Consider the following 288,358-nt stretch of genomic DNA (forward strand, 5'->3'; position numbering starts at 1 on the left):
CTCACTGCCTTTATTCCTGATGAAGGGCTTTTGCCCGAAACGTTGATTTCGCTGCTCGTTGGATGCTGCCTGAACTGCTGTGCTCTTCCAGCACCACTAATCCAGTATTTGATTTTCAGCATCTGCAGTCATTGTTTTTACCCTCTAAAATGCCTTGTTGAAGGTGGGAGTTGATGACAAGTTTGATTCTCTCTATTGTGTTGTATTGATGGTAGTACTTGACTGAGGCAATATGTGGCGGGGCGGAGAGGACTGGGCCCGCAGGATTTGAGTGTTGTGTCCACAGCGAGGCCGGAGGGTCAGCCAGCAGTTTTCATAGGAAGGGGCCATCTCGGGGGAAGGGGTTATCCTCGTGAAGTTAGCCTGAGCTGACATAGGATGGCAGTACACGCAAAACTCCTTCTGCCCGAGACGGGTAACATGAATGGTCAAGGGGTGCAAAGTACTAAGGCAACTGTAGTTACCAGGTGTCCCAAGTTCTTGGGACGCTATGCTGCCTTATCGATAAGGGAAATGTGTGGAACTGAGGCAGGGTCGTGGCAAAATACTGCTGTCTGCTTAGTAGTGAGCTTGGGGCTAACAAAACATAATCCTATCAGCGCAAGCTGGGAGGGCAATTTGAGGTGGGGGGGGGGGGGGGGTCAACAAGCGCAGAGCAGGGTGAGGCCTATTCATGAGGGAAAGACGCAGTGGCTCTCCGGAGACACCCACCGTGCAGACAGTTTTGGAACTGAGGGGCAGTTCCGGAGAGGGACGCGCAGACGAGTGGGTGGTTCTGGACTCCACCAAAACCAAAATGAGACGACCTTCTCCCACCCACCTGTCATTGGATTTTCAGGCAGGGAATTCAAGAGGCTTGCAGAGGTGGCCTGCAAAACCTCCCTCCTGCAGCAGCCTCGGGTCTCGGGGTGTGGGAAAATGGCTCGTCCACAGTGTAAATGGCCTGCTGAGGCTGTCACTGTGGAGGGACATGAGTTCTCCGTGAAAGCAAGGGTGATGCATGTGTGGAAGCATTCGGCTGCTGCTGAGGGGCTGTTAACCAACAATCCCGTGTCTAGTGACCCAGCCTTGTGCATGCCGTAATTGTGTCCCCATTGCTGTTCTGACATCGCTGCGCACGGCCACGACTTCTTCCCTGATTCTCAGGCTGCGTGAGCCGAGGGTATGCCTCCCTTTCCTTCTTCGTCTCAAACAGCCCCTGTCTGTCTAAATTGTTTAGAGTCGTCAGTGTATCTCCCCACTCGGCTGTCTGCCAGGTTAACTTGTGTGATTTATAAACTTGAGCATGTCGGGACAACGTACAATTGACAGCACTGCTAACTTTCCATTTTCTGATAAAGGGATGCCGCCGCGGAGTCCCAGACGTCCTTGAAGCAGGCAATGAAATCAGGGATGGGCTCGTTTGCTTTCTGCAGGCAACGGGTAACTTGTCCGAAATTAGCCTCTTCCCTTACAGCTGCCTTGATGGTATCCTGAACATTATTCTGGATTAGTGGTGCTGGAAGAGCACAGCAGTTCAGGCAGCATCCAAGTAGCTTCGAAATCGACGTTTCGGGCAAAAGCCCTTCATCAGGAATAAAGGCAGTGAGCCTGAAGCGTGGAGAGATAAGCTAGAGGAGGGTGGGGGTGGGGGTGGGGAGAAAGTAGCATAGAGTTACTGAGCTGGAGTAACTGTCCCCATGACTTGTCCGGACTTGTCCTACCTGCCTATCTTCTTTTCCATCTATCCGCTCCACCCTCTCCTCCTTGACCTATCACCTTCATCCCCTCCCCCACTCACCCATTGTACTCTATGCTACTTTCTCCCCACCCTCCTCTAGCTTATCTCTCCATGCTTCAGGCTCACTGCCTTTATTCCTGATGAAGGGCTTTTGCCCGAAACGTCGATTTCGCTGCTCGTTGGATGCTGCCTGAACTGCTGTGCTCTTCCAGCACCACTAATCCAGAGTCTGGTTTCCAGCATCTGCAGTCATTGTTTTTACCTCCTGAACATTATTTTCTAGTCAGGTGGTGCGCGCACGTACATCGGCAGGAAATTCAATAGAGGGTCGGACAGTGGACCAGTGACTCTCCTCAGGTAACTGGAGTAAAGTCTGGACGTGTTGTGGCAAGCAATTGTAGAGAGTGCAAATTTGCATCAGCCAATTGTGAAATGCTATTAGGTGCTTCAGCGGCTCAGGAGCATCCTGGGACATGTCCTGGACCTCCGAGTGAGTCCACTGCGAGTCTAGAGCTGGAGAGCCTATCATGATGCTTGGGTGTTGGTTATCAAATGGTTATCCTCGGGGTCGGGTGCCGCCCGGTCAGGGTGTCCTGTGTCTGATGCCCGCCCTCCTGCTACCTCCCGAGCTCCTTGACATCCGTTAGCTGGGGGGTAAAGAGGTTGCGAGGCAACAAATGCAGTGACCTCATTTACTAACAGATCCAGCTCTAGGGTCGGGAGGGGTACCTTAGGGTCTTGAGGTGTATATGGTGGCGGGACAGTGGGCGTTAGATCAGAAGATGCCGGGATGTCTGAAAGTTGATGGCGATCTTTAATTTTAGGGCGCTGGTGTCCTTTCCGGACCTCCTTAAATTTATCCAGGCACACCGTCCCCACCCGCAATGTGCGTTCTCCACTAGTCAATTTTCTCTAGTTTAAAGGAGTCCTCATATGGCCAATTCCCATGGACCAACCATAGCAATCGGTAGTAAATGGGGTTTATATATCTATTGTCCCCCGTTTTCTTCCATACAGTGTCAGCCAGTGACCCAAGTGTAACCTTGTTCTTGCAGCACACGTATTTACCATTGCGTTTCTGCATTTTCCACAAGAGTGTCAGTGGCGGCGGACCACCCGTCTCGATAGGAAAAGTCAGACTCGTCCCCGGGAGCAGTGTCGAGTTCTGCAGCTACATTTACCTGTGAGTAGTTGAACTGGAAACAAAGAACAGGCCACACCATGACGATCACAGACAGGAGTCCTCAAGCAGGTAGGACACACTGACGGTACAGAACACTGGACAAACGAACAAGATAAGCACAGGTGGCCTAGTCAATTTCCCAAGGTTTCCCTACTGTGAATTTAAGAGATTTAAAGTGGTGATCTTTCCAGTCTTCCATCTTGCCCAGCACCTGTCCTCTTTCAGGACCAGCCCGCCGACTCAGGTCAGCTTCACGCAATCTACCGAATTTTTAAAATTTACATCCAGTCTGGATCCCCCTTTATAAGCAAGAGGACCTTCCGACTAACGCCAAACTGTCGGACAATTTCCAATTTTAAAAAAAAGCTCGGACGCAGACTTTGTGAAATTGATCCGCTTGTTTATTTCCCAATATCATGGGAAGAGGTCAACAGCCGCTCAGGGACAAAATGGCCGCTCTGCATTAATAGTCATAACCTCTCCACTCAGTTCCAGGCATATGCAGTTTATAAAGGGTTGCAACTGGTTGATTGTTGATGACAGAACAATACAGGTCTAACTAATTTTTAACAATATTAAAAAGGGATAACAATACAACTGGTCTGACAATCTTGATCAGTTGAACAATCAGTTGCAACCTGTGCACCGTGACTCTTCGTCTGTGATAATCAGTATTAAGTAGTTTGGAGAAATCTTGTCTGTCGGGGTATTGTTATAGCTAGGATTCCCCATAGAGAGGAAAATCCTTGGGGCTCCGGTTAAATGGGTACGGAGGTGCAGTGTCATTGTCAGTGAGAGAATCTCATTAGTGGGTTGTTTAGTTAATGTGTTCCTTCCGATTAGAAAATGGCTTGCTCGTCGCCAATACCTGTTTATCACTGGTATTGTGGGCATGTCCCCTCTTAGCTAGCGAAAATGACTTCTGAAATCAAAATGGTTTCCCCTTCTCCCATACCTATCCTGGATAAAAGGTTGAAGAGCATGTATTATCATTGAATCATAGCAGAGGAGGTGGTTCATATCTGTACTGGCTGAAAGTGAGCTCTGCAGTATAATGCCAGTTTCCAGCTATTTGTCTTGTAACACTGAGAGTTAAAGCAGCTCCACTGTAGATTGGAGTAATATTTAAATGTGACATGTGCTTCTGCCTCGACCTCCATTTCTGGCAGTGAGTTCCAGAAGTTTCTCTCAATCCTTCCAATTACTTCAAATCTCTGCATCCTGGTGACTGGCCCCTCTGTCAATGAAATAGATGATTTTTTTCCTCGCCTTTATAATTTTATCACCACCTCTATTCCAGACCTATCATCCAAAGGCTATCCAAATTTTCTGGATTGTTAAACCTTTTCACTGCTGGTAAATTCCTGACAATTTCCACTGTGCCCTCTCTAGTGCAATCAGATCCTTCCTGTCATGCAGTAACTGAACTGTACTCAGGTGTCTCACTGTGGTCTAACCAGTGTTTTCTTCTTTAGGGATCAAGAACAACTGCTGTCTCACCTCCCATTTGATTAAGTGTAGTGAACACTGACAGTTCTATCCTGTTTGTATTTGAAAGAGACTTACAAATGATTTGAAAAAAAAGGAACCCTCTTCTACTCAGTCCCCCAAATGTTTTAGATAACAGACTGGCAAATATCAAGCTGGATGATTGGGCCTCAATATGTTTCCTTGTTGGCTTTAAATTTTGAATCTTTGGTTTGAGACACTAGACAACCAAACTCAAAAAACAGTTGCCATTTGCTGACTTTATGAACAACTCTGTAATAAAGACAACACAGAGATACCCAATCTGAGTACAGACAATACAATGGATTCAGAACTTTTATGATTCAATGATAATACATGTTCCTCAACCTTTTATCTAGGATAGGTATGGGAGAAGGGGAAACCATTTTGATTTCAGAAGCCATTTTCGCTAGCTAAGAGGGGACATGCCCACAATACCAGTGATAAACAGGTATTGGCGTTGAGCAAGCCATTTTCTAATGGGAAGAAATACATTAACTAAACAACCCGAATAATGCAGAAAAATAGTTAACTCCTCCAAAAAAAAGCTAAGACAAATGAAATAATCTATCATTAGAAATTTGGAAAGATTCAAAAGTGGAGCAAATGTTAATGGGATGTCAATTTGTGTCTTATCTTGAGGATATTAAGGTCCCAATCAAGTGTCTGAAACAAACTCAATTCCTTTGACACGTAGCCTCATATTAAACATCAGCTCACTTATTGGATTATTAACATCACAACAAACAAGCTGAAGTTGTCAGCATGAGCAAGGTTCAGTCTTGTGTGGGACTGACAGCAACCAATGCAGCAGAATCTAACATCAATCGTCACTTGTGAACTAGCTTGTGTCTCAAAATGTGTGATGAGTAATTGAATGCCTTTCGACATTGAGAACAAGTGAATGGTCTTTCCCCAGTGTGAACCCATTAACGTGTCAGAAGCTTGGAGGACTGAATGAAGTACTTTCCACACACAGCAGGTAAATGGCCTGTCCTGAGTGTGAACTTGCTGGTGTGTCACTAGGGTAGATGATAGAATGAATTCCTTCCGGCACATGGGAGCATTTGAATGACCTCTCACTTATGGTATTATAATGTTTCTCACATTCAGAACATTTGAAAGGTCTTTCATCGCAGTGAACAAGTTGGTGTTGAAGAGGTTGAATGATCGAGAGAAGCTTTTCTCCACACAATGATCAGGTGATCCGCCTTTTTCCTGTGTGAACTAGCTGGTGTCTTAGGAGTTCATTCCTGATTTTATATTCTTCTCACACCTAGAAGATCCGAAAGGTCTTTTTAACAGAGTGAACATGTAAGATGTGCAGTAAGATGTGATGACTGTGTGAATCCTTCCACAGATCGTGTGGATGAACAGCCTCTCTCCAGTGTGAATGTGTTCATGTTCAATGAAAACATATACTGTTTCAACAGTCTCCCACAGTAACAACAACTAAGTGTCTATCAGTCTAGGGCTCAATCAGATCCACAGTGTTTTAAAAACTGTCTTCATTGTCCAACTGATGAAACAACCTCTCAGTAATGTGAACTCGCTGGTGTTTCAGCAGACTGCGTGACTGAATGATTCCCTTCCCACATACACAACAGGTGAATAGCCTCCAAACAATGTAAACTTGCTGGTGTGTCACCCAGTGTGAATCCTTTCCCAGACATGGAGCAGATGAATGGCCTTTCATCTGCCCAAGCCAATGAATTTCCAGCAGGGATGGTTAACTGAATCCCTTCCCACACTCCCACATTTCCAACGCTTCTCCATAGTGAGGGTATCCTTGTATCCCTTCAGATTGGACATCAATTGAAACCTTAAACAAACACAGAACATGGGTAAACTTTTGTCCCCTCTGCTGTTAATAGGACTATTTATTTTCTATTGATTCTGTCCACATGGCTTTAAGTTGTTCCCACAGTCAGTTCACTGGAACACACTCAGGTGTGACTGTGTCTTGATGTCTTTCCTGTCATAATGATATTTGATTTTTTTCTTCCTTTGAGACAGATCAGATAATCATTTCTCCTTCCACCATCAAAGGCTGATGATATCTGTTCTTGATGAACTGAGTATCTCTATCAGATCTTGATGTGATATTTGATTTAAGTTTCCCATCTGCAAATTAACTCCCTGAAAAATGAAGTTCAGAAGGTTATCATTGACAGTACAGGACAGATATTCAGAATTTTTATTTTGTTGGAAGAAATATTGCTGCTTTCCCCAAATGCATGGCAAATTCCAACTAAAAGGAATGAGAATTGATAAGAAAAGCAAAGGGAATATTTCTAGCTGAAGCAGAAAATTATTCCTCATGTTTATATGATGTGGGGATGCTGGAGTTGGACTGTAGTACACATGGTCAAAAATCAAATGACATCAGGTTATTGTCCAACAGGTTTATTTGAAATTGCAGAAGGAGTGGAGCTCTGAAATCCTGCAAATTCAAATAAACCTGTTGGACTATAATCTGGTGTTATTTGATTTTTGACCATGTTGAGATGAAACTTTGTCATTTTAATTACTCGTTGGAATGGAAGAGACTATTCATAAAGGTGCACACTGCTTGCTCCCTTTCCAAAGCCATCTAGGCACAAGATCATAACACATAGGAGCAGAAATTAGGCCATTTGGCCCATCGAGTTTGTTCCACCATTCAATCATGGCTGATAGGTTTTTCAACCCCATTTTCTTGCTTTCTCCCTGTAACCTTTGATCCCCTTGGCAGTCAAGAACTCTGTTTTAAATATACTCAATGACCTTGCTGGCAATGAATTCCACAGATTCACCACTCTCAGGCCAAAGAAGTTTCTCTTTATCTCCATTCCAAAGGGTCTTCCCTTTACTCTAAGTCTGTGCCCTCGGAGCCTCGTCTCTCCTGCCAATGGAAATAACTTCCCAACATTCACTCTATCCAGGGCATTCAGTATTCTGTAAGTTTACATAGATAAGGGTACAGAAGAATGTCAGGTTATGACTGAATTGTGGAAAAGGACATTTAGTGGAACTTCTAGTAGCCACAATGAGAGCGCACATCAATAAAGTCTGTGACACAAACTCCCTGTTTCAGGACATAAACACAAACATATAAACCTGGAGGATAATAAGAATCAAACAGTGGCTGGATAGAGAAAGTTATAAAAGCATTATGACAAATGTTCACTAGAATTGATACACTAACTCTTTTTCTCTCTATGAATCCAGCCAGATTTACTGATTTTTCTCCAGCATTTTATAGTTTTGTTTCAGAGGTCTCCAGAAACCAGAGTTCTTTGCTTTAATTTACTTTTATTGTCAGTCGGAGTATGGAACCTCGGAAGTGTCAGATATCTGTTCTGCCTCATCAATAAGATGGACAGATTCGTGGAAAAGTTGTCTCCATTCTGAACCATGGACCGCAAGCTCCTTCATGTCATCCCAATTATTGCACCTTGCAAAGATGGAAGTTGTGAATGCCTCCTGCTGCTCCATACCCCTAATAGAAATGGCAAATATTTTGTGGGGCCTACCGCTGAGATGAAGCCTAGAGCCTTTTTGGTGTTTGGTGCAAAGGGGATAGGGAGGTTCTTATTTGAGGCTTTTGGTTTACACAAGATGACCACAAAGCCTTCCCATTCTTCCCTCTGCCCCTCTTCATTCTCACTGATTGTGGATCCAAGAAAATATCCCATCCCCATTCTTTTGCCGCATGCTCCATACAATGATCAACACTGAACTTGCATACTACAGTGGAGTCGCAGGTAGATAGGATAGTGAAGAAAGTGTTTGGTATGCTTTCCTTCATTGGTCAGAGTATTGAGTTGGAGTTGGGAGGTCATGTTGCGGCTGTACAGGACATTGGTTAGGCCACTGTTGGAATATTGCGTGCAATTCTGGTCTCCTTCCTATCGGAAAGATGTTGTGAAACTTGAAAGGGTTCAGAAAAGATTTACAAGGATGTTGCTAGGGTTGGAGGATTTGAGCGACAGGGAGAGGCTGAACAGGCTGGGGCTGTTTTCCCTGGAGCATCGGAGGCTGAGCGGTGACCTTTATAGAAGTTTACAAAATTATGAGGGGCATAGATAGGATAAATAGACAAAGTCTTTTCCCTGGGGTCAGGGAGTCTAGAACTAGAGGGCATAGGTTTAGGGTGAGATGGGAAAGATATAAAAGAGACCTAATGGGCAATGTTTTCACACAGAGGGTGGTACGTGTATGGAATGAGCTGCCAGAGGATGTGGTGGAGGCTGGTACAATTGCAACATTTAAGAGGCATTTGGATGGGTATATGAATAGGAAGGATTTGGAGGGATATGGGCCGGGTGCTGGTAGGTGGGACTAGATTGGGTTGGGATATCTGGTCGGCATGGACGGGTTGGACCAAAGGGTCTGTTTCCATGCTGTACATCTCTATGACTCTACTGTTCTATTCTGTGGATAGGGGATGCACATAACCATGACGAATGCTGGGTATTCAGTCTGCCATGCGTCTGTTTGGTGCTAGTTTTGAGTAAAGATTTGCGAGACATGCAAATTTAAAAAAGTAAATAAATTATACTGCTAACCAACTGCATGGGCAATCCAGAAGAAGCAGAACTAATGTAGAATCAAACATTTCCAACAGAACAGAATCCAAAATCTGGAATCCTTGATGAAATTACAGCTTCCCAGGGTTTGGTATGAATGAGGGAATTGCTGCAAACACACAACTCTTCAAAGAAAAACTCTCCATTGGGAATACACACATTGTGCATTCAATGATTTTAACTTTCCAAGTTGGTGGATTTGGAGCTGGGAAATGTAATGCTGTCACTAATATAAAATACCAGAATAGTCATTGTTGTTTCTTCAGTTGACAGGATGTGTAAGAATGCCCTTCTATAATCAGCAGGTGGAAATTTTCTCCCTGATGGCGCTACACATATTGATTTCAAATTGATAGAAGATAAAATATTCTTGGTGATGGAAATGCTGAAGAAACTCAACAGGTCTGGAAGTATTCATGGAGACAGAAGCAAAGTAATCATTCTGTATCTGATATAACTCTATGTATGATCTCCTGAGTTTCACCAGCATTTTCTCTTTATATTGGACTTCAGTTGGGGTTGCAAAGGTTTCATCCCACAGCCAAGATCAATAACAATGATAAACAAGTATGTACAATCTTTAATGCTAAAAACATAGGCATAGACATAGACATAGAAAAGTACAGCACAGAACAGGCTCTTAGACCCACGATGTTGTGCCGAGACTTAATCCTAATGTAAAATGTAGTAACTTAACCTATACACCCCTCAACTCTCACTGCTATCCATGTGCATGTCCAGCAGTCGCTTAAATGTCCCCATGACTTTGCTTCCACCACCTCAGCTGGCAACGCATCCATGAATTCACAACTCTCTGCATAAAGAACCTATCTCTGATGTCTCCTTTATACCTTCCTCCTAATATCTTCAAACTATGACTTCTTGTACCAGTCAATCCTGCCCTGGGGAAAAGTCTCTGGCTATTGACTCTATCTATTCCTCTCATTATTTTGTACACCTCGATCAGGTCTCCTCTCTTTCTCCTTCTCTCCAGAGAGAAAAGTCCGAGCCTATTCAACCTTTCTTCATAAGACAAGCCCTCCAGTCCAGGCAGCATCCTGGTAAATCTTCTTTGCACCCTCTCCAAAGCCTCTGTATCTTTCCTATAATAGGGCAACCAGAACTGGACACAATATTCCAAGTGTGGTCTCACCACAGACTTATGGAGCTGCAGCAAAACCTCGTGGCTCTTAAACTCGATCCCCCTGTTAATGAAAGCCAAAACACCATATGCTTTCTTAACAACCCTATCCACTTGGGTGGCAACTTTGAGGGATCTATGTACTTGCACACCCAGATCCCTCTGTTCCTCCACACTGCCAAGAATCCTGTATTTAATCCTATATGCAGCATTCGAGTTCGACCTTCCAAAATGCATCACTTCACATTTATCCAGGTTGAACACCATCTGCCATTTCTCAGCCCAGTTCTACATCCTGTCTATGTTGCACTGCAGCCTGCAGTAGCCCTCTACACTATCGACGATACCTCCAACATTTGTGTCATCTGCAAGTTTACTAACCCATGCCTCAACCTCCTCATCCAAGTCAAGTATAAAAATTACGAAGAGCAGAGGCCCAAGAACAGAGCCCTATGGGACCCCACTCTACTGTCTTCCAGGCAGAATACTTTCCATCTACAACCACTCTCTGCCTTCTGTCAGCCAGCCAATTCTGAATCCAGATAGCCAAATCTCCCTGTATCCCACATGTCTTGACTTTATGAATGAGCCTACCATGGGGAACCCTATCAAATGCCTTGCTGACGTCTATATACACCACATCCACTGCTCGGCCGTCATCGACCTATCTTGACACCTCCTCAAAAAACTCAATAAGATTTGTGAGGCATGACCTGCCCCTCACAAAGCCATGCTGACTGCCTTTAATCACACTATGCTTTTTCAAATTGTCATAAATCCTATCCCTCAGAATTCTTTCCACAACTTTGCTGACCACAGACGTGAGACTGACTGGTCCCTATTACCCTTCTTGAAAAGTGGAACAACATTCACCTCCTTCCAATCCTCCGGTACGACTTCCGTGGAGAGTGAGGAGGCAAAGATTCTCGCAAGCAACTTCGCAACTTCTTTTCTTGCTTCCCAGAGCAGCCTGGGATAAATCTGGTCCGGCCCTGGTGACTTATCAATCTTCTTTCCAAAATTTCTAGCACATCAGCTTAATCAAAGTTGATCTAGTCAAGACTGCATCCCAGCTCCTCAAAGTTTTAATTCACAACAAGTTCCCTTTCCTCGGTGAAAACCGAAGCAAAAAACTCATTTAGGGCTTCCCCTATCTGCTCAGACTCCATGCACAAGTTCCCTCCACTATCCCTGATCAGCCTTACCTTCTCCCTGATCACTCTCTTACTCTTCACGTATGAGTTAAATGCCTTTGGGTTCTCCCTAATCCTCCTTGCAAGGCCTTTTTCGTGCTCCCTCATGGCTCTCCTCAGTCCATCTCTGAGCTTCTTTCTAGCAAGCCTGTAATCCTCTAAAGGAGAAAGTGAGGACTGCAGATGCTGGAGATCAGAGCTCAAAAATGTGTTACTGGAAAAGCGCAGCAGGTCAGGCAGCATCCAAGGAGCTCCTTGGATGCTGCCTGACCTGCTGCACTTTTCCAGCAACACATTTTTCAGCTGTAATCCTGTAAAGCTGTGCTAGATCCTTGCTACCTCAACCTTATGTAAGCTGATGAGAAGCTCTTCTGTTCTTGTCATCCAAGGTTCCTTAATCTTACCTCTTCTTATCTGTCTCAGAGGAACAAATTCCTGCATCACTCACAACAACTGCTCATTAAATAGTCTCCACATGTCTGCTGTGCCCTTTCTGTGGAACAATTGCTCCCAGTTTGTACAAGTCCTGTCAGATAGCGTCATAATTTCCTTTTCCCCAATTAAATATCTTCTCTCGGTAACTGCACCTTTCACTCTCCAAAGCTATGCTAAATGTGAGGCAGTTGTGATCTCTTTCACCGAAGTGTTCTCCCACCGTGAGATCTAACACCTGTCCTGGCTCGTTGCTGAGCACCAAATCCAAAATGTCCTCTCCCCTCATCGGTCTGTCTATATACTGAGTAAGGAAACCCTCCTGAACACACCTGACAAAAATGGCTCCTTCCAAACCATCTGCACTTAGGTTTCAGTTGACATTGGGAAAGTTGAAATCACCCATAACAACAACCCTGCTACTTTGCAGTTTTCCTATGAGATCTTCAATCTCTCTCCTGCTATTAGGTGGTCTGGAGAAAACCCCAAATGTGGCAGCTGTTACCTTGCTGTTCCTAACTCCTCCCCATACTGACTCAGTAGACAAACCTTCCTCAACAACCTTCATTTCTGTAGCTGTGATGCACTCTCTGATTAGCAATGCTACACCCTCTCCTCTTTTTCCACCCTCCCTGTTCTTTTTAAATGTTCTAAACCCTGGGATATCAAGCAACCATTCCTGCCCCTGTGAAACCCACGTCTCCGTTATGGCCACAGCATCATAGCCCCAAGCTCTAAGCTGATCCATGCTCTAAGTTCGTCACTCCTATTCCAGACACTCCTTGCATTAAAGCAGACACCTTTATCCGATCCCTTTGCTTCACCATGTGAGAAACCTTCCTGACAGATTCACTACATCCTGTCACTGACCTGTCTGCAACTAACCCCCTCTCAGACATGTGGCTCCAATTCCCACCCCCTGCCTAACCAGTTTAAGCCTTCCTGAATCACACAAGCAAATTTCCCACCCAGGACATTTGTACCCCTCCAGTTCAGGTGCAACCTGTCCTTTATATATAGGTCCCACCTTCCCCAGAAGGTATCCCAACGGTCTAGGTATCTGAAGCCCTCCCTTCTGCACCAGCCTCGCAGCCACATGTTAAGCTGCATTCGCTGACTGTTCCTCATCTCACTATCCCGTGGCACCGGTAGCAAACCTGAGGTCACTACTCTACTTGTCCTGCTCTTCAGCTTCCAACCTAACTCTCTGTAGTCACTTTTCAGATCCTCAATCCTTTTCCTGGCTAGATTATTGGTGCCAATATGGACCACGATTTCTGGCTCCTCACCCTCCCCCTTCAGACTCTTGTAAACCCGATCGGCGACATCCCAGACCCTGGCACCAGGGAGGCAACAGAACTTCTGGGAGTCCCGTTCCTGACCACAAATCTCCTGTCAATCCATCTAACTATTGAGTCCCCTACCATTAGCACTTTTCTATTCCCCCCCCCCCCTTCCCTTCTGAGCCACAGTGCCAGAAATGTGACAACTATGGCTTTCCCCTGGTAGGCTGCCTCTGCAGCAATATCCAAAATGGTATACTTATTGCTGAGGGGAACGAACACAGGGGAGCCCTGCTCTGACTGTCAGTTCCCTTTCGTTCTGACAGTAACCCAGCTGTCCTTATCCTGTGTCTGGGAAGTGACCACCTCCCTGTACATCCTCTCAATTTCCCCCTCAGCCTCCCGGATGATCCGTAGTTCATCCAACTTCAGCTCCAGTTCCCTAACTCCGTTTTCGAGAAGCTGGAGTTGGTGCACTTCCTGCAGATGTAACATGCAACTGCCCTGACATCCATATCACACTACTCTGAAAGTCCACACAGAAATAAACAAAGGAAGAGAAGGAAAAAAAAAGAAACCTCACCCACTTAAAAACTCCCAGAAGTCCTTCGCTCCTCCCTTGCACCTCTCGGTGAGCATTTCCTCAATGCTTCACATGCGTGATAGGATAGGGAGTTGCTTGTAAAGCAAGCTAGATCATAAGCTTCCTAAACAGTGGTTTTGAGAATAAGAGCAGGGAGACTTAACTGAGCATTTAGAAACATCTGCTTAGGCCAAAACTCGATTGTGTTCACTTCCGGCCACAATAACCAAGAAGAATGTGAAGATTCTTGTGAAGGGACAGAGAAGATTTATCAGTATGGATTCCATAAAGAACATCAAAGAGAGTTTTCATTGATGTGTATAACATTTATCATATGTTGAAATAAAATAGAAAAAAGTGTTTACATTCACTCATTGAATAAGAGCTAAGGGCATTGCCACTGAACCACAAAAGCTAACTTTTCACTACCTTTTTTTCTTAGCAATCTGTTCACATATGTTATTACACACCTCTGGAGCAGGGTGGAGATTGAACTCAGAGTTCCTTCCAACACTTAACTAAAATTAAAGAATAGAAATTTAGAGTAGGTGATTCTTAGTACTGTGGAATATTCTTTGCTCTTTTATTCTCCCAAGCTGCATTTTCTTGCTTCATACCTCTACCCAAAATGGTGACCATTAATTTCTCCCTTTTTAAAATGAGCTTGTATTTTCACGTGTGTGTGTTTTATTTCAACCTTTGGGTCTCTTGCCCAATTTTTGACTTGTGTTGAAATTGTAAAACACACAACCTGAGCTACAGTATTGTTTTTAATCCTGGGACCCACTTTAAGGTATTGGATTGAACGCAGATTTTTAATTGCATCACTCATGTCATCTGCCAGTGGTTGAAGCAGCATTTATTGCTCATCCCTAGTTGCTCTGCTGATGGTGATGTTGAAGTACCTTCTCCATACTGACCTGTTATGAAGGAGTAGAAGTGTACTATACCTTTAAGAGAGTGAAGGACTTGGCGAGCACACTGAGTACAATGTAACATTTGGTTCAGAACAGATAGCACTGGCTGAGTTGCTTTGAGACAAAAACAAACTGAAATTTGGTCAATCAGTTAAATTATACACTGAAAAATACCAAATTTCAATTAAGTTTGAATTGAGTATATTGACAAGCTTAAAAGCCAATGACACAATCTGATGCTTTGGGAGTATAAGACCACAGAAAATTGAACAGTTGAGAGGAGAACTACCAAACTACCAGCATGTAAAAACTGCTTGAAAAAATAGATCGCTTCAAGGTACCTTTATCGATCAGTGAACTTTTAAAGCAGAATCCCCAACAAGAAGAAACGACCAGGATACAGAGAAGAACCAAAAGCTGCCTGGTTTTGAGATAAGTTTTGTTTTGTAAATCTTAATCGGGGGTTTTATCGGACTAGTATTGTAGAAGGGGAAGATAAAAGCTAGGTTAGAGGAAGGAATTATAAATAGTTGTTAATTATTCTTTGATATACTTTAAGAATTAAAGTTGTTAATTTTTACTTTAAACAGTTCTTTGCCTCTTGAATTTTTTCGATTACTGTACGGGATAAATTGTTTCTTCGTTGCTGCTTTAAATTAAGCAGGCGTGTTCACCCCATGTCGTAATGGACCCAATATCCTAAAAAAGTCTAGTGTCATTTATCAGCATTTGACTCATATTCCTGGGAACTCTCGGCAGACAGCACACCACCCACTGCTATCTCACCACGGAGATTTGCACACCATTGACGGATGTAGAGCGGCTGCTCTTCTGGCTGGTGCTGGAGTACAAGTCAGCCCCAAGCAGCTCACCTTTCACTGGTGTGACCAGGTGAGCATAGCTCACCCTTCCTGACCACGGCCTCTGAGTAGAGGGCCGGGCCACAGCATTGCTGCTGGTGTGGACTCGGCCATTCACCGGAGTCCGGTCCAGTTTTGGACCCCATACCTGAGGAACGATGTGTTGGCCTTGGAGGTGGCACAGAGGAGGTTTACAAGATCTTTCAAGGGATCTTTGTTTTCATCTAGGTTGAGAATGGAGTACAAGAGACAAGATGTCATGTTGCAGCTTTATAACACTTTGGTTAGACCACAATTAAGAGTATTGCATTCAATTCTGGTCACCACATTACGGGAAGGATGTGGAGGTTTTGGAGAGGGTGCAGAAGAGGTTTAGCAGGATGTTGCCAGGTTTCGAGGTATGAGCTATAAAGCGAGGCTAGAAAACCCCGGGTTATTTTCTCTGGAGCGTTGGAGGCTGAGGGGAGACTTGATGGAAGTCTATAAAATTATGACAAGCATATAATCTTTTTTCCAGAGTTGATAAGAATAATGCAAGGACGATACTGTTGGCTGCTGTGGGCAGGGACAAAAAAAAACTGCAGATACCGGAATCCAAAATTGACAGGCAGGGGTCTGGAATAACACAGCAAGCCTGGCAGCATGAGGACGTGGAGAAGTTGACGTTTCGGTTGTAACCCTTCTCGAGGGCGAGGGCTGGATGCTTTGGGCAGTGTTGGGACCGGGCAGGGAGAGCAGCCGCCGGCCTGCACCTTCACCGCTGCAAGCGGCGACCACTGGAGACTTCGAACCTTTGGGGGGCGGCGGACTGTCCCCGGTTTTTGGCCTGAAGAAGAAGTCGGTCAGTCCGACCTGCGCCAAGATCCCAGTTTGGAATATGCTGTCAAAGGAGCTCGGATTTTTTTTTAGGTGATTAATGATTAATGCACTTTATTACAACTTAAGTGTTAAAACAATGCTTCTACTTCTGTTCATTAATCAGCTCGGTGATACAAGTCCAACATTATTACAGGGAAATGATGAGCCATTATGATCAATGAATTCAACATAATGAACTGCAGACAGCAGTGTTTGCATTTTTCAATTTCCAAGCCATCCTTGAATATAAGCATGTATAGAGTAATACCATCTTCACGATAGTTTAACAATCCGGTCATGTCATCACTGTTCACGCTTTCACCTAGAAAAAGCTGATAGTCTACAAAATCGTTTAGAATCTGAAATAACTTTCTGGGCGTTTTCTGTAGAAGTCTTCATTTCATCTGGATTTCCCTCCTGTTCTCTGTTTCTCAGTTGTTTAGTTCGGATCTATTGTAGTGCATTGATCCCTTAAGTGACTATGATTTCTAAATTATACAGTTTAAAGACCAGCTGAGTTCAAAACAGAGTCATGCTGATAGGTTTGAGGGTTGCTCACTTCGGAAAACATGTGGTTTTAAATAAACCTGATGACTGTCAGCTGGGGTCATGTGACTTATGACAGAAAGGCAGAGGGGCGGGTCTGTCCTGCAACTAACTATTGGGAGTGAATTTGGGGGATTGGGGTCACTATAACACGTGACCACCCCCTGGAGTGGACAGACTGGGTAAGTACAGACGATGCAGGGTCGAACAGTTGAGTGATTGATTGATTTATTATTGACTGACAGGTTTTATAAATATCCTGTTTCAGTTAGATCTCAAAATGTGAATATTCGGTTCTTCAAAAACGCATCTCATTGGGGATCACCGGATTCGAATATCATTGACTTTTTCTTTGCAGAAGATTCTGGTTTGTTTCTCCGTTTCTCTGCAAAAAACGAATTTATTTACACGTAGCTATCGAGAATGCAAAATCGTGACGGGATTAGAAAACAAGACTGTGAATTTACAAATTGAGGAATGACTGAACTAGGAATCTTTGTAGAGCATTATTCGAATGATCCCATGCATGTAGTATATATGGAGGCACCTTTTTGTGTTGAAGTGATAGTGTCCCTACCCCTAGAGGCCTAAGTTCAAGTCCCACCTGCTCCAGATATGTGTGTTAATAGCTCTGAACAAGTCAAATAAAAATACTTTTTTGTTATAACCTGAAGACTGGATAGGAAGCGTCAGTATTGCCCCACTTACAGCAATAGAGGGAAGAATGAGATTTTTGGAAATGATATGGAGGTGCTGGTCTTGGACTGGGGTGGACCAATTTTAAAAAATCACACTACACCAGGTTATAGTCCAACAGGTTTATTTGGATGTACTAGCTTTTGGAGTGTTGTTCCTTCGTCAGGTATATATTCTGAAATAGCTGAATCAAGCCAGAGGTCATCTTGTATTATCACTGGGCTAGTAATCCAGTGAGTCAGGTAATGTGGCTCTGACATCCATTATTATGATGTGCTGGACTTCAGTAAGGCACTCAACAAGGTTCCTCATGGGATTCTGGTTAGTAAGGTTAGATCTCTTGGAATACATGGAGAAATAGATGTTTGGATACAGAACTGGCTTGAAGGTAGAAGAGAGAGGGTGAGGGTGGAGGGTTGCTTTTCAGACCGGAGGTCTGTGACCAGTGGTGTGCCACAAGGATCGGTGCTGGGTCCACGACTTTTTGTCATTTATGTAAATGATTTGGATGCGAACGTAGGAGGTATAATCAATAAGTTTGCAGATGACACCAAAATTGGAGGTGTGGTGGACAGCGGATTAGGTTACATCAGAGTACAATGGGATCTGGACTAGATGGGCCAATAGGATGAGGATTGGCAGATGGAGTTTAACTTAGATAAATGGGAGGTGCTGCATTTAGCAAAAGCAAATCAGAGCAGGAATTATACACTTCATGGATAGATCCTGGGGAGTGTTGCTTAACAAGGAGACCTTGGAGTGCAGATTCATAGTTGTGAAACGTGAAAGAGTTTAGAAAAGATTTACAAGGATGTTGCCAGGGTTGGGGGATTTGAGCTATAGGGAGAGGCTGAAGAAGTTAGGGTGGTTTTCCCTCTAGCGTCGGAGGCAGAGGGGTGATCTTATTAGATTCCCAACAGATTAGATTCCCCACAGCTTGGAAACAGGCCATTTGGCCCGACCAGTCCACACTAATCCTCTGAAGAGTAACCCACCCAAACCTATTCTCCTACATTTACTCCTAACTAATGGACCTAACACTATGGACAATTTAGCATAGCCAATTCACCTGACATGGGGAGAATGTGCAAACTCTACACAGACAGTGGCCCGAGGTGGGACTTGAACCTGGGTCCTGCTGTGCAGTTTATAAAATCATGAGGGGCATGGATAGGATAAATAGACAAAGTATTTTCCCTAGGGTGTGGGAGTCCATATCTAGAGGGCATAGGTTTAGGGTGAGAGGGGAAGATATGAAAGTGACCTAAGGGGCAATGTTCTCACGCAGAGGGTGGTGTGTGTATGGGATGATGAAATGGTGGAGGCTGGTACAATCAGAGCATTTAAAAGGCTCTGAATGGGTATTTGAATAGGAAGGGTTCAGAGGGATATGGGCCAAGTGCTGGTAAATGGGACTAGATTAGGTTAGGATATTTGGTCAGCATGGATAAGTTGGACCAGTGGGTCTGTTTCCATGCTGTACATCTCTATGGCTCTGTGGACAGACAACTCAAGCCTCCCAGATTGCATTGATCTGCTACAATTCACAATTCACCTACCGTCACAGTAGGTCCACTGCAGACGTCATCTCACTGGCCCCACGCTCATCCCTGGAACATGTAGTTCTCCTTGTTACCCACATCAGAGTCCTACTTATTGACTTTAGCTCTACCTTCAACAACCTAATACCAACAAAACCCATTTCCAAACTCCGAGACCTAGGAGTCTACTCCCCCATCTGCAACAGGATCCTCGATTTCTTGACCCACAGACTGCAATCAGTAAGGATAAGTGACAACACCTCCATACTAATCCTCAACACCAGTGCTCTGCAGGGCTGCATACTGACCCCTTTACTTTACTCCTTATACACACAGCTGTGTGGCCAAATTTAGCTCTAATTCCACTTACAAATTTGTTGGTGACACCACCTTGGTGGGATGGATCTCAAACAATGAGACAGTACAGGAAGGAGTTAGATAGCTGTAAGAACAACAATCTTTCCTTCTATCAACAAATCGAAACAGCTAGTCATTAATTCAGGAAGTGGAATGGAGGACGCATTCCTGTCTGTATCAATGGTGCTGATGTGAAAGTGCAGGTAGAAAAGTTTAAAAACATGTACCAATACATTTAAGAACAGCTTCTTCCCCACTGATATCAGACTATCATTGGGGAACTCATATGTTTGAGTTGATCTTTCTCTGCATCTTTTCTATAGCTGTAACACTTCTGCATTCTGTTGTCACGTATATGTACTTATGTAAGATATGATTTGACTGTTTCACACACAATACTTTTCACTATATCTCAATACATGTGACAATAATAAATCAAATCAAGGACTTGCCATAAGTGCAGGAGGGTATTCCAGGAGCAACATTGAGCATACCTAAAAATGAGGTGTCAGTCTATTTAAGTGACAAAGCCAGGTATTAACATGCCAAACAGCATTAGCAGCAACACATTGATTCAGCTAAGCTGTCCCACAACCAACAAAAGAGATCTGAGCTCTTCAGACCAGTCACATCTAGTCGTGAATGGTGGTGGACAATTTAAACAACTCGGTTCAGGCTCCACAAATATCCCCATCCTGAATGTTGAAGCTACCCAGCAAAACAGTGCAAGAGATAAGGCTGAAGCACTGATGGAGCATGGATTTGTATGACTTCAAGGTTATACAGCAGTTAAATGTAGGAGGCGAGCCAAGAGCGTGTTATGATTATTAAGTCTAGCAGTAACAAAGGAATGGATGAGAGTTTCAGCAGCAGATAAGCTGAGACTAAAGTTGTGTTGGGTGAAGTTACTGAGGTGCAAATAGTCTTCATAGTGATGGAGTTATGTGGTTGGATGCTTGTCTTTGAACTGTTTGCTAGTATGATTCTGCCTTGACATTTACCAGAGAGAGGTGGGGGGGGGTTGGGGCAGTGGCAGTTTCCCAGACCAGGGCCCTGTCTATGTTGAATGGCAGTGCCCCAGTTGGCCATTGTGATGATCCAGCGGCTTCCGTGGTTACTTTTTCTAACTGACAGTAAAACACTTTTCAAGATTCATTCAGCTCAATTTCACAACTTGCCTTTGTGTTTTTGTAGGTTCTGACTCATTCCCTTTTTTCTGTTTGATATCAATTGCGCAGGAATTTAGAATGGGTGAATAGTAGGTGATGAGTAAATGATCCTCCATGGATGAGGGTGAATATGGGTAGGCAGAATGGTGGGGTGAGCGATGGAGCATGATTTCTAGTTTATTGCTCCACTTAATTTTTGGTCACAGCGCTGAAACCCAAAGCAGGCTGTCAGCCCCAGGCCACCTCGGGAACTGGTGATCTCTTCCAGTGTTCTTGGGCCATTTGTCCAATTTCCAGTTGATCTCACTGCCTTTGGACTGACACTGGAGAGTATGAATGGACAAAATTGAAGGGCAGATTCAGAGTGCCACGAATTCTCCCTGTATTGTTGGTTTGGCACTAAGAATCTGGGCCTTGGACGTTACGTTTTTACTGATGTAATGATGCCGGTTGTTGGGTTGGAGTTTAATTTTCTGGATATGCAGATGTCTAAAATCTCCAGTCGTGAAATGTTGTTGAGCCTGCTTTTAATTCTCCCATCACTCAGTATGCATTGACTTAATCAGGACTGCAACAACATAGTTCATTCAACACATTCTTAGATGCTTCAGAAGGTGCACTCATAAATATGCAAGAAATACAAATCTATAAGAAGGAAACATTATTCAATTTGCAAGACCATCAGTTCCAAAATGTCTGTGTTTTTAATGTCGTGTCCAAAAGTGCAAAACTGGGGTTCAGTCTGGAATTGTTTTGTGGGTGTGGTTAAGTAGACAGTTTCTTCCGATTACAATTCCCTTCAATGTCATCTGGGAAATATTGCTGAAATATACATTCTATTTCACTTGTTTGGTGAAAGGATGTTGATTGTTTGTATGAAGCTGTTGTACAGATTTCCTGCTACTGTTTACAGACAAGAGGCTTCATCATCATTGCTTGGAGTTCGAGGTTTAGATTTCAACTGTCAATGTTGTTTGACATATTGCTGTCCACTTAACCACTAACTATTTCAAAATTGTTGAAGGGAATTGAGGTCAACTCTTGGAGTCATGTGAAAGAAGTCTGCTTTTTGGTTGGGGTCATGGTGGGAATGGAGTCATTAAGATTTTCTTACAGTAGCAAGCAAACTTGCTATTTTCCATGGTGACAATCTATCTGTGGCAGTTCATAAAAAATGCTTTTGGAGGGCGGTCAGTCGATGTGCATCCAGGGCGAATTTCTGCCTTCAGACCTTGGAGTGATACCTTTACGTTGAGCCTCCTAGGTGGTGCGCCCTGGTGATTGTGTTTTCTTTGCCAGGTGCTTAACCTCAACTATGACACGCAGCTCCTGTTTATTGGGTGTGTCAGTTTGGAGGTCACCCTCAGGATGCTTGCCTGTCTTTTACGAGAGCCTGATCATTGACTGGAACATGGTTAGTAGCAGCTGTCGTCAGAGCTGTTGCTCAGAAATCTGCACGTCTGTACTCATGGGTTCGAGTAGTTGTTGGAGGAGAGAGCTGTGGCAGCGTGGGTGACCAGGGTTAGGGATGTGCTGGGTGGCAGGGGTCTGGGTTGGATGTTGCCACAGGGTATAGTGAGCAAGGAGTGGTAGATGTTTGGTTCTTGGCCACTGCCATTTGACACCTTAAAATGGCAATGCTTGGATCTGACACAGTGCACCAGTTGGAGGGTGCTCAGATGTGCGGTGGAATCCCATCTCTGCATACCCCTGCCTGCTCGGAATTTCACACTGGCCCCAAGGTTTAGTTTTAGTTTTGTCCTCTTCAGGAATGTAAAATGACAGGCCTTCTATTGATTGTTGCTGTACACAGTCCACCTCTTCTCCCTTATTCACTACCCGGACTCACTTTGGCATGCCCATTTGCCACCGGGTGGTGGCGAGGGCTATCTGGGAGTCCTCCTCCTATTTCTCTGACCTGGGGTGGAGGGTGTTGCACACAGCAGTCCCCTGCAACTTGCAGCCCAACTGCTTGTTCTGTGGAGTCCGTGGACCTTTTTTAATATTGGGTGTGGCTGTTTGCACTCCCTTTTTAGTTTTCTGAAAATCCTTCTCTTCTGTTTTTGGTCGCGCTTCAGCCCCATGTTCCTGATCTTTGGGCATCTGGTACAGAGTAGGGGAGGGCAGGTCAGAGGACCTCCTCCTGGGCTTGACCAACTGGCCATAAGCAGGTCCAGGCAGTGGACCATGGAGGGGGTCGTTATGGCTTATTGCCTGCCCCTCTTTGGTGGTTATGTCCATGTCTAGGTATCCTTGGAGCAGGAGCACGCGGTGTCTACCAACATCCTTGAGATTTTCAGGGAGAGGGGAAAACTGCAGGGTGCAGAGTGTTTAATTTGCTCCCTAACTCAATTTTGATTTCGTCCCTGCCCTCCGCTTTCACTCTTTGATCACGCAGCATTGTCCTTTGATGAGAAGGGCACTGCTTGTCACTGCCCACTTGGGTGTTTCCTTCCTTTCTGGTGGTGGAAAATGAATTAAGATTTATACACTTATTCTTTTTAAATGTGTCTCATGCCTGCACACACATGACATGGGTACTGGGGTAAAGAAATAAGCACTACCACTTTCACTGCTGCACTGGGTTCAAGGACTCCTCTTACCTCATTGTCCACCTGAGAGATCACACTGGTGGAAGCAGCCATTCAAACTGCTCAGTGTGTGGGGATTTTTAAAAAACTCTGACAGATTTTTGTTTTATTCACTTGTAAGACCTGGGCAGCGCTGGCTGGCCAGCATTGATAGCCCATCCCTATTTGCCCTTGAGGAGAGGGTGGTGAGCTACCTTCTTTGAATGGCTGCAGTCCACTTGCAGTCGGTTGACCCACAATGCCGGATGGGAGGGAATTCCAGGATTTTGACCCAACGACTGTGAAGGAACAACAGTATATTTCCAAGTCAGGGTGGTGAGTGGCTTGGAGGGGAATTTGCAGGTGCTGGTGTTCCCAAGTACTGTTGCTCTTGTCTTCTAGATGGAAGTGGCCATGGGTTTGGAAGGTGCTGTCTAAGAATCTTTGGTGAATTTCTGTAGTGTGTCTTGTAGATTGTACACACTGCTGCTATTGAGTGCCAGTGGTGGAGGGATTGAATGTTTGTGGATGTGGCGCCAATCAAGCAGGTTGCTTTGGCCTGGGTGGTGTCGAGCTGCTTGGGTGTTGGAGCTGCACCCATCCAGACAAGTGGGGAGTATTCCATCACACTCCTGACTTGTGCCTTGTAGATGGTGGATAGACTTTGGGGTGTCAGGAGGTGAGTTACTCACCACAGTGTCCCTTGTTTCTGACTTGCTCTTGTAGCCACTGTGTTTATATGGTGAGCACAGTTGAGTTTCTGGTCAATGGTAACCCCAAAGATGTTGATAGTGGAGGATTCAGTGATGATAATACCGATGAATGTCAAGGAGCAGTGGTTAGTGTCTCTTATTGGTGATGGTCATTGTGTAGCTCAAATGTTACTTGCCACTTGTTGGCCCAAGACTGGATGTTGTCCAGATCTTGTTGCATTTGAGCATGGACTGCTTCGGTATCTGAGGAGCTGCGAATAGTGCTGAACACCGGGCATTCTTACTTCTGATCTTATGACAGAGGGAAGGTTGTTGATGATGCAGCTGAAGATTGTTGGGGCTAGGACACCACCCTGAGGGACTCCTGCAGAGATGACCTGGAACTGAGATGACTGACAGTCAAATCATCTTCCTTTGAGCTGGGTCTGACTCTAACCAGCAGAGTGTTTGCCCCCTGATACTTATTGATTTCAATTTTGCCAGGGCTCCTTGATACCATACTCTGTCAAATGCGGACTTGATGTCAAGGGCGGTCACACCCGCCTCACCTCTGGAATTCAGATCTTTTGTCCATGTTTAAACTAAGGCTGTAATGAGATCAGGAGCTGAGTGACCCTGGTGAACCCAAACTGTGCATTGCTGAGCAGGTGCTGCTTGATAGTACTGTTGATGACCTCTTCCATCACTTAACTGATGATCAAGAGTAGACTAATTGGGTGGTAATTGGCTGGGTTGGATTTGTCTTGCTTTTTATATACAGGACGTAGCTGGGCAATTTTCCACATTGTCAGGTGGATGCCAGTGTTGTAATTGTACTGGAAGAGCTTGACTAAGGGAGCAGCAAGTTCTGGAGCACACGTCTTCAGTACTACTGCCGGAATGCTATCGGGGGCCCATGCTTTTGCATATACAGTGCGTTCAACCATGTCTTAATATTGTGTGGAGTGAATCAAATTGGCTGGAGACTGGTATTTGTGATGCTGGGGACAACTGGAGGAGCCCGAGATAGATCATCCACTCTGCACTTCTGACTGAAGATTGTTGGGAATGCATCAGCCTTATCTTTTGCAATGATGTGCTGGGCTCCTCCATCATTGAAGATGGGGATATTTGTGGAGCTGCTTCCTCCAGTGTGTTGTTTCATTATCCACCACCATTCATGACTGGATGTGGAAGGACTACAGAACTTAAATCTGATCCATTGGTTGTGGGATTGCTTACCTCTGTCTATCACTTGCTGTTTATGCCATTTAGCAAGTAAGTAGTCCTGTTTGGTAGCTTTATCAGGTTGACCCCTCATTTTTAGGTATGCCTGATGCTGCTCCTACACTCTCCATCGAACCAGGGTTAATCACCAGACTTGATGGTAATGTTTGAGTTGGGGATATGCCAGGCCATGAGATTTTGCTGGACTATTGTTCTGCTGTTGATGGCCCACAGCACCTCATGGATGCCCATTTTTGAGCTGCTAGATCGGTTCGAAGTCTGTCCCATTTAGCATAGTGATAATGCCACAGAACACAATGGACCACAACACAGTGTTGTGGTCGTTTCTGCCTATACTGTCATGGACTGATGCTTCTGTAGCTGGCAGATTAGTAAGATGAGTCAAGTTTGTTTGTTCCTCTTGTTGATTCCTTCACCACCTGCCGCAGACCCAGACTAGCAGTTATATCCTTTAGGACTCGACCATTGATCAGTAATGCTGCTGCCGAGCCACTCTGACATTGAAATCCTCCACCCAGTGTACATTTTGCACCCTTGCCACCCTCAGAGCTTCCTTCAAGTGTTGTTCAACATCAAGGAGTACTGATTCATCAGCTGATGGAGAATGGTACTTGCTAGCCAATAAGAGGTTTCCTTGACCATGTTTAACCTGAAGCCATGAGACTTCATGGGGCCCGAAGTCCATGTCAAGGACTTCCAGGTCAACTCCATCCCGACTGTATAAGCACTGTACTACCACCTCTGCTGTGTCTGTCCTGCCAGTGGTGTGTCTGGAGTACTATCTGTAAGGTATAATTCTGCAAGAATGACTGTCGGGCTGTTGCTTGATTAGGCTGTGAGGCAGCTCTCCCAATTTCAGCACTATCCCCCAGACGTTGGTAACGTGGACTTTGCATGGTCGACAGGGCTGTTTGTGTTCATGCTGTTGTCTTTTCCAGTTCCAAGATTGATACCAGGTGGTCTATCCAGTTTCATTTCTTGTGACTTTCTAGCAATTGATAGAATGGAGTGGCTTACTAGACCATTTCAGAGGGCAGTTGAGAGTCAACTACGTTGCTGTGACTCTGGAGTTACATATAGGCCAGACCAGGTAAAGGACATTAATGAACTAGATAGGTTTTTCTGACAATTGACAATGGTTTTATGGTAATCAGTTGACTCTTAATTCCAGAATTTTTTTAAATTGAACTCAAATTCCACCATCTGCCATGGTCGAAATTCGAATCCAGGTATTCTGGGTTTCTGGATTAATAGTTGAGCAATAATACCACTAAGCCATCACCTCCCTAATGTTTAATTTCAGTTTCCTGACTGCAAATCTGCCTCTTCCAATATCCTGTAAAATAGAACAGAAGGTAGTCAGACAGACCCCACAAAAACATAATGGCAGGTTGTACAGCTGAGCTGAAAGAATTGAGCAATTTGTGGAGCTGAAGCTTAGATAATGACAGCAGCTGGATTGTAATAAAACCCAGCTAGTTCATGAATGAAGATACCACATGATCTGGACCTGCACAAGACACAGGCATCAATGGAAAAACAGAGTGGGGGTGATGTAAGAGATGCAAGGGAGAGACAGTGTTTATGTTAACCAGATCTTTGGTAATATTTCCCAAACACCAACCTCAGCCAACTGGAAGGGCCACGTGAACACCTTCCCTCCCAGTCATTTCCTGTCCTGACTTGTCTGGTATCCAGTACTGGGTGAGCAGAAATTTCCTCCAATTAAATATCTGGAAGCCCGAAATCATTATCTCCAATCTCCATTACAATGTCCACTCCCTTACCACCAACTCCATCTGTCTCACTGATAATTATCCAAGGTTCTGAAAAGTCTTGGTCAACCATGAGGAAATATTTCACCCATCATCACCAAGATCTCCTATTTCCACCTCAGTAACATCACCCAACTCTGCTGCAGTCTCAGCTCATCTGCTGCTGAAATGCTCATCCGTTGATTTGTTACCTCTGGACTTCACTATTGTAACACATTTCTGGTCAGCCTCCTAATTCAACCTCCTTATAAACTTGAGGTCATCCAAAGCACTGCTGTCTTTCTGCAATCTTACATCAAGCCTTGTCCACCCATAGGAGAAAGTGAGGATTTCAGATGCTGAAGATCAGAGTCGGAAAGTATGGCACTGGAAAAGCACAGAAGGTCAGGCAGCATCCGAGGAGCAGGAGAATTGATGTTTTGGATGTAAGCCCTTCATCAGGAATTGTTCACCTGTTGGCATTCTATAATTCAAATGGTATGGTAATAAATCTGGTGAAATTAAACACAAAAGTAAAAACTGAGATTTCCTAAATTGGAAAAAGAAATTTGCAGAAATGATGGAGAAAGTGTAGAGTAATCAAACCATAAACAGATGGAAGATTCTAGTCTTATTATTTACCAACTTTGAGAGAGAGAATCAGCAACTTTCACGCCTTATTGAGAAATAGAAATTGAACAGATCGTCTCTCCTCTACTGTATCTTACACTGATCCATTAATCAGAGTAAACAAGCCCTGTTTGTCCACAGTCACTTACATGGGGTCAGGTGCTGGATGGAATCTCGCTGCCCTGAACTTGATCCCTGGTGTCTCCAGTCCCGACTGCCCCCTTACAACAATATCCGCTCACGTTTATACCCTGCAGTGACCAGCTCTATCTCTTGATTATTCTTTGTGTTCTGTGCTGGGTGTTGGCAGGAAGTAAAGACAGCTGGAATTTCTCCTATCTGTGATTCACAAACCCACATTCCATGGTTCACAGCAGTAATCTTTCTTAAGTCATTTTCTCATTTGCCCTACATTCTCCTGTCTGCTCTTAATTATGTTGTTTTTGATAATTTCACAATAATAGATATAAAATTCACACGTTAGAATCTAATCAGTTTTCTCACTGGTTGAAGTTTGTATTGTGTTTAGTAACAGGAAAAGCATATTCTTTTTCCCAATCTGAGTCAAATTTATAATGAAGTAATTCTGTGCAATGGAATTGTTTTACTGTTGCCATGGTGACTTGGGTGCAGGGAAGTGCTGTTTGAGTTTCTAACTCAAACTAAACTTTCCTGTACCATAATACGTGTTGAGTCAGATATCTTATCTCAGTATCTCCCAGCCATGTAACAAAAGATTCAGATACACCCATCTTTTGTAAACAAAAACAGACATTGCTGGAGAAAATCCAGTGGAATGAACTGAAAATCTTAACTCCGTTTTCTCTCTGCAGATGTTGCTGGACAGGCTGAGTTTCACTAGCAAGTGCTTGCTGCAGTGTTCCAGTGAAACTCAGGGCAAGCTGGAAGAACAACACCTCATATTCCACTTTGGGACCCTGTAGCTCTTGAGACTCTATGTCAAGTTCAATAATTTGAGGGCCTGAACTCTCCCATGTCTATCCTCCTTTAACCCACTCACCAGGCATTGTTATCAGATAGTTTGCCATTACACACTACCCAATCTTAGTCACTAACAGTCTCAATTATCAGCTATCCATCCTCTCAGCAAGATCGTTACCAAGTTGCTTGTCTATCCAGCTGTTTTTAGCTCTGTTTGGGCTCTATCATTTACTCTTCACCACTGCCCCCCAACCACCACACCTCCTCCTCCCCGCCCCCCCCCGTGATCTGCATATAAACCAAAGCTTTCCTAGTTACTATCAGTTCTGAGCAAGGGTGACCGAACTTGACACGTTATCTCTGATTTTTCTTCACAGATGCTGCCAGACCTGCTGAGGTTTTCCAGCAACTTCTGTTTTTGATCCTTCTGTTTTTTTGTATCAGATTTCTAGCATTTATGTCTCCTTCATACTTCCTTGTTCTACTGTCGGTTTGAAGGAGAAGTGTCATACAACTGATGTGATGTGTTGAACAAACCTAGATTGCTGTTAAGTCTTTAATCGCTTAGAATGGGTTACAGGTTTCGATTCATTAATATGTAATCCCAGAACTTCTTTCAAGTCACATTCCTGAGATAATTTAAGGCTTCAATTTAAAAAAAAGTGTGACATCTCGGCTCAGACAATGCATTAAAGGTATGAGGTTAGAGTTTAGAACATAGAACAATACAGCACAGAACAGGCCCTTCGGCCCACGATGTTGTGCCGAACTTCTAACCCAGATTAAGCACCCATCCGTGTACCTATCCAAATGCCGCTTAAAGGTCGCCAATGATTCTGACTCTACCACTCCCACGGGCAGCGCATTCCATGCCCCCACCACTCTCTGGGGAAAGAACCCACCCCTGACATCTCCCCTATACCTTCCACCCTTCACCTTAAATTTATGTCCCCTTGTAACACTCTGTTGTACCCGGGGAAAAAGTTTCTGACTGTCTACTCTATCTATTCCTCTGATCATCTTATAAACCTCTATCAAGTCACCCCTCATCCTTCGCCTTTCCAACGAGAAAAGGCCGAGAACTCTCAACCTCTCCTCGTATGACCTATTCTCCATTCCAGGCAACATCCTGGTAAATCTTCTCTGCACCCTCTCCAAAGCTTCGACATCTTTCCTAAAGTGAGGCGACCAGAACTGCACACAGTACTCCAACTGTGGCCTAACCAAAGTCCTGTACAGCTGCAACATCACTTCACGACTCTTGAATTCAATCCCTCTGCTAATGAACGATAATACTCCATAGGCCTCCTTACAAACTCTATCCACCTGAGTGGCAACCTTCAAAGATCTATGTACATAGACCCCAAGATCCCTCTGTTCCTCCACCTGACTAAGAACCCTACCATTAACCCTGTATTCCGCATTCTTATTTGTTCTTCCAAAATGGACAACCTCACACTTGGCAGGGTTGAACTCCATCTGCCACTCCTCAGCCCAGCTCTGCATCATATCTAAGTCCCTCTGCAGCCGACAACAGCCCTCCTCACTGTCCACAACTCCACCTATCTTCGTATCATCTGCAAATTTACTGACCCACCCTTCGACTCCCTCATCTAAGTCATTCATAAAAATTACAAACAGCAGAGGACCCAGAACTGATCCCTGCGGAACTCCACTTGTCACTGGGCTCCAGGCTGAATATTTACCATCTACCACCACTCTCTGCCTTCGACCGGTTAGCCAGTTTTCTATCCAATTGGCCAAATTTCCCTCTATCCCATGCCTCCTGACTTTCCGCATAAGCCTACCATGGGGAACCTTATCAAATGCCTTACTAAAATCCATGTACACTACATCCACTGCTCTACCCTCATCCACATGCTTAGTCACCTCCTCGAAGAATTCAATAAGACTTGTAAGGCAAGACCTACCCTTCACAAATCCGTGCTGGCTGTCCCTAATCAAGCAGTGTCTTTCCAGATACTCGTAAATCCTATCCCTCAGTACCCTTTCCATTACTTTGCCTACCACCGAAGTAAGACTAACTGGCCTGTAATTCCCGGGGTTATCCCTATTCCCTTTTTTGAACAGGGGCACAACATTCGCTACTCTCCAGTCCCCTGGTATCACCCCCGTTGCCAGTGAAGACGAGAAGATCATTGCCAACGGTACTGCAATTTCCTCTCTTGCTTCCCACATAATCCTAGGATATATCCCGTCAGGCCCGGGGGACTTGTCTATCCTCAAGTTGTTCAAAATGTCCAACACATCTTCCTTCCTAACAGGTATCTCTTCTAGCTTAACAGTCCGTTTCACACTCTCCTCTTCAACAATACGGTCCCTCTCATTCGTAAATACTGAAGAGAAGTACTTGTTCAAGACCTCTCCTATCTCTTCTGACTCAATACACAGTCTCCCACTACTGTCCTTGATCGGACCTACCCTCGTTCTCGTCATTCTCAGGTTTCTCACATACACATAAAATGCCTTGGGGTTATCCTTGATCCTATCCGCCAGGGATTTTTCATGCCCTCTCTGAGCTCTCCTAATCCCTTTCTTCAGGTCCCTTCTGGCTATCCTGTATCCCTCCACTGCTCTGTCTGAACCCTGTTTCCTCAACCTTATGTAAGCCTCCTTCTTCCTCTTTACTAGACATTCAACCTCCCTCGTTAACCAAGGCTCCCTCACACGACATTTCTTTCCTGCCTGATAGGTACATACATATCATGGACACATCGTATCTGCTCTTTGAAAAAGTTCCACATTTCCACCACATCCTTCCCTGACAGCCTATGCTCCCAACGTATGCTCCTCAAATCCTGTCTTACAGCATCGTAATTTCCCTTCCCCCAATTGTAAAATCTACCTTGTTGTGCGCACCTATCTCTCTCCATAACCAAGGTGAAAGTCACAGAATTGTGGTCACCATCACCAAAATGTTCACCCACTAACAAGCCCACCACTTGTCCCGGTTCATTACCGAGTACCAAATCCAATATGGCCTCCCCTCTGGTTGGACAATCTACATACTGCATTAGAAAAGATTCCTGGACACACTGCACAAACACCGCCCCATCCAATCTACTTGATCTAAAGAGCTTCTAATCGATATTTGGGAAGTTGAAGTCGCCCATGACTACGACCCTGTGGCTTCTGCACCTTTCCAAGATCTGTTTCCCAATCTGTTTCTCCACATCTCTGCTGCTATTGGGGGGCCTATAGTAAACACCCAACAAGGTGACTGCACCTTTCCTATTTCTGACTTCAGCCCATACTACCTCCAGAGGCAGATCCCCCTCAAACTTCCTTTCTGCAGCCGTTATACCATTTCTAATTAGCAATGCCACCCCCCCCTCCTTTTTTACCACCCTCCCTAATCTTACTGAAACATCTGTAACCAGGAACCTCCAACAGCCATTCCTGTCCCTCATCTATCCATGTTTCCGTGATGGCCACAACATCGTAGTCCCAGGTACCGATCCACGCCTTAAGTTCACCCACCTTATTTCTGATACTCCTTGCGTTGAAGTATACGCACTTGAGCCCATCTCTGTGTCCGCAAGTAGTCCCTGTCAGTGCTACCTTCTCCACAGCCTCCCTACAGTCTTGGGCATCCTGACACACAGCTAGCTTACTTGCTGGACTACAAGTCCGGATCCCATCCCCCTGCCAAATTAGTTTAAACCCCCCCGAAGAGTGCTAGCAAACCTACCCCCCAGGATATTGGTGCCCTTCTGGTTCAGGTGCAACCCGTCCTGTTTGTACAGGTCCCACCTTCCCCAGAATGCAGTCCAATTGTCCAAATATCTGAAGCCCTCCCTCCTACACCATCCTTGCAGCCACGTGTTCAACTGCACTCTCTCCCTATTCTTTGCCTCACTGTCACGTGGCACCGGCAACAACCCAGAGATGACGACTCTGTCTGTCCTAGCTTTTAGCTTCCAGCCTAACTCCTTGAGCTCTTGAATGACCTCCCCACTCCTCTTCCTACCTATGTCGTTGGTGCCAATGTGTACCACGACTTCTGGCTGCACACCCTCCCCCTTCAGGATTCTGAAGACACGGTCAGAGACGTCTCGGACCCTAGCACCCGGGAGGCAACAAACCATCCGAGAGTCTCGCCCATGTCCACAGAACCGCCTGTCCGTCCCTCTAACTAGAGAGTCCACACCCACTCAAATACTAATCACTTACCTTCCCGCCCAGCTATGCGCTCCAACCTCACTTCCGCTGCCCACTACAGGTAAGTAATTTTGAAACAAACTGTCTTACCTTAGCTGTAGTCTCCTGGGTTCGCTTTTACTCGGCCGCTGCTCCCACTCAAATGACCGTTGGTGATTAAAGGGTGAGTATTTATACTCGCTGTTCTCCTTCCCGGCTGCCCCTCTGTTTGCCGTCACTTCCTCTGCTGCTCCCGCTCTTTTTGTGAAGAGAGAGAAAAACCTTGAGTCAGACTGATTCTATTTCCAAAGTAGGAATTTATAAAATGTCACATGGACTGACTGCCTGTAGATTGTGTGCTATTTGAACAAAATAGAATGTACCTGCAAATGTAAGTTCACCCCATAGACGTGTGTGTGTGTGTGTGTGTGTGTGTGTGTGTGTATATACGCGCACATGCATGAGGGGAGAGTGTATGCGAGATTGAGTGAGTGTGACGGAGTATATGTCTGTGAGAGGGTGTGGGTGTGTGTCCCAGAGAGCATGTATGAGAGAAGCTCGGCATGAGCGTGTTTGTATTTGTATGTATAGCGTAGTGGGGTCACCTGTAGGGTGACATGAACCGAGATCCCAGTTGAGGCCATCTGAACCTGGCTGCTCGGCAACTCTTGCTTTGTTGCATATCCCAAAGTTCGCCTTGGAGGACAGTCACCTAAATCGCTGAAGTGTTCCCCGACTGGGAGGGAATATCCTTGTTGGCAATTGACGCACAGTGTCCATTCATCTGTTGTCAGAGCATCTGCTTAGTAATGCCAATTTACTATGCCTCAGGCGCCCTTGCCTGCTGCATATGATATGATATAAACACTGTTGTCTATCTCATACGCTACAGGCAAGGATGCCCCGAGGCATGGTACATTGGCATTACCAAGTAGACACTATGACACTGAATTAGTGGTGCTGGAAGAGCACAGCAGTTCAGGCAGCATCCAACGAGCAGCAAAATCGACGTTTCGGACAAATGCCAGGGCTTTTGCCCGAAACGTCAATTTCGCTGCTCGTTGGATGCTGCCTGAACTGCTGTGCTCTTCCAGCACCACTAATCCAGTATTTGGTTTCCAGCATCTGCAGTCATTGTTTTTACCACTATGACACTGGACGCCATGCAACAACTACCAAACAGGGATGTTGGAATTGATTAAATTAGATTACCTACAGTGTAGAAACAGGCCCTTCAGCCCAACCACTATGGGAAATTTAGCTGGGCCAATTCACCTAACCTGCACATCTTTGGACTGTGGGAGGAAACCGGAGCATGGAGAGGAAATCCACACAGACACGTGGAGAAAGTGCAAACTCCACCCAGACAGTCGCCTGAGGCTGGAATTGAACCTGGGACTCTGCTGTGAGGCAGCAGTGCTAACCACTGAGCCACCGTGCCACCCCGTTTCCTCCCAGTCGGGGAACACTTCAGTAGTCAAGGACCTTCGGCCGCATCTTTGGGTTACTGTCTTCCAAGTTGGACTTGGGCTATGCAAGAATGCAGAGTTGCTGAGCAGAGGCTGATAGCCAAGTTCAGTACCAACGAGGATGGCCTCAGCTGGAATCTTGTAGTGTGATATGGACCCAAATGACCCCACTACACACACATGCACTCACACTCTCTCTACCTAGCATACAAATGTATAAGTTTATGGGGTGAATTTGCATTTGTATTTGCAGATGCATTCAATTTGTTCAAAAAACACACAATCTGTCAGCAGTCAGTCCATGTGACATTTAATAAATTCCTACTTTGGAGACAGAACCAGTCTGACTCAAGGTTGGAATACAGACAGACTCTAACCTCACACCTTGTAATGCTTGTCTAAACTGAGATGCCACATTCTTTTTAAATGAAACCTTAAGTTATCTCAGGGATGTGACTTGAAATAATTTCGAGAATTTACATATTAATCAATCGAAACTTGCAACATCCTAAATAATTAAAGACTTGGCAGGAATCTAGGTTTGTTCAATACAACATATCAGTTGTATGACACTTACGTTTTGTAGTAAAAGATCCAGTGTCCTCTGATCAGGCACTCGCTTCCTGCTGAAGGAATAGTGCTCCGAAAGCTTGCACTTCCAAATAGACCTGTTGGACTATAACCTGATGTTGTGTGATTTTTAACTTGGTCCACCTCAGTCCAACACTGGCAGCTCTACATGTTTGCCAATACATTTCAGTTTAAAAGAAGCCATACCAGACTTGAAACTTTTATCTGTTGTTATCTCCACAGTTACTCCTGATCCAACATTCCTAAGTTTGTTTCAGATTTCTCGTATTTCAACAATTTTGCCTTTTTTCTGAGTGACCAGTGTTTGATTCTGACAGGAGTTACTCACCTTTAATGATAAGATTAAACCCGTCAGCTTTTCCTGTGGACACTGATCCTGAAAGACAAGAATTGTCTATATCTTGTATTGTGACCTTGCCCAATGACCTCAGCTCCTTCTTCCAGATTGTTAATGTATAACATTAATTGTTTGGTCCCAACACTGACCCCTAATCTGATCTCTGGGGAGGCAATAGTCTAGTGGTATTATTGCTGGACTGTTAATCTAGAGACCCAGATAATGTTCTGGGGACCTGGGTTCAAATCACACCATGGTAGCCGGTGAAATTTGAATTCAATAAAAATCTGGAATTAAGTCTTCTAATATTCACAAAACCATTGTGGATTGTCAGAAAAAACGTCTGATTCACCTCTATCCTTTAGGGAAGGAAACTGTCATCTTTACCTGGTCTGGCCTACATATGACTCCAGACCCACAGCAATGTGGTTGACTCTTAACTGCTCTCTGGGCTGTTAGGGACGGGTAATAAATGCTGGCCAAAACATCGGTGCCCTCCTCTGTCAAAAGAAATCCTGGTTTGACCTACCCATCTACATCATCTTCATCCTGCTTTGTGCTACTGAAAAGATTGCCTTGTTCCCTTGTCTTACTGCAGTTGAATTAAAGTTGGAATTGAGTTAGAAACTCAAAACAACAGCTTTCCAATAGCTGCGGTCTTATACCATTTGCTTTTTTTCCAATGTCTATGGCACTTGTATGTGTACTTCAGTGTTACCCTGACTAGCTGGGTCCTTCTTTGTTCTTTTAAATGTGGTACAACCCAATTTCAAACACATCCCAATCTATTCATGCTGAGAATCCCAGTGCCGACAAATTGGAACATCCTTACAAACATATCCCACCCTGTATTCACGTCGAGAATCCTTGTGCCAAGGACTGGGGACATCCTGTCTCCAAACACGTCCCACTGAATCTAGGTTGACACAACAGAGCAGTACTGGATTAGTGGAGCTGGAAGAGCACAGCAGTTCAGGCAGCATCCAACGAGCAACGAAATCGACGTTTCGGGCAAAAGCCCTTCATCAGGAATAAAGGCAGTGAGCCTGAAGCATGGAGAGATAAGCTCGAGGAGGGTGGGGGTGGGGAGAGAGTAGCATAGAGTACAATGGGTGAGTGGGGGAGGAGATGAAGATGATAGGTCAAGGAGGAGAGGGTGGAGTGGATAGGTGGAAAAGGAGATAGGCAGGTTCGACAAGTCCGGACCAGTCAAGGAGAGTGTGCTGAGCTGGAAGTTTGAAACTAGGATGAGGTGGGGGAAGGGGAAATGAGGAAGCTGTTGAAGTCCACATTGATGCCCTGGGGTTGAAGTGTTCCGAGGCGGAAGATGAGGCGTTCTTCCTCCAGGCGTCTGGTGGTGAGGGAGCGGCGGTGAAGGAGGCCCAGGACCTCCATGTCCTCGGCAGAGTGGGAGGGGGAGTTGAAATGTTGGGCCACGGGGCGGTTTGGTTGATTGGTGCGGGTGTCTCGGAGATGTTCCCTAAAGCGCTCTGCTAAAAGGCATCCAGTCTCCCCAATGTAGAGGAGACCACATCGGGAGCAACGGATACAATAAATGATATTAGTGGATGTGCAGGTAAAACTTTGATGGATGTGGAAGGCTCCTTTAGGGCCTTGGATAGAGGTGAGGGAGGTGTGGGCACAGGTTTTACAGTTCCTGCGGTGGCATGGGAAAGTGCCAGAATGGGAGGGTGGGTCATAGGGGGGGTGTGGACCTGACCAGGTAGTCGCGGAGGGAACGGTCTTTGCGGAAGGCGGAAAGGGGTGGGGAGGGAAATATATCCCTGGTGGTGGGGTCTTTTTGGAGGTGGCGGAAATGTCGGTGGATGATTTGGTTGATGCGAAGGTTTGTAGGGTGGAAGGTGAGCACCAGGGGCGTTCTGTCCTTGTTACGGTTGGAGGGGTGGGGTTTGAGGGCGGAGGTGCGGGATGTGGACGAGATGCGTTGGAGGACATCTTTAACCACGTGGGAAGGGAAATTGCGGTCTCTTAAGAAGGAGGCCATCTGGTGTGTTCTATTGTGGAACTGGTCCTCCTGGGAGCAGATACGGCGGAGGCGGAGAAATTGGGAATACGGGATGGCATTTTTGCAAGAGATAGGGTGGGAAGAGTTGTAATCCAGGTAGCTGTGGGAGTCGGTGGGTTTGTAAAAAATGTCAGTGTCAAGTCGGTCGTCACTAATGGAGATGGAGAGGTCCAGGAAGGGGAGCGAGGTGTCAGAGATGGTCCAGGTAAATTTAAGGTCAGGGTGGAATGTGTTGGTGAAGTTGATGAATTGCTCAACCTCCTCGCGGGAGCACGAGGTGGCGCCAATGCAGTCATCAATGTAGCGGAGGAAGAGGTGGGGAGTGGTGCCGGTGTAATTACGGAAGATCAACTGTTCTACATAGCCAACAAAGAGACAGGCATAGCTGGGGCCCATACGTGTGCCCATGGCTACGCCTGTGGTTTGGAGGAAGTGGGAGGATTCAAAGGTGAAATTGTTAAGGGTGAGGACCAGTTCGGCCAAACGAATGAGAGTGTCAGTGGAAGGGTACTGTTGGGGACGTCTGGAGAGGAAAAAACAGAGGGCTTGGAGGCCCTGGTCATGGCGGATGGAGGTGTAGAGGGATTGGATATCCATGGTGAAGATGAGGCGTTGGGGGCCGCCCTAAAGGAGCCTTCCACATCCATCAAAGTTTTACCTGCACATCCACTAATATCATTTATTGTATCCGTTGCTCCCGATGTGGTCTCCTCTACATTGGGGAGACTGGATGCCTTTTAGCAGAGCGCTTTAGGGAACATCTCCGAGACACCCGCACCAATCAACCAAACCGCCCCGTGGCCCAACATTTCAACTCCCCCTCCCACTCTGCCGAGGACATGGAGGTCCTGGGCCTCCTTCACCGCCGCTCCCTCACCACCAGACGCCTGGAGGAAGAACGCCTCATCTTCCGCCTTGGAACACTTCAACCCCAGGGCATCAATGTGGACTTCGACAGCTCCCTCATTTCCCCTTCCCCCACCTCATCCTAGTTTCAAACTTCCAGCTCAGCACACTCTCCTTGACTGGCCCGGACTTGTCGAACCTGCCTATCTCCTTTTCCACCTATCCACTCCACCCTCTCCTCCTTGACCTATCACCTTCATCTCCTCTCCCACTCACCCATTGTACTCTATGCTACTCTCTCCCCACCCCCACCCTCCTCTAGCTTATCTCTCCATGCTTCAGGCTCACTGCCTTTATTCCTGATGAAGGGCTTTTGCCCGAAACGTCGATTTCGTTACTCGTTGGATGCTGCCTGAACTGCTGTGCTCTTCCAGCACCACTAATCCAGTGTTTGCTTTCCAGCATCTGCAGTCATTGTTTTTACCACAACAGAGCAGTACACTGGCTATGCGATGCTTTGTCATTGACTAGTATTTCACTAAATACACTTGTTGAATGGATAGTGAAGAGACAGAATTGAAATGAAACAGGCAAACTTGATCAGGTGACACATGAGAGACTTGTGCACAAACATTAGTGCCTATGGAGTTGAAGGGACACCAGTAACATGGATTTGAAATAGTCTGAGTAAAAGGAAACAGGATACTCATTAATGATTGCTTTTGGGCTAGAGGAAGGTTTTCACTGGAATTAATCGAGGATTACTGTTAGAATGAATCATCTGCCTGATATGTATTACTGATCTAGGCCTTGATTTCCAAGGCCCACTTTCAACTTTTGTGGTGAATGACACAGATGGATTGCTGTACAGTACACTGGCATGGAATTAGAAGGTGAAATAGTCTCTCTTGTAGTTATAATTAATTTGATTCATTTATGAACCATTCTTCATAAAACAGAGAAATCTACTCTTATATTCCCCCTAAAACCAAGGCAGTCTATCCTTCCTCACCTACCCATACTGAATACATACTCCAGGAGTACTCAATCCATGATATTGAACATCTCAGTGCTTTTACACTCAGACTCATACCTGAACTATTTTCCTAAAGAGAGATCTTCCACAGTCAAAGGCCAATGACATTCAGATATACTGGTCTCCTAACAGTAGTAAGGTTGTGAGGGAAAAATAATCAGGAAATACAAAAGGCATGCAAGAAACACACTTACAATAATCATGTGGGACTTGATATGCAGATAGACTGGGGAAATCATGTTGGTAGTAAATATCAAGAGAAGAAATTTGTAAATGTCTACAAGATTTTTTTTGGAGTAGCTTGTTGTAGAGCCCAAGAGGGAACAGGCAGTTCTGGATTTGATGTGTAATGAAGCAGATGTGTTTTGGAAGCTTGAGGTAAAGCAGTCTCTTGGGGTCAGTGATCTCAATATGATATAATTCATCCTGCAGTTTGAGAAGGTAAATGTAATAGAATTACAATTGAAAGAAGATAAAAGGAGGAGCTGGCCAGAGTTAACTGGAAGGAGAGTCTAGCAGGGAAGACAGAGTGAAGCAGCAATGGCCGGGATTTCTGGGTGTAATTCAGGAAAGACAAAAGAAATCCCTCCCAAGGAAGAAAAACCATACTGACAGAAGAACAAGACAACAGAAGTCAAGGACAGCATAAAAATATACAATGTGGTGACAATTGGTGGGAAACCAGAGGATTGGGAGGCCTTTAAAAACCAGCAGAGGACAAATAAAAAAGTAATGGGGGATGGGAGAGAGAGAGATGATGAAGTATGAGAGCAAGCTGAGAGGCAGTGAAGTCTGCAGATGCTGGAGATCAGAGCTGAGTGTGTGTTGCTGGAAGAGCACAACAGGTCAGGCAGCATCCGAGGTGCAGGACAATCGATGTTTTGGGCTGGAGCCCTTAATCATGGAGCAACCAGGCTAGTGACATGAAAAACAATATTGCAAGAGATTTTTAAAAAGTAAGAGAGAGGCAAGAATGGACATTGGACCACTGGAAAATGAAGCTGAAGAAGTAGCCATGAGAAGAAAAAAGAAATAGCAGAGAAACAGAATTGGGACTTCACGGTGAAAGACACAAGGAGCATACCAGAACATGAATCGAGTTTGTAGCAGAGATGTGTGTATTGGGTATCTGCAGCTCCTCCCACACCCAGTCCTGAAGAAGGGTTACCCCCAAAACGTCGACTTCTCCACCATCTGACACTGCCCGGCTTGCTGTGTTCTTCCAGCCTCCCGCATGTCTAGTTTGGATTCCAGCCTCTGCAGTTTTATTTTTGTGTCTCAGCCCCAATAGAAGGGCAGGGGGCGGTGCTGGAGGACCGCGCTGGTCCTCCAAGCAATCGGAGTGAATGAGGGGCAGGGCTGGAGTAAACCACGTGATGGTCCCGTCGTTAACGGCGCAGTTATCGCCGTGAGAAAGGCTGGGGGGAGCGTGCGGTCGGTGCTGGACACGGTAAACAACAGAATTAGGAGTAATTGGGAGGGGAATCGGGTTGGTATAAGCTGAGGGTTTTTTAACAAAAAGAATTGCACGTCGGAAAGCACAGATTTGAAACTCCTAGCCCCGTGTTCGTAGTAAACGGGAAACTGTCTCCGATGGCGACAGGCCCGCCACCATCGTTATTGGGGGCAATCATTCGCGGCACGCATGCGCAGTGTTGAACGTCGGTAGGTCGCACAGGAGGATTTACACAGCAAATTCAAATGTTCGTTCCTTCTGGTTGACCTCTGCTCTCAATCGCCTCTGTCAATATCTGACTTCCTCCGTCTCTAATAATAGGTGTATTTTAGTTCTGTTTATCATTTTACTGTGACAGACCTTTTATAACTGAGTTTTCACTCCTGCCCATCCCTGACCATGTGCTGCTGCTGTCTCACCAGATTCATTTTCCCACAATATCTTTTGCAGCCAGAAATTCTTTATCACAGTATGATAATCCATTTCTCTTCTATTTCTTACCATCAAATTCTGTAAGGTTTGCGTTTCCTGTAATTCATTTTGCACTCCCTGAAATAGTAATGCTGTTTCTCCCTCCGCAGGTACTAGCGATTGTTAGCAAGCTCTGTTGTCTGTGGAGAAAGCGAAGTTTGAGCTTCTCGCACATCTTCATTTTGTATGGTGAATGTGCTCCCACAATGCGATTAGGTATGAATTTACAATCACTTGGCAGTGATGGCGAAGAGTTAATATGTGTCTAAATCAATAACAATTTGTATTTTGTTGTGTTTATAATTTCACAAAAATATTGAAGAACTTTTGACGTGAAGCAATTGAAAGAATCATATAATCCCTGCAGTGTGGAAGCAGGCAATTTGGCCCGACAGGTCCACACTGACCCACAGAAGAGTAACCCACCCATACCTTAATACTCTTACCCTGATTAATGCCCCTAATCTACACATCCCTGAACACTATGGACAATTTAGCATGGCCAATTACACTAAATTTCCCCTGATTAATGCCCCTGTTGGTAGGTGTCAGTATCTGCAAGTAGTGTGTTTGTTTTTTCAATGTATTGCATTCTGTTCGGGGTGATGGTCACGTTCCCTTGTCTGCTGGTAGGATAACAACGTTTCTGTCTTTTCGGAGTCTTTCCAGGGCTTTCCTTTCCAGTGTGTTGAGGGTGTTCCCTTCTTTCTTTCTGCTTAATGTTGGTGCTACCATCTGTCTGTCTGACCTGCTGGATTTCTTCCATAAGTCCGTTGTCAAAGAATTCCATACAGTGCGGAAACAGGCCCTTCAGCCCAACAAGTCCACACTGACCCACCGAAGAGTAACCCACCCAAACCCATTCCTCTACCCTATTATCCTATATTTTATCCCTGACTAATGCACCTAACCTATGTGTCCCTGAACACTACGGGCAGGCAATTTTAGCATGGCCAATTCACCTAACTTGCACATCTTTGGTGTGTGGGAGGAAACCGGAGCACCCAGAGGAAGCCCATGCAGACACAGGGAGAATGTGTAAACTTCACACAGTTGCTCAAGGCTGGCATAGATCCCAGGTCCCTGGTGCTCTGAGGTAGCAGTGCTAACCACTGAGCTACCGTGCCATAACTGATGAAGAATCAGCGCTCCAGAGTTAGAACTTCCAAATGACTATAACCTGGTGTTGAAAAGTCTGCTGCTGGAAAAGCACAGCCAGCTAGGCAGCACACGAGCAGGACAACCAACACCCCGAGCACGAGCCCCTCCTGATGAAAAGCCCATGCTCGAAATGTTCCTCCCCTACCCCCCAGACACCACCCGACCGGCAGTGCCTCTCCTTCGACTGATCTCCAGCCTCTGCAGTCCTCACTTCCTCCTATAACCTAGTGTTCTGATTTTTAAAATATATAAATACCACTGAAATAAAACAATGGACTATTGTTCACATAAGCTTAATGATAACTGAAGCAATCCACTTGCTACCTAAATCCTGAGCAACCAGGTAGTTGGGATTTCATTCATAACCATGTGAATGGTTTAATGGGCACCTGAAAATATGCCATTCCCCAGATTCTTTGGGTTTTCGTGAAATCTCTCCACATCATTTACAAGATCAAGAGATGCAATAAGGTGGTTCCCATATGCTGAAACTTGCCATTTCCTCATTCAGTTGTAAACTGCTGGTGAACTAGATGCTAGTACTCTGATTGAGATGATACTCGATGGCATCTAGCGGGCTGGCATTTGGGAATGGGATGGTTTTCCATCATGTCAAGAGTAGTGATTGCAGGAATTATGTTTTAAAATTTTAATTTGATCTTTTTCCTTAGAATGCTGATATAATACTTAACGGGAGTTTTGTTGAAGCGGGTGTTCACAAGGTGTTTGGGTAACCCAGTATCATACAGCACAGAAACAGACACTTCGGTTCAACCAGATATCCTAAATTGATATCGTCCCATTTGCCAGCATTTGGCCCATGTCCCTCTAAAACTCTTTCTGTTCATATACCACATGCCTTTTAAACATTGTAAATATGTTCACCTTTACCGCCACCTCTGGTAGCTCATTTTATACAAGCACTACCCTCTGCATTTAAAAAGTTGTACCTCAAATCCTTTTGAAATCTTTCCCCACTCATCTTGAACATTTGCCCTCTAGTACAGGACTCCCCTAACCTGGGGAAAAGGCCTTAGCTATTAACCCTATCCATATTTCTCATGATTTTTCAACCCCTATAAGGTCAACCCCCCCCCCCCCCAACACCCAAGCCTATTCACCCTCTCCTTATAGCTCAAACCCTCCAATCCCAGTAACATCCTTGCAAATCTTTTCTAAAACCTCTCAAGTTTAACAACATCCCTCCTACAACAGGGAAACCAGAACTGAATGCAGCATTTCAAAAGTGGCCCCACCAATGCCCTACACAGTTGCAACATGATGTCCCAACTCCCATATTTAATGCACTGACCAATGAAGGTAGTGCTGGTCTCCTTTAACAATAGGATAGGTGTTATCATGTGTATGCCTAATGCCACATGTGGCTGTCTCCCCCATGACATTAAAGAACAAACTTCTAGTTTAATATCACCTTTTTGCATTTTAGGACATTCCCATCTGAAATGCAGTGACTGTTGTAACGTAGAAAATACAAAAGCCACTTTTTGCAAAGCAGTAACAAGATAATCTTGTTTTTCTTTACTAGTGTTCACCAAAGGATAAACGTTGTTAGAGTGTATTACATATTGATTAACCGTTACTGGGGAATGAGGTACTGAATGGAATCTAATTGAGCAGTTTGGGGTGTTTATAAGTAAAATTACAGATACTCCCGAGGTCACAGCCTGAGAGTAAAAGGAAGACATTTTAAAATGGAGGAAATGAGGAACTTCTTCAGCCAGAGAATAGTGAATCTGTGGAATTTATTACCACTGAAGTTTGTGGAGGCCAGGTCGTTGAATATTAAGGGGATCAAGAATTCTGGAGAGAAAGTGGGAGAATGGGGTTGAGAAACTTACCAACGCCACACACTCGATTGAGAAACTTATCAACCATGTTTGAATGGCAGAGCAGGCTCTTTGGGCTGAATGGCCTAATCTCTGCTCCTATGTCTTATGGTCCAAATCAAAAATGAACCTAATCACACAGGATTCGATTACTGTGCGTGGAGGCTTACTCTCGTTATGAAATAGAAACATAGTGACTGACATTCAGGAAAGGACAGAAGGATATGTGGAGTTCCAAAAGGCACCAGATCAAGACAGTCTTAGTTTTAAACAGTGATTCAGCAGAAATAACTTGAAAAATAAAATGGAAAGTGGGCAAATCATTGAATGTTAATCTGCTCGTTCAGGTAACATTTTGGAAGATAGATGCTGTATTTCCAGATTTAACCAGGTGGGGCCACTGTGGGACAGTGAGGAAAAGCCATCAGATTATTTAAACTCTGCACTGAAAAGTTAAAACTGACCTGTGAATAATTTCCTTTTGCTCAAAGCAATACCAAACTTATATAACCTTTTGTGATGAAGTCACAAAGTGCACTCCTTACTTGCCTACTTTGAACACAGTTCCACTCTGTTTTCTCCTTTCACTGAAGGTTTTAGTTTGAATAATTTGCACCCAGAGTAGACCAATGTAGAATTTGAAAAACGCTTGACTTTGGCATGAGACTGAGCCCCACACCTTCACACTGTGCGACAGATTCTGATTCTGAACAAAGCCTTGTGTTTATTCAAATCTTTCAAATGTTTCAAACTTGCAAAAATAAGGCCGATATTGCTGAAATGCGACATTGCCTCAGGCATGTACTATAGACAAGTTCTGGAGTTTGCATTTTAGTTACCTTCAAAGAGATGTATCCAATTCCTACCTCAGGAACAATAAATGGCCTCTGACACAGAGGACTTGCATCCAAGTTGTTAATGTAGAGTGCAAACAGCCGGACTCCGAGGTCGTCCTTGGCCTTTGTATCAAAGCCAGTCCCCTGAAGCAAATCACCACCCCCTGCCCGGAAGAGTCCAGTGTCCAGCACCGGCGCCCCAATGCTGCCCCACCACAACCCTCCAAGCACTGGAACGGCAGGTTCAACCCGGGGCGAATTCACCGCCTGCCCCCACCAGCAACTCCGCCAGAGCACCCTCTGCAGTTGGGTCAAGGGTGATTCTGACACCAAACAGAAACCGAGGGAGTCCGCTACCAAGTGAAGGCTGCAAGCCATCCATTCAAGCTTGCCATGAATGTTTGGGCTACTCTTGGCATCACACCTGCTACAATGGGTGTGAACGCATACACACTCTGGCGAAGCAAAACCCCAGAACTGTCAGTAGCCATCAGTTGCACCTTCTCTGCATCCCCCTATCCAGCACGGTTTCAATCAGCAGCAACAGGGAACCTCACTCCAGGTGCCCCACCACCCCCAAAAACCTGGATATTGCCACTCCCAAGTGTAATGGAAATAGTGACAATCAGTGATTTTAAAAGAAATCTCTGTGGAACCTGAAGGCAATGATGCTGATAGAGACTGGAATTCAGACTGACTGGATCAACTGACCAAAAAAAACTGACATATGTTCAATGGGGAAAAAATTACCTCCTTTTCTGATGTCGTGACTTGAACTTGTGAGTCTTCATTGAAATATTATAAAATGACATGCAAATCACAGGGTGAACACAATGAGTCAAACAGGAAACAGCAGTGACTGTCAATTGACTTGGGAGATCTGATGAAGCTTTAGAAGGATTAAGTTAAGCCCCATTCATTTTTATTTGCATCACCTAATTAAAATACCACTTTCTTGTTTTGAAACCAAAGTTGGGATTTAAAATGTGATCCAAAAGCTCCCAGCTAAAAACATGGTATAAAAATTGATATCTTGGTGTGCTTTAAAAGCAACTAAACTGGCATGTGAGGTGGAAGAGAATGGATGATGAAAAAATAGGAGGAACCATTTATGTCCTGAGCATGTAATGATTTCATATTGTTGTGCATTTCATAGAGAAAACTGAATTAGATTTCACTGTACTGGTATGTTGTGGCAGTCAAATGATTCACCATTGATACAGTAACAGGGCATGCTGTGGGAGCAAAACACACTGGGTAACTCCGAATGCTAAGACACACAGGAACCTCTGATTACAGGGATGAGAGACTGGGGAAATGATTGATATGGAGAAACCACAGAGGAGAATAGCTGAATATAGGGGAGATGTTAATTCTTATAAACTGGGATACTTTTCTGAGAACACTCAATAATTCTTAAATGGAATAAAAAAAAACTAGAGTGTAAAACTCAAGTACAGGTTCTCCCAGTCCAGCGGTTTCAGACCATACCGACACCTGCCTAAAATCCGAGATGAAACCAGTTCAGTCTGTAGTTTATCTTTTTCAACATTGCTTGTGATCGGCGGGCAAGCACTGGCTTCCCTTTGATTGGCAGCTGATTGGATGTTGCATTGGTCAATCTATGAATACAACACATCATTGTGCTGTCATGTCTGCAGTGTTATCAGAACAATAATTAATCTGCAGTTATTTTTCCAGGTCAATTCCCATAAATATTAGTTTTTGTTCTCTCTCCCATTCTAAAACAAGCTGTTGCTCTGTGTTGAAAGTTGGTTTTCAACAGCCCAGAATTCCAAACCAACTGAGAAGAATAAGGAAAAGCAGTGATGGTCTCAACACTAGCTTATAGTCAATAGAAAGATGAAAGTAAGTTTAAAATAGGTAAAGTGATTTGCAAGTTTAAGGTAGGATAATATGACACTAAAGTCAGTGGAGGAGTGGACATTGTGGAAGAATGTTGCAGGTTGCAGGGGTATCTGATAAACTGCAGAATTGGGATGAGAAGTGGCAAATGAAGTTCAATGCAGGTAAATGTGAGGTAATTACTTTGCTAAGAATAACAGGATGGCAGAGTACTGGGTCAGTGGAAAGATTCTTGGTAGTGTGGATGTGCAGAGGGATCTTGGAATCCACACAGATTCCTGAAAGTTGACAACCAGGTTAATAGTGCTGTTAAGAAAGCATACGGTGTGTTAGGTTTAATTGATAGAGGATTAAGTTCTGGAGCCGTAATGTCATGCCGCAACTATACAAAACGCCAGTGTGGCCAGACTTGGAATATTGTGTACAGTTCTGGTCGCCCCCATTACAGGAAGGATGTGGAAGCATTGGAAAAGGTGCAGAAGAGAATTACCAGGATGTTGCCTGGTCTGGAGGGAAGATCTTATGAGGAAAGGCTGAGAGATTTGGGTCAGTTCTCATTGGAGAGAAGAAAGCTAAGAGGGAATTTGATAGAGACACACAAGATGATCAGAGAATTAGATAGGGTAGACAGTGAAAGTCTCTTTCCTTGGATGATGACGTCAGCTTGTACGAGGGGCCGTAGCTACAAATTGAGGGGTGATAGACAGATGTCAGAGGTAGGTTCTTTACTCTGAGAGTGATATGGACGTGGAATACCCTTCCTGCCAGTGTAGTTAACTCAGCCACATTAGGTCAGGCAGCATCTAAAGAGCAGGGGAATCGGCGTTTTGGGCATAAGCCTGAAGAAGGGCCTGTCCCGCACCAGTGGCCCCTAATAGATCTGGGCATGCTGCAATGAGAATCCATATTACTGAGATAAATGATAACATTTTCTTCTGTTCACTGTCGGGCTCACCCAATAAGGTTTTACTCCATGTGAATTAGTGAACATGCACCAAATACAAAGGTCTCTGAAACTATAGGAGATTTTTAGAACAGAAAGAGGAGGTCTCCATGTTATAGTATGTAATGGGCTTTTGAAAGGAATTCTCGCAAAGCTAAATAGCCTGAGAACACTTGAAAATCTCACAGACAGTGATGAGAAAGCAAGCAAACAAATATGCCATGGTCTGAACCTTTCAACTAGGAGACTTCATGTTAATATTTGTACCGTTAACAGATGAACTCTTAAGGGCACACTTCAGTGGCTTCTATAGAGGATCTAAGAAGCTCAGGCAGGTGAATTAACTGTTGGGATGTCAGACTGGGGAGTAAAGCAAAGGCTGTGTCATGCCAGCACTATTGACAAGGAGACATGCAGGTAACCATCTGCCCCATTGACACCAAGCTAGCAAACAAAGGTAGCAGCAGAGATAAATTAGAAGTGGATGTAGGTGAGGTCCATACTGAATACCTCACTATCTGGCAAGCAGACCTAACAAGGTTGCTCACTGCATTTAAAGACTTATGCAGATATAAGCCAAGCTGAACCAACCATGATGTCGATGAGAGAGAGGCTCTACCATAAACAACATCCCTATCAGCTACACCCGGAAAAGTTGGCTCAATTTGGCAGAAGATTAACTACATGCTGGAGCTCCCACTGATGGAGCCTAGAGCATTAGCTGGAGCTCCCCAGTTGTGTACATGGTCAAGCAGGATGTCAGTCATCTTCATTGATTAAACGTTAATGCAATGATCAGGGCGCCTTTTTTATCCGAAATCGCAGTAAGATAAATGGATTGACAGGTAGGTAAAAAGGCCTATCTCACCAAGATTGATTTATTCGGGGATTCTGGCAAGTTACCGTCAAACCTGTACAAAAGACAGCTCCACCTTTGTAACACTGAATAGTTTATAGCCGTGTCAAGTCATAGCATTGCCAGCTTCCTTTCAAAGACTCTGGACCAGGTGGTGGCAAGGTTGTCTAATTGCTTAGTGTATCTGGATGTGTTTACATATTCCTAATAGAGCCGTAGACTCATGGAGATGTATGGCACAGAAATAGAGCCTTCGCTGCAATTCGTTCATGCTGACCTGATATCCTAAATTAATCAAATCCCATTTGTCAGCATCTGGCCCACATTGCTCCAAACTCCTCTCACTCATATGCCCATCCAGATGCCTCCCTTAATGCTGCAATGAGGGATGAAGCCGCCTCCAGCTTCCTGTTCCACACACATGCCACCCTCTAAGTCGCTCCCCAGGATTCCCCCAAATCCTACTGCTCTCACCCCAAATCTATGCCCTCTAGTTCTGAACCCTCCCATCCCTGGGAAAAACATTGTCCATTTACCCCAACCATGCACCCACAATCCCACAAACCTCTACTAGGTCATCAATCAGATTCCGATGCTCCAGAGAAAACTGCCCCGCCTCTCCCCACATCCCAAAACCACCAACCTTGGCAACATGCCTGCAAATCCCCTCAAACCCTGCCCCAAGCTCCACAGCATCCCACAACAGCAGGTAGACAAGAACTGCGCAGATTATCAGGTTGGAGTACATAGAGGGAGTACAATGGAGGTTTGCAAGAATGATAATGGACTTTAGGGGTTACATTCTAAGGAGAGATCATGCAAATGAGGCCTGTTTCCTCTGGCACTGAGAAGGTTAAGGGGTAATCTGATCGAGGTCTTCAAGATATTAACAGGATGAGACCGGGTAGGTCAAAATAAGCGATTCCCAGTAGTTTGAGATTTTAGCACGAGAGGGAGCAGACTCTGAGAATTAAGGCTAATTAAGCTCAGGAGAAATGTTAGGAAGCAATTGGACACATAAGGGATGGGAGAAGTTTGGAACTCTCTTCTACAAACAGCAATGGTTGCTTAACCAGTTGTTCAATTTAAATCTGAGGGAGATGGAGTTTTGTTAAGTGAAGGTATTGAGAGATATGAGCCAAAGGGAGAAATGTAAGGTTCGGCTACAGATCACCCATGATTTCATTAAATGATGGTACAGGCTCGAGGGGCTGAACGGCCTACTCCTGTTTCTATATTCCAAAATAAATATCCTACTACTCTGTCCCCATCAAACACTCTCAGGACAGGTGCAATAAGGAGTTTACATGCATGTTAAATGTATTTTTACTGTATCCCCATCATTCACTCCCAGGGCAGGGACAGCACAGGGTTAGGTACAGAGTAAATCTCTCTCTACACTGTCCCTATCTGCCATTCCCTGGACAGGTAAAGCATTGGGTTTGATACAGAGTAAAATTCCCTTGATGATATCACAGTCAAAAATTTTAAAGGCAGGTACAATCTGATGAGATATGCTGATTTAAACTCTCACTGTGCTCTCCCTATCTTACACACACCCAGACACACAGACATACACATACCAAATGGAATTTTTCCACAAATTCAACACCAAGTTCTTTGTTTGATTCTTTTGTGTTTTGTTCTGATTCACTATTAGAATGCTGGTTCTGAACATTCCTGTGAACACTCATCCTACTCCCATGTGCCATGCCCTGCTCCCAAACGTGGCTTGATTCCAATCTGGAGTGTGATACAGGAACCTCTCCATGTCGCAGGGAGGTGAGTCTTGAGTCCGACCCAGTGTGTGACTGTTCTGTGCTCATCTGACATCCCAGGGAAATTTTTTCATGGAGCTTAATGTTAAATTGCCAATCTTATTTTGTTATTCCATGTCCCTCAGTAACTGTGTGTGTGTGTGTGTGTGTGTGTGTGGTGTTTCCCACCAGGGCCCTGAACTATTGTGTCAAGTACTCCTTTATTGCAACACTTAAAAGTTAGTAACCATTATATTCCACATCCTTGCACACAAATCATCGAAAGCTAATATGATGGTATCACCAAATATTAGAATGGTTTGCCATTTATTACCAGGGCATGGGACTAGGTCAGGGAAGAAATCTGCAGACTTCGTATGCAGGGGCAGTGAATGCATTTACCCACATGATGTAGTCAGGTGCTGAGAAGTGACGGTGAATGCTCCAAACTTCTTTCCAGCACATGGCTAATGAGAAAGCTCTCCCACTCCTACCGTTTGCCACTGCCATGCTAGGAATACCTTCCATGTTTGATGATCAACCTGTTTGCACGTTCTATGAATGCACTTTCCTTGGTCATCAAGTCCTGAGGTGGAATTTAAGTCCTGAGGTGGAATTTAAATCCAGAGCTTTCAGATGCTGAGGCAGCCATGCTACCCGATGCACCACAAGACCTCAATATAACCAACATTGTACAAGTGAAAATAAATTAAAATTAATGCAGAAACTTCAGTTAGTTACTTTGCAAACCAACAGATGTGTTCTCCTTCAACACTTTGTGCAGTTTTGATAAACTTGATCAGATCTAATCTTGGCTTTCTCTGATCTGGTAAAAAAAAACAGGTTAATGCCAGAACTTGTATGCAACTCAGGGTTGATTCTAGTGCAGCTGGGAACTTTTTGTCTGTGCCACTGTGGTTAAAGTTTATCCCTCGTACTAGGATGGCTTTTTCAATGTCTGTGAGTGGTCGGTCGACAGGTTCTTTATCCAAGTCTCTGAATTGTACATGTTATTGCTGTGCATGAGCTTGGCCAACTTTTCTTGTCAAACATCTGACAGCACCATCTCTATCAGCAAGGACAGCGTCCTAAAACTAATCAACCTGTGCCTCAAAACTCACTTTACTTCAACGATAAGATCTACAAACAAATGAACAGGAAGCCTATGGGTTAACCAATGTAAGGACTCTTAGTAGAAACAGTTATGCAGAGGTTAGAATGAACAACCCTTCCCATGATCTAGCCCAAGCTTTGGGTCTGCTATGTGGATGATACTTTTGTCATCATGAAACACAACAAATTAGGAGAAACCCACAAACACATTGTTAATGTCCTTACTGGTATAAAGCTCACCGAAGAGGAAGAGAATAACAGACATCACATTAGAATGAAAAAGCCAATGAAGAACTGCAGACCAGCGTCTAACAGGAAAGCCTGACCAGATACTCAACTACAGGAGTGATCATCCCAACAGCCACAAATGGAGCTACATCAGAACATTATTTAAACGAGCCACAACGCACTGCAGCACCCAGGCGCTACATGAAGTTGAGGAAAAACACTTATACAACGTATTCAGGAAGAATGGGTACCCGATAAGCGCAGTCCTCCGACTCCTACACTACAGACCTAAACAAGAAGACACAACGCTCCCAGTGACTCCAGCCATTCTGCCATACATTAAAGACATCTCAGATGACGACGAGACTACTATGGCCCCTAGGCATCATGGTAGCCCACAAACCTACCACCACCCTGAAAGAGGTCCTTTCAGTCAAGGCAGGCAGGGACAAGTTAGGACTAATAAACTAAACTCCATTTATTTCAATGCAAGGGGCCGAACAGGGAAGGCAGATGAACTCAGGGCATGGTTAGGAACATGGGACTGTGATATCATAGCAATTCCAGAAACATGGCTCCGGGATGGGCAGGACTGGCAGCTTAATGTTCCAGGATACAAATGCTACAGGAAGGACAGAAAGGGAGGTAAGAGAGGAGGGGAGTAGCGTTTTTGATAAGGGATAACACTACAGCTGTACTGAGGGAGGATATTTCTGGAAATAAATCCAGGGAAGTTATTTGGGTGGAACTGAGAAATAAGAAAGGGATGGTCACCTTATTGGGATTGTGTTGTAGACCCCCTAATAGTCAGCAGGAAATTGAGAAACAAACTTGTAAGGAGATCTCCGCTATCTGTAAGAATAATAAGGTGGTTATGGTCGGGGATTTTAACTTTCCAAACGTAGACTGGGACTGCCATAGTGTTAAGGGTTTAGATGGAGAGGAATTTGTTAAATGTGTGCAAGAAAATTTTCTGATTCAGTATGTGGATGTACCAACTAAAGAAGGTGTAGAACTTGACCTACTCTTGGGAAATAAAGCAGGGCAGGTGACTGAGGTGTCAGTGGGTGAGCAATTTGGGGCCAGCGACCATAATTCTATTAGATTTAAAATGGTGATGGAAAAGGATAAACCAGATCTAAAAGTTGAAGTTCTAAATTGGAGAAAGGCCAATTTTGATGCTATTCGGCAACAACCTTCAAGAGGTGATGTTGGCAGGTAAAGGGACGGCTAGAAAATGGCAAGCATCAGAAATGAGATAACAAAAGTGCAGAGAGAGTATATTCCTGCTTGGGTGAAAGGAAAGGCTGGTAGGTATAGGGAATGCTGGATGACGAAATAAATTGAGGGGTTGGTTAAGAAATAGAAGGACGCATATATAACGTATAGACAGGATAGATAGTGAATTCTTACAAGATTATAAAGGCAGTAGGAGTATATTTAAGAGGGAAATCCGGGGGGCAAAACGAGGACATGAGATAGCTTTGGCAAATAGAGGTAAGGAGAATCCAAAGGGTTTTGACAAATACATTAAAGACAAAAGGGTAACTAGGGAGAGAATAGGGCCCCTCAAAAATAAAGGCGGCCTTGTGTGGAGCTGCAGAAAATGGGGGGAGATACGAAATGAGTATTTTGCATCCATATTTACTGTGGGAAAGGACATGAAAGATATAGAATGGAGGGACATAGATGGCGACACCTTGCAAAATGTCCGCATTACAGGAGAGGAAGGACTCGATGTCTTGAAACGCATAAAGGTGGATAAATCCCCAGTACCTGATCAGGTGTACCCTAGAACTCTGTGGGAAGTAATTGCTGAGCCTCTTGCTGAGATATTTATATCATTGATAGTCATAGGTGACGTGCCGGACCACTGGAGGTTGGTTAACGTGGTGCCACTGTTTAAGAAGGGTGGTAAGGACAAGCCAGGGGACTATAGACCAATGCACCTGACCTCAGTGGTGGGCAAGTTGTTGGAGGGAATCCTGAGGGACGGGATGTATGTGGAAAGGCAAGGACTGATTAGGGATAGTCAACATGGCTTTGTGTGTGGGAAGTCATGTCTTGCAAACTTGATCGAGTTTTTTGAAGAAGTAACAAAGAGGATTGATGAAGCAGAGTGGTAGATGTGATCTATATGGACTTCAGTAAAGCGTTCGACAAAATTCCCCATGGGAGACTGATTAGCAAGGTTAGATCTCATGGAATACAGGGAGAACCAGCTATTTGGAAACAGAACTGGCTCAAAGGTAGAAGACAGAGGGTGGTGGCGGAGGGTTGTTATTCAGACTGGAGGCCTGTGATCAGTGAAGTGCCGCAACGATTGGTGCTGGGTCCTGTATTTTTTGTCATATATATAAATGATTTGGATGTGAGCATAAGAGGTACAGTTAGTAAGTTTGCAGATGACACCAAAATTGGAGATGTAGTGAACAGCAAAGAAGGTTACCTCAGATTAGTACTGGATCTTGACCAGAAGGACTTTTTTCAGCGGCAGCGGCAACACAAAGGTCAGGAGCTTGTACTAGGGGCCTGCCGGGAGCGGTGAGTCACTGATTTGCGCATTTAAATTTGAAGTCAGAGAGCAGAGGTTTCTTGGAAAGGAGGGAGTTCTTATTTTTATTTCCGTCCAGCTGTATAAGTCAACCCGAAACCCTACCTGTGTAGGGCCTCCCACCCAATCACCTCCCCTAACCTTAAAGACCAAGCACATATCAGGTAAGCGTCGCTTCTTTTTTACTTTGTGATAAGGGGACTAGCAGGGATGGCAGGGCAGGGAGAGCAGTGTTCCTCCTGCATGATGTTTGAGGTGAGGGACTCCATTCATGTCCCAACCAAGTACATCTGCAGGAAGTGCACTCAATTCTCACTCCTCCAAGACTGTGTTAGGGAACTGGAGCGGGAGCTGGATGAACTTCGGATCATTCAGGAGGCAGAGGTTGTGATAGATAGGAGTTACAGGGAAGTAGTTACTCCTACGCACAGAGAGCTGGGTGACTTTTCGAAGGGGGATAAAACAGTCAGTGGAGGGATCCCCTGTGGTCATTCCCCTGAAAAACATGTATACCGTTTTGGATACTGTTGAGGGGGACGACTTACCAGGGGTATGCAGTGGGGCCCAAGTCTCTGGCACAGAGCCTGTCCATGTTGCACAGAATGGAAAGAGGGAAGGGAGGAGAGTGTTAGTCATTGGGGACGCAATAGTTAGACGGTCAGATAGAAGGTTTGTTGGGGGCGAACAAGACTCATGGTTGGTGTATTGCCTCCCAGGTGCCAGGGTCCATGATGTCTCGGATCGTATCTTTGGGGCCCTGAAGGGAGAGGGTGACCAATGTAGGTACCAACGACATAGGTAGAAAGAAGTAGAAAGAGGGACAGGGATGTAAGGCAGGATTTCAGGGAGCTAGGGTGTAAGCTGAGAGTTAGAACAGAGTTGTTATTTCTGGATTGTTACCCATGCCACGTGATAGCGAGGCAAGGAATAGGGAGACATATCAGCTGAACACGTGGCTGCAAGGATGGTGCAGGAGGGAGGGTTTCAGGTTCTTGGATAATTGGGGTTCATTCTGGAGAAAGTGGGACTTGTACAAACAGGACGGTCTTCACTTGAACCAGAGGGATACTAATATCCTGGGTGGGAAATTTGCTGGTACTATTCAGGTGGATTTAAACTAGCTCAGCAGGGGGATGGGAACCAGAGGTGTAGTTGCAGTGCACAGGAGGATGAGAGTAGGTAGGACAGAGACAGGATTTCAGGGTCACAGCAATGCGCTGGCAAACAGCAAACTGGTTTGAAGTGTGTCTACTTCAAAGCCAGAAGTATCTGAAATAAGGTAGGTGAGCCTGCAGCATGGTCAACTACCTGAGACTTCGATGTTGTGGCTATTTCGGAGACATGGATAGAGCAGGGTGAGGAATGAGTGTTGCAGGTTCCAGGGTTTAGATCTTTCATTAAGAGCAGGCAAGGTGGTAAAAGAGGGGGAGGTGTGGCCTTGTTAGTCAAGGATAGTATAACAGTGGCTGAGAGAACTTTTGATGAGGACTCGTCTACTGAGGTAGTGTGGGCTGAGGTTAGAAACAGGAGAGGAGAGATCACACTGCTTGGAGTTTTTTATAGGCCTCCGCAGATTTCCAGGGGGGTGGAAGAGAGGATTAGCAAAATTATTCTGGGTAGAAGTGAATGAAACAGGATGGTCATTATGGGGGACTTTAATTTCCCCAACATTGACTGGAAATGCTATAATTCCAGTACTTCGGATGGAGCAGTTTTAGTCCAATATGTACAAGAGGGTTTCCTGATACAGTATGTCGAAGGGCCGACAAGAGGGTAGGCCACACTGGATCTGGTGCTTGGTAATGAACCAGGCCAAGTATTTGATTTAGTTGTAGGTGAGCACTTTGGAGAGCGTAGCCATAATTCAGTTACGTTTAGTTTAGCGATGGCAAGGGATGTGTACGTGTGACAAGTCAAGAATTATCGCAATTATAATGCGATTAGGCAAGAATTAGGATGCATAGAAATTAGAATAGCAAAATGCAGGGGATGCAGACAATGGAAATGTGGAGCTGGTTTAAGGAACAGATATTGTGTGTCCTTGATAGGTATGTCCCTGTCAGGCAGGGAGGAAGTGATACGGTAAGGGAACCGTGGTTTACAACAGAAATTGCATCTCTTGTTACAAAGAAGAAAGAGGCTTATTTCTTGATGTGGCAAGGTGGTTCAGATGAGGCGATGGAGAGTTACAGATCAGCTCGGAAGGATTTAAAGAGCGCGTTAGGAAGAGCATAGAGAGGACACGAGCAGTCTTTAGCAAATAGAATAAAGGAGCACCCTAAAGCTTTCCATAGGTATGTGAGGAATAAAAGGATGGCGAGGATAGGAAAAGGGCAAATCAAAGACAGAAGTGGAAAGTTGAGTGTGGACCCTGTGGAGATCGCAGAGGTGCTAAACGAACATTTCTCATCAGTTTTCACTCAGGAAAAGGCGAATGTTCTTGAGGAGAAGAATGAAGTACGAGATATTAGACTAGAAAGGATCAAGGTTAATTACGAACGGGTGTTATCAATTCTAGAAGGAGTGAAAGTAGACAAGTCCCCTGGGCCTGATGGGATTTATCTGAGGATTCTCTGGGATGCTAGGGAGGAGATAGCAGAGCCTTTGGCTTTGATATTTGAGTTGTCGTTGTCTACAGGTTTGGTACCAGAGGACTGGAGGATTGTAAATGTTGTGCCCTTGTTCAAGTAGGGCAGTAGAGATGACCCAGGTAATTATAGACCAGTGAGCCTTACTTCTGTTGTAGGAAAGGTTTTGGAAAGGATTGTAAGAGGTAAGATGTATAATCATTGAGCAAGCAACAATTTGATTTCAGATAGTCAACATGATTTCCTCAAGGGTAGGTTGTGTCTCACAAACCTCATTGCATTTTTTGAGCAGGTGACCAAGCATGTAGATGAGGGTAGGGCAGTTATCGTGGTATAAATGGACTTCAATAAAACTTTTGATAAAGTTCCACATGGTAGGCTGTTGGAGAAAATGCAGAGACATGGAATTGAGGGTGATTTAGCAGTTTGGATTAGAAACTGGCTTACTGAAAGAAAGCAGGTGGTTGATGGAAAATATTCAGCCTGGAGTCCGGTTACTAGTGGTATGCCACAAGGATCTGCAGGCACAGGTGGATGGATTAGTAAATTTGCAGATGACACTAAAGTCGATGGAATAATGGACAGTGTGGAAGAATGTTACAGGTTGCGGGGGACTTGGATAAACTGCAGAATCAGGCTGAGAGGTGGCAAATGAAGTTCAATGCAGCTAAATGTGAGGTGATGCACTTTGGGAAGAATAACAGGAAGGCAGAGTACTGGGTAGATGAAAAGATTCTTGGTAGTGTGGATGTGCAGAGGGATCTTGAAGTCCATGTCCATAGATCCCTGAAAGTTGCCACCCAGGTGGATAGTGCTGTGAAGAAAGCAAACGGTATGTTAGGTTTCATTCGTAGAGGGATTGAGTTTCGGAGCCGTAATATTCATGCTGCAACTATATAAAATGCTGGTGTGGCCACACTTGGAATATTGTGTACAGTTCTGGTCCCCATATTTTGGGAAGGATGTGGAAGCATTAGAAACGGTGCAGAGGAGATTTACCAAGATGTTGCCTGGTCTGGAGGGAAGGTCTTACGAGGAAAGGCTGAGAGACTTGAACCTCTTCTCATTGGCAAGAAGAAGGCGAAGAGGGGATATTATAGAGACATACAAAATGATCGGCAGTTGAGATAAGGTAGACAGTGAAAGTCTAGGTTGATGATGTCAGCATGTACAAGGGGGCATAACTACAAATTGAGGGGTGGTAGATTTAAGACAGATGTCAGAGGCAGGTTCTTTACACATAGTGGTAAGGGCTTGGAAAGCCCGAATTGCTAATGTAGTCAACTCAGCCACATGAGGGAGATTTAAACAATCCTTAGATAAGCATATGGATGATTTTGGGATAGTGTAGGGGGACAAGCTGAGAATAGTTCTCAGGTCGGTGCAACATCGAGGGCAGAAGGGCCTGTTCTGCGCTGTATTGTTCTAAGATGGAATTTAATTCAGATAAATGTGAGGTGCTGCATTTTGGGAAAGCAAATCTTAGCAGGACTTATACACTTAATGGTAAGGTCCTGGGGAGTGTTGCTGAACAAAGAGACCTTGGAATCGCAGGTAGCTAGGATAGTGAAGGCGGCATTTGGTATGCTTTCCTTTATTGGTCAGAGTATTGAGTGCAGGAGTTGGGAGGACATGTTGCGGCTATTTAGGACATTGGTTAGGCCACTGTTGGAATATTGCGTGCAATTCTGGTCTCCTTTCTATCGGAAAGGTGTTGTGAAACTTGAAAGGGTTCAGGAAAGATTTACAAGGATGTTGCCAGGGTTGGAGGATTTGAGTTATAAGGAGAGGTTGAACAGGCTGGGGCTGTTTTTCCTGGAGCGTCGGAGGCTGAGGGGTGACCTTATAGAGATTTACAAAATTGATAGGCATGGATAAAGTCTTTTCCCTGGTGGCGGGGAGTCCAGAACTAGGAAGCATAGGTTTAGAGTGAGAGGAGAAAGATATAACCGAGACCTAAGGGGCAACATTTTCACGCAGAGGGTGGTGCGAGTATGGAATGAGCTGCCAGAGGAAGTGGTGGAGGCTGGTACAATTATAATATTTAAAAGGCGTCTGGATAGGTGTATGAATAGGAAGCATTTGGAGGGATATGGGCTGGGTGCTGGCATACGGGACTAGATTGGGTTGGGATATCTGATCAGCATGGATGGGTTGGACGGAAGGGTCTGTTTCCATCTCAATGACTCTATGACTCTAAATTGCCTGAGGGCAAAGAGTCAGAGGGAAATGGGTCTGGGTGGGTTACTCCTTGGAGGGTTGATGTGGACTTGTTGGGCCGAAGGGCTTGTTTCCACACTGTAGGAAATCTAATAATAAAATTTTAAAAATCCAGTTAGTAGATTGCCAACCTGTTTAGCCTTTGCTTAAAAGATAATCGCACCAAACCAGTGACCATGCCAGTGAGTCTTTTCTGAAATACCTCCAATGAAGTGGTATATTTCCTTAAATAAGTGGACGAAACCTGCTCACATTTCTCCAGATGTGGTCTCACCAGCGGTTTGCACCATTGCAGTGAGACTCCCCTACTCTGATACTCCCAAACTCTTGAAACAATGGTTAACATTCCTTTTGCCCTTTCTGATTATCTGTTGCAACTGTCTGCTAGCTTTGTGTTTCTTGCACAATTACCCCCCAGTCCGTTTGTGTTGCACCTTCTACAGTTTTCATCATTTAAATAATACTGTTCTATTGTTGTCTCTTCCAAACTAAACAACTTCACAGTTTCCCAAGTTATGTTCCATTTGCCAACTTGTTGCCCACTAATCTAATCGATAGCTCTTGGTAAACTGTAACCCTCTCCCAACTTGACTGTTATGCCTTTTCTATGATATATTCCCTCATTCTTTGAAACTCTTTATTGGGAGCATTGTGCACGCACCCTGCTGCCCAGTCGTGATCTTTGCAGAGAGCAATTTTTGGCGTGACTGGGAGGAGCTTGCTGCCATTGTTCTGAATGGAGACAACGCGTCCATCAAGCTGCATTAGCGTTTCACACACAATGTCTTATTGATGAGACAGGGGAGCAGCAGAGAAGGAAACAATAGGAAGCAAATCCTGCTCTCTGCATCTCTAACTCTTGGACCGTTATGTCCCATGTGTCAAAGATCTACTTCTTGCTTCAGTCACATGAGGACCCAAGGTGCAAACTCCTAGAAACCCAGATAAATTTCCCCCTGAATCAACTGTTGACCTCCACAAGGGGTAATGTGCAGTAGGTCTAGATTAGAGTGGTGCTGGCAAAGCACACCAGGTCTGGCAGCATCCGAGGAGCAGGAACATCGATGTATCAGGCAAAAGCCCTTCATCAGGGATAGAGCAGTAGGGTCAGGTGAAGGGGATGTTATAAATTTCTACCCTGGACTGACAGTGATGCATTTTATGAACTTATGTGACAGGATATTACAAGTGGACTTGCAGGTGGGGATCTCATTAATTGTAACTCCAAACTCTGAGAGAATTATTCAATTCATAAGGACCTGGATATGTACATTGTGTGGTGAGTATTGCGTTCTAGTTTATTCCAACCAGCTGCATAAAATTTCTTGCTAAGTCACTCCATTCTATTTATAGATATTCCCCAAAATCTTCAATGTGTCCTGTAATCGTTTTGTGATCAGCTGATAAGTGTAAGTATTATCATCCTAATATATATCTTTTCTAAGCACCTCTATCACAGCTCCAGTTAATTTCCATTGCTACAAGGAAACCAATCTCAGTTTCTCCAAACACCTGATTTCCCCAATGTCTGTTTGAAATCTGTAAAGTACACAACAGAACTGTGTTGGACATTCTCCACTTGTCTGCATCAATGCAGCCCTCAACAATAATATTAAAGAAAGTGAACATCCTCCAGGATAGAGCCCTGTACCTGAGTGGTGTTGCATCCACCATCTTCAATATTCCCTTTCTACGCTACCAAGGCAAGCATTGTCCAACCATAGGGCTACTCTCTCATCAGAGACAGAGGACGGGTGGTGGTTTAACCTGAAGGTTACCACAGCCCAGGCGAGGGGAAGGAATTAGAAGGAGAGTCCATCTATTGTAGATGGATATTCTTGATGTATCAGAAACATGCATGTCATATGAATGAATAATGTCAACAAAACCCGAACCATGAAACTAAAATCCCTCATTCTTAGAACCATCCAGGTAAATCTCCTCAACACCCTGTTAGGGACCCCTGTCATCCTTCACAATGTGTGGGTGATCTCTGGTTTGCACAGACCCAGATGTTCTGTGTTCCTGTGGATGATGTCATCATGCAGCAACAATTGCACTGAACCTAACTGTCTGTAAGGGTGCTGGATGCAGAAATCCTGATAACATTTAAGATGTATTTAGATGCACACTTTCAATGCCAGGGCAAACAAGTCTATGTGCCAAGTGCTGGAGAATAGGATTAGAATAGTTAGGTAGTAGTATTCTTTAATGGTACAGACCTTTAATGGACGACAGAGTCATTTTCTGTACTGTACACCTCCGAGTCACTTAATATAGGAATATGACAAGCCACATTTGAAACCAGGTCAGAGGAGTTGATATTGGAATGAAAAAATCATGGTTGACCAATGTGTAAAAAGAAAATCCCCATGTCTATTTTAACTATTTCTCCTCTCAGCTTAAAAAATATGCATCCAAGTCTTAAAATCCCTCATCCAAGGTAAAGAATACCTGCCATTCGCCTTAGTCATACCCCTCATGATTTTATAAAGCTCTATAAGGTGACCTCTCAACTTCCTATTTGCCAGTGGAAAATGTCCCAACCATTCAGCCTCTCCTTTATAACTCCTCCTCCATTCCCAGTTAACATCCTGGTAAATCTCTTCTGAACCTGCTCCAGCCTAATAATATGCTTCCTATAACTGGGCGACTGGATGGACACAGTACTCCAGAAAAGATCTCACTAATGTCCTGTACAACCTTAACATAACGTCTCATCCCAACTCCTATACTCAAAGGTCTGAGCAATGAAGGCAAATGTGCTAAACATTTTAACTACCATATCTATATGTGATACAAATTTCTAAGAACTGAACTTCGAGGTTTGTCTGTTCTACAGCACTACCCAAGGCCCAACTTTTAATTGCATCAATCCTGCCCTTGTTTGTTTTACTGTTATGAAGGAGAGGTTGATCTCTCTCTGATAATTAAAACAGAAACACCCAGAGAGAAGCACCTCACCCCGTAATCTGAGAAAAAAGTGTGACGAGGGATATAACTGACCTATTACCCCCATGATCTGTTATAAAGGAGTGGTTAAAAAAAATGAAATCCTTTCAATCTACAATTAACCATTTATTAATCTAACTCCAATAGTGACCAAATTAACAGAATTCCTAACAAACTGAACAATTACTCCATAATTACTACCTGTTCCCTAACTGAACTAAATTCTGTTTTATGCTGTTTTAATAATACAAGTCCCACTCATAAATCCAGCTAATAAGAAAACAATAAATTAAAATTTATCTCTCAAAATTCACAGAGAATGTGTCTTCTGGAATGCTGCTTGTCCTCTCTGCTGTTGGGGATGTTTTCTCTGTAATTCTTCTGTTCTGAACATTGAATTCTGGTGTCAGGGATATTTGCTAAACATGCTGTGTACCTTTATGAATGGTTAGTTTTTTTTTGAGAGCATGAAGATTTCTTGCCTCTTCAGATGGCAGTTGGCTCTCCCCTCTCTGTCCAATTACCGCCATTTTTATATCTATGTGGACATATTGATTTCTTTACAACTGGATTGTTAACACTGTCAGATTTAAATTTACATAGTGCTTAGTCTCCAAGCCCCTTTTTAAATTAATTGGCTGAATTTTAAACTGTTGTCTGGGTAAAAATGCTGCTTGAGCCTGCTAACTGAACGACTTTTTAGTACCATGTTTCCATTCAAGCGCCTGCAGCTGCTTACCAACATTCATCTTTAAATCTCTAAGCACCAAAAAGAACATTGTCTTTTAAATGGATGATGCAAGGCTTTCCCCCATTTTACAATTTTACATTTTTACACGCCAACTTGGTGACATTTACCAAAATATAACATGTCTCATTTATCCAACTTGAACTCCATCTGCCCTCTTTAGCCCATTGACCCAACCGATGAAGATCGCTTTGTAATCTTAGTGGACATTTTCACTGTCCACTATACTATCTGTTTTGGTGGCACCCAGAAACTTACTAATCATGCCTTCTATATTCTCATCCAAGTCATTTATATAAATGACATACAAAAGTGGACCCAGCACCGATCCCTGTGGAACACAGCTGTCACATGCCTTCAGTCTGAAAAACAACCCTCCACCATCACTCTCTGTTAAGCTAACTTTGTATCCAATTGGCCATGAATCCCATATGATCAAACTTTACAAATTAATCAACCATGTGGCACCTCGAACAAGGCTTTACTAAAGTCCAAGTAAACAATGTCTACAACTTTGCCTCATCAATCATCTTAGTTACTACCTCAAAAAAGTCAATCAAGTTTGCCTCTCCAAATGCATATAACTCCAGTCTTGCAGTATCACCTCCGACATCGAAGTCAAACTCACAGTTCTATAGTTCCCAGGGTCCACCTATGTCCCTTCTTAAGCAAAAGTGCAACGTTAACCTCGCTCCAGTCATCAAGCACCTCATCCATAATGATAGATTATACAAATTTGTCTGCAAGGGACCCCACAATTCCACCCTCACTTCCTTTACGTACTAGGATACACTAGATCAAGTCCTGGAGATTCATCCACTCTATTTTTTGTAAGATTCTCAGCACTTCCTGTTCTGTAACGTGACCTATTTTCAAAATATCAGTATTTATTTCCCTGAGTTTTAGAATTATAATTAGAATTCCTACAGCGTGGAAACAGGCCCTTCAGCCCTACAAGTCCACACCGATCCACTGAACAGTATCCCACCAAACCCATTTCTCTACATTTACCCCGATTAATCCACCTAACCTACACATCCCTGAACACTATGAGCAATTTAGCATGGCCAATTCATCTAACCTGCACATTTGGATTGTGGGAGGAAACTGGAGCAAACCCATACAGACACTGGGAGAATGTGCTACTTCCACACAGACAGTCGCCTGAGGCTAGAATCTAACTCAGGTCCCTAGTGCTGTGAGGCAGCAGTGCTAGCCACTGAGCCACTGTGCCGCCCATTTATTTCTCCACAGTAACAGCTATGCAAAATATTTACTTAATATCTCTTCAGGTTCAATATAACGCTGTCCTCTTTGATCTTTAAGGGGCCTTTCTGTTGCTCTCGCTTGCTCTCTTGCGCTCTCTCGCTCTAGCTGTTCTCTTGCTCTTAATGTACTTGTAGAATCTGTTTGGATTATTCTTAACCTTATTTGCCAAGGCTATTTCATATCCTGTCTTTGCCTTCCTGATTTCCCTATTAAGAATGCCTCTACACGCTTTGTACTGTTCAAGAGATTTATTTGAACCCAGTTGTTTATATGTAATATATGATTTTATTCTTGACGAGAACCTCAGTATCTTTGTTCTTACCAGCCATACCTTTCACTCTAACAAGAACATAGAGCCTCCCACCTGTCAGGTGCCCCTTTACCTGAAAACATCTCTTTATCTGCTCCAATCAACGTTTGAAAGTTAAACATCACACAACACCAGATTATAGCCGAATAGGTTTATTTCACGGCACTAGCTTTTGAAGCCCTGTGTCTTCAACTTGTGAAGCAGAATCCTAAGACACAGAATTTATAGCAAAAGAGTATAGCTAAAGATGAAGAAATAGCGCTTTAAAAGCCAGTGCCTCCAAATAAACCTGTTGGACTATAACAGGTTATGCGATTTTTAACTTTGTCCACCCCAGTCCTACACAGGCTCCTCCAAATCACAACTTTTGAAAGTTCTTGTCTGATACCGTTAAAATTTGCCTCATCCAGTTAAGAACTTCAATTTTTATGGAAGGCTTATCCTTTTCCATAACTAATCTAAAACAAATAAACTTTGACCACTATACCCCAAGTGTTCTCCTGTTATCACTTCAGTCACTTGCCCTGTCTTATTACCCAAGAGAAGGTCAAGTTTTGCTCCTTCTCTAATCGGAGCATTTGCATCTTGAGAAAGCAAAGCTTCTTGAACTTATTTAACAAATTCTTCACCATCCAATTGTTGAAAACTGTAAGCAGTCCCAGTCAGTGTTTGGAAGATTAAAATCGCCTACTATTGCAACCTTATTATTCTGATAGATATCTGAGGTCTCTCTACATTTTCCTCGGAGAAAGTGAGGACTGCAGATGCTGGAGATCAGAGTCAAAAAGTGTGGTGTTGGAAAAGTACAATGGGCCAGGCTGCTCCTTGGATGCTGCCTGACTGTCTGTGCCTTTCCAGCGCCACACTTTTTGACTCTGGCATTTGTTCCTCAGTTTCTATCTGACTGTTGCAGGTTCAATAGTACAATCCCATCAAGTGATCATTCCTTTCTTATTTGAAATACTCCGTAAGCACAACTTTGTTTAAAAATAACTCTCCCCTTTGGTTTAAATTTTTTTAAATTCATTCAGAGAATGTGGGTGTTACTGGCCAATCCAACATTCATTGCCCATCCCTAATTACCCTGAGGGCAGTTGAGAGTCAACCACACTGCTGTGGATCTAGATTACATGTAGGCCAGACCAGGTAAGAACAGCGGTTTACTTCCCTAAAGGACATTAACGAATCAGATGGGTTTTTCCTGACAAACTACAATGATTCTGTGGTCATCATTTAATTCCATATTGTATTGAATTCGAATTCCACCATCACTGTAGTAGGATCCAAACCCAGGTCCCCAGAACCATTACCCGGGTCTCCAGATTACTAGTCCAGTGAGGATACCATTAGGCAGTCACCTCCCCTTTTAGTGCTTTTTTTTAAAAAAAAAACCTCTCCTTCTGTGTAACTGTGTAAAAACCTGTATAATTTAAGGAAATAGTAACTGTGTAGTCCATGTGTAGACCTCTCAAAAAGGTCCATTAATGGAACTGTGTTTGAAAAAAAATGTTATTTTTTGAGGTTTTTTCTGCATTTTTTGATTTTAAAAAATGAATTAAAATAACAATATTATCTCCTGAAATATAATTTCTGTGGCTCAAGATGCAGAGATAGGGAGGGTTGTGAGGCTGGAGGAGATTACAGAGCAAGGGAAGATTGTGACGTTTGAGAGGGATTGTAGAGTTGGGGAGGGTTGTGAGGCTGGAGGAGATTAACGCCCAAGCAGTACTGTGGTGTACTTACAGCAATGGATTGCAAAATTCCACTTTCTCCAAGTCAAATGAAGGTGGCCAATAAATACTGGTCAGGGCAACAAAGACCAAAACCAGCGAAAAAAACCGAGCAGCGAGCTCTCCCAGGTGATTGGCTGTGAAGTTACAAGCATCTCTGGAAATGGAATTGGAACAAAAGAAAAATAAACAGTGATAATACACAGTTGATCTTGGAGAGACCTCATTATCTGAATGCTCACAGCCACGGATCTGCTCAGTGGCTTTAAGTCTTTTAAAACATAATTCTTAGTCTGGACTTTTGTAAATTTAAAATAGTGAGTAGCCTGAGAGTTTTTTAATACATATCTATCTCGATTTAATTTTTAAAAATACAACACAAAGAACTAAGTTATTTTAGAGTATTTTTATTTAGAGCAGTAGGAGTGTGCCTTTTTCTGTGTCTCTGGATTGTTAAGGAGTAGAATCTGCCTTTTATAGAGTGATGTGCTCTTCCTGTCAGATGTGGGTGATTAGATCCAGTGATCCTGATGATTTATGTCTGCAAGAAGTGTGCTGCAAATTCTACTAGATTGCAAGGATCGGTTGAAGAGACAGTTAGATGCACTGAGGAATTTACAGGAGCCGGGGGTGTGATAAATGGCAGTTTCAGAATGGTAGGATACTGCAGATACTGTCAGGTAGATGGGTTACCTCCAGGAAAGGTAGGAGAGGTTGGCAGGTAGTGCAGGATTCTCCTGTGGCAATACCTACATCAAACAAGTATGCTGATTTGGAAGGTGTTAGGGGGTCACAGACTCTCCGAGAATGTAGCACTGATAGCCAGGTTACTGGTACCATGACTGGCTGTACTGTAATGAGGGGTGTATTAGGTTCCAACCGCTCAATTGTGGTAGCGAACTGTGTTTTCAGGGGCACAGATTGATGATCCTGCGGCTCGCTTCTAATAGATAATAGAGAAACATGGCTCAGGGATGGACAAGACTGGCAGCTTAAGTTCCAGGGTGCTATAGGAAGGATAGAAAGGGAGGAAAAGGAGAGGCATTTTGTTGGTTAGGGATAACATTACAGCTGTACTAAGGGAGGATATTCTTTGGAGTACATCTACTGAATTTATTTGAATGGAACAGAGAAATAAGCAAGGCATGATCACCTTATTGGGATTGCACTGTCGACCCCCCCACCCAAAAAAAAACTCAGTGGGAAATTGAGAAGCAAATTAATGGGGAATATTAGTTATCTGCAAGAATGGTAGGCTTGTTCTGGTAGGGGATTTTAACTTTCCAAACGTATACTGGGACTGTCATAGTGTTAAGCGTTTGGGTGGAAAGGAATGGAAACACAGTGGCTTAGTGGTTGGAGTGGCACAGTGGCTCAGTGGTTAGCACTGCTGCTTCGGAGTGCCAAGGACCCGGGTTCAATTCTAGCCTCTGGCGACTGTGTTGAGTTTGCACATTCTCGCCGTGTCTGTGGGGGTTTCTGGGTGCTCTGGTTTCCTCCCACAATCCAAAGATATGTAGCTTAGGTGATTAGACTGGGGTAAATGTGAAGTAATTGGGTCGGGAAATGGGATTGAGTGGAATACTCTTTGGAGGGTCATTGTGGACTTATTGGGCTGAAGGGCCTGTTTCCACACTGTAAGGATTCTATGAATTTGTTAAAAGTGGACAAAAAAAATCTTGTTCAGTATGTAGGTTGTATTTACTAAAGCAAAACTTGACCTTCTCTTGGGAAATAGGGCAGGGCATGTAACTAAGATCTATATGGGGGAGCATGTTCGAGCCAGAGATCATGATTCTGTTAGTTTTTAAATAGTGATGGAAAAGGATGATCTGAAAATTAAAGTTCTAAATTGGTGGAAGGCCAATTTTGACAGTGTAAAGCAAGAACTTCCAAATTTTGATTTGAGGCGGCTTTTCGCTGGTAAAGAGATGGTTGGAAAATGATAACATAAGAACATAAGAAATAGAAAGCCATCTGGCCTCTCGAGCCTGCTCTGCTATTCAATAAGATCATGGCTGATATTTTCATGGACTCAGCTCCACTTTCCCACACTCACCATAACCCTTGATTCCTTCACTGTTCAAAAACTATTTTTGCCTTAAAAACATTCAAGAGGGTAGTGTGAACTGCTTCACTGGGTAGGGGATTCCATAGATTCACACAATTTTGGGTGAAGAAGTTCCTCCTCAACTTAGTCCTAAATCTGCTCCCCCTTATTTTGAGGCTATGTCTCCTCGTTCTAGCTTTACCTGCTTCCCTTATATCTTATATATTTCCTTCATAATTCTGTATTTGATCATAAGATCCCCAGGTTATTCTTATAAATTACTATGAGTGCAGGTTGCAATCTACTCAATGCCTTCTCAAAAGCTGCTCCCCTCAACTTTGTAATCAATCTAGTGAACCTCTGCATCCACTTCATGCAAATCCATCCTTTCTCAAGTAAGGAGACAAAAACTGTACACAGTACTCCAGGTGTGGCCTCACTAGTACCCTATACAACTACAATGTAACCTCCTGTTTTAGATTCCATTCCTTTTGGAATGAAGGAAAATATCCCATTTGTGTTTTAGTTACTTGCTGCACCTGCAAACAAATCTTTTGTGATAAATGCACAAGGGCACCCAGGTCTCTCTGCACAGCAGCAAGTTGTAATTTTTCACCATTTAAATAATAGTCCTATTTATAACAAAATGGATAACCTCACATTTACTTAACATTTTACTCCATCTGCCAAATACTTGCCCACTCAACCTATTCATATTCCTCCACAAACTTGCTGTGTGCTCTGCGCACTTTGCCCTACCACTCATCTTAGTTTCATCTACAAACTCAACACAACTACACTTGGTCCCCAACTTCAAATCATCTCTGTAAATTGTACACAATTGCAGTCCTGATACTGATCCCTGAGGCACGCCATTAGCCACTGACTGCCAACCAGAAAAACACCCATTTATCCCACTGTTTCTTGTTTTTTTTAACCAATCCAATATTCATGCTAATATGTTACTGGTAACATCATGCACCCTTACCTTATGCAGCAGCCTTTTGTGCAGTATCTTGTTGAGTGCCTTCTGGAAATCTAAATACACTACAATCAACGGTTCCCTATTGCCCACCGCACTTGTAATGTCCTTAAAGAATTACAATGAAATACTTAAAATACCTTTCATGAATGCATGCTGCTGCAGCCCAATGGGACAATTTATATCCAGATATGTTGCTGTTGCTTTCTTAATAATAGATTCAATCGTTTTCCCCACGACAGAAGTTAAGCCAATGGGCCTATAGGTGTCTGCCTTTTGTGTACCTTTTATTTCAAACAGTGGCATCACATTTCTGTTGTCCAATCTGCTGGAACCACCCCAGAGTGCAGAGAAGTTTAGTAAATTACCGTGAGCACATTTGCTGTTTCCCCTGTCATGTCTTTTAGTCTCCTGGGACACATTCCATCAGGGCCAGGAGTCTTTTAGCCCTGTTAAGTTGCCCAATGTTATCTCTTTGGTGACAGTGATTGATTCTACCTGCCATTGGGGGTGGCACGGTGGCTCAGTGGTTAGCAAAGCTGCTTCATAGTGCGAGGAACCCGGGTTTGATTCCAGCCTTGGGCAACTTTCTGTGTGGAGTTTGCACATTCTCCCCGTGTCTGCGTGGGTTTCCTCCGGGTGCTCCGGTTTCCTCCCACAGTCCACAGATGCGTAGCTTAGGTGAATTGGCCGTGTTAAACTCACCATAGTATTATCAGGGGTAAATGGAAGGGATGGGTCTGGGTGAATTACTCTTTGGAGTGTTGGTGTGGACTTGTTGGGCTGAATGGCCTGTTTCCGTACTGTAGGGAATCTAATCTAAATCACATTGTATCCATAAGCTTCAAAAATGAGGCAATGAGAGTACGGAGACAGTATGTTCTTGTTAATGTGAAGGACAAGACTGTTAGGTGTAGGGACTGCTGGATGACGGGTAGTTGAGGCTCTGGTCAAGGTAAAGAAGGAAGCATGTGTCAAGAGTAGACAACTGCGACCAAAGAGGACCATAAGGGTAGTAGGAGTGCACTCGTGTAATCAGGAGGGCAAAATCGGCATATCAGATAGCTTTAGCAAATAGGGCTAAGGAATATCCATACAGATTCTACGAATACATGGAGGACAAAAAGAGTAACTAGATAATAGGGCCTCCTAAAGATCAAGAAGACCCTCTATGTGTGGATTCATTGTGGTGCAGATTTGTTTCCAAGATATTTAATTTGCAGAGGGAGAGAAAAATTATTAACAATTTTTAGTAACCATTTTAGTAATTGGCAAATAGTGCAGGGTGAAAATGTGGGTGTCACTTTACACAGTAAGTTCTGAGCAGCCTGAATAATTTGAACTGCAGCTGGATGCAGATTCAGCAGTTATTATCAATAGATATTAGGAATTTAACTTCTAAGGAAAAATTTGGAGGGCTGTGGGCAAATGGCAGTTGCAAGCGATCTGCAGCCCCTCTGGAGGAAGAGTGTACAGCTCCAACAAACTGAATAGCCATTGTGCTCTGTGAGACTGCACACCACGCTACCCATTGTGAATGATGAAGCCCATCCCAGGGCAGAGAGACGGTTGCTCCCACCACTCCCTTTTTATGGAGGCACTGTTGGACTGGGTGGACAACGTCAGAAGTCACACACCTCCAACTTATAGTCCAACGGGTTTATTTGAAAGTACATGTGCTTTTGGAACACAGCTTCTTCAGGTGCAGAGAGAGAGAAGCACACAAAACACAGAATTGATAGGCAGAGAGGTCAAGGTCAGAAAGGTCAAAAGATTATATAACTGGTGTGAGTGGAGTATTAGTTAATGCTTCTCTGCCAATGATCAAGAGTGTTACATGGTGTGTAAAGTGTTTATAAAGTCACTGTCAGTGCTATGCTGTCATGACAGTCAGGCAGAGTTGTAGGAATACACAAAAGGTGACATCTCAGGTCAGACAATGAATTGTAGGTGGGAGGCTTTGTTCAGAATCTGTCTGAGTTTTAACTTGGAATCAGGCAGGTTTTATTCTGAAAACTGGAATATATAAGATGCCATATTGACTGTGTGTTTTTTTCCGAATAAAATAGAATGTATATGCAAATAAAGAAACATCTTTAACCACCAGTCCCGAAGAAAGTTTATACCTGAAATGTTGACTTTGCCACCACCGGATGCTGTCCTTAAAGCGGTAACGGACCCGTGTTACAGCCACCAACTTTATTAGGGACAAGGTGCAGCAGTGCGCATGTTTTTCCTATTGAGGCAGAGTGATAAATCCTCCTCTTTATAAAGAGGAGGATTTACACACAGCAAACTGAAACCAAGATAATATTTGTCTTTTCTAGATTTCTATCCTGAGCTGATAGCGATTTTTCTTTAGTAAGTTTGTTTAACAGAACATTAATTGAGAAAACTTTGCAGACTGGGACCTCAGTCTAATAGAGTCAGCAGAAACATCAGGATCTAATTATCATTGACATTTAACTGTGGAAAGAAAAAGGTTTGTCTGTACTATCTGTGGGAAGATACCTCCTGATGTACTTGTAAATTGAAAAGCAGCAAGATGTTCAAATTCGTAGTTGGATCACCCTTTGAGTTTGTGCTCACATCTAGGCTCTGCAGCTGAGGAAGATTATGTTTCCTAAGAGGTACGCATAGATTTATCCAAATAACACTGAGTCTTTTTGAAAGAACTGTCATATTTAGTCCCAATTACATGCAATGATTTTTAACTTAGAAATTTTTCATTTTAAAATATCTACGAAATTCGTTTTAAAGTTCCTTTCACGTGGAACACTTCTGACATGAACATGAAACTGTTGAGTCTGGAGGGTTAGAAAGGGCTGAATTGAAAGAGGAGATGCTGTTCCCTGAGTTCCCACTGAGCACTGGAGAAGTACAGGAGGCTGAGGTCAGTGTGGATGGGAGCAAACAATGAAAATGACAAGGTTGCACTGTGAGTGCTGTTTGGCTCACTGAGAATGCTTTGGAATTGGGTAAAAACAGTGAGGTGAGACAGAGAAGCTGAAGCTGAAAGACTGAGTACTCAGTCTCAGCTCAGGCGGTTCAGAAAATGACAGTCCCAATGGAAACAACCAATTGTGATACCTGCGGAGTATTTTCTTACAGTTTTTAAAGTACAATAAATCAGCTTCTGTAAAGGGGTTTTCGATTATAATAGAAATGTTTGAAACAAAAGGATATCCCAGCTCAATTAAATTCTCTTAAATGGCGTAACTAGATTAATCTAGACAGAGGTTATGACAGAAGACCGCAGAGCTCTAGTATATTCTTGCACAATGTGGGAAACAAGTGAAACTTCCAATGTTCCTGCCGGCCACATACGTCAACAAGTGTGTCCATCTGCAGCTAATGGCTAACTACCTTTCAAGCTGGAGCTGTGGTTGGAAGAAGATACACTAAAATGCAGGACATCAAATGTCGCATTATCAGCCCTATTCCCAAAGCCATGCACTAGCAAAAGCAGGAATAAGAGCAAAGATCAGATGAATGTACAGCTGGAGAAATGATGAGAAAGGATTTAGATTCTTCAGGCATTGAGGCAGTTTCCTATTAGGTAGGACCCATGCAAGTCTGACCCAGGACCCTGGGCAGACCCAGGACAAATCTCTTTGTGGGGACTCTTACCAGTTTCATTGGTGAGGTTTTAAACTAGTATGGCAGGGGGATAGAAACCAGCTTAGATGGCAAAAGTGAGGACTGTAGATGCTGGAGATTAGAGTCGAGAGTGTGGTGCTGGAAAAACACAGGTCAGGCAGGACCTGAGGAGCAGGAGAGTTGATGTTTTGGGCAAAAACCCTTTATCAGGAATAATGGCTTAGATGGGTCAGTTTTAGATTAATAAACAGAAGGTACGACATTAGTGATGTAGTCAGTGACTCAGAAAGACAAAAACAAATGATTAAATGAGGATTGAGTCCCTCTTCATACATAGAACATAGAAAAATACAGCGCAGTACAGGCCCTTTGGCCCTTGATGATGCGCCAATCCAAGCCCACCTAACCTACACTAGCCCACTATCTTCCATATGCCTATCCAATGCCCATTTAAATGCCCATAAAGAGGGAGAGTCCACTGGCAGGGCATTCCACGAACTCACGACTCGCTGAGTAAAGAATCTACCCTAACTTCTGTCCTATACCTACCACCCCTTAATTTAAAGCTATGCCCCCTTGTCATAGCTGACTCCATATGTGGAAAAAGGTTCTCACGGTCAACCCTATCTAACCCCCTAATCATCTTGTACACCTCTATCAAGTCACCCCTAAACCTTCTTTTCTCCAATGAAAACAGTCCCAAGTGCCTCAGCCTTTCCTCGTACGATCTTCCTACCATACCAGGTAAACCTCTTCTGCACCCGTTCCAGTGCCTCCACATCCTTCCTATAGTATGGTGACCAAAACTGCACACAGTATTCCAGATGCGGCCGCACCAGAGTCTTATACAACTGCCACATGACCTCAGGACTCCGGAACTCAATTCCTCTACCAATAAAAGCCAGTACGCCATATGCCTTCTTAACCGCACTATTTACCTGGGTGGCAACTTTCAGAGATCTGTGTACATGGACACCAAGATCCCTCTGCTCATCCACGCTACCAAGTGTCCGACCATTAGCCCAGTACCCCATTTTTTTGTTACTCATACCAAAGTGAATCACCTCACACTTACCCACATTGAACTCCATTTGCCACCTTTCTGCCCAGCTCTGCAGCTTATCTATATCCCTCTGTAACCTGACACATCCTTCCTCACTGTGAACAACTCCACCAACTTTCGTATCATCCACAAACTTGCTCACCCAATCTACTAGCCCCTCTTCCAGGTCATTTATAAAAATGACAAACAGCAATGGTCCCAAAACAGATCCTTGCGGAACACTGTTAGTAACTGCACTCCAAGATGAACCTTTACCATCAACTACTACCCTCTGTCTTCTTCCAGCCAGCTAATTCCTAATCCAAACCTCCAACTCACCCTCAATGCCATACCTCCGTATTTTTTGCAGTAGCCTACCATGGGGAACCTTCTCAAACGCCTTGCTAAAATCCATATACACCACATCTACCGCTTTACCCTTGTCCACCTCCTTCGTCACCTTCTCAAAGAATTCAGTAAGGTTTGTGAGGCACGATCTGCCCTTCACAAAACCATGCTGACTATCCTTGATCACATTATTCCTATCCAGATGTTCATAAATCCTATCCCTTACAATTCTCTCTAAGACTTTGCCCACAACAGAAGTGAGGCTCACCAGCCTATAGTTACTAGGGTTATCCCTACTCACCTTCTTGAACAAAACATCAGTCCTGACATCCCAGGAATTAGTCGAGTGAACCTTCTTCACTCTTTGTCAATAGCCAGGGCATCTTTCTTTGGGACAGGAGAACAAACGTACACAGAGTGTGGTGTCACCAAAGCCCTTGCAGAATGATATCTGTATTCCTGTACTCAAATCCTTTTGCGATGAAGGCCAATATATCATTTGTAATCTTCACTACTTGCCATTCCTGCCCTGCTTCCTAAAAGAGAGTCACAGAGAACACAGAACAAAATTAAGTCAGAATCTCATATTAAATTGTTGAAAACATTGGCCACATTGTATCTGTGCTCGTTATCAAGAGCCTGTTTAGTCTACTATTTACTGACAATAAGTGTGTTATAGTGCTTTGTATGATCATCTAAACACTTCAAGGTTACAATGGTTCCTGCATTTACCACCATTTCCAATGCTGCCAGACCTCCAGCATTTTCAGTTTTTGCTTCAGATTTCTACCATTTTGCTTCTGTATTTGTTGTTCATCCTGCAGAAGGATTGAAGGGTTTGGGGGCAGAAGCGAGAACAAGATTGAGTTGTCAAATGATAAAATGCGATTCCCACCCTCAGCTCTCCCAACTGTATCTCTTTCTGTATTTTTGTGCAAGCTCTGACTCATTCATAAATGTCCTTCAGGGAAGGGAAAGAGTTCAGCTTTAATGATGATCCCAAATGTCAGCTCAATATTAATTCCTCTCAGTTTCATTTTCTGTGTGTTCTTTTGGTTTCTTGCTCACTGCATTTGCTTTCTGTTTGAAAGGTTGATTTGCAGTTGTCGTATTGAAAAAGAATCGCATCCAGATCTGACAGTCGCTGTGTTTACCATAACTTTATTATCTCAGGATTTTGGACGTCAAAGGAAAAAGCACTGCTCACACTGGGGAGAATCACAGGTTGTGTGTGTGGAAGAGTCAGTGACGGTTCATTTCAAATGTCCAAACGTCAGTGCAGTCACACTGGGGAGAGACTGTGGAAATGTGGGAATTGTGGGAAGGGATTTCTTTACCCATCCCAGCTGGAAATGCACCAACGCAGTCACACTGGGGAGAAGCCATTCACCTGCTCTCGTTGTGGGAAGGGATTCACTCGATTATCCAATCTGCTGGAACACCAACGTAGTCACACTGGAGAGAAACCATTCACCTGCTCCAATTGTGGGAAAGGATTCACTCAATCATCCGGCCTGCTTAAACACCAGCGAATTCACACTGGGGAGAGACCATTCACCTGTTCTGTTTGTGGGAAAGGATTCGCTCAGTCATTCAGTTTGCATGTACACCAGCGGGTTCATACTGGGGAGAGACCATTCACCTGTTCTGAATGTGGGAAAAGATTCACTCAGTCATCCAGCCTGTTGATCCACCAGCGAGTTCACACTGGAGAGAGACCATTCACCTGCTCTGATTGTGGGAAAGGATTCAGTTACTCATCCAATCTGCTTAAGCACCAGCGCGTTCACACTGGAGAGAGACCATTGACCTGTCTTGTGTGTGAGAAAGGCTTTGCTGATTCAAACTCCCTGCAGATCCACCAGCGCGTTCACTCTGGGGAGAGACCATTCACCTGCTCTGAGTGTGGAAAAGGATTCACTTGCTCATCTAACCTGCTGAGACATCAGAGTGTTCACACTGGGGCGAGGCCATTTGCCTGTTCTGAGTGTGGGAAAGGATTTACTCAATCATCCAAACTGTTAACACACCAGCAAATTCACAAAGAACAACAGCAGAAAGGTTTTGCTCCACGTCTCACCAAGGAATGAATTCTGGTCTTTATGCTGTTAGTACTGATGTTATTAATCCCCGCTCAATTAAAAGTACTGATATTGTCGATAAAATGTTAATAACAGTTGTATATCTGTAGGGTAGGTTTTGTAAATAATCACATTATCACTGCATAAACACATTCACACTAGATAAAGGTTGTCTGCCTGCCTAGTGCGTGAAAAGGGATTTTCTGGTTCACAGTGACTATTGCATTTGGTTTTTGATATTACTCTTCTCTATATTCAAGTCTTGTTTCTGGGCTTCTTTCTGATAATCATTAGATAGTCTTAGAGTCTGTGCAGTGTGGAAACAAGTCATTCTGCTCCTCAAGTCCACACTGACTGTCCATAGAGCATCCCAACCAGATCCACATCCCTATCCTATCATCTTGCATTTCCCATTTCCGTCTAACCTACGAATATTTGGACTGTGGGAGGAAACTCAAGCAGACGTGCAAATGTGCAAACCTCACACAGTTACCCAAGGTAGGATTGAACCTGGGTTCCTGGTGCTGAGAGATGCTAACCACTGTGCCACTGTGAAATTTGTGCACACCGTGTGTCTGTCTACTATTTGGGAGAAAATGATATAAATCAGCTTATTGTTAAAACTATTGTGCATCAAGTCTATCTTATCTCTAAAGGACACTCATTTATTTTGATGAGCTCTCCATCTCCCCTACTACCTCCATCCTCCCTCCTACAAGTGCGAAGAACTAGTGGGGTTTATCTGTCACTCAGAATGAGACAATCAGTATGCTTCATGTAAGCTGTTGGCAGAAGGCTCTTTCAAATTGAGGGGCAGCCTGTAATGCTGGAAATACCATGCACAATTGGAATTCCCCTAACCAATGTCCTGTACAGCCGCAACATGACCTCCTGTATCAATAAAGGAAAGCATACCAAGCGCCTTCTTCACTATCCTATCAACCTGCGACTCCACTTTCAAGGAGCTATGAATCTGCACTCCAAGGTCACTTTGTTCAGCAACACTCCCTAGGACCTTAACATTAAGTGTACAGGGGAAGAAGTTTATTTATTTATTCAAGGCGAATGGGGTTTCACCTGAACTGGATTGGGACCAGTATTCTTACTGAAAGGCTCATGAGTGCTGTCAGGAAGCATGTAAATTAACTTGGCAAGGGGCTGAGATCCAGACAAAACTTTCAAAAGTGCCAGATGAACAATAAAAATGTGACAAAACCAGTAAATCAGGAAGGCACAAACATTCCTGGCCAGTTAAGGTACAGGGTAATTTGTGAAGAGTGAACAGCATTTATTTTAGTGCTACGTGCCTGATGAACAAGTTCAAATATGGGGTTATGAAGACACTGCTGTCACTTAAATGTGGTTGGCAGCTCAATATTTCAAGATGCATGGTCTTCATATAAGACAGCAAATGTGGTAAAAGAGATGTCGCGGTTTGTTTTCATGGAATCTGTCAGAGCAATAAAGAAGAATGATATCTTAGAAAACTCCGTAAATAAACCTAATGGTAAAACGGGAAGAGCAGGTAAGGAGGCAAATTTCAGGAAGCGTTAAGAGTAATAGGATTGTGATAACAGGGGTTTTAAACTTCCACTTTGTGTGTGGGAAATCATGTCTCACAAACTTGATTGAGTTTTTTGAAGAAATAACAAAGAGGATTGATGAGGGCAGAGCAGTAGGTGTGATCTATGTGGACTTCAGTAAGGCGTTCGACAAGATTTCCCATGGGAGACTGATTAGCAAGATTGGACCTCATGGACTACAGGGAGAATTAGCCATTTGGATACAGAACTGGCTCAAAGGTAGAAGTTGTTTTTCAGACTAGAGGCCTATGACCAGTGGATTGCCACAAGGATCGGGGCTGGGTCCACTACTTTTTGTCATTTACATAAATGATTTGGAGGTGAGCATAAGAGGTACAGTTAGTAAGTTTGCAGATGACACCAAAACTGGAGGTGTAGTAGACAGCAAAGAGGGTTACCTCAGATTACAACAGGATCTTGACCAGATGGGTCAATGGACTGAGAAGTGGCAGATAGAGTTTAATTCAGATAGTGTGAGGTGCTGCATTTTGGGAAAGCAAATCTTAGCAGGACTTATACACTTAATGTTAAGGTCCTAGGGAGTGTTGCTGAACAAAGTGACCTTGGAGTGCAGATTCATAGCTCCTTGAAAGTGGAGTCGCAGGTTGATAGGATAGTGAAGAAGGCGCTTGGTATGCTTTCCTTTATTGATACAGGAGGTCATGTTGCGGCTGTACAGGACATTGGTTAGGCCACTGTTGGAATATTGCGTGCAACTCTGGTCTCCTTCCTATCGGAAAGATGTTGTGAAACCTGAAAGGGTTCAGAAAAGATTTACAAGGATGTTGCAAGGGCTGGAGGATTTGAGCTATAGGGAGAGGCTGAACAGGCTGGGGCTGTTTTCCTCTGTAAGGGTGACCTTATAGAGGTTTACAAAATCATGGTATTCTAACAGATGAAAGGCTTAACAGACAATGAATTTTTCAATGTATAATTTCAGTTACATCACACTGTAAATTTTTGCTATACCACCTGATGAAGGAGCGTTGCTCCGAAAGCTAGTGTGCTTCCAATTAAACCTGTTGGACTATAACCTGGTGTTGTGTGATTTTTAACTTTGTACACCCCAGTCCAACACTGGCATCTCCAAATTACAAAATTATGAGGGGCATGGATAGGGTAAATAGGCAAAGTCTTTTCCCTGGGGTTGGAGAGTCCAGAACTAGAGGGCATAGGTTTAGGGTGAGAGGGGAAAGATATAAAAGAGACTTAAGGGGGAACTTTTTCACACAAAATACGTGTATGGAATGAGCTGCCAGAGGAAGTGGTGGAGGCTGGTACAATTGTAACATTTAAGAGGCATTTGGATGGGTATATGAATAGGAAGGGTTTGGAGGGATATGGGCCGGGTGCTGGCAGGTGAGACTAGATTGGGTTGGGATATCTGGTCGGCATGCTGTACATTTCTATGACTGTATGACTCTATAGTCGTCAGCATGTGAAAGGTTTCAAGAAATTTGTAAAATACATCCAGGACAGTGTTTTTTTAAGCAAGTATGTAGAAATCCTCACAAGGGAGGAGGTGGTCATGGACTTAACTTGAGGTAACAGTGAGGACTGCAGATGCTGGAGATCAGAGCTGAAAATGTGTTGCTGGAAAAGCACAGCAGTTCAGGCAGCATCCAAGGAGCAGGAGAATCGACATTTCGGGCATGAGCCCTTCTTTAGGAAGAAGGGCTCATGCCCGAAACGTCGATTAACTTGAGGTAGCAAAGCTAGACAAGTGGTTGAAATGTCAATGAGGGAGCATATTATAGTCAGTTATTTTAACTCTTTTAGATTCATGTTTGCGAGGAAAAGGACAAGATGGGCCTGAAATCAAAGTTCTGACCGAGTGGATTTTAATAAGATCACGTATGATTTAGCCAGAGTATCGCTGGGCATAGATACTTTCAGGTAAATGTGCAAGAGAGAACTTAAAAAGGGGAGATGTGGAGAGGTAAAAGGTAGACTGGTTAAAAGATCAAGAGGGAAAGAGTAAGGCTCGTTAAGAGTCCACAGTCATAATTTCTCTATGAAGCTGGAGGTTGCAGGTGGGGTTCAAAATGAATACTTTGTGTCAGTGAGACAATATCTGTATAGAAATCAGGGAAGAGGTTTGTGATAGAATTGAATGAATTCGTAAAGAGAGGCAGTTCTAAGTCTGGCAGGAGAAAGTGTCATATGAGCAGCACAAAGGAGGGAGTTCAGCAGAGGGGGATAACAATGCTGCAGGGGGTTAGGGAAAACAGCACAAAGTATCAAGATTGAAGGTGGGGATGGGAAATTTCATTCACAGAAAACATGGATCAAAATGTTTATTTGACAAAGAGGTACTGGAATTGAATTTTTAACTTGTTTGTCTTTGTATAAATGCTGCTAAACATTCTGACTTTCTCTGGTGACTTTATTTTATCCTTTGCTCACCGTGTTGATGCTCCCACTCTTTCTGCTGCTGCTGTCCCTCTTTCCCAACTTGCTCTTTGTCGCCCTGAGAGACAATGAGTAACTAAACCATTCCTCATAAACACAGTAATTCTGTTGCTGACTGAATGTCTGCAGAGCTGACAGTGAAAGCATTAGATGCTTCTTCTGTTTGGTCTGTCAGTAAATTTCAGCCCTTATTTCACAGAATTGATTTTTGAAATAGGAGGGAAAATAAACTCACATGACCAAAATGAGTCTATTGATCTAATATTAAACACTAGTTTCTCCTCATACTGAGATCAATTTTGCTTCACATACCATTTTTAAACCCGAACACTCAGGTTGAAATTCTAAGTGAACAGTAAGTGAATTGGACAGATACTGAGCTAAAATGAGGGAAGGGTGTACCTTTGAATTGTACCTGTGGTAGTTGGAACTCAATCAATGTCACTGTCCTGTCTTTTTCACTCACATTGTAGTGCACTTTTTTTTGTCTTTACTTGTTCTTGCACTCAGGATGGAAGAGCAGACAGTGGTAGGCAAAGTAATGGAAAGGGTACTGAGGAATAGGATTTGAGTGTCTGGAAAGACATTGCTTGATTAGGGACAGCCAGCACGGATTTGTGAGGGGTAGGTCTTGCCTTACAAGTCTTATTGAATTCTTTGAGAAGGTGACCAAGCATGTGGATGAGGGTAGAGCAGTGGATGTAGTGTACATGGATTTTAGTAAGGCATTTGATAAGGTTCCCCATGGTAGGCTTATGCAGAAAGTCAGGAGGCATGGGATAGTGGGAAACTTGGCCAGTTGGATAGAGAACTGGCTAACCGGTCGAAGTCAGAGAGTGGTGGTAGATGGTAAATATTCAGCCTGGAGCCCAGTTACAAGTGGAGTTCCGCAGGGATCAGTTTGGGTCCTCTGCTGTTTGTAATTTTTATTAATGACTTGGAAGAGGGAGTCGAAGGGTTAGTCAGTAAATTTGCAGACGATACAAAGATTGGTTGAGTTATGGATAGTGAGGAGGGCTGTTGTCGGCTGCAAAGGGACTTAGATATGATACAGAGCTGGGCTGAGGAGTGGCAGATAGAGTTCAACACTGTCAAGTGTGAGGTTGTCCATTTTGGAAGGACAAATAAGAATGCGGAATACAGGAATGCGAACGGTAGGGTTCTTAGTAAAGTGGAGGAGCCGAGGGATCTTGGGGTCTATGTTCATAGCTCTTTGAAAGTTGCCACTCAGGTGGATTGAGCTTGTAAAAACGCCTGTGGTGTATTAACGTTCATTAGCAGAGGGATTGAATTCAAGAGTCGTGAAGTGATGTTGCAGCTGTACAGGACCTTGGTAAGGCCACATTTGGAGTACTGTGTGCAGTTCTGGTCACCTCACTTTAGGAAAGATGTCGAAGCTTTGGAGAGGGTGCAGAGGAGATTTACCAGGATGTTTCCTAAGCTAGGACAAATGTTCAGCACAACATCGTGGGCCGAAGGGCCTGTTTTGTGCTGTATTGTTGTATGTTCTATGTTCTCTGTATTCAACTACACTGACAGAAAGCAGGTGCAGTTTAATATGGATGTATGTAGGGTAACATGTTTTGGTGGGTTGAATGTCGACCATAAGACATAGGAGTGGAAGTAAAGCCATTCAGCCCATCGACTCCACTCTGCCATTTAATCACGGCTGCTGGGCATTTCAACTCCATTTATCCGCACTCTCCCCGTACTTCTTAATTCCTTGTGTGATCAAGAATTTTTCCAACTCTGTCTTGAAGACATTTAACATCCTGGCCTCCACTGCGCTCCATGGCAATAAACTCTACAGGCCCACCATTCTCTGACTGAAGAAATGTCTCGTCGTTTCTGTTCTAAATTGACCCCCTCAATTCTAAGGCTGTGCCCACGTGTCCTTGTATCCCGCCTAATGGAAACAACTTCCCAGAGTCCACACTTTGTAAGCCATGTATTATCTTGTAAGTTTCTTTTAGATATCCCCCAACTTTCTAAACTGTAATCCCAGGATTCTCAGCTGTTCATCGTATTTTAGGCCTACCATTCCAGGAATCTCAGCTGGATACACTCCTTCCTGAGCTGTGGGGCCCAAAATTGGGCACAGTATTCTAAATGGGGCCTAATATGAGCAATGTAAAATAAAAGGGTGTGGGACCAAAGCAACCTGGATATAAATGTGGATCAGTCAATGTGACAAGGTTGGTCCAGAGTAAATTTCGTAAAGCATACAATATCCTTGCCTCTCTTAATAGGCACTTACACTGTAAGGTCAAGGGCAAAGTAGTTCATACTCAGAAAATTATGTACAGTCTTGAACATTACATTTGTGGTGGATTTGAAGGCATTGGAAAGTGCAGAAGTGATTGTTGATGGTTATCTTGCAAAGAATAAAAATTCATTTGTGAGAAGTGTTTTGAAAAGTTGGGGATGTTATCTATGGAGACTAAACCAATCATGAGAGAATGGAAAAATAAAATGAGGACATTTTTGCATTCTTGAACAATCGAGCATATGAGGGCAGATATATAAAGTTAGTCAAGCAAGCATAGGTGATATGAAAAATATAAACATTTTCAGGTTGCAATTGGTTAGGATCTGAAATACTTTGTGGTGGTGAAGCCAAATTGGAAATTAAAAATGCACAGAGTTATGGGGAGAAGACAGGAGAAGATATTATTGCAACATTCTCTGGTCCAGCTAGTAGGAGTATAAGTTTGTTTTTGGATGTCATTATTTGCCAGCTCCCACCCAATTTGTCCCCTATTATAGAAAAAAAGGATTACACAAAACAGTCATTTGCTGTTGAAATGGCCAGCATCCTACTCAGCAAGCCTGCACAGTGTGGGACGAACACTATGCAAAACAGAGTGGCAATCTCTGGCTCAGATGCAAGCAAAGGATCTGCTGTCAGCAAATTCCAACCTACCAACCATTCAATTTCTGACAGAATCATTCAATTCATCAGGACTTGGAGATATCAGACTTTTGATTGTAAGCAGTCAGATCCAATTCGAAATCGCTCGCTGCATAAAACCTTTCTTTCATCCACTTTGTAGTTCTTCCCAAAATTTGAAATCTCTGTTCTGTAAACTTTTTACAATAATTTAAAATTTGCATTTTATGTCCCTACCTTCTCTGAACCAATCGGTCATTTGCATAAAAGTCCACAAACCCATTTGTTGATATCAACCAATGCAACCAGAATGCCGCATTCCCTCAAACTATTGTGCTAAATCTCCTGTATCCATCTCAGGGTCTCTCCCAACAATCACAATGTGTGGTGATATGGTTTGCACAAACAGATTCTCTGTTCCTCATCATGTGCTATCCAACTGCAGTTCCTCCGACTCCCCTTTTCTTTGTAGCCCAGTGTTTCTCTTCAGCTAGTTATCAAGTTCTTCTTGAAGGTGTAGTGAAGCGAGGGCTGTCAGGAAGGGTAACTTTTCCCACTTAAAAAGGGAGTTACCTCGGGAGGCAGGCCTCCATTTTGACAGAGTGGCAAGGAGAGAAGGTGGAGTGAATAATTTATGTGGTTGTATTCGCCGAGCTGAGAATTTGTGTTGCAGACGTTTACAAACCACTATAAATGCCAGAGGAAACATCACAGAAGCGCTTCACAGGAGGCTTCCAAGCGCTGAGGATTTCACTTAGACAGGGACGAAACGTCTGCAAAACAAATTCCCAGCTCGGCGAACACAACCACAACAGCGAGCACCTGAGGTACAAATCTTCTCACAAACTTTGAATAATTTATATTTGGGCAGTGGCTAAACCCGAGTCTCCCTCCCACCACCCCCCGCCTCCCCGCCTCCACAACCAGAGGAAAAAGACTCGATAAGGCTTTTATTTTTGTCTTTATCTTTCTTTTTCATATATTTAAGTGCAATGTTTGGTTTTAGTTAGTTCATATAAAGCTAAGCTTACAATGGCAGGGGACCTCTGACCCGTGGCATGTGCCTCTTGCTTGATAGAACATAGAACAATACTGCACAGAACAGGCCCTTCGGCCCACGATGTTGTGTCGAACATTTGTCCTAGCTTAAGCACCTATCCATGTACCTATCCAATTGCCGCTTAAAAGTCATCAATGATTCTGACTCTGCCACTCCCACAGGCAGCGCATTCCATGCCCCCACCACTCTCTGGGTAAAGAACCTACGCCTGACATCCCCCCTATACCTTCCACCCTACACCTTAAATTTATGTCCCCTTGTAACATTCTGTTGTACCCAGGGAAAAAGTCTCTGATTGTCTATCCCCCGATGATCTTATAAACCTCTACCAAGTCACCCCTCATCCTTCGCCATTCCAATGAGAAAAGGCCCAGCACTCTCAACTTATCCTCGTACGACCTATTCTCCCTTCCAGGCAACATCCTGGTAAATCTTCTCTGCACCCTCTCCAAAGCTTCCACATCTTTCCTAAAATTAGGAGACCAGAACTGCACACAGTACTCGAAATGTGGCCTTACCAAGGTCCTGTATAGCTGCAACATCACCTCACGACTCTTGAATTCAATCCCTCTGCTAATGAACGCTAATACACCATAGGCCTTCTTACAAGCTCTATCCACCTGAGTAGCAACTTTCAAAGAGCTATGAACATAGACCCCAAGATCCCTCTGCTCCTCCACCTTACGAAGAACCCTACCATTAACCCTGTATTCCGCATTCTTATTTGTCCTTCCAAAATGGACAGCCTCACACTTGACAGGGTTGAACTCCATCTGCCACTCCTCAGCCCAGCTCTGCATCATATTGTCCCTTTGCAGCCGACAACAGCCCTCCTCACTATCCACAACTCCTCCAATCTTCGTATCGTCTGCAAGTTTACTGACCCACCCTTCGACTCCCTCTTCCAAGTCATTAATAAAAATTACAAACAGCAGAGGACCCAGAACTGATCCCTGTGGAACTCCATGTGTAACTGGGCTCCAGGCTGAATATTTACCATCTACCACCACTCTCTGACTTCGACCGGTTAGCCAGTTCTCTATCCAACTGGCCAAACTTTCCACTATCCCATGCCTCCTGACTTTCCGCATAAGCCTACCATGGGGAACCTTATCAAATGCCTTACTAAAATCCATGTACACTACATCTACTGCTCTACCCTCATCCACATGTGCTTGGTCACCTTCTCAAAGAATTCAATAAGACTTGTAAGGCAAGACCGACCCCTCACAAATCTGTGCTGGCTGTCCCTAATCAAGCAGTGTCTTTCCAGACACTCATAAATCCTATCCCTCAGTACCGTTTCCATTACTTTGCCTACCACCGAAGTAAGACTAACTGGCCTGTAATTCCCGGGGTTATCCCTATTCCCGTTTTTGAACAGAGGCACAACATTCGCCACTCTCCAGTCCCCTGGTACCACCCCCACTGACAGTGAAGACGAAAAGATCATTGCCAACGGTTCTGCAATTTCTTCTCTTGCTTCCCACATAATCCTAGGATATATCCCTTATATCCCTTGTCTATCCTCAAGTTTTTCAAAATGCCCAACACATCTTCCTTCCTAACAAGTATCTCCTCTAGCTTACCAGTCCGTTTCATACTCTCCTCTTCAACAATACAGTCCCTCTCATTTGTAAATACTGAAGAAAAATACTCATTCACGACCTCTGCTATCTTTTCCGACTCAATACACAGTCTCCCACTGCTGTCCTTGATCGGACCTACCCTTGTTCTCGTCATTCTCATTGTTTCTCACATACGCATAAAAGGCCTTGGGGTTATCCTTGATCCTACCTGCCAAAGATTTTTCATGCCCTCTCTTCGATCTCCTAATCCCTTTCTTCAGCTCCCTCCTGGCTATCCTGTATCCCTCCAACGCTCTGTCTGAACCTTGTTTCCTCAACCTTATGTAAGCCTCCTTCTTCCTCCTTACAAGACATTCAACCTCCCTCGTCAACCAAGGTTCCCTCACACGACCATCTCTTTCCTGCCTGACAGGTACATACATATCAAGGACACGTCGTATCTGTTCCTTGAAAAAGTGCCACATTTCAACGACATCATTCCCTGACAGCCTATGCTCCCAACTTATCCTCCTCAGATCCTGTCTTGCAGCATCATATTTACCCTTCCCCCAGTTGTAAAACCTGCCCTGTTGCACGCACCTATCTCTCTCCATAACCAAGGTGAAAGTCACAGAATTGTGGTCACCATCCCCAAAATGCTCACTCACTAACAAGCCCATCACTTGTCCCGGTTTGTTACCAAGTACCAAATCCAATATGGCCTCCCCTCTGGTCGGACAATCTACATACTGAGTTAGAAAAGCTTCCTGGACACACTGCACAAACACCGCCCCGTCCAATCTACTTGATCTAAAGAGCTTCCAGGAGAAAGTGAGGACTGCAGATGCTGGAGATCAGAGCTGAAAATGTGTTGCTGGAAAAGCGCAGCAGGTCAGGCAGCATCCAAGGAACAGGTGAATCGACGTTTCGGGCATGAGCCCTTCTTCAGGAATGAGCCCTTTCCTCATACCTGAAGAAGGGCTTATGCCCGAAACGTCGATTCTCCTGCTCCTTGGATGCTGCCTGACCTGCTGCGCTTTTCCAGCAACACATTTTCAGCTCTAAAGAGCTTCCAATCAATATTTGTGAAGTTGAAATCGCCCATGACTACTACCCTGTGGCTTCTGCACCTTTCCAAAATCTGTTTCCCAATCTGTTTCTCCACATCTCTGCTGCTATTGGGGGGCCTATAGTAAACACCCAACAAGGTGACTGCTCCTTTCCTATTTCTGACTTCAGCCCATACTACCTCCAAAGGCAGATCCCCCTCGCACTGCCTTTCTGCAGCCATTATACCATTTCTAATTAGCAATGCCACCCCCCCCTCCTTTTTTACCACCCCTCCCCCCCAATCTTACTGAAACATCTGTAACGAGGAACCTCCAACAACCATTCCTATCCCTCTTCTATCCACGCTTCCGTGATGGCCACAATATCGTAGTCCCAAGTACTGATCCACACCTTCAGTTCACCCACCTTATTTCTGATACTCCTTGCGTTGAAGTATACACACTTGAACCCATCTCTGTGTCCGCAAGTATTCCCTGTCAGTGCTACCTTCTCCACAGCCTCCCTACATTCTTGGACATCCTGAAAAACAGCTAACCTACTTGCTGGACTACAAGTCTGGATCCCATCCCCCTGCCAAATTAGTTAACCCCCCCCCCGAAGAGTGCTAGCAAACCTACCTCCCAGGATATTGGTGGCCTTCTGGTTCAGGTGCAACCCGTCCTGTTTGTATAGGTCCCACCTTCCCCAGAATGCAGTCCAATTGTCCAAATACCTGAAGTCCTCCCTCTTACACCATCCTTGCAGCCACGTGTTCAACTGCACTCTCTCTCTATTCTTTGCCTCACTGTCACATGGCACTGGCACTGGCAACAACCCAGAGATGACGACTCTGTCCGTCCTAGCTTTTAGCTTCCAGCCTAACTCTCTGAGCTCCTGAATGACCTCCCCACTCCTCTTCCTACCTATGTCGTTGGTGCCAATGTGCACCACGACTTCTGGCTGCACACCTTCCCCGTTAAGGATGTCTCGGACCCTGGCACCCGGACGCAACAAACCATCTGAGAGTCTCGCCCATGTCCACAGAACTGCCTGTCTGTCCCTCTAACTATACAGTCTCCTATAACTACTGCTTTTCTCCTCTCCCCCTTTCCCTTAGGAACGTATCTGACATTCCTGACTCTTACACTTGCAAGAAGTGTGTCCAGCTGCAGCTATTATTTGACCGAGTGATAGCTCTGGAGCTGCGGACGGACTCACTGTGGAGCACCCGTGATGCTGAGGAGGTCGTGGATAGCACGTTTAGTGAACTGGTCACACCGCAGCTGAGGGAGACAGTGAATGGGTGACCAAAAGACAGAAAAAGAGTAGGAAGTTAGTGCAGATGTCCCCTGCGGTCATCTCCCTCCAAAACAGGTCTGGATACTGTTGGGGGAGATGGCTTACCAGGGGAGGTTAGCGGTTGTCAGGACCATGGCATCGTGGCGGGCACTGCTGTTCAGAAGGGCAGGGAAAAGACCTGCAGGGCCATAGGGCCATAGGGTTTCTGTTGTGAGCGGAGTAGATGGGCAGTTCTGCGGCCAAAAACGGGACTCCCGGATGGTATGTTGCCTCCAAGGTGCTTGGGTCAGGGATGTCACCAATCGACTGCAGAGCTTTTTAAAAGGGAACAGCAAGTTGTTTTGGTGCATATAGGCACCAACAATTTAAGTAGAAAACGAGATGAGGTCCTGAAAGAAGAATTCAGGGAGCTAGGAGATAAGTTAAAGAGAGGACCTCAAAGGTAGTGATCTCAGGATTACTGCCTGTGCCATGTGCTAGCCAGCGTAGAAATGAAAAAATAGGCATGTGGCTTGAGAGATGGTGTAGGAGGGAGGGGTTCAGATTTGTTGGACATTGGGACCGGTTCTGGGGAAGGGGCGACTATTACAAGATGTACGGTCTAGATCTGAACCTGACCGGAACCAATGTCCTTGGGGGAGTCTTGGTTGGATTAGATTCCCTACAGTGTGGAAACAGGCCCTTCGGCCCAACCAGTCCACCCAGACCCTCCGAAGAGCAGCCCACCTAGACCCATTCCCCTCTGACTAATGCACGTAACACGTTGGGCAATTTAGCAGGGCCAATTTACCTGTCCTGCACATCTTTGGACTGTGGGAGGAAACCGGAGCACCCGGAGGAAACCCACGCAGACACGGGGAGAATGTGCAAACTCCACACAGATAGTCACCGAGACTGGAATCAAACCTGGCACCCTGGTGCTGTGAGGCAGCAGTGCTAATCACTGAGCCACCGTGCCGTCCCAACTACTGTTGGGGAGGTTTTCAACTAATGTGGCAGGGGGCTGGGAACCAGAAGAGAAAACAAATAGGCAGAGAGGTAAGAATTATGAAGATAGCATTAATAAAGGGAAGAATAGGCAGAGATCAGATGAGCGCAAAAAAACTGGTGGCCCGAAATGCATCTACTTTAATGCAAGGAGTAAGTCAGATTGGATTGGTGCCTGGGGTATGACGTTATTGCAATCACAGAGACTTGGTTGAAGGCAGGGCATGATGATTGGCAATTAAATGTTCGAGGATATAGACTCTTCAGACAGGACAAGGAGGGAGTAAAAGGGGGTGGTGGAGTTGCATTGCTGGTCAAGGACGATATCATGGCTGTGCTAAAGGAGCACACTGTGGATGTCTTGGGTAGTGAGGCATAATGGATGGAGCAAAGAAATAAGAAAGGTGCAGTTACACTGTTGGGGCTGTATTACAATGAGCGTGAGGTAAAAGAACAAATAAGTAAACAGATTATGGAAAGATGCAGAGGCAATAGGGTAGTGGTGATGGGAGGTTTTAATTTTCCCAACATTTACTGGGATACACCTAACGTCAGAGGTCTGGATGGGGTAGAATTTGTAAGAAGCATCCAGGAGAGTTTTCTAGAGCTGTATGTCAATAGTCCGACGAGGGAAGGGGCCATATTGGACCTGCTACTGGGGAACGAGCCAGGCCAGGTGGTAGAAGTTGCGGTGGGGGATTTCTTTTGGAACAGTGTTCACAATTCTGTAAGTTTTAGAATACTCGTAGATAAAGAAGAAAGTGGTCCTCAGGGAAGAGTACTAATCTAGGCCAAGGCCAATTATATCAAAATTAGGCAGGAACTTGGAAATGTGGATTGGACTCAGCTCTGTGAAGGGAAGTCCACATTTGAGATGTGGGAGGCTTTCAAAGATAGGGTAAAGATATTGCAGGATAGGCATGTCCCATTGAAGGCAAAGAATAGGAAGGGCAAGATTCATGAACTGTGGATGACAGGAGAAATTGTACGACTAGCCAAGAGGAAAAGGGAAGTGTACATAAGGTTTAGGCAGCTAAGAACAGAGCGGGCCATGGAGGAATATTGGAAGAGTAGGACAAGTCTTAAATGAGGAAAACAGAAGGCTAAAAGGGGTCATGAAATAGCTTTAGCGAGCAGAATTGAGGAGAACCTCAAGGCATTTTATTCTTATATAAGAAGCAAGTAGGTAACTAGAGAAAGGAATGGTCCACTTAAAGATAATGAAGGAAGGCTGTGTGTTGAACCTGAGAGAATGGGTGAGATTCTGAATGATTACTTTCCATCAGTGTTCACTGAGGAGAAGAACATGATGAATGTTGAGATTAGAGATAGAAGTTTGATTCGTCTGGATCACATAAGTTGACAGAAATAGGGAAGATGCGTTGGGTAGATTAGACATTATTAAGGTGGACAAATCCGCAGGACTGGACGGGATCTATTCCAGGTTGCTGAGCGAGGTGAGAGAGGAAATAGCTGGGGCCCTGACAGATATCTTTGTGGCATCCTTAAATACAGGTGAGGTGCTGGAGGACTGGAAGGTTGCCCATGTTGTCCCCCTGTACAAGAAGGGTTATAGGGATATTCTGGGTAACTACATACCAGTGAGCCTGATGTCAGTGGTGGGAAAGTTGCTGGAGAAGATACTGAGGGATAGGATCTATTTATATTTAGAAAAGAATGGGCTTATCATTAATAAGCACATGGTTTTGTGCAGGGGAGATCGTGCCATACCAACTTAATAGAGTTCTTTGAGGAATTGACCAAGTTGATAGATGAAGGAAGGGCTGTTGGTGTCATATACATGGACTTTAGTAAGGCATTTGATAAGGTTCCCCATGATAGACTAATAGAGAAAGTGAAGATAAATGGTGTGCAGGGTGTTCTAGCTCGGTGGATGAGGAACTCGTTGAGCAACAGGAGACAGAGAGTAGTAGTTGAAGGGAGTTTCTCGAACTGGAGAAAGATGACCAGTGATGTTCCAATGTGGTCAGTTTTGGGGCCACTGTTGTTTGTAATATACAGAAATGATCTGGAAGAGGGCACTGTTGGTATAATCAGCAAGTTTGCAGATGACACAAAGATTAGTGGAGTATCAGAAAGCATAAGGGACTGTCAGAGAATACAGGAGGATATAGATAGATTGGAGAGTTGGGCGGAAAAGTGGCAGATGGTTTTCAATCCAGAAAAATGTGAGGTGATGCAATTTGGCAAGACTAATTCTAAAGCAAATTATACAATGAACGGAAGAGCCTTGGGAAAAGTTGATGTGCAGAGAGATCTGGGAGTGCAAGTCCATTGTACCCTGAAGTTTGCTACACAGGTGGATAGAGTGGTCAAGAAGGCATACAGTATGCTTGCCTTCATTGGACGAGGTATTGAGTATAAGAGCTGGCAAGTCATGTTAAAATTGTACAAGACATTGGTTCGGTTGCATTTAGAATATTGTGTACAGTTCTGGTTGCCACATTACCAAAAGGATGTGGACGCTTTGGAGAGGGTGCAGGGAAGGATTACAAGGATGTTGCCTAGTATGGAAGGTGCTAGCTATGAAGAAAGATTGAGTAGGTTATTTTCATTAGAAAAATGGAAATTGAGGGGGGAGCTGATTGAGGTTTACAAAATCATGAAGGGTACAGACAGGGTGGATAGAAACAAGCTTTTTTCCAGGGTGAAGGATTCAATAACGAGAGGTCATGCTTTCAAGGTGAGAGGTGGAAAGTTTAAGGGGGATACACGTGGTAAGTACTTCACACAGAGGGTGGTGGGCGTCTGGAATGCATTGCCAGCAGAGTTGGTAGAGGCAGGCATAGTAGATTCATTTAAGATGCATTTGGACAGATGCATGAGTAGGTGGGGAGCAGAGGGATACAGATGGTTAGGAATTGACCGACACGTTTAGACAGTACATTTGGATTGGCTCAGGCTTGGAGGGCTGAAGGGCCTGTTCCTGGGCTGTAAATTTTCTTTGTTCTTTGTTCTCTTTGAGAACCTTTGTTGTGTTAGTTTGACCTGGAGTGGAGTTAGTGGACAAGCTGCTTGGTATATTCCTGAGGACATTGGAACCCAAATGGGCCCAGCAATTTCTCATTGTCATAGGGATGTGGGTCCGACTCCTATTGACGAAGGAATGGTAATCCGTGTCAAAGTCATGGAAAAAGATGAAGTCTCTCCCCAGTTTGAACTCCCTGCTGAGGGTCTTGGAGATGTTGCTTTACAATCATTGTATCTGGATTGTGGGGAGTGTGCTGTAAAAACTCTAAGGATCTGATGTCTCGTGAACATATTCACACTGAGGATACCAGATACTCTCACTGTATAATTGGGTTCAGGCAATCATCTGACTTCACTGTATACCAGCAAGTTCATACTAAGGAGAGACCTGGTTTGTGTGTGGGAAAGAATTCACTCAGTCATCCTACCTGCTCAGACACAGCAAGTGTTGGATTCAGCTGTTTTGTTGCTGCTAATCATATCCAGGATGGAAAGATTTTCACTCAAAGTCAGTGGGAGTGTGATCCTGATCTCAGATTTTCCTGTTCAATAACGGTGTCACCACAATGTCAGTCAATATGTTTGAATAGGATTCGCAGGCATTGTCTCAGCCTGCTCCTGCCCCACCGAACTCATCTCTGCATACCTCGACACGGTCCTGTCCCCCTTAGTCCAAGAACTCCCCACCTACGTTCGGGACACCACCCACGCCCTCCACTTCCTCCATGATTTTCGCTTCCTCAGTCCCCAACGCCTTATCTTCACCATGGACATCCAGTTCCTGTACACCTCCACCCCCATCACAAAGGACTCAAAGCCCTCCACTTCTTTCTTTCCCGCCGTACCAACAAGTACCCTTCCACTGACACCCTCCTTCGACTGACTGAACTGGTCCTCACCCTGAACAACTTCTCTTTCCAATCCTCCCACTTCCTCCAAACCAAAGGAGTAGCCATGGGCACCCGCATGGGCCCCAGCTATGCCTGCCTCTTCGTAGGATATGTGGAACAGTCCATCTCCGCAGCTACACTGGCACCACCCCTCACCTTTTCCTCCGCTACATCGATGACTGTATTGGCGCTGCCTCGTGCTCCCACGAGGAGGTTGAACAGTTCATCCACTTTACCAACACATAGAACACAGAACATAGAAAAATACAGTGCAGTACAGGCCCTTTGGCCCTCGATGTTGTGCCGATCCAAGCCCACTATCCTCCATATGCCTATCCAATGCCCGTTTAAATGCCCATAAAGAGGGAGAGTCCACCACTGCTACTGGCAAGGCATTCCATGAACTCACGACTCGCTGAGTAAAGAATCTACCCCTAACATCTGTCCTATACCTACCACCCCTTAATTTAAAGCTATGCCCCCTCGTAATAGCTGATTCCTATTACCTTCCACCCCGACCTCAAATTCACTTGGACCGTCTCAGACTCCTCCCTCCCCTTCCTAGACCTTTCCATTTCTATCTCAGGCGACCGAATCAACATGGACATTTACTATAAACCGACCGACTGCCACAGCTACCTAGACTACACCTCCTCCCACCCTGCCCCCTGTAAAAACTCCATCCCATATTCCCAATTCCTTCGTCTCCACTGCATCTGCTCCCAGGAGGACCAGTTCCAATACCGTACAACCCAGATGGCCTCCTTCTTCAAAGACCACAATTTCCCCCCAGATGTGATTGATGATGCCCTCCACCGCATCTCCTCCACCTCCCGCTCCTCCGCCCTTGAGCCGCGCCCCTCCAATCGCCACCAGGACAGAACCCCTGGTCCTCACCTACCACCCCACCAACCTCCATATACATCGTATCATCCGTCGTCATTTCCGCCACCTCCAAACGGACCCCACCACCAGGGATATTTCCCTCCCCTCCCCTATCAGCATTCCGAAAAGACCACTCCCTCCGTGACTCCCTTGTCAGGTCCACACCCCCCACCAACCCAACCTCCACTCCCGGCACCTTCCCCTGCAACCGCAAGAAATACAAAACTTGCGCCCACACCTCCCCCCTTACTTCCCTCCAAGGCCTCAAGGGATCTTTCCATGTCTGCCACAAATTCACCTGCACCTCCACACACATCATTTATTGCATCCGCTGCACCCGATGTGACATCCTCTATATTGGGGAGACAGGCCGCCTACTTGCGGAACGTTTCAGAGAACACCTCTGGGACACCCGGACCAACCAACCCAACCACCCCATGGCTCAACACTTCAACTCCCCCTCCCACTCCACCAAGGACATGCAGGTCCTTGGACTCCTCCATCGCCAGACCATAGCAACATGACTGTTGGAGGAAGAATGCCTCATCTTCCGCCCAGGAACCCTCCAACCGCAAGGGATGAACTCAGATTTCTCCAGTTTCCTCATTTCCCCTCCCCCCACCTTGTCTCAGTCAAATTCCTCGAACTCAGCACCACCTTCCTAACCTGCAATCTTCTTCCTGACCTCTCCGCCCCCACCCCCACTTTGGCCTATCACCCTCACCTTGACCTCCTTCTACCTATCGCATTTCCAACGCCCCTCCCCCAAGTCCCTCCTCCCTATCTTTTATCTTAGCCTGCTGGACACACTTTCCTCATTCCTCAAGAAAGGCTCATGCCCAAAACGTCGATTCTTTTGCTCCTTGGATGCTGCCTGACCTGCTGCGCTTTTCTAGCAACACATTTTCAGCAATATGTTTGAATAGACCATAATGTATGAAATACATCAATTTTAAATTGAAAACTATTCAGGATCAATATTGAAATGAAGATAGGCAATGAACAGATCACAGCCTAGTCCTGCAGCTCTAAATTGACAAGAGAAATTCAGATTTGTGCCTGAAGGTAAGGCTGTGCAAGCTCTAAATGTTAGGATTCTCAAGCTGTTTATACCTGTCAGATACTTCGACAGAAACCTCACCAATTGATCACCTCCAACTCTGCTCCCTATTGTGATGAATGCTTAGCACCCATTGTTGCTGATTTAGCGAATCACCCACTGACCAGGAGTCATAGAAATGGAATCTTTGATCCAAACATTCCATGCTGACCATATTCCCAAACTAAACTAGTTGCCACTTACCTGTCCTTCGCCCATATCTCTCCTACTATTTCTTATTTATGTACTTATCCAAATGTCTTTTAAGCATTGCAACCATTCTTACATCTACCACTTCTGCTGGAAGTTCATTCCACACATGAACCATTCTCTGTGTAAAAATATTGCCTCACTTTTTAAATCTTTTAAAAATATGTGCCGCCTAATTTTGAAATCTCCCACCCTAGATTTTACCTTATCTATACCCTCATGATTTTCTAAACTTCTATGTATAAAGTAACCCCTCAAGCTTCTACGTTCCAGTAAAAATGTCTCATCCTATCCAGCCTCCAAATCAAAACTTCCATTCCCTGCAACAACCTGGTGTGAGTTTCTTCTGAACCTTTTCCATCTTAATAATATCCTACCTGTAACAGGGCAATCAGAACTAGAGACCTCACGAACATCCTATACAACCTCAACATAACGTCCCGACTCCTATACTCAAAAGTCTGAGCAATGAAGGCAAGCATGCTAATCTTAGTCACCCCCATTTGCACCATGGTGTCCTCCACGTGAGATAGGCCGTATTTACATAATTTCATCTCAAAAATCCCAAACTGGGGAACCTTTGTGACACATGCTCAATCCAAGTTTAGGTAAGTCATTGGAAACTGTTTACTGTTCCGAAGGGAAGACCTTACTACTGAAACTGCTCATTGTACTCAGGGGGACACCTCACCACTGAAACTGTTCATTGTACTGCACCAGAGACCTTACCACTGAAACTGATCGCCATACTCCAGGGAGACCTCACCATTCAAACTGTTCACGGCACTCAGGGAGATCTCTCCACTGACACTGCTCGCTGTATTGCAACAGAGCGTTCACCACAGAAACTGGTCACTATCCTCCAGGGGGAGACCTCACCACTGAAACTGATCACTGTATTGCGCTAGAGACCTCACCACTGAAACTGCCCGCTGTGCTCTGAGGAGACCTCACCACTGAAACTGCTCACTGTATTCCAGGGGGAGACCTCACCACTGAAACTCTTCACAGTATGCAGTGGAAGACCTCACCACTGAAAGTGCTCACAGTATTGCATCAGAGACTGCACCACTGAAAATGCTCAATGTTCTCCGGGGAGATCTCAGCACTAAAACTGCTCACTGTACTCCAGGAGGAGACCTCACCACTGAAACTGATCGCTGTGCTGCGCTAGAGACCTTAGCACTGAAACTGCTCAGTGTACTCTGGAGAGAGCTCACCACGAAAACTGCTCACTGTATTGCAGTGGAGAACCCACCACGGAAACTGTTCACTGTACTCTGGGGAGATCTCACCACTAAAACTGTTCACTGTACTCCAGGAGGAGACCTCACCACTGAAACTGCTCACTGTATTGCAGTGGAAAACTCACCACGGAAACTGTTCACTGTACTGTGCCAGGCACATCAACACTGAAACTGCTCACTGTATTCCAGAGAGACCAAACCACTGACAATGCTCACCATACCCGGGGACTCCTCAGGGCTGAAACTGCTCACTGCTCTGTGTAGACCTCATTACTGAAACTGTTCATTGTGTTGCAGTAGACATCTCATCACTGAAACTGTTCGCTGTACTCTGGGGGAGTCCTCACCACTGACGCTGCTCACAGTATTGCCACAGAAATCCCAGCACTGAAACTGCTCACTGTACACCGGGGGAAACCTCACCACTTAAACTGCTCACTGTATTCCGTGGAGACCAAGCCACTGAAACTGCTCACTGCACTCGAGGAGACCTCACCATTGAAACTGCTCACTGTATTCTGGGGAGGAAAATAGACTGCTCACTGCTCTGTGCCAGGCACGTCCCCACTGAAACTGCTCACGGTATTCCGGGGAGTCCAAATCAGTGCAACTTCTCACTGTACACCACGGGGAGTCCTAACCACTGAAACTGCTCACTGTACTCCGAGACCTCACCAATGAAACTGCTCACAGTACTGCGCCAGAAACCTCACCACTGAAACTGCTCACAGTACTGCGCCAGAAACCTCACCACTGAAACTGCTCACAGTACTGCGCCAGAGACCTCGCAACTGAAACTGTTCACTCAGCTTCGGGGAGATCTCACCTCTGAAACTGCTCACTGTGCTCCGCAGGAGATCTCACCACTGAAATTGCTGACTGTACTGCGCCAGAGACCTCACTGCAGTAACTGCTCACTGTACTCCCAGGAGACCTCACCACTGAAGCTCCTCACTGTACTCCGAGGACACCTAACCAGTAAAAATGTTCACAGTACTGCGCCAGAAACCTCACCACTGAAACTGCTCACTACTGCGCCAGAAATCTCACCACTGAAACTGCTCACTGTACTCCGAGGAGAGTTCACCACTAAAGCTGCTTACTGTACTCCCACAAGACTTAACCAGTAAAATGCTCACAGTACTGCGCCAGAGACCTCACCACTGAAACTGCTCAATGTGCCCCGGGGAGACCTCACCACTGAAACTGCTCACTGTGCTCCTTGGAGATCTCACCTCTGAAACTGCTTACTGTACTGCAGGGGGAGGTCTCACCACTGAAACTGCTCACTGTGGTCTAGGGAGACCAAACCTGTGAAACTGCTCACTGTACACCAGCAGGAGACCTTACCACTGAAGCTGTTCAGAGTACTGAGTGGAAGACCTGGGTTAGAGTGGTGTTGGAAAAGCACAGCAGGTCAGGCAGCATCCGAGGAGCAGGAAAATTGACGTTTCGGGCAACACCGTTTTGGTCGGTGTTGGGTCCATTGCTGTTCGTCATTTTTATAAATGACCTGGATGAGGGCTTAGAAGGGTTGGTTAGTAAATTTGCGGACAACACTAAGGTCGGTGGAGTTGTGAATAGTGACGAAGGATGTAGTAGGTTGCAGAGAGACATAGATAGGATGCAGAGCTGGGCTGAGAGGTGGCAATTGGAGTTTAATGTGGACAAGTGTGAGGTGATACACTTTGGCCAGAGTAATCAGAATGCAAAGTACTGGGCTAATGGTAGGATTCTTGGGAGTGCAGATGAGCAGAGAGATCTCGGTGTCCATGTACACAGATCCCTGAAAGTTGCCACCCAGATTGACAGGGTCGTTAAGAAGGCATACAGTGTTTTAGCCTTTATTAATAGTGGGATCGAGTTCTGGAACCATGAGGTTATGCTGCAACTGTACAAAGCTCTGGTACGGCCACACTTGGAGTACTGTATACAGTTCTGGTAACCGCATTATAAGAAGGATGCAGATAAGAAGCTTTAGAAAGGGTGCAGATTTACTAGAATGTTGCCTGGTATGGAAGGAATGTCTTACGAGGAAAGGCTGAGGGCCTTGAGGCTGTTCTCGTTAGAGAGAAGAAGGTTGAGAGGTGACTTAATAGAGACATACAAGATAATCAGAGGGTTAGATAGGGTGGACAGGGAGAGCCTTTTTCCAAGTATGGGGACGGCAAACACGAGGGGACACAACTTTAAAGTGAGGGGAGATAGGTATAAGACAGATGTCAGAGGTAGTTTCTTTACTCAGAGAGTAGTAAGGGTATGGAATGCTTTGCCTGCATCGGTAGTAGATTCGCCAAGCTTAAGTGCACTTAAGTTGTCATTGGACAGGCAAATGGACGTACATGGAATAGTGTAGGTGGGGTGGGCTTCAGATTAGTATGACAGGGCGGCGCAGCATCGAGGGCCGAAGGGCCTGTACAGCACTGTAATGTTCTATGTTCTATGAAAAAGCCCTTCATCAGGAATAGAGGCAGGATCCCTGCAGAGTGGAGAGATAAATGAGAGGGGGGTAGGGGTGGGAAGAAAGTAGCAAAGAGTACAATGGGTGAATGGGATTGGGGATGGAGGAGATAGGTCAGAGAGGAGGGTGGAGTGGATAAGTGGGAAGGAAGATAGGCAGGTAGGACAGCTCATGAGGGCGGTGCTGAGCTGGAAGGTTGGAGCTGGGGTGAGGTGGGGGAAGGGGAAATGAGGAAACTGGTGAAATCCACATTGATGCCGTGGGGTTGAAGTGTTCCGAGGCGGAAGATGAGGCGTTCTTCCTCCAGTCGTTGGGTGGTGAGGGAGTGGCGGTGGAGGAGGCATGTCCTTGGCTGTGTGGGAGAGAGTTGAAATGTTGGACCACGGGATGGTGGGGTTGATTGGTGCAGGTGTCCTGGAGATGTTCCCTAAAGCACTCTACTAGGAGGCATCCAGTCTCCCCAATGTAGAGGAGACCTCATTGGGAGCAATGGATACAATAAATGACATTGGTGGATGTGCAGGTAAACCTTTGACGGATGTGGAAGGCTCCTTTGGGACTTTGGATGGAGGTGAGGGAGGAGGTGTGGGCGCAGGTTTTGCAATTCCTGCGGTGGCAGGGGAGGGTGGGCTGTTGGGGAGCGTGGACCTGATGTGGTAGTCATGGAGGAAACGGTCTTTGCGGAAAGCGGAAATGGATGGGGAGGGAAGTATATCCCTGGTGGTGGCAGAAATGTCTTCGGATGATGTGGTTTATGTGAAGGTTGGTAGGGTGGAAGGTGAGGACCGGGGGTTCTATCCTTGTTACGGTTGGAGGGGTGAGGTTTGATGGCAGAGAGGCGGGATGTGGACGAGATGCGTTGGAAGACCTCAACACTGAAATTGCTCACTGTACTCCGGTAGGACCTCACCACTAAAACTGCCCACAGTACATTGCCAGAGACTTCGCAACTGAAACTGCTCACTGTGCTCCGGGGAGATCTCACCTCTGAAACTGCTCACTGTACTGCAGGGGGAGATCACACCACTGAAATTGCTGACTGTACTGCGCCAGAGACCTCATTGCAGTAACTGCTCACTGTTCTCCCAGGAGACCTCACCACTGAAACTGCTGACTGTATTGTGCAAGAAACCTCACCACTGAAACTGCTCACTGTATTGTGCCAGCGACCTCACCAGTAAAACTGCTAACTATACTCTCAGGAGACCTCACCACTGAAGCTCCTCACTGTACTCCGAGGAGACCTAACCAGTAAAAATGCTCATTACACTGCACCAGAGACCTCACAACTGAAACTGCTTAATGTGCTCCAGGGAGACCTCACCACTGAAACGGCTCACTGTGGTCTGGGGAGACCAAACCAGTGAAACTGCTCACTGTACACCAGCAGGAGACCTTACCACTGAAGCTGTTCAGAGTACTGAGTGGAAGACTTCACCACTGAAACTGCTCACTGTACTTCGCCAGAGTCCTCACTGCAGTAACTGCTCACTGTACTCCCAGAAAGCCTCACTGTGCTCCATAGAGATATCACAACTGAAACTGCTGACTGTACTGTACCAGAAACCTCACCGCTGAAACTGTTCACTGTACTCCGAGGAGACCTAACCAGTAAAAATGCTCACAGTACTGCACCAGAGACCACACCACTGAAACTGCTCACAAGACTCCGAGGAGATCTCACCTCTGAAACTGCTCACTGTACTCCAAGGGGTGACCTCACCAATGAAACTGTTCACTGTACAGCGCCAGAAACCTTACCACCGAAACTGCTCACAGTTCTCTGGGGAGACTCCATCACTCAAACTGTTCACTGCACTCAGGGAGACCTCACCATTGAAATGGGTTTCACACAGCGTTCTTTGGACTTGCACCCCAAGATCTCTGTGTCTATCAGTGCTCCTTAAGTGCCTGCCATTCACTGTATACTTTGACCTTCAAAATGCATTACCTCACACTTGTCTAAACTCCAAATGTCATTTCTCCAGCCAACATTCTAATTGATCTATATTCAGGTTGTATCCTTTAACAACCTTCCTCATTTTTCACAATTCCACCCAATTTCTTGTAATCTGCAACTTACTAATCAGACCATCTACACTTACATCCATATTATTTGTCCATATATTTAAAAAATAGAGATACCCGCACTGGGTCACAGAACTGGAGTCAGAAAAATACCCATCCACAACTACTTTGTGTCCAGTATGAGCAAACCAATTTTGAATCGAACTTACCAACTCACCATAGATCTAATGTGAATTAATCTTCTGGACCAGCCTACTATGAAGGACCTTGTAAAAACAATGACTGCAGATGCTGGAAACCAGATTATGAAGGACCTTGTCAAATGCTGTAGTAAAGTCCATGCAAACAGCACCCACTAGCCTCTTGCCATCAATCATCTTTGTCACTTCCTCAAAAAACGCAATTAACTTGTGAGATGTGAACCATCACACCCCTCCCCTGCACACAGCCATGCTGCCTGTCCCTATTATGTTTTTTAGATTACTTACAGTGTGGAAACAGGCCCTTCGGCCCAACAAGTCCACACCGACCCGCAACCCACCCAGACCCATTCCCCGACACCTAACACTATGGGCAATTTGGCACAGCCAATTCACCTAACCTGCACATTTTTCGACTGTGGGAGGAAGCCAGAGCACCCGGAGAAAACCCACACAGACACAGGGAGAATGTGCAAACTCCACACAGTCAGTCGCCTGAGGCGGGAATTGAACCCAGGTCTCTGGCGCTGTGAGGTAGCAGTGCTAACCGCTGTGCCACCGTGCCGCCCATGACGTCAGTCTATTCTACAGAAGTCCCTGATCAATTATGTGCCACTCGAAGGACTTCACATGGATCACACATAGGTTCTGTAAGTGCTCTGGCAGAAAAGCAAACTAAATGCTCCCGATCAGATTGTAGTCCCTGCCTTTTTCCATTTCCAGGTTGCATTTATGGTTCATATGAGAATTTAAGGCAACAAAGGTCAGGTATAGCAGAGGGAGACATGGGTCTCTGGTAGTCCAGGGACCCCTCTGAATCTCCATATTCCATTCTTCCTTGCACTCTGTGTCTAGTTCATGAGCTTCTGCACTTTCCCACACAGCTCTTTCATTTCCAAACTTTACCTCACAACATTATCCATCGTACTCAGCCCCAGCCCTACAGCTTCGCCATGCTTACCATCATAGTATCCCCACATCTAAACTGGGCTGGCAGTGAACGATGATAACGCACACTCCCATAGGTGTATCACCTCCTCTGATACACTAATATGTTGACTTTTCCATTACTTCCACATTTCTTGCCCACTTCTCATGCCGAGGAGTGGGAGTTGGTTATCCTTTTCTTCCTCTCTCGTGAATCTGATTCCTGTGAGTGTGGCGTTGATGATCTGGTGTGTGTTTTCTTTTTCTGTGTTTTTAATGATTACAAAGGTGTCATCCACATATCTGACCCAGAGTTTGGGTTGAAATTAGGACAAACAGGAAGACAGCTAACGATACGTATCCATGAACACCAACTAGCCACGAAATGACACGACCAGCTATCCTTAGTAGCCACACACGCAGATGACAAGCAACATGAGTTCGATTGGGACACCACTACCATTATAGCACAAGCTAAACAGTGAACAGCCAGGGAATTCCTAGAGGCATGGCACTCATCCACAGATTCTATCAACAAACACATCGACCTGGACCCAATATACCGGCCACTGCAGCGGACAGCTGGAACTGACAACCGGAAGCGGCAGAGACAAATCACTATAAATGCCAGAGGAAACAACACAGAAGCGCTTCACAGGAGGCTCCCAAGCACTGAGGATGTTACCTAGACAGGATGAAACATCTGCAACACAAATTCTCAGCTCGGCGAACAGAACCACAACAACGAGCACCCGAGCTACAAATCTTCTCACAAACTTTGATCTCCTTGATAATTTTGTCAAATTGATTTCCCAGGACCAGATAGGGTCAGCATGGATTTATGAAAGGGAATTCAGGCTTGAGAAATGTACTGCAGCATTTTGAAGATGTGTGCCTTCCTCTATGACTGTAGTGATGTGGATTCCCTGATCTTGATTGCCCCAAGTGGCTGACTGACAGTGACTGATATTGAATTATGTCCTCCATGAACTGTGCCAGGACCTCCTGACTGCCTCTGTCTCCCTTGTCCTGACTGGGGGCTAGTTCCCTGAACTGAGACATGGCTATTTGGTTGAAGTGTGTTTGTTGCTTTAGATGGTGTTCCAAGTGTCTGACAGTCCAGCCCATTGAATAACCACTGCTGACAACAATGATAAGCTGACTGGCTTATGTCTGCAAAATAACAACCTGGCAAGGCAGAAGCATTATGAAACATTAAGTACTCACTGAGGCATCAAGTACAATAAGGACCAGAAAAGGCAGCAATGTTATACCAGTCCCTGAACAGAGCACAATCCAAGTACTGGAAAGTCCGCAGTGTCTATAGAACAATAAAGAGTCCGCAATTATTATTGCAAGTGATATTCCATAATTAAACATTAGTTTGTTCCACGTTTTCACGTGCTGTTATCCAATTACTACTGTTGTTTCTTTGTTTTCTCATCAAATTACCAATTCACTGATGTGGGACACAATTGCGTGTGGTATGAGGAATGACTAAATCAGAGGTATATTATTCAGCCAGCTAATTCTCACATTAGTAAATCCAATAGACATTTCTCATTGTTTTTCCAGTTTGCGCGCTTTCTGGACAGGCAGTTCTGCATTTTGATGTAACACTTTTATTTAACGCTGGCTCATTTTGCTAGCTCTGCAAATGTCTATTGGATTTACTAATGTGAGAATTGGCTTTCTGAATAATATACCTCTGATTTAGTCATTCCTCATACCACACGCAATTATGTCCCACATCAGTGAATTGGTAATTTGTTGAATCTCACAGTCCTTCACTTTATTTTCTCAAGTCAGTCACATATGCACTGATTGATTCCATTTGCTCTTGCACACTGGTGAAAAAACATGTGCCTTAAATCTTTTCCTGGATCACAGTGTTCTCAAAATCTCTCATTGATCCAAGTCATCCACATCACCATCAAAACTAAAATCAAAATGATTGAATACTTTCATAGCCTCATCTTCGCGAACTCTTCTGAGATGCCATTTGCAATTAGATAAAGCGAGTGGGCAACCTTTTAAAATTCGGACACCACGTGGGGATAATTGGGGACGGTGTTGGTAGGAAGGTGCAGCATGCACCAGGAGTGAGGTGATAACATTGAAATTAAGCTCTGAATGTGCAGTAAAAGAGAGCTGAACAGTGACCTTAAAACGAGTAGATTTTGGATGTAGGTTTGCTTGCTGAGCTGAAGTTTCATTTCCAGATGTTTCATCACACTACTAGGTAACATCTTCAGTGGGCCTCCAGGCAAAACACTGATGCTGATTCCTGCTTTCTATTTATATGGATGGGTGACGTATAAATAGAAAGCAGGAATCAGCAGCAGTACTTCACCTGGAGGTCCACAGAAGATGTTACCTAGTAGGGCGATGAAATGTCTGGAAATGAACCTTCTAGCTCAGTGAGCAAACTTAAATCCCAAACCTCAACCTGAGCTACAAATCTTCTCAAAATTCCCTATGAGTAGATTTTCACCACCTGTCTTTCTTGGCGAAATTTGTAAGCAGATACTCATGACAGTGCACAATGACAGCAGATCCGAGCAGAAAATGTTGATGTCATCTAAGTGTCGGGAGGCTCCAACCTGCAGGCCCCTGCTGCTGAGGATTGTCACCCCTCTCAAATTCACATCATTCCTGATGGATTCGGCAAAAGGTTCGACACATCACCCAAACAAGGCAGGAGAGTCAGTGAGCAACCCTGTCTGACTCTGAATCTGATCGGGAAGCTTTCTGATTCCCACCCATTGATTGAGACTAAATGAATAATGTTGGTATAGAACATCAGATCCAATTGCAGGTTTCCTCCCCAAAGCCCATCTTGGAGACTACATCCAACCTGGAGGTGTGCAATATCCTGTCAAAGGCATTCTCCTGGTCCAGGCTGATTGGGCAGTTGTCCATGTACCTGTCTTTCATTTCAGCAATTATAACCCTGTGAAGCATGAAGCTCTTGGAGATTTTGTTGCCCACTGCAGCATAGGTTTGGTTGAGGCGAATCACCGATCCCAGAACAGACCTGACCCGAATGGCGATGACCTTAGACAAGATTTTGTAACCCATATTCAACAGTGAAATTGGTCATCAATTTCTAATTCTCTCCCTCTCCCCCTTCTGCTTGCAGATGAGGGTGATGATGCCTTTCCTCATAAATCCGCACGTGGTACCTGGCAGAAGTATATATCTCCAGCAAGTCCTGGCCAATCAAGTCTCACAGAGCCGAATACAACTCTGCCAGTAAACCATCATTCTGGGAGCTTTATTCTTTTCAAAGGACTCGAGTGCCTTGGTCAGCTAATCTAGATAGCGGCTGGTCCAGCCTCTCATGCATGCTGCCGTCTAAGACCTCTGTGACAGGGGACATGAATGACCGGGAGACTGTGCTGTCAATCGGCTTCGTGTCATACGATATGGCATAAAAATGATTTGCTGATCTTGAGGATATCAGACTTGAGACGACGTCACTGAGCCATCTTCCTCCTTCAGGCTGCTGAGCACAGCGCAGCCTTGTGTACCTTCCGGAAGAAGAAACATGAAAACGTCTCCTGCTGCTCCATGGAGCAGACTAGATTGGAAGATTATCTTGGAGACCTCCGAGGCAAAGAGCGAGGCTTGCTGGTTCTTCACCTCCGGGAGATCGTCTGTGACATCGATCCACATTGTCTGCAGCCGGAGTAGGTTCTGCGTGACTTTCCGTACTTTGGACATAGTTTCTTACCTCTCCCTCACTCTCTGAACACCTTTGTGGATGAAGAACCCCTTGATGTTCCCTTTGTCTGTTTCCCACCAGTCCACTGAGACTCAAATCAAGGATTTATGGTTCTACAATCATAATAATCCTCAATTTTTCTAACATCATGAGTTTCACGTTAAGCTTCCAAACTCCCTTGCAAGATAGCAGTGACAGTCAGCCAGCAGGAGGCAGTAGGCAGAGAAGAATACTGACTTGACTTTGGTGGATCTGACAGTGAATGCTCGGGACACAAACAGGAAATCTAGCCTTGACCCATCAAGTTGCAACCAAAATGTATCTATGCTGAGCTCCGTCTGCAGGGGTGCTGAAGATGTCGTGCAGCCAGGTGTCTTTAATCATTTCCATTAGGAATTTGGACATGGCATCCAGTTTATCGTCACCTACACCCCCACCCCGCAACCACCAACCCCCTCAAATTGGAGTTGCCCAGAGCTATGACATGGAGGAACACCTTTAGTTGGCGACAGTGGAGGGCTGATTTTCACTGGGTCTTTCACGATGTCAGCTATATTTGGGCTGGGGGATGCTCCTCACCTTCTCTGCATTGGTTTTGATCCTCTTTGTTTACTGGTGACCTCCCTCTGTAAGTCCTATTCGTCAGAGGAACTGCTCCTGTGACCATTATGCAGGTACCACTTCCCATTGTGTTGCTGTGAGTCTGTGGGGGCTTGGCTAGGTTTTCTGTTTTGGGTTTTTCTCACCGTTTCCCACTCACCTAATTTGTTTATCACCTCCTAATCACTGACTCTGGATTCTCGGATGGAGTTTATGTCTGTTGTGCCGCTGTGCAAGATTCCTTTCTCTCTTCTCTGGCCTCTCCTCCTTCTCTGTGACCTTCACCTCGTTTCTACTGCTAGAGGGTCAGAGCAAAAAACAACTTTCTATTAATTGGAGTGAGCAGGAGGAGATAGAATTACGGGTATGGTGGAAGGGGGCACCCAGCGGGAGAGGGTGGGAAAAAAGAAGAGCGAGGCAAAATGCCTCAGATGGAAAGAAGTGTGAGATAAAGAGAGAACAAGAGAGTCTTGGCAAGAACAAGTAGTGTGAAGAATTTAGGGCACGGAAGCAGAAGAGAAAGATTAGTTTGGGATTGAAAATCCTCGAAAAGAGAACAAAGGTGGCACAGTGGTTAGCACTTCTGCCTCACAGCAGTATTAACCTGGGTTTGACTCCCACTTTGGGCAATGGGTGGATTTCCTCCCACAATCCAAAGACATACAGGTCAGGTGAAATGGCCTTGCTCAATTGCCCATAGTATTAGGTGCATTATTCAGGGGTAAATGTCTGGGTGTGTTACTCTTTGGAGGGTCGGTGTGGGCTTGTTAGGCCAAATGGCCTGTTTCCACATTGTAGGAAATCTAATAAAACAAAAGTTGACAAATCCAGAATGGAGTCTGGGACAATGTTCGGAAAGAACTGGGATGAAACCCAATGTGCTCCTGACGAGTCTGACGAGGATTCCTGATGAAGGGCTTTCGCCCGAAACGTTGATTTTCCTGCTCCTTGGATGTTGCCTGACCTGCTGTGCTTTTCCAGCACTGTTCTAATCTCGACTCTGGTACATCGAGCACCAGCCCAGAAATGGGGACAGAAAGCTTGCACTCGAGCCCTGGGCAAATCCGCTCCCAACTGGACAAAAGTGACCATCGTCACCCTGAAATAAAAGGACAACAACTAGAAGATTATGCAGAATGCAAGCTCACAGTATACAAACAAAATGGAGGGATCAAAAAACCCCAACGGGACAATGAGAACTCTCCAACAATTTAAAGATATATTCAGTCCGCATTTGAAAACTGATTGAACTAGGGTTGCCAGTTGGGAATGACTTTAAGGAAATACTTAATTGGACTAAACAAGTAGAAAATATCCAAAGGAATGTTAAAAAAAGCAAGTAGTATTTGTTACAGAGAACACATGCGAACAGCGAGTCAGTGGGTCACAAAAAAGAGGAGTGTGCTTCTTGTTGTTATGACGCAGAAGTTGAACCCCTCTGCTAATTAAACCTAAACCACCCAGAGAAACTCACCCTCGCCTCGTAATCTGTTAAAATATCAGGTTGTGAAAGAAAGCCCCTGACTTCCACTATTTAAGGACAAAAATAACAATTGATTTTCCTAACACTAACAGTAAACACTAAACAAAAACTATGAACAAACTCTTGCCCGCACTTTTCTTAACTAATGACTACCCAAATCCATATTTATTAAAATGCTGCTCCAATAAAACAATTTCTAAACATTGAATAAACTTAATCTCTCAAAGTCCTTATGGTCTCGTATGCTGTCTTCCTTCCTATCTTCCAAAACTGCTGCTTCCTTCTGATTCTACTTTCTTCTCCCTGGGCCAACTTAATCACCATAGGATCCTTACAGTGTAGAAACAAGTCCACATTGACCCTCTGAAGAGTAACCCACCTAGCCTGTTTCCCCTACCATGTTATTCTAAGTTTAGCTGTGACTAATACACCTAACCTCCACATGCCTGGTCACTAGGGGCAATTTAGCATTGCCAACTCACCTAACCTGCACATCTTTGGATTGTGGGAGGAAACTGGAGCACCCGGGGGAAACCCGCCCAGACATGGGGAGAATGTGCAAACTCCATACAGACAGTCACCTGAGGCTGGAAGCGAGCCCGGGTCCCTGGTGCTGTGAGGCAGCAGTGTTAACCACTAAGCCACCATGCTGCCCCTTCTATGATTTTTAAAAAATTCCTTGGTATGTTTAATAGAGGATGGTCTCTGAGAAATCTTTCAGAGCTGTTCAGGGCTATTGACTGTCTTTCAGTGACAGTTGCTCTTTGCCTGATTTTCAAAAACGCTCATTTTTGTACCCCTGATTACACCTGAAATCCTTATACTCGAATTGGTTTCAGGCTGTCAACATGATCAGATTTGAAATTTGATTGGCTTTGAAGCGCTAAGTGTTTGATTAAAATCAGTTGGTCAGATTTGAATTGTTGTCACGACAGCAACCAACACTCAGGTAATCACTTAACAGCCAATTATATTTGAAACAGCCTGTCTCCCAGCTGCTCTGTATTTGGCAGTGTTTGCTAAAAAAAATACTGAAGGCCGTGTACTAGGAAAGGCCCTGCTGAACCAATTTGGAGCTATAATTAATGTATGAGAAGGCAAAAATTGACTGATGGTTTAAACTTGGAAGGTTGAGGGTTGGAAGCTTCCTTAAGAGGATCTGTATCACCACAATTGAATGGGAATGAGATTCTGAGAATCCTTACCACATGTTGGCAATGATGTGCTCTGAATTATGGGTAACCACCAAAACTGAGTATGGGAAATCAGACATAAAGCCAATTAAAATACCTGGAAATTTACAGCCACCTAAAATACAATATCCCTTAGTGAGTATTGAGAAGATTTGTAGCTCAGGTTGAGGTTTTGGATGTAGCTGAGCTGAAAGGTTCAGTTCCAGACATTTCGTTACCTTAGTAGGTTACATCTTCAGTGGACTACATGCCATGCTTCTAGGAATTCTCGTGCGTGTCTTTGTTTGGCTTGTCCTAGGATGGATGCGTTGTCCCAGTCGAAGTGGTGTCCTTCCTCATACATATGTGAGGATACTAGTGAGAGAGGGTCATGTCTTTTTGTGGCTAGTTGGTGTTCATGTATCCTGGTGCCTAGTTTTCTGCCTGTTTGTCCAATGTAGTGTTTGTTACAGTCCTTGCACGGTATTTTGTAAATGACATTAGTTTTACTCATTGTCTTTCAAGTTTAGGGACTTTCAAGTTCATTAGCTGCTGTTTTAGTGTGTTGGTGAGTTTGTGGGCTACCATGATGCCAAGGGATCTGAATAGTCTGGCAGTCATTTCTGAGATGTCTTTGATGTAGGGGAGACCGCCTAGGGTTTCTGGATGTGTTTTGTCTGCTTGTTTGGGTTTGTTGCTGAGAAATCAGTGGACTGTGTTCATTGGGTACCCATTCTTTTTGAACACACGGTATAGGTGATTTTTCTCTGCTCTGCGTAGTTCCTCTGTGTTGCAGTGTGTGTTGGCTTCTTGAAATAATGTTCTGATGGATCTTTGTGGGTGTTGAGATGATTGCTTCTGTAGTTCAATATTTAGTCTGTATGTGTTGTTTTTCTGTAAATGCTGGTTTGAAGTTCCCCATTGGCTGTTCGATCTACTGTGACACCTAGGAATGGCAGTTAGTTGGTGTTTTCCTCCTCTGTAGTGAACTTTATGCCAATTTTATGCCAATATGGGTATTATTGATGGTCTTGAAGGTTTCCTGTAACTTGTTTCATTTAGTGATGACAATGGTGTCATCCATGTAGTGGACCCAGAGTTTGGGCAAAGCTGTTTGCTCAAGTCTCTGCATTACTGCCTCTGCTAAGAACACTGATATCGGAGATCCCATGGGTGTTCCATTTGTTTCTCTGCAAGTTTTGTTGTTGAGGTTGAAGTGGGTGGTAAGGCATAGGTCCACTAGCTCGATGATATTCTACTTGTTAATGAAGTTAGTGGTGTTTGGTGTATGTGTCTTTGGGTCTTCTAATGGTGTAGTCAGTGTTTCCTTGGCCAGGTTAATGTTGATTGAAGTAAACAGGGCTGTTACATCAAAGGAGACCATTATTTCATCCTCTTCTATCTTCGTGTCTTTGGTGGTCTTCAGAAACTCTTGGGTGGAGTGGATGGAGTGGCTTGAGCCTTCTACTAAGTGTTTTAGTCTTTTGTGTAGCTCCTTGGCCAATCTGTAAGTTGGTGTTCCAAGTAGTGAGACTATTGGTCTGAGGGGGGCTCCTGGTTTGTGAATTTTGGGTAATCCGTAAAAGCGTGGTATGTTGGATCCATCTGGATTCATTTTTTGGAAGTCGGTCTTATTTATTTGTCCAGATTTCTGAAGTGTTTTAATTAGGGCTGTGATTCGGTTCTCTAGTTTAGATTAGATTACATTAGATTAGATTACATTACAGTGTGGAAACAGGCCCTTCGGCCCAACAAGTCCACACCGACCCGCCGAAGCGCAACCCACCCATACATTTATCCCTTACCTAACACTACGGGCAATTTAGCATGGCCAATTCACCTGACCTGCACATCTTTGGACTGTGGGAGGAAACCGGAGCACCCGGAGGAAACCCACGCAGACATGGGGAGGACGTGCAAACTCCACACAGTCAGTCGCCCGAGGCAGGAATTGAACCCGGGTCTCCGGTGCTGTGAGGCAGCAGTGCTAACCACTGTGCCACCGTGCTGCCTACCGTGTTGTGGGGTCGGATCTATTGCCACTTGTTGGTAAGATATCTGTAAGTAGTGCGTTTGCTTTTCCAATGTAGTCTCTTCGATTTAGAATGACTGTCAAGTGTCCTTTGTCTGCAGGTAGGGTAACAATGTTTTTATCTTTTTTTAGTCTTTCCAGTTCTCTCCTTTCTTGTGTATTGAGTATGTTTCCTTTTTTCTGCTTAATGTTGGTGTGACTACTCGTCTGATGGACTTTTGGGTTTCTTCTGTGAGTTGGTTGTCTTTTAGTATTGTTTCTAATGCTGCTAAGAAATCTTTCATGTCCACATCCTGGCAGTTGTAATTTAATCCTCTTACTAAGAAGGCTTTTTCAGTGTCTGTTAAGGGTCGGTCAGATAAGTTTTTTATCCATGCTTCTGTGTTGTCATTGTTGTTATTACTTTGTGTAAGTTTGTCTAGTTTTTTCTGCAGGTCTAGTTTTTCATCATCTGTGTTTGTTGTCTAAAATCTATGGCTTGTTGTACTGTCTCTGTCCATTCATGGTCTGCTGCATGACTGAGTAGAGATTTTTGCTGCAAAATTTCCCAGTTGTATTTATGGAATCTGTTGTGGGCATCATTAATCTCACAGGAGAGATGTGACTGCACTGGAAATGGGCAGAGGAGATTCACCAGGAAGTTGCCTGGGTATGGAAGATTTTAGTTATGAAGAGTGGTTTGATATGGTGAGTTGTTTTCGTTGAAGCAGGGACAGCAGACCTGATGTGTGTAAAATTATCAAGGACATAGTCAGAGCACATAAGAAGCAATTGTTGTACTTGTTTGAAGAGTCAACAATAATGATGCACTTTTAAAATGAAAGGCAGATGTTTCGAGGATATTTTGGAAAATACCTTTTATTCAGAGGGTGCTATGATTTGAAGCACCCTTCCTGGTGAGCTGGATGTCCGGGGTGGGAGGGAGTGGTTCAGGTTAGGGTTAGGGCAGCAGTGTTGGGTGGGATAGTAGACGCAACAACATTTTAAAAAATCTTTAAAATCACTTGAATGAACACTTGAAGTGACATAATATTCCGGAATATGCCTAGTGCATGAAAGTGAGACTAAAGTAGATGGTCAGGAATGTTTGGTGCAACAGACTGGATGGGCCAAAAGGCCTCTTCTGTACTATATGACTCTAGGATTTTATGATGTGGTTGAGCCATCACCTGTTAAAATGAAGGAAAAGAGAATTGCAACAGAGCACATATTAGAACACTACATTGCTTGGTAATGCAATCTGTGAAGAATCTCCTAGCAAAGGACAATATACTATTGAGTGGAACCTTGATCTAACATGACAAAACGAGATCCATGCAAAGAAGGTTTGTGTAATTTCTGTCAGATTTTACTACTTTGCTCATTTAAATAACTTAACAATCAAATACAGTGGGTATTTTACTCCATTCTTTAACTCCTGTCTGAACTTCTTTTGATTCCCAACATAAATAAATGGGTTGATACAAGAACTTAATAGCTGAAGCATAAATGAGCTTTCCTCAAGAATAAAGTTGGATCCAACATAATTCGAACCTGAGAAATAGCTAACACTGGCAATTCGAACATAAAGAAAAGTTACAAGATCGAGCAAATAGAACACTAAAAAGGTTCCCGAGACATAAAAGAGCAAAATAATTGACTTCTTCCGCTTCTCCATCTCCGTGTCGCTCTGATTCCTCCCACTGCAGCAGTTTCGAAGTCTCCTGCGAGCTCTACTGGCCACTACAATATGTTTGATCGTTACAGCATTGAGCAATGAAATCAGACTGAATGGAAGACAAGGATTTAAAATATGATGTATCCAATCATATGCAATCCAAGCTGGTGACGTATAAAATATTGATTTTATGCCACAGAAGTATGGTAATTTGTTAATTGTATACAAAGGTTCATAAACAAAGTACAGGAAAAGATTCTTTGAACAGCCAAACATGCACATGATTCCTATTACGCGTGCCGCTGTCTTCTCTCTGCAATAATTGGTTTTCAACTTCTGGCAACAAATAGCCACAAATCGATCAAAAGTAAAAGCCACCGTTAACCAAGCAGAACTGTCTACAGCTGCGTAGTTCAGGACAGTACGCAGAGTGCAAATTGGTGTGATGGACAGAAAACTGAATGGAAAATACACTCCAGTGATCTTATTCAATATCACAGCAGTGATAATGACCAGGAGATCTGTCACTGCCATGGCCACCATATAATGTGTGATGCATCTGGCTAGACCACATGTTCTTCTAGACAAGATCACTATCACTGCCAAGTTAGCTGAAACAAAAAGTGAAAGATTTGAAACAATTAAGGACTCCTGTTGAAGTCCCATATGTGGCATGTTGTGTTTATGTATGCATCAAAAGTGAAGGTATATCTGTACATATAAGCGTGTTTGTGTGTATGTATTGTTGGAATGTGGATGTGTGCATGTTGTGTATATTTGTTTCTGCATATGTGGGAGAGAGGCTATATCCCAGAAAAAAAATCATTTTATAAAACATGTTCAATCATGGCATTTATTGAAATTAATCGTTGAAGCTTGTGAGCTTGAATATTTTTATTTTTCTTAAACTGAAAGAGAAGCCAAATAGGGTTTGCAGAGAGCTGGTACAATGGATCCAGGACTGGTTTGGTCACAGAAAACAGACTGTAGTTTTGGAATGACATTCTTCTGACTGGAGATCTGCAACCAATGGTGTTCTGCTGGGATCAGTGTTGGATCCCTAAATTAAGAAAAGGAACTGCAGATGGTGAAAGTCAGAAACAAAATCAGCAGTTTTTGGGAAAGCTCTGCAGTCTGGCAGCATCTGTGAAGAAACATCAGAGGAGGAAAGGTCTGAAGGATGTTTCTGACTTACAGTATCTGCACTGGCAACAAAAAAAACAGAAGTTACTGGAAAAGCTCAGCGGCTCTGACAGCATCTGTGAAGGGAAATCAGAGAAAGAAAGTTCTGAGGGATGTAAACTCTGATTTCTCTGCACAGATGCTGTCAGAGTCGCTGAGCTTTTCCAGTAACTTCTCTTTTTTGTTGCTAGAATCCCTTTGTTTGTAACATACATACATAAATGATTTGGAGGAGAATGTAGGTGATTGATTAAGTTTCTGGATTAAGTTACATCTGCTGTTTCTCTACCCAAGTCTCCAGCCTATCCATATCCTGCTGTGCACATTGGCAATCTTCCTCACATCCGTAGTTTCCCTAATCATCCTGTTGTCCGCAAACCTATTAATCAGATCACCTACAGTCTCCTCCAAATCATTTATGCACATATGTTTCAAACAAAGGGATTCTAGCAACAAAAAACAGAAGTTACTGGAAATCTCAGTGGCTCTGACAACATCTGTGAAGAGAAATCAGAGGAGGAAAGGTCTGAGGGATGTAAGCTCTGATTTCTCTTCACAGATGCTGTCAGAGACCCAGACACGCCGACATTAAGGGCATTTAAATGGCATTGAACGTATATGTGGGTAATGGGCATCAGATTAATTTCACGGGTCGATGCAACATCAAGGGCCGAATGTTACTGCACTGTAACATTCTATGTTCTATGTTCTGTCAACAGACTGATACACTAACGAAGAAAACATCCAACCAACTTGGAGTACTATTTGCAAAAAATATGATTTAATAAAGGGAGACATGTTCCTGCTAAAGAGAAGAAAGTACTCTTAAAAATAAAAGGTTTTCAACTCAGTCAATCATTTTTCTCTTCTGAGGTTTTAAATAAATTAAAATATTTTACCTGGAACACCAATAGCTGCGATGACGGGATAGTAAATGGCAAACACTAGACCGGTTGGTGATGCATGCATCTCTGCCAGCGACTGGATCAACCACCAAAGATTCTCATTTTATCCATGATGTCAGGCTCAGGGGAGATAATTTCTTGTGTGTGTTTTTGACAGAAATTAATCCAATGGGAAAAGATGGAGCAGTAAAGGCACTGCTGGGCCCATGGTTACATTTTCAAATACTGGCTTCATTTTCAGCGGATCTGACATGGTCCAAATGAGAATTACTAAAACCTGCAGCATAATGAAAAGAAAACCAAAATGTTAAACCGGTAGTTTGAGTGGTGATATTGTGCCTTGTGCACGAGAGCGTGCAGAAATGTGCATACATCACAATGGCCTGATTAAATGTATGCCAGGCTGCAATGGGATTGACAGTCAATGAGTGGTCGTGCAAGGACTGTGAGCAGTTTTGATCACTTTTTACTGAAACATGTGCTATTTTGGGGTCACTTCAGAGAATATTCAGTGGAATGATTCCCAGAATGGAGGAATTGTCCTATTAGCAAAGGATAAACAGATTGGGATTCAACTCACAGGAGTTTTGAAGAATGACAGTGATCTCACTGACCCAAGTGAGATTCATAAGGAGCTTGACATGGTAAATGCTAAGAGATGGTCCCCCTAGCTTATCTCTCCACGCTTCAGGCTCACTGCCTTTACTCCTGATGAAGGGCTTTTGCCCGACACATCAATTTCGAAGCTACTTGGATGCTGCCTGAACTGCTCTTCCAGCACCACTAATCCAGAATCCCCTCATGGTACCAAAGGAAATAGTCTCAGAATAAAGGATTTGAATTTAAGATTGATACATTTTTTTCTCTCAGAAGGGTGTGAGTTTTTAGTTTGCTGCAGAGAGCAATGCAGATCTCTCTGTACTGCCCCTTTACCTAAATTGATTCCATTCAGGTAGTCATCTGCCTTCCTGTTTTTGCCACCAAAGTGGATAACCATACATTTATCCACATTAAACTGCATCTGCCATGCATCTGACCACTCACCTAACTTGTCCAGGTCACCCTGTAATCTCCTAACATCCTCATCACAATTCACCCTGCCACCCAGCTCATTATCATCAGCAAATTTGCTAATGTTATTGCTAATACCATCGTCTATGTCATTAACATAAATTGTAAAAAGCTGCAGTCCCAGTACTGATCCCTGCGGTACCCCACTGGTCACTGTCTGCCATTCTGAAATGGAGCCGTTTGTCACTACTCTTTGTTTCCTATCAGCCAACCAATTTTCATTCCAAGTTAGAACTTTGCCCCCAATACCATGCGCCCTAATTTTGCTCAGTAACCTCCTATGTGGGACTTTATCAAAAGATTTCTCGAAGTCCAGCTACACTACATCTACTGGATCTCCCTCATCCATCTTCAGAGTTGCATCCTCAAAAAATTCCAGAAGATTAGTCAAGCATGATTTCCCCTTCATAATTCCATGCTGACTCTGACCTATCCTGTTACTACTATCCAGACGTGTCATAATTTCATCCTTTATAACAGACCCCACCACTGAGGTCAGACTAACTGGTCTATAATTTCCTGTTTTCTCTCTCACACCTTTCTTAAAAAGTGGCACAACAATTAGCCACCCTCCAATCCGCAGGAACTGATCCCGAATTTATCGAACTCTGGAAAATAATCACCAACACATCCACGATTTCTCGAGCCACCTCCTTCAGTACCCTGGGATGTAGACCATCAGGCCCTGGCGACTTATCAACCTTCAGACCTAACAGTCTCTCCAACACTAATTCCTGGCAAATATAAATTCCCTTCAGTTCAGGTCCTTCAGCCACTGTTACCTCAAGGAGATTGCTTGTGTCTTCCCCAGTGAACACAGATCTGAAGTACCAATTCAATTCTTCTGCCATTTCTTTGTTCCCCGTAATATATTCCCCTGTTTCTGTCTTCAAGGGCCCAATTTTAGTCTTAACCATTTTTTTGCCTTTCACATACCTAAAAAAGCTTTTACTATCCTCCTTTGGCCAGTTTACCTTCATACCTCATTTTTTCTCTGCATATTTCCTTCTTAGTAATCCTCTTTAAAAGCTTCCCAGTGCTCCGTTTTCCCACTTATCTTTGCTATGTTAGACTTTTTGTCTTTTAACTTTATATGTTTCTTAACTTTCCTCGTCAGCCACGGCCACCCATGCCTCCTCCTAGGATCTTTCTTCCTTTTTGGAATGAGCTGATCCTGCAACTTCTGCATTATGCACAGAAATATCTGCCATTGTTCCTCCACTGTCATCCCTGCTAAGGTATTGTACCATTGAACCAGCTCCTCCCTCATTTGGCCAGCTCCTCCCTCATAGCTCCAGAGATGTTGGCCAGGGAACAGGATGGTGTGTTATAGTTGCAGCAACTGGAAGCTTAGGGCCTTTCTTGCAGGCAGAGCATATATGTTCTGCAAAGCGGTCACCTAGGGTACGCTTCATTTCGCCAATTTGGAGGAGATTACATTGTGAGCAGTGAAAGCAGTAGAATAGGTTGTGAGAAGTGCAGATAAAGTGCCGTTGCACCTGGAAAGTATGTTTGGGCCCTTGGATACTGGGAAGGGTGGAGGTAAATAGGCAAGTGCTACACCTTCAGCAGTTGCAGGGAAGGTGCCATGGGACATGGGCTATGTTGGGAACAAAGGAAGAGTAGACAAGGGTCTCAGGACAGAACGGTCCCTCTGGAAGGTGGATAGGAGGGGAGCGTAATATGAATCTGGTGGTTGCGTCTCGCTGGAGGTGGCATAAATAGTGGCTGATCACCTTCTGGTTGTAGATGTTGGTTGGATGGTAAAGTCAAGGGAAACCCCATTGCTTTTGCGAGAGAGAAAATAGGAGTTGAGGGTGGACATGCGGGAGATGGGTCGGTTATGGCCCGGGGACCTGTCAACAATAGTACTGTGAAATCCTTGTTTGAGGAAGAAGGTGGATATTGCAGAGGCTCCCTTGTTGAAGTTGCCCTCTTTGGAATATACATGACGGAGACAGAGGGACTGAGAGAATGGAATAGCGTCTTTACAGGAAGCAGAGTGTGAGAATTTGTAATCCAGGTTGCTGTGACAGTCTTTGGATTTGTAATTATCCAAAAACCTACCATGCCACACTGTCTATTGTTAATCACTAATAGTCTCCATTAACAGCTACCCACCACCTAGCCAGACTGCATTCATGTCCTTTGTCTGTCGAACTATTCTTCTCTCTCTTTGGCTCTATCCTCACCTATGTTTTACACCTTACCCCTGTCCCATGCTTTCTTCTGCATATAAACCGACATTTCCCTAGTTACCATCAGTTCTGAGGATGGCTCACTGGACCCAAAGTATTAACTCTGATTTTTCTTCACAGATGCTAACAGACTTGCTGTTTTTGTTTTTGTATGTAACATACTATGCCAGAGTCTCATTTGCAAATGCAGAAACACCTAACTGTTCCTGTTAAATATGAAGCCCCTGCCAAAATCGGCCTGCTGCAAATTTTTCTCCTTTCTGCATTGCAGGCCCACCCATGATGCCATGAATTTTTCTCTTGTTGCTTTTTTTCCTGCAATAATTTAGCTTCTAGAGCTTCTTGCTTCCTTCTACTGTGTCTGGCTGCTACCCATGTTCTTCCTGCCTGTGATGTGATCAAATGTTGCTTATCCATTTAGCAACAACTTGCTCAGCAACGTGGATGCTCCACAGTCAATTGACCCTCAGTTCCATTCCAAACTACAGGTCGCCAGTGGCTGCAGTTGGACAAAATTCATGCAAATGTATGAGAGAAGGACAACTGAAGCTTCTATAATCTGCTATGTAGCTCAAGAGGAGCACATCAAAATGAAGCCAATTATAATCAATGATTGACAGTTAATTATTGGAAGTAATGGACATTTTTTCTGTGGCAATCTTCTTGGTGTGAACAGTCCACTTGCCACTAAATGCTCACTCTCTCTGAATACAGTACAAATGTTGCTTATCCATTGTTTTGCTATTTCTTGTGAAATGACCAGGTAGTGTCATATGACTAAATTCTACAATAGCTGAAAATGTGTTGCTTGAAAAGCGCAGCAGGTCAGGCAGCATCCAAGGAACAGGAGAATCGACGTTTCGGGCATTAGCCCTTCTTCAGAAATTCTACAATACTCAAGTTGACTATTCAACTGCTACAATTTTCCCTGCTTCTTGATTAGCATTCTAACCTGAAATTTCCATAGAAAGTACAAAATGAAGTATAAGATAATTAGAACAATTCCCATCTTACCTTTTCCATTTTAAGGCATATAATCAATAACAAATGCAATTCATTGAGGTGATACAGACAGGCAGAGAGGTTATGGGACTTAATTGAATCATGGGGAGTTTTCACTCAATAGTTAATCTATAATAGAAGATAGAACTGTACAGCCAATGAACTAAGCCTTTGGCCCATGATGGTGTGCCGAACATGATGCCAAATTCAATGAATGCCTTCTTCCTGCCCTTGGTCCATTTCCTTCCATTTCCTAACTATCCCGGCAGTGCATTCCAGACTCCTACCACTCTCTTTGTAAAAAAACTTGCCCCTCACACCTCCAAGTATGACATAACCAAAATCTAATAAAGCTGCAACATGACATCCTGACAAGTGTACTCAGTGCCCTGACAAATAAAGGGAAGCACGCCATACGCCTTCTTTAGCACCCAATCTACTTGTGTGGGTACCTTCAGAGAGTTATTGACTTTAACCACAAAAAAACCTCTGTCCTTCAATGAAGTCAGGGCCGGCCAATAACTGCATACTTTTCATTAGCTTGTGATATCCCAAAGTGCAACACCTCACACTTACTTGTATTTAACTCCATCTGCTTTTTCTCTGTCCATACCTGTGTATCCTTTGAATCTGCTACACTACCTACAATTCCACTGATCTTTGTATCATCTGCAAACTTACCATCTCACATTTTTGTCCATTTCATATTACAAGCAGCGGAAGTCCTATTTCTATCCTCACATAACACCACGAGTTATGGACATCCAGCCTAAATAACAAACTTCCAGCACTACCCTCAGACAATTTTTAATCCATGCCGCCAAATCACTGCCACCAAATTCATCTTAATCTTACCATGTGCTTACCATGAGGCACCTTGTCAAAAGATTTACGAAAATCCATGGAGACAACTTCCACTGCTCTACCCTCATCAACCACCTTTGTCACTTTGTCCAAAAAAATGAATGAAGTTAGTAAGACATGATCTTCCCTGCACAAAGCCATGCTGACTGACCCTAGTTATGCCATTGTTTTTGGAAATGCATATAAATGCATATAAATATTAAGAATAGCCTCCAATGGCTTCTCAACCACCAATCTGAGACTCACTGGTCTATCGTTTCCTGGATTGTCCCTACCTTCATTCTTGAACAGAGGAACAACATTAGTTCCTTGCCAGTCCTCCAGGCCTGTTCAGTGGCTATTGAAGGTAGAAAGATCTTGTTCAAGGCCCAAGCAGTCTCCTCCCCTGCCTCTCTCAACAATCTGAGTTAGATACCACCGGACACTGGGGATATAGCCAACTTAAGCTCTTCAAGAGACCTAACACCACTTCTTTCGTGATCTCAGAATGTTCTTGCATATGAACATACTCCATAGAAATCTCAGTTTTCATCATATCCATCTCCTGGGTGCATGCTGGCACAAACTACTCATTAAAGATTTCACCCACATCCTCGGTCTTCTAGTACAAGTTCCATTGTTTAAACTTGAAAAGTCCTACTTTCTATGTAGTTATCCTTCTATTTTCAATGTGTGCATAAAATGCCTTGGGATTCTTTTTAATCCTACTTGCCAAGGTCATTTCATGGCCCTTTCTTGCCCTCCTAATTCACTGCTTTCCTTCTTTCCTGCTTTTTTTATGGGCGTTGTCTAATTTTAACTTCTTTTTTATCCCTTTTGACTAAAGTCACAATCTCCATGTCCTTCCTCCTTAATGGAGCTGGCCATACTTGAACTCTCATCAGCAGGTCTTTAAGCAGTCCCCGAATGTCAAATGTGTAATTGCTTGGTGACAACTCCTCCCAATTAATACTCCCTAGCTTCTGTATAATGCTGACATAATTTGACCTCCCACACTTATCCTTGTTAATAACTATCTTAAGACTGAAGGAGTTGTGATCACTGTTTCCAAAATGCTCTCCTTCTGAAAGGTTGGCCAGGTGGCCAGGAATGAATCAATTTTTACATGAAAATATTATGCACTATCCCTTGAGCCTTTGATGGTTTTAAATACCTATCAATCTCAGTGTTCAACATTTTCACAGCCCCCAGGGATCGTCGAAACTAAAGGTTGGTCCCCATATATCAGTGCAGTGTTTGGCATGTATTCCTGATGTGTAACTGGCTCTATTCCTAAAATAGCTTCTCTCACAGTACTTACTATGCTTTGTGAGGTTTGTTTGTTGGGAGATACAGTGATCTTTTTGTGGTTGAAGGTATCTTGAATTGAAGCACAGGAACAGTATGAATGTTTTCATGTTTTATTCTTTGTGGCATCAGCTAAAACTAAGCTGGAAAGGAATTGAAATTCTGGGAGGCAATGGCTTTGTACAAAACACCACTCTTTCGGATGAGTGCATTTAATGCTTCAGAATTCAAACCCATCTCTTCCCATATATTTTTCTCCCTCCCCCCCAAACCTTCCTTTAAATTTCTCCTTGCACTTCACTGATGTACTGCACAATTTAGCACTTACTTTCACATTGACTCTGCTCAGTCTAGGTTGCTGCGGTTACTGTTGCCCCAGTCTCACCATCGGGACCTTCAAACTGGTCGATTGATTTAGATTAAAAAAACAAAAGAATTGCAGATGTTGTAAATCAGAAACAAAAACAGAAGTTGCTGTCCAATATATGCAGATGGTTTCTTGACACAATCTGTAGATAGGCCAACAAGGGGCAATGTTGGATTTGGTACTGGCTAATGAACCAGGTGTTGGATTTGGAGGAAGTTGAGCAGTTTGGTGATAGTGACCACAATTCAGTTATGTTTCCTTTAGCAATGGGAAGGGATATACCACAGGGCAAAAGTTATAGCGGGGGAAAAGGCAATTATGATGCGATTAAGCAAATTTAGGCTGTCTAGAAGGGGGAAGGAAATTGCAGGGAATGGACACAATTGACAATGTGCAGCTTGTTCAGAGAACAACGACAGGGGGTCCTTGGTAAGTATATGCCTGTCAGGCAGGAAGGAAATGATCTGAGAGAACTGTGGCCTACTAAGGAAGTTGAGTCTCTTGTCAAGAGGAAGAAGGAGGTTATGTAAAGGTGAGACGTGGAGGCTTAGATGGGTGCTTGAGAGTTACACATTCGCCAAGAAGGACCTAAAGAGAGGGCTAAGAAGAGCCAGGAGGAAACATGAGAAGTCGTTGGCAGATAGGATCAAGGGAAATGCTCAAACTTTCTGTAGTTATGTTAGGAATAAAAGAATGACTAGGGTAAGATTAGGGCCAGTCAAGGACAGTAGTGCCCTTGGAGTTGTGCATAGAGTTCGAAGAGGTATGAGAGGTGCTAATTGAATATTTTTTGTCAGTATTTCTATGGGAAGAAGACAATGTTGTCAAGGAGAATACTGAGATACAAGCTATTATGCTTGATGGAATTAAGATTCACAAAGAGGAGGTGTTAGCAATTCTGGAGAAGGTGAAAATAGATAAGTCCCTGGGCCAAATGGGATTTATCCTAGGATTGTATGGGAATGTAGGGAGGCAATTGCAGAAACTTCGGCTTTGATCTTTATTTCATCTCTGTTTACAGGAATAGTGCCAGAAGACTGGAGAATAGCAAATGTCTCACAAATCTAATTGAGTTCATTCAGAAGATGACCAAAGAGGTGGATGAGGGTAAAGCAGTTGATGTGGTATATATGGATTCAATAAAGCGCGTGATAAGGTTCCCCACAGTAAGCTGTTGCAAAAGATATGGAAGCATGGGATTGAGGGGGACTTAGTGGTTTGAATCAGAAATTGGCCACCTGAAAGAAGCTGTAAAGTGGTGGTTGATGGGAAATGTTCATCCTGGAGTTCAGTTACTAGTGGTATACTGCAAGTATCTGTTTTGGGGCCACTGCTGTTTGTCAGTTTTATAAATGACTTGGATGAGGACGTAGAAAGATGGTTTAGTAAATTTGCAGATGGCACTCAAGTTGGTGGATTTGCGGACAGTGCAGAAGGATGTTGCAGGTTACAGAGGGACATAGATAAGCTTCAGAGCTGGGCTGAGAGGTGGCAAATGGAGCTGGGTGACCTGGGTTCGATTCCAGCCTTGGGCGACTTGTCTGTGTGGAGTTTGAACATTCTCTCCGTGTCTGCCTGGGTTTCTTCCAGGTGCTCCTGTTTCTTCCCATAATCTTAAGATGTGTAGTTCAGGTGAATTGGCTATGAACATTCCCCTAGTGTTCAGGGATGTGCAGGTTACTTGAATTAGTCAGGGGTAAATGTACTGGAATGGGTCTGGGTGGGTTACTCTTCTGAGGGCGGGGGTGATCTTGTTAGGCCAAAGTGCCTGTTTCCACACTGTAGGGATTCTAAATTTGAGGTAATTCACCTTGGAAGGAGTAGCAGGAGTACAGAGTACTGGGCTAATGGTAAGGTTCTTGGCAGTGTGGATGACAGAGAGATTTCAGTGTTCATGTGCATAGATCCCTGAATGTTGCACTGAGGTTGATAGGTTTGTTAAGAAGACGTACAGTGTGTTAGCTTTTATTGGTAGAGGGATTGACTTTTGGAGCCATGAGATGACATTGCAGCTATACAAAACGCTGTTGCAGCCGCACTTGGAGAATTGAGTACAATTCTGGTTGCTGCGTTATAGGAAGGATGTGGAAGCATTGGAAAGGGTGCAGAGGAGATTCACCAGGATTTGCCCGGTATGGAGGGAAGGTCTTATGAGGAAAGGCTGAAGGACTTGAAGCTCTTTTAGTTAGAGAGAAGAAGGTTAAGAGGTGACTCATGTTTCAACATGAGATAAACTCTCCTGCTTAATTTAAAACCAGCAGCACACAAAAGATTTATTCCATACAGTGATCTGTGAAATTTCGAAAGGCCAAGAACTAGTTAAAGTAAAAATTAACAGCTTCTACCTTCCCTTCTATAACACTAGTCCGATAAAACTCCCAAGTAAGATTTACAAAATAACACTTCTTATCTCAAAACCAGGCAGCTTTCAGTTTTCTCTGAATTCCTCTCATCTTCTTCTTGGGAAGTCTGCTTCACAGGTTACTGATCCTGATCACAAGTACCTTTTAAGAGAGCTATTTCCTGGGCAGTGTGTAGATGCCGTTTGCTTGGCAATTCTCCTCCCAACTGTTCAATTTCCCCCGGTCTCATACCCCAATGCATGAGATTATGTCATTGCCTTTTAAGATTGTCAATATACTCAATTTAAACTTGATTGGCATTTGGTATTTTTCAGGGTATAATTTAAACTGATTGGCCTAATTTGAATCTGTTTTGTTATTTCCAGCACATGTTACAATGTATCTTATTGAGAACACTTGTTGCTGTCACTGCTTCCTTTTACTCTCTTAAAGGTACAGTACACCCACATCTTCAGAATACGTCCCCTCTTAAGAAGAAAAAAAGAACCATCATAATGAAAAGATGGCTTCATTTTTTCTCTACTTTTTAAACACCTTACCCTCACATGCAGATAGCTTTAATATAAATTCACCTTAACTTCTTCCCAAATGCCTGTATATATAACATTAAACAAAGACAAATCTAATCTAAGCGCTCTCAGTTTAATCCATGATAATGCATCTGTCATTCCATTTTTCCGATTCGCAACATGTACGATTTTTAAATTAAAAGTGTGTAACGTAAGACTCCAATGAAAAAGTCTCATATGCTTATCTTTAAAGGGTTCTAAGAATGTAAGTGGACTGTGGTCAATGTACACAACCGAATCCGGCACATTGTTTGTGACATAGACCTTAAAATGTTGTAAGGCCAGTACCAAACTCAATAGTTATTTTTCGATTGTGGAGTATTTCCTTTGGTGGATGTTGATCTTCTTTCAAAAGTAACCAACTGGCAGTTTGATCCCACCCTCATCTTCCTTTAAAAGGTTTTGAAATATTTGCTCTAGCTAAAGCTAGCTTGGTGGTTAATATGACTTTCAAATGGTCGAATGCCTCCTGACATTGTTCTGTTCACCCAAACGTCAGCAAATCGGTTAATGGTGCCACCACACTGCTGAAGTTTGGAACAAAATTCCAATAGAATCCACTGAGTCCTAAGAATCGAAGCACCTCTTTCTTCAAGGTCGATCATGGAAATTTCTCGATAGCTTTTGTCTTTGCATTCCGTGGGGTCAACCTTCCATGACAAATGTTATGGTCCAAGAATGTTACCTCTGCTTTCACAAATTTCATTTTATTTAAGTTTATCACCAGTTTTGCTTCTCTGGTCATTCAAAGAGCTCTGCCAACTGTACCATGTGATCAGGACTTACTAAAGATCACTACGTCGCCCAAATAAACTGCACAGTTTGTAAACCCAGCCCCAATTCTGTTCATGAGTCTTTGAAATCTGGCAGGTGCGTTCATCACGTTAAGCTAATTTAGCTCATTTGGGGTTACAAACATGGAAATCTCTTTCGCCAACTCTGATAAAAGTACCTGCCAGTAACCACACATTAAGTCCAACTTAGTGATATAACTAACTTATCCGAATTTCTCAATACTGTCCTCCAATCAAGGAATTACATATGAGTCTGATTTTGTAACGGCATTGACCTTCCAATAATCCACGTAGAATTGTGGGATCTAAGATGATCAGCAAACTCCACTCGCTCTTCTTGGTTCAATGATGTCCTCATTAAGCATGGTCTCCACCTCCATCTGGACCTGTCTGGTTTTGAAAGGATTAAGCCGATAGGCATGCTGTTTTATCAGAACGATATTTCCTACGGCTACTTCATGTACAATAGCATCAGTTCTCCCCTTCTGATTCTTACATCTGTCATTGTTCTGCAGCAACAAATTTTTCAACTGCGTTTCATGCTCCTGAGACAGATAGCTTGCTTATTTATCCCACTCCTCAAGCACTTCTTTTTTTAAAAATCTGTTTTGAGGCAAATCAAAATTCATATCATCTGGATTTAAATCTTCACTCTGTGAGACAGTAACTAACACCTGTTTCTCCAGTTCTTTCTCTCTAGTATAATACGGTTTCAACATGTTCACATGACATACTAAATACTTTTTTTCTAACTGGCATCTTTACAAGATAGTTCACCTGACTCAACTTTTTCTCAATTTGATAGTGACCTCTAAACCTGACTTTAAATGGATCTCCTATCACTGGTAACAGTACTAACACGTTGTCTCCTCGGGAAAACATTTGAGTCTCAGAGCTTTTATCTGCCACTTATTTCATTCTATACTGTGTCCTCTTTAGGTTCTGCTTAGCTAACTCACCTACTCAATGTAATCTTTCCCTCACCTCCGATTCATAGTCAAAATGTGAGATCTCCAACTTTGGTCCTGTCAATTTTCTTTTAATAAATTTGAAGGGCCTCTCACTTCATGACAGAATACTAACTCAAAGCGAGTGAACTGAGTAGATTTATTTAGGGCAACTCTAATGGCAAACAATAGAAATGGGATACCTTTATCTCAATCATTCGGGTAGTCCTGACTGTATGCTCTCCACATGGTCTTCAAGATCTGATGCCATCTTTCTAAAGCTCCCTGATATTCAGGATGATATGCATGGATTTAAAGTGCTGCATACTTAAGCTATTCATAACCTCCTTAAATAGCCTGGCAGTAAAATTTGACCCTTGATCCAACTGAATCTCTCTGGGTAGCCCATACCATGTGAAGAAAGCTACTAACTCCTCAACTGCCTTTTTTGCCTTGATACTCTGTAATGGAATTGCCTCCAGAAACCTGGTAGACACATCCATTATGGTTAACAAGTACTGGTTCCCACTTCTGGTTCTCAGGAGGTTACCTACACAATCAATGGTAACCCACAAGAAAGATTCTTCAGATGTGGGAATTGGCAACAAAGTGCTGGTTTTATTACTGTCTATTGCTTACCTACCATTTTGCTTTATGATACGTACAACAAAAGTTAATTACATCCTTTTGAATTCCAGACCAATAAAAATGTTTTTGTACCTTAGCCTGAGTCTTTCGTTCCCTTAGGTGACCTCCTACAGGCAGTTTATGTGCTGCCCATAACACCTTCTGCCTATATGCTACCTGGTGCACCATATACACAATCTGGTGCACTTCAGTCCATTTCCCCTCTGCACTAACCTGCTATGGTCTTCATTTCCACTTCAGGATTCTGTCTTTCAGATAATTATCCTCCTGAGTATTCTGTGCCTTCTTTTCAGAATGCGCATCCACATATATCTTTTATTGTCTTGCCTTGCTGTTGCAAGACTCTTAGACATTCAGGACTAAACACATCTGCCTGACCCTGTTCCTGTTCAGGTTTTTCCTGCACCATTATGTCAAACAGGGTATCTGCTAACTGAATCTCAACTCCTTCAAATTTCTCTTTACTTTTTGCTTCATGTTGTGGTGTATAGAAGTGGGATCTGGTTACCACACAGTTTGGGAAAATACCAGGATAATTCTGTCTTAAGTCCTCAGTTTCTTGGTCTTCCTTGGGATCTCCATAAAAGGGATGTCACTCTCACCTTGGATCCTGACAAATCATTCCCAAGGACAAACTAAATTCCTGGAACTGACACACTGTCAATCATTCCCACTGTAACTTCCCTGGACTTGAGTTGGCACTCCAACCTGACCTTACATAGGGGAATGTGAAATTTCTGTCCATGTATCCCACAAATTACCACACTCTCGTTTAACAGATCAGGAAGAGTGCATATTTTTGAGACAGTTATAGTAGCAACATTTATGCATATACATATGCAAATAATAGCGATACAGCTGTACTTATGGGCGACTGTAATCTGCATATAAATTGGGCAAATCAAATTGGTAGCAATATGACAGAGGAGGAGTTCATGGAGTGCATACAGAATTGTTTTATGAATCAATACATTGAGGAAGTAACTGGGTATTAGGTATTGAGAAAGGAATAATTGACAATCATGTTTAGCATGGCTCTTAAAGAAGGGTGACCGCAATAGGTTAGAATTCTGCATTAAGACACAGAGTGATTTTTTTTGGAGACGAAGACCAGAAAAGGAAGTAAATTGTAATGGCATGAGATATGAACCAGTTGCGATAAATGTGGATCAGTATTTAAATGGATGTTGGGAGATAACATTAAATAACGAACATTTAAAGAGTGCATAAACAACCTACAAAAGTAATTCATCCCAGTCTGGCTTTAAAAAAAGGAAGCATAGTCAAACCAGACAAAAAGAGGGAAATGACAGTTAGTGTTAAATCCACAAAAAAGCATACAAATTGGCATTATAAAGAAACAGACCTGAGGATTTGGAACAGTTTAGATTTCAGCAAAGGGATTGCTGAAGAGGGGGGAAATAGAGTACAGGAATAAGTTTGCAATGATAATACAATCAATTTTTTAAAAATGTTCGCTCACAGAATGTCGGTGTCACAGGCTAGGCCAGAAATTATTGCACATTCCTAATTGTCCAGAGGGCTTATAAGAGCCAACTGCATTGCTGTGAGCTGGAGTCACCTGTAGGCCAGACTGAAGAAACATGATGGTTTCCTTCCCTAAAGGATATTAGTGAACAGTTGGGTTTTCCTTGACGATCGATAACGGTTTAATGATCATCATTGGACTCTTGAATCTAGATTGATAGCAAAAATATCCATAAGTCTGTGAGGTTAGTAAAGATGAATATATGGTCAGAAACAGATGGCAGACCAAATAAATATGTACTTTAGGTTTGTCTTCACAACGAATCACACAAATAGCATCACAAACGTTAGGGAATCATGGAGTCTAATGGAAAGGATGGATTGAAAGAAATCATTCAGGAAACGAACTTGACAAAAAAAGGGATTAAAGTCAGATAAATCCCCAGAGACTGGTAATATTCATCTGAGGAGCTTAGAAATTGGCCTTAGAGATAACAATGGTGGTTAGCTTCCAAAATTCTGTAGACTCTGGAAATGTTCCTCTGGATTGGACAGTAACTAACATAACCTTAGTATTTACCAAGGAATGAGCATGATATTATTGGTTGGAGGAGTCCATAATAAAAGACGTAATATCATACTATTTGGAAGATAGTTAGGAGAAAGTGAGGACTGCAGATGCTGGAGATCAGAGCTGAAAAATGTGTTACTGGAAAAGCGCAGCAGGTCAGACAGCATCCAAGGAGCAGAACGTCGATTCTCCTGCTCCTTGGATGCTGCCTGACCTGCTGCGCTTTTCCAGCAACACATTTTTCAGCTATTTGGAAGATAGTGACAAGATCAAACAGAGTCAGCATGGATATACAAAGGGGAAGTCATGCTTAAAAAATGTGCTGGAATGTTTTGAGGATGTAACGAGTGGAGTTGATAAGACTGAGCCAGTAGATGTGGTTTACTTGGACATTCAGAAAACTATAGATGAGGTCGCATGTAATAGCTCAGCATGCACTATGGGAGACTGGAGATCGTGATCAAGAACTGACATGGATCGAGAACTGGTCGGCAACCAGCAAATAGTCTCAGAAGAATGGTGTTAAAGGTCTAAGCCCTCTGATAATTAAACCGAAACACCACCCTAATTTGCTATGGTGAGAGTAGAGGTTCCCTTGCAGTAATGAAACCTGAAGCACCCAGAGAAACACCATGTTAAAAGAATGGTTGAATGAAAGGATCCTTGATGTTTACTTTCGGAGTAACAAGTAACAATTTATTTATTTAACCCTAACAGTGAACAAATTAACTGAACAATTGCTCCCATTCCATAACTAAGCTAAACTCTATTGGAATGCTGTTTCAATAACACAGGTCCCACTTATATAAGCACAAGCAATAAGAAAACAATAAATTAAAACTCAGTCTCTCAAAGTTCCAAAATGCTCCTCTTGTTCTATGCTGATCCTCTTTCTGAAATGCATCTCTCTATCAAATTCTTGTGACAGGACTGTTCTGTCCATGATTTCTGCTGTCTTGAATGTTAGCAAACGTGATGTGCTACATTTTATGGCTTTTTTTAGAGTGTGGAGATTTCCTGTGAGAGCCCAGTATTTACTTCTCCAATGGTGGGCTTGCTGTCTCTTCAGATAGCAGTTGGCTCTCTCTAACTTGCAAACGCCCTCTTCTTTATACCAGTGATGACATATTAATTTGTGGTCAATTGGTAGTCAAAACCAACAGATTTAAAATCAATTGGGTGTTGTTATCTTGGGCCTGGTTTACCTTAATTGACTAATATTCAAGCTGGTTGTCTTAACATCAAAATAAGCTTAGGATGCCAATCACAAAGTCAATTGATACAACTTTAGAACTGAGTGTCTTCTGCAGCTCCTTGCAGACACTTTTTAAAAAATCTCCAAGCTTTGAAAAGCATATAATCTTGTAAAGAAACCATGGTCTCTTCCCTTGTATCACATTTGCAAACAAATTCTAGCTTCCTGACTTCGACTTCAGGAATATTATACATAACTTCGTGACAAAGGAGTCTTTTTCTAAGTGGCAGGCAGTGAATAATGGGCTTCTGCAGGAATCAGGGATAGCTTGGTGCCCAGCTTTCATGAGAAAACTGATTTAATTCAAGAAACGCATGTCACATCTCCAAGTTTTGCACATAATTGGGGGAATGTGAGCAGGTGAGAGGGTGCAAAGCAGATTGACCTGGATGTTGCCCAAATTCGAGACTGTCAGTTATGAAGAGACATCGGACAGACTGGGGGTGTTTCTTCAGAGCAGAGAAGATTGAGATGGGGCATAATGTATATAATAATGAGGAAAATGGATAAGGGTAGAAAGAAAGAAACCTATCCGCTTGATGGATGGATTAATGACCAGGGGCTTAGATTGGTGACTGAATGTTTTGAAGAGGTATGAGGATAAACTTTGTTCACCCAGAGGGTGTTGAGAATCTGGAACTCACTACTTGCAAGGTTGGGAGAGGAAGAAACTCTCAGAAAATTTCAGAAGTATTTAGATGTGCACTTTTGATTCAAAGGCATAGAAGGTTATGTGGCAGATGCTGGAAAATCAGATTAGAATGGCTAGCTGACTGGACCAGTGTGATGGATTGCAGGGCTTTTTTTCTGTGCTGTAGACCTCTAAGACCTTTGTTTGGGAATGAATTCCCTTCAAGTCACTCACCATCCTGACTTGGAAATATATCACTGTTCTTTCAATGCTTCGATCAAAATCCTGAATCCCACCCCAACACAATTGTGGGTCTACCTACAGCTCATGGATTGCAGGGGTTCAAAAGGTCAGCTCAACACCACATTCTCAAAGGCAGCACAGGACAGGAAATATGTGTTGGCCCAGCCAGTGATGCCCATATCCCATGAGTGAATTAAACATATTCAAGGCCAAGTAGAAATATGGAGTTGAAGACTAAAATGGATCTTTTTAAGACTCAAGAGGCCAAATGTGACTACTACCGTTCCTATTTCATATGTTCACTACACCTTCTACAAAAACACACCTCACTAGGAATGTTGTATTCCCTGGAATTTAGAAGATTAAGGACTGTTTCTTCAGTGGGAGCTTGGACCAGAGGCCTGCCGGGATCGATGAGTCACTGATTTGAGCTTTTATATTTGAAATCAGAGAGCAGAGGTTTCTGGGAAAGGAGGGACTTCTTCCTTTTGTTTCCGTTCAGCTATATTAATCAGTGTTTTCTAATCCCGAGACCCTACCCTGGTTGGGTAGGGCCACCTACCCAACCAGTTCCTCTAACCTTAAAGATTAGGGACACATTAAGTAAGTGTCTCTTCTTTTTTACTTTGTGATAAGGGGACGAGCAGGGATGGCAGTGCAGGGAGAGCAATGTTCCTCCTGCATGTTCTTTGAGGTGAGGGACGCCATTGGTGACCCATCCATGTACATCTGCAGGAAGTGCACCCAACTCTCGATCCTCCAAGACCTTGTTAGGGAACTGGAGTGAGAGCTGGATGAATGTAGCATCGTTCAGGAGGCTAAGATTGTGATAGATAAGAGTTACAGAGAAGTAGTTACTCCAAGGCATGAAGAAAGCTGGGTGACTGTTCAAGCAGGGAGAAAACAGTCAATGGAGGGATCCCCTGTGGTCGTTCCTCTGAAAAAATATGTATACTGTTTTGGACACTGTTGAGGGGGACGACTTACCAGGGGTATGCAGTGGGGCCCAGGTCTCTGGCACAGAGCATGTCCATGTTGCACAGAATGGAAGGAGGAAAAGGAGGACAGTGTTAGTCATTGGGGACTCAGTAGTTAGAGGATCAGATAGAAGGTTTGTTGGGAACGAGTGAGACTCACAGTTGGTGTGTTGCCTCCCCGGTGCCAGGGTCCGTGACGTCTAGTATCGTACCTTTGGGGTCCTGAAGGGAGAGGGTGACCAACCTCAAGTCGTGGTCCATGTAGGTACCAATGACATAGGTAGAAAGAGGGACAGGGATGTAAGGCAGATTTCAGGGAGCTAGGGTGGAAGCTGAGAGCTAGAAAAAACAGAATTGTTTTCTCTGGATTGTTACCCGTGCCACATGATAGCGAGGCAAGGAATAAGGAGAGATATCAGCTGAACACATGGCTGCAAGGATGGTGCAGGAGGGAGGGTTTCAGGTACTTGGATAATTGGAGAAGGTGAGACTTGTACAAACAGGGCGGTCTTCACTTGAACCAGAGGGGTATTAATATCCTAGGTGGGAAATTTTCTGGTGTTATTCAGGTGAGTTTAAACTAGCTCTGCAGTGGGATGGGAACCGGAGGTATCGTTGCAGTGCAGAGGGGATTGAGAGTAGGGAGGCCAGGGATAGCATTTCAGGTTCACAGGAATGTGCTGGCAGACAGTAAGCTGGTTTGAATTATGTCTGATCCAACACCAGAAGTATCCGAAATAAGGTAAGTGAGTTTGCAGCATGGATATGTACCTGGGACTTCGATGTTGTGGCCATTTCAGAGACATGGATAGAGCAGGGTGAGGAATGGATGTTGCAGGTCCCAGGGTTTAGATCTTTCATTAAAAACAGGCAAGGCGGTAAAAGAGGGGGAGGTGTGGCCTTGTTAGTCAAGGATAATATAACAGTGGCTGAAAGAACTTTTGACGAGGACTCATCTACTGAGGTAGTGTGGGTTGAAGTTAGAAACAGGAGAGGAGAAGAGAGGTCACACTGCTTGGAGTTTTTAATAGGCCTCCGGGGAGGTGGAAGAGAGGATTGGCAAAATTATTCTGGGTAGGAGTGAAAGGAACAGGGTGGTCATTATGGGGGACTTTAACTTCCCCAACATTGACTAGAAATGCTGTAGCTCTAGTATGTTGGATGGATCAGTTTTGTCAGGGTTTCCTGACACAGTATGTCGAAGGGCTGACAAGAGGGGAGGCTACACTGGATCTGGTGCTTGGTAATGAACCAGGCCAAGTGTTTGATTTAGTTAGGTGAGCACTTTGGAGAGAGTGACTGTAATTCAGCTACATTTAGTTTAGTGATGGAAAGGGATAGGTATATGCTGCAGGTCAAGAGTTATCGATGGGGCAAGGGCAATTATAATGTGATTAGGCAAGAATTAGGATGCAAAATGTGGGGGATGCAGACAATGGAAATGTGGAGCTGGTTTAAGGAATAGATATTGTGTGTCCTTGATAGGTATGTCCCTGTCAGGCAGGGAGAAAGTGGTAAGGTAAGGGAACCGTGGTTTACTACAGAAATTGCATCTCTTGTTAAGCAGAAGAAGGAGGCTTACGTGTTGATGAGGCAAGATATTTCATATTTGGTGATGGAGAGTTACAGATCAGCTTGGAAGGATTTAAAGAGCGAGTTAAGAAGAGCAAAGAGAGTACACAAGCAGTCTTTAGTAAATAAAATAAAGGAGAACTCGAAAGCTTTCTATTGGTATGTGAGGAATAAGAGGATGACTAGGGTCGGAATAGGGCCAGTCAAAGTCAGAAGTTGAAGGTAGACCTTGTGGAGATCAGGGAGGTGCTAAATGAACATTTCTCATTGGTGTTCACTCAGGAAAAGGAGAATATTGTAGAGGAGAAGAATGAGGTATGAGATATTAGACTAGAAAGGATTGAGGTTAGTAATGAACAGGTGTTATCAATTCTAGAAGGAGTGAAAGTAGACAAGTCCCCTGGGTCGGATGGGATATATCCGAGGATTCTCTGGGAAGCTAAGGAGGAGACAGCAGAGCCTTTGGCTTTGAAATTTGAGTCGTCATTGTCTACAGGTTTGGAACCAGAGGACTGGAGAATTGCAAATATTGTGCCCTTGTTCAAGAAGGGCAGTAGAGATGACCCAGGTAATTATAGACCAGTGAGCCTTACTTCTGTTGTAGGAAAGGTTTTGGAAAGAATTATAAGGAATGAGGTCTATAATCTTCTAGCAAGCAACAATTTGATTTCAGATAGTCAACGTGGTTTCGTCAAGGGCAGGTTGTGTCTCACAAACCTCATTGAGTTTTTTGAGAAGGTGACCAAGCATGTGGATGAGGATAGGGCAGTTGTCGTGGTATACATGGACTTCAGTAAAGCTTTTGATAAGGGTCCACATGGTAGGCTGTTGGCAAAAATGCAGAGGCATGGAATTGAGGATGATTTAGCAGTTTGGATTAGAAACTGGCTTTCTAAAAGAAAGCAGCGAGTGGTGGTTCATGGAAAATATTCAGCCTGGAGTCCAGTTACTAGTGGTATGCCACAAGGATCTGTTTTTGGACCACTGCTGTTTGTCATTTTTATAAATGACTTAGATGCAGGCATAGGTGGATGGATTAGTAAATTTGCAGATGACACTAAAGTCGATGGATTAGTGGACAGTGTGGAAGAATGTTACAGATTGCAGAGGGACTTAGATAAGCTGCAGGATACGGCTGAGAGTTCATTGAAGCTAAATGTGAGGTGATGAACTTTGGGAAGAATAACAGGAAGGCTGAGTACTGGGTCAATGGAAAGATTCTTGGTAGTGTGGATGTGCAGAGGGATCTTGGGGTCCATGTACATAGATCCCTGTAATTTGCCACCCAGGTTGATTGTGCTGTTAAGAAGGCATACCGTATGTTAGGTTTCATTTACAGAGGGATTGAATACCGGAGCTGCAATATTATGCTGCAACTATGCAAAGCTTTAGTACGGCCACACTTGGAATATTGTGTACAGTTCTGGTCCCCATATTTTGGGAACAATGTGGAAGTATTGGAAATGGTGCAGAGGAGATTTACAAGGATGTTGCCTGGTCTGAGGGGAAGGTTTTATGAGGAAAGGCTGAGAGACTTGAGTCTGTTCTCATTGCAAGGAAGAAGAGGGGATTTGATAGAGACATACAAGATGATCAGAGGATTAGATAGGTTAGACTGTGAAAGTCTTTTTCCTAGGATGATGACGAGGGGGCATAACTACAGATTGAGGGAAGATAGATTTAAGACAAATGTCAGAGGCAGGGTCTTTACGCAGAGAGTGGTAAGGGCATGGAATGCCCTAACTGCCAATGTAGTTAACTCAGCCACATTAGGGAGATTTAAACAATCCTTGGATGAGAACATAGATGATGATGGAACAGTGTAGAGGGATGAGCTGAGAATAGTTCATGGGTCGGCGCAACATCGAGGGCCAAAGGGCCTGTTCTGCAGTGTATTGTTCTATGTTCTATGTTCTGATGTGATTCAAATTTTCCAGATGTTAATTGAAGCTTGTCGAGGAGATAGAGAGGAACTATGTCCATCAGGAAGGTGAAGTGGTAGCTCAAATATCCTGTGCATGTGCAGTAATCAGGCAAGATTCGAGTTTCTTTGTTCACTGGTTTATTCGATCATTTGACTGAGGAGCAGGAGTAGGTTACTTGGCCCTTCAAGCATGCTCTTCCACTTAATAAGATTGTGGATTAGAATCAGATTTCAAACTCAACTCTGTGCCTGCATACCCATGATAATCATCCATCGCCTTGGTAATCAAGAATCTATCTGCATCTGCCTTAAAAATAATTAAGGATTCTGCATCCACTGACCTTTGAGGAAGGAAAATCTAAGGCTCTCAACTCTCTGAGATAAAAAAAAGTTTAGATATATCTGCTTTAATTTAAAAGTCACAAAACACCAGTTATATTCCAACAGGTTTATTTGGAAGTCCAAGTTTTCGGAGCACTGCTCCTTCATCAGGAAGCTGCCTGGCAAAGGAGCAGCGCTCCAAAAACGTGTACTTCCAAATAAACCTATTGGACTATCTTGATGTCATTCATATTTACCCAATTACAGGTTATGATTATTTTATCACAATCCAACAACTTTCATTCAATTTTGTCCTATTTTAAATTTATTTTCCAGACAATTGGAATGCTGTGATTTACAGAGAAGAAGTTCAAATCAAGCATCACATCAAGAACTGTCAACAAAGCTCGATTCTGAGGGGCTGAGTTTCATCAGCTTTTGAACATGGATGGAAAAAGCATTGTTCACAATGAAGAGAAACCACACGTGTTCTGTGTTTGGATGAGACTTCAGTCAATCATCAGGCCTGCTGAGACACAAATGCAGTCACAATAGGGAGAAACCATGAAAATGTCTGGACTGTGGGAAGAGATTCCATTACTCATCTGAGCTTACCAATAATTGTGCTGGGATACTGGAGAGAGACCATTCATGTGCCCTCAATGTGGGGAGGGATTCACTCATCCACCCACTTCAAACATCAGCATGGTGAGAGTTGATTCATCTTTACTGAATGTATGCAGGGATTTGCTCAGTCATCCCAACACACCAGTGAGTTCAGTGGGGAGAGGTTGTTTAACTACTCTGAGAGTGGGAGGGATTTCATTTGCTCATCCAACCTGCTGACACACCAGCAAGTTCACCAGTAAATGCAATGATTGAATTTTGCTGTTCATCATATCCAGCCTCAATCATGTTCAAGGGGCTCTGTTGCTGCTGATGTTAATAAACTCAAGAATGGCTGTGTATATTCTGCATGTCAGATCGAATACCTTTCGTTGACATAAACAGTGTGTTGAGTCTCTTAAATGTCTCTAATATGAAATTGTTCTTTTTCAAGAATGTGGAGAGATAAGTGAGTGGAAAAGCACTGAGACATACACAATGAGAGTGATTGTCTGTGAACTGTCTATGAAAAGTGTTTTGTCTAAGTCATAGCCTGAGTGATAGTGCTCCAGTTGACGAACTCAGACAAATGTCAACGAGGATTCAACTGATTGTCCAACCTAGGGAAAGACAAGACCATGGACATCATGGAGAAACAGTGGAATTGTGAGAACAATGGGAAGGGATTCAATGACCAATCCCAGCTGGAGATTCACCAATGCAGTCACACCAGGGAGAAGCTGTTCATCTGTCCCATGTGGGGGAAAGAATTTACATTGTCATCAATGTTTCATAACCACCATAGGACTCACACCGGGTAGAAACTGTTAACTTGCTCTGTGTGTGGGGTTTAATTTCTGTCCCAGCTGCTGAGGCACCATGTGAGCCACATTGATGAAAGGCTGGTTAACTGATCTGATTGTGACAAGAGAAAAAAAAATCTACAGATGCTGGAATCCAAAGTAGACAAGCCGGAGGCTGGAAGAACACAGCAAGCCAGGCAGTATCAGGAGGTGAAGAAGTCGAAGTTTCGGGTGTAACCCTTCTTCAGGACTAGGAGTGGGTGTGGGGGAGCTGCAGATAAAGGGGGTGACGAGGGTAGGGTGGTGAAGTGGGGATAGTGAAGATAGGTACGACCTGGCTGGTTAATGGGATGGATGTATCCGATTGGTGGCAGGGAGAAGTGGAAGGGAGGTGGAGGCTTGGGAAGGGAGTTGGGGAATGAGGAGGGAGGTTATTTGAAATTGAAGAACTCAATATTGAGTCCTCTGGGTTGTAGAGTGTCCATTTGGAAGATAAGGTGTTGCTCCTCCAATAGGGGCTGAAGTTTGTTTTGGCAGTGGAGGAGGCCAAGGATGGTCATGTCAGAAAGGGAATGGTTGGGATAATTGAAATGAGCAGTGGCTGGGTGGTCCAGTTGGCACTGGCAGACCTGGCTGCAATGGTCAGTCAACCATTCCCAAAGTTTACGATTGGTCTCCCCAATGTAGAGAAGACCACATCACCTGGTGCAGAGAGGCAGGTGAACCTCTGTCTCACCTGGAAGGACTGTTTTGGGTCCTAGATGAAGGTGAGAGGGGTTGTTTACCACCAGGTTTTGCATTTTTTCTGGTTGCAGGGGGATTCATTGGCGAGACTGTCAGACGGAACAGTCCTCGCGGAAAGCAGAGCTGGTTGGGGAGGGGAAACTATTCTTAGTAGTGGGGTCTATTTGGAGTTGGTGGACATATTTGAAGATGATGCATTGGAAATGGAGACTGGTCGGCTAGTAGGTGAGGACAGGGGGACTCCATCTTTATTGCTATGGGGGCGTGGTTTAGAATTGTGGTGCAGGGAATGGAGGTGATGCAGTGGAGGACTGTCTGGATGAAGAAGTGAGGAAGTTGACTCATAGTTTCTTTGCTAGACATAAGAGTTAAAATGCATTGTGTGGCAGACATAACAAATTGGCACCCCTGACAGGGTGTCACACTGAGACTGAAGCCTATGGAACCTAATATTTCGTCAGGTCTTACCTGAGCTGGTTGCTAAGAGAACATCTGTCCCATGCAAAGGCCAGGAATTCAAGAAAATCAAAGGCAATAGAAAGGTCTTAAGTGACCTGTTATTTAAAAGATAAAGCCAACAGGTGTTCATTCCTGAACAAGCAAACAACTGTTTCCTTTATGTGTGTCGTGTGTGTGTATTCTTAGTTGGATAGTAAGTTAAAATATATTAGTGAGGCAATATATTAGTAAGAAATATGTGTAAAAATTTGTTGTAATGATGAAACCTCACCAGGATCCCGAGGACAGAAATATTGGGATGATTTTAGGAAAACTCACGGCAAGCGGGCTTCCAAACTTGAGAAGGTCACAGTGATACTATGCTGCCTAGGATAATTATTAGACACATAGCAGGATTTTAAAAAAACATTCATAAGGAACAGGAGGTTGCAAAAAGCGGAAATCACGCAGTTAATGGTAAAAGAAATCCAGCTCAGAACAAGAGAAGTCCAGCAAACCTGCTCTACATAAGGCAATTCCAAACCCAGTGTGAAAGAGTATCACAAGGCACTCAGTGGACAGTGTCAGCTAAAGAGGTTGCTGAGAAGGAAGCGAGTCAGTTGAGAATAAATCTGCAGATTTACAATCAGCAGTCAAAGTAATGCACCATGCAAACAGGGACCAGATAGCTGCAGATCATTCTACTTGCCTGCAAGAGATCGAGAAATTGAAAGGCCAACTCTCAATCCCCAATGGACTAATATATAAGTATGGATAAGTTAGAAAGGAAGGAGATGGAGAAGATATAGACTGGGATGAGCTCAGAGATGTGCAGCAGTACGCAATGTGCATGGAGGATTTGAGTCTGCCGCCACCTTTCCCCAAGGAATTTACTCCTTCAGTGGTCCTGAGGATATCCCCTGCCACAATGAACTAGATGACCAGTGAGAGATTGGTCTGGGACTCTGAAGCCCCCACAATTGCATACAACACCACATTTATGGCAGAACAGTTAGCATAAATTGTGAAAATGTTTCCTGATTTTGAGACATTGGTTGATCCACTTAAATGCTTTGAAAGGATCAGAAATAAATTATTTTTCATGGATTAGGTGACAGAGAAGAAGTAAAACTCATCGTAATGTGTCTAAGTCAGTCTGCAATCCCAGCCACACTACATGTAGGAGATAGAACCATCACCAATCTGAAAAGGTCATTCCTAACAGCATTTGTGTACAAAGATGGGAGACCCCGGAAATGGGTTAAACAAGAGCAGACAAAGGATAGGGGAACACGTAGCTTCCTTTGCCAGTCTTTTATGGGCTCACTTTACAGGAGTCTACGGAGATTTAAACAGGAGTCAGTTACCCAAGACTAACTCAGCTAAGTGGGCTCAGACTTTAGTTTCCCATGCCACTGAAGACAGCAGGAAGACGTGTGAATTTTGATCCTGCTAAGCCAACCCACAATGAGGCATGGATTCTGTGGAGAATGTCGCAGATATGGGAGTAAGAATCCCATGAACTTAACAAGAACAAAACAAATAAAAGAGGAAAAATGTTTTATTTCCAAACCTCCAACCAGGATCTGTTGCGGAGGAATGAAGGAATGCAGGGGCGGAGGGATCTCTTATCAAAGCAACTCAACTCCAACTTACACAGCTATGGGGAGAGATTGAGGGCACAGCAGGGGAGCACATGGCAGCCAGCTTAGTGCTAGCACTGTGGGCGAACAAGGCACTATGCATGAGAATGTAGAGCCCATGCACAACCTCACTTATAGCTGCAGGTGTGGTTTGGTCGGAGCATTTCATATTGCATGATGGGAAAAAGTGGTCAACTCTTGAATTATAGATCAGCAAGTTAAACAGGACTGTAAAAAAAGGTCAGAAACAGCTTTCAGGTCCAGGCTGAATGTAAACACATCCTACAAGTTTGGTGAAACTTTAATAATCTTCTTAATTGCTCCTTGTATATTTAAACTGCACATTTTTGCATAAACAAAACATCCGTACAACAGAAACAGATTTTGGAATCACACAAATGATTAATGTTTTGAAAAACGAATAACACAAAGGTTCAGTGCTGCAGATGGTGTATATTTCATAATAATCTGTAATTTCTCACCATATTTTAAAGTATATAATGTTACTGTTTTCTTTGTAAAGGCACACAAACAAAACTTTGAGAGTCCTTTGATGTCTCTCTCTCTTATGTTATTCAGCCAGAAAACCTGCATGTAGTATTTCTTTTAATAAAGACTCAACATCTTTCAGTTCAAGGTTGTTTTTGAATCTTTCTCTAAGTGTTGAGTTTGCTTCCCCAGGTACCTGCTGTGGTGGCACAGTGGCTCAGTGATTAGCACTACTGCCTCACAGCACCAGGGTCTCCAGTTTAATTCCAGCCTTGGGTAATTGCCTGTGTGCAGTTTGCACGTTCTCCTTATGTCTGTGCGGGTTCCCTCTGGGTGCTCTGGTTTCCTCCCACAATCCAAAGATGTGCAGGTCAGGTGAGTTGGTCCACGCTGAATTTTCCATAGTGTTAGGTGCATTAGTCAGAGGAGGGTGGGTTATTGTTCGGAGGGTCGGTGTGGACTTGTTGGGCTGAAGGGCCTGTTTCCACACTGTCAGGAATCTAATCTAATCAAAACCTGATTCAACATAAGGACTACTGACTGCAGCGGGACCAAGGGGTGATGCAGAGAATTATCAACTACCGCTAGAGGGCCCAATTCATCAGATTGTGGTCCATACCATGGACACTAGCCAACACAGATAAGACCATAAAACATAGGAGCAGAAGTTTGGCCATTCACCCCATCAATTTGCTTCATCATTCAATCACGGCTGATATTTTTTTCATCCTCTTTCTCCCACTTTCTCCCTGTAACCCTTGATCTGCATGACAAACTTGAGCATACCTATCTTAAATATATTCAATGACATGACCTTCACAACCTTCGATGGCCGTGAATTCCATAGATTCACCACTGAAGAAGGTTCTCCTTTTCTCTGTTCTAAAGGGTCTTCTGTTTACTCTGTGCCCTCGAGTCCTATCCTCTCTTACCAATGGAAACATTTTCTCAACATCCACACTGTCCATACCATTCAATATTCTCTATGCTTCAGTTAGTTACCCCCTTATTGTCCTAAACGCCAACGAGTATAGACCCTGACCCCTCAAATATTCCTCATTTGTTAAGCTGTTCATTCCTTGGACCATTCTCGTGAACCTCCTCTGAACATGCTTCAGGGTCAATACATCCTTCCTGAGATATGGGGTCCAAAACTGTGCACTATTCTACAAATGTAGCCTGACCAGAGCCTTCTAGAGCCTCTGATATACATCCTAGTTTTTATGTCCTCTCAAAATAATTCCATTTGCCTTCCTAACTACTGACTCAACCTTTGCCTTGAGAAAATATTGGACTAGAACTCCCAAGTCTCTTTGCACTTCAGAATTCTGAATTTTCGCCCCATTATGAACATAGTCCATGCCTACTAAAGTACATCACATGACAGTTTCCCATGTTGTACTCCATCTGCCACTTCTTTCTCCACTCTCTTGACTTGTCTAAATTCTTCTTCAGCGTCGCACCCTCCTCATTGCTATCTTCCCTCCACCTATCTTTGTATCATTTCAAACTTAGCCAGGATGCCCTCAGTTCCTTCATCGTTAATGCATAAAGTTGTGGTCCCAACACTGAGCCTTGCAGAGCACCACTTGTAACCAGCTGCCATTCTCATAGAGATGTACAGCATAGAAACAGAATCTTTGCTTCAACCTGTCCATGCTGACCAGACATCCCAACCCAATCTAGTCCCACCTGCCAGCACCCAGCTCATATCCCTCCAAATCCTTCCTATTCATATACCCATCCAAACGCCTCTTAAATGTTGCAATTGTACCAGCCCCCACCACTTCCTCTGGCAGCTCATTCCATACCTGTATACTCCTACTTCCTTTATACTCTTCTAAGGATTCACTCGATCTATCCTGTCTATACCTGTTGGCCCCTTGCTTTGAAGTAAATGCAGTTTAGTTTATTAGTCCCTGCTTGCCCTGACTGTTTGAGTCGCTTCTGTTCTCAACAGTACCAGTCTCAGACTGATCTCTTTCCTCACTACTTCCATTCTGAGAAGAACCTCATTCTCTTCTTGCGTGCCAGACAGCCATGTTTCTATCCAGGCCAGCACCTTGCCTGTAATAAGCTTACCCAATAGCCTCCTGTATGGCACCTTGTCAAAGACCTTCTTGAAGTCTGGGTTGAGATCATTCATTGGCTTTCCTTGATCTAGCAGATTTTCCAGGTTTGACCTCCCCTTGATTAAACCATGCTGACTTTGTTACCTTACGCTTCTAAATATTCAGAAATCTCATACTTCACTATAAATTCTAGGATCTTATCCACAATCAAGCTTAGGCTTATTTGTAATTTTCCATCTTGTACCTTCCTTTTTGAGCAGAGGTGTTACGTTAGCGATTTTGCAGTCCTTTGGGACCCTCTCTGATTCTGGTTACTGTCGAAAGATCCCCATTCATGCCTCCCTTAGAGCTCTGGGGAGTAGTCCATTTGGCCTGGGATATTAATCCAACTTCAGGCCATTCAGCTTTTCTAGCACCTTCACCTTGGTATGGCCAAAATACTCAGCTCTGCCCCCTCACTCCTGTGAAATTTTCGGAAATGTGTCTTCCAAAGTGAAGACTTATGCAAAGTAATTATTCTGTTCATCAGCCATTTCCGTGTTCCCCACTACTAGCTTACTGGTGTCATTTTCCATTGGCTCAACGTCCACTTCTCCCCCGCTTTTGCTGTTTTTTGCCCTTTATATATCTAAAGAAACTCTTGCAGTCTTCCTTTATATTACTGGCTAGTTTATCCTCATTTTTAATCTTCTACCTCTTTATTTACTTTTTTGTTGCCTTCAGCTGCTCTTTGTAAGCTTCCCAATCCTCTGGTTTCCAACTGCCTTCACCATATTATAGCTTTCTGCTTTGCTTTTATGCTATTCCTGACTTTCCTGGTAAGCCATGGTTGACTCACCTATCTTGTACCATGCTTCCATTTCCTCAGGATAATTCTTTGATGTGTCTCCTGAATTATTCCCAGAAACTCTTACCATTTCTGTTCCACTGTCTTTCTTGCTGTGCTCCTCTCCCAGTCAATTAGAGTCATAGAGTCAATTCTACCCAGCTCCTCCCTCATGCCTCTGTAGTTGCCTTTATTCAGCTGTAATACCATTGCATCTGATTCTATCTTCTCCCTGTCAAACTGCAGAGTAAATTCAGTCATGTTAGGATCACTGCCTCCTAAGTGTTCCTTCACCTTGTCCCCTCATGCTATCTATCACCATCCAAGGAAAAGAGCTCTCACTCTCACCCGATCCAATCCTCTGATAATCTTGTATGTCTCTACTAAGTCACCTCTTAACTTTCTTCTCTGTAATGAGAACAGCCACATATCCCCCTCTACCTTCCCTCTCTACCAGGCAACATCCTGGTATATTCCCTCTGCATCCTTTCCAGTGATTCCACATCCTTCCTATAATGTGGCAACCAGAACTATACACAATACTCCAAGTATTTTGTCTCGATTTTTCTTGGAATATACTTCCAACCTAAGTTCCCCAGTCCACCAGCATATTGAAATACCCCATGATCAATGTAACTTTGTTTTTCCTATGCATCTTTGCCATTGCTTGATGAACGTTGCATTCGAGCTCTGACTACTGTTTAGAAGCCTATACAAATCCCCAAAAATGTTATTTTTACCTTTGCAGTTCCTAAATTCTACTGACACAGATTCTGCACCATCTGACGCTACTTTGTTTCTTATAATTGATTTCGTTTCATTTTTTACTGATAAGGAATCCCACCAAGTTTGCCCACCTGCCTATCTTTTCGATAGGATGCATATTCTTGAATATTCAGCTTCCAATTCTGATCCCCTTGCAGCCACATATCTGTAATGTCCACCACATCAGACCTGCCAATCTCGATCTGCCCCATGAGCTCAATTGCCTTATACCTTATACTGTGTGCATTCAGATATAACACCTTCTTTAATAAAAGTCTCACTTCACATTGTCGTTCCTTTATCCAGTGTGTTTGATATTTGAACACTAACCCTTTCCAAACACTGTTCTATTTGTGTCTGTGCTGGAGATTTTAATAAACTCTGATTTCTGCACTCTTACCTCCTCTTTTAATTTGTGTTTTCTAATTTCCTCTATAACTGATCCCTCCCTCAGCCCCCATTTGGTTTAAAACACTGCCTAGAAGTTATGCGATTCGCTAGGACTCTGTTCCAAACATGATTCAGATGAAGACCATTGCATTGGAACAGACCCCTCCCTCTAATGTCACATGAATTCATTTCTCCCACCTGCTTAATCTTATTGACCTGGCGGTTATTAGCTTGTGGCCCAGGTAGTAATCCAGAAATTAATACCTTTTTAGTTCTTTTTTTAAAATTTAGTTCTTAGCTGTTCATACTCCTTTAGCAGAACTTCTGCCCTAGTTTTATTCATGACGTTGTTATCTATGTGGACCACAACCACTGGATATTTACCCTCACACTCCAAGTTCCTCTGAAGCCCAGCTGAGATATCCCGAAACCAATCACCAGGCAGGCAGCTCAACCTTTGCAATTCTTGATTCAGGTCGCAGAGAAAAGTATTTATGCCTCATAACATACGATCCCCAATTACAGCAACATTTCTCTTCTCATCCCCCATTTCAATGGCTGCCTGCATGAGATGATGTGGTCAGTTGGGTCATCCTCCCTGCTGTCCCCATTCCCCGCACTCCTAACCTACGAGGTATCTGCATTACTGCATAACTCAGTGAGTCTCTCTGTCACAGCAACCCCAGGTCATCTCCTCTGCCCTAAAGCTTTTACTCTATGCTACTTTCTCCCCACCCCCACCCCCACCCCCCTCTCATTTATTCTCCACTCTGCAGGTACCCTGCCTGATGAAGTGTTTTTGTCCGAAACGTTGATTTTCCTGCTCCTCGGATGCTGCCTGACCTGCTGTGCTTTTCCAGCATCACTATAATCTAGAATAACTGCGTCAGGCCTCTGCAACACAAAGTAGAATAGAGCAGATGGAGAATATGAACATAAAATCTAACATGAGTGTTCCATGCTGGAACATTGTAGTCTACAATAGAATGAGGGACTGGAAACTAAGTAGACTGGAAACAAATATTTTATGGTGGGACAGTTGACGAATTATGGAGGACTTTCAAAGCAATGTTTCAAAGTGCTCAGCAAAAGTATATTCCAGTGAAAAGGAAGGACTGTAAAAAAAAGGGTAATCTGCCATGAGTGTCTAAGGAAATAAGGGAGGCTATCAAACTGAAAGTGAAAGCGTACAAAAAAACAGCATGAAGCCAGAAGCCTGGGAAAACTTTAAAGGTTAACAGAAAGCCACAAAAAGAGCTGTAAAGAAAACTAAGATGGAACATGAGAAAAAAAACCAGCACAGAATATGAAGACAGATAGCAAATGTTTCCATAAATATGTAAAATGAAAAAAAAGTGCCTAAAGCAAGCATTGGTCCTTTAGAGGATGAGAAGGGGAATTTAGTTATGGTATATGATGAAATAGCTGAGACATTAGCAGGTATTTTATATCGGTCTTCACAGCGGAGGACACGAATAACATGCCAGTCATTGACAAAGAGATGAAGGTAGGTAAGGACCTGGAAACAATTATTATTACGAAAGAGGTAGTGTGGGCAAGTTAATGGAGCTAAGGATAGATCTCCTAACACTGATGGATTGCATCCCAGAGATGGAGGGAGAAATAGCAGGTGCAAATTCTTCCAAAATTTGCTGGACTCTCAGGCAGTCCCAGCAGACTGGAAAATAGCAAATGAGACACCACTGTTTTAAAAAGGAGGCAGACAAAAGCTGGGAAATTATAGACCGATTAGCTTGACCTCTGTAGTTGATGCTTGATTCCATTACCAAGGAAGAAGTAGCAAGGCATCTCAATAGAAATTATTTCGTTGGACAGGCACAGCATGGTTTCATGAAGGGCAGGTTGTGCTTGACAAATCTTTTCAAATTCTGTGAAGACATTACGAGCAGGTTGGACAATAGGGACCCAGTGTATGTGGTGTACCTAGATTTCCAAAAGACCTTCCACAAGGTGCTGCACAAGAGACTACTGCATGAGATAAGGATGCATGGTTTTACGGGTAAAGTATTAGCATGGATAGGATTGGTTGACTAACAAGAAGCAAAGAATGGGGATAAATGAGTGCTATTCTGGCTGTCAGTCAGTGATGAGTGGTGTGCCTCAGGGATCGGTATTGGGACCAGAATTATTTACAATTTATATAGATGTTTTGGAGTTGGTGACGATGTGTCAGGAGTCAAGGTTTGCAGATGACATGAAGATCAGTGGCAGAGCAAAGTGTACAGAAGACTGCGAAACTTTGCAGAGGAACATAGATGCATTGAATGAGTCAACAAAGATCTGGCAGATCAAATACAATGTAAATAAATGCAAAGTCATCCATTTTGGTAGAAGTAATAGTAAAAAAGGTTATTACTTGAAAGGTATGTTGCTATGCAGAGGGACTTGAGTGTCATTGTGCATGAATCACAGAAGGTACTGTGAGTACAATAATTAATTCAGAAGGCAAATGGAATTCTGAAAAATGAAATGGAATTTATAAAGTTTAAAAGCAGGGACATTATGTTGCAGCTGTACAAGGCACTGGTAAAGGCCCATCTGGAGTACTGTGCATAGTTTTAGTCTCCTTATTTGAGAAAGGATTTACTAACACTGGAGGAGTTGCAGAGGATGATTCCGCAGTTGAGGGCAGTCTGACTAGATTGGGATTATATTCATTGGGATTCAGAAATATGAGGGGGGGGATCTTAAAGAAATATATAAGTTACGAAGGGAATAGATAAATTAGAAATAGAGAAGGTGTTTCTACTGACAGGTGAAGCAAGCACAAGAGGGCATGGCCTCAAGATTAGAGGGAACAGACTTAGGACTGAATTGAGAAGGAACTTCCTCACCTAGAGGATTGTAAATCTAAGGAATTTCTTGCCCAGTCAAGTAGTTGACGCTACTTCAGTAAACATTTTTAGAGCTAAGGTAGGTATGTTTAGAACAATAAAGGGATTAAGGGATGCGGTGCATCTGCAAAAAGATCAACCATGATCTTATTGAATGATGACGCAAGCTCGAATGGCCTATTCCTGCTCCTAGTTCTTATGTTCTAAACCACTCGTCAATGACGAGGTAGGAGGCTGTCCTGTAGAATTCGTTTAGAACACTGGAGGTTCCCACACAAACCTGAACACCTCGAAATTTAATGATCTAGTCTGGAGCATCACAGTGAATACTGTTGAAGTAAGTACACTGGCCATTACAGGAGGGGCACGTTACTGAACCTATAAACTTTAAACTAGATGAGATTACATGCCGGCAACCTGCTATCGTATTCCACCTTCACCTGGGGGAGAACACATCATCGGGGATCGAATACATGTCTTGGTACAACCTTATCTTTGATCGAGTAAATGCCTGCAAATGGTTACTAGGCAAAAGTGAGGACTGCAGATGCTGGAAACCAGAGTTTAGATCAGAGTGGTGCTGGAAAAGCACAGCAGGTCAGGCAACATCCGAGGAGCAGGAAAATTGACATTTCAGGCAAAAGCCCTAAATCAGGAATAGAGAATTCCTGAGGTGTTACTTGAGGGGCCAACCAAAAACCACAAAGACAATACAGTTTCCCCAGACAAGCAGAGGGTGTGGTGACCAAGGTGATTGACATTCTGTTACAGCAAGGAGTGCTGCGGTTTGTAGCCTCCACTAATGCTGCTCCAGTTTGGCCAATCAGGAAACCAGGTGGTTCATGGTGTTTAACCATTGATCATTGGGAACTTAGAACATAGAATGTTACAGTGTAGTACAGGCCCTTCGGCCCTCGATGTTGCACCGACTGTAAAGCCTATCTGAAGCCTACCAAACCTACAGTATTCCATTTTTGTTCATATGTTTATTCAATGACTATTTAAATGCCCTTAAATTTGACGCTTCTACTCCTATTGCAGGCAGCGCATTCCACACCCCTACTACTCTCTGAGTAAAGAAACTGCCTCTGACATCTGTCCTATATCAATCACCCCTCAATTTACAGCTATCTTGTACTAGCCATCACCATCTGAGGAAAAAGGCTTTCACTGTCCACCCTATCTAATCCTCTCATTATCTTATATGTCTCAATTAAGTCGCCCTCTCAACCTTCTTCTCTCGACCGAAAACAACTTCAAGTCCCTCAGCCTTTCCTCAGAAGACCTTCCCTCCATACCAGGCAACATTCTAGCAAATCTCCTCTGAACACTTTCCAAAGCTTTGACATCTTTCCTATAATGTCAGACTGTACACAATATTCCAAGTGCAGCCATACCAGAGTTTTGTACAGCTGCAGCATGACCTCATGGTTCAGAAACTCAATCCCCCAACTAATAAAAGCTGACACACCATATGCCTTCTTAACAACTCTATCAATATGGGTGGCAAATTTCAGGGATCTATGTACATGGAAATCGAAATCTCTCTGCTCATCTAATTACCAAGAATCTTACCATTGGCCCAGTATTCTGTATTCCTGTTGCTCCTTCCAAACTGAATAAAATTACCTCTCTCACTGCAACAGCAGTAGCCCCCATTCTGGATTAGTGGTGCTGGAAGAGCACAGCAGTTCAGGCAGCATCCAACGAGCAGCGAAATCGACGTTTCGCTGCTCGTTGGATGCTGCCTGAACTGCTGTGCTCTTCCAGCACCACTAATCCAGAATTTGGTTTCCAGCATCTGCAGTTATTGTTTTTACCTATCAGTAGCCCCCAGCCCAGCGACAATAATGAAGCAAGCCCCGCAAGTAAAGTATTTCACAGTACATGAAACCAGTCGTGGGTTTTGGTCCATACTCTTTAATTGGTCCGATCAGTACAAATTTGCATTTCCCTTCCAGGAACAACAGGACACGTGGACTTGTCTACACGAAGGGTATAATACTTCATCCACGATTTTTCACAGATAGTTTGCCAAGTAAATAGAAAGGTTTTCCCAAACTGACTCCCACACAATAAGTAGATGATCCACTCCTACAAACTGAAACAAAGGAGAAGGAGCACGTCCAGCTCCTGGAACATTCTACAAGCACTTGAATGTAATATAAATTTTAAATAGGCGCAAATTCTGCAGTCTAGGGTTACATACTTGGGAACAATAATCACCCACGCGAAAAGGGAAATAGACCATAAGTGAGTAAATTCCAAAGCATGACTTCTACTCCCCTGAGACATTAGTGCATTGCAGTATTTTATCGATCTAGTGGGTTACGGCAGGAACTACTTTGGTTCACTACCAAAGCTGCCCCACTTTCAGAGCTGCTGAGAAAGAACGCTGCCTGGAATTGGACATCTGAACATACAAAGGCAGTAACTGATTTAAAATATGCCCTCGCAACAGCACCCCTTACTTAGCATATACCCCAGAAGTTGCAGCCACAACCCAGACGACAGTTATTGTTGTACAACAAGCGCAGCATGGTAAGCCAGGCCCAGGGGCCTATGTCTCCAGGGTCCTAGAGACTGTAGATCAAGGATTTCCATGTATGAATGACATCTCCTCGCAGTCTCTTGGTCAGTCCAGTACTTTGATGACATCATTGGTTTAAACGCACTGACCATACTGACTGACTAGACCCCAATCCAGCTCCTGCTGAATGGCTGAATCAAAGATGGCCCAGTGAGTTAGATTTGAGCCACACAATAGACTCTGCTGCTTCATGATTGGGACATAATGGCAAAATGTACCAAAGTGCCCACCTTCCTTGCTGATAACCTAAATTATGGAGGAGAACCACATGACTGCGAAAATCATAGTCACTAAACAGCCTATGGAAGGAAATAAGGCATAATTAAAGTTAGGAGCCATCACAAAACATCCCTGGAAGGTAACCACAGAGCAACGAGCCAAAACAGGGGGTCATATGAGAGAATTCTGGCAGCCACCCATAGGTAAGCAGGACAATGCAATCATTGTCAGTCAGGCAAACACTGAGGAGGTTAGGCAGGCAGGTTAGGTTAGGCAGGTTAGGATGGTTCCTTGAAACAAGTTATGGGAGGTGTCTATCCAGATGCCTGTGCTAAATGGAAACATTCCCTATAAGGATGGGACGAGTTAACCCTCAAAGCAGGTGCCTATGTAGTCCTGACTCAAGACAGGAACCAGATTATACTGCAATATTATGACAGGCATGGAAACTAGTGAATAGGGGCCAATACAGATAGCTTGAAAGGACTATATTGGTGGTCCGGAGTTACACAAAGATACAGTGTCTGGTGTGCATCCAAAATAATCCAAAGTTAAAAATCACACAACACCAGGTTATAGTCTAACAGGTTTAATTGGAAGCACACTAGCTTTCGGAGCGACGCTCCTTCATCAGGTGATTGACAATTGTGGAAAGGATGAACCAAACCTCAAAAGTGATCAATAGGAAAATGGTCCTTCAACCGATAATGAACCCTGGGACACAGTATTTGTTCTCATGATTGCATGAAACACCATTTCCCAATCCACAGGGAATACTCCCCATACTCTAATGACAGGCCGATTCATGAAAGGAGTCAGATATCTGCTCAGCCTTAATCTCACAGCATTTGTCCTTACTGCCATTATGAAACTAAATTGACCAAAAGTACAACAATCAGCATGAGCTTTTCCATCTATATAAAATTTATATAATTTTCAAGGTGAATGTGTCACTTAGGAAGAAGAAAAGTCTGGAAAGTATGTGGGACACGTGGAGAATACAGCTGGGGAATTAGTTACAGGCAACAGGCAGATTGTTTAAAAAAAATATTTTGAATCGTTCCTCACCGGGCAAGATACTGTAAATGTTTCAAAGATAGGTAGAAAAATGGTCTCTCTCAAAAGGAACAAGGTCTTTGACAAACAGATAAAACTGGTTGACAAGTCAGCAGCTCCTGATACACAGTTCTAAAATAAATGGTTCCAACATGACTGGCGGCATTGTTTGAAATATTCCATAACTTACTGGATTTCAGTGAAACTGGAGAACATCCAATATGGCACCTATCTTCAGAAGGGAATGAAACAAAAAGCAGGAACCTATTAGCCTGACCATTATTGCTGGGAATCTGTGATTGGCCTTGAATTACTGTCCGTGAGTGTGGTCATGCAGTGATTCTTACACTTTGTAACTATGTTATCCAACAGATCAATCTGGGTTCGATCGGACCCTATAAGGTGTTGTCATGTCAATAACAGGGTGGTCCATAGGCATCCATTTATGGAAGTGTTGAGCGCACACAGCCCCTCCAGATAAGGAGGTGAAGCTCCCCTGTGTCTGGTACAAAATCTGATTTTAATGCTTTCTCTGAGGAGGACAGTATGGTCAGCTCTATTCAAATCCAAAGTTGGCTGTGTATTGAGTGGCCTGCAGCCACTAGTAGCTGGTAAATACAGCCTGTCTGGATTCTGCAACATGTTTATTAGCATAATCACTTTGGACAAGGCTTGCCTCAATCTCCCGGCATGCCTCAGTTATTGCCCATTCTTGTTAAATCTATCATAGATCCATCAATTTGAGCAGCCTGTCTTCCACAGGAGTAAAGTGCTTTCCTCACTCCTTCTTCTCAGATTGTTTCCCCAGGCCCTGGGGAAGAAACTTTCTCCTGTAGAAACATACGTCCTGGTGCTGGGAGGGAAACAGAGCCCCGAATCTCTGCCACTTGATGACTCAGACCCAGAGCAGGCTTTGATGGAGCGCATTTTGAGGAGGTTCCTGCCACGGACATAGACTTGCCAACCAGAGGGGAGGGGCCGCTGACCAAAAACAACTGCCCAGCGGAGGGCTCACGTTCATGTTTAGGGAGGACACCAGCGAGGTTTTTGATTCCTTAGTGCCCACCGCCCGACCGAGCTCTCTTTCTATGCCCGCCGAGGAAATCCAGAATTTATCGAGAATATGCTTGGGCACTGTGGTAGGGTCTGGCTGGCTCTCAGCAACTGGCCCTGTCACACACCCGGGCTGGCCACGTCACACACCCGGGCTGGCCACGTCACACACCCAGGCTGGCCCCGTCACACACCCGGGCTGGCCCTGTCACACACCCGGGCTGGCCCCGTCACACATCCGGGCTGGCCCCGTCACACACCCGGGCTGGCCCCGTCACACACCCGGGCTGGCCCCGTCACACACCCGGGCTGGCCGTGTCATACATGCTGGCTGGCCCCGTCACACACCTGTGCTGGCCCCGCCACACACCCGGGCTGGCCCCGTCACACACCCGGGCTGGCCCCGTCACACACCCGGGCTGGCCCCGTCACACACCCGGGCTGGACCCGCCACACACCCGGGCTGGCCCCGTCACACACCCAGGCTGGCCCCGTCACACACCCGGGCTGGCCCCGTCACACACCCGGGCTGGCCCCGTCACACACCCGGGCTGGCCCCGTCACACACCCGGGCTGGCCCCGTCACACACCCGGGCTGGCCCCGCCACACACCCAGGCTGGCCCCGCCACACACCCGGGCTGGCCGTGTCATACATGCTGGCTGGCCCCGTCACACACCTGTGCTGGCCCCGCCACACACCCAGGCTGGCCCTGTCACACACCCGGGCTGGCCCCGCCACACACTCGGGCTGGCCCCGTCACACACCTGTGCTGGCCCCGCCACACACCCGGGCTGGCCACGTCACACACCCAGGCTGGCCCCGTCACACACCCGGGCTGGCCACGTCACACACCCGGGCTGGCCCTGTCACACACCCGGGCTGGCCCTGTCACACACCCGGGCTGGCCCCGTCACACACCCGGGCTGGCCCCGTCACACACCCGGGCTGGCCCCGTCACACACCCAGGCTGGCCCCGTCACACACCCGGGCTGGACCCGTCACACACCCGGGCTGGCCCCGTCACACACCCAGGCTGGCCCCGTCACACACCCGGGCTGGCCCCGTCACACACCCGGGCTGGCCCCGTCACACACCCGGGCTGGCCCCGTCACACACCCGGGCTGGCCCCGCCACACACCCAGGCTGGCCCCGCCACACACCCGGGCTGGCCGTGTCATACATGCTGGCTGGCCCCGTCACACACCTGTGCTGGCCCCGCCACACACCCAGGCTGGCCCTGTCACACACCCGGGCTGGCCCCGCCACACACTCGGGCTGGCCCCGTCACACACCTGTGCTGGCCCCGCCACACACCCGGGCTGGCCACGTCACACACCCAGGCTGGCCCCGTCACACACCCGGGCTGGCCACGTCACACACCCGGGCTGGCCCTGTCACACACCCGGGCTGGCCCTGTCACACACCCGGGCTGGCCCCGTCACACACCCGGGCTGGCCCCGTCACACACCCGGGCTGGCCCCGTCACACACCCAGGCTGGCCCCGTCACACACCCGGGCTGGCCCCGTCACACACCCGGGCTGGCCCCGTCACACACCCGGGCTGGCCCCGTCACACACCCGGGCTGGCCACGTCACACACCCGGGCTGGCCCCGTCACACACCCAGGCTGGCCCTGTCACACACCCGGGCTGGCCCCGTCACACACCCGGGCTGGCCCCGTCACACATCCGGGCTGGCCCCGTCACACACCCGGGCTGGCCCCGTCACACACCCGGGCTGGCCCCGTCACACACCCGGGCTGGCCGTGTCATACATGCTGGCTGGCCCCATCACACACCTGTGCTGGCCCCGCCACACACCCGGGCTGGCCACGTCACACACCCGGGCTGGCCCCGTCACACACCCGGGCTGGCCCCGTCACACACCCGGGCTGGCCCCGTCACACACCCAGGCTGGCCCCGTCACACACCCGGGCTGGCCCCGCCACACACCCAGGCTGGCCCCGCCACACACCCGGGCTGGCCGTGTCATACATGCTGGCTGGCCCCGTCACACACCTGTGCTGGCCCCGCCACACACCCAGGCTGGCCCTGTCACACACCCGGGCTGGCCCCGTCACACACCCAGGCTGGCCCCGTCACACACCCGGGCTGGCCCCGCCACACACCTGGGCTGGCCACGTCACACACCCAGGCTGGCCCCGTCACACACCCGGGCTGGCCCCGTCACACACCCGGGCTGGCCCTGTCACACACCCGGGCTGGCCCCGTCACACACCTGGGCTGGCCCCGCCACACACCTGGGCTGGCCCTGTCACACACCCGGGCTGGCCCTGTCACACACCAGCTAGCCCAGTCACACATAGACATTGCCCCTGCACAGTTCTGTTTTTCACAAGTTCTTTAGAAACTGTCGTTTTTACTGGTGGTGGAATATTAATACAGTTATTTACACACCCGGTGTTTTCACTGTGACTTGCACACAGAGATAACAAAATATCTCCTCAGTTGAGAACTGACTCCAAGCAGACTCGTGATTGCCTTTGTACTGTACACTAGTAAAGACAGAGTTATTGCTGCTGGGACCAGACCCTTGATGTTATTTCAGTGGGAGAGACAGGTTGAAAGAGAGATCAGAGAGAGGGGTGAATAAAAGAGTGACAGTGGAGCCCAGGAGAGAGAGGGAAGTCAGACAGAGAGGGAGGAGGGGGAGAGCGATAAAGAGATAAAGAGAGAGGTGACAGAGAATGGGGGCAGAGAACGCAGGGGGCGAGAGAGGAGGATTCAGAGCGGGGGAGAGAGCGAGAAGGGAAAGAAGAGAGAGGAGAGAGAAAAGTGGTAGGTGAGAGAGACTCAAAGATGAGTGAGTGACAGAGGGAAAGGGGAGAAAAAGAAGGGTAAGTCAGAGAGACAGTGGGAGAGAGAGAGAGAAAGAGATGGGGAAGGTGGAGAGAGATGGGGAGATAGGGAACAGAAATGATGGGATAGAGAAAGGAGGGAGAGAGAGAGCAAGAGAGGAGCAACAGTGGAGAGAGAAAAGTGAGGGTGAGAGTGTGAAAGGGGAGTGCAAGAGATAGAGGGGGTAGGTGAGCGGGAGAGAGACAGAGAGCACGGAAGGGAAGAGAGAACAGGGGCAGAAAGTGGAAGGTGAGAGAGAGAACGGCGAATGGATGGAAAAAGTGTGGCAAGGGAGATGAAGAGGTGGCAAGAAGCAAATATAGAGAGGGGGAGGGAGTGGAGGGAGAGAGGGGAGGTAGAGAGTGTAGGAGAGTGAGAAAGGGAAAGAGAGAGACGTGAAAGAGAGAGGAAAAAGAGTGGAAAGTCAGAGAGGGAGAGACAGAGGTCAGAGAGAGAGTGAGAGGATGGGATGTTACAGAGAGAAGGGGAGACAGAGGAAACAGAGAGAGAGAAATGGGAGAGAATGATGCAACAAGAGAAGACAGGTTGGTGTCGTGAGAGAGAAACGAGTGTGGGAGAGAAAGGAGGGGAGAAACAGGTGAGGAAGCAGAGGGGCGAAGAGAGAAGGGCAGAGAGGGGTCAAAAGAGAGATGGGAAGTGGAGACAGAGATAGAGAGGGCGACACACACATTGGTGAGAGAGAAAGACAGGTAAGAGAGAAAGAGAGTGGAGAGAAAGAGGAAGGGAGACAAAGGTAGAGCAGAGTGGGGAGAGTGTGGGGAGATAGAGGCCAGAGGAAGAGAGAGATGGGAAGAGAGAGGGGCATCAGAGAGAGGAGCGGAGAGCGTGGAGAGAGAAAGGGAGGTGGAGATTAAGAGAAGGGGGGAGAGAGAGAGAGAGACGCAGAGTGGTGGAAGAGAGGGAGAGAGAAAGAGGGTTAGAGATAGATAAGCGAGATGAGGACAGTAGGGGGGGGGGGGGGGGAGAAAAAGAGGGATAGATTAGATTACTTACTGTGTGGAAACAGGCCTTTCAGCCCAACAAGTCCACACCGACCTGCTGAAGCACACACCCTACATTTTATCCCATTCCCTAACACTATGGGCAATTTAGCATGGCCAATTCACCTAACCTGCACATTTTTGAACTGTGGGAGGAAACCGGAGCACCTGGAGGAAACCCACGCAGACACGGGGAGAATGTGGGTGGCACAGTGGTTAGCACTGCTGCCTCACAGCGCCAGAGACCCGGGTTCAATTCCCTCCTCAGACGACTGACTGTGTGGAGTTTGCACATTCTCCCTGTGTCTGCGTGGGTTTCCTCCAGGTGCTCCGGTTTCCTCCCACAGTCCAAAGATGTGCTCGTCAGGTGAATTGGCCATGCTAAATTGCCCGTAGTGTTAGGTAAAGGGGTAAATGTACGGGAATGGGTGGGTTACGCTTCGGCGGGTCGGTGTGGACTTGTTGGGCCGAAGGGTCTGTTTCCACACTGTAAGTTATCTAATCTAATGTGCAAACTCCACACAGTCAGTCGCCTGAGGCGGGAATTGAACCCAGGTCTCTGGCACTATGAAGCAACAGTGCTAACCACTGTGCCACATAGATGTGGAGAAAGGAAATGGGGAGGGGATGAGAGGGGGCAGAGAAGAGGAGACAGTGAGAAGGATGAGGGGAGAGAGGGTGAGGGGATGGGCAAGGGGAGTGAGCGAGCCGTGGAGAGACAGAGACAGGGAGAGGGAAGGGAGGAGAGAGGTGTGTCAGAGCGAAAAGGATATGAGAGACATGGGGCAGGGGAGAGTGAGAGAGAGGGATAGAGAAGGTGAGAGAGAGGGCCAATAAAAGGGCGAAGTAGGAGACAGAGAGAGGAGATAGAGTAAAGTGGCAGTGAGTGAGAGACAGAGAGGGAGAGAGAATCAGAGAAAGGGGAGGAGGAGAGTGAGGGCGGGGAGAGACAGAGAGAGCAGAGGAAGAGAGAGACGGGGACAGAAAGGGCGAGGGAATGAGGAGTGAAGGAGAGAAGCTGAGATGAAGACAGGGATAGAAGGAGTGAGAGAGGCAGACAGGCAGTGAGAGGGAGACAGATTGTTTGGGGAGTGGCAAGAGGAAGGGGGACATGAGATGGATGGAGAGAGTGTGTGGGGGAAAAGATAGATGGAGAGAGAGAGAGAGACGGAAGAGGGGTTTAGATTAGATTAGATTACAGTGTGGAAACAGATCCTTCAGCCCAACAAGTCCACGCCGACGCGGAACCCACCCATACCCCTACATTTATCCCTCACCTAACACTACGGGCAATTTAGCATGGCCAATTCACCTGACCTGCACATCTTTGTGACTGTGGAAGGAAACCTATGCAGACACGGGGAGAACGTGCAAACTCCACACAGTCAGTCGCCTGAGGCGGGAATTGAACCTGGGTCTCCGGCGCTGTGAGGCAGCAGTGCTAGCCACTGTGCCACCATGCCACCCAGGTGAGAGAGCAAAAGGAGAATGAGAGAGAGGGTGAGAGAGAAAGACCAGAGAGAAAAGGTTAGAGAGAGGGGGGAAGCGGGTATAGGTGAAGGTGAGAAATGCAGAGACAGAGCAGACGGAGGAGGAGAGACAGTGGTGGGGTGAGAGAGAATGGGTGACAGGGAGAGCAAGCAAGAGAGGAAATAGGGAGTGAGAGAGAGAAGGGCATGATGAGAAAGGGAGAGAGATGGATGGAGTTAGAAAGTGAGTGATGGAGAGAGAGAAAGTGACAGTGACAGGGAACGAGAAAGGGATAGGAGCAGAGGGACTGAGAGAGAGAGAGAGAAGTACTGGAGGAATGATCTGGAGAAGGTTGAGGTGGTCTGAATAGCAAGTTTGCAGATGATACTAACATTGGTGGAATAGCAGATAGTGTAAGGGTCTGTCAGAGAATGCAGCAGAATATAGATAGCTTGGAGATTAGGGCAGAGAAATGGCAGATGGAGTTCAATCCGGGCAAATGCGAAGTTATGCATTTTGGAAGATCAAATTCAAGAGCAAACCATACAGTAAAAGCAAAAGCCCTGGGGAAAATGGATGTAAGAGAGATCTGGGTGCTCAGGTCCATTGTTCCCTGAAGGTGGCAATGCAGGTGAGAAAAGTGGCCAAGAAGGCATACGGCATGCTTTCCTTCATTGGACGGGGTATTAAGTACAAGAGCTTGCAGGTCATGTTGCAGCTGCATAAGACTTTGGTTCGGCCACATTTGGAATACTGCATACAGTTCTGGTAGCCACATTACCAAAAGGATGTGGATGATTTGGAGAGGGAGCAGAGGAGGTTCACCAGGATGGTGCCTGTTATGGAGGGTGCTCACCATGAAGACAGGTTCAGTAGATTATGATTATTTTCATTAGAAAGACGGAGGTTGATGGGGGACCTGATTGAGGTCCACAAAATCATAAGAGGTATCGAAAGGTAAGAAGCATTTTGCCAGAATTGGGGACTCAGTTACTAGGGGTCACGAGTTCAGAATGAGAGGGGAGAAGTTTAAGGGAGATATGGGTGGAAAGTTCTTTTTGCAAAGGGTGATATGTGTCTGAAACCCGCTGCCAGCAGAGGTGGTAGATGCAGGCATGATAGCATCATTTAAGATACAGGAATGGGCAGAGAGCAGAGGGATACAGATCCTTGGAAAATAGGCAGCAAGTCTAGTTAGAGGATCTGGATTGGCGCAGACTTGGAAGGCCAAAGGGCCTGTTCCTGTGCTGTATTTTTCTTTATTTATTTTTGACTGGATAGAGAGTGGGCAGAGAGACAGCGATGGAAGTGAAAGAGTGAAAGAGGCAGATGGAGAAAAATAGACATGGAGGAGAGAGAGAGGCGGTAGAGAGAAAGTGGTGAGGGAGATAGAGAGAGAGGTGCAGGAGAGAGGGCAAGAGGGAGAGTGACAGAGAGAATGAATAATAAGGGGAGCAGAGGGAGGGAGGGAGAGAGAGAGAGAGAGAGAGACGGGAGAAAGAGCAAGAGGGATGGAAACAGAGAGGATAGGGATGGAGAGAAAGAAAGAGGTCACAGAAAGAATCAAAGAAAGAGAGGGACAAAGTGAAAGAGAGTAGAATGGAGAGAGAAGGGGGGAAAGAATGAATGACTGGAAAAGCAAGAGACATTGGGGCAGATGGAAGAAGAAAGCAGTGGGGGACAGGGCATGTGGGGACTGATGGAGTCGGACATGAATTCTCCTGAGGCCAGGCCAGAGTGGGTGAGCCAGATGTGAAAGCAAGGGCAGAACAACTTTAACCCAACTCCTGAGCTTGGGCCAACTCCGCTCACACACCCTGAGGACCAGAAGTTTGGGCCAAGTCCATTTCTCTCAAGCTCAGCTTCTTCAGCACAAAGGAAAAAACAAATGTACAGCTCACTCTGCTGCTTGGTATGATTTAATGAACTTTTTTTATTATTTACAAATTGCAGTTACAGCAGAATGGTACCTGTTTTTGCTGTCCCGTAAGATAAGAGAAATATTGAAATGTGTCCCTGTCACCTCCTGTGGGATGAGGTTGGACAAACCAGCACCACCAGTCTGTTACCAAAGTGACAGGCTGCACCATTGCTGAAACATTGAATTGAAATGAGAAAATCCTGGATGGATTGATTAATGAGTGAATTTGATTGAATGATGAATTTGGGTGAAGGGATATTTCAGCACATTCTTCAGCTGCTGTCTGAACTTAGTCTGGGTCACGGCATAAATCACGGTGTTTGTGCAGCAACTGAGGAGCTGCAGCATGAAGCCCAATTCTCGCCCAAAGGCATCTAGATAAATGGATGAATACCCCATCCACCACATCCGCATCCATATAGAAAACAGCATTAAAGTAGACCATAACAGGATGAAATTGGCCGAGATCACAAACAGTAAGATAATGGATTTTTTCCGATTTTGCATTTCTGTGTCACACTGACCATCCCTATTGGTGTGATCCAAGAGTCTCCTGCGGGCTCTGCTGGTCACTAAAATGTGTCTGATGGTGAAAGCATTGAACAGCAGAATCATAAAAAATGGGAGCGCTGGGTTTAAAATGTGGTGGAGGAACTCAATTATGGTCCACACCCGAGAATAATAAACACCTTGTTCTCCATAACAAAACCAGGGGACGTTCCTCAGCCAATACTGATCTGAGAGCATAAAATACCAGAAAATGTTCTTTAAACAGCTCAGCACAGTCACTATTCCCAAAAACACAGCTGCCATTTTCTCACTGCAATATTTACTTTTTAGCTTCTGGCAACAAATGGCCACAAATCGATCAAAGGTGAAAATGACGGTGAACCAGACAGAACAGTCAGTGGCTGCATAAAGCAGGACAGCGTGGATATTACACACAGGGATGGACTTCAGGAAATAAAACTGTTCCTTATAAACAATGGGAATGTGTCTCAATATCAGGTCGAGGATAATGACCAGTAGATCCGCCACTGCCATGGCCCCCAGGTAACGTCTGACACATGGAGACAATCCACAATCTTTATAAAGTAGGACATAAATTGTCACTACGTTAACTGTGAGGAAGAAAAACAAACAAATTATACAAAACCCTGAAGGCAAAGTTACCAATTTGACTGAGAACTAAGTGGTACAGATAGACGATCATTTATCTGAAATTCTAAAATCCTAAAAGCTCTGAAATCTGAAGTTTTTTTTGTGGATTGTGGAGCATCAGTCAGGTTTGCATAACAGGGTTTGTTTGGTGGGCGAAGTCCACACCTGCTCCACCCACGTGGTGCCCACGCCCAGCACTGGCAGGCGTCAATTGTGTATTTTTTTCACTGTGTTTCATTGTGTTTAATTTCACTGTGAAAGTGCCAAAAAGAGCTGCAGATACACCGATGCCTAACAATAAGTCGTGAGTTCATGGAATGCCCTGCCAGTTGCAGTGGTGGACTCTCCCTCTTTATGGGCATTTACACGGGCATTGGATAGGCATATGGAGGATAGTGGGCTAGTGTAGGTTAGGTGGGCTTGGATCAGCGCAACATCGAGGGCCAAAGGGCCTGTACTGCACTGTATTGTTCTATTATATGAATAATGAAAAGAAAAGGAAGGATCTGACGTTATCAATAACGTAGAGAGTAGAGTTATTGCAGAAGCTTGATCATGGCATCCGTGCGGCATCTTATTGAAGAATATGGCATTGGAAATACCACTACAGTGGTTTAAGAAATTTAAAGAGATAGAAAGACAAGTTACTGAAGTATTATGGTCACAGCGATGATGAAAAACTAATAAAAAATAGGAAAACACTGCATTTGGGAAAAAATGAAGATCTTAACTGATGGAGAGGATTCGACAACAAAGAAGTGAACATGTGCCGCTGGCTGGTTTGTTGTTCATGACACAAGCTAGAAAATATCCTAAAGAACTGAATGTTGATGGTGAGTGTTGGCTGCAGAATTTAAGAAGTGTAATGGGGTAAAATATCTGAAAATCTGTGGTGAAATGTTTTCTGCTGACCATAAAGCAGCCGAAAATTATATTGATGATTTTCCCAAGATAATATCTGACAAAAGCCTTAATCCTGAACAAATTTACAATACTGATGAAACAGCTACATCTCTACTGGTGCTACATCCCTAGAAGAACATTAACAATGGCTGATGAGACAGTACCAACAGGTTTTAAGGATGCTAAGGATGGGTTCAGTATTCTTGGGTGTACTAATCCTGCAGGCATACACAAGATGAAATTGGCAGTAATTGGAAAACACAAACATCCAAGATGTCTGAAACGTGTACACATGCAAACAAGAAAGCATGAGTAACCCAAGATTTTGTTTTGACTGGTTCAGTAATCAATTTGTACCAGCAGCATGACCTCATTGCAAGCAAACTGGATTGTGAGAAAACTGTAAAATTTTATTTCCTGGACAACTGTTCTGCACATCCCTCTGCCCAACTACATGTGAAAAGTAATGTTTTCAGCATTTACTTGTCCCTTAATGTGACATCTGTATTACAGCCTTGTGACCAAGGAATTTCACGCTCCATGAAGTATAAAGACTATTTTTTAAACCGTGTGCTTGCTTCAGTCAACAGAGGGGTAGGAATCCAAGACTTCCTGAAAGAGTTTACTGTAAAGGATGCCAATTATGCAATTGCTAATACTTAGAAGGATGTTGATAAATCAACATTAACACATGCTTGGCAAGTCACACACAAAGTTTATCGGACAAAAGTGTAATTAAATTACAGGCAGCTGACTTCAAAAAAATGCTGTACATTGACAATGATGCACCTGTCATACATTCCATGAGTGATGGGAAAATTGTTAAAATGGTTTTAAATGCAGATAAGCATGAGGATAAGCATGACTTAGTGAACACAGTTGAAAAAGTCCCCATAGACGATATGGTGAAATTGTGTGATTAGTTAATTGCTGGCCTTGAACATTGTTCATTTATCAGTGAGCAGGGCATTATGGCAATTTACTCAATCAAAGAGAGATTGCTTAGACAGAAACCTGTGTTGATGAGACAGCTGACACTGTGATAGTGCTGAATGAAGCTTGTTTTACTGGGAATAAAAGGCCCTTAAGTAATTATGGTCTATATATTTCATTTATCAGTATATTACTCTATAAATAAACTGTGGTAGTATTTCTAGTCTTTATTTATCCCACTTCGTGTGAGTATTCATACATTTTTGCTGCAATATTGAAATTTGATTACGGGGTGCTGCCCTGGACCGATGGGGGCGCTACATTTGTTACTCAGTCCAAAAATTTCTGAATTCCAAAAACCAGCAAATGGCAAGTTCTTAATTATGATGTGAAACATTCCCTTCCCAAACACAGACATAATCCATATGAACATTTGGTTGCTAGAAAATTCCAAAACACTTGATCACTTGAGAGCTGAACACAGATCGCTTCTTTACAATTCCTAATATGGAGGGCTAAAATGTTGCTGGCCTAAGGATTCTCTCCCAATTCTTTAAAGATACACTGACATTAGAAATTTCTGTCTTTTGGTCTAAATTGTGGTTGATCCTCTGTAATGAAGAAAACTGAACACTGAAAAAATGTATTCACCCTTTAACTGCCTGAGGGGACTTTGAAATAGTGTCTCCTTCTCTTGGAATGTGATCTCTTCCCTCAGGATCTTATCTTTTGTTCAATTAACTGATATCCGGCTGTTCACAAATAAGGTCGGTTATGTTGCAGAGAATGCCACTTCTAGAATTTTCTGAATGATGTCGTTTTTAAAACATTCAAGATGAAGTTCCAAACTATTCCCATGTTCACGAAAGTGTCAGTCCCCCAGTATGTAACACAAGGGAAGGAGTGGAGATATGCTCGTTTCAAATGACACATGATCAAAGTGCATAATGAAATCATTCAGCCCTTCAAACCAGTCCAACCATTCAATAATATTGGGGCTGATCCGATTATGTTCCGAGGTCCAAGTTACTGGAACTCTCAGTCTTTCAACCACCTGGGTTCCTGTCACTAACCAGACGGCACTCGGGCACTTTTTACACAAGGTTTAATTAAGCATGTCTTCAGGACACACTTGCAATGAAGCTGGATTCTCCCAAAAGTATGTTATCATAGAATACCTACAGTATGAAAACCAGCCACTTGGCCCAATGAGTCCACACTGAACCTCCGAAGAGCATCCCACCCAAACCCATCTCCTAACCTGAACCCTGTAACCGTTTATTTCACATGGCTAATGCACCTAACCTACACCAGCAAAAGTCTGTACAGTTTTACAAGGCTTTTCTCGCTTTCACAAAACCATTTTGACACGAATTGCACAACTTGTGAGTTATGAAATATTTCAAACAATGCTGCCAGTCACACTGTAACCACTTCTTTTAAAATCATGTATCATTTGCTGCGGACTTGTCTACCCTTGGTCTTATCTGTTGTCAAAAACCTTGTTCTTTTTGATGGACACAGTTTGAGAACGTTTCTCCTATTGTCATCTTTTTTTCCTTTGAAATACTTCCAGTGTTTTCCCCTGTGAGGAAAATGTAAAATGCTTGTTTACATTATCTGCCTGTTTTCTGTAACCATTCCCCAGTCAGACCCTCCATGTGTCCCATATAGACTTTTCTGAATTTCTTTCTTCGAGGGATCGCACATTTATTTTAAACTAACTTTTTTCTTTACCCAGAGAGAGTCCTGCTGCTTGTTTTTATGTTTCTTGCCAGTTTATTTCCAAAATATTTTTCTTCCTTTTTTTAGACTTTGTATCACCTGCTTCTGATTCTTGAAGTAAGCATCCCAAATCTGAAAGGCACTAATGTTCGCCAACTTGAATTCTTTAGCTTGTGGTTGAATAAAATCCTTCACCGCCTTTATGAACCATGGGTGGTTCATTTTTCTATTGAGTCCTTTTTCAATGGAAATAATCATTGCTGAGCATGATGGAACATCAGCTTAAATGTGTCATTGTGCATCCATTAACCTTATCAGGGTCCATTTTCACATCCAGCTTTCGGCTAGATGTAATACGAAAAGAAACAGTTTAGATGCCTGGTTCTTTTCAATCATTTAAACGGAACATCTGCATGTGGTTGAAAACATTCTCTTAGTTTCCCTGTGTCTGTCATTTTTGTTGGATGGCACCATTTTCAGCAGGAAACCTCTGACATGACTTCCTTTTCCCTCAATGAGAAATACCAAATTTGGTGGATAGCTCCTTCATCCATGACTGACCCATCTTCCATGCTTCAGCCCTCACTCCATTCCCCTCTTTTCCAGAACAATGATAGAGATCACTTTGTCCTCACTTTCCACTGAAATATATCAGCTATGAAGGAAGGTGGATAAGCTTGAGTTGTTTGGAGCAGAGAAGGCTGTGGGAGACGTAATTCAAAAATATAAGATTACCAGAGGCATGGACAAGATGGACAGACAATAATATTTCTCCCAGTCAAGAACAAAAAATCATACTTTTAAAGTGAAGTGTTTGAGGTTTGTAGACAATTTGAGGGTTATTTTTCTCCCAGGGGGTGTTGTCATGGGTAAGACCACAACTGTAAAAAGTACTTGAATGAGCACTTGAAGTGTCACAACATTCATGTCTATGGCCCTTTTGTAGGAAGGTGGGACTAATGTAGACCGTAAACTATGGAAAAACTTAAGACAGGAATTGCGGTTTTCTGAAGCGGTTATCCACACGAGTTATGCAATTGAACTGCAATAGCTTCGAAACATATGCCCATGTGAAAATTAAGACATAACAAATGCCTTCCTTACGGTCTGAAAGCAGGGAATGGAGAATGGAGAACAGGGAAGTGGCAGAACTATGAAGCAGCAACTTCAGTTCTGTCTTCAAAGAAGAAAATAAAACAAAAAAAAGAAACTTCCCAACAATACTAGGAAACCTAAAACTGGTGAGAATAAAAGAAATAGAGTAAAATTAGCAAATAAGCGGTTTGGGAGAAATTATTGCGATTGACAGTAATGGTCAAAGACAAAATCAAGGTGAATCTATGATATAAGAATCATATTTGTGAAACTGACTGGAAGATCAATTATGCAACGCAATTGGATTTTCAGAAAGACTTTTTGATAAAGTGCCAAGCCTAGTGTGCAAAATCAAATCTTATGAGACTGCACCTAGTTTATCAACATGGTTTGAGAAGTAGAGCGATGACAGGAAATATTAGGAATAAAAGGATCATTTTTTGGAGTGGAAGCTTATGGGGTCTGGCAGGGATTGGTGCTTGGGCCTGAGCTTTCACAATAAATATGAACATTTGGTTGAGGGAATCAAATACAATATTTCCGAGCCTGCTGATGGCACCAAACTGAGTTGGGTTTGTGAGTCTTGGGAAAGATATTAAAATTCTCCAAGGTGATTGAGACGTGTGGAGTGAATGGGCAAATAGGTGGCAGATGAAGAGCAATGTGGATAGATGTGATGTTGTGCACTATGGTAGGAAAAAATAGAAGGGCAGCCTACCATTTGTAAACAGATTGGATGGAAAATATTGATCCATAACAGGACTTATGCTCCTGTTTTTATTTACTTTTGGTAAGACTGCTGAGATCCATGGAGGGCAGCGATGTCTGAAGCCCGAAGACAATACGGGATTGGCACGCTGACCAGTATACATAGCTGTAGCTGTATCATTGGTTCTGGATCTCCTTGTAAGCCAATCACTGAAAGCAATATTGCAAGAGCAGAAAGCAGTTCACAAGAAGGTGTGTTTACCTTTATTTCAAGGGGATTTCAGTTCAGGTGTAAGGATGTCTTAATGCAGCTGTCCAGGGTCTTGATAAGACCGCATCTTGAACATTGTGCAGTGTTTTCTGCAGTTTTTGTCTCTTACATTATAAAGGACAAACCTGACATTGAGTGAGTGCAGTGAAGGATGACTGGACTGATCTCTGGGATGAGTTGTATGAGGAGAGTTTGGGGTGATTGGGCCTGAATTCCATGAGGTTTAGGAAAATGAGGGGAGATCTCAGTGAAACATATAAAGCACTGACAGGGTGAGTCAGATTGGAACCTGTGTTGATAATTCCCTTGGCTGGGATATACAAACCAAGCAAACTATATTAGGTCCAGGCAGGTTACTCCTGGAATTAAATGAGAAACGATGTCTGCATTCATTCTCTCCTACATGACGGTGTGCAACCCAAGAGCCTGAATATAAATAAGGATTTCTAGACACAGTCATAGGATCCCTACAGAATCATGGAATACTGTGGATACTGTGTGAAAACAGGCCATTTGGCCCAAGTCCACACTGACCCTGTGAAGAGTAACACACCCAAAACCATTCCCCTACTCTATTGTTCTACATTTCCCCTGACTAATGCAAATAACCTTCACATCCCTGAACGCTATGGGCAATTTAGCATGGCCAATCCACTTAACCTGCACATCTATGAACTGTGGGAGAAAACCAGAGCACCCCGAGGAAACCCACACAGATATGGGGAGAACGTTCAAAGTCCACACAGACAGGCTGGAATCGAACCTTGGTCCCTGGTGCTGTGAGGTACTGAAGGGTTGGTGAGTGGACTGGAGTATGATGTGGAGATAGAGGAAGGGACGACTGCACTTTTTTTCTGGCGAATAGTCAAATCAAGGGACATGCATTGAGAGGATGTTCTGCCATGAGCATGAATGGCTGGAGAGTCAATATACTAAATAGTCAACTCCTTTCCCGATGTTTCTGTAAATGTTGTGACAAGCTCTCAGATGTGAGGAAGGAGGCCTCTGCAGGTTCAAAAGAACTGGGTTATCCATTCCTTTTTCCAATACCAAGGCTGGTGCTGTGTATAGTATTCACTTTTATCCTTTTGAGACTTCAGATCATTTTGATACAATTGCGTGTCTTTTTAGTTGTTGCAGAGACAAAAACCTGCAGATGCTGGTGTCCAGGGTACACAGGCAGAAGGCTGGAAGAGCAAAGCGGGCCTGGCAGCATCAGGTGGTGCAGAAGTCAACATTTTGGGTGTGATCCTGAAGAATGGTTACAGCCGAAATGTCAACTTCTGCACCTCCTGATGCTGCCTACCCTGCTGTGTTCTTCCAACCTCTTGGTTGTTGCAGAGACCATTGAAGAGTCCATCGTGTGTCCCCATGTCTGGAGTCACTTTGAGGCCAGACCAAGGACGCATGGTAGATTTGCTTCCTGGTAGTACATCGGTAAAGCAAATTAGGGTTTACAATTGACACTGTCTTTACGGTCACTATTACTAACACCAGAGTTTAGATCCCGACATTTTATAAATTGTTTTTAATTTCCACCAGCTGCCAGTGTATTAGTCTGGTGTGGATTGGTAATGCAATGATGCTGCCTGGCCCACTTTGCTCTTTCAGTCGCCTGCCTTTGGATTCCAGCATCCGCAGGTTCCTTGATGTTGCGCCGACCTGTGAACTATTCGCAGCTCATCCCCCTACACTATCCCAAAATCATCCATGTGCTTATCTAAGGATTGTTTAAACCTCCCCAATGTGGCTGAGTTGACTACATTCCATGTCCTTACCACTCTCTGCGTAAAGAACCTGCCTCTGACATCTGTCTTAAATCTATCACCCTCAATTTGTAGTTATGCCCTCTCATACAAGCTGATGTTATCATCCTAGGAAAATGTATTTCACTGTCTACCCTATCTAATCCTCTGATCATCTTGTATGTCTCTATCAAATCCCCTCTTAGCCTTCTTATTTCCAATGAGAACAGACCCAAGTCTCTCAGCCTTTCCTCATAAGACCTTCCCTTCAGACCAGGCAACATCCTGGTAATTCTCCTCTGCACCTTTTCCAATGCTTCCACATCCTTCCTGTAATGGGGCAACCAGAACCAAGTGAGGCCGCACTAGTAGCATTTGCAGCATGATATTGCAGTTCTGGAACTCAATCCCTCTACCAATGAAACCTAACACACCGTATGCCTTCTTAACAGCATTGGGTGGCAACTTTCAGGGATCTATGCATATGGACTCCAAGATCCTTCTACACAGCCACACTACCAAGAATCTTTCCATTGATCCAGTAGTCTGCCTTCCTGTTATTCTTCCCAAAGTGCATCACGTCACATTCAGCTGCATTGAACTCCATTTTCCACCTTGCAGCCCAAATCTGCAGTTTATCCAAGTCCCCCTGCAGCCTGTAACATTCTTCCAAACTGTCCACTACCAAAGTCCACCAACTTTAGTGTCATCTGCAAATTTACTAATCCATCCATCTATGCCTGCGTCTAAGTAATTTATAAAAACGACAAACAGCAGTGGTCCCAAAGCAGATTCTTGTGGCACACCACTAGCAACTGGACTCCAGGTTGAATATTTTCCATCAACCACCACTTTCTTTCAGAAAGTCAGTTTCTAATCCAAACTGCTAAATCACCCTCAATTCCATGCCTCTGCATTTTCTCCATCAGCCTACCATGTGGAACCTTATCAAAGGCTTTATTGAAGTCCATGTATACCATGACAACTGCCCTACCTTCACCTACATACTTGGTCAACTTCTCAGAAAACTCAATGAGGTTTGTGATACACGACCTGCCCTTGACGAAACCATGTTAACTATCTAAAATCAAATTGTTGCTTGCTAGATGATTATAAATCTTATCTCTTATAATTCTTTCCAAAACTTTTCCCACAACAGAAGTAAGGCTCACTGGTCTATAATTACCTGGCTCATCTCTGCTGCCCTTCTTGAACAAGGGCACAACATTTGCAATCCTCCAGTCCTCAGGTACTAAACCTGTAGACAATGATGATTCAAATATCAAAGCCAAAGGCTCTGCTATCTCCTAGCTTCCCAGAGAATCCTCAGATAAATCCCATCAGACCCAGGGTACTTGTCTACTTTCACTCCTAGAATTGATAACACCTGTTCAAAACTAACCTCAATCTATTCTGGTCTAATATCTTGTACTTCATTCTTCTCCTCAAGAATATTCGGCTTTTCCTGCGTGAAAACTGATGAGAAGTGTTCTTTTAGCACCTCTCCGATCTCCACAGGGTCCACACTCAACTTCCCACTTCTGTCTTTGATTGGCCCTTTTCCTACCCTAGTCATCCTTTTATTCCTCACATACCTATGGAAAGCTTTAGGGTTCTCCTTTATTCTATTTGCTAAAGACTGCTCGTGTCCGCTCTATGCTCTTCCTAACGCGCTCTTTAAATCCTTCCTAGCTGATCTGTAACTTTCCATCGCCTCATCTGTACCATCTTGCCTCATCAACACATAAGTCTCCTTCTTCTTCTTAACGAGAGATGCAATTTCTGTACTGAAAATGTGTTGCTGGAAAAGCGCAGCAGGTCAGGCAGCATCCAAGGAGCAGGAGAATTGACGTTTCGGGCATGAGCCCTTCTTCAGGAATGAGGAAAGTGTGCCAAGCAGGCTAAGATAAAAGGTAGGGAGGAAAGACTTGGGGGAGGGGCGTTGGAAATGCGATAGGTGGAAGGAGGTTAAGGTGAGGGTGATAGGCTGGAGTGGGGGTGGGGGCGGAGAGGTCAGGAAGAAGATTGCAGGTTAGGAAGGCGGTGCTGAGTTCGAGGGTTGGGACTGAGACAAGGTGGGGGGAGGGGAAATGAGGAAACTGGAGAAACCTGAGTTCATCCCTTGTGGTTGGAGGGTTCCCAGGTGGAAGATGAGGCGCTCTTCCTCCAGCTGTCGTGTTGCTATGGTCTGGCGATGGAGGAGTCCAAGGACCTGCATGTCCTTGGTGGAGTGGGAGGGGGAGTTGAAGTGTTGAGCCACGGGGTGGTTGGGTTGCTTGGTCTGGGTGTCCCAGAGGTGTTCTCTGAAACGTTCCGCAAGTAGGCGGCCTGTCTCCCCAATATAGAGGAGGCCACATCAGGTACAGCGGATGTAGTAAATGATGTGCGTGAAGGTGCAAGTGAATTTGTGGCAGATATGGAAAGATCCCTTGGGGCCTTGGAGGGAAGTAAGGGGGGAGGTGTGGGCCCAAGTTTTGCATTTCTTGCGGTTGCAGGGGAAGGTGCTGGGAATGGAGGTTGGGTTGGTGGGGAGTGTGTGGGGGGTACAATTTCTGTAGTAAACCACGGTTCCCTTACCTTATCACTTCCTCTGTGCCTGACAGGGACATACCTATCAAGGACCCGCAATATCTATTCCTTAAACCAGCTCCACATTTCGGTTGTCTGCATCCCCTACATTTTGCTACTCCATTCTATGCATCCTAATTCTTGCCTAATCGCATTATAATTGCCCTTGCCCCATCAATAACTCTTGACCTGTGGCATGTTTCTATTCCTTTCCATTGCTAAACTAAACATAACTGCATTATGGTCACTCTCTCCAAAGTGCTCACCTACAACTAAATCAAGCACCTGGCCTGGTTCATTACCAAGCACCAGATCCAGTGTGGTCTCCCCTCTTGTCGGCCCTTCAACACACTGTGTCAGGAAACCCTCCTGTACACATTGGACAAAAACTGACCCATCCGACATACTGGAGTTATAGCATTTCCAGTCAATGTTGGGGAGTTAAAGTCCCCCATAATGACCACCCTGTTCCATTCACTCCTACTCAGAATAATTTTGCTAATCCTGTCTTCCACCTCCCTGGAGCTCTGTGGAGGCCTATAAAAAACTCCAAGCAGTGTGACCTCTCCTCTCCTGTTTCTAACCTCAGCTCACACTACCTCAGTAGATGAGTCCTCATCAAAAGTTCTCTCAGCCGCCGTTATACTGTCTTTGACTAACAAGGCCACGCCTCCCCCTCTTTCACCGCCTTGCCTGTTTTTAATGAAAGATCTAAACTCTGGAACCTGCAACATCCATTCCTCACCATGCTCTATCCATGTCTCAGAAATGGCCACAACATCAAAGTCCCAGGTACCCATCCATGCTGCAAGCTCACCTACCTTATTTCAGTTATTTCTGGCATTGAAGTAGACACATTGCAAACCAGTTTGCTGTCTGCCAGCACATTCCTGTGACCCTGAAATCCTATCCCTATCCTTCCTACTCTCATCCTCTTGTGCATTGCAACTACACCTCCGGTTCCCATCCCCCTGCTGAGCTAGTTTAAACGCACTTGAATAGCACCAGCAAATTTCTACCCAGGATATTAGTACCCCTCTGGTTCAAGTGAAGACTGCCCTGTTTGTACAAGTCTCACCTTCCCCAGAATGAGCCCCAATTTTCCATACACCTGAAACCCTCCGTCCTGCACCATCCTTGCAGCCACATATTCAGCTGATATCTCTCCCTATTCCTTGCCTCGCTATCACATGGCATGGGTCACAAACCAGAGATAACAACTCTGTTTCTTCCACCTCTCACTTCCACCCTAGTTTCCTGCAATCCTGCCTTATATCCCTATCCCTTTTTGTACCTATATCATTGGTAGCTACATGGACAATGACTTGAGGCTGGTCACCTTCAGGACTCCAAAGATACGATCTGAGACGTCATAGATCCTGGCACCCGTACTTAGTGACCTGATTTGGTTTTTGATCAGACTTTAGAATTTAAGTGCCATTTGGGAGTGGGGAAGTATTGGGGAAGTTGGAGGGTGTCATGGAGTGAACAGGAGGCGAAGTTGTGTTTGATGATGCTGTCCTGCTGGAGATGGTGAAAGTGGCAGAGGATGACTCTCTGAATGTGGATCACAGAGAACATCCAGATGAATCTTCTCTGCACCACCTCTAGTGCAATCACATCCTTCTTGTGATGTGACAACCAGAACGCCACACAGTATTTGATCTTGGCCTAACCAAAGTTCTGTCTAGCTCTTATAATCTACACTTCAATGATGTGTCTATGATCACCTATGCCTTCTCAACTCAACTATTGCCCTGTCCAGCCACATTCAGGGATCTGTGGAGAAGCTCCCCCTGAGCTTCCTAGTGTGCTGCCATTCATTGATTACTCACCTACCTGGTTCCTTCTTCCAAAGTGCATCACTCATATTTATCATCATTTACATTCGATCTGCAGTTGATCTGCACATCTCACCATTCATCTTCCTGTAACATAAGACCTTCCTCCTCACTGCCAACCACTTGGCCAATCTTTGTGTCAAAAACAAACTTATTTATCTCATTCACCCCAACCCCTCCACATTCACATCTCCATCATTTATGAATACAACAAATAATAAGGGGCACAGCACTGATCCATGTGGTCCACCAGGGGACACTGGTCTCCAGTCACACAAGCAGCTTTCTTCCACTACTCTCTGTCTCCTGTAACTAAGACAACTTTTGATGGAATGTGCCAAACTAAACTGGATGCCATGAGATTTAACTTTTTTGGTTTCCCATGTGGGACTTTGTGAAAGGCCTTGCTGAGAAACCACATAACGACTTGAGATTTGAGAAAATCTTGCTGTCCAAATAGAGATCAATTTTCTCCTTCCCTATTTTCTTCAAGAGTTCTTCTGACATTGATCTGCTACTCACTGGTCCATAGTTTTCTGGTCTGTCTCCGCCACCCTTCCTGTAAAGTCGAACCAGAATAGAACCGCATTTTTACTGAGAGTAGTAGGGGCGTGTTACACACTGCCTGAAATAGTAGTAGAGTCGACAACTTTAACAACATTTAAGTGGTCATTGGATAGGCATATGGACGAGAATGGAATAGTGTAGGTTTGATGGGCTTCAGATTGGTTCCACAGGGCTGAAGGGCCTGTAGTGCACTGTAATGTTCTATGTTCTATCTTCTATTAGTTGTTTTCAAGTCCTCTGGCACCTACTCTGTTGCCAAAATCTACTTATAAACTTGGCTGAGGTCTTTCATATCTTTTCTCCTTCTGCAGCCTTTGGTACAACTTACCTGAGGATTCATTGATGAGATTCTATGATGTTTCCCAATGTTGAAATGAAGATATTTCATAAGCATCTTGCAACATGGACCAGTATTTACAAGAATGATGGGTAAATGGGATTTTCATATGAGATTAGATAATGGAGGGTATTGGATGAGCATTTGTTCTGCTGCTTCGTAACTGTGAGTGGGGTAAGCAGATTCTGAAACTCACTGGGCTGAATCTAACAACAATTTGTCTCAGTGTCATTTTCATTGAGCGTAACGGAGGGATTGTCTGCACAAGGCTGATCGCGTTTCCTGGTGCCATCTTATTGAAATCACCTCATTAACTACCTACCGCACCACATAGTCTCCCTCTAATTCAATGCCAACCAGATTCTCCCACCCATCATCGCTGGATTTACTCACCATTGCCTGGATTCCACTAGATATTCTGTGATCCCTGACACTGGTGCCATCTTAAAAAGGCCTATGGCACATGGCTGAACTTTCTCAGTTTGGAGTTGCGTTTCGTGGTTTAACCTGAACAATATCGTTAAGGACCCTCTTTTGCTAGGTCCTAAATTTCTCCGAATCCATGGTTCACCACAATTTCTGTCATTTTTAAAGCCACTTCCTTTGCTCTAATGCAATTTTTAACTTCTTTTGTTAATCATTGTCGAATCAACTTTCCCTTTTGCTGTTTGCACCTTACAGTATTTCTATAAATAATAGAAATCTTCCATTAAATCTATTTCATTTACTTTTCCAACCGACTAAAGGCAACTTGCCCAACATAGCTTTGTGGTTTGCTTGGCTCAGGTTTATAATTATAACCATAATTTATAATGAAAGCAAAAACTTTTTGTCATCAGACATCAAGAGAAATTCCATATATCATCATTATTACTCTCAAACCCTCCTTTACAACAATATTTCAATTATTCCTTCTGATCACACTACACTAATTCCTAAATTGCCTATCCAAAAGCTTGGTGCTCTATACACTGTTAAAGCAAACTATCTCATACATGCTCAAGAAATCCATTTCTCCCAGCACTAGAATTCACTTGAGTTTAACACTGTTTAGATGCAAGTTGAATTTGTCCATTATTACTGCAGTACACACAAATTTGTATATTTTATAACATGCACAACATTTGTATTGTGGTTATGACATTGATATATAACTCCCACAATGTATGTTCTCTCTACTATTTCTAAGCTCCACCTTAACAGATTCTGTGGAATCTGAGCAACTTGGGGAAAGTAATGGTAGATTCAGGCCAGATATTTGGCGAGGCCTACCTGGATATCGAGATCATCTCACCATCCTGTTACGCTAATGGAGTGGAAAGGACAATGGCATTTCAACAATGTTGTGCATTGCTCCAGACAGCTGAGCCTGCTCTAACCTTACAGCAAGCTGGCAAAGTGTTGCTGCTTACAGGATCTTAGTGAGATCACATCTGGAGAAGTGTGTACAGATTTAGCCTCCTCACTGAAGAAACAATGTTGTTGCATTGGAAGCAGCTCAGAGATGTTTCCCTCAACTGATTCCTGCAATGAAGGTGTTAATGTATAAGGAAAGAATGCTCAGGTTGACCTTTTGGACTTTACAAGAATAAAAGATTATCTTAGTTTTACATAGAAGACCAGAAGGAGTCAGCAGCAGAAGCCAACAACACAGCAAATGCAGAAATCCATTCCACTTCTCTTGCATGTTACACAGGAATGACAGATGTTTGTTCAGACTTTCGACCCTGTTACACCAGAACAGGGCGGCACGGTGGCACAGTGGTTAGCACTGCTGCCTCACAGCGCCAGAGACCCGGGTTCAATTCTCCGACTCAGGCGATTGACTGTGTGGAGTTTGCACATTCTCCCCGTGTCTGCGTGGGTTTCCTCCGGGTGCTCCGGTTTCCTCCCACAGTCCAAAGATGTGCTGGGTCAGGTGAATTGGCCATACTAAATTGCCCGTAGTGTTAGGTAAGGGGTAAATGTAGGGGTATGGGTGGGTTGCGCTTCAGCAGGTCGGTGTGGACTTGTTGGGCTGAAGGGCCTGTTTCCACACTGTAATGTAATCTAAGCTAATCAAAAAACAAGATGAGGGTATTCAGTCTTTGGAGCCTGACATATAGTTATAGGAGCAGGCCAATCAGCCCCTTGAGTCCATAACATTGGACCCAGAGGAGGCCATGCAGCACCAATATCCAGTTACATTGCAACAGGATCAGTCCATTCAGCCTCCTCAAATCTCTAATATAGAAACTGGAAGCAATTGATGCACTGGATTAAGAGGAAGCCTTTCAGCCCAGTGAGCCTGTCACAGTTGAATTGGACAAGGGTACCAAACTATTTCAGACTATTTAGATGAATGGAAGAGGTAAAACAGTGACGTATCTATAGAACGGGAACAGGAAGAGACAAATCACAACCTCAATTCCATTTCAGGGATGCAGAAGGATGCAATGTCTTGAATTTGTTATGGTGGTATATAAGGAGACTATTTAGCCTCTCAAACTGTTACAAAATAACAGGAAAATTCCATAAGCCCTCAAGCCTCTTCTGCATGAACAGGGTGGCATGGTGGCACAATGGCTAGTTCTGCTGCCTCACAGCGGCAGAGACCTGGGTTCAATTCCCGCCTCGGGCAACTGTCTGTGTGAAGTTTGCACATTCTCCCAATGTCTGCGCGGGTTTTCTCCGGGTTAGGTGAATTGGCCATGCTAAATTGCCCATAGTATCAGGTGAAGGGGTAAATGTAGGGGAATGGGTCTGGGTGGACCTGTTGGGCTGAAGGGCCTGTTTCCACACTGTAAGTAATCTAATCTAAGGATGTAGGCAAGCAGACCTTGTGCCTCTCATTATCTTGTACACCTCTATCAAGTCACCTCTCACCCTTTTTCGCTCCAATGAGAAAAGCCTCAGCATCCTCAACCTTTCTTCATAAGACATGCCCTCCAGCCCAGGCAGCATTTTGATAAATCTCCTCTCAATCCTCTTTAAAGTTTCCACAGCCTTCCTATAACGAGGCGACCAGAACTAAACACAATTTTCCAAGTGTGGTCTAAGGACGGCACTGTAGAGCTATAGCATAACCTCACAGCTCTTAACCTCTATCATCCAATAATGAAAGCCTTATTAACATAGGTATTCTTAACAATCCTATCAACCTGGGTGCCAACTTTTAGGGACATATGGACATGGGTCCCAATATCCCTCTGTTCCTCCACACTGCCAAGAATTCTACCTTTAACCCTGCATTCTGCATTCAAATTCAATGTTCCTAAATGAATTCCTTCACAATTTTCCAGTGTGTCATCCATTTGCCAGTTCTGCATCCTTTAATGCCCTGTTGCAACCTACAACAACCTACAACCTACACTATCCGCCACTCCATTAACCTTCGTATCACAGGCAAACTTAATAAGCTACCCTTCCACTTCCTTGTCCAAGTCATTTATAAAACTCACAAAGAGCAAAGGTCCCAGAACAGATCGCTGCGAAACACCACAGGTCACCAAGCTCTAGGCTGAATAATTTCCATCTACTACCACACACTGTCTTCTATGGACCAGCATATTCTGCATACAGCCAGCCACATTACCCTGTATCCCATGCCTCCTAACTTTCTGAATGAGCATACCATAGGGCACCTTATCAAACGCCTTGCTAAAATCCATATGCATCAATCCCACTGTTCTACCTTCATCAATATGTTTTGTCATATCCTCAAATAATTCAAAAAGATTTGTGAGGCATAACCTGCCCCTCACAAAGCGATGCTGACTATCACCAATCAAACTATGACTTTCCAAGTAATCATAAATCTTGTCTCTCAAACTCCTCTCCATTTATTTGCCCACCACAGACTTCAGATTGACTGGTCTGTAATTCCCACAATTATCCCTATTCCCTTTCTTGAACAAGGGAATAACACTTGCTACCCTTCAATCGTCTTACACTACTCCAGAGGGCAGTGAGGGCGCAAAGATCACTGCCAAAGGTGCAACAATCTCTTCCCTCGCTTCCGGTAAAAACTTTGGATATATGCCATCTGGCCTATCTTACCTATCTTCATGCATGTCAAAATTTCCAGCACATCCTTCTTCTTAACATTAACATGTTCAAACATATAAGTTTGTTTCGCGCTGTCCCCCCACAAACATCAAGGTCACTCTCACTAGTGAATACGAAAGCAACATATTCATGAAGGACCTCCACTACCTCCTCTGTTTCCAGGCACAGAGGAGTACACGATCCTCGATTGACCCTACCTTCACTCTGGCAATCCACTTGTTCCTCACATAAGTGCAGAACACTCTTCTGTAAAAAAAACTCCAAATGAAGTGACTGCTCCTTTCATGATTCTTAAAGCTTTCCTTAATCCTACTCACTAAGGCTTTTTCATGTCTCCTTAAAGTCTCCTAAGTCCATTATTTAGTTCCTTCCTAGCTGCTTTGTAATGCTCCAGAGCGCTGTTTGATCCTTGCCTCTTCAACCTTAAGTAATCTTCCTTATTCGTTTTGACTAGCAATAGTACATCCCTTGTCACTCAATGTGTCTTTACCCTACCAATCCGTCCTTGCTTCAGTGGGACAAACCTCTGCCCTCTGAAACAATCACTATGCCCTCCGAAACAACCTCTACATTTCTGTCATGCATTTTCCTGAGAACATGTGTTATAACTTAGGTGCCTTTATTCCTGTCTAATAGTATTTCTTTCCCCCAATTAAATACTTTCCCATACCATCTGCTCCTATCGCGGTGGAAAGGAAGATGGACGAAGATTTGCCATCTGAGGTAGTTTGGGTTGAGGTTAGGAATAGAAGAGGTGAGGTCACCCTGTTAGGAGTCTTTTACAGGCCTCCAAATAGTCCTAGAATCATTGAAGAAAGGATCGCGAAGATGATTCAGGAGAAGAGTGACAGTAATAGGGTGATTGTTATGGGAGACTTTAACTTTCCTGATATTGATTGGGAAAGCTATAGCTCAAGTTCGTTTGATGGGTCAGTGTTTGTGCAATGTGTGCAGGAGAGTTTCCTGACACAATATGTAGATAAGCCAACAAGAGGTGAGGCCATACTGGATTTGGTTCTGGGTAACGAACCAGGCCAGGTATTAGAACTAGAGGTAGGTGAGCACTTTGGGGACAGTGACCACAATTCGGTGATTTTTACTCTAGTGATGGAGAGGGATAAGTGTGTACTACAGGGAAAGAGTTATAGCTGGGGGCAGGGAAATTATGATGCGTTGAGGCATGACTTAGGATGTGTGGATTGGAAAAGTAGATTCCAAGGCAAGAGCGTAATTGAAATGTGGAACTTGTTCAAGGAGCAACTATTGAGTGTCCTTGATAAGTACGTACCTATCAGGCAGGGAGGAAAGGGTCGTGTGAGGGAGCCGTGGTTTAATAAGGAGTTGGAATCCCTTGTTAAATGGAAGAGGGCGGCCTTTGTAAAGATGAGGCGTGAAGGTTCAATAGGGGCGATTGAGAGTTATAAGGTAGCCCGGAAGGACCTGAAGAGAAAGCTAAGAGCAGCAAGGAGGGGACATGAAAGGTCCTTAGTTGGTAGGATTAGGGAAAACCCTAAGGCTTTCTATAGGTATGTTAGGAATAAAAGAATGACTAGGGTAGGAATAGGTCCAATCAAGGATAGTAATGGGAAGTTGCGTGTGGAGGCCGAAGAGATTGGGGAGGCACTGAATGAATACTTTTCGTTAGTATTCACTCAGGAACAGGACATTGTTGTTGATATGAATACTGAGGCACGAATAAGTAGAATGGATGGCTTTGAGATATGTAGAGAAGAGGTGTTGGAAATTCTGGCAAGGGTGAAAATAGATAAGTCCCCTGGGCCTGATGGCATTTATCCTAGGATTCTCTGGGAAGCAAGGGAGGAGATTGCAGAGCCATTGGCCTTGATTTTTGTGTCCTCTTTGTCTACAGGAGTAGTGCCAGAGGACTGGAGGCTAGCAAACGTGGTTCCCTTGTTCAAGAAGGGGAGTAGGGATAATCCTAGTAACTATAGGCCAGTGAGTCTCACTTCTGTTGTGGGCAAAGTCTTAGAGAGAATTGTAAGGGATAGGATTTATGCACATCTGGATAAGAATGATGTGATCAAGGATAGTCAGCATGGTTTTGTGAAGGGCAGGTCGTGCCTCACAAACCTTATTGAATTCTTTGAGAAGGTGACTAAGGAGGTAGATGAGGGGAAAGCGGTAGATGTGGTATATATGGATTTTAGTAAGGCGTTTGATAAGGTCCCCCATGGTAGGCTACTGCAGAAAATACAGAGATATGGCATTGAGGGTGAGTTGGAGGTTTGGATTAGGAATTGCCTCTCTGGAAGAAGACAGAGGGTAGTAGTTGATGGCAAAGGTTCATCTTGGAGTGCCGTCACTAGCGGTGTTCCGCAAGGATCTGTTTTGGGACCATTGCTGTTTGTCATTTTTATAAATGACCTGGAGGATGGTTTAGAAGGTTGGGTGAGCAAGTTTGCGGATGATACGAAAGTCGGAGGAGTTGTAGACAGTGAGGAAGGATGTGGCAGGTTACAGCGGGATATAGAGAAGCTGCAGAGCTGGGCAGAAAGGTGGCAAATGGAGTTCAATGTAGCTAAGTGTGAGGTGATTCACTTTGGTAAGAGTAATAAAAAGATGGATTACTGGGCTAATGGTAGACTACTTGGTAGTGTGGAAGAGCAGAGGGATCTTGGTGTCCATGTACACAGATCTCTGAAAGTTGCCACCCAGGTAAATAGTGCAGTGAAGAAGGCGTATGGCGTACTGGCTTTTATTGGTAGAGGAATTGAGTTCCAGAGTCCTGAGGTCATGCTGCAGTTGTATAAGACTCTGGTGTGGCCGCATCTGGAATATTGTGTGCAGTTTTGGTCGCCATACTATAGGAAGGATGTGGAGGCACTGGAACGGGTGCAGAGGAAGTTTACCAGGATGTTGCCTGGTATGGTAGGAAGATCCTATGAGGAAAGGCTGAGGCACTTGGGGTTGTTTTCATTGGAGAAAAGAAGGTTTAGGGGTGACTTGATAGAGGTGTACAAGATGATTAGGGGGTTAGATAGGGTTGACAGTGAGAACCTTTTTCCACGTATGGAGTCAGCTATTACAAGGGGGCATAGCTTTAAATTAAGGGGGGGTAGATATAGGACTGATGTTAGGGGTAGGTTCTTCACTCAGCGAGTCGTAAGTTCATGGAATGCCCTACCAGAAGCAGTGGTGGACTCTCCCTCTTTATGGGTATTTAAGCGGGCATTGGATAGGTATATGGAGGATAGTGGGTTTGTGTAGGTTAGGTGGGCTTTGATCGGCGCAACATCGAGGGCCGAAGGGCCTGTACTGCGCTGTATTCTTCTATGTTCTATGTTCTATGTTCTATGTTCTATGTTCTATCCTTCTCCATGGCTGTAGGTAAGGTCAGGGAGTTGTGATCACTTTCGTTGAAATTGTCTACAACTGAGAGATCTGACACCTGGCATGGTTTGTTGTCAAGCACCAGATCCAATATGGACTCTCTAGTCTGCATATCTATATATTGTGCCAGGAATCCTTCTTGGACACACCTGACATAAACTGCTCCATCCATACTATTTGAATAAAGGAGATTCCAATCAATATTATGGAAGTTAAAATCACCTATGACATCAACCCTGTTATTTCTGCACCTTTCCAATATCTGCCTCCCAATCTGCTCCTTCGTGTCTCTGTTGTTATTGGGGGATCTGTAGATAACACCCATTGAAGTGACTGCTCCTTTCCTGTTTCTGACCTCCAGCAAGACTGACTATGTAGATAAACACTCCTCAACAACAACCTACTTTTCTGAAGCCTGATTAGCAATACTATTCCCCCACATCTTCCCCGGCTCCTACCCCACTCTTTTTGAAACATCCAAATCCTGGGACATCCAACAACCATTCGTGGTCTTGTGATATCCAAACCTTCGTAATGGCTATAACATCATGCCTCCAAGTACTGATCCATGCTCTAAGTTCATCGTCCTTTGTCCTGATACTTCTTTCATTAAAATAGACACATTTCAACCCATTATGCCCTATCAAATGTCTATTCATCCTCAAGGACTCTCTGCACGCTGCATCTAGCTGTGCACTATCTACTCCATTCTCAGATCTCAGAAACAGACTACAGACGGGAGATGGAAGACCTGGAAAAATGGTGCACTGAGAACAACCGCACCCCCAATGCCAGCAAAATCAAAGAACTCAAAATCAAAGACTTTCGACGGGATGCTACTCATACCCTCCTACACATTAACAGCACAGACGTGGAACGACTGGAGAGTGTCAAGCTCCTGGGAGTGGTTATCCACCACAAGCTTTCTTGCACTCTTCATGTGAACACACTAGTTACAAAGGCCCTCTTCTTTCTCAGGCAGCTGAGGAAATTTGGCATGCCGGCGAATACCCTTGCAATTTTTATAGGTATGCCATCAAGAAAATTCTGTCTGGATGTATGGCAACTGTACCATTCAAGATCGGAGACAGTTACAGAGAGTGGTGAGCTTGGCCCGGACAATCACAAAGGCCAATCTCCCATCTATAGAATCCATCTACCAGGCCCGTTGTCAAGGAAAGGCTACCAGCATTCTTAAAGATCCATCCCAGCCTGGCAATGTTTTTCTACAACCTCTACCATTGAGGAGAAGGTACAGAAGCCTGAACACATGCATCAGCTGGTTTCATAACAGTTTATACACTATTGTTGTTAGAATACTCATAAACTCTTAACATTCACCTGCACTTGTGTTTCTGTTTTGCTGTTTATGTATTATTTGCTATCTATGCTATTTAACTCTGTGATCTGCCTGTATTGCTCGCAAAACACAAAGCTTTTCACTGCGCCTCGGTACACGTGACAATTAATTCAATTCCATCATTTCAATTCAATCTGTAGCTCTGGTTCCTATCCCCCGCCAAAATAATTTAAAACTTCCCAAAAAGGTCTCATAAACCTTGCTACAGTTCATTTGCAACCCTTCTTTCTTTTACATGTCCCACCTTCCCCTACACTCTCGGGAGTTGAGAAGAATCAGATGGGATCGCAATAAAGTCTGAAAGATATGAAAAAAGACTAACAATGTTGATATGAAGTGAATACTTCCTCATGTGTAGAAATCCAGAACATGAGACCATAGATTTAGGGTAAGGCAGAGTAGATACAAACAGGGATGAAGAGAATGTACTTCTCTCAAAGAGCAGTGAATCTGTGGAATTTACTGTCCCAGAGTGCAGTGGATGCTGGGACATTGAGTAAATGAACGGTTATGAAGAGTGAGCAGGAAAGTGGAACTGAGACTGAGATGACATCAGCCATCATTGTAAGAAATGGTGGAGCAGGCTAGAGGGGCTGAATTGTCAACTGATGCGCCTCATTCTTATTCAGCCCTTCAAATGTGCTACACAAAACTGGGGGAGGACTGGTTATCAAACAGGAGTTTGACAGATACTCGAGTTAAATCAGTATTAATTAATTTGACAGAAGGTAACCAGTGGAATCACATAGTGATCAGTGCATGATCCTCAACTATTTACAATCTATATCAATAATTTTGAGGAGTGGAACAGATGTACATTAATTAAATTTAGTGAGGAAACTAAGATAAACTGAAAATTAAATTATCAAGATAGGTTTGAGAGACTGAAAATGTATTTTAACAGGTAAAGTCAATGGATAAAAGATTGGCAGGTGGTACATAACGTGGTGTAATGGAAGAATGGAAGACAGTAATCTACTGAAATGGGGAGAGATTACAGGGCTCAGTGAACAGAAGCTTTCACTCTGGTGCATTCAGACATAAGAAGTGTTGCTCCATCTCCCTCAAGTTCCGAGTGACCTGATTGCTATCAGTACACATGGGATATTTTGATGTGGTTCCTTGGCTTGATGAGCGTGATTGTGTTTTGAGCTGTGTATCGAGGGGACAGCCTTCATCCAAGAGGCCATCCTGTCAGTTTACATGGAGACCCGAAGACGATGGGAATGGCTGACTGCTTCTGAATGAAGAAGCTGTGGCTGCTGCCAGGACTATGAGTATTCACCACACTGCAGCATTAATGGTGTGAGAGTTCCTTCAGTTCCTCTACATCACTACATTGACATGGGGACCCCGCAAAGCCATACACCAACATGAATCCCATGTTTACTGGGAAAACAAGGATACACTGGCAGCTGCCTCCTGAGGGAGAAAACATTGTATTCACCTCATCCACCATATACATTCTCCATCACCGAATGGTGACTATGATGTCGACACACTGAGAAAAGCTGAATGAAACAGTGACCCTAACAGCCACTAGTAGCATTGTCCTCCCTCTGGTGTGAAAGTTCATGTCGTGCTGAAGGAGATGACACCGCTGTGTGACCAGCTCCTTGTCCAATCAGGGTCCCCTCACATTCTGTTCCTTGGAAAACCTGGAGTAGATAAGATCTTAAGTGGGGAAGATACCTTTCCCCAGACATACACTCCGTAGTTTCAGAGCTTCCCCTCTATGCAGCCTCTGCTTGTTGTTCATGTTACAGCAAAGATGCTGGAACTAACAGTTCACGTGCTCCATCCAGAGTTGGTTCTCCAAATCCTCAGGTCTTCCTGAATTGTGAGGCTCATAGCCCAACCACCAACAAACCACCCCCAGAATCTCCACTGACTTTTCAACAACAGGAGTCAGTCAGAAGCCCCTAGGCTGCTTTACATGTCTGATACTTTACAATAATACAAGAAGTAATCTAAAAAAGTTTCCTTATATTACTGACCACACAATCATCTGAGAGTGACAAACGCAAATTCAGTGGACAGATACAGAACAGGTTTCAAAGAGATAAGTCAAAGGTGCTAAAAACCCTATCGAACATGGAATATGACAGGGGATACACCCTGAAGTCATTGATAGCCTAACACACACCACCATTTCATTGTTTCGAAGCTTCACAATGATGGAACCAGATAATCCAGGGAGAAAATAATACAAAGATCAGTTCAGGCATAGAGGGTGGTGATACTGTGGTTTGAAGAGTCGTGTTTTCTCCTGGTTTCTTTCAGGTGGACAGTTGATGAGAAATCTATGAGAAGATAACAGTCTATGAGGCTTTTAGTTAAATTGGAACAATAGAAGCAGCCTGAATGGGTGTAGTCAAGCCTTCACTTATAGTTTAGCTTCCAGCTGTTGTCGAAAGAACAAAAGAGAAGTACTTGTGCCAATCATCATGCTCTAACTTGGGCAAAATAAAGCTTCTGCCTTCCTTCATTCTGTATCCTTCCATCACCCTTACATTCATGAACCCATCCAGATGTCTCTTAAACTACCTTCACTACTTGTTCTCGCAGTACATTCCAGGCTTCTATCAGTCTCTGCATAAAAATCGTCCCTTGCACATCGACTTTAAGCTTTCCCCCCTCACCTTTATCCTGCACTCCCTTCTAATTGAAACATTCAATCCTGGGAAAAAGCCACTGGCCATCTCATTCCTCTCATAATTACGTCGACCTCTACCTGGTCTTGACTCAGCCGTGACCTTTCCAGCAAAACTACTACTGATCTTTTTAGCATTTTCGCATAGCCAATGTCCTTGATACCACACAGCACCCTGGTAAATCTTCTCTGCAATCTTTCCAAAGCTTCCATGTCCTGCTGGTAGTGTGGCAACCAAACGTGGACACAATACTCCCAATCCAGCCTAACAAGGGATTTATATAGCTGCAACATTATTTGCCAATTCTTGTACTCGATGCCCTGGCCAAAGAAGGCAAGCATGGCATCTGCCTTCTTAATCGCCTTGGCTACCTGCGTTGCCACTTTTAGGGAACTGTGGACCTGCATATCCAGATCTATTTTTTTGTAGGGCTACAAGAGAGAGAGGGTCGTGTCTTTTTGTGGCTAGCTGGTGTTCATGTATCCTGGTGGCTAACTTTCTTCCTGTTTGTCCTACGTAGTGTTTGTGGCAGTCCTTGCATGGAATTTTGTGGATGACATTGATTTTGTCCATGGATTGTACTGGGTCTTTTAAGTTTGTTAGTTTTTGTTTGAGAGTGTTGGTGGGTTTGTGTGCTACTAGGATTCCAAGGGGTCTTAGTAGTCTGGCTGTCATTTCTGAAACTTCTTTGATGTATGGTAAGGTGGTTAGGGTTTCTGGCTGTATTTGGTCTGCTTGTCGTGGTTTGTTCTTCAGGACCAGTTCCAATACCATACACCCAGATGGCCTCCTTCTTCAAAGACAGCAATTTCCCCCCAGACGTGATCGATGATGCCCTCCACCACATCTCCTCCACTTCCCGCTCCTCTGCCCTTCAGCCCCGCCCCTCCAACCCCTCCAACTGCCACCAGGACAGAACCCCACTGGTCCTCACCTACCACCCCACCAACCTCCATATACAGCGTATCATCCGCCGTCATTTCCGCCACCTCCAAACGGACCACACCACCAGGGATATATTTCCCTCCCCTCCCCATCAGTGTTCCAAAAAGACCACTCCCTCCATGACTCTCTCGTCAGGTCCACACCCCCCACCAACCCAACCTCCACTCCCGGCACCTTCCCCTGCAACCGCAAGAAATGCAAAACTTGCGCCCACACCTCCCCCTTACTTCCCTCCAAGACCCCAAGGGATCCTTCCATACCTGCCACAAATTCACCTGCACCTCCACACACATCATTTATTGCATTCGCTGCACCCAATGTGGCCTCCTCTATATTGGGGAGACAGGCCGCCTACTTGCGGAACGTTTCAGAGAACACCTCTGGGACACCCGGACCAACCAACCCAACCACCCCGTGGCTCAACACTTCAACTCCCCCTCCCACTCCACCAAGGACATGCAGGTCCTTGGACTCCTCCATCGCCAGACCATAGCAACACGACGGTTGAAGGAAGAATGCCTCATCTTCCGCCTAGGAACCCTCCAACCACAAGGGATGAACTCAGATTTCTCCAGTTTCCTCATTTCCCCTCCCCCCCCACCTTGGTCAAATCCCTCGAACCCAGCACCGCCTTCCTAACCTGCAATCTTCTTCCTGACCTCTCCGCCCCCATCCCCATTCCGGCCGATCACCCTCACCTTGACCTCCTTCCACCTATCACATTTCCAATGCCCCTACCCCAAGTCCCTCCTCCCTACCTTTTATTTTAGCCTGCTGGACACACTTTCCTCATTCCTGAAGGGCTTGTGCCCGAAACGTCGATTCTCCTGCGCCTTGGATGCTGCCTGACCTGCTGCGCTTTGAGAGCCATTGAGACAAATCCAAAAAATTAGGAAACACTCTTAACAAAGGAACTTTTTCTTGTAAAACATAGCCAGAGTAAAAATGGCCCCTGCGAACTCAGCAGCTAGAAAACCGAATGCCCAGAAGATGACGGTGGCTATGTGATTTTGAAATTAAGTTGATGTAATTTTAATTGGTGTCTTATTGGAACAGTGCATTGTTAAAAAGTTGGAGGCAGGTAATAAGCAGTAAAGAGAAAGGCGGATTAATTTCACTTTTACAGTTAAAAATAAATTTATTTTATTTTCTATAAATAATGGAACTTGGGAGTTCTATGTCACTCAAATTTTAACAGATTATGAGGTGAGATGAGCTTTTCTGGGTTTTTGGTTTAATTAACAGAAGAGTTCATCGCTGTGTTGTAACAATAGACACTGCTGCCACTGAGTGTCGGTGGTGAAGGGAACGGATGTTTGTGGATGTGATACCAATCAGTTTGGATGCTTAGGCTTGGATGGTGTTGAGCCTCCTAAGAGTTACTGCAGCTGTATCCATCCAAGTAATTGGGGAGTACTCCATCACACTCCTGACTGTTGATGGTGGGCATGCTTTGGGGAGTCAGGAGATGATTTACTCGCCGCAGTATTCCTAGCCTCTCACTCGGACTCACACTCACATGCATAAACTCACACACTCTCTCTCTCATGTACACACACACAAATGTCTATTGGATGAATTTGCATTTGTAGAATTATATTTGCAGATACATTTGATTTTGCTCAAAAAGCACACAATCTCCTGGCAGTCAATGCAGGCAATCAATCCATGTAATATTTAATAAATTCCCCTTTGGAAATATAACCAGTCTGACTCAAGATTGGGATACAGACTCGAACATTAAACCTTTAATGCATTGTCTGAGCTGAGATGACAGTTTTCTTTTTATAAACCTAAAGTTATCTCCAGAAATGGGTTGTGGATAAAGTGTTGGAAAGGGTTATAAGAGATAGGATTTATAATCATCGAGAAAAGAATAAGTTGATTAGGGATAGTCAACACGGTTTTGTGAAGGGTCAGTCATGCCTCTCAAACCTTATCCAATTCTTTGAGAAGGTGACCAAACAGATGGATGAGGATAAAGCAGTTGATGTGGTGTATATGGATTTCAGAAAGGCGTTTGATAAGGTTCCCGATGGTAGGCTATTGCACAAAATATGGAGGCATGGGATTGAGGGTGATTTAGCGGTTTGGATCAGAAATTGCCTCACTGAAAGAAGACAGAGGGTTGATGGGAAATATTCATCTTGGAGTTCATTGACTAGTGGTGTACCACAAGAATCTGTTTTGGGTCCACTGCTGTTTGTCATTTTTATAAATGGCCTGGATGAGGGCATAGGGGGATGGATGACAGTATAGTTGGTAGAGTTGTGAATAGTGATGAAGATTGTTGTAGGTTACAGAGAGACAAAGATAAGCTGTGAAGCTGGGCTGAGAAGTGGCAATGTGGAAAAGAGTGAGACGATTCACTTTGGAAGGAATAACAGGAATGCAGGGTACAGGGCTAATGGTAAGATTCTTGTAGTGTTGATGAACTGAGAGATTTCGGTGTCCAGGTACAAGGATCCCTGAAAGTTGCCACCCAGATTGGTCGGGTTGTTAAGAAAGCATACAATGTGATGTCTTTTACTGGTAGAGGGATTGAGTTTCAGAAGCATGAGATCATGCTGCAGCTGTACAAAACTCTGGTGAGGCCACATTTGAAGTATTGCGTACAGATCTGATTATGGTATTATAGGAAAGCTCTTGAAGCTTTGGAAATGGTTCAGAGAAGATTTACTAGGATGTTGCCTGGTATAGAGAAATGAAGAAAGACTGAGGGACCTGAGGTTGTTTTCATCAGAGAGAAGAAGGTGATTTAATTGAGGCAGATAAGATAATCAGAGATTTAGATAGGTTGGACAGTGAGAGCCTTTTTCCTCGGGTATCGAAGGCTAGAATGATGGACATAGCTTTAAATTGAGGGGTGATAGATATAGGACAGATGTTAGAGGTAGTTTCTTGATTCAGAGAGTAGTAGGGGCATGGAACATACTGCCCGCAACAGTAGAAGATTCACCAACCTTGAGGGCATTTAAATGGTCTTTGCATAGGCATATGGATGAGAATGGAATAGTGTAGATTAAATGGGCTTCAGGTGGGTTCTCAGGTGGGCACAACATCGAGGGCCGAATACCTTGTACTGCATTGTCGTGTTCTATTTTCTATGTTCTAAGAGTGACTCAAAAGAAGTTCTAGGGTTTACAATTAATGAACCAAAACATGCAACCCATTTTTTAAAAAATGAAAGACTTAGCAGCAACCTAGGTGTGTTTGAAATATCATTTCAGTTGCATTATATGTAATCTGTTGCTCTAAATTCCATGTCTTCTGATCCTACTCCGCAGCTACATGATCAAGGAGCAGCATTAGTGAAAGCTAGTGATTCAAATAAACCTGACACCTGGCATTGTGTCATTTTAACTTTGTCCATCCCAGTGCAACACCACCTCTTCCACATCAACACAAATTCCAGACAAGTTTTCAAGGATGATTTCTCTTTGCTGGATCTAACCTGACTCTGAATACCCAAGCATGGAGCTATCACATTCCTTTGCAAAGATTCTAATAGCTTCCTCATAAATGATATGAATTATCCAGTATTTAGTCTTTTCATCCTGCCCACAACCTTTTAAAATATTTTGGGTTACAGTAACTACTTTATCGAATTTCCAGAATTTAAAGAATTTTGAAGGCTAATCAATCACTCTTTCTCGTAGTTACAACGTTTAAAAAACAATTGAACAAGTACATGAATAGAAAATGTTTGTAGTGATATGGGCCAAGAGCAGGCAGGTGGAACTATTTTAGTTTGAGACAACAGTTGGCATGGACTGGATGGACTGAAGGGTCGGTTTCTGTCTTGTATGACTCTAAAACTTGGCATGGTGGCTCAGTGGTTAGCACTGCTGCCTCACAGCAACAAGGAGCTGGGTTTGATGACACCTTGGGTGACTGTATGTGTGGAGTTTGCATATTCTCCCCACGTCTACGTGGGTTTGCTCTGGGTGCTCTGGTTTCCTCCAACAAATCAAAGATGTGCAGGAGAGGTGAATTGGCTGTGCTGAAGTGCCCATAGTGTTCAAGGATGTTTAAGTTAGGTGCATTAGTCGGGGTAAATGTAAGATAATAGGGGGGGGGGAAATGGGTCTGGCTGGGTTAGTTTTCAGAGGGCCGGTGTGGACTTTAGATTAGATTAGATTACTTTCAGTGTGGAAACAGGCCCTTCGGCCCAGCAAGTCCACACCAACCCTCCAAAGAGCAACCCACCCAGACCCATTCCCCTACACTTAACATTATGGGCAATTTATCATAGCCAATTCACCTAACCTGTTGGGCCATAGGGCCAGTTTCCACACTGGAAGGATTCTGTAGTATTACCACTTCTATGGCATGGAGCACACCTCGTGCAGGAACGTAGCAACTTTCAATTCAATTAGATTTTGAGTCATTTCTCTTTATTAATTCTAATCTCCACCATTTCTCATTTTCACCAATCACTCTGTTCTGGAAGATTTTCTACATCTTCTTCTGTAGAAACAGAACTAATATATTCCACTCACCGCACAGAGATGGCCACCATCACTGAGGGACTACATTGGGGAACTGCACTTGGGAGATGATTCACATGGCACCCACTCATGCTCAGAAAGTTTTAGAATTAAAACAGTTCAAAGAAACTGTCACTTTGTGGGAACTGACAGCACAGTCCTCTCCCTTGTGTGAGATTACAGGTTATGCTGAAGCAGGTGACACAAAGCTGTGATCACTTCATTTAGAATCAAACTGGCTTCACACGTTGCACTGGCTTCATAGTTCCAGGGAGATATAGGAATAGGTTGGCGATCAAAATATTCGCAACTGGAAGAGTGACCAGAAGAGAACTGCAACCATGAAAGGTCTAGGTGATGGTTTATTTAGAAACAGCATTAAGGCAGAAGTGAAGATTGAGGATTTTATGGGAGTTGTAGTAGACAGGTTCGGTGAGAGAGGGATTATTGAGATGTAAATCAGCTCAGGACAAAATGGGGCCACTGTTGTTATGAACACTTTCATTACTCCTTAGATATTTGTAAGGGAATTGTATGAAATTCCTGGAATAGGAATGGGATTTGTGATTGAAAGTGAATACCATATTTTACATAGAACATAGAACATTACAGCGCAGTACATGCCCTTCGGCCCTCGATGTTGCACCAACCTGTCATACCAATCTGAAGCCCATCTAACCTACACTATTCCATGTACGTCCATATGCTTATCCAAATGATGACTTAAATGTACTTAAAGTTGGCAAATTTACTACCGTTGCAGGTAAAGCATTCCATACCCTTACTACTGTCTGAGTAAAGAAACTACCTCTGACATCTGTTCTATATCTATCACCCACTAATTTAAAGCTATTCCCCCTCGTGCTCGCTGTCACCATACTTGGAAAAAGGTTCTCCCTGTCCACCCTATCTAACCCTCTGATTATCTTATATGTCTCTATTAAGTCACCTCTCAACCTTCTTCTCTCGAAGGAAAACAGCCTCAAGTCCTTCAGCCTTTCCTCGTAAGATCTTCCCTCCATACCAGGCAACATCCCAGTAAATCTCCTCTGCACCCTTTCCAAAGCTTCCACATCCTTCTTATAATGTGGTGACCAGAACTGTACACAATACTCCAAGTGCGGCCGCACCAGAGTTTTGCACAGCTGTAGCATAACCTCATGGTTTCGGAACTCGATCCTTCTATTATTAAAAGCTAAAACACTGTATGCCTTCTTAACAACCCTGTCAACCTGGGTGGCAACTTTCAAGGATCTGTGTATCTGGACGCCGAGATCTCTCTGCTCATCTACATGACCAAGAATCTTACCATTAGCTTTGTATTACTTTGTATTCCGGTTACTCCGACCAATCACCTCACATTTGTCCACATTAAACTCCATTTGCCACCTCTCAGCCCAACTCTGCAGCTTATCTATGTCTCTCTGTAACCTACAACATCCTTCATCACTATTCACAACACCACCGACCTTAGTCTGCAAATTTACTAACCCACCCTTCTACGCTCTCATCCAGATCGTTTATAAAAATGACGAACAGCAGTGGACCCAACACCAACCCTTGCGGTATACCACTGGTAACTGGACTGCAGGATGAACATTTCCCATCAACCACCACCCTAAGTCTTCTTTCAGCAAGCCAATTACTGGTCCAAGTTGCTATATCTCCCACAATCCCATTCCTCCGCATTTTGTACAATAGCCTACTGTGGGGAACCTTATCAAACGCCTTGCTGAAATCCATATACACCACATTTTACTCTCATCTACCTCTTTGGTCACCTTCTCAAAGAACTCAATAAGGTTTGTGAGGCACGACCTACCCTTCACAAGACTGTGCTGACTATCCCTAATCAAATGATTCTTTTCTAGGTGATTATAAATCCTATCTCTTATAACCTTTTCCAACACTTTACCAACAACTTTACCAAATGTAGATAACAGAAATAGTGATGACAGTTTACAGAATTAGTAAATTGGCAGAGACAGACTTACCTGGAACACCAACAAAGGCGAGAATGGGATAGTAACCCGCCTGAATAATCATCAGTATTCCTTCTATCCGTGACGCTAACGATTTCCAAAAATAAGAAATCAAGTAAAGACCATAGGATAAACTTCTGTCCATTGTCTTAACGTTCCAATCTATTTTTCTGAGATTCTGGTACATGATTGTAATTTTCCAGACTATGGTTCTCACATTCTGATCCACTGTTGGGACATCCCAATCTGCTGTTCTTTGATTCTGACCATTCCCACGCTCCAGAGCTGCTGATCGTAATCGTGTAGAGATGATGCTGCCACTGATACTAAGGATAACACATTAAAAGGAGACCCTTATGAAGAGAAGAGGGAAACCATCCAGTGACACAATTGGAATCCATGGAGACTGACATCATTCATTCTCTGAACAAACAGCTCCAGTTAACCCTTTTCACGACAGCCTTACACATCATAATAGTATTTGTTCTGGGTGCCTTGTTTACATTACCTGCTATTGGTCTTAATGCCCATCTCCAATTACTTTAAAAATTACTGGTGTTGGACTAGGGTGTACGAAGTTAAAAATCACACCACCTGATGAAGGAACTGCGCTCCGAAAGCTGGTGCATCCAGTTAAACCTGTCGAACTATAGCCTGGTCTTGTGTTACTTTGAAAATGTTCGATGTGAAGGTGACAGATGATGCTTTCAGTTCACAGGCTCTATGATTCTGCCATGTTATCCACAAACAATGCTCTCTGTAACCATTTTCCATAAACCCAGTTGAGAAGTTGTTACTACACTGAAGTTTCTTCAACCAATTGCCATTCTAAAAATTGAAATCTGAACACATACAGAAAAGTGTGGTTTCTCTGAACTTTCCTCTCATCGCTGTAATAAGGCAACATTTTATCTATCACACGATGCACTTCAAGAATTATTTTCAAAAGCTGCTAACATCTATTTGCACAGTTTATATGCCTTGAAGCTGTATTTTTTCTTATTCTTTGGCCTTAGCCCAGAAGTAAATTGTTCATTTGCAATGACCTCCTTTCTTGAACCATGGACTAAGTTTCAGTAACCAAATGTATTTGTCATTGGTTAAGAAACAGAAAGGATTAGGAGACAGTGACTGTGGAGTGAACGCAATCATGAATATTCTTTCCTGATAGTCAGAATAAAGGTAAATGCATAGAAAGAAACCAAATATATTTGGAAGAAGGAATAATGAGTGACAATGTCGACAAACAACATAATTTGAATGAGAGGTGGCAAAGTGATTTTATATATGTTGTGTAATCAGTGTGTTTGTGCAGATGGATAAGATTGTTTATATGTGCACAAGACACAAGAAATAACAATGGAGAAGCAGTTACAAAAATGGTGCATGCGATGTAAAAGATTTATCAAACATTATCTGATTTTCAGCAAAGGTATTAAGTACCCCTTCTCTCCTCCACTCCCTTTTTGGGATTCCCTCCTTTAATCTCTCATTCTTATCAGGATGGATGTTATAAATCCCTGCTTCTTGTGTCCCACCTTATTTCAATTGTCTACTAGGCAATAAATATACTGGTCTGCTGGGTTCTGTGAATAGCTGCTGTCTGCAATATTATTGGAGATATAAGTTCTGGCATCAGATTCATAAATTGAACGCATTACTCTATTGAACACAGGCTGTGCAGAACATCACAGCACACAGGAGTTGCCAAAACAAATATGAAAGTGCATCTAAATCTGTTGACAATCCAGTTTTCTTTATTTTTTTCTTCTACTCATCTCTTTTTCCTCATGCCTTCTTTCTCTATTTTGTCAATCCTCCAATCATTCTCCATGTCTTAAACCTCCCTCTCTCAGTTTACATCTATTGCTCATATTTGGGTGGGACACATCTATAATTGAGCAAAATAGTTACAAAGACATGAGAGATTAGCTGGTCCAAGTTAGTTGGAAGGACAACCTAGCAGAGAAGGCGACGGAGCAACAATAACCGGAGTTTCTGGTGATAATCCGGAGGCACAGCTGAAATTCATCCCAAGGAAGAAGAACTATGCTCAAATGAAGACAAGGCAGCTGTGATTGAAAACAGACGTCAGGGGCAGCATAAAATCCAGACAGAAAGAATACAATGTGGTGAAGATTATTGGAATTAAGAAGCCTTTAAAAATCAATGGAGATTAACTAAAACAATTCAATAGTGGGTAGAAGATGAAATATGATAGTAATCATGATAGTAATCTTGTCATAATATCAAAGAAAGTTTTTAGATATATAACGAGTAAGAGGGAGGCAAGAGTGAACATTAGAAAATGAGTTTGAAGAAATAGTTATGGGAAACAAAAAAATGGCAGAGGAATTGAATTGATAAATTGCATTAGTCTTTGTGGTGGCAGGCACCAGCGGACTGCCAGGAAATCAAGACAGTCAGGTGGCAGAGGTGAAGTAGAAGGCTCTGGGGAAGCTGAAAGGTCTGAAGGTAGATATATCTCACAGACCAGATTGACTACACCCCAAGGAAAGAGTTGAGGAGATTGTTGAGGCATCGCTGGTGATGTTGCAGAAATCACTGCAATCAAGGAGAGTCCAAGAGGATTGTAAAAAGGTATACCCATTTAAGGAGGGACAGGTGGAAAAAATAGGGAATTGAAGGTGGTTAATCAGTCGAAACAGTTGTGAAGAAGGCTAAGTAGATCCTTGGGTATCTCAGTAGTGTATTGTGTAGTAATGCAAGGAAGTGCTGCTACACATTTGTGGCACAGTGGTTAGCACTGCTGCCTCACAGTACCAGAGACCCGTGTTCAATTCCAGCCTCGGGTGACTGTCTGTGTGGAGTTTGCACACTCTCCCCTTGTCTGCGTGGGTTTCCTCTGGGTGCTCCAGTTTCCTCCCACAGTCCAAAGATGTGCAGGTCAGGTGAATTGGTCATGCCAAATTGCCCATAGTGTTAGGTACATTAGTCAGAGGGAAATGGGTCTGGGTGGGTTACTCTTCAGAGAGTCGGTCGTGGACTTGTTGGGCCAAAGGGCCTGTTTCCACACTGTAGGAAATCTAATCTAATCATTTCAAAAACATTTACAAGTAATTAGTCAGACTACATTTACAGCATCATGCTCAGTTGTGGAAATTGTATTTAAGCAAGGATTTCAAATGCATGGAGACACCAAAGGAGATTGACTAGAATGAGGGATTACAGATACAATGACCTTGAAACAGGTAGGGTCAGCAGCTTGCTGCAGGGAGACGATGAAGATGTCCAAAAAGACCTCTGCCAGTTGATCTGCACATGCTCTGAATACATGGCCCGGTACTCTGTCTGGTCCCATCGCTTTCCTTGGATTTACACGAAGGAAAAATGATCTAACCTCTGATGCAATGATAGCTGGGATAGCTTCATCAGGACATGTCAGAATAGGTGTAAACTTTCTGCCAAAATTCTGCTCAAAGCCAGCATAGAAGGCGTTGGGATGATTTAGAAGGGATAAGTTATTGTCTGCTATTTTTCAGTGCTTCATTTTAGAACCTGTGAGGTCATTCAGTCCTTGCCACAGTTGTCAGGCATCTGTCTGTGTCTCTAGTTTGGATTGGTATTGGTCCTTGGCTGTCTTAAAGGCTCTATGGAGGTCATAATTGGATTCCTTATATTTGAGAGGGTCTCCAGATCTGAAGGCCTCATGCTTGATTTTTAGCAGATTCATCCAGAGTTTCCTGTTGGAGAACACCTAGATTGACTTCCTCGGTATGCAGTCCTCCATACATTTGCTGATAAAGTCTGTGATGGTGGTGGCGTATTCATCCAAGGGATCTGTACTGGGACCACTGTTGGTTGTGATATGCATAAATGATTTAGAGGAAGGCACATGTGGTCTGATTAGCAAGTTTGCAGATGACACTAAGATTGATGGAGTAGCAGACAGTGAAGGGGACTGTCAGAGGATACAGCAGAATATACACACATTGGATGTTGGGCAGAGAAATGGCAGATGGAGTTCAATCCTGACAAATGCGAGGTGATGCATTTTGGAAGATCTAATTCAAGAGCAATCCATACAGTAAATGAAAACGTCCTGGAGAAAATTGATGTACGGAGAGATCTGGGTGTTCAGGTCCATTGTTGCCTGAAATTGGCAAAGAAGGTCAATAGAGTGGTCAAGATGGCAAAAGGCATGCTTTTCTTTATTGGACAGGGTATTGACTACAAGAGTTGGCAGGTCACCCTACAGTTGTAATAATTTGGTTTGGCCACATTTGGAACAAATTTACTGATGACAAATTTGCTGGGTGGCAGGGTGAAATGTGATGAAGATGTTATAAGAATACAGGGTGACTTAGACAGGTTAGATGAGTGGATGAATGCATGGCAGATGCAGTTTAATGTGGTTATCTACTTTGGTGGCAAAAACAGGAAGACAGATTACTATCTAAATAGAATCAAGATAGGTAAAGGGGCAGTACAACGATATCTAGTGTTCTTGTACATCAGTCAATAAAAGCAAGCATGCAGGTACAGCAGACAGTGAAGAAAGCTAATGGCATCCTCTTCATAACAAGAGGAATTGAGTACAGGAGCAAAAAGGTCCTTCTGCAGCTGTACAGGGCCCTGGTGAGACCACACCTGGAGTATTGTGTGCAGTTTTCATCTCCAAATTTGAGGAAGAACATTCTGGCTATTGAGAGAGCGCAGCGTAGGTTCATGAGGTCAGTTCCCGGAATGGCGGGATTACCATATGTTGAAAAATTGGAACGACTGGCCTTGGAATACTGAGTACAGTTGTGTTTGCCACATGACCAAAAGGATATGGATGCTTTGGAGAGGATGCAGAGGAGGTTCACCAGAATGTTTGCCTGGCATGAAGGAGGCTAGTTGTGAAGAGAGGTTGAGCAGATTAGAATTATTTTCTTTAGAAATATGGAGGTTGAGGGTTCACCTCAATGAGGTCTGCAATTTCATGAGGGTGGATAGCAAGAAGATCTTTCCTCGAACGTGGAATGTAATTACTAGGGATCATGGGTTCAAAGTGAGAGGAGAAAAGATTAGGGGAGCAATGCGTGGAAACTTCTTTACAGAGAGGGTTGCGGCTGCCTGGAATGCATTGCCACTGACAGGCACAAGAGCGTCATTTAAGATGTCTATACACAGATACGTGCTTGGGCAGGGAGCAAAGGAATAGAGACCCTTAGAAAATAGGTGACAGGTTTAGATAGAGGATGGGTGAGTTTGTGTGCGTGTTAAGTACAATGTGAGCATGAAAGTGATGGAGTATATGCCTCTTACAGGTTGGTATGTGAATGTGAATGTGTGCATGTTATGTGTGTGAGAGAACATGTGTGTATGAGAAAGGGTCTGCACAAGTGTGTGAGTATGATCGTGAATAAGAGCATGTGTGTATGTGTGCTCGTGCGTGAGTGTGCATGTGTGAGTGTATAGTGTAGTGTAGTGAGGTCACCAGTAGCATGGCATGAGGCCATCCTCATGGGTGCTGAACTTGGCTATTAGCCCCTGCTCAGCAACTCTGCATTGTTACATATCTTGAAGTCTGTCTTGGAGGATGGTCACCAGAAGATCTCAGACCAAATGTTATTTCTGGATATAATGCAGAAGGGGCAGGATCAGTTCATTCCAGAGAAGAAGAAAGATTCTAAGGGGAGGCAGGAGTGGTCATGGCTGATGAGGGAAGTTAAGGACTATATAAAGATAAAAGAGAAGAAGTATAACATATCAAAGATGAATGGGAAGCTGGAGGATTGGGAAAATTTTGAAGAGCAAGAGGATAACTAAAAAAGGCAATACTTGGAGAAAAAAATGAGGTACGAATGCAAACCGGTCAAAAATATAAAGGAAGCTAGTAAAAACTTTCTTAGGTATGTAAAAAACAGGGTTAAGATTAAAATTGGGACTTTGAAGGCACAAACGGGTGAATTTATAATGGGGAAAAGGAAATGGCAGGAGAGCTGTCTACATGGTGGAAGACACAAGCAATCTCCCAGATGTAATAGTAGCTGAAAGACCTAGGGTAATGGATGAACTGAAGGGAGGAAATTAGGCAGGAAATGGTGTTGGATAGACTGTTAGTTTTGAAGGCTGGCAAGTCCCCGGGACATGATGGTCTGCATCCAAGGGTACTTAAGGAGTTGTCTCTAAAAATCGTAGACACAATGGTTAAAATTTTCCAATGTTCTATAAATTCAGGATCAGTTCCTGTGGATTGGAGGGTGGCTAATGTTGTCCCATGTTTCAAGAAGGGAGGGAGAGAGAAAAAAGAGAATTATAGACTATTAAGCCTGACATCAGTGGTGGGAAAAATGCTAGAGTCAAATATAAAAGATGAAATTACGACTCATAGCAGTAACAGGATGGGTCAGAGTCAGCATGAATTTCTGAAGGGGAAGTCGTGCTTGATTAATCTTCTGGAATTTTTTGAGGAGGAAACTGTGAAGATGGACAATGGAGAGCCAGTAGATGTAGTAGATGGCTGATGGTGTTTTTCCTGGGGCGTCTGAGGCTGAGGGGTGATCTATAGAGGTTTATAAAATCATGCGGGGCATGGATAGGATAAATAGGCAAAGTCTCTTCCCTGGGGTGGGTGAGTCCAGAACTAAAGGACAAGATGCAACTTTTTCACGCAAAGGTGGTATGTGTATAGAATGAGCTGCCAGGGGACGTGAAGGAGGCTAGTACAATTGCAACATTGAAAAGGCATCTAATGGGTATATGAATAGGAAGGTTTTGGAGGAACATGGGCTGGGTGCTGGCAGGTGGGACTAGATTGGGTTGGGATATCTGATTGGCATGGACAAGTCGGACGAAGAGTCTGTTGCCATGCTGTTCATCTCTATGACTCTATGGTGATGGTGTTGTCTGGGACACAGTCATGCGGACAGAATGCCACATTATCAGCAATGTTAGGCTGTTGCGTGATTAGTCTTTAAGAAACATACTACAGGTCAATTTTATATTTTCTTCAATTTATTTCTTGCATATTTATAAAAAAAACCAAACATCATTGTTTTTCAGGGAGAAAGTGAGGACTGCAGATGCTGGAGATCAGAGCTGAAAATGTGTTGCTGGAAAAGCGCAGCAGGTCAGGCAGCATCCAAGGAGCAGGAGAATCGATGTTTCGGGCATGAGCCCTTCTTCAGGAATCAGGCTCATGCCCGAAACATCGATTCTCCTGCTCCTTGGATGCTGCCTGACCTGCTGCGCTTTTCCAGCAACACATTTTCAGCTCTGATCTCCAGCATCTGCAGTCCTCACTTTCTCCCTGAAAAACAATGATGTTTGGTTTTTTTTATAAATATGCAAGAAATAAATTGAAGAAAATATAAAATTGACCTGTAGTATGTTTCTTAAAGACTAATCACGCAACAGCCTAACATTGCTGATAATGTGGCATTCTGTCCGCATGACTGTGTCCCAGACAACACCATCACCATAGAGTCATAGAGATGAACAGCATGGCAACAGACTCTTCGTCCGACTTGTCCATGCCAATCAGATATCCCAACCCAATCTAGTCCCACCTGCCAGCACCCAGCCCATGTTCCTCCAAAACCTTCCTATTCATATACCCATTAGATGCCTTTTCAATGTTGCAATTGTACTAGCCTCCTTCACGTCCCCTGGCAGCTCATTCTATACACATACCACCTTTGCGTGAAAAAGTTGCATCTTGTCCTTTAGTTCTGGACTCACCCACCCCAGGGAAGAGACTTTGCCTATTTATCCTATCCATGCCCCGCATGATTTTATAAACCTCTATAGATCACCCCTCAGCCTCAGACGCCCCAGGAAAAACACCATCAGCCATCTACTACATCTACTGGCTCTCCATTGTCCATCTTCACAGTTTCCTCCTCAAAAAATTCCAGAAGATTAATCAAGCACGACTTCCCCTTCAGAAATTCATGCTGACTCTGACCCATCCTGTTACTGCTATGGGTCGTAATTTCATCTTTTATAATTGACTCTAGCATTTTTCCCACCACTGATGTCAGGCTTAATAGTCTATAATTCTCTTTTTTCTCTCTCCCTCCCTTCTTGAAACATGGGACAACATTAGCCACCCTCCAATCCACAGGAACTGATCCTGAATTTATAGAACATTGGAAAATTTTAACCATTGTGTCTACGATTTTTAGAGACAACTCCTTAAGTACCCTTGGATGCAGACCATCATGTCCCGGGGACTTGCCAGCCTTCAAAACTAACAGTCTATCCAACACCATTTCCTGCCTAATTTCCTCCCTTCAGTTCATCCATTACCCTAGGTCTTTCAGCTACTATTACATCTGGGAGATTGCTTGTGTCTTCCACCATGTAGACAGCTCTCCTGCCATTTCCTTTTCCCCATTATAAATTCACCCGTTTGTGCCTTCAAAGTCCCAATTTTAATCTTAACCCTGTTTTTTACATACCTAAGAAAGTTTTTACTAGCTTCCTTTATATTTTTGACCGGTTTGCATTCGTACCTCATTTTTTTCTCCAAGTATTGCCTTTTTTAGTTATCCTCTTGCTCTTCAAAATTTTCCCAATCCTCCAGCTTCCCATTCATCTTTGATATGTTATACTTCTTCTCTTTTATCTTTATATAGTCCTTAACTTCCCTCATCAGCCATGACCACTCCTGCCTCCCCTTAGAATCTTTCTTCTTCTCTGGAATGAACTGATCCTGCCCCTTCTGCATTATATCCAGAAATAACATTTGGTCTGAGATCTTCTGGTGACCATCCTCCAAGACAGACTTCAAGATATGTAACAATGCAGAGTTGCTGAGCAGGGGCTAATAGCCAAGTTCAGCACCCATGAGGATGGCCTCATGCCATGCTACTGGTGACCTCACTACACTACACTATACACTCACACATGCACACTCACGCACGAGCACACATACACACATGCTCTTATTCACGATCATACTCACACACTTGTGCAGACCCTTTCTCATACACACATGTTCTCTCACACACATAACATGCACACATTCACATTCACATACCAACCTGTAAGAGGCATATACTCCATCACTTTCATGCTCACATTGTACTTAACACGCACACAAACTCACCCATCCTCTATCTAAACCTGTCACCTATTTTCTAAGGGTCTCTATTCCTTTGCTCCCTGCCCAAGCACGTATCTGTGTATAGACATCTTAAATGACGCTCTTGTGCCTGTCAGTGGCAATGCATTCCAGGCAGCCGCAACCCTCTCTGTAAAGAAGTTTCCACGCATTGCTCCCCTAATCTTTTCTCCTCTCACTTTGAACCCATGATCCCTAGTAATTACATTCCACGTTCGAGGAAAGATCTTCTTGCTATCCACCCTCATGAAATTGCAGACCTCATTGAGGTGAACCCTCAACCTCCATATTTCTAAAGAAAATAATTCTAATCTGCTCAACCTCTCTTCACAACTAGCCTCCTTCATGCCAGGCAAACATTCTGGTGAACCTCCTCTGCATCCTCTCCAAAGCATCCATATCCTTTTGGTCATGTGGCAAACACAACTGTACTCAGTATTCCAAGGCCAGTCGTTCCAATTTTTCAACATATGGTAATCCCGCCATTCCGGGAACTGACCTCATGAACCTACGCTGCGCTCTCTCAATAGCCAGAATGTTCTTCCTCAAATTTGGAGATGAAAACTGCACACAATACTCCAGGTGTGGTCTCACCAGGGCCCTGTACAGCTGCAGAAGGACCTTTTTGCTCCTGTACTCAATTCCTCTTGTTATGAAGAGGATGCCATTAGCTTTCTTCACTGTCTGCTGTACCTGCATGCTTGCTTTTATTGACTGATGTACAAGAACACTAGATATCGTTGTACTGCCCCTTTACCTATCTTGATTCTATTTAGATAGTAATCTGTCTTCCTGTTTTTGCCACCAAAGTAGATAACCACATTAAACTGCATCTGCCATGCATTCATCCACTCATCTAACCTGTCTAAGTCACCCTGTATTCTTATAACATCTTCATCACATTTCACCCTGCCACCCAGCAAATTTGTCATCAGTAAATTTGTTCCAAATGTGGCCAAACCAAATTATTACAACTGTAGGGTGACCTGCCAACTCTTGTAGTCAATACCCTGTCCAATAAAGAAAAGCATGCCTAACATTGCTGATAATGTGGCATTCTGTCCGCATGACTGTGTCCCAGACAACACCATCACCATAGAGTCATAGAGATGCTGCGCTTTTCTAGGAACACATTTTCAGCTCATCATTGTTTTTCAGTTGAAGGTAACTGAAGTGAATAATAATTTATTTCGAGAGTACGCACCTCATTATTACACAATTTAGTGACTGCAGTAAACATCTGATTCATATTCAGATGAGTGAATACACCACTTTGCAGTCAGAAAATCTTTTGAACGTGACTTATAAAAAATAATGAATTCAGATTCAATGCTCCCAGGCCTCATCACATCCTCAAAAACACTGGCCATCTCTTATATCTGTGCAGAGACAAAACATTGGTGTGGACAGTTATTCACACAGTCCCTCGCAACAGACCAGTTAGAAACATCCCTGAACAACAAGGAAAATGCATGGAGCAGAATGGCTAATGTGTTAGCACTGAGTTCAGTGCTGATCCAAAGGCAGTTTAGCATTTGTGAAAAATCGACCTGTCAACACGCATGTCTCACAAGTTAATCTTTGCTGATGTTTTTGGTGTATCACGTAAGCTCTGTAATTCTGTACCTTGGACTCGATCCTAAATGAAGGTGTTATAAGGGTGATGTACTGCTGCATTACATGGCAGCCATGAATATTTGAGAATGCAGGGATGTCAGTGGCAGTATTGAGAATAGTCCATACCACAGATGTTGGATGTATTAGAATGTATGAAATGGGAAAAAAATCTACTGGTCCTGATCAGATATATCCAAGAACATTGTAAGAGGCTACAGTAGAATTGAGAGGACTTAGGCTATATATATTTGCATCAGTTGCACTGTTCTCTGAATATGGAGTAGACAACACAGTGTAAAAAAAAATGTTTGGCACACTGGCCTTCAGGGCATTCAGTGTAGAAGTTGGGAATTATGTTGCAGGTGTAGATGACATTGATGAGGCCACATTTGGAGTATTGTTTTCAGTTTTCACCATCTTGCTATAAGAAGGATGTTATTAAACTGGAAAGATGGCAAAATAAATTTATAAAGGTGCTGCCAGTACTAAATGGATTGAGTTCTAGGAAGCGGTTCGGCAAGCTGGATATTTTTCTTCACGGCATAGGAGACTGAGGGGGTTCTTTTAGAAGTGTATAAGAATCATGAGAAGCATGGATAGGGCAAATGTACTCAGTCTTTTTCCCAGGGTTGGCAAATCGAGGACTAGAGAGTTTTAATTTAAGGTATGAGGGGAAAGAATAAAAAGGAAACTGAGGAGTAACTTTTTGTACACAGAGGATGGCATGAATGTGGAATGAACGAGCAATTGAAGTCGATGAGTTGAGTACATTAGCAACATTTAAAAGGCACTTGCACTAATACTGGATAGGAAAATTTAGAAGTATATGGGTCAGTTGCAGGAAAATGCTTTTAGCATGGATAGACATTTTGGTTGCCATGAACAGTTTGTGCCAAAGGGCCTGTCTCTGTGCTGTAGGACTCTATGAGTCAAAAAACAAGTATAATGAAAATAGTGCACAACATACAATAAGGGACATTAAAAGGATGAGTCTGGTTACTGCATCCAGTGTCAACTTAGAATGTAAAACATTACAGCATAGTACAGGCCCTTCAGCCTGTTGCACCAACCTGTGAAGCTAATCTGAAGCTCATCTAATCTACACTAATTCATATGTTTATCTAACGGCCATTCAAATGCCCCTAAAGTTGGCTAGCCCACCACTGTTGCAGGGAAAGTGTTCCATGCCCTTACTACTCTGAGTAATGGAACCAAAATTGTTGAAGATATAACACAAATTGGTGTCCAGCAGTCTGCACTTGATCTAATTGGACTATTGTACCAACAGATACGATCGGCCAACTGGTTACAGAGAAATCATCCAAGTAGTTTACTCAAGAGAATTTAGAAATTTATGATGTTTTCTACAAACTGCCTCTGTAGTTTCAGAAAACTGCATTGATTAGTGATTGCTTTAAAATTTGTAAAATACTTGTAGATCATTTCCCATGACTTTCCCACACTTGCTGAAGGGTTGGTATCATATCTTAATGCTTAAGTGTTAGTGTATGACACAGCTGGTATTTTGCAATTTTCTTCACTTTCTCCAGTACATGAAGCTTAATTGATGATTACCCTCCTGTTTTACCATGTGATGCTTTTGGAAGTTTCACCATCCATCATGTATTGCGTTGTCAATATTCACGATTCTCTTAATTTATTTTGAATGAAGATACAGGAATGTGAAGTTTTATGTCTCTGCCATACCATCCTTATGAATCCAAAATGGCAATACAATATGCTATCCTGAATGATAGTAGAATGTGATGGGAGACTGAGAAATTCACTATACACTGCTTCTTTATATATCCACTTAATTAAAGACATGCCTTATGTTCTCCAAGAGAAATGAACTGACCTTAAAAGTACTTTGCTAGCATTGTCATCCATTCAGAAAATCCTTAGACCAGATCTTCTAATTGCATATTATTAAATTGTATGGAACTCTACTTCACAAAGTTGATTTTTATTCATAGCACAAGAGTTCAAAAGGAAATTCTCTTTGTATAGGATGTCATTATTAATTATCCTGGCACATATGTTGCAAAATTTGCAAAAGAGTTTCACTTTTTTCAAACTGATTCTGATATCTTTGAGAAAACTTCAACCCATTGTAGGGCATTAATACAAAACAGTCTATTTTATAGGCCACAAATTATCATTGGAAAACGGAATGAATGAGCTCCTTCCTCATTCATTCATGGAAACTAATTAAATATTTCAAGTTAATCCTAAATAGCCAAAGATCACTGTCATGGACTTTATATTAAAAGGAGAAGGTAAATACTGTCCCATTTTGGCGGCATTCTTGCCTCAGGCAACTGTTTGTGTGGAGTTTGCACATTCTCCCTGTGTCTGTGTGGGTTTCCTCTGGGTGCTCTGGTTTTGTCCCACGGTCCAAAAATGTGCAGGTTAGGTGAATTGGCCATGCTAAATTGCCCGTCTTGTTAGGTGTAGGGGAATGGGTCTGGGTGGGTTGGTGTGGACTTGTTGGGCAGAAGAGCCTGTTTCCACACTATAAGTAATCTAATCTAATCATTTACTAAAGCTTTGAGGTCATTTCTTAATAGGTCAAGTTTAGCAATAACGCTAATATATAAAGCCACTTATCTATAGAGCTCTAGATGCATTATTTTCAGCAAGAGATAATATTGTTGACACACAAGACTATTGTTACATTAGAATTACTCAAAACACAAGCATGTATCAGTCAAGAATGAGTGGAGAGTGTCGAGTCTGGGTATCACAGTGATTTAACTGATTTAATCTCTTCACTTTAGCAGTTCATTTTTTCTTGATAGTGCTCCAATAAAGTGCATTTGTTTATTAAAGGTACTATTTAATTAAACATGTTATATTGGAGTTGTTCAGAGCAGAAATATTTCTCTGGTTGTCAATTTAGTTCTGTGTCAAACATTGTAATCTTTTTCAAATAAATTTACAATTTCATTAAATAAAGCAAATGTAGAAAATCTTAACAAGAAAAATGGAAAGGGTGCAGATGAGATTTACCAGGATGTTGCCTGGTACCGAGGGAAGATCGTTTAAGCAAAGGCTGAGGGAATTGGGACTGTTTTTGTTGAAAGGAGAAGGTTGAAAGGTGATTTCATAGAGACAAAAAAGATGTTCTGAGGGTTAGATAGTGAGAGCTTTCTTTCCTCAGATAGTGATGGCTAGCACAAGAGGACATAAGTTTAAATTGAGGTTTGGTAGATATATGACAGATGTCAGAGGTAGTTTCTTTACTCAGGGAGTGGTAAGTGGAAAGTCAATACGCCAACTTTAAGGGCATTTAAATGGTCATTGGATAAACATATGGATGATAATGGGATAGTGTAGGTTAGAATAGTTTCAGATTAGTTTCACAGATCAGGACAACATCTAGGATTGAAGGGCCTGTACTAAGCTGTAATGTCCAATGTTCTCTGTTCTATGTTCTCTATAGAGTAACTCTCACTCTGCAGTGTCCCCATCAAACATTCTCAGGATAGGTGCAACAGAGGGTTGAATACAGATTGAACCGCCCTCTTCACTGTCACCGACACATAGTCTCAGAATAGGTACAGAATGGGGTTGGATACAAATTAAGGCTCCACCTACGCTGTTCTCAATCAAATACTCTTTGGTCAGGAATAACACATGGTTAGGCACAGAGTAAATTTTCTCCATTTTTAAAGTAGATTTAAAAGGAAAATAATCCTCAGTCTTCACTGTGTCCTTGAAATGTTTGGAACAGATTTGATACAACGTGAAGCTCTCTCTGCACTTATCTCTTTTAAACTCTCAGGCCATGCTCAAAATCGAGTTACATCACACACTGTCTCCATCAAACATTCCCAGGACAGATAAAACACAGGGAAGCTGGAGACTAAATCTCCTTCTACACTTTAAAATAATATTAAAGCTCCTTCAACATTGTCCCCATTAAATATTCACATGATTGGGACAGCAAGATGCTAAATACAATGCCATACGTACACTACTATATTAAACTGAATTTAATATTAAAAGAAAGCTCCCTACATACTGTCTCCATCCAAAAAAAAACTCAGGGACATGATAGGGTTTAGATACAGAGCAAAGCTTCCACTATTCATTTAAACAGAAAGGTATCTTGCTCTACAATGTTTTTAAAGTATTAGACAGTCATTAGACAGTCACATGTTTGGTGCACCACTTTGCTTGGTACAGAGAAAATGTCAATTTACCCATCAAACACACCCAGGACAGATACAGCACATCGTTAGATATCAAGTAAAGGTCACTCTATTTAAAAAAGAAAGAACAGCAGATGCTGAAAGTTGGGAACAAAAATTGGTATTGCTGAGAAGTGTCAGCAGGCTGGCAGCGTCTGTGGAGCAGACACAGCGTTAAGGTTTTGGGTCCAGTGACCCTTTTTAAGAACCCCTTCATTAACTCCATTTCCTTGCCCCAGATGCTGAAAGATCACGCTAGACTGTTTCCATCAATCACTCCAGGACAGGTATTTCACAAGGTTAGATATAAAGACCCTCCTATGTTGACCCTTGTCAATTATACAGACCATGTTCTGCATGGGATTCAATGACACTGTTACACTGTTCCCATCAAACTCTCCCAAGACAGGTACAGCATTGGATTAGTCATGAAGTAAACATTTTCTGACATAAGCTCTTATCAAAGACAAACATCATATTCAGATCACACACTGTCCTCATCAAACAATCTCTGGATAGCTCCAGTACAGTGTGAGATACAAAGTATGCTCTGTCTGCATCAATCACTGAAGGATGGGGCAGCATGGCATTAGATACAATATAAAGCTCATTCATCAGTATTCCTATCAGATGTTTCAGGACAGGTACAACATGGCGTTAGGTACAGAGTAGAGCAAATCCACCACTAGTCCTTTTCAAATACCCAGGCCATGTTCAACCTCTAGTCTTTTAAACTGAAAGTAAAGCAACCTCCATGCATGCAACCAGAAAGCAAAACTGTTCAAACACTTTTTAACTGACAGGAATGTCAGCACTGTCTCCTATCATAGACTTCCAGGAAAGATGCAGTACAGCATTAGATACAAAGCTCTCTCTATGCTGTCCCTATCAAATATTCTCAGGACCGGTACAGTACAGGTTTGGATATAGATCAAATCTCCAATTACACTGATGCCCATCAAACAAATCTAGATCAGGTACAGCATGATGCTTGATACAGAGTGAAGCCCTTTTCAAATCTCTAACTCATGTTTAACATGGGGTCATATATTCACTAATTCGTTCTCCATCACACCCCACCCCCACCCCCGCAACCACAACTCTCTCCACGTCAACCTCTGAATGAGAGGTATGGCACAGTGTTAAATACAGATTAGTGTTTCCCTCTACACTGTTCAAATCAAACAATCTCAGGACAGGTTCAACATCTCTCCTGTACCCATTAAACATTCCCAGGGAAGCATAGCATTGGAAACACAGTAAAGCTGTATCCACACTGCACCAAGGACATCTTTAGCAAGTTAGACACAGAATAAAGCTCCCCTACACGATATCTTTTCAAATTGTCAGGCTGTGTTCAGCACTCACTTAGGTACTGATTAAATCAGCACCCAAAATGTTTCCAAAAAACTCACCTGGGACAAGTACAGCATTGGGTGACATACACAGTAACACTCTTCTTACACAACACCTTTACAAATTCTCAGGCCATGTTCAGCACGGAGTTATGCATTCATTTAATTATCTCTCCCACTCCACTGTCCCCACTAAACAGTCCCAGACCTAACACTGAGTTAGATGCAGATTAAGTTTCTCTCAGAAGAGATGCGGCTTTACTTTGTATTTAACTCCATGATGTACCTGGCCCAGGATTGTTTGATGGGGACAGCATGGATTTAGATATTCATAAAATTCTGCCACTTCTCATGCTACACCATCCCAGTGTTCCCACCAAGCACTCCCAGAACAATGATAGCACAGATTAAATCTCTCTCCATATGGTCCACTATTAATCTATCTCAGGTACAAACCGGATTAGGTGCAGAGTAGAGCTATCACTACACTAGTTCTTTTCATGTTCCTCAGCCATGTTGTGTATTGACTAAATCAACCCAACAAACTATGTCAGGACACGCTTAGCATAGGTTAGATGAAAATCAAAATTTGACCTAAACTGTCCCCATTAAACATTCCCAGGCATTATGGGGTGAGACACAAATTAAATCCCCATTTCTTCCATCCCCATCAAACACAGCAGGGACAGGCACAGCAATATTTTAGATAGAGTTTAAATCTCCCTCGAAACTGTACTCATCAAATAATCTCAGGGCAGGTACACAACAGGTCAGATACAAATTAAAGCATTATGAAGGACAGGTACAGCACAGGGCAAGAAAGAGAAGAGGTCCGTCTATGTTGTTATGCATCAAACAAACCAATGACATCAACAGGAGAATGTGAGGACTGCAGATGCTGGAGATCAGAGCTGAAAATGTGTTGCTGGAAAAGCACAGCAGGTCAGGCAGCATCCAAGGAGCAGGAGAATTGACCTTCGAAGAGAAAGTGAGGACTGCAGATGCTGGAGACTTCGAGGAGAAAGTGAGGACTGCAGATGCTGTCGATTCACCTGCTCCTTGTATGCTGCCTGACCTGCTGCGCTTTTCCAGCAACACATTTTCAGCTCTGATCTCCAACATCTGCAGTCCTCACTCTCTCCTCGAAGATTTTAACCTACTGTGAATCCTCTTGCAAGGATGCCTTCCTTGAAGAAGCTCTCTTCCTCCCTCTACAAGGATTTCATTTCTGAAGAAGGGCTCATGCCCGAAACGTCGATTCTCCTGTTCCTTGGATGCTGCCTGACCTGCTGTGCTTTTCCAGCAACACATTTTCAGCAATGACATATACATCAAAGGATCAGAAACAGAATAAAGCTCATTGTGCACTTTCCCTATCAAACATACCAGTGCAGGTGTAGCATGTGATTAAGTACAGTATTAACCTTCAGCTACACTGGTCCTTGTCAAATACACAGGCCGCGTTGAGCATTGGGTTAGATGTTGATTAAATCACATCCCACGCTGTTTTCATCAAACTCTTCTAACATATATTCATTACGAGTTACTTACAAAGTAAAACTATATTTTCACTGTCCTCCATTAAACACTCCAGGGAGAGATACAACAGTTTGTAACTTCGATACTGTGTAACCCTCAGTCTAAACTGTCTCCATCAAAGACCCCCAGTACAGTACAACAATAGAAACAGAATAAAATTCACACTGTGACTATCCCCACCACTTCAGGGCATATATTGCAAAGAGTTAGATACAGAGCAAAGCTTCCCCTGCACAAGTTTTGATCAAATATCAGACCATGCAAAACATACAATTACATATTTATTCAATTTATTCATCAAACTGAAAGCAACCTGAAAAAAAAAGACTCTATTTTTGATCTGAAAGTAAAGCTCCATTGATATTGTCCCATCGAGCAATCTCAGAACAGGTACAGCATGGGGTTAAAGACAAATTTAAGTTCCCTTCATCAAACACTCCCAGGTCAGTGACAGCAAAACTTTGCATGTAAAATAAATATCATTCTGCAATGTTCCCATCAAACATGAAGGATAGGGACAGCACAAGTTAAGACATAACCTAAAGTTCCATCTCGATTGTTCCCATGGAACAATCTCAGGGCAGGGACCAAACTGTATAATGCTTCCGCTATGTAGTCAAAGTGCAAAGAACAAAGACAGCACAACACTAGAACAGACCTTATTGAATCTGGTGTTGGGGAATGAGCCAGGCCAAGTGCTAGAAATTGCAGTGGGGGATTTCTTTGGGAATAATGACCACAATTCCATAAGTTTTAGAATACTTGTGGACAATACTTATGGGCGGCACAGTGGCTCAGTGGTTAGCACTGCTGCCTCACAGTGCCAGAGACCCAAGCTCAATTCCACCATGGGCAACTGTTTTTGTGGAGTTTAGACATTGTCTTTGTGTCTGCGTGGGTTTTCTCCGGGTGCTTCGGTTTCCTCCCATAGTCCAGAGATGTGCAGGTTAGATGAATTGTTCATGCTAAATTGCCATAGTGTCAGAATGGGTCTGGGTGGGTTACTCTTCAGAGGCTCGGTGTGGACTTGTTGAGCCAAAGGGCCTGTTTCTACACTGTAGGGAACCTAATCTAATCTAATCTAAAGATGAGAGTGGTCCTAAGGGAAGAGTACTAAACTGGGTCAAGGCCAATTATATCAAAAATCAGCGGTAGCTGGGAAATGGAGACTGGGGGCAACTATTTGAAGGGAAGTCTACATTTGATATGTGAAAGATAGGCTGAAGATAGTGCAGAATAGGTATGTTCCTTTGAAAACAAGGGATAGGCAAGGCAAGATTCGTGAACCGTAGATGACAGGAGAAATTGTGCGACTGGCCAAGAGGAAAAGGGAAGCATACATAAGGTCCAGGCAGCTAAAAACGCGATGGGCCTTGAAGGAATATCAGGACAGTAGGTGCGATTTTAAACGAAGAATCAAGAGGGCTAAGACAGGTCATGAAATAACTTTGGCGATCAGAAGTAAGGAGAATCCAAAGGCCTTTTATTCATGTATAAAAAGGGTAACAAGACAAAAGAGTTGGTCCGCTAAAGGGTAAGGAAGGAAGCTTGCGTGTCAAATCTGAGAAAGTGGGTGAGGTTCTCAATAATTACATCAGTGTTCACTGAGGACAGGAACATGACGAATGCTGAGGTTATAGATAGAAGCTTGGTTACTCTGGATCACATTGACATAAGGAGCAGGCTGAAGGATATTAAGGTGGACAAATCCCCAGAACCAGATGGGATCTATCCCAGTTTGCTGAGGGAGGCGAGAGAGGAAATAGCTTGGGCTCTGGCAGATATCGTTGTAGCATCATTTCTACAGGTGAGGTGCTGGAGGAATAGAGGGTTCCTAATGTTGTCCCCCTGTACAAGAAGGTTAGTAGGCATATTCCAGGTAATAGCAGACCAGTGAGCCTGACGTCAGTGGTGGGAAAGTTGCTGGATAAGGTACTGAGGGATAGAATCTATTTATATTTGGAAGAGAATGGGCTTATCAGTGACAGGCAACATGGTTTTGTGCGGGGGAGATCATGCCTTACCAACTTAATAGAGTTCTTTGAGGAAGTGACCAAGTTGATGGATGAAGGAAAGGTTGTAGTGCAGATGTCATACACATGGACTTTACTAAGGCATTTAAGAAGGTTCCCCATGATAAACTAATGGAGAAGATGAAGTCACATGGTGTGCAGGGTGTTCTAAAGAACTGGTTGAGCAGCAGGAGACAGACAGTAGTAGTTGAAGGGAGTTTCTTGAACTGGAGAAAGGTGGCCAGTGGTGTTCCACAGTGCTGGGGCCACTGTTGTTTGTGATCTGGAAGAGGCCTGATCATTAAATTTGTAGTTGACACAAAGGTTGGTGGAGTAGCAGAAAGCATTGGGAACTGTCAAAGAATACAGGAGAATATAGATAGACTGATGCATTCAGATAGGTGATGCATTCAGGTAGGTCTAATTCTAGAGTGAACTGTACTGTAAATGGAAGAGCCTTGGGAAAAGTTGATGAGCAGAGAGATCTGGGAGTTCAGATCCATTGTACCCTGAAGGTGGCTTCACCAGTGGATAGAGTGGTCAAGAAGGCCACTCATTGGACGGGGTACTAAGTATAAGACCGGCAAGTCCTGCTAAAATTGTACAAGACATTTGTTCAGCCGCTCGGATTTACTGTTCGGATGAGGACGCTTTGGAGAGGGTACAGAGAAGGTTTACGAAGATGTTGCCTGGTTTGGATGGTGCTAGCTATGAAAAGAGGTTGAGTAGGTTAGGATTGTTTTAATTCGAAAAAAGGAGATTGAGGGGGACCTGATTGAGGTCCACAAAAGCATGAAGGGTATAGACAGGTTGGATAGAAATAAACTTTTTTCCCAGGGTGAAGGATTCAATAACGAGAGGTCATGCACTCAAGGTGAGAAGAGAAAAGATTAAGGGGGAATACAAGCAGAAAGTACTTTGCATGGAGTGTGTTGTCGGCAGAGGTAGTAGAGTTAGGCATGATAAATTCATTAACGGTGCATCTGGAAAGATGCATGATTAGGTGGGGAGCAGAGGGATACAGATCCTTAGGAATTGGGTGATAGGTTTAGACAGTGGATTTGGATTGGCACAGGTTTGGAGAGCCAAAGGGCCTGTTCCTGGGCTGTAAATTTTCTTTGTTCTTTGTTCTTTCAGCCACCAAGACTGTGTTAACTCATGATGCCTTTCTGAGCTACAAACCTTTTGCCCATACACAGTCCATATATTTTTATTCCCTGCCTGTTCATGAATCCATCAAGATGGTTCTTAACTGTTGCAATTGTATCTACCTCTTTCACCTCAAATGCCAGCGCTTTCCAGGCACTTCTCAATGCTGTGTTAAAAAAAATTGCCTCCTTTAAATTTCCCCTTTTTTACCTTAAACCCTATTATACAGTAATTGACATTTTTTTTATCTTAGGGAAAGGACACTGCCTGTCCATTTTATCCATGTTTCTCATTATTTTATAAAACTCTATTACATTCCCATACAGCCTTCAACAGTCAATTGAGAAATAATTTTGCTCAGTCTCTCCAAATCAGGCATCACTGTGGTAAACTATTTCTGTCTCCCCTCAAAACCTCCACATCCTTCTAGTAATATAGTGATCACTAATGTGGCTGAACTGAATTCCACATGACTTACCAACTTTATACTCTGTGCCCTGATCGATTAAAGAGAACATGCCATCGGCCCCTTGCAAACTTTTCACTTGTGTTGCCACTTTCAGGGAACTGTGGACCAGTAAGCCTACTGGATCACTCTGTATGTTGATGCTGACAATGGATCTTCCATTTACTGGTGTCTTGCCTCTTGCGTTAGACCTTCCAAGTTAGATCACTTCATAGTCATCCATATCAATTTCTATCTGACATTCCTCCGCTGCCATTTCCAGCTTTTCTACACCCTGCTGTATCCTCTGGCAATATTAATCATTATCTCCTATCCACAGTTCCCCCAAATTGCCCAAAAATATACTAATCAGACCATGTACATTTTCCTCCAAATCCTTTATATATTTTACAACAGCAGCCCAACATTGATCTATGTTGCATGCACTGGTCAGAGATCTACTGTCAGGTAAACACCTTTCCATCACTACTCTGTTTTCTCTGACCAAGCCAATTCTGTACTCATCTTATCAACTCACCATAGATCCCATGTGACTTCACCTTCTCTATAAGCCTGCCATGATGTTTTATTGGTTTATATATAAAAATGAGTTACAAATACTTACAAATAAAACGTCCAACCTCATCAATCACTTCTTTCACTTCCTGAAAAAACCCTCTGTCAAGTTTGTGAAACATGAGCTTTCCTGCACAGAGGCATCCTGTCACTAAGAAATACATCAAATACAGATAGACCAGGATAGCACGGGGCGAGAAAGAGAATATAGCTGCATTGACAGTGCCTGCTGCCACACACTCCCAGGAGAGGTGCAGAATAGTATAAAATACAGAATAAAACTCACTTAACACTTGCCCTACTCAAGCACTCCAGGACCGGGACAGTATAGGGTTAGACATAGAGTTAATTTCATTCTGCATTCTTCCCAACAAGAATGCCAGGATAGGGGCAGCACAGGATTAGATACAGAATAAAACTCACTCTGCATTGTCACCATCAAACACTCCTAGGACAAGCACAATAAAGTGATCATTATTAATTTATGCTCCCTCTTATACGGTCCCCACCAAACACTCCGAGGATGAGTACAAGTACAGCACAGATTTAGATAGAGATGAAATCTCCCTCTTCAACGTCCCAATCAGACAGTCTCAGGGTAGGGACAGTACCAACTTTGAAACAAATTACAGCTCCAAACAGCGTCCTTATCAAGTATGCTCAGGACACGCAGATGACAAGCAACATGAGTTCGACTGGGACAACACTACTATTATAGGACAAGCAAAACAGAGAACAGCCAGGGAATTCCTAGAGGTATGGCACTCATCCACAGATTCAATCAATAAGCACATTGACCTGGACCCAATATACCGACCACTGCAATGGACAGCTGGAACTGACAACCGGAAGCGGCAGATTCAAACCACTACAAATGCTGGAGGAAAGATCACAGAAGCGCTTCACAGGAGGGTCCCAAGCACTGAGGATGTCACCTAGACAGGAGACGAAATGTCTGCAACACAAATTCCCAGCTCAGCGAACAGAACCACAACAACGAGCACCCGAGCTACAAATCTTCTCACAAACTTTGAATGCTCAGGACATGTAAAGCAGAGTGTTCAATACAAAATAAATCTCACTCTGCACTCCCCATCAAAAACTCCCAGGACATGGACAGGACAGGGGAGAATAAAGGTCACTCTGTACTGTCTCCATCAAACATTCACAGGATGAGGACAGCACAGTATTCGGTTCAGAATAAAACTCACATTGCATTTTCTCTGATCAAACAATCCCAGGAAAGGAACAGCAGAGTTAGATACAGAGTAAAGCTCATTCTGCACTGTCATAATTTCCAGGACAGGGACAGCTCAGGTTTTTTATACACATCAAATCGGGATGGGACCATTCACCACAGCAGGTTCGCTGCCGCTGATTAGCCACTGCCCTTTCACTGCCAAGAAAGCTTAGCCACCACCCATTGGCCACGGAAGACGATTCGCCACCGCAAGTATTTGTGACTCATTTTTATATATAAACCAATAAAATTATGTTTATTTTACCTCTTTTTTTTTATCAATATGTAGTATGTAGTTGCATAAATAAAAGGGACTGGGAAGAATGAAAGAACAGGTGTGAGGGAAAACAATCACTACATGTATATCTTTCCGGTGGCAAATCGTCTCTAGAGGTAAAACGACCCCAGTGGAGAAATACTGGTGGCGAACCGGCAGTGGCTAATCGGCGGGGACGAATGTGCCGTGGCGAATCGTCACCAACCCCATCAAATAGAGTCATCAAGATAAAGTGTATTAAAGCATGGATACAGGCCCCACTGGCATTTTTGATAATCATCCAAAGCTAACCCCTAATTTTGTAACACTGCTTTGACGATGTTGCTCCTTTGACAAGGTTATAATTTCCTTGGCTTTTTTCAGACAGGTTGTAAGTGCAGTGTTTCCAAAAAGTCTGTTTTGGGTGGGTTTAGGGCCAGTTTTATTGCAGCTAACAGATACTGCCCCACGCAAAAGCTTTTCAAGTTTAAAAGAAACACTTGTATAATGAAAGGGGAGTTGCCACTTCTCCCAGCTCAGCCTCGCTCCAGTTTGGTTTGAGGTTTTTGCAGTCTAGCTGTTCACTGAAAACAGTCAGTTCCTTGCGAAGCTACTGTTCTAAGAAACAGCAAGTTTGAAGAAGGTGTTCTATGCAGCCATCTCTCTCCTGTAAGACCCTGTGTTTGATTTTCAACTTTGTGCCAAGGGATGTTTATGATGACTGTTGCAAGTTTTTGGAAGAGCATCATTACGTTGGGATAATCTTTTGGGTTTTCAGTGTTTGTAGGTTTTTTGGTATTCTGTTCTCTTTTGTTTGTATTTTGTTTGGTAATCTTATGAATGAATTCTGTTTTGTTTCAAACTGAGTGGTTTTTGCAGTTGCATCTCTCCTGATAAACCACTGTACAGCTGCTTAAAAAATTGGCAAAGTTAGGGTCCAGGCTAATTTCTTAAGATATTTTAGAGGGTCTGGCCTTTTCCACAACACGCAAAGTTACTAATCATGCCTTGGACATTCACATCCAGATCATTTATGTAAATAACAAATAAAAAGTTCCTAGCACTGCTCCCTGTGGTACACTACTCATCACATGCCTCCAGTCCGAGAATCTCTCTATTTCCTACCATTAAGCCAATGTTGAATTCAATTAGTTGGCTCTCCCTGGAAACAATTCGACCTTACCTTCCTAACTAGCCTCCCACGCGGGCACTTGTCAAAGGCCTTGCTCAAGTCCATATAGACAACGTTCACTGACCTACCCTCTTGGTTATCTCTTTAAAAAATCTCTAAAAGATTTGACAGACATAGGCAATGAGCCAGGCCAGGTGTCTGACCTCTCTGTGGGAGAGCATTTCAGTTACAGTGGCCACAAACTTCTGACCTTTACCATAGCCATGGAGAAGGATAGGAGCAGGATATTTAAATGAGGGAGGGGAAGTATAATGTTATTAAACAGGAGCTGTGGCGAATAAATTGGGAACAATTGTCCACTGGGAAATGCACAACAGAAATGTGGAGACTGTTCAAAGACTACTTGTTGCAAGTGTTGGATAACCTTGTTCCACTGAAACAGGCAAGGAATGGCAAGGTGAGGAAGCCTTGGATGACAAGTGAAGAGGAGCTTCATATCAAGAGGAAGGAAGAAGCTTACCTAAAGTTGAGGCAGTATGGATCTGGCACAGCTTTAGAAGAGTAAAGTGCAGCTAGGAAAGAACTAAAAAATGGACTCAGGAGAGCTAGGAGAGACCACAAAAAAAGCCTTAGCGAGAAGGTTGAGGGAAAAGCCAAAAGTGTTCTACACTTACGTGAGGAGTAAAAGAATAGAACATAGAACATAGAACACTACAGCACAGAACAGGCCCTTCGGCCCACGATGTTGTGCCGAATATTTGTCCTAGCTTAAGCACCCATCCATGTACCTATCCAATTGCCGCTTAAAGGTTGCCAATGATTCTGACTCTGCCACTCCCACAGGCAGCGCATTCCATGCCCCCACCACTCTCTGGGTAAAGAACCTACCCCTGACATCCCCCCTATACCTTCCACCCTTCACCTTAAATTTATGTCCCCTTGTAACACTCTGTTGTACCCGGGGAAAAAGTTTTTGACTGTCTACTCTATCTATTCCTCTGATCATCTTATAAACCTCTATCAAGTCACCCCTCATCCTTCGCCGTTCCAATGAGAAAAGGCCCAGCATTCTCAACCTATCCTCATACGACCTATTCTCCAATCCAGGCAACATCCTGGTAAATCTTCTCTGCATCCTCTCCAAAGCTTCCACATCTTTCCTAAAGTGAGGCGACCAGAACTGCACACAATACTCCAAATGTGGCCTAACCAAGGTCCTGTACAGCTGCAACATCACCTCATGACTCTTGAATTCAATCTCTCTGCTAATGAACGCTAATACACCATAGGCCTTCTTACAAGCTCTATCTAAGAATGATCAGAGAGAGTGTAGGGCTTATCAGGAATAGTGGATGGAACTTGTGCCTGGTGTCCGAGAGGTAGTGGAGACCCTAAATTAGTTTTTTTTTGCTTCAGTATTCACTTAGAGAGGGATCTTTTTGATAGTGAGAACACTGTGGGCCAGGTTAATAGACTTGAACAGATCGATATTAAGAAAGTGGATGTGCTGGAAATTCTGGGATGCATCAAGATAGATAAATCCCCAGAGGTGAGACAGATATATCCAAGGTTACTATATGAATGAAAGAATGAGATTGCTTTGCATCTGGTGATGATCTGCGCAACCTCACTATCCACAAGAGTAGGACCAGATGAAAGTGAAATTCAAGAAAGTGAATAGGGAAATCCCTAAGAATTACAAACAAGTCAGTCTTATGGCTGTGGTAATCAGGGTACTGGAAATGATTCTAAGAGACAGGATTTATGACTGGAAAAGCATAGTTTGATCAAATATATTCATCATGGCCTTATCGAGTTCTTTTAGGATGTGACAAGACAAGTTAACAAAAGTCAAGCAGAAGATGTGGTTAGTATGGATTTCAGTAAGTCATTTGATAAGGTAAGCTCTTTCACAAAGTTAAGAGGTATGTGATACAGGGAAACGTGACTGTCTGGATACAGAATTAACTGGCCAAAAGAAGACAGCGAGTGGGAAATGGGAAGTATTCTGCCTGGAGATCGGAGACCAGTTGTGCCCTGTAGGGATCTGATTTTATAGAATCCCCAAAGTGTGGAAACAGACCCTTCAGCCAAACAAATCCACACCAACCCTCCAAAGAGTAACCAACCCAGATCCATTCCCTTACCCTATTATCCTACGTTTACCCCTGACTGACGCATCTAACCTGCACATCCCTGAACACTATGGGCGATTTAGCATGACCAATTCACCTAAGCTGCACATCTTTGGATTATGGGAGGAAACCGGAGCACCCCGAGGAAACACACAGACATGGGGAGAATGTGTAAATTCCACACTGTCAGTCGCCTAAGGCTAGAATCAAACCCAGGTCCCTGGCACTGTGAGGCAGCAGTGCTAATCACTTGGGCATCTGCTCTTTGTAGCTTTTATAAATGACTTGGCTGAGGAAGTGGAAGAGTGGGCCAGTAAGTTTGCTGATGGTACAAAGGTCAGTGGTGTTATCGATAGTGTCAAGGGCTGTTGCAGCCTACATTAAGACATTAACAGAATGCAGAGCTTGGCCGAAAAGTCATAAATGGTTAACCACTTGGTTAAATGTGAAGTGCTTCAGTTTGGAAGGTCGAATTTGAATGCTGAATACAAGTTAAAGAGATGATTTCTTGGCAGTGTGGACGGACAGTGTGGATACAGAATTAACTGGCCAAAAGAAGACAGCGAGTGGGAAATGGGAAGTATTCTGCCTGGAGAATACTTCCAGGCATGGGGGTCTGTGTATATAGATCCCGCAAAGTTGCTACCCAGGTTGATTGGCTTTTTAAGAAGGTATACAGTGTTTTAGCTTTCGTTAACAGGGGGATTGAGATTAAGAACCACGAGGTTTTGCTGCAGCTCCATTCAACCCTAATTAGACTAACTTGGAATATTGTGTCCAGTTCTGTTTGCTCCATTATAGGAAGGATACAGATGCTTTAGAGATGGTGCAGAGGAGATTTACCAGGATGCTGCCTGAATTGCAGAGCATGCCTTATGAAGAGATGTTGAGTGAGCCAGGGCTTTTCATGCTGGCGAGAAGAAGAAAGAGAGTTGACTTCATAGAGGTGTACAAGTTAATGACAGGCATTGATAGAGTAGATAGCCAGAGACGTTTCCCCAGGGGAGAAGTAGATGTCATGAGGGGGTCATAATTTTAAGGTGATTGGAGGAACGTATAAGGGATATGTCAGACATAGGTTCTTTACTCAGAGAATGGTGGGTGTGTGGAATGCACTGCCAACCGTGATAGTACAGTTAGAGACATGAGAGACATTTAGCGATTGCTGAACAAGCCAATAGATGAGAGTAAATTGAGGGGTATGTAGGTTAGGTTAATCTGAGATTAAGATGTGTTCAGCACAACATCATGAGTCGAAGGGTCCGTGCTGTTCTATGTTCTTTGACTTTCTGGGCACAAATACATACTGACTATTCTTAATCAGAACTTTTTTAGATTAGATTAGATTACTTACAGTGTGGAAACAGGGCCTTCAGCCCAACAAGTCCACACTCTGAAGAGTAACCCACCCAGACCCATTCCCCTACATTTACCCCTTCACCTAACACTTTGGCCAATTTAGCATGGCCAATTCACCTAACCTGCACATCTTTGGACTGTGGGAGGAAATCGGAGCACTGGAGGAAACCCATGCAGACACGGGGAGAATGTGCAAACTCCACACAGTCAGTCGCCTGAGGCGGGAATTGAACTGGCGCTGTGAGGCAGCAGTGCTAACCATTGTGCCACCATGCCTCCCACTGTCCTTGACTGTCCAAACATTGCTTGATCCTGTCCCTCAGTACCCTCTCCAACAACTTGCCTACCACTGATGTCAAACTCACTGGCCTATCATTCCCTAGTTTGCCTTTGCTATCTTTCTTAAACAATGTCACAGCATTAGCTATCCTCCAGTCTTTCAGAACTTCATTCGTGTCTGAAAATGAAGCAAAAATCTCTGCACAGGCCTCTGCAATTTATTTCTTAACCTTCCACAAAGTCTGAGGATGGATTTGATTGGGCACATGGGATTTATCCACCTTAATGCACTGGAAGACTGCAAACACCTCTCTGGTAACATGCGGTCTAAAACTTGTTTCCCTTATTTCCTTACCATCCATGATTCAGTCTTCAGTCCTTACTAAGTCCCCATCTACCTTGGCTCCAAACATAGATGGCCATGCTGATCTTTAACTGGACTCTCCCGAGCAGCTCTTATCCTTGTAATATAGCTATATAGAATCTCTTGGGGTGAACTTTAACCGTACCTGCCAGATCAATCTCAGATTCACTTTTTGCTGTCTGTTTTCCCTATTGTGTGTGCTCCTACACGGTGGCTCAGAGGTTAGCAATGCTGCTTCACAGCACCAGGGTCCCAGATTCAATTCCAACCTCGGGCGACTGTCTGTGTGGAGTTTGTCTATTCTCCCCGTGTCTGCGTGGGTGCTCCGGTTTCCTCCCACAGTCCAAAGATGTGCAGGTCAGGTAAATTCTCCATGCTAAATTGCCCATAGTGTTAGGTGCATTATTCAGAGGGAAGTGGGTCTGGGTGGGTTACTCTTCGGATGGTTGGTTGGGCCGATGGGCCTGTTTCCATACTGTAGGGAATCTAATTTAATAATTGGATTAGGGAATCTAATCCAATCTATACATTTTATAGTCATCTTGGGATTCATTTGAGACTGATAGATTAAACCCAATATATGTCTTCATCTTTTTTCCTGACCAGAGCCTCACCGTCCCTCGTCAGCCTATGCCTGGACTCTTGATGTCATACTCCTAAAAAAGTCTCCCATTTGCCAGTCATTCCTTTCCCTACAAACAAACTCATCCAATCGACCACTACTAGATCCTGCCTAATCTGCTCAAAATTGGTCCTGCTCCAGCTGACCGTGTTAACCTGTCATAGAGTCATAAAGATGTGCAGCATGAAAACAGACCCTTCGGTCCATGCCGACCAGATATCCCAACCCAATCTAGTCCCACCTGCCAGAACCCAGCCCATATCCCTCCAAACCCTTCCTATTCATATACCCATCCAAATGCCTTTTAAATGTTGCAATTGTACCAGCCTCCACCACTTCCTCTGGCAGCTCATTCCATATAAGTATCACCCTCTGAGTGAAAAAGTTGCCTCTTAGGTCTCTTCTATATCTTTCCCCTCTCACCCTAAACCTATGCCCTCTAGTTCTGGACTCCCCGATCCTAGGGAAAAGACTTTGCCTATTTATCCATGCCCCTCATAATTTTGTAAACCTCTATAAGGTCACCCCTCAGCCTCCGACACTCCAGGGAAAACAGCCCTGTTCAGCCTCTCCCTATAACTCAAATCCTCCAACCTTGGCAACATTCTTGTAAACTTGTCCTTTTTTTTCTCCATAACTGTATTAAAACCGAGAGTTATGGTCACTGAACCCAAAGTGCTCTTTGAATGATCTTTCAATCATTTGTCCAACATCTTTTCCTGAGAGGAGGTCCTGTGTTGCACCTCCCCGAGTAGGGCTCTCCACATATTGATTTCTGAAACTTTCTTGGACATATTTGACCAATTCAAAAATAGCCTTTTGCATCTGGGTGGCCCAAGCAATACACAGGTTCTCTCTGACCTGCTGGACAATCGTGCTGTCTCTGGCAATGTCTCCCAGAATTCCACAGTGATGACTCTCAGCTGTCCTCTGATTCGCTGTCTCACAGAGGGTGCCCTGTGGAGGTTTCCCATACAGTCACGATGGTTGTGGTGATGTCTCCCAGAATTCTGCTGTGACAATGTGCAGCTGCGCTCTGAAATGTTGCATCCTTCCAGTTTAGCATCTTCCGCATTCATTATCCAATCTCATTGCTCTCAAAAGCTGCTCCCTCTTTAGTTGCACCATTTTGGATCTCATTCATTTAAAATGCTTTTCCCCTCCTCACTCTTCCTTGACCCCTGGGTTGGATGACATAGTGAGCGCATACAGAGACTAACTCGCATTTTGACTGAATGCATTCACGCATAGAGAATCATAGAGTCATAGAGAAGTACAGCATGGAAGCAGATCCTTCAGTCCAACTCGTCCATGCCGATCAGATATCTTATAGTTCCTGAGATCAACCACCACTATGACAGCAAGGATCTGGTTATGAATAGATTACTTACAGTGTGGAAACAGGCCCTTCGGCCCAACAAGTCCACACCGACCCTCTGAAGAGCAACCCACCCAGACCCATTCGCCTACATTTACCCCTTCACCTAACACTACGGGCAACGTAGCATGGCCAATTCACCTAACCTGCACATCTTTGGGCTGTGGGAGGAAACCGGAGCACCCGGAGGAAACCCACGCAGACACGGAGAGAATGTGCAAACTCCACATAGACAGTTGCCTGAGGCGGGAATTGAACCTGGGTCCCTGATGCTGTGAGGCAACAGTGCTAACCACTGTGCCACCATGCCGCCCCTATTCTAATCTAGTCCCCTTTGTCACCACTTGGCCCATGTACCTCTAATCCTCTCCTATTCATATGCCCATCTAGATGCCCTTTAAATGCCTCCACCACTTCCTCTGGCAGCTCATTCCATACACGTACCACCCTCTGCATGATAAAGTTGCCCATTTCATATCTTTCCCCTCTCACCGTAAACCTGTGCCCTCTGGTTTGGACTCCCCGACCCGAGGGAAAATACTTTGTCTGTTTATCCTATTCATGTTCCTCATGACTTTATAAATCTCTGTTAGGCCACACTCAGCCTCCGATGCTCCAGGGAAACAGCCCCAGCCTATTCAGCCTCGAGCTCAAATCCTCCAACACTGGCAAGATCCTTGTAAGCTTTTCTGAACCCTGTCAAGTTTCACCAGATCCATCTGATAGGAAGGAGTCCAGAATTTCATGAAAACAAGATGCCATATCCCTCACTGCTCAATTTGGAGAACATGGGAATAAAACTCAGGGAGTCTGGGAACAGGAAGATTCCACCACTAACTGTACACGCACTGTGGCACTGAGTCCAAATCTACCCCAGTTAGAGCAGAATGATTCAGGGGAAAGTCGCTACAGAGAGGGAGGGAAATTCCAGGGATACAGAATGATAGAGAGGGAGGATGAGAGAGAAAAACAGAGAGAGGGTGAGCAAAGACAGAAATAGAGGGATTTAAATGCAGGTAGAGAAATCTGAGAAAGAGAGACAGATTCTGGAAAGCTGTATTTAATAAATTTCCCCTGTTACCCTCTCCCGTGCGACAATTTCTGTCCCTTGTGCAGTCTTTCCCCTTTTTTAATCTCTATCTCTCTCTCTCAGTCTCTCTCTATCCTCGCTTTTAACTCTGTCTTACCCTATACCCAACATGAACAAGGACATAACCCTATCTAAGTCCTTGCTGACTTCCACAACTCTTCACTTTACCAGCACAGCTCCTGAAATTAAACTTAGAGAAAGGGAATGGGACAGGAGAACCAGCCTCAAGATTGTCCCAGTGATTCTATTTGAGAGGGGGAAGGCTTTATATCAGAAGATTGGTACATAGAACATATTCCCCACTCTTGGAGCCTGAGTGCTTTCCTCTGTCGGTGTCCAAGACTCAGTAACTCATCAATTCTCAAGGAAAGGCACAGAAACTGCAAGAGCTCAAGAAAGCTCACTGCTACCTGCTCAAGGGCAACCAGGATGGGCCATAAGTGATGGTCAGGCAGAAGCGCACACATCCCATGAGTCATAAAGTCCTACAGCATGGAGATGGCCCAAACTCCTCCTTGCTGACCAAAGCTTCCATCCATGCTAAGCCCATTTCCCTGTACTTGACCAAAAGCCTACTAATCCTTTCCTGCCCATGTATTTGTCCAAATGCCTTTAAAGTCTTGTTAATGCATCCACCTTAACCACGGTGGCACAGTGGTTAGCACTGCTGCCTCACAGCGCCAGAGACCCGAGTTCAATTCCCGCCTTAGGCGATTCTCTGTGTGGAGTTTGCACATTCTCCCTGTGTCTACGTGGGTTTCCTCCGGGTGCTCCGGTTTCCTCCCACACTCCAAAAGATGTGCAGGTCAGGTGAATTGGCCATGCTAAATTGTCCGTAGTATTAGTAAGGGGTAGATGTAGGGGTATGGGTGGGTTGCGCTTCGGCGGGGCGGTGAGGACTTGTTGGGCCGAAGGGCCTGTTTCCACACTGTAGTAATCTACTCTAATATTAACCACATCCACTGGCAGTTCATTCCAAACTCTGTGTAAAAACGTTGCCCCTCAGGTTACTATTTATTCTTTTCACTGTAACCTAAAACTGATGCCATCTAGTCCTCAATTCCCCAACCCTGAGAAAAAGACTGAATGCATTCACCCTATCCATGCCTCTCATGATTTTATATATTTCTAAAATGTATAACCCAAACTCCTACATGGGAAAGAACAATGTCCTATCTTGTCCAACCTCTCCCTATAACTCAGACACTTGAGTGTTGGTGAAATTCTCATACATTTCTTCTGCCCTCTTTCCAGTTTAATGAGATTTTTGCATAACAAGCTGACCAATACTGAGAACAATACTCCAAGTGCGCCCTCATCAATGTCCTATAAAACTGTAACATAATTTACCAACTTTTATATCCAATGCCCTGACTGATGAAGGCCAGTGTGCCAAAAGCTGCCTTTACTGTCCTGTCTACCTGGGATTCCACTTTCAGAGAACCGTGCACCTGAACACCAGGTCTCTCTGTTCCACTGCACTCCATAAGACTCTACCATTCACTATGACACTCTTACTTTGATTTAACTTTCCAAATGTAAGACCTCACACTTATCTATTTTAAACTCCATTTGCCATTTCTTGGCTGATTCCTCCAACTGTTCAAGGTCCTGCTGCAACTTGATAACTTTCCTCACATTACACGATACCGCCTATTTTGCTGTCATCTGCAAACTTACTAATCATGCTTTGCACATTCTCATCCAAATCATTGACACAGATAACAAACAGTAATGGACCCAGCACTGACCCCTGGAGTACACCACAGGCCTCCATTCCGACAAGCATCCTTTCACTATTGCTCTCTTCTTCCTACTATCAGGAAAGACAATGTTGTTCGAGTTACACGGGTGATGTTCCCATGTGTAATGGTAGTACATTTGTCGACACTATGTCTTGCTATGGTTGCCGCGACAGAGTTGTGTGGTGTTGGGATCGATGTTGTCCTGAAAGCTAGGGAAATTGCTGAGAACAATGAACTTTGTTTAAAGGCAAGATTTGGAGGCGGAGGGATGATCTTGTTGAGGTGCTCATCCTCTTCGGTAATGAGTTGCAGACTGCAAAGGACATAGCATCGTCTACCTCATATGCTTTAGGCAAGAATGTTCCAAGGGATGGTATATTGGCGAAACCAAGCAGATGCTAGTTCACCACACAAAAATCGCCAGATAGGGATGTTGCCACCCATTGAAGGAATGCTTCAGCGATAAAGGACATTTGACAATAGTCAATAAGCAATAGGTGTAGGACTAGGCCATTTGGCCCTTCGAGCCATCACCACCATTCATTATGATCATGGCTGATCATCCACAATCAATATCCTGTTCTTGCCTTCTCCCCACAATCCTTGATTCCACTATCTTTAAAAGATCTATCCATCTCTTTCTTTAAAGTATCCAGAGACTTGGCCCCCACAGCCCTCTGGGGCAGAGCATTCCATATACCCATTAATCTTCGGGTGAAGCGGTTTCTCCTCAACTCTGCCCTAAATGGCCTATCCCTTATTTTTAACCTGTGTCCTCTGGTTCGGGACTCACCCATCAGCGGAAACATGCTTCCTGCCTCCAGAGTGTCCAATCCTTTAATAATTTTATACATCTCAATCAGATCCCCTCTCATCCTTCTAAACTCAAGTGCATACGAGCCCAGTTGCTCTAACCTTTCAACATATGATAGTCCCGCCATTACAGGATTTGACCTCATGAACCTACTCTGCACTCTCTCAATAGCTAGAATTTCCTTCCTCAAATTTGGAGAGCAAAACTACACACAATATTCCAGGTGTGGTCGCACCAAGGCCCTGTACAGCTGCAGAAGGACCTCTTTGTTCCTATACTCAATTCCTCTTGTTATGAAGGCCATTGGCTTTCTTCATTGCCTGCTGTACCTTCATGTTTGGTTTCATTGACTGATGTACAAGAACACCTAGATCTCATTGTACTCAAGTGTATGTAGTGTTGTACAACTTTTACCTAACTTGACTCCATTTAGATAGTAATCTACCTTCCTGTTCTTGTCACCAAAATGGATAACCACACATTTGTCCACATTAAACTGCATCTGCCATGCATCCGTCCACTCACCTAGCCTGTCCGAGTCACCCTGTATTCTCATAACATCCTCCTCACATTTCACCCGGCCACCCAGCAAATTTGTCATTGGTAAATTTGCTAATATTACTTTTAATGCCTTCATCTATATCATTAATGTATATTGTAAACAGCTGCGGTCCCAGCACTTAACCTTCTGGTACACCTCTGGTCACCGCCTGCCATTCCGAAAGGAACCCGTTTATCACTAGTCCTGTTTCCTGTCAGCCAGCCAATTTTCAATCCAAGTCAGTATTTTGCCCCCAGTACCATGTGCCCTAATTTTGCTCACTAACCTCTTATGTGGGACTTTATCAAAGGCTTTCTGAAAGTTATTCAATCTCCATTGTTTTTCAGTTGAAGGTAACTGAAGTGAATAATAATTTATTTCGAGAGCTTAAATCCTCCAACCCTAACAACATCTTTGAAAATCTTTTCTGAACCTTGTCAAGTTTCACAACATCTTTCTGATAGGAAGGAGACCAGATTTGCACGCAATATTTCAAAAATGGCCTAACCAATGTCCTGTACATCCGCAATATGACCTCCCAACTCCTGCACTCAATATTCTGTCCAATAAGGAAAAACATACCAAATGCCTTCTTCACTATCCTATCTACCTGTGACTCCGCTTTCAAGAAGCTTTGAACTTGCACTCCAAGGTGTCTTTGTTGAGCAACTCTCCCTCGAACCTTATCATTAAACGTTTTAGTCTTGCTAAGATTTGCTCTTCCAAAATACATCACCTCGCATTTATCTAAATTAAACTCTATCTGTCACTTCTCAACCCTTTGGCCCATCTGGTCAAGATCCTGTTGTCATCTGAGGCAACCTTTTTCGCATGTCCACTACCCCTCAATTTTGGAGTCATTTGTCATAGAGGTCTGCAGCATGGAAGCAGGCCCTTAAGCCCAAATTGCCCAGGTCACTCAGTTTTCACAATAAACTAGTTCTGTTTGCCTGCATTTGGTCCATACCCCTCAATACCTTTCCCCTCATGGACCTGTCCAAATGTTTCCTAAATGACAAAATTATACATGCTTCCACCACAATCTTTAGCAGCCCTTTCCAGACACTCACCACCCTCAGTGTTAAAAAAACAAATTGCCGCACTGGACCTTTTTGTATCTCTCCCTCTCACCTTAAACCTATGCCCTCTACTGTTAGACTCCCCTATGATGGGGAAAAGCTGTTTGCTCTCTGCCTTGCCTATGTTTCACATTATTTTATAAACCTCTATAAGGTAACTCTTCAGTCTCCTATGCATCAAGGAAAAACAATGCTCAGCCTAACCAACCTCTCATTATAACATAAACCTTCCAATACCACAATCATCCTAGTGAATCTTTCCTGCATTCTCTGACTCTCTCTAGATTCATAATATTCTTTCTATGGTCAGACAATCAGAAATGCTCACAATGCTCCAAATGTGCCCTCACCAACATCTTATACAACTGCAACAGGACATCCCAACTTAATGAAAGTAGCCTAACAGAAGCATTCTTCACCATCCTGCCTACCTGTGACTCCACTGTCAAAGAACTATGTTCCTATAGGTTTTTTTCTTTGTTCCATAACACTCGCCAGTGCCCTTCCATTTACAGTCTAGGTCTTGACCTGGTTTAACCTACCAAGCCTTGCATTTATTTAAATTAAACTCCATCTGCCATTCCTCAATCCACTTGCCCAGTTGATCAAGATGTCGCTGCATTCCCAGATAATTATTTTCACTGTCCACGATACAACTGACCTTGGAATCATCCACAAATTTACTAACCATACCTCCTAAATTCTCATCCAAATCATTTATATGAATGACAAGTTCCAGCAAAACCAGCACTGCTCCTGTGGCAAAATGCTAGTCTCAGGCTTCCAGCCTGAAAGACAGCCCTGCACCACTAACCTCTGTCTCGTATGATCAAGCGAATTTCGTATTCATTTGGATTGATCTCCCTGTATTCTGTGAGATGTGACCTTACTCAACACCCTACCAATTGGCACCTTGTCAAAGGCCTCGCTAAAGTTCATGTAGCCCTCATTTGCTTTCGTGGTCACCTCATCAAAAATCTTCAAAAACCATTAGACATGTTTTCCCACATAAAGCCATGCTGAATATCCTAAATGAGTCCTTGCCTCTCCAAATGCCTGCAGATCCTGTCTGTCACAATTTCCTCTGACAACCTATTCAACACAAATGTTAGGTTCACCAGTCTGCAGTTCCCAGGCATTGCTAAAGTAATTGCACAGCATTAGGGATCCTCCTTCAGGTACTTGACCCATCGGTGTTGATGATGCAAATCATCTCTAGCAGGTCTTGTCCCATAGGCTTGGGCAGACTAGTGGAAAGTAAAATTCATGCCACACAATTTCAAGGCAAATACAATAATGGAGAATCCAAAAAAACTTCTTTGATATTCAACAGCTGTAGCATCACTGAGTTCCAAAGACGATGTTTATCAGTATCCTGGATGTTACTACTGACCAGATATCGGACTGGACGAACCATTTTAAAAAAATTCAGCAGCAATTCAGAGGCTAGGAATTCTACATTGAGTAACTCACCTCCTGGCTCCCCAAAGCCTGTCCACTTGTGAGGTGGAAGTCAAAATTGTGATGGATTATGTCGCAGCAATAACCCAGAACAAAAACAGTCTACTTGATTGCTATCAAATCCATAAACATTCATCCCTGCCACCATTGATGTGCCGTGATAGCAGGGTATACCATCTCCAAGATGAACTGCATCAAGGCTTAATGAATACCACTTTCCAACCCCCACCCAGCTAGGTGAACAAAGCTCATTGGTACATGGAAAACCCACCCATCCACAAAATCTCTCCTTCAGTAAGGTCAGATGTGATGAAGTTGGCTCACTATTTCACAATGCTCAACTCCCTAGATCACAAAATCAATCCAGGTTCAAACACAGCAAGACCTGGACAACAGCCAGTCTTGGGATGACAATTGGGAAGTATTATCTGTGCCAGAAAGGCATCAGCTATAGCCATCTTCAATGAGAGAGAACTTGACGCCTTGACATGCAACAACATTGCCATTACTGAATTGCTGACAACATCTTGTGAGTTACCATTGCCCAGAATCTGAACTGGACTCATCATACAAATGTGATGGTTAAGGAGCAGGTTAAGTATCCTGTCATAAATAACTCATCTCCAGATTATCCAAAGTCTGTCCTCCATCTACAAGTCATAAATGCAATGTAACAGTCTCGACTTGCCTGGATGAGGACAGAAGTTTGATATCATCTACACCAAAGCAACTCTCCTAATAGGTTTCATGTCGACAAACACAGTGAACTGTGTGCACCATATGAAGAGATACCTGACTATTCTTCATTGCAATCTGAATGGATAAACTGCCATGGAGAATGGTTACAATCCACTTGCACAGGTAAGGCAACTGTCATCTGACCAAATATTAATCACTCTGCCATCTACAGTGGCAATTTCAAAAGTCACCGCTCCATGTAGGTTACCATAAAGTAGATTAAATGAGCACGTAGTTGGAAGACTGGTGATGGCTTCTAATATCCATCGCACCTAAATACCCTTTTCTCTACTCCTTAGCCAACATGCACCACTTTGCCCATCGAAAATACACCGAACAACCAATTTCACAACCAGTGGCAGCTAAGGACAGCCACTCACCATCTTCCAAAAAATCCATAAGAACATTTCCCATTGATAACAACTTCAAATTGGAGTGAGGATTAAGGCCAGTTGTTCCTTCACCTACAATAGTTCCACCATAAAATATCACGAAAGTTCCACCTTGGTGACTCAGTGGTTAGCACTGCTGCCTCACAGTGCCAGAGTCCTGGGTTCAATTCCCACCTTGGGCAACTGTCTGTGTGGAGTTTGAACACTCTCTCTGCAACTATGGGGGCTTTCTCTGGGTGGTCCGGTTTCCTCCCACAAGCCAAAGATGTGCAGGTTAGTGGAATTGGTCATGCTAAATTGCATATAGTGTTGCGTGCATGTGTCAGGGGTAAATATAGGGTAGGGGAATGGGTCTGGGTGGGTTACTGTTCAGGGGGTAAGTGCAGACTTGTTGGGCCAAAGAGCCTGTTTCCATGCTGTAGGGATTCTATTTCTAAAAGAACGGTATCCTTACAGTGTGGATACAGGCCGTTCAACCCAACAAGTCCAAAATGACCCACCAGAGTATCCCACACAAATCTATTACTCTACCTTTGCCCCTGCCTAATGCACCTATCCTACACATCCATGAATACTATGAGCAATTAAGCATGGTCAATTCCACTAACCTGCACATTTTTGGATTGTGGGAGGAAACCAGGCCACCCGGAGGAAACCCACACAGATACGGGGAGAATGTGCAGACTCCACGCAGACAGTCACCCGAGAGTGGAATCGAACCTGGATCTTGGGACTCTGAGGTACCAGTGCTTACCACTGAGCCACCTCACCGCCCCAAGATGGAACTTTCATAACATTTTATGAGAAGATCATCAGAGTCTCTTTTTCCTCCATTACAGACATTTACTCCACATACTAGCATCCAAAAAGTGAAGAGTGTTGTGGAAGAACCCACACATCCCTCATTCATCTCTTCTCCCTCCTGCCACCTGACAGAAGATGGCAGAACGTCCAGTCTCTCACGGCCAGACTGTGCAACAGTTTATTCCCCCAAGCCATCTGGCTTCTTACCACAGTATAATCAGACTCTTTCTATCTGAAATTCTTTTGTATTGCTTCTAGAAAAAAATGCCTACTATCCATTGTATAACACTATACGCTACACTCTAATTTGCATGTTTTGGACTTCTTATGTACTTTATGCTATGTACGATTTTGTAGTTTGTAGTGTCCATATAGCACCCTCAGTACTGGAGGAATATGGTCTCGTTTTTACCATATTAGTTGTATAAAAGCTATTCTACTTTATTCTTTTAACGCCTTCCACCCCACTTTTTTTGTCTTCAAATAATTATCGATGTCACTTTTGAAGTTGTCAATTGAATTGCACTCCATTGCACTCTCAGGTAGCATATTTCATAGAACATAGAAAAGTATAGCACAGAACAGGCCCTTTGGCCCATGATGTTATGCCGAGGTTTAATCCTAATGTAAAATATAATAATATATTTCAGATCCTAATCACAGTTTTGTGTCAGAATGTTGTTCCTCATGGTTCCAGTACTTCTTTTGTTAATTAAATTAAATCAGTGTCCTCCAATTCACAATCCTTCTGCCAAAACACTGCCAATAGATTCACATTTACTCTGACGAGATTGCTCATAATTTTGAACACCTATATGTAATCTCTTCTTAATCTTCTCTCTACCAAGGAAAGCAACTCCAGCTTGTCCAGTTCGTCCATGCAACTGAAATTCCTCATCCCTGGAACCATTCCCAAGCATCCTTTCTTCATCTTTTCCAATGTCTTCTGGACTTTGCTAAATTGCAATGTGCATAATTGAATGAATATTCCAACTGAGACTGAACCAATGTTTATACAGACTTTTCATGACTTTTTTCCTTTTTGTACTTCATTCTCCTATTAACAAAATCCAGAATCCTACATCTTTTATTACTCTGTTCTCAGCTATCAGTACCATCTTGAACATTTGTACACATATATACACAAGTTTCCCTGCCCTTTAGAATTATGCCCTTTGTTTTTGATTGTATTTCCTCAAGCTTCTGACAAAATAACAGCACATCATGCTGTACTGTATGAAATTTTAGCTTCCATTTAACCATTCATTCTATCAACCTGTATAGAGCTTTTAAAGTTTATCACATCCTCAGTATAATTCACAGCACTCCGAGTTTTGTGTGATGCACAACTGTGAAATTGGGCTTTGAACACAGGTTAATAATATCAATCAAGAAAAGCAGGAATGCTAATTCCAAAGCTCTCGGAATATTTTCAAAACACTATCAGCAAAAGAAAACAGCTCGCCATAATCTTCCCAAATACCTTGCCATCGATACCATCATCACTTGAGCAAATAATTTTTAAAAAGCTTAATAAATCAACCATTCATCTTCCTACCACTCAGCCAATGTGGAAACCATAGGAACACGGGAACAGGAGAAGGCCCAAACAAAAAACAATTAATGCAGATGCTGGAAATCAGAAACAAGATCTGAAATTGCTGGAAATACTCAGCAGGTCATACAGCATTTATGAAGGGAAATCATTTATTATTTTGGTACAAACGGGAAGAGGCGTGGGGGAAGAGGGAGTAAACAATGGGTGGAGATGGAGTGCAGAGAGTGAGAAAAAGGACAAAGGATTGGGTAAAGGTCAGTCTGCAAGATTGAATAGCCTCTAACTGGGATTGCTATTGGCTGACAATATGTGGTAGCAGCCCATGTGGTGACAAGGCCTGGTGTATGACGTTTGGGGTAAGAACATGGGAGAATGTGCTCAGACCTTAAAATTGTTGAGGTCAGTACTGGATCCAGAATTTTGCAGGGTTCCAAAATGGAAAAAAAGTATTGTTTTTTCACCTTGTGCTGATCTTCACTGGAGCACTGCAGCAAGCCTGAGACAGAGATATTGGCCAAGGAAAATGGTGGTGTGTGTAATGGCAAGCTATCAGAAGATCAGGATAATTTTTGCACTCAGAATGTAAGTGTTCTCAAAGCTGTCACCAGGTCTGTGCTTCATCTCCCAGTGTAGGGAAACCACATTGTGAGCAGCAAATACAGTAAAGTAGATTAATTGATCTTCACGGGAATATCGTGTGGGAGTGTGGGGAGATGTTGGGAGTGGAGAAGGAGTGAACCAAGATTTCCCAGAGGAACCAGTTTCTGCAGAAAGCTGACAAGGGAGCAGGGGGAATATGTCTGGTGGGGACATTCAGTTGGAGGTGGTGGAAATAGCATTCAATGGTGCTGTGTATGTGGATGCTAATGGGTAGTCAGTGAGGATGTGGAGGATTCTATCGTTGTGTAGGTGGGAAGAGAGGGGGTGAGGGCTGAAGTGCTGGAAATGGGTTGGACACAGCTGAGGGCCCTGTCAACCATGGTGGTGGTGAGCCCTCGGTTGAGGAAGAAAGTGGACATTTGGGAGCCCCAACCCCCTATCGAAATTGGCAGCATAGAAACAGATGTGAGAGAGATGGAAGAGTACACCATTCGGCCCATACAACCCAATCCACATTTTCCAGCTCCTGCTGAATTTTGAAATAATTGGCCTTGGCCCAGTTTAGTCCTCTTCCCTTAGGACCACTCTCACCTTTGTCTATGAGGATTCTAGAACTTACAGAATTGTGATAATTATTCCCAAAGAATCTCTACCACTTCTACCACCTGGTCTGGCTCATTCCCCAACAGCAGATCCAATATAGTCCTTTCCCCAGTTGGACTATTGACATATTGCTCTAGAAAACTTCCCTGGATGCTTCTTACAAATTCTGCCCTATCCAAACCTCTGACATCACTGTATCCCAGTCAGTTTTGGGAAAACTAAAATCTCCCATCACGACCACCCTGTTGCCTCTACATCTTTCCATAATCTGCTTACCTGTTTGTTCTTTAACCTCAGACTCACTGTTGAAGGCCTGTAGGACATCCCCAACAATGTAACTGCACCATTGTTATTTCACAGTTCTACCCATAACGCCTCACTACTCAAGCCCTCCAAAGTGTCCTCCTTTCGCAAGCAATGATATCATCACTGACCAGTAATGCAACTCCTTCCCCACTTTTAGTTCCCTCTCTGTCTTGTCTGAAGCATCTATATACTGGAACATTTAGTTGCTGGTCATGCTCTTCCTTCAACTATGTCTCTGTGATTGCAATTATGTCTTAACCCCAGGGAACAATCCAAGCCCTAAGTTTGTTTATCCACTATACTCCATGAATTAAAGAATATGCACTTCAGACCATCAGTTCCTTTGCATTCTCCTGCTCTTTACCTGATCTTCCCCTTGGTAATGCTAACTTCATGATCCTTACAGTCTCCAATTTCCACCTCACTGCCACATTAGTTTAAATACTCCCCAACAGCAGTAGCAAAAACTGCCTCAAGGATATTAGTTACACTCTGGTTCAGGTGTAGACCATTCAATTTGTAATAGTCTCACCGTCCCCAGAACCTGTCCTAATGTCCCACAAATCTGAATTCCTCCCTCCTACACCATCCCTCAAGTCGCATGTTCATCATGCCTATTCATTCATTTCCACACTGGCTAGCACATGGCACTGGTAGCAATCCTGAGATCACTACCTTTGAGGTCCTCCTCTTTAAGTTCTCACCTAGCTCCCTGAATTCTGCTTTCAGCACCTCATTTTGTTTTTTATTTATACCATTAGTGCCTGTATGCACCACGACAACTGGCTGGTCACCCTCCCCTTTTGGCCCCTCTGCAGCCGACCCCTGACCCGAGCGCTTGGGAGGCAAAATACCGTCTAGGAGTCTAATTTTCGGCCACAGAATCATCTTATAATAGAATCCCCTCCAGCTATGCCCCTACAAGTCTTTGTCCCCACTCTGAACAGCTGAACCTGCCACAGTGCCATGATCTTGGCGACTGCTGCCTTCCCTGATGAGCCATCTCCCCCAACAGTATCCAAAATGGTATACCTGTTTTGGAGGGAGATGACCGCAGGGGACACCTGCACTGCCTTCCTGCTCTCTTTCACTACCTTTTGGTCACCCATTCACTGTCTCCCTCAGCAATTCCAATTTGTGGTGTGACCAATTCAGTAAACCTGCTATACAAGACCTCCTCAGCATCGTGGATGCTCCACAGTGTGTCCATCCACACCTCCAGACTTGACTTGCGGTCAGACAAGAACTGCAGCTGGACACATTTCTTGCAAGTGTAAGATACAGAGAGGTCAGCCATGTCCCTGAGCTCCTACATCAAGCAAGAGGCACATGTCACGGGTCTGAGGTGCCCTGCCATTGTAAACTTTAGCTTTTACTCAACTAACTAATACCAAACAATACTCTTAAATATAAAAATGAAAAAGATAACCTTATCTTACAAAGTCCTTTTCTTCTGGTTAGAGGAGGGAGGAGCGGGAGGGAGATACTATACATATAGTATCTTTGGTTTAACCACTGCTCAAATATATCCTGAGTCTTTACCTTCCCGGCAACCTCCTGGTCCCCAATGCCACCTCCACTCTGTTTCCCACTCCTCCCAGACAGGAAAAAGGCTGCAGGCTTTGAAGCTGAAACATGTGTTGCTGGAAAAGCGCAGCAGGTCAGGCAGCATCCAAGAAGCAGAAGAATCGACATTTTGGACATAAGCACTTCTTCAGGGAGCAGCGGGAAACAGAGTGGAGGTGGCGTTGGGGACCAGGAGGTTGCTGGGAACCTAAGACTCAGGATATATTTGGGCAGTGGCTAAACCCAAGGTACTATATGTGTAGTATCTCCCTCCCGCTCCTCCCTCCTCTAACCAGAAGAAAAGGACTTTGTAAGATAAGGTTATCTTTTTCATTTTTATATTTAAGAGCATTGTTTGGTATTCATTAGTTGAGTAAAAGCTAAAGCTTACAATGGCATGGCACCTCAGACCCGTGACATTAGAGTACTTACAGTGTGGAAACAGGTCCTTCGACCCAACCGACCCGCAACCCACCCATCCCCCAACATTTACCCCTTTACCTAACACTATGGGCAACTTAGCATGGCCAATTCACCTAACCTTTGGACTGTGGGAGGAAACCGGAGCACCCGAAGGAAACCCATGCAGACATGGGGAGAATGTGCAAACTCCACACAGTCAGTTGCCTGAATCGGGAATTGAACCCAGGTCTCTGGCGCTGTGAGGCAGCAGTGCTAACTGCTGTGCCACGGTGCTGCCCCGCAAGAGATATGTGCTTCTTGCTTGATGTAGGAGCTCAGAGACATGGCTGACCTCTCTGTATCTTCCACTTGCAAGAAATGTGTCCAGCTGCAGTTCTTGTTTGACTGCAAGTCAGGTCTGGAGGTGTTGTCGGACACACCGTGGAGCATCCGCGATGCTGAGGAGGTCTTGTATAGCAGGTTTAGAATCATGCAGGCTTCAAAGGTAAGTATTTATACTAAGTCCTTACCTTCCTGGTAACCTCCTGCTGCCCAATGCCAACTTTGCTCTGTCTCCCACTGCTTCCGGACAGGAAAAAAGATCTGTGTATCTTGTTGAGAACAATTGATGCTGTGTACATTGTAGAGAATAGCATTCCAAGGGAATGTTGTAGAGAAGACACATAACCTGAGTCAATCAGCAGTCCCTGTTTACATTATATGGAATAGCAGTCACTGCCAATATCATATAGGATAGAAGCTGTGTGTATTGTCATATTGTCGGGAAGACTGGTCCCGGTTAGTATTACAGAGAACAACAGTCCCTATGACTGTTGTGGAGAAGTGTAGTCCCTGGGGGTTTTATAGAGAAGACATGTCCTTTTCTGTATTATAGAGAACAGCAGTCTGTATCTACATTATAGAGAACATCAGTCCCTATGTATGATGTCGTGAAGAGCAGTTGTGACGTATATTTGAGTGAAGTGCAGTTCTAGTACATTACAGAAAATGCAAAATACTATGAAGTAGAGAAACCCCTGTGTGTATCATGGAGAACAACAATTCCTGTAGATACTATACTGAACATAATTGTCTGTGAATATGAAACAGGACAGCTGATCCTGACACAGCACAGCAGTTACTTTCCTTATTATGGAGAAAAGCATCCTCTGAGTATATTACAGGGAACAGCAGTTCTTGTGTCTAATGAAATAAAAATCAACAGACCCTTTCTATCTAGCAGAAACAGCGATCCCAGGGAATGTTGTAGAGAAATGCAGGTCCTGTCTTTCTTACAGGTAATAGCAGTCTCTGTCGATATTGAAGAGAAAAACAACCCCTGTCCACATTACATAGAAGAGAAGTCCTAACACATACTGCAGGAAAAAAAACAGTTCCTGTATATATTCTGGAGAAAGCCAGGCGTTGTGTATATTGATGAGAAAAGCTGTTCCTGATAAATTCTGCTATTTCTGAAAAAGTACTTCAGAAGCTTACATTTTAATTTGCATTCTATCTTTCCATATCCTGCTTTTAGGATCTCATCACCTTTTATTACCTGCCTTATTGGTTCTGATACATATCCCAACTACTGGCTTCAGTTAATTCTCAGAACTGAAGTTCATCATTCCTGGGACTATTCTTGTAAACTGCTTCAGCATTCTCCCCAGTGCTTTCTCAGCTTTCATGTAACGTGGCATTCACAACCATGCACACTTCTCCAGTGAAGGTTAAGCAAGTGTCGTTTCCAGTTCAACATCAACTTTGCTCTCATCTCCAGGGCTCTACCAATAAAGTTCAGAACACTGTATGATAGATTTTCATCATTATGCACCAGCTCTGATGCTTTCAGTGAATTATGCACATAAACATTCAGGTGCAAATACTCCTTTAAATTCTTGAGATAATAGCAATCTTTTATACTGACTATTTACATCTGTTTTACAATTCAAGTTTCTAGGCATTGAACTTCATCTGTAATCTATCAGTGAACTTCACCTACATGTCAATGTCCGTTTGGAGTGTGCACTGTACTAATCAAAGTTTATAGCACGTTCAAGTTCTGGATCATCTGCAAAGTTTGAAATTGTTATGTCACGCAGATGCCGAGATTTACATAAGGAAAAGGAAGGGTTCAAAAATACTGACCCCTCAGGCAGTGCGAAGGTAAAAGACAGAGAATGGCAAAATGTTTTGAGAAACATTTGGGTGGCATAGTGGCTCAGTGATTGGCACTGCTGTCTCAAAGCACCAAGGTCCCAGGTTCAATTCCAGCCTTGGGAGTTTGCACATTCTCCCCATGTCTGCGTGGGCTTTCTCTGGGTGCTGCAGTTGTGTCCCACAGTCCGATGTGCCGATCAGGTGAATTGGCCCATAGTGTTAGGTACATTAGTCAGAGGGAAATGGGTCTTCAGAGAGTCAGTGTGGACTTGTTGGGCCGAAGGGCCTGTTTCCACACTGTAGGGGATCTAATCTAATCAAAAACGTACTGACAGATAAATCCCCTGGGCAACATGTGGTATACCCTCATTTACGAGAGTCATAGAGATGTACAGCAGGGAAACAGATCCTCAGTCCAACTTGTTCATGCTGATCAGATATCCGAACCCAATCGGCTCCTGCCAGCACCTGACCCATATCCATCCAAACCCTTCCTGTTTATATAACCATCCAGATGCCATTTAAATGTTACAATTCTATGACCCTCCACCATTTCCTCAGGCAGCCCATTCCACACATGCACCACCGTCTGCGTGAAAATGTTGCCCTTGGTCTCTTTTATATATTTCCCCCTCACCCTAAACCTATACCGTCTAGTTCTTGACTTCCACACCCCAGGAAAAATACTTTGTCTATTTACCTTATCCATGGCCCACATGATTTTATCAACCTCTATAAGGTCACCCCTCAATCTCCGACTCTTCAGGGAAAACATCCCCAGCCTATAGCTCTCCCTATAGCTCAAATTCTCCAAACCTGGCAACATCCTTGTAAATCTTTTCTGAATCATTTCAAGTTTCACAACATTCTTACATTCTTCCAATAGGAAGGAGATAGGAATTGCACACAATATTCCAAAAGTGGGCTAAGCAATGTCCTGTGCAGCCACAACATGACCTCCCAACTCCTGTACTCTATACTCTGACCAATAAAGGAAAGCATACCAAACACATTCTCCATGATCCTATCTACCTGCGACTCTACTTTCAAGGAGAACCTGCACTCCAAGATCTTTTTGTTCAATACTCCTGAGGATCTTAAGTGCATAAATCCTGCAAAGATTTGCTTTCCCAAAATGCAGCACCTCGCTTTTACCTAAATTAAACTCCATCTGCCACTCCTCAGCCCATTAGCCCATCTGATCAAGATCCCATTGTAATCAGAGGTAACCTTCTTTGCTGTCCAGTACATCTCCAATTTTGGTGTCATCTGCAAACTTACCTCTTATGCTCACATCCAAATCATTTATATAAATGACGAAAAGTAGTGGACCCAGCACCAATCCTTGTGGCACTCCATTGGTTACAGGCTTCCAGTCCAACTTTTTGTTAAGAAAAAGAAGGAAGCATATGTCAGGTATAGGAGAAAGCGAGGACTGCAGATGCTGGAGATTAGAGCTGAAAATGTGTTGCTGAAAAAGCAAAAAGGTCAGGCAGCATCCAAGGAACATGAGAATCGACGTTTCGGGCATGAGCCCTTCTTCAGGAATGAGGAAAGTGTGCCAAGCAGGCTAAGATAAAAGGTAGGGAGGAGGAACTTGGGGGAGTGGCATTGGAAATTCGATAGGGGGAAGGAGGTTAAGGTGAGGGTGATAGGCCGGAGTGTGGGTGGGGGCGTAGAGGTCAGGAAGAAGATTACAGGTTAGGAAGGTGGTGCTGAGTTCGAGGGTTGAGACTGAGACAATGTGGGGGGAGGGGAAATGAGGAAACTGGAGAAATCTGAGTTCATCCCTTGTGGTTGGAGGGTTCCTAGGCGGAAGATGAGGCGCTCTTCCTCTAGCCGTCGTGTTGCTATGGTCTGGCGATGGAGGAGTCCAAGGACCTGCATGTCCTTGATGGAGTGGCTCATCCGCCCTTGAGCCCCGCCCCTCCAATCGCCATCAGGACAGAACCCCACTGGTCCTCACCTACCACCCCACCAACCTCCATATACATCGTATAATCCGTCGCCATTTCCACCACCTCCAAACAGATCCCACCACCAGGGATATATTTCCCTCCCCTCCCTTATCAGCATTCCAGAAAGACCACTCCCTCCATGACTCCCTCATCAGGTCCACACCCCCCACCATCCGAACCTCCACTCCTGGCACCTTCCTCTGCAACCGTAAGAAATGCAAAACTTGCGCCCACACCTCCCCCTTACTTCCCTCCAAAGCCCCAAGGGATCCTTCCATATCCACCACAAATTCACCTGCACCTCCACACATTATTTACTGCATCCGCTGCACCTGATGTGGCCTCTATATTGGGGAGACAGGCCGCCTACTTGCGGAACGTTTCAGAGAACACCTCTGGGACACCCGGATCAACCAACCCAACCACCCCGTGGCTCAACACTTCAACTCCCCCTCCCACTCCACCAAGGATATGCAGGTCCTTGGACTCTTCCACCTGGAAAAGTGTGAGGTCATTCACTTTGGAAGGTCCAATTTGATTGCAGAATACAGGGCAAAAGACAAGATCCTTGGCAGTGTGTAGGAACAGAGGGATCTTGGAGCCCATGTCCATAGATCCCTCAAAGTTGCCACCAAGGTTGGTAGAGTTGTGAAGAAAGCATATGGGAGCTGGCAGGGGTTTAAGAGCTGCACAATTATGCTGCAGCTCTGTAGAGTCCTGATTAGACCTCACTTGGAATATTGTGTTCAGTTCTGGTCGCCTCATTATAGGAAAGATGTGGAAACTTCAGAGAGGGTGCAGAGGAGATTTACCAGGATGCTGCTGGACTGGAGGGCCTGTCTTCCAATGGTGTGATACCTTTTCTCAATGGAGTGAAGATGGATGAGAAGTGAATTGATAGAGACGCATAAGATGTTGGGATGCATAGACACTCATAGACTTTTTCCATGGGCAGAAATATCTATTACAATGGTACATGATTTGAAGGTAGTTGGAGGCAGGTTTAATGGAGATGTCAGAGGTAGGTTCTTTACGCAGAAAGTGGTGGGTGCATGGAATGCACTGCTTGCAGTGGTGGACAAGTCAGATACAGTAGGGACATTTAAGCTACTCCTGGATAGTCAGTAAAGTGAAGGGCATATCGGTTCATCTGATTTCACAGTATGATAAAGGGCTGGCACAATTACGAGAGCTGTACTGTCCAATGTTCCATGTTCTATCCAGTCCTAGTTTTTGATGAGACAGATCTCTTTTTGCCGGAACATAACCCCAATGCCAATTTAGTTCATTCAGTTTCAGGATTCATTCATTCATTGAATTAATTAATTCATTCATTCATTCAGTCAATCTATCATTGGATTATGGACCACTACTATCCAGGCCATTCAGGAGAAACTGAGGACTGTAGATGCAGGAGATCAGAGTCAAGAGTGTGGTGCTGGAAAAGCCACAGCGGGTCAGGCAGCACCCTAAATTCTAACAAAGTGCTTCTGCCCGAAGTGACCCTGCTCTTCGGATGCTTCCTAATCTGCTGTGCTTTTCCTGCACCACACTCTCAACTCTGTACAGGCCATGTTGTGCCGAACATTTATCCTACTCTAAGATCAAAGTAACCTACATATACTACATTTTACTATCATCCATATGCCTATCCAAGAACCTCTTAAATATTCATAATGTATCTAACTCAACTATTGATTCTGGCGCACACCACTGCGTGAAGAACAGATTTCTGCCATCTCCGTTAAACCTTCCTCCAATCTCCTTAAATAATGCCTTGGTGTGATAGCCATTTTCTGGGAAAAACGTTCCTGGGAAAAAGCAGTCTCTGGCATTCCACTCTGTCTAGGTCTCTCATCATCCAATGGGAAAAACCTAGGACTCTGAATCTTTCTTGATAAGACATGTCCTCCAGTCCAGGCAGAACACTGGTAAATCTTTTCTGTACCATCTGTAAAGGTTCAACTTCCTTCTTATAATGAGGTGACCAGAACTGAACACAGTATTTCAAGTGCGGTCGAGCCAGGGCCTTGTGGAGCATAACCTTGTGGTTCTTCAATTCAAACGCCCTGATAATAAAAGTCGACACTCCATACGCCTTCTTAAAAACCCTGTTGACGTGGGTGTCAACTTGGGGGATCTATGGACATTGAGCACAAAATCCCCCTGTTCCTCGACAAGGCCAACGATACTGCCTTTAACCGTGTAAACTATTCACATTCGACCTTACATCGTGAATTACTTCGCACTTTTCCAAGTTTAACTCTACCTGCCACTTCTCAGCACAGGTCTGCATCATATCAATGCTACATTGCATTCTGCAAGAGCCCTCCACATTATCCACAACTCCACCAACTGTTTTGTCATCAGTAAACTGTGTAACCAAACCTTCCACTTCCTCATCCAAGTGATTTATGGAAGTATCAGAACAGATCCCTGTTGATCATTACTGTTCATTGACTTGCAGGTTGAATACTTTCCATTTAATACTCACCTCTGACTGCCCCCTCAATCATGATCTCACCTCTCAACACCATACCAACATTTCCCAGACCATCCACAACTTCATCACCTCTGGGGATCTCCCAACCACAGCCTCCAACCTCATTGTCCATGAACCCTGCACTGCCTGATTCTACCTCCTACCAAAGATTTCCAAACCCAACTTCCTGGCTGACCCATTGTCTCAGCCTTCGCCTGTCCCATCCACCATGACAAAGGTCTCCAATTCCTCCGTTTCTTCCTCTCATGCCATCACAACCAGCACCCTTTCACCGACATTTGCCTGGTCCTCACACTCAACAACTTCTCCATCCAATCCTCTTACTTCTTCCAAGCCAAGGAGGTAGCCATGGGTACCTGTATGGGATCCAACTATGCCTGTCTCTTCGTTGGGTATGTACAACAGTTCATCTTCTGCAGTTACACCGGCACCACCTGTTCCTCTGCAATATCAGTGACTGTATCGGCGCCACCCCATGCACCCATGAGGAGGCTGAAAAGTTCATCAAATTTACCAACACTTTCCACCCCGACTTCAAATTCTTCTGTACTATCTCAGACACATCCCTTCCCTTCCTGGACCTCTCAATCACCGTTCCAGTGACCAACTAACCACAGACATCGACTACAAGCCCACCAACTCCCACAGCTATCTAGACAGCACCTCCTCCCACCCTACCTCCTGCAAAAATGTTGTCCCTTACTCCCAAATCCTCTGCCTCACTGCAACTGTTCCTCGGATGACAAATTCCACTTAGAAAGTCTGAGATGGTCTCCTTCTTCCAAGATCATAACTTCCCTTCCCACATGGTTGGAGATGCCTCCACTTCGTTCAGCACCGCCCTTGAACACAATCCCTCCCAATGTAATAAGAACAGAACTCCCCTTGTCCTCACCTTCCACCCCACCAACCTCCACACACATTGCATCATCGTCTGCCACTTCTGCCACCTCCAAACAGGCTCCACCACCATAGATATATTTCCATCCCCACCCCTTCAGTGTTCCAGGGAGACAATTCCCTCCATTACTCCCTCATCAGGTCCACACTCCCCACCAGTCCACACCGCACTCCTGGTACCTTTCCCTGCCACTGCAGGAAGTGCAAAACCTGCACCCACACCACTCCCCTCACTTCCATCCAAGACCCTAAAGTATCCTTTTACATCTGTCAGAAACGTGTATGTCTACCAATGTATCTGTTGCATCCTTTGTGGTTTCCTCTACATTGGGGAGTCAGGACACTTTCTTGTGGAACATTTCAGAGAACATCTCTGGGACACCCACACCCAACAACCTCACCCCTCATGGCTGAATACTTCATATTTCCCCCCATTTCATCAAGGACATGCAGATTCTCGAGGTCCTCCACCGCTGAAGCATTACCACCTGATATTTGGAGGAAGAATGCCTCATATTCAACCTGAGGAACCTGCAACCTCATTTCCCTTCCCCCCAGGTTATCCCAGTCCCAAGCCTCCAATTTGGCATCATGCTCTTGACCTGTACATCACCTTTCCCATCTATCCACTCCACTCCCCCTCTGACCGAAACATCGATTTTACTGCTCCTCAGATGCTGCCTGAACTGCTGTGCTTTTCCTGCACCACTCTAATCTAAACTCTGGTTTCCAGCATCTGCAGTCATTGTTTTTACCCTGTTTTTACCTCCATGTACACCAAGTCCACTACTCTAACTTCATCAATGCATTTTATCACGACCTCAAAGAATTCAGTATGAATTGTGAGGCACAATGTGCCCCTCACAAAGCCATACTGACTACCTTTAATCAAGCTATGGTTTTCCAATTATTCATAAATCCTGTATCTCAGAATCCTGTCCAATAATATGCCCACAAACAACATGAGGCTGATTGGTCAAGAATTCCCAGGGTTATCCCTATTCTCTTTCTGAACAAAGGGATAGGATTTACTGCCCTCCAATCATCTGGCATTACTCTAGTGAACAGTGAGGATGCAAACATCATTGCCAAAGGCACAACAATCTCTTCCCCCGCTTTGTGTCGTAACCTTGCATCTACCCCATCTGGCTAAGGAGTGGTAGCTAACCTTGTGGTTTTCAAAATTTCCAGCAGATCCTCGTTTTGAACATGAACTTGTTCAAGCATATTAGCTTGCTTCATTCATTGAGTGACTGATTCATTCATGCATTCATTCATCATTCTTTAGATTCAATCATTCATTCATTCAATCATTCAATCAATCAATCAATCATTATTTGGATTCATTCATGCTTGCATTCAATCAGCTTTTGGATGCATTCATTCATGCATTCCTTCATTCATTCTCTGATTCATAAAACAATCAAAGGATTCATTCATTTATTCCATCATTCAGGCAATCCTTAGATATCTTCATTCATTCAATCATTCATTCAATCCTTGCCTTCATCCATCAATTAATTCAATCTTTTATTTCATCCATTCACTGATTCATTCATTCAGTCTTATGGTTCATTCATTCATCCATCCATTTATTCATTACATCTTTTGATTCATTTGTTGATCAATTCATTGAATCAAGCATGAGATTCATTCATTCAATATATTAAACACTATTGGATTAAATGCATTCAATCTTTGGATTCATTTATTCACTCAATCAATAATTGGATTCATTCATTCATTCTTATATTCAATAAATCTTTGATTCATTCTTTCATGCATTCATACACTAAAATGTTTGAATTCAGTCATTAACTCAACCAATCCTTTGTATCATTAATTCATTCAAACTATCGATCAATCTTTGGATTTATTCATTCATGCATTCAATCAATTTTGGGATATATTCATTCATTCATTCATTTTTTTGAATTCATCCCATATACACTTGTACTCGATCATTGAAACACTACTTGGATTCTCTCAATCATTTATTCATTCATTCATTCAATTAATCATTGTATCGTATCATTCATTCATTCAATCATTCATTCATTTTCTCAGTGTTTGGTTACATTCTTTCAGTCATTCAATGCCTGGATTTATTTATTTATTCAATCAATCATGCATTAATTAATGCACTCAATCAAACTTTCAATTCATTCACTCAATCCATCAATCATTGGATTCATTAATTCATTCAGACAAGCTTTGGATTCATTAATTCGCTCATTCACTCAATCAAATTTTGTGTTCCTTCCTTCATTAAAACAATCTTTGTTTTTAAAAGAAGCATTCAGTCAGTCAATCTTTAGATTTCTTCATTCAGTAATTCATGCAATCAATTCTTGGATAGATTCGTTCATTCACTAATTCAACCAAGTTTTCTATCTGTCTTTCCATCCAGTCATTCATTCACACATTCATTCATTCATTTATTTTAATTCATTCGTACATTCATTCATTCAGTCAATACTTGGATTGATTCATTCATTTAATCAAGCTTTGTATTCATTCAATCTTTGGATTCATTCATTCAATCAATCCATCCATTCGATCAATCATTTGATTTTTGTTCATTCATTTATTAATTCAATTAATCTTTGGTATTATTCAGTCATTCATTCATTCTTTCAATTGATCTGAATTTGATTTAAATCATTCATTCATTCAATGTTTGGATTCACTGAACCCTTGACAAAACAACCTACCTTTGAGTTCTTTTAAACATTTTTCATGTGTTCAGACATTCTTTGGATTCATTCAATCATTCATTTATTCATTCGTTCATTCATTTAATGTTTGCATTGACTGAATCATTCAGTCATGCATTTAGCCAATCTTTGGGTATATTCATTCATTCGATCATTCATCCATTTATACAGTCTTTCAGTCTTTGGATACTTTCATTCTTTCAATCAATCATTAAATTCTAGCGTTCATTCATTCAGTTTTTGGATTCATTCATGTATTCATTCAACCAATCAATCTTTATTTTCCAGTATTTATTTGCCTTTATTCATTCTAGCATTCATTACATCCATCTTTGGATTCATTCTTTTATTCAGTAATTCAATCAATGAGTCTTCATTCAATGATTTAATGAATCAGACTTTAGATTCAGTCTTTCATTCAAGCAATGTTTGGAGTCATTAATTCATTTGTACAATCTTTGGATTCATTCATTCAATCAATTAATCAATCATTGGCTCTATTCATTCAATATTACATCATTCATTTGGTCAATGGTTATATTCATTCATTCTGTCATTCAATCAAGCATTCTTTGAATTTTTTTCTTTCAGTCACTTATTGAATCAAAGTTTAGATTGATTCATTCATCCAGTCATTCAATCAATTTTTGAATTCTTCCATTGAATGAATCAATCTTGACATCCATTCATCCATTCATTCATGAATCATTGTTCACATTCAATCATTTGTTGATTCAGTGAAATAACTCCATTCATTCTTGCAAAAGACAAATCAATTATTTGATTAATTCTTTCATTAATCCATGTTTTGAGTGAATGTTTGGATTCGTTCTTTCATTCATTCATTCATGCATGCATTCATTCATTAAACCAAACATTTATTTATTCGTTCAATCACTTAATCAATCTTTGTATTGCTTCATTCATTTGATCAATATTTATTTTCATTCATTCATTCATTCATTCAATGTTTGAAGTCCTTCCTTCATTCAACAATCAATTCCTTGGATTCAATCAGACATTCATGCAATCAATACTTTGAATCATGTATTCATTCATTTGTGCAATGAATCAATCTTTGGATTCATTGAATCATTCATTCATTCAATAGATCACTCTATACTTTGCAATTAAACATTAATTCAAACATTCAATAAATCTTTGGCAGCATTCAATCATTCAATAAATCAATGATGGGATTCATTCTTTCTTTCATTCATTCAGTAGATGGTTGCATTCATTCATTCATCCATTCATTCATTCAGCCATTTGTTTCCTTTGGATTCATTTGTTCAGTCAGTAGTTTAATCAGTAATTGGATTCATTCATACTTACATTAAATTAATGATTATTTTTGTACTCATTTATTCAGTAAACCAATCTTGGCATTCATTCAATTCATTCCTACATTCAACCAAACAATATTCACAAATAATCATTTATTTATTCAGTAAATAATTCGTTGCTTTCAAAAATTCATTCTTTCAATGGATCAATTTTAGTATTCATTCACTCGTGCATGCATTCAATGAATCAATTATTGCATTTATTCATTCGTTCATTAAATAAATCAATCTTTTCATTCATTCATTATTCAAACATTCATTCATTCAATGAATCAAACTTTGGATTCATTGAATCATTTGTTCATTCAGTCACTCATTCATTATTCATTCAATGCATCAGTTTATGGATTCATTCATCCATTCATTCATTACTTCAATGAATAAATCTATACATAAAATTGATTGAATTAATGGATGTTTGAGTGAAAGCAAATATTCATTAATTTATGAATGACTGAAAGCAAAGTTTTATTCATTGAATGAAAGAATGAATGAATCAATCTTATGTTTCATTCATTCAATCTTTATGTTCATTCTTTTGTTCTATCTCTGCATCGATCTTGCATTTATTTGATCTTGCGTTCATTCATGAATTCATTGTTCTAGTCATTGGAGTCAGTTAAGCATTCATTTGAAGATTGATTTCATTCATTCATTCAATAATGAATTCCTTCAATCAATCATTGGATTTATTGTTTGATTGTTTGCTTAATCGATTGATCAATTAATTAATTCATTCATTCCATCAATCATTAGATTCATTCTTTCATTCATTCAGGTAATGATTGTATTCATTTGTTCATTCGTACAGTCAATCATGTTTTGAATGCATTCATCCATTTATTGAATCATATAGTGAATCAATCTTGGCATTCATTCATTCATAATCAAATTTCAGATTCACTCATTCATCAATTATTGCATTATTCTTTGCATTCCATCAATGTTTCATTCATTCACTCATTGAATGAAACTTTGGATTCATTCTTTCCTTCATTAAATTAACCAATGTTTGAATTCATTCATTCTTTCTTCATTCATTCTTAGATCAGTAAATCTGAGGATCTAACATTTGAATTTAGGCAACAAGTATATGTCGATTTTTATTTACCACAGAATGGTTTCTCGATTTAAAAGAATTTTATAAAATGGCCGGTGAACCTGTACTGCTGATCGGCAGAATTGAGCTGAAATTTAAGGATAAGAGGACAATAGTTTTCATAAGATGTATGCTGACACATCCATTGAATATTTGAACTAACCTTGAACTGGTACATGGCATGACAACTTACGTAAATAAGATTTCTTTTCCAAAGAATACTATTGGATTAGCCTGTCTTCAATCATGTCACCATATTACAGTTGATTGGACTTTTCTTGTAATTAAGAACCCTTTCCCAAGAAACTGTTGGATTAACTGGTTGTTAATCATGTCACCTTTGGTCATGCGATTGGTCTTTCTTGTAATTAAGGCTGCACTATTTCTTAGAAAAATAGATAAATAATGTGTAATTTTCAAATGTAATTGCGCAACTTCACCACTGAACAGAGAAGCTTCAACCTCTGTGTTGTTGGATAGAATTACATCAAGGTATCTTAATTCAATAAACCAATGACCCTTGCTTTTGTACAGACCGCATTTGTCCATTCTTTTGACAATCTCAAACCAAGAGGCCCCTCTTGAGGGTCATGGACCTTCATTTTGGTGACTAATTTTTGGCTTGGACAGATCGTGGACAGCAGTGTAAGAGTTAAATGTCCCTCACTATTGAGTGTTGAGGATTTCGGCTGGCCAGATGTGAGTATTTTAAGACCGTTTGGTTTTCCTCTCATTCAAGTGATGTCTGACGTGACCCCTCGCTGTTTATTTTCCAGTCTAGCCCGAAAGGATCAGTCTTGGCAAGGGTTGGGTCTGGGGTACTACTTAAATGTTAAAAAAAGGGGAAAAGATTAATTGAAGTTGAGGGTGCTTTGGTACTTACGGACAGTTGTCTTCGAAAATTGCTGAACACTTGAGGGGAGGGTTTAAATCTGAATTCCCAAGCGTTGTTAATTTCTGGGTTTTTAAAACAAACATTAATTCTATCTCCCGTGCGTGTTGATTTCTGAAGTAAAAGAAAATCGAACTCCCGAGATTTGTTAATTTCCGGTTTTTTGAAAAAGACTTTGATCGCTCAAACTTTGTTAATTTTCGAATTTAAAATAAAATCAATCGCTCGAACTTCATTAATTTTTTGGTTTAAAAATAACTTCGATCTCTCGAAATTCGTTAATTTCTTGTTATTAAAAAGCTTTGAACTCCCAAGTTTCGTAAATTTCCAGGTTCAAAAAAATCAGATGTTTGTATTTTTAGCAGTTTTCGAAGGCTGTTGCCCTCAACAGTTTTAATGTAGGCAGTTATTAATATTTGATATTTGATGTTTTTAGAGAGGCAACAGGCCCACGATATTTGAAGTTTTTTGGGAGGCAAGTGGCCTCCAATTATGTGAAAAAGCTCAAGATCCAGGACTGTTTTGACTGTTATTTTTACAGTTCGTGACTGCCCTATTGTACTAAAGTGTGTGTGAGTGAGAGAGAGAGAGGTTTGAATGCACATTTGTTTGTTGGTGATTGAATGTTTGTGCTTTGTTCCCTGGAGCTTGAGACCTGGGACTGTTTTGAATCTGATTTGCATTTTGGAAATTTAACATGATTTCTTTTAAAGTTAAGGATCCTTTTAGTGATTATGAAATAAAATATTAACTCCTGTTCTTTTTACAGGTCAAGACTGCCTTACTGTCAGTTTCTAACTAGTCTCTTTTATCATTAAATGAAAGCCAACCTTATTCGATTTCAAATCAGTTTAATACAGAGGAAGACAATATTATGACCTTTTGTTTGTATTTCAGACTTGTTTATTTCCACTTAATTTTAAGACCGATGTGTTTCATGGGTGATTATGATGTGCCAGAGGTAGCTTTATTCAGGAAGTCCCCTCCTTCAATGACAGTTGAAGTTGCAGTTCAACATTAGTTTGTGATAAATCATCTAAAACAATAATATCCTGTGATGTACTTAGATTCATGCATTAAAAGTTTTTTTTAACTTGAAAAGACAAATCCTTTTAAGGCAGCTCTGGTCATTTCACGACCTACAGCACTGTAATTGAGAAATGACTGGTCAGGACTTACTTTAGAAACCTAATTTTGGATTTAAATTAAGAGACTAAAACCAGGTAATTATAGTGGATTTCAAAGTTGGGAACTGTATGCATTTTAAATTTTAATATTAAATACTGAATAAATGAATTTCCAATTTATATATAATATAAATTGATATATTACCACAGAGGACATCTGCTCTCAAAACAAGGCAATGAGAACTAAGCTCTGTTGATCCTTAGTTGTCCACCAAAATAATTGAAAACTTATTTTCCATAATCTTCCTCAGCTGGATTCCCACTAAGTAATGCATAAAGTATGATTGGTACCATTACACTCAGTGATCTCTCCAAAGTTCAAAGTGAATTCTATCCATATCATTAGGTGTCCCTAACGGATAAAAAAGGACTCCTTAAACAGGCACTGCTATCATCCAACATTCCAACTTTGGAAAATAGGGACAGTCAAACATATCGTGGAATAGGATCGTATATCAATCATTTTCTTTTGTAGCATCACTGCCCCATTGCCATAGAGTTAGCAAGCTCCATAATGTCACAGCCATGTGATACAATGACCAGGACAAGGGAATAAAACAAATCACCTACTTATCTTTTCTCCTTTTGCAATTTTTGATTAGCTGAAAATTCAAATCCTAAAACTAGCTTTCAGATTATGACAATCAAGATTCCAAAATGTATAGTTAGGAGCAGGCTTTTAAATTAGACAAGCATAAATTGATAAATTGGTTAAATGAGGTTAAAATGAAAATAGAGGCAAGGAAATCAAGTAAGAAGGGAAGAGAATGATGCAATAAGAAGGATAAAGCAGCAGAGTACAGTTTTTAAAACATTTTGGTTATTTGTTGGGTTTCCACCCAGAATTACAGATAATGATTATTTTATTTATTATTATAAATATTTGTTATTAATTATATAAATTCTTATTCATATTATTATTTATAATAAATCAATTGTATTCGCCCGAATAAAAATTAATTGGCAGGATTCTTTCAAACATTGTCAGTGACATGTCATATTGGTTCATGTTTAATTTAAAACATGACTGCATTAATTCAATGTTAATTAAAGAATGGAAAGCTACATTACTGGCCAGTTGAAGAAATTCTGCATAGGATTGGGGGATAGTAAATATATATATAAAATGGGGAGGTGACTGTGAATGGATGTATAAATGTATCAAAATTATTAGAAATTACATGAGAAAACAATGTAAAGACACTAAGGTTGAGGAATATATAAACATGGTGAAAGCAACAATACTGTAAAATAAACAACTTAGATTCTATTCAGAATCCCTAGCCCATGTCTGGCATACCGACCCTTTTTGAGATTGAGATTGAGATTTTGTTCCTGTATATCTGCTGAGCCCGGTGGCTCAATGGTTAGCACTGTTGCCTCACAGTACCAGGGTCCCAGGTTTAATGCCAGCTTTGGATGAATGTCTGTGTGGAGTTTGCACATACACCCCGTGTCTATGTGGGTTTCCTCTGGGTGCTCTGGTTTCTTCCAACAGTCCAAAGGTGTGCAGGTGAGATGAATTAGCCATGCTAAATTGCCCACAGTGTTAGGTGCATTAATCAGAGATAAATAGGTCTGGGTGGGTTATTCTTCGGAGGGTCGGTGTGGACTTGTTGGGCCTATTTCCACATTATAGGGAATCTAATCATCTCCTGATTGTCCCCAGCCTTAATGTAAACCATCCACTTGTTCAAACTTTTCCTTCTTTTGAAAATGAAGCATCCAGTCTTCATAGTTGATATCATGGGAATGAGTGACTTGCGCCATCCTAAACCAGGTCTCATCCCGGGAACTAGAGTTACATTAATGAAGCTTGCCTCTAAGACCAAACCGGCCAAATTTGCTCAATATGTCCAAGTGTGATACAGATGTAAGTGCAGTTAAATTCTAGGAGTAGCCTGAATACGAATGGCTTGTGTTACAAGACTGACAGATGTGCCTATCTATCTGATGGAAGTGACAAACAATTGAACAATAATCAAGAAGCTCAATTACCTTTATTTTACAATGTTTTCTGCCTGGAGTCACTGACATGATCGAGACCAACAGTACAAACCAGTCCAGGAATTTCCAGTCACAAATGAGATGAGCGCTGCGTTTCTATTGGGTTGGCCAGAACCGGACTGAACCATGATGCAAGTTACAGGTAAAACAAATTATATTCAGTGTCCTCACAATCCCAAATGCTGTATGCCAGCCCTGATTGGGTTGATTGAAACCAGGGTACCCACTGGGGACGGGACCTACCTCGTGTACCTACCGGATGACTACTGCTGTACAACCTTTTCCCAAGGGGATCCTGAAAATGGGGCAGGCAGGCCCCAGAATTTCACCTTTGAGACTGGCAACAAGACATAAAAAACCCCAGGGGCAAATGCCTTTCCCTTGCTTTAACTGTTGAAATGTGGTAATGTGTCTCTAATGTTACCTCGGAGCTGACATTGGAAATCGACATGCTTTCATCCTATCAAAAGGAAAATCTACTAATATGATCCATGATTTTGGAGCCTTATGGGAATACTGAAGATTTTTAATCTCCAAGGGGGCAGCATTATAGTAATGCTATTTTGTTCAATCAATCTGAATATTATCAAGATGTTTGGCTCATGCTGATGAAACTGATACTGTTTCTGAAGTAATGGACAAGCATATGCAGCTGCCAAGCAGGCAGACTTGCGCCCCAAACTTCTGATCCCATTGGGTCCCCAGCAAAACCCTTTTAGACACATAGGTGTGCCAGATGCAAATATCACAGGGGAATGAGACTGTCTGTTCAATGCCAATTCACAATGTAGAGGTTGATTGATTTCTCTATTGCTTACCAACTGTAATCACACGGGTTTAGTGTTTGGATTGTTTTCAATATTGTTTTGAAATTTGGAAGTAATTTGCAAATTTCCATTTCTGAAATAATTACAGGTACTTTATACTATAATATACCACTGGCTGAATTATCAAGTGTTTTGATTTCATACATGAACGCTAAACCTAAATATCTTTGCTTTGTGTGTGGAGCTTATAAGAATGTACACTGGTTGATTTGATTTATTTTTGGATTGGGCTGTTAGATCTAAGAAGGAGTGTCTGGCTGAGCTATTATTTTCACTTAGATATTTAATACTGAACAGTGATGGTTTATAATTTTAAGATTGCACCAATATCTAAATTCTAGGGTTAGCTCAATATTAGAAAAAATATCAGTGTGGTTTGAAAGCTTTGTGTCATGTTACCATAATTTGGAGACAGTATTACTCTCCAGCTTTTCATTACCAACTTTTCTGCTTAAAATCACCATCAGGTTTCTACACTTTATTCTAATTACTGTTAACTAAAGCTATCGATCAGGATATTTAAGTGGGCACAAGATTAATGTTTTTTTTTAAAAGAGCGAATAAAATATATTGCAGAACTAATCTAAATTTTAGATAATATAGATTATTCGGAAAGCTTCATCCCAGTATTACATCCCAGCAAAGCTGGATTTATAAAAATAGGTTTGCTTCATTTGCCCATGCCTGGGCTTTTCCATATAAAATAAGAAAATAATAGGTAGGCAGGGAATCTCTAGCGCATAGTTCAAAATGAACAATCTTTTTGCCCATGTGGGCAATATATTTACTCCAGTGGGCTATTTGAATTTGATTAATTTGAGAATTATTTATTTCAAAATTGCTCTTAGGGTTTCTAGCCTGCTGAAGAGCACAAATTATGGCCTCAATAAGGTAGTCCCATGATACTCAAGCCAGAATATGGGTGACCCCTACTAGATTAGTTGGTATTAGTTTTTTGCTGCAGCCTTTTTTAATCGATTATATTGTATATTGTACATACTTATATACAAGGAAGAAATGGTTTATACAGTATTACAATGGACACTTCGCAGCCTCCAACCTTGCAAAGGAGGAGATGATAAAGATTGAACTTGACCTGCTGTGTGGACTTGCCATTGCCAGCACTGGTGCACAAGAACAGACAGTTTACCTGTGCGATTCTGAGCAAACAGAGACTGTGCACCAACTCTGCCAGGAAGATGCCCTTGTGTGCCAAAGACCGAATGTTGCCAACAATAACTTTTACAGTGGTCAACTGCATCAAAAAGATAAACAATTCATTTACAGAACAAGTCTAAATGGTCTTTACCCTGTAAAGGTATTGTGTGCCAGTTTGATTACATTTGTACTATGGACATTCCTGGTAAGCCTTGTCCCCTTTTAGATAGATCACGTAGTAAAAGAGACAAAGGGGGGATGTTTCTAGAAACCCATAATAAAATGTTTGGAGCGGATGAAATAATTTGTTATGCCCTTACTTCAGCAAGAGACTCCCTGACCACTTTTATCCTTCGAAATCCTAACATGGGGGTATGGAATAGTGTAAAATAGTTACAGGACATAATATCTCTTTTCTCACCTGCTACTTGTTTATAGACTTGCTGTAATAAATCCTCAATGTATAAATCTAAAATCTCAATAAATCTAAATTGTTGCAATGGTAAGGGATAGGGGTGCGCTTATGTAAAAGTTCCTAAAATTATTCCCTGTGCTATGATTAAATGTATTAGTTATCACTGCTTTTCTGAAGGACCTCACATGTGCATGCCTTAATGAAAAATGTATCCCTATTACCACTGGAACTCTAACTCTATGTGGAGCGGGTAACGACACCCACCTTCATTATGATGCTCCTAACAGCACGAATATTTTCCCAATTGTTGGATGGGTAGAACCATTTTGGGATGTTGACCATGTTTCTTATCAGGAAGCTCACCTTATTCGATTAGATGATTTTCACTCTCAGCACCCAGACCCAAATTACGTAATCATGAATTATCCACATACCCCAGGAAGTCACAAAGATAGGCCCACTTCTTACTGGGAACGTCCCTCTATTATCTATACTATCTAGACTTTTTTTTCAGTTATAATAAAGCAACTAACTACCTTGTCCTAAATGAAGCAAGTACACCTCATGCTGTAGCTGGAGAACACGCCTTCCAACTACTGTTCCCTGTCCAATTACCTGGCAACGAGATCACAAATCACCTTTTAAGCGTTCAGTTTCTCCTGACTTCCATACAGAATGGAAGAATCCAAATGCCATATCAAGAAGCAAAACTCACTCATTGGCATATGAAGCTCTTAGCTTTCTTTCATAAATAAGAGAAGCTCTACTCTTTGAGTAAACACATGCAGTTTGTAAATTCTATAAATTTGTGCAGTATGTTTCACTAAAAAGGTTTGTTAGGTCTGTCTCATTGAATGTAAGATTACCGTTTGATTCATTGAATCTGTGATTGAAGTTTAAATAAATGACTGATTCACTTGATTCAGCTTGTTTCATAAATGAAAACCTTAAGCTGGAGGCCTTCATTCAATTAGCACATGCACTTTTTGTCATTAAATTTGTTTCATTGAATCGAAACCTTAAACTCGTGGTATTGAATCAATGTGAGAAGTTCTACTCATTGAATGAACACATGCAGTTTGTTACATTGAATGAATGAGATAAACTTAAAAAGTTGAATGAATGAAAGAAGCTCCACATATTGAATTAACGAGAGCAGTCTGTTTGATTAAATGAATGCATGCAGTTGGTTTCTTTAACAGGAAGCGTACAAATTGTTTCAGTAAATGAATGGCAAAGCTCTACTTATTCGATTAGCATATGCAGATTTTTTCATGGAATGAATGAGTGCTGTTTGATTCATTGAATGGATGAATTCAGGTGGAATCACTAAGTAAATGAGTGAAGTTTCTTTCATTGAATCAATGAATAACGTTTGATTCATTGAATCAATGATTGAGGTTTGACACAATGATTGCAGTTTGTTATATTAAATGAAGGAGTTAAGCATGACATAATGAATAAATAAGAGAAGTTTTACTCTTTGAATTAAGACGTGCAGTCTTTTTCATTCAATGAATGTGAGCGGTTTGATTCACTGCATAAGTTAGTTACATCTGTCTTATTAAATCTAAGAATGCCGATTGATTCATTGAATTAATGATTGAAGTTTAAATCAATGGCTGATTCACTGGTTTCAGCTTGTTTCATTAAGTGAAAACTTTAAACTCGAAACAATGAATCAATGAGAGAAGCTGTACTCATTGAATTAGCACATGCACTTTTTATCATTAAATGAATGGGTGCAGTTTGTTTCATTGAATGAATGAGATAAGCTTGAAACGTTGACTGAATGAATGCTGTTGGAAACACTCAATAAATAAGTTAAGTTTCGTTCATTGAATCAATGAATGACGTTTGATTCATTGAATCAATGTTTGAAGTTTGACAATGATTGAATGATTGCAGTTAATTATATTAAATGAAGGATTTAAACTTGACATATTGAATAAATAAGATAAGCTCTACTCTTAGAGTAAACACATGCAGTCTGTAAATTCAATAAATGTGTGCAGTTTGTTTAACTAAAAAGGTTAGTTAGGTCTGTCTCATTGAATCTAAGATTACCGTTTGATTCATTGAATCAATGATTGAAGTTTAAATCAATGACTGATTCACTTGTTTCAGCTTGTTTCATTAAGTGAAAACTTTAAGCTCGAGGCACTCATTCGTTGAATCGATTCCTTGAACTCGTGGTATTGAATCAATGTGTGAAGCTCGACTCATCGAATGAACACCTGCAGTTTGTTACATTGAATGAATGAGATAAACTTAAAAAGTTGAATGAATGAAAGAAGCTCGACATATTGAATTAACGAGAGCAGTTTGTTTGATTGAATGAATGCATGCAGTTGGTTTCTTTAACAGAAAGCAAACAACTTGTTTCATAAAATGAATGGCAAAGCTCTACTTATTCGATTAGCATGTGCAGATATTTTCATGGAATGAATGAGTGCTGTTTGATTCATTGAATGGATGCATGCTCTTGGAATCACGAAATAAATAAGTTAAGTTTCGTTCATTGAATCAATGAATGACGTTTGATTCATTGAATCAATGATTGAAGTTTGGCACAATGATTGAGTGATTGCAGTTTGTTATATTAAATGAAGGAGTTAAGCTTGACACATTGAATAAATAAGAGAAGCTCTACTCTTTGAGTTAACACGTGCAGTCTGTAAATTCAATAAATGTGTGCAGTATGTTTCTCTAAAAAGGTTCGTTAGATCTGTCTCATTGAACCTAAGATGACTGTTTGATTCATTGAATCTATGATTCAAGTTTAAATAAATGACTGATTCAATTGTTTCAGCTTGTTTCATTAAGTGAAAACTTTAAGCTGGAGGCCCTCATTCAATTAGCACATGCACTTTTTGTCATTAAAACAATGGGTGCAATTTGTTTCATTGAATCGAAACCTTAAACTCGTGGTATTGAATCAATGTGAGAAGCTCTACTCATTGAATGAACACCTGCAGTTTGTTACATTGAATGAATGAGATAAACTTAAAAAGTTGAATGAATGAAAGAAGCTCCACATATTGAATTAACGAGAGCAGCCTGTTTGATTAAATGAATGCATGCAGTTGGTTTCTTTGACAGAAAGCATACAACTTGTTTCATTAAATGAAACAAAGCTCTACTTATTCGATTAGCATGTGCAGATTTTTTCATGGAATGAATGAGTGCTGTTTTAAACATTGAATGGATGAATTCAGTTGGAATCGCAAAGTAAATGAGTGAAGTTTCTTTCATTGAATCAATGAATAACGTTTGATTCATTGAATCAATGATTGAGGTTTGACACAATGATTGCAGTTTGTTCTATTAAATGAAGGAGTTAAGCTTGACATAATGAATAAATAAGAGAAGTTCTACTCTTTGATTTAAGACGTGCAGTCTGTTTCATTCAATGAATGTGAGCGGTTTGATTCACTGCATAAGTTAGTTACATGTGTCTTATTAAATCTAAGAATGCCGATTGATTCATTGAATTACTGTTTGAAGTTTAAATCAATGGTTGATTCACTGGTTTCAGCTTGTTTCATTAAATGAAAACTTTAAACTCGAAACAATGAATCAATGAGAGAAGCTGTACTCATCGAATTAGCACATGCACTTTTTATCATTAAATGAATGGGTGCAGTTTGTTTCATTGAATCGATTCCTTGAACTCGTGGTATTGAATCAATGTGTGAAGCTCTACTCATTGAATTAACTAGTTCAGGCTTTTTCATTGAAACAAAACGTTTAGCTCGAGGCACTGAATAAATGAGAGAGTCTGTACTCATTGAATGAACACCTGTAGTTTGTTGCATTGAATGAATGAGATAAGCTTAAAAAGTTGACTGAATGAAAGAAGCTCTACACATTGAATTAACGAGTGCAGTCTGTTTGATTAAATGAATGCATGCAGTCGGTTTCTTTGACAGAAAGCGTCCAACTTGTTTCATTAAATGAATGGCAAAGCTCTACTTATTCGATTAGCATGTGCAGCTTTTTTCTTGAAATGAGTGAGTGCTGTTTTATTCATTGAATGGATGAATGCTGTTAGAATCACTAAGTAAATGAGTGAAGTTTCTTTCATTGAATCAATGAATAAGGTTTGATTCATTGAATCAATGATTTAGGTTTGACACAATGATTGCAGTTTGTTACATTAAATGAAGGAGTTAAGCTTGACATAATGAATAAAAAAGAGAAGTTCTACTCTTAGAATTAAGACCTGCAGTCTGTTTCATTCAATGAATGTGAGCGGTTTGATTCACTGCATAAGTTCGTTACATCTGTCGCATTAAATCTAAGAATGCCGATTGATTCATTGAATTACTGCTTGAAGTTTAAATCAATGGCTGATTCACTGGTTTCAGCTTGTTTCATTAAATGAAAACTTTAAACTCGAAACAATGAATCAATGAGAGAAGCTGTACTCTTTGAATTAGCACATGCACTTTTTATCATTAAATGAATGGGTGCAGTTTGTTTCATTGAATCGATTCCTTGAACTCGTGGTATTGAATCAATGTGTGAAGCTCTACTCATTGAATTGACAAGTGCAGGCTTTTTCATTGAAACAAAACGTTTATCTCGAGGCACTGAATAAATGCGAGAAGCTGTACTCATTGAATGAACACCTGCAGTTTGTTGCATTGAATGCATGATATAAGCTGGAAACGTTCACTGAATGAAAGAAGCTGTACACATTGAATTAACAAGTGCAATCTGCTTGATGAAATGAATGCAGGCAGTTGGTTTCTTTGACAGAAAGCGTGCAACTAGTATCATTGAATGAATGCAAAAGCTCTACTCATTCGATTAGCATGTGCAGATATTTTCATGGAATGAATGAGTGCTGTTTGATTCATTGAATGGATGCATGCTCTTGGAATCACTAAATAAATAAGTTAAGTTTCGTTCATTGAATCAATGAATGACGTTTGATTCATTGAATCAATGATTGAAGTTTGGCACAATGATTGAATGATTGCAGTTTGTTATATTAAATGATGGAGTTAAGCTTGACATATTGAATAAATAAGAGAAGCTCTACTCTTTGAGTTAACACGTGCAGTCTGTAAATTCAATAAATGTGTGCAGTATGTTTCACTAAAAAGGTTCGTTAGATCTGTCTCATTGAACCTAAGATTACCGTTTGATTCATTGAATCTATGATTGAAGTTTAAATAAATGACTGATTCAATTGTTTCAGCTTGTTTCATTAAGTGTAAACTTTAACCTGGATGCCCTCATTCAATTAGCACGTGCACTTTTTGTCATTAAATCAATGGGTGCAATTTGTTTCATTGAATCGAAACCTTAAACTCGTGGTATTGAATCAATGTGAGAAGCTCTACTCATTGAATGAACACCTGCAGTTTGTTACATTGAATGAATGAGATAAACTTAAAAAGTTGAATGAATGAAAGAAGCTCCACATATTGAATTAACGAGAGCAGCCTGTTTGATTAAATGTTTGCATGCAGTTGGTTTCTTTAACAGAACGCGTACAACTTGTTTCATTAAATGAATGGCAAAGCTCTACTTATTCGATTAGCATGTGCAGATTTTTTCATGGAATGAATGAGTGCTGTTTTATTCATTGAATGGATGAATGCTGTTAGAATCACTAAGTAAATGAGTGAAGTTTCTTTCATTGAATCAATGAATAACGTTTGATTCATCGAATCAAGGATTGAGGTTTGACACAATGATTGCCGTTTGTTATATTAAATGTAGTAGTTAAGCTTCACATAATGTATAAATAAGAGAAGTTCTACTCTTTGAATTAAGACGCGCAGACTGTTTCATTCATTGAATGTGAGCGGTTTGATTCACTGCATAAGTTAGTTACATCTGTCTTATTAAATCTTAGAATGCCGAATGATTCATTGAATTAATGATTGAAGTTTAAATCAATGGCTGATTCACTGGTTTCAGCTTGTTTCATTAAATGAAAACTTTAAACTCGAAACAATGAATCAATGAGAGAAGCTGTACTCTTTGAATTATCACATGCACTTTTTATCATTAAATGAATGGGTGCAGTTTGTTTCATTGAATCGATTCCTTGAACTCGTGGTATTGAATCAATGTGTGAAGCTCTACTCATTGAATTGACAAGTGCAGGCTTTTTCATTGAAACAAAACGTTTATCTCGAGGCACTGAATAAATGCGAGAAGCTGTACTCATTGAATGAACACCTGCAGTTTGTTGCATTGAATGCATGATATAAGCTGGAAACGTTGACTGAATGAAAGAAGCTCTACACATTGAATTAACAAGTGCAATCTGCTTGATGAAATGAATGCAGGCAGTTGGTTTCTTTGACAGAAAGCGTGCAACTAGTATCATTGAATGAATGCAAAAGCTCTACTCATTCGATTCGCATGTGCAGATATTTTCATGGAATGAATGAGTGCTGTTTGATTCATTGAATGGATGCATACTCTTGGAATCACTAAATAAATGTTAAGTTTCGTTCATTGAAAAAATGAATGACGTTTGATTCATTGAATCAATGATTGAAGTTTGGCACAATGATTGAATGATTGCAGTTTGTTATATTAAATGAAGGAGTTAAGCTTGACATATTGAATAAATAAGAGAAGCTCTACTCTTTGAGTTAACACGTGCAGTCTGCAAATTCAATAAATGTGTGCAGTATGTTTCACTAAAAAGGTTCGTTAGATCTGTCTCATTGAACCTAAGATTACCGTTTGATTCATTGAATCTATGATTGAAGTTTAAATAAATGACTGATTCAATTGTTTCAGCTTGTTTCATTAAGTGAAAACTTTAAGCTGGAGGCCCTCATTCAATTAGCACATGCACTTTTTGTCATTAAATCAATGGGTGCAATTTGTTTCATTGAATCGAAACCTTAAACTCGTGGTATTGAATCAATGCGAGAAGCTCTACTCATTGAATGAACACCTGCAGTTTGTTACATTGAATGAATGAGATAAACTTAAAAAGTTGAATGAATGAAAGAAGCTCCACATATTGAATTAACGAGAGCAGCCTGTTTGATTAAATGAATGCATGCAGTTGGTTTCTTTAACACAAAGCATACAACTTGTTTCATTAAATGAAACAAAGCTCTACTTATTCGATTAGCATGTGCAGATTTTTTCATGGAATGAATGAGTGCTGTTTTATTCATTGAATGGATGAATGCTGTTAGAATCACTAAGTAAATGAGTGAAGTTTCTTTCATTGAATCAATGAATAACGTTTGATTCATCGAATCAAGGATTGAGGTTTGACACAATGATTGCCGTTTGTTATATTAAATGAAGGAGTTAAGCTTGACAAAATGAATAAATAAGAGAAGTTCTACTCTTAGAATTAAGACCTGCAGTCTGTTTCATTCAATGAATGTGAGCGGTTTGATTCACTGCATAAGTTCGTTACATCTGTCGCATTAAATCTAAGAATGCCGATTGATTCATTGAATTACTGCTTGAAGTTTAAATCAATGGCTGATTCACTGGTTTCAGCTTGTTTCATTAAATGAAAACTTTAAACTCGAAACAATGAATCAATGAGAGAAGCTGTACTCTTTGAATTAGCACATGCACTTTTTATCATTAAATGAATGGGTGCAGTTTGTTTCATTGAATCGATTCCTTGAACTCGTGGTATTGAATCAATGTGTGAAGCTCTACTCATTGAATTGACAAGTGCAGGCTTTTTCATTGAAACAAAACGTTTATCTCGAGGCACTGAATAAATGCGAGAAGCTGTACTCATTGAATGAACACCTGCAGTTTGTTGCATTGAATGCATGATATAAGCTGGAAACGTTGACTGAATGAAAGAAGCTCTACACATTGAATTAACAAGTGCAATCTGCTTGATGAAATGAATGCAGGCAGTTGGTTTCTTTGACAGAAAGCGTGCAACTAGTATCATTGAATGAATGCAAAAGCTCTACTCATTCGGTTCGCATGTGCAGATATTTTCATGGAATGAATGAGTGCTGTTTGATTCATTGAATGGATGCATACTCTTGGAATCACTAAATAAATGTTAAGTTTCGTTCATTGAAAAAATGAATGACGTTTGATTCATTGAATCAATGATTGAAGTTTGGCACAATGATTGAATGATTGCAGTTTGTTATATTAAATGAAGGAGTTAAGCTTGACATATAGAATAAATAAGAGAAGCTCTACTCTTTGAGTTAACACGTGCAGTCTGTAAATTCAATAAATGTGTGCAGTATGTTTCACTAAAAAGGTTCGTTAGATCTGTCTCATTGAACCTAAGATTACCGTTTGATTCATTGAATCTATGATTGAAGTTTAAATAAATGACTGATTCAATTGTTTCAGCTTGTTTCATTAAGTGAAAACTTTAAGCTGGAGGCCCTCATTCAATTAGCACATGCACTTTTTGTCATTAAATCAATGGGTGCAATTTGTTTCATTGAATCGAAACCTTAAACTCGTGGTATTGAATCAATGCGAGAAGCTCTACTCATTGAATGAACACCTGCAGTTTGTTACATTGAATGAATGAGATAAACTTAAAAAGTTGAATGAATGAAAGAAGCTCCACATATTGAATTAACGAGAGCAGCCTGTTTGATTAAATGAATGCATGCAGTTGGTTTCTTTAACACAAAGCATACAACTTGTTTCATTAAATGAAACAAAGCTCTACTTATTCGATTAGCATGTGCAGATTTTTTCATGGAATGAATGAGTGCTGTTTTATTCATTGAATGGATGAATGCTGTTAGAATCACTAAGTAAATGAGTGAAGTTTCTTTCATTGAATCAATGAATAACGTTTGATTCATCGAATCAAGGATTGAGGTTTGACACAATGATTGCCGTTTGTTATATTAAATGAAGGAGTTAAGCTTGACAAAATGAATAAATAAGAGAAGTTCTACTCTTTGATTTAAGACGTGCAGTCTGTTTCATTCAATGAATGTGAGCGGTTTGATTCACTGCATAAGTTAGTTACATGTGTCTTATTAAATCTAAGAATGCCGATCGATTCATTGAATTACTTCTTGAAGTTTAAATCAATGGCTGATTCACTGGTTTCAGCTTGTTTCATTAAGTGAAAACTTTAAACTCGAAACAATGAATCAATGAGAGAAGCTGTACTCATTGAATTAGCACATGCACTTTTTATCATTAAATGAATGGGTGCAGTTTGTTTCTTTGAATCGATTCCTTGAACTCGTGGTATTGAATCAATGTGTGAAGCTCTACTCATTGAATTAACAAGTTCTGGCTTTTTCATTGAAACAAAACGTTTAGCTCGAGGCACTGAATAAATGAGAGAAGCTCTACTCATTGAATGAACACCTGCAGTTTGTTACATTGAATGAATGAGATAAACTTAAAAAGTTGAATGAATGAAAGAAGCTCCACATATTGAATTAACGAGAGCAGTCTGTTTGATTAAATGAATGCATGCAGTTGGTTTCTTTAACAGAAAGCATACAACTTGTTTCATTAAATGAATGGCAAAGCTCTACTTATTCGATTAGCATGTGCAGATTTTTTATGGAATGAATGAGTGCTGTTTTATTCATTGAATGGATGAATTCAGTTGGAATCGCTAAGTAAATGAGTGAAGTTTCTTTCATTGAATCAATGAATAACGTTTGATTCATTGAATCAATGATTGAGGTTTGACACAATGATTGCAGTTTGTTATATTAAATGAAGGAGTTAAGCTTGACATAATGAATAAATAAGAGAAGTTCTACTCTTTGAATTAAGACGTGCAGTCTGTTTCATTCAATGAATGTGAGCGGTTTGATTCACTGCATAAGTTAGTTACATGTGTCTTATTAAATCTAAGAATGCCGATTGATTCATTGAATTACTGCTTGAAGTTTAAATCAATGGCTGATTCACTGGTTTCAGCTTGTTTCATTAAATGAAAACTTTAAACTCGAAACAATGAATCAATGAGAGAAGCTGTACTCATTGAATTAGCACATGCACTTTTTATCATTAAATGAATGGGTGCAGTTGGTTTCATTGAATCGATTCCTTGAACTCGTGGTATTGAATCAATGTGTGAAGCTCTACTCATTGAATTAACAAGTTCAGGCGTTTTCATTGAAACAAAACGTTTAGCTCGAGGCACTGAATAAATGAGAGAAGCTGTACTCATTGAATGAACACCTGCAGTTTGTTGCATTGAATGAATGAGATAAGCTTAATAAGTTGACTGAATGAAAGAAGCTCTACACATTGAATTAACGAGTGCAGTCTGTTTGATTAAATGAATGCATGCAGTTGGTTTCTTTGACAGAAAGCGTCCAACTTGTTTCATTAAATGAATGGCAAAGCTCTACTTATTCAATTAGCGTGTGCAGCTTTTTTCATGAAATGAATGAGTGCTATTTGATTCATTGAATGGATGAATGCTGTTAGAATCACTAAGTAAATGAGTGAAGTTTCTTTCATTGAATCAATGAATAAGGTTTGATTCATTGAATCAATGATTGAGGTTGACACAATGATTGAATGTTTGCAGTTTGTTACATTAAATGAAGGAGTTAAGCTTGACATAATGAATAAAAAAGAGAAGTTCTACTTTTTGAATTAAGACGTGCAGTCTTTTTCATTCAATGAATGTGAGCGGTTTGATTCACTGCATAAGTTAGTTACATCTGTCTCATTAAATCTAAGAATGCCGATTGATTCATTGAATTACTGCTTGAAGTTTAAATCAATGGCTGATTCACTGGTTTCAGCTTGTTTCATTAAGTGAAAACTTTAAACTCGAAACAATGAATCAATGAAAGAAGCTGTACTCATTGAATTAGCACATGCACTTTTTATCATTAAATGAATGGGTGCAGTTTGTTTCATTGAATCGATTCCTTGAACTCGTGGTATTGAATCAATGTGTGAAGCTCTACTCATTGAATGAATAAGTGCAGGCTTTTTCATTGAAACAAAACGTTTAGCTAGAGGCAATGAATAAATGAGAGTAGCTGTACTCATTGAATGAACACCTGCAGTTTGGTGCATTGAATGCATGATATAAGCTGGAAACGTTGACTGAATGAAAGAAGCTCTACACATTGAATTAACAAGTGCAATCTGCTTGATGAAATGAATGCAGGCAGTTGGTTTCTTTGACAGAAAGCGTGCAACTAGTATCATTGAATGAATGGCAAAAGCTCTCCTCATTCGATTAGCATGTGCAGATATTTTAATGGAATGAATGAGTGCTGTTTGATTCATTGAATGGATGCATGCTCTTGGAATCACTAAATAAATAAGTTAAGTTTCGTTCATTGAATCAATGATTGAAGTTTGGCACAATGATTGAATGATTGCAGTTTGTTCTATTAAATGAAGGAGTTAAGCTTGACATATTGAATAAATAAGAGAAGCTCTACTCTTTGAGTTAACACGTGCAGTCTGTAAATTCAATAAATGTGTGCAGTCTGTTTCACAAAAAGGTTCGTTAGATCTGTCTCATTGAACTTAAGATTACCGTTTGATTCATTGAATCTATGATTGAAGTTTAAATAAATGACTGATTCAATTGTTTCAGCTTGTTTCATTAAGTGAAAACTTTAAGCTGGAGGCCCTCATTCAATTAGCACATGCACTTTTTGTCATTAAATCAATGGGTGCAATTTGTTTCATTGAATCGAAACCTTAAACTCGTGGTATTGACTCAATGTGAGAAGCTCTACTCATTGAATGAACACCTGCATTTTGTTACATTGAATGAATGAGATAAACTTAAAAATTGAATGAATGAAAGAAGCTCCACACATTGAATTAACGAGAGCAGTCTGTTTGATTAAATGAATGCATGCAGTTGGTTTCTTTAACAGAAAGCATACAACTTGTTTCATTAAATGAATGGCAAAGCTCTACTTATTCGATTAGCTTGTGCAGATTTTTTCATGGAATGAATGAGTGCTGTTTTATTCATTGAATGGATGAATTCAGTTGGAATCGCTAAGTAAATGAGTGAAGTTTCTTTCATTTAATCAATGAATAACGTTTGATTCATTGAATCAATGATTGAGGTTTGACACAATGATTGCAGTTTGTTATATTAAATGAAGGAGTTAAGCTTGACATAATGAATAAATAAGAGAAGTTCTACTCTTTGATTTAAGACGTGCAGTCTGTTTCATACAATGAATGTGAGCGGTTTGATTCACTGCATAAGTTAGTTACGTGTCTTATTAAATCTAAGAATGCCGATTGATTCATTGAATTACTGCTTGAAGTTTAAATCAATGGCTGATTCACTGGTTTCAGCTTGTTTCATGAAATGAAAACTTGAAACTCGAAACAATGAATCAATGAGAGAAGCTGTACTCATTCAATTAGCACATGCACTTTTTATCATTAAATGAATGGGTGCAGTTTGTTTCATTGGATCGATTCCTTGAACTTGTGGTATTGAATCAATGTGTGAAGCTCTACTCATTGAATTAATAAGTTCAGGCTTTTTCATTGAAACAAAACGTTTAGCTCGAGGCACTGAATAAATGAGAGAAGCTGTACTCATTGAATGAACACCTGCACTTTGTTGCGTTGAATGAATGAGATTAGCTTCAAAAGTTGAATGAATGACAGAAGCTCTTCACATTGAATTAATGAGTGCAGTCTGTTTGATTAAATGAATGCATGCAGTCGGTTTCTTTGACAGAAAGCGTCCAACTTGTTTCATTAAATGAATGGCAAAGCTCTACTTATTCGATTAGCGTGTGCAGCTTTTTTCATGAAATGAATGAGTGCTATTTGATTCATTGAATGGATGAATGCTGTTAGAATCACTAAGTAAATGAGTGAAGTTTCTTTCATTGAATCAATGAATAAGGTTTGATTCATTGAATCAATGATTGAGGTTTGACACAATGATTGAATGTTTGCAGTTTGTTACATTAAATGAAGGAGTTAAGCTTGACATAATGAATTACAAAGAGAAGTTCTACTTTTTGAATTAAGACGTGCAGTCTTTTTCATTCAATGAATGTGAGCGGTTTGATTCACTGCATAAGTTAGTTACATCTGTCTCATTAAATCTAAGAATGCCGATTGATTCATTGAATTACTGCTTGAAGTTTAAATCAATGGCTGATTCACTGGTTTCAGCTTGTTTCATTAAGTGAAAACTTTAAACTCGAAACAATGAATCAATGAGAGAAGCTGTACTCTTTGAATTAGCACATGCACTTTTTGTCATTAAATGAATGGGTACAGGTTGTTTCATTGAATCGATTCCTTGAACTCGTGGTATTGAATCAATGTGTGAAGCTCTACTCATTGAATTAACAAGTTCAGGCGTTTTCATTGAAACAAAACGTTTAGCTCGAGGCACTGAATAAATGAGAGAAGCTGTACTCATTGAATGAACACCTGCAGTTTGTTGCATTGAATGAATGAGATAAGCTTAATAAGTTGACTGAATGAAAGAAGCTCTACACATTGAATTAACGAGTGCAGTCTGTTTGATTAAATGAATGCATGCAGTTGGTTTCTTTGACAGAAAGCGTCCAACTTGTTTCATTAAATGAATGGCAAAGCTCTACTTATTCGATTAGCGTGTGCAGCTTTTTTCATGAAATGAATGAGTGCTATTTGATTCATTGAATGGACGAATGCTGTTAGAATCACTAAGTAAATGAGTGAAGTTTCTTTCATTGAATCAATGAATAAGGTTTGATTCATTGAATCAATGATTGAGGTTTGACACAATGATTGAATGTTTGCAGTTTGTTACATTAAATGAAGGAGTTAAGCTTGACATAATGAATAAAAAAGAGAAGTTCTACTTTTTGAATTAAGACGTGCAGTCTTTTTCATTCAATGAATGTGAGCGGTTTGATTCACTGCATAAGTTAGTTACATCAGTCTCATTAAATCTAAGAATGCCGATTGATTCATTGAATTACTGCTTGAAGTTTAAATCAATGGCTGATTCACTGGTTTCAGCTTGTTTCATTAAGTGAAAACTTTAAACTCGAAACAATGAATCAATGAAAGAAGCTGTACTCATTGAATTAGCACATGCACTTTTTATCATTAAATGAATGGGTGCAGTTTGTTTCATTGAATCGATTCCTTGAACTCGTGGTATTGAATCAATGTGTGAAGCTCTACTCATTGAATGAATAAGTGCCGGCTTTTTCATTGAAACAAAACGTTTAGCTAGAGGCAATGAATAAATGAGAATAGCTGTACTCATTGAATGAACACCTGCAGTTTGGTGCATTGAATGCATGATATAAGCTGGAAACGTTGACTGAATGAAAGAAGCTCTACACATTGAATTAACAAGTGCAATCTGCTTGATGAAATGAATGCAGGCAGTTGGTTTCTTTGACAGAAAGCGTGCAACTAGTATCATTGAATGAATGGCAAAAGCTCTCCTCATTCGATTAGCATGTGCAGATATTTTCATGGAATGAATGAGTGCTGTTTGATTCATTGAATGGATGCATGCTCTTGGAATCACTAAATAAATAAGTTAAGTTTCGTTCATTGAATCAATGATTGAAGTTTGGCACAATGATTGAATGATTGCAGTTTGTTCTATTAAATGAAGGAGTTAAGCTTGACATATTGAATAAATAAGAGAAGCTCTACTCTTTGAGTTAACACGTGCAGTCTGTAAATTCAATAAATGTGTGCAGTCTGTTTCACAAAAAGGTTCGTTAGATCTGTCTCATTGAACTTAAGATTACCGTTTGATTCATTGAATCTATGATTGAAGTTTAAATAAATGACTGATTCAATTGTTTCAGCTTGTTTCATTAAGTGAAAACTTTAAGCTGGAGGCCCTCATTCAATTAGCACATGCACTTTTTGTCATTAAATCAATGGGTGCAATTTGTTTCATTGAATCGAAACCTTAAACTCGTGGTATTGACTCAATGTGAGAAGCTCTACTCATTGAATGAACACCTGCATTTTGTTACATTGAATGAATGAGATAAACTTAAAAATTGAATGAATGAAAGAAGCTCCACACATTGAATTAACGAGAGCAGTCTGTTTGATTAAATGAATGCATGCAGTTGGTTTCTTTAACAGAAAGCATACAACTTGTTTCATTAAATGAATGGCAAAGCTCTACTTATTCGATTAGCTTGTGCAGATTTTTTCATGGAATGAATGAGTGCTGTTTTATTCATTGAATGGATGAATTCAGTTGGAATCGCTAAGTAAATGAGTGAAGTTTCTTTCATTTAATCAATGAATAACGTTTGATTCATTGAATCAATGATTGAGGTTTGACACAATGATTGCAGTTTGTTATATTAAATGAAGGAGTTAAGCTTGACATAATGAATAAATAAGAGAAGTTCTACTCTTTGATTTAAGACGTGCAGTCTGTTTCATACAATGAATGTGAGCGGTTTGATTCACTGCATAAGTTAGTTACGTGTCTTATTAAATCTAAGAATGCCGATTGATTCATTGAATTACTGCTTGAAGTTTAAATCAATGGCTGATTCACTGGTTTCAGCTTGTTTCATTAAGTGAAAACTTTAAACTCGAAACAATGAATCAATGAAAGAAGCTGTACTCATTGAATTAGCACATGCACTTTTTATCATTAAATGAATGGGTGCAGTTTGTTTCATTGAATCGATTCCTTGAACTCGTGGTATTGAATCAATTTGTGAAGCTCTACTCATTGAATGAATAAGTTCAGGCTTTTTCATTGAAACAAAACGTTTAGCTAGAGGCAATGAATAAATGAGAGTAGCTGTACTCATTGAATGAACACCTGCAGTTTGGTGCATTGAATGCATGATATAAGCTGGAAACGTTGACTGAATGAAAGAAGCTCTACACATTGAATTAACAAGTGCAATCTGCTTGATGAAATGAATGCAGGCAGTTGGTTTCTTTGACAGAAAGCGTGCAACTAGTATCATTGAATGAATGGCAAAAGCTCTACTCATTCGATTAGCATGTGCAGATATTTTCATGGAATGAATGAGTGCTGTTTGATTCATTGAATGGATGCATGCTCTTGGAATCACTAAATAAATAAGTTAAGTTTCGTTCATTCAATCAATGAATGACGTTTGATTCATTGAATCAATGATTGAAGTTTGGCACAATGATTGAATGATTGCAGTTTGTTATATTAAATGAAGGAGTTAAGCTTGACATATTGAATAAATAAGAGAAGCTCTACTCTTTGAGTTAACACGTGCAGTCTGTAAATTCAATAAATGTGTGCAGTATGTTTCACTAAAAAGGTTCGTTAGATCTGTCTCATTGAACCTAAGATTACCGTTTGATTCATTGAATCTATTATTGAAGTTTAAATAAATGACTGATTCAATTGTTTCAGCTTGTTTCATTAAGTGAAAACTTTAAGCTGGAGGCCCTCATTCAATTAGCACATGCACTTTTTGTCATTAAATCAATGGGTGCAATTTGTTTCATTGAATCGAAACCTTAAACTCGTGGTATTGAATCAATGTGAGAAGCTCTACTCATTGAATGAACACCTGCAGTTTGTTACATTGAATGAATGAGATAAACTTAAAAATTGAATGAATGAAAGATGCTCCACACATTGAATTAACGAGAGCAGTCTGTTTGATTAAATGAATGAATGCAGTTGGTTTTTTTTATCAGAAAGCATACAACTTGTTTCATTAAATGAATGGCAAAGCTCTACTTATTCGATTAGCATGTGCAGATTTTTTCATGGAATGAATGAGTGCTGTTTTATTCATTGAATGGATGAATTCAGTTGTAATCGCTACGTAAATGAGTGAAGTTTCTTTCATTGAATCAATGAATAACGTTTGATTCATTGAATCAATGATTGAGGTTTGACACAATGATTGCAGTTTGTTATATTAAATGAAGGATTTAAACTTGACATAATGAATAAATAAGAGAAGTTCTACTCTTTGATTTAAGACGTGCAGTCTGTTTCATTCAATGAATGTGAGCGGTTTGATTCACTGCATAAGTTAGTTACGTGTCTTATTAAATCTAAGAATGCCGATTGATTCATTGAATTACTGCTTGAAGTTTAAATCAATGGCTGATTCACTGGTTTCAGCTTGTTTCATTAAATGAAAACTTTAAACTCGAAACAATGAATCAATGAGAGAAGCTGTACTCATTGAATTAGCACATGCACTTTTTATCATTAAATGAATGGGTGCAGTTTGTTTCTTTGAATCTATTCCTTGAACTCGTGGTATTGAATCAATGTGTGAAGCTCTACTCATTGAATGAACAAGTTCAGGCTTTTTCATTGAAACAAAACGTTTAGCTCAAGGCACTGAATAATTGAGAGAAGCTGTACTCATTGAATGAACACCTGCAGTTTGTTGCGTTGAATGAATGAGATAAGCTTAAAAAGTTGAATGAATGAAAGAAGCTCTACACATTGAATTAACGAGTGCAGTCTGTTTGATTAAATGAATGCATGCAGTTGGTTTCTTTGACAGAAAGCATACAACTTGTTTCATTAAATGAATGGCAAAGCTCTACTTATTCGATTAGCATGTGCAGCTTTTTTCATGAAATGAATGAGTGCTGTTTGATTCATTGAATGGATGAATGCTGTTAGAATCACTAAGTAAATGAGTGAAGTTTCTTTCATTGAATCAATGAATAAGGTTTGATTCATTGAATCAATGATTGAGGTTTGACACAATGATTGAATGTTTGCAGTTTGTTACATTAAATGAAGGAGTTAAGCTTGACATAATGAATAAAAAAGAGGAGATCTACTTTTTGAATTAAGACGTGCAGTCTTTTTCATTCAATGAATGTGAGCGGTTTGATTCACTGCATAAGATAGTTACATCCGTCTCATTAAATCTAAGAATGCCGATTGATTCATTGAATTACTGCTTGAAGTTTAAATCAATGGCTGATTCACTGGTTTCAGCTTGTTTCATTAAGTGAAAACTTTAAACTCGAAACAATGAATCAATGAGAGAAGCTGTACTCTTTGAATTAACACATGCACTTTTTATCATGAAATGAATGGGTACAGTTTGTTTCATTGAATCGATTCCTTGAACTCGTGGTATTGAATCAATGTGTGAAGCTCTACTCATTGAATGAACAAGTGCAGGCTTTTTCATTCAAACAAAACGTTTAGCTAGGGGCAATGAAGAAATGAGAGTAGCTGTACTCATTGAATGAACACCTGCAGTTTGTTGCATTGAATGCATGATATAAGCTGGAAACGTTGACTGAATGAAAGAAGCTCTACACATTGAATTAACAAGTGCAATCTGCTTGATGAAATGAATGCAGGCAGTTGGTTTCTTTGACAGAAAGCGTGCAACTAGTATCATTGAATGAATGGCAAAAGCTCTACTCATTCGATTAGCATGTGCAGATATTTTCATGGAATGAATGAGTGCTGTTTGATTCATTGAATGGATGCATGCTCTTGGAATCACTAAATAAATAAGTTAAGTTTCGTTCATTCAATCAATGAATGACGTTTGATTCATTGAATCAATGATTGAAGTTTGGCACAATGATTGAATGATTGCAGTTTGTTATATTAAATGAAGGAGTTAAGCTTGACATATTGAATAAATAAGAGAAGCTCTACTCTTTGCGTTAACACGTGCAGTCTGTAAATTCAATAAATGTGTGCAGTATGTTTCACTAAAAAGGTTTGTTAGATCTGTCTCATTGAACTTAAGATTACCTTTTGATTCATTGAATCTATGATTGAAGTTTAAATAAATGACTGATTCAATTGTTTCAGCTTGTTTCATTAAGTGAAAACTTTAAGCTGGAGGCCCTCATTCAATTAGCACATGCACTTTTTGTCATTAAATCAATGGGTGCAATTTGTTTCATTGAATCGAAACCTTAAACTCGTGGTATTGAATCAATGTGAGAAGCTCTACTCATTGAATGAACACCTGCAGTTTGTTACATTGAATTAATGAGATAAACTTAAAAATTGAATGAATGAAAGAAGCTCCACACATTGAATTAACGAGAGCAGTCTGTTTGATTAAATGAATACACACAGTTGGTTTCTTTAACAGAAAGCATACAACTTGTTTCATTAAATGAATGGCAAAGCTCTACTTATTCGATTAGCATGTGCAGATTTTTTCATGGAATGAATGAGTGCTATTTTATTCATTGAATGGATGAATTCAGTTGGAATCGCTAAGTAAATGAGTGAAGTTTCTTTCATTGAATCAATGAATAACGTTTGATTCATTGAATCAATGATTGAGGTTTGACACAATGATTGCAGTTTGTTATATTAAATTAAGGAGTTAGGCTTGACATAATGAATAAATAAGAGAAGTTCTACTCTTTGATTTAAGACGTGCAGTCTGTTTCATTCAATGAATGTGAGCGGTTTGATTCACTGCATAAGTTAGTTACGTGTCTTATTAAATCTAAGAATGCCGATTGATTCATTGAAATACTGCTTGAAGTGAAAATCAATGGCTGATTCACTGGTTTCAGCTTGTTTCATTAAATGAAAACTTTAAACTCGAAAAAATGAATCAATGAGAGAAGCTGAACTCATTGAATTAGCACATGCACTTTTTATCATTAAATGAATGGGTGCAGTTTGTTTCATTGAATCTATTCCTTGAACTCGTGGTATTGAATCAATGTGTGCAGCTCTACTCATTGAATTAACAAGTTCAGGCTTTTTCATTGAAACAAAACGTTTAGCTCGAGGCACTGAATAATTGAGAGAAGCTGTACTCATTGAATGAACACCTGCAGTTTGTTGCGTTGAATGAATGAGATAAGCTTAAAAAGTTGAATGAATGAAAGAAGCTCTACACAATGAATTAACGAGTGCAGTCTGTTTGATTAAATGAATGCATGCAGTCGGTTTCTTTGACAGAAAGCGTCCAACTTGTTTCATTAAATGAATGGCAAAGCTCTACTTATTCGATTAGCATGTGCAGCTTTTTTCATGAAATGAATGAGTGCTGTTTGATTCATTGAATGGATGAATGCTGTTATAATCACTAAGTAAATGAGTGAAGTTTCTTTCATTGAATCAATGAATAAGGTTTGATTCATTGAATCAATGATTGAGGTTTGACACAATGATTGAATGTTTGCAGTTTGTTACATTAAATGAAGGAGTTAAGCTTGACATAATTAATAATAAAAAGGAGATCTACTTTTTGAATTAAGACGTGCAGTCTTTTTCATTCAATGAATGTGAGCGGTTTGATTCACTGCATAAGTTAGTTACATCTGTCTCATTAAATCTAAGAATGCCGATTGATTCATTGAATTACTGTTTGAAGTTTAAATCAATGGCTGAATCACTGGTTTCAGCTTGTTTCATTAAGTGAAAACTTTCAACTCGAAACAATAAATCAATGAGAGAAGCTGTACTCTTTGAATTAACACATGCACTTTTTATCATTAAATGAATGGGTACAGTTTGTTTCATTGAATCGATTCCTTGAACTCGTGGTATTGAATCAATGTGTGAAGCTCTACTCATTGAATGAACAAGTGCAGGCTTTTTCATTGAAACAAAACGTTTAGCTAGAGGCAATGAATAAATGAGAGTAGCTGTACTCATTGAATGAACACCTGCAGTTTGTTGCATTGAATGCATGATATAAGCTGGAAACGTTGACTGAATGAAAGAAGCTCTACACATTGAATTAACAAGTGCAATCTGCTTGATGAAATGAATGCAGGCAGTTGGTTTCTTTGACAGAAAGCGTGCAACTAGTATCATTGAATGAATGGCAAAAGCTCTACTCATTCGATTAGCATGTGCAGATATTTTCATGGAATGAATGAGTGCTGTTTGATTCATTGAATGGATGCATGCTCTTGGAATCACTAAATAAATAAGTTAAGTTTGTTCATTCAATCAATGAATGACGTTTGATTCATTGAATCAATGATTGAAGTTTGGCACAATGATTGATGGATTGCAGTTTGTTATATTAAATGAAGGAGTTAAGCTTGACATATTGAATAAATAAGAGAAGCTCTACTCTTTGAGTTCACACGTGCAGTCTGTAAATTCAATAAATGTGTGCAGTATGTTTCACTAAAAAGGTTCGTTAGATCTGTCTCATTGAACCTAAGATTACCGTTTGATTCATTGAATCTATGATTGAAGTTTAAATAAATGACTGATTCAATTGTTTCAGCTTGTTTCATTAAGTGAAAACTTTAAGCTGGAGGCCCTCATTCAATTAGCACATGCACTTTTTGTCATTAAATCAATGGGTGCAATTTGTTTCATTGAATCGAAACCTTAAACTCGTGGTATTGAATCAATGTGAGAAGCTCTACTCATTGAATGAACACCTGCAGTTTGTTACATTGAATGAATGAGACAAACTTAAAAATTGAATGAATGAAAGAAGCTCCACACATTGAATTAACGAGAGCAGTCTGTTTGATTAAATGAATGCATGCAGTTGGTTTCTTTAACAGAAAGCATACAACTTGTTTCACTAAATGAATGGCAAAGCTCTACTTATTCGATTAGCATGTGCAGATTTTTTCATGGAAAGAATGAGTGCTGTTTTATTCATTGAATGGATGAATTCAGTTGGAATCGCTAAGTAAATGAGTGAAGTTTCTTTCATTGAATCAATGAATAACGTTTGATTCATTGAATCAATGATTGAGGTTTGACACAATGATTGCAGTTTGTTATATTAAATGAAGGAGTTAAGCTTGACATAATGAATAAATAAGAGAAGTTCTACTCTTTGATTTAAGACGTGCAGTCTGTTTCATTCAATGAATGTGAGCGGTTTGATTCACTGCATAAGTTAGTTACATGTGTCTTATAAAATCTAAGAATGCCGATTGATTCATTGAATTACTGCTTGAAGAATCAATGGCTGATTCACTGGTTTCAGCTTGTTTCATTAAATGAAAACTTTAAACTCGAAACAATGAATCAATGAGAGAAGCTGTACTCATTGAATTAGCACATGCACTTTTTATCATTAAATGAATGGGTACAGTTTGTTTCATTGAATCGATTCCTTGAACTCGTGGTATTGAATCAATGTGTGAAGCTCTACTCATTGAATTAACAAGTTCAGGCTTTTTCATTGAAACAAAACGTTTAGCTCGAGGCACTGAATAATTGAGAGAAGCTGTACTCATTGAATGAACACCTGCAGTTTGTTGCGTTGAATGAATGAGATAAGCTTAAAAAGTTGAATGAATGAAAGAAGCTCTACACATTGAATTAACGAGTGCAGTCTGTTTGATTAAATGAATGCATGCAGTCGGTTTCTTTGACAGAAAGCGTCCAACTTGTTTCATTAAATGAATGGCAAAGCTCTACTTATTCGATTAGCATGTGCAGATATTTTCATGGAATGAATGAGTGCTGTTTGATTCATTGAATGGATGCATGCTCTTGGAATCACTAAATAAAGAAGTTAAGTTTCGTTCATTCAATCAATGAATGACGTTTGATTCATTGAATCAATGATTGAAGTTTGGCACAATGATTGAATGATTGCAGTTTGTTATATTAAATGAAGGAGTTAAGCTTGACATATTGAATAAATAAGAGAAGCTCTACTCTTTGCGTTAACACGTGCAGTCTGTAAATTCAATAAATGTGTGCAGTATGTTTCACTAAAAAGCTTTGTTAGATCTGCCTCATTGAACTTAAGATTACCTTTTGATTCATTGAATCTATGATTGAAGTTTAAATAAATGACTGATTCAATTGTTTCAGCTTGTTTCATTAAGTGAAAACTTTAAGCTGGAGGCCCTCATTCAATTAGCACATGCACTTTTTGTCATTAAATCAATGGGTGCAATTTGTTTCATTGAATCGAAACCTTAAACTCGTGGTATTGAATCAATGTGAGAAGCTCTACTCATTGAATGAACACCTGCAGTTTGTTACATTGAATTAATGAGATAAACTTAAAAATTGAATGAATGAAAGAAGCTCCACACATTGAATTAACGAGAGCAGTCTGTTTGATTAAATGAATACACACAGTTGGTTCCTTTCACAGAAAGCATACAACTTGTTTCATTAAATGAATGGCAAAGCTCTACTTATTCGATTAGCATGTGCAGATTTTTTCATGGAATGAATGAGTGCTGTTTTATTCATTGAATGGATGAATTCAGTTGGAATCGCTAAGTAAATGAGTGAAGTTTCTTTCATTGAATCAATGAATAACGTTTGATTCATTGAATCAATGATTGAGGTTTGACACAATGATTGCAGTTTGTTATATTAAATGAAGGAGTTAAGCTTGACATATTGAATAAATAAGAGAAGCTCTACTCTTTGAGTTAACACGTGCAGTCTGTAAATTCAATAAATGTGTGCAGTATGTTTCACTAAAAAGGTTCGTTAGATCTGTCTCATTGAACTTAAGATTACCGTTTGATTCATTGAATCTATGATTGAAGTTTAAATAAATGACTGATTCAATTGTTTCAGCTTGTTTCATTAAGTGAAAACTTTAAGCTGGAGGCCCTCATTCAATTAGCACATGCATTTTTGTCATAAAATCAATGGGTGCAATTTGTTTCATTGAATCGAAACCTCAAACTCGTGGTATTGAATCAATGTGAGAAGCTCTACTCATTGAATGAACACCTGCAGTTTGTTACATTGAATGAATGAGATAAACTTAAAAATTGAATGAATGAAAGAAGCTCTACACATTGAATTAACGAGAGCAGTCTGTTTGATTAAATGAATGCATGCCGTTGGTTTCTTTAACAGAAAGCATACAACTTGTTTCATTAAATGAATGGCAAAGCTCTACTTATTCGATTAGCATGTGCAGATTTTTTCATGGAATGAATGAGTGCTGTTTTATTCATTGAATGGATGAATTCAGTTGGAATCGCTAAGTAAATGAGTGAAGTTTCTTTCATTGAATCAATGAATAACGTTTGATTCATTGAATCAATGATTGAGGTTTGACACAATGATTGCAGTTTGTTATATTAAATGAAGGAGTTAAGCTTGACATAATGAATAAATAAGAGAAGTTCCAATCTTTGAGGTAACACGTGCAGTCTGTAAATTCAATAAATGTGTGCAGTATGTTTCACTAAAAAGGTTCGTTAGATCTGTCTCATTGAACCTAAGATTACCGTTTGATTCATTGAATCTATGATTGAAGTTTAAATAAATGACTGATTCAATTGTTTCAGCTTGTTTCATTAAGTGAAAACTTTAAGCTGGAGGCCCTCATTCAATTAGCACATGCACTTTTTGTCATTAAATCAATGGGTGCAATTTGTTTCATTGAATCGATTCCTTGAACTCGTGGTATTGAATCAATGTATGAAGCTCTACTCATTGAATGAACACCTGCAGTTTATTACATTGAATGAATGAGATAAACTTAAAAAGTTGAATGAATGAAAGAAGCTCCACATATTGAATTAACGAGAGCAATCTGCTTGATGAAATGAATGCAGGCAGTTGGTTTCTTTGACAGAAAGCGTGCAACTAGTATCATTGAATGAATGGCAAAAGCTCTACTCATTCGATTAGCATGTGCAGATATTTTCATGGAATGAATGAGTTCTGTTTGATTCATTGAATGGATGCATGCTCTTGGAATCACTAAATAAATAAGTTAAGTTTCGTTCATTCAATCAATGAATGACGTTTGATTCATTGAATCAATGATTGAAGTTTGGCACAATGATTGAATGATTGCAGTTTGTTATATTAAATGAAGGAGTTAAGCTTGACATATTGAATAAATAAGAGAAGCCCTACACTTTGAGTTAACACGTGCAGTCTGTAAATTCAATAAATGTGTGCAGTATGTTTCACTAAAAAGGTTCGTTAGATCTGTCTCATTGAACCTAAGATTACCGTTTGATTCATTGAATATATGATTGAAGTTTAAATAAATGACTGATTCAATTGTTTCAGCTTGTTTCATTAAGTGAAAACTTTAAGCTGGAGGCCCTCATTCAATTAGCACATGCACTTTTTGTCATTAAATCAACGGGTGCAATTTGTTTCATTGAATCGAAACCTTAAACTCGTGGTATTGAATCAATGTGAGAAGCTCTACTCATTGAATGAACACCTGCAGTTTGTTACATTGAATGAATGAGATAAACTTAAAAATTGAATGAATGAAAGAAGCTCCACATATTGAATTAACGAGGGCAGTCTGTTTGATTAAATGAATGCATGCAGTTGGTTTCTTTAACAGAAAGCAAACAACTTGTTTCATTAAATGAATGGCAAAGCTCTACTTATTCGATTAGCATGTGCAGATTTTTTCATGGAATGAATGAGTGCTGTTTTATTCATTGAATGGATGAATTCAGTTGGAATCCCTAAGTAAATGAGTGAAATTTCTTTCATTGAATCAATGAATAACGTTTGATTCATTGAATCAATGATTGAGGTTTGACACAATGATTGCAGTTTGTTATATTAAATGAAGGAGTTAAGCTTGACATAATGAATAAATACGAGAAGTTCTACTCTTAGAATTAAGACCTGCAGTCTGTTTCATTCAATGAATGTGAGCGGTTTGATTCACTGCATAAGTCAGTTACATGTGTCTCATTAAATCTAAGAATGCCGATTGATTCATTGAATTACTGCTTGAAGTTTAAATCAATGGCTGATTCACTGGTTTCAGCTTGTTTCATTAAGTGAAAACTTTAAACTCGAAACAATGAATCAATGAGAGAAGCTGTACTCATTGAATTAGCACATGCACTTTTTATCATTAAATGAATGGGTACAGTTTGTTTCGTTGAATCGATTCCTTCAACTCGTGGTATTGAATCAATGTGTGAAACTCTACTCATTGAATGAACAAGTGCAGGCTTTTTCATTGAAACAAAACGTTGAGCTAGAGGCAATGAATAAATGAGAGTAGCTGTACTCATTGAATGAACACCTGCAGTTTGCTGCTTTGAATGCACGATATAAGCTGGAAACGTTGACTGAATGAAAGAAGCTCTACACATTGAATTAACAAGTGCAATCTGCTTGATGAAATGAATGCAGGCAGTTGGTTTCTTTGACAGAAAGCGTGCAACTAGTATCATTGAATGAATGGCAAAAGCTCTACTCATTCGATTAGCATGTGCAGATATTTTCATGGAATGAATGAGTGCTGTTTGATTCATTGAATGGATGCATGCTCTTGGAATCACTAAATAAATAAGTTAAGTTTCGTTCATTCAATCAATGAATGACGTTTGATTCATTGAATCAATGATTGAAGTTTGGCACAATGATTGAATGATTGCAGTTTGTTATATTAAATGAAGGAGTTAAGCTTGACATATTGAATAAATAAGAGAAGCTCTACTCTTTGAGTTAACACGTGCAGTCTGTAAATTCAATAAATGTGTGCAGTATGTTTCACTAAAAAGGTTCGTTAGATCTGTCTCATTGAACCTAAGATTACCGTTTGATTCATTGAATCTATGATTGAAGTTTAAATAAATGACTGATTCAATTGTTTCAGCTTGTTTCATTAAGTGAAAACTTTAAGCTGGAGGCCCTCATTCAATTAGCACATGCACTTTTTCTCATTAAATCATTGGGTGCAATTTGTTTCATTGAATCGAAACCTCAAACTCGTGGTATTGAATCAATGTGAGAAGCTCTACTCATTGAATGAACACCTGCAGTTTGTTACATTAAATGAATGAGATAAACTTAAAAATTGAATGAATGAAAGAAGCTCCACATATTGAATTAACGAGAGCAGTCTGTTTGATTAAATGAATGCATGCAGTTGGTTTCTTTAACAGAAAGCATACAACTTGTTTCATTAAATGAATGGCAAAGCTCTACTTATTCGATTAGCATGTGCAGATTATTTCATGGAATGAATGAGTGCTGTTTTATTCATTGAATGGATGAATTCAGTTGGAATCGCTAAGTAAATGAGTGAAGTCTCTTTCATTGAATCAAAGAATAACGTTTGATTCATTGAATCAATGATTGAGGTTTGACACAATGATTGCAGTTTGTTATATTAAATGAAGGAGTTAAGCTTGACATAATGAATAAATAAGAGAAGTTCTACTCTTTGATTTAAGACGTGCAGTCTGTTTCATTCAATGAATGTGAGCGGTTTGATTCACTGCATAAGTTAGTTACATGTGTCTTATAAAATCTAAGAATGCCGATTGATTCATTGAATTACTGCTTGAAGTTTAAATCAATGGCTGATTCACTGGTTTCAGCTTGTTTCATTAAATGAAAACTTTAAACTCGAAACAATGAATCAATGAGAGAAGCTGTACTCATTGAATTAGCACATGCACTTTTTATCATTAAATGAATGGGTGCAGTTTGTTTCATTGAATCGATTCCTTGAACTCGTGGTATTGAATCAATGTGTGAAGCTCTACACATTGAATTAACGAGTGCAGTCTGTTTGAATAAATGAATGCATGCAGTTGGTTTCTTTGACAGAAAGCGTCCAACTTGTTTCATTAAATGAATGGCAAAGCTCTACTTATTCGATTAGCATGCGCAGCTTTTTTCATGAAATGAATGAGTGCTGTTTGATTCATTGAATGGATGAATGCTGTTAGAATCACTAAGTAAATGAGTGAAGTTTCTTTCATTGAATCAATGAATAAGGTTTGATTTATTGAATCAATGATTGAGGTTTGACACAATGATTGAATGTTTGCAGTTTGGTACATTAAATGAAGGAGTTAAGCTTGACATAATGAATAAAAAAGAGAAGTTCTACTTTTTGAATTAAGACGTGCAGTCTTTTTCATTCAATGAATGTGAGCGGTTTGATTCACTGCATAAGTTAGTTACATCTGTCTCATTAAATCTAAGAATGCCGATCGATTCATTGAATTACTGTTTGAAGTTTAAATCAATGGCTGATTCACTGGTTTCAGCTTGTTTCATTAAGTGAAAACTTTAAACTCGAAACAATGAATCAATGAGAGAAGCTGTACTCATTGAATTAGCACATGCACTTTTTATCATTAAATGAATGGGTGTAGTTTGTTTAATTGAATCTATTCCTTGAACTCGTGGTATTGAATCAATGTGTGAAGCTCTACTCATTGAATGAACAACTGCAGGCTTTTTCATTGAAACAAAACGTCTAGCTAGAGGCAATGAATAAAGCCAGTAGCAGTAGTGGACTCTCCCTCTTTATGGGTATTTAAGCGGGCATTGGATAGGTATATGGAGGATAGTGGGTTAGTGTAGGTTAGGTGGGCTTTGATCGGCGCAACATCGAGGGCCGAAGGGCCTGTACTGCGCTGTATTGTTCTATGTTCTATGTTCTAAATAAGAGTAGCTGTACTCATTGAATGAACACCTGCAGTTTGCTGCTTTGAATGCACGATATCAGCTGGAAACGTTGACTGAATGAAAGAAGCTCTACACATTGAATTAACAAGTGCAATCTGCTTGATGAAATGAATGCAGACAGTTGGTTTCTTTGACAGAAAGCGTGCAACTAGTATCATTGAATGAATGGCAAAAGCTCTACTCATTCGATTAGCATGTGCAGATATTTTCATGGAATGAATGAGTGCTGTTTGATTTATTGAATGGATGCATGCGCTTGGAATCACTAAACAAATAAGTTAAGTTTCGTTCATTCAATCAATGAATGACGTTTGATTCATTGAATCAATGATTGAAGTTTGGCACAATGATTGAATGATTGCAGTTTGTTATATTAAATGAAGGAGTTAAGCTTGACATATTGAATAAATAAGAGAAGCTCTACTCTTTGAGTTAACACGTGCAGTCTGTAAATTCAATAAATGTGTGCAGTATGTTTCACTAAAAAGGTTCGTTAGATCTGTCTCATTGAACCTAAGATTACCGTTTGATTCATTGAATCTATGATTGAAGATTAATTAAATGACAGATGCAATTGTTTCAGCTTGTTTCATTAAGTGAAAACTTTAAGCTGGAGGCCCTCATTCAATTAGCACATGCACTTTTTGTCATTAAATCAACGGGTGCAATTTGTTTCATTGAATCGAAACCTTACACTCGTGGTATTGAATCAATGTGAGAAGCTCTACTCATTGAATGAACACCTGCAGTTTGTTACATTGAATGAATGAGATAAACTTAAAAATTGAATGAATGAAAGAAGCTCCACACATTGAATTAACGAGAGCAGTCTGTTTGATTAAATGAATGCATGCAGTTGGTTTCTTTAACAGAAAGCATACAACTTGTTTCATTAAATGAATGGCAAAGCTCTTTATTCGATTAGCATGTGCAGATTTTTTCATGGAATGAATGAGTGCTGTTTTATTCATTGAATGGATGAATTCAGTTGGAATCGCTAAGTAAATGAGTGAAGTTTCTTTCATTGAATCAATGAATAAGGTTTGATTCATTGAATCAATGATTGAGGTTTGACACAATGATTGCAGTTTGTTATATTAAATGAAGGAGTTAAGCTTGACATAATGAATAAATAAGAGAAGTTCTACTCTTTGATTAAAGACGTGCAGTCTGTTTCATTCAATGAATGTGAGCGGTTTGATTCACTGCATAAGTTAGTTACATGTGTCTGAAAAAAATCTAAAAATTCCGATTGATTCATTGAATTACTGCTTGAAGTTTAAATCAATGGCTGATTCACTGGTTTCAGCTTGTTTCATTAAATGAAAACTTTAAACTCGAAACAATGAATCAATGAGAGAAGCTGTACTCATTGAATTAGCACATGCACTTTTTATCATTAAATGAATGGGTGCAGTTTGTTTCATTGAATCGATTCCTTGAACTCGTGGTATTGAATCAATGTGTGAAGCTCTACACATTGAATTAACGAGTGCAGTCTGTTTGATTAAATGAATGCATGCAGTCGGTTTCTTTGGCAGAAAGCGTGCAACTCGTATCATTGAATGAATGGCAAAGCTCGACTTATTCGATTAGCATGTGCAGATATTTTCATGGAATGAATAAGTGCTGTTTGATTCATTGAATGGATGCATGCTCTTGGAATCACTAAATAAATAAGTTAAGTTTCGTTCATTCAATCAATGAATGACGTTTGATTCATTGAATCAATGATTGAAGTTTGGCACAATGATTGAATGATTGCAGTTTGTTATATTAAATGAAGGAGTTAAACTTGACATATTGAATAAATAAGAGAAGCTCTACTCTTTGAGTTAACACGTGCAGTCTGTAAATTCAATAAATGTATGCAGTATGTTTCACTAAAAAGGTTCGTTAGATCTGTCTCATTGAACTTAAGATTACCGTTTGATTCATTGAATCTATGATTGAAGTTGAAATAAATGACTGATTCAATTGTTTCAGCTTGTTTCATTAAGTGAAAATTTTAAGCTGGAGGCCCTCATTCAATTAGCACATGCACTTTTGGTCATTAAATCAACGGGTGCAATTTGTTTCATTGAATCGAAACCTCAAACTCGTGGTATTGAATCAATGTGAGAAGCTCTACTCATTGAATGAACACCTGCAGTTTGTTACATTGAATGAATGAGATAAACTTAAAAATTGAATGAATGAAAGAAGCTCCACACATTGAATTAACGAGAGCAGTCTGTTTGATTAAATGAATGCATGCAGTTGGTTTCTTTAACAGAAAGCATACAACTTATTTCATTAAATGAATGGCAAAGCTCTACTTATTCGATTAGCATGTGCAGCTTTTTTCATGAAATGACTGAGTGCTGTTTTATTCATTGAATGGATGAATGCTGTTAGAATCACTAAGTAAATGAGTGAAGTTTCTTTCATTGAATCAATGAATAAGGTTTGATTCATTGAATCAATGATTGAGGTTTGACACAATGATTGAATGTTTGCAGTTTGTTACATTAAATGAAGTAGTTAAGCTTGACATAATGAATAAAAAAGAGAAGTTCTACTTTTTGAATTAAGACGTGCAGTCTTTTTCATTCAATGAATGTGAGCGGTTTGATTCACTGCATAAGTTAGTTACATCTGTCTCATTAAATCTAAGAATGCCGATTGATTCATTGAATTACTGTTTGAAGTTTAAATCAAAGGCTGATTCACTGGTTTCAGCTTGTTTCATTCAGTGAAAACTTTAAACTCGAAACAATGAATCAATGAGAGAAGCTGTACTCTTTGAATTAACACATGCACTTTCTATCATTAAATGAATGGGTACAGTTTGTTTCATTGAATCGATTCCTTGAACTCGTGGTATTGAATCAATGCGTGAAGCTCTACTCATTGAATGAACAAGTGCAGGCTTTTTCATTGAAACAAAACGTCTAGCTAGAGGCAATGAATAAATGAGAGTAGCTGTACTCATTGAATGGACACCTGCAGTTTGTTGCATTGAATGCATGATATAAGCTGGAAACGTTGACTGAATGAGAGAAGCTCTACACATTGAATTAACAAGTGCAATCTGCTTGATGAAATGAATGCAGGCAGTTGGTTTCTTTGACATAAAGCGTGCAACTAGTATCATTGAATGAATGGCAAAAGCTCTACTCATTCGATTAGCATGTGCAGATATTTTCATGGAATGAATGAGTGCTGTTTGATTCATTGAATGGATGCATGCTCTTGGAATCACTAAATAAATAAGTTAAGTTTCGTTCATTCAATCAATGAATGACATTTGATTCATTGAATCAATGATTGAAGTTTGGCACAATGATTGAATGATTGCAGTTTGTTATATTAAATGAAGGAGTTAAGCTTGACATATTGAATAAATAAGAGAAGCTCTACTCTTTGAGTTAACACGTGCAGTCTGTAAATTCAATAAATGTGTGCAGTATGTTTCACTAAAAAGGTTCGTTAGATCTGTCTCATTGAACCTAAGATTACCGTTTGATTCATTGAATCTATGATTGAAGTTTAAATAAATGACTGATTCAATTGTTTCAGCTTGTTTCATTAAGTGAAAACTTTAAGCTGGAGGCCCTCATTCAATTAGCACATGCACTTTTTGTCATTAAATCAATGGGTGCAATTTGTTTCATTGAATCGAAACCTTAAACTCGTGGTATTGAATCAATGTGAGAAGCTCTACTCATTGAATGAACACCTGCAGTTTGTTACATTGAATGAATGAGATAAACTTAAAAATTGAATGAATGAAAGAAGCTCCACATATTGAATTAACGAGAGGAGTCTGTTTGATTAAATGAATGCATGCAGTTGGTTTCTTTAACCGGAAACATACAACTTGTTTCATTAAATGAATGGCAAAGCTCTACTTATTCGATTAGCATGTGCAGATTATTTCATGGAATGAATGAGTGCTGTTTTATTCATTGAATGGATGAATTCAGTTGGAATCGCTAAGTAAATGAGTGAAGTTTCTTTCATTGAATCAATGAATAACGTTTGATTCATTGAATCAATGATTGAGGTTTGACACAATGATTGCAGTTTGTTATATTAAATGAAGGAGTTAAGCTTGACATAATGAATAAATAAGAGAAGTTCTACTCTTTGATTTAAGACGTGCAGTCTGTTTCATTCAATGAATGTGAGCGGTTTAATTCACTGCATAAGTTAGTTACGTGTCTTATTAAATCTAAGAATGCCGATTGATTCATTGAATTACTGCTTGAAGTTTAAATCAATGGCTGATTCACTGGTTTCAGCTTGTTTCATTAAATGAAAACTTTAATCTCGAAACAATGAATCAATGAGAGAAGCTGTACTCATTGAATTAGCACATGCACTTTTTATCATTAAATGAATGGGTGCAGTTTGTTTCATTGAATCGATTTCTAGAACTCGTGGTATTGAACCAATGTGTGAAGCTCTACTCATTGAATTAATAACTTCAGGCTTTTTCATTGA

General features: G+C 42.4%; 1 protein-coding gene across 13 annotated transcripts; it reads left to right on the forward strand.

Annotated features, from left to right (window-relative positions):
* The first annotated feature begins 1,916 nt into the window (after nt 1-1,916).
* Nucleotides 1,917-136,474, forward strand: LOC140453712 (uncharacterized). 13 transcript variants are annotated; one of them, XM_072548675.1, is made up of 5 exons: nt 1,917-2,077; nt 2,776-2,972; nt 40,899-41,004; nt 49,958-50,079; nt 74,962-79,513. In XM_072548675.1, the coding sequence occupies exons 4-5, from the start codon at nt 50,067-50,069 to the stop codon at nt 75,876-75,878; spliced, it is 930 nt and encodes a 309-aa protein (XP_072404776.1). In that variant the 5' UTR covers nt 1,917-2,077; nt 2,776-2,972; nt 40,899-41,004; nt 49,958-50,066; the 3' UTR covers nt 75,879-79,513. The 13 variants fall into 13 exon arrangements, 10 of the variants coding, with proteins under 10 accessions (XP_072404776.1, XP_072404780.1, XP_072404782.1 ...); XR_011952463.1 differs by lacking the exons at nt 1,917-2,077; nt 2,776-2,972; nt 74,962-79,513 and adding exons at nt 40,204-40,311; nt 60,111-60,166; nt 135,843-136,474; XM_072548679.1 differs by lacking the exons at nt 1,917-2,077; nt 2,776-2,972 and adding exons at nt 40,204-40,311; nt 60,111-60,166 and having other exon boundaries at nt 74,880-79,513.
* The last annotated feature ends 151,884 nt before the right edge of the window (nt 136,475-288,358 follow it).

The sequence above is a fragment of the Chiloscyllium punctatum genome, chromosome 27 (genome assembly GCF_047496795.1).
Source record: "Chiloscyllium punctatum isolate Juve2018m chromosome 27, sChiPun1.3, whole genome shotgun sequence".
NCBI classification, from domain to species: domain Eukaryota; kingdom Metazoa; phylum Chordata; class Chondrichthyes; order Orectolobiformes; family Hemiscylliidae; genus Chiloscyllium; species Chiloscyllium punctatum.